Genomic DNA, 288,358 nt, shown 5'->3' on the forward strand with positions numbered 1-288,358 from the left:
TAGTTGTCCTTGCATTATTCCTGAGGGGTACGGGGTGAATATGTTATGTTACTGCATCTGCTTGTGTGTATGGTGTTGGGGGTGGGGTGTTGCGTGTTGCGTGTGTGTGTCACTCTCTTTTTCCTCCCCCCCTTCTCTGTGTGGTAGGCGGCAGTACTCACCTTGGTCGTCTTTGCCATCGTTGGTGTTCGTAGTGGAGCAGGACATACAACAACATTGGGAAGACATGCAACTCGGGCTCCATCGCAGCGTGGTTGTTCCCTGGGTCTCTACAGGTGAGTCATTTCCCTTCTGTGCAGTGTTTCCGCAAGGCTTTTGATGTAGTTGGTACCTCCCCGGAAAAGGTGGCGGATTGGTGTGTCATTATACAGTGGGCGGAACATTGTCTTCTGCCTGGCAGTAGGCGGTTACCACCGTGGTGCCTGTTGATTCCGTCCTTGTGGTCTGTGTGTTAAAGTGGCTGTCTGTCTGAGCTGTTTCCGCTGTGGTCATAATTCCGCAGGTATTACCGCCGGCCTATTGGTGGTATTAACGCCACTTTATCACCGACCGCCAGGGTTGTAATGAGGGCCTATATGTTAGCCTGATTGTCAGAAACACTTGGTTTCACACACCCCCAACCTTATTGACATAGCCCCTGGTTCCTTATTGTATAGAACGGAGATGTGTGGTATCTTCCACTATAGATTGTATTTCCCCTCTCCCTTTGTATTAAAGATGCTGCATCATTGGAAAGTTGGCACCTGTGTGTTCCATGTTGAGCTTTAGAGCTGAGGCAGTTCTGAAGTGAAGTGGTCTAATACAGCAATGGTTGTGGGTACTGAATAAAGCTTTGTTCTCCTGTTTATGGTCCCCTTGCTTCTTTTTGGAGAGTTCCCTCAAGTTTCCACAGCTGTATTTGTACTATTTGAAACAACAATAAAAATCTGTTAAAAAAAAGAAACAGAAAAAAGGCACTCTGCTGTTGCCCCTCCTTTGAGGGTTGTGACATGTGAAGGACACATGGTGACAGCACATTGTCCCGTAAAATCCATCACACAGGACTTGTCACACTTACATCAATGTTTGTCAGCTCCTGAGCTCAGAAGCGAGGCAACCTCGCCTGACCATTTAGATCGCACATCTTAGCCTATGTCATTGATGCATAATGACGGTGCATGTCAACTACCTCATACCACCAGATCTGGCAGACCAGTGTGAGCAGCCGGCAACTCATTGAGGAAATGTGATTTAACAAAAGGGGAGATGTGGTGTCTTTGATATTATGCTCACAGGACCCTTGTGGTCCTGGATTGACTTTAGGTAGGCATTATGGAATCTGATGGTAGGTGTTAAGGAGTGGTTATGAAAGTTATGACACAATGCTGTTAAATAATAACGACTTCTCTTACAGAGCTTAGTGTGTGGCGCATTCATTGCATGCTCCCGGGCTTGGGAAGACTCTATAAATCCTATTGCAAAATTTGGAACAATTTCTTTTCCGGGGATCTGCTCTAGGGGATTTTTCAACAGATTCCCACTGTCAGAAAAATGCAGTACTTTATTTCCAAATTATTTTAGAGCGCTTGTAGTGATTTCGGTTCAAGGGGAGAGGGCCACAGGGCAGACAAAGCTAAGATTTTTTCATCCTGTCGAACAGGCTGTTGACCTTGCTGCTGAAAACTGCTGAATTCTCTTTACTATTTTGTAACCTTGTTCCGTTGTTCGCCCTTCAATAAAGGATACAAAGCCGGCCCAAGTTAAAAGCCATTTGTGACCACCATCCTCTTTGAAAAGCAAGGGATTTCTTTTTATTTTAATTCTTCCCATGCGTCCAGACAATTTGTCTGTGGCAAAAAAAAAAGACCCTGTGGCTGTCGTTCGGTATTACAATTCTGTCTTCTGAGTTGGGTATTTTGTTCTATGGTGTAGTTAATATATTTAGAAAAAAGTTAGGGACACTCCAAATCTCAACACGTTAGGGGCTGTTGACGGGACCACTAGTCTCCGGCAGAGGGAAGCATGGTGGAATGTTAGATTTTAATTTATGATTTGGAAATCAATACCTTTTTGCAACATAACCTCAAATCAATCATATCCATGACACGAAATACAGAGCAAGATGCGGCTAAGCAGTCTGACATACCAGCGTAAGAGACATGTTTGCACACTGCAGGTCACATATTAAAATACTGGCAGTGCTCACCCTTCCTTTCATCTTTCTGAGGTCAATAAAATGACTGCTCCTCAAATTTGCTAATATCTTCATCTTTTGTTTGCAGCTGTAAAGACTGGTGCCAGTGGCTTCGGTAGGAAAACCCACAATTACTATTTGTTAGATGCACCCATTGCACGAGGTCAAAGGTACTTGAAGAGCGTGGCTCAAAAAAGGTGTTTTGAAGAATATACTTAATGACAAAAGACAGTTCAATCAATCAATCAATAATTTATAAAGCGCGCTATGTACCCGTTAGGGTTTCGAGGCGCTAGGGGGTGGGGGGGGTGCTGCTATCGTTCGAAGAGCCATGTCTTGAGGAGTCTCCTGAAGGTGAGGAGGTCCTGGGTCTGGCGCAGTGAGGTCGGGAGTGAGTTCCAGGTTTTGGCGGCGAGGTAGGAGAAGGATCTGCCGCCAGAGGTCTTGCGCTGGATTCGGGGGACGATGGCGAGGGCAAGGTTGGCAGAGCGTAGTTGTCGTGAGGGAACGTAGAAGTTGAGTTTGGTGTTCAGGTAGGCGGGTCCGGTGTCGTGTAGAGCCTTGTGTGCGTGGGTGAGGAGTTTAAAGGTGATCCTCTTGTCCACGGGGAGCCAGTGGAGGTCCTTCAGGTGAGGGGAGATGTGACATCGGCGGGGTATGTCGAGGATCAGGCGGGCGGATGCGTTCTGGATGCGTTGGAGTTGTTTGATGTCTTTTGTTGGGATGCCTGTGTAGAGTGCGTTGCCGTAGTCGAGTCTGCTACTGACGAGGGCTTGGGTCACTGTCTTTCTGGTTCCTGTTGGAATCCACTTGAAGATCCTGCGGAGCATTCGGAGGGTGTTAAAACAGGAGGATGAGACTGTGTTGACCTGTTTGGACATGGTGAGGGTGGAATCGAGGATGAAGCCGAGATTTCGTGCGTGGCTGGCTGGGGTGGGTGGGGGGCCCAGGGCGGTGGGCCACCACGAGTCGTTCCAGGCCGAGGGGGTGCGCCCGAGGATGAGGACTTCCGTCTTGTCGGAGTTGAGTTTCAGGCGGCTGTTGTTCATCCACTCGGCGATGGATTTAAGTCCCTCGTGGAGGTTGGCTTTGGCGGTGAGAGGATCTTTGGTCAGGGAGAGGACGAGTTGGGTGTCGTCGGCGTAGGTGAGGATGCTGAGGTTGTGCTGGCGGGCCAGTTGTGCGAGGGGGGCCATGTAGACGTTGAACAGCGTTGGGCTTAGTGAGGAGCCTTGGGGTACGCCGCAGATGAGGTTGGTGGCATTGGAGCGGAAAGGTGAGAGTCGGACCCTCTGGGTTCTGCCGGAGAGAAAGGAGGAGATCCATTTGAGGGCCTTTTCTTGGATGCCAGCTTCGTGTAAGCGGGTTAGTAGGGTGCGGTGGCAGACTGTATCGAAGGTGGCTGATAGGTCTAGGAGGATCAGGGCTGAGGTTTCGCCGTTGTCCATTTGTAGTCTGATGTCATCTGTGGCAGCGAGGAGTGCAGTCTCTGTGCTGTGGTTTCGCCTGAAGCCAGATTGGGAGGGGTCAAGGATGGAGTTGTCTTCTAGGTAGTGGGCGAGCTGTGCGTTGACGATCTTCTTGATGACTTTCGCTGGGAAAGGGAGGAGGGAGATCGGTCGGAAGTTTTTGATATCGTTGAGGTCAGCCTTAGGTTTCTTGAGGAGGGGTTGGATTTCTGCGTGCTTCCAGCTGTCCGGGAAGGTAGCGGTGTTGAAGGAAAGGTTGATGATCTTTCGGAGTGCGGGGGCGATGGTGGCGTCGGCTTTGTTGAACACGTGATGTGGGCAGGGGTCAGAGGGAGATCCTGAGTGGATGGAGTTCATGGTCTTTAGGGTTTCGGCGTTGTCTACTTGGGTCCAGGTGGTGATGTGGTCGGCGTGGGAGGAGTTGTTGGGGGTGGGGTCTGGCGGAGGTGAGGTGTTGAAGCTGTCGTGGATGGCTGCAATTTTCTGGTAGAAGAAGGTGGAGAGATCGTTGCAGAGTTTCTGGGATGGAGGGATGTCGTTGACAATGGCGTTGGGGTTGGCGAGTTCTTTCACGATGCCGAAGAGTTCCTTGCAGTCGTGAGCGTTGTTGTTGAGGCGTTCTGTGAAGTGGGAGCGCTTCGCGAGTCGGATCCGTTGGTGGTGTTCACGGTTGGCTTCCTTGAGGGTAGCAAGGTTCTCGGGTGTGCGCTCGAGGATCCATTTTTTCTTGAGTTTCTGGCAGGTGCGTTTGGAGGTGGTCAGTTCGTCTGTGAACCAGGCTGTTTTTTTCTTTTCTTGGTTGGCGGTGGGTCTCTTAAGTGGGGCTAGGATGTTGGCGCAGTCGAGGATCCATTGTTGGAGGTTGGTGGCGGCGGAGTCCGGGTCGGTGGGGTCGGTGGTGGGTTTTTGGCGAGGGTGTTGGTAAGTTGATCTTCGGTGACTTTTCCCCAGCGGCGGTGCGGCAGTAGAGGAGTGTGGTGGTGTTCGGTGTTTTTCTGGAAGGAGAAATGGACGCAGTGATGGTCGGTCCAGTGGAGTTCGGAGGTGTGGCTGAAAGAGATGTGATTGCTTGAAGTGAAGAGTGGGTCAAGCGTGTGGCCGGCGATGTGGGTGGGAGTGTTGACCAGCTGACGGAGTCCGAGGTTGGAGAGGTTGGTGGTCAGTGATGCGGTATTGACGTCATTCTTGTTTTCCAGGTGGAAGTTTAGATCTCCCAGGAGGATGTAGTCTGAAGAGGCGAGGGCGTGGGTGCTTGCGAGGTCGGAGACGGCGTCGCTGAAGAGGGCTCTAGGTCCTGGAGGGCGGTAAATGAGGGTTCCTCTGAGGGTAGTGTTGGGGTCTGTGTGAATCTGGAAGTGGAGGTGTTCGGCTGTCTTGAGGGTGTCGTCCGTGTGGGTGTGGATCTTAAGGGTAGATTTGTGGGCGATGGCTATTCCTCCGCCGATTCCGTTGGTGCGATCTCTTCTGGTGATCTTGTAGCCGTCAGGGATGGCGATGGCGATGTCAGGGGCCGAGGAGTCGTTCCACCAGGTTTCGGTCAGGAAGGCTACGTCTGGGGCGGTGGTGTCGAGCAGGTCCCAGAGTTCGATGGCGTGCTTTCGTGCGGAGCGTGTGTTGAGGAGGATGCAGTGCAGGTGGTTGGTGTTGGTTGTTGCTGGTTTCGTTGTTTTGTTGCAGGTGAAGTTGCAGGTGCGGCAGGAAAAAGGTCCTTTGGTGTGCTTCGGGGTGGCCAGGAAGCACTCTGAGGAGGGGCCAGGGTTGAGGGCGAGGAGTTCGCTGACCGAGTAGCGAAGGCATGGGGCGCGGGGGCGTGAGGACCAGGGGGGGTGGCGCTGGGCGCGGTCCAGGCGCGGACGGGCGCAGACGGGCTTGCCTCTGGCGCAGACGCGCAGCGCCAGCCATTAAGAAGGGAGGGGGGAGGGAGGAGCAGCTGGGAGGCGGGAGGGAGCGGCGAATGGGGGCGCGAGGGGGGCGGGCCGCAGAGAGGCAGCGGCAGGGAGAACTGCAAGGGGGAGCGCCCAAGGGGCGAAAACACGTAAAACAAGGCACAAAAAAGTCGGGCACAATTAGAAAAACAGTCACAAAATAGACTTATGGCACAAAATACAATCGGGGTACAGCAATCAGAGGGGCACAATGGGGGCAGAAGCGCAAGGAGGCAAGGCGCTGAAAAATCGGAAAAACACTTACAAGACGGCGAAAAGCGGCACACGGGTCAAGTGAGGCTTACCAGGGCCTCGAACACGCTAGCAGCAGCGTGGGAGGGGGTCAGAGGCAGGAGACAGCAGGTTGGTGCTGCGGACGTGGGGGGCGAGCTCTGGACCAAAACAGTTGAGAAGGGGTTTGTATTATTTGTCGACGCCCCATTGCAAACCAGTGAAGGCAGCCGTGTGAACATGCTGATAGTCTCTGAAGTGCTAACTATAGGTACTGGGCTGTAGTCCTGATGTAGCCACGCACACAGCATATACAACCTGTTGCAGAGCACCATGCAGATCTATAAAACCTAACACTGGTGCTCATTTTACTTCGTTTACTGCTAGTGTTTGATCATGAAGGTTGCACACACCTCTGTGTAGTAGCTGAGGTATCTGCTCTCACTGCGTTCAGGGAGCAGTGTGTTTAGAAGCACGGATGGGTATTGCTGAAGGTTTGACAAAACTGCACATCCTGCAACATTTCCTGACTTTAACCATAAAAAATTGAAACGTAATTCTAGTTCTTAGCTGAGCCTAAAACACCACTTTGAGTGAATGAGGTGATTGTATTGTACAGCAACACCAACAGTTAACTTCAAGGAGCTTCCAAACTAAAGGAATCCATGATCCATGTGGGTATGCGTTCAAGTTATACTCCTGAAGTTTAATGTTTAGTACAAATTAGATGCTTAGAATTTCCTTTTGCTAGGTCTCACCTAAAGACAACTTTTAGCTGGTTGTTGTTGAAAGACCTCTTGTTGACTAAACCACAAAAACTACAGTGGGCTTAGGCCCAGACCATTGCCTACTATCAGCTGGCTTTCCTGTCACTCTTGTGTTTCCTTCTTATTCAAGGGTTTTCCTTCCACTACCTGTGTTTGCTCTTTCCCTAGGAGCATAGCTTCTTTACTAAACTTTTAATTGAATGACTTGTCTCCTTACATTGCTCAAATTCATGGAGTTTTTTTTTTTCGTTCAGTACTCCAGGAGAGTGCAAGTGTTTTCTTGCTCCGTTTCCCTCGTGTGCTGCTTCTCCCATCAAATACTCCCCTTCCCGGGCATTGCTTCCCCGTCCTGGTTTTTCGCTTTCTATTTTTAGGTTTTGCATAATTACAAGACATTTTGTTAGCTTAGAGTTGGCTATCTGCCCACACATTTTTATTATTTGTTGGCTTGGCTTTGTTGGAACTCTTATTTGCTTGTTTCATATTTGATGGATTGTGTGGGCTTTACTTCCCTGTCATCAGTTTGTCCACATTGTGGAGCACGAATGGCTTACTGTATCCTTGCAATGCTAGTTTTTTTATGCCACTTTTTTCTTTTTAGTTCAGAACTCTAAGACAGTATGTTTGTTTTCCAGCTGCCTCCCTCATGTGCTTGTCTTCCCTGCCTCTGTGTCCCTCTGTATTGCCCTGTGCTTCTTTGCCCCGTCTACATGTTGCTCTGTTTCACTGTGTGCTTCTTGCCCCCAGTCTCCTTGTTGCTCTAACTTGTCATATGTTTCTCAGCTCCCTTCCGAGTCTCTGTGATGTGTGTCTTGCCATGTTCTTCTGTGCTTTCCCCACCCTGTTCTCTGTGTTAGTTTGTGTTCCTGTGTGCTCCTCTGCCCCTCCTCTGTTTTTTTCCATCCCTTGTGTTGCTTCCCCCCATCTACATGTTCCTTTATCTCGCTGTGTGCTTCTGTGCTCTCACATCTCTGTGTTGCTCTGGCTCACCGTGCGCTTCTGTACCTTTCTCATGTTGTTTCTATCCCCCATGTTGCTTCACCCTGCCCATATCTCGTTTTGCTTTCCCCCGCCCACATCACCTGTTTTGCTTCTGCATGCCTCCTCAGTATTTCAGCTTTTTTTCTTTTAGGTCCTAAAAATGACACAGCCATCGACACCAATTCTTTTGTTTCATTATTTAGCCATGTTGGACAGCATCACGGATGCTATTTAGCTTGGCTAAATTCCATCAGCAAAGCCAATAGGTTCCAAAGGCGAGACCTACTGGCTTTGGCAATACTTGTTTTGGAGGTTGGTGGGCAGTTTTTAGGTCTCTGCTGGACTGCGCATGCACTGTCTCTTCGAGACTATTGTAATGTTATTGGCAGTTTAGAGCCTGCCTGATGATTACCATTTTTGGGCTTGGGTGGCACTCATCTTTACAGCCTCATAATTGGTCACTGCAGGCCTAGCATCATTTCCGTACCTGTCTCTGAAGCAGGGACCAAGCACTGACTGATTCAACTGATTGATTGAGGTACTTTTTTTTATTAACTTCTATGGCCCTGCAAACTGGTGTCTGACTGGCAAAACCATGCCCAGCAGGAGAAATAAAATTACAAAGTTTCATTTTCTATAGTTAACTTGTTTCTTTTATTTTGCCAAATCTTCTTTTCTCACTTTGCACTCATGTTTTTTTGCTTATGGACATTTTCCTCAAAAGAAGAATATTATCTTTTTCTAAATGATGTAAAGTGACATTGTTTCTTTTTTATTTGTCATTTCTAAAATTATGCTTTGACACATAATTGTGCAGTACACCCCAATCAACCCCACTCCAATACGCACCAATCCATCCAATCCACTCACTCCAATCCACCACAGATCAATCCAATCCAACGCACTCCAATCCAAACCACTCACCCTGATGCACTCAAATCCATCACACTCCAATCCTCCCAGCCCACCCCACTCAAATCTGCCACATCTGCCCTACTCCAATCTGCCTCACACCAATCCAAAACAATCTATCCAACTCCAGTCTAAAACAATCTATCCAACTCCAGTCTAAAACAATCTACCCCACTCCAATCTACCCACTCCAATCTAAAACAATCTGTCCCACGCCAATCTGCCCCACTCCAATCTGAAACAATCTGCCCCACTACAACCTGAAATAACCTGCTCCACTACAATCCGAAACAACCTGCGCCACTCCAATCAAAAATCAATATGTCACCCTCCAATCCAAAACAATCTGCCCCACACCAGTCCAAAACAATCTGCATCACACCAGTCCAAAACAATCCACCCCATTCCAATCTGACCCACTCCAATCTGCCCCACTGCAATTCTAAACGATCTGTCCCTCTCTAATAAAAACAATGTGCACCACTCCAATCCAAAACAATTTGCCCCACTCCAATCTACCCCATTCCAATCTAAAAAATCTGCCCCACTCCTACCCAAAACTATCTACCCCACTCAATCCAAAACTATTTGCCCCACTCCAATCCAAACTATTTGCCCCACTCCAATCCAAACTATTTGCCCCACTCCAAAACTATCTGCCCCAGTCCAATCCAAAACTGTCTGCCCCAGTCCAATCCAAAACTGTCTGCTCCAGTCCAATCCAAAACTGTCTTCCCCAGTCCATTCAAAAACAATCTGCTCCAGTCCATTCAAAAACAATCTGCCCCAGTCCATTCAGTAACAATTTGCCCTGCTCCAATCAAAAACAATCTGCCCTGCTCCAATAAAAATGAATCTGCCTCGCTCCAATAAAAAACAATCTGCCCCACTCCAATAAAAACAATCTGCCCCACTCCAGTAAAAACAATCTGCCCCACTCCAGTAAAAACAATCTGCCCCACTCCAATCCAAAACAATTTGCTCCACTCCAATCCAAAACAATCTGCTCCACTCCAATCCAAAACAATCTGCTCCACTCCAATCCAAAACAATCTGCTCCACTCCCATCCAAAACAATCTGCCCCTTTCTAATCTAAAACAATCTACCCACTCCAATCTAAAACAATCTGTTCCACTCCAATCAACTCCCATTGAAAAAACAATCTGCCCCACTTCAAACCAAAACAATCTGCCCCACTCCAATCCGAAAGAATCTGCCCCACTCCAGTCCGAAAGAATCTGCCCCACTCCAGTCCAAAAGAATCTGCCCCACTCCAGTCCAAAAGAATCTGCCCCACTCCAACACAAAAGAATCTGGCCCACGCCAATCCTAGACAATCCGCCCCACGCCAATCCATAACAATCTGCCTCACGCCAATCTAAAACAATGTGCCCCACTCCAATCTAAAACAGTCTACCCCACTCCAATCTGCCCCACTTCAAATCAAAACAATCTGCACCACACCGTTCTGAAACAATCTGCCCCACTCCAATCCAAAATAATCTTCCCCACACCAATCCAAATCAATCTGCCCCACGCCAATACAAAACAATCTGCCCCACTCCAATCCAAAACAATCTGGCCTGCTCCAATCTGCCCCATTCTAATCCAAAACAATCTGCCTCACTCCAATCTCAAACAATCTGCACCACTCCAGTGGACCCCACTCAAATCCAAAACAATCTGTCCCACTCAATACAAAACACTCTGCCCCGATCCACTCTGCCCTACTCCAATCCAAAGCGGTTTTCCCCACTCCAATCCAAAACAATCTGCCCCTTTCTAATGTAAAATGATCTGCCCCGCTTCAATCTAAAACAGTCTACCCCACTCCAATCTGCCTGACTTCAAACCCAAACAATCTGCCCCACTCCAAGACAAAACAATCTGCCCCACTCCAATCTGGCCCAGACCAATCCAAAACAATGTGCCCCACTCCAATCTAGTGCACTCTAATCCGCCCCATTCCAATCTTCCCCACTCCAATCCAAAACAATCTGCCCAACTGTAATCTGCCCCACTCCAATCCAATTCACATTACCCGAATCCAATCCAGCCCACGCCACCCCAATCCACACCACTCCAATCCACCACAATCTACTCCAATCCGAAACAATCTGCCCCACTCAAATCTGCCACACTTCAAGCCAATCCAATCCAACACAATCTATCTCATTCCAATCCGAAATAATCTTCCCCACTCTAATCCAAAACAATCTGCCCCACTTCAATCCAAAACAATCTGCCCCATGCCAATCCAAAACAATCTTCCCCATGCCAATCCAAAACAATCTGCCTCACTCCAATCTTCCCCATGCCAATCCAAACCAAACTGCCCTACTCTAATCTGAAACAGTCCATCCCACTCCAAACTTCCCCACTCCAATCAAAACAATCTGCCTACCTGCAAAAAAAAGCTTCCCTAATGTAATCAAAAACAATCTGCCCCACTCCAGTACAAAACATTCTGCCTCACTCCAATCCAAAACATTCTGTCCCACTCCAATCTGCCCCACTCTAATCCAGAACAATCCGTCCCACTCTAATCTGCCCAATTCCAGTCCAACACAATCTGCCCCACTCAAATCCAAAACAATCTGCCCAACTCCAGTATGCCCCATTCCAATCCAAAACAATATACCCCACTCCAATCTGCCCCACAGAGTCTAAAACAATCTGTCCCACTCCAATCCAAAACAATCTGCCCCACTCCAAACCAAAACACTTTGCACCACTCCAGTCTGCCAACTCCAATCGATTCTGCCCCACACCAATTCAATCCACCCCAATCCAGCCCAATCCAATCTACCCCACTCCAATCCACCTCACAGCAATCCAATACACTCACCCCATTTCCAACCCAATCCACCAAACTCCACCCCACTCCAATCCAATCTGCCCTACTCCAGTCCAATCCACCCCATGCCAATCTAACCCACCCCACTTTAGTCCACTGCATCCAGATCCACTCCACTCCTCCTCACTCCAATCCAATCCACCACAACCCAATCCACCTGACTCCAATCCATTCCACTCTAATTTACCTTAATCAACCCCACTCCAATCCAATACACCCCACACCAAACTATCTTAATCCAACCCACTCCAGTCCAATCCACCCCACTCCAGAAAGTCAACGCCCCTCCAACACAATCTACCCCAATCCAATCTACCCCACACCAATCCAATTCATCTCACTCCAATCCACCACAATCCACCCCACTCAAATCGAGTCCACTCAAATCAAGCCCAATCCACCCACTCCATTCCACCCCACTCTAGTCCACCACAATCCAATCCACCCCATCTCACTCCAATCTAATCCACTTTATCTAATCTACCCCACTCAATCCAATTCACCCCACTCCAATCCAGTCTTCCCCACTTCAATCAACCCCACGCCAATCCATCCCAGTCCAGTCCAATCTTTCCCAAACCAATCCACCTCACTCCTACCAATCCATCCTACTCCATTTCAATCAATCACACTCCAATGCACCTTATCCCACTTAAATCCACCTCACTTAACTCCAATCTACCCCACTCCACTCTAATCTACTCTAATCCACACCATTCTAATCCTCCCCGATTCAGTCCACACCACTCTAGTCCAATCCACCCTACCCTGGTCCAGTCCACCCCACCCCACTCCAGTCTAATCCACCCCACTCCAACCCAATAAATCCAATCAATTCCACTCCAATCCATAAATCAATCCACCCCACTCCAGTTCAATCTAATTCATCCCACTCCACCCCACTCCAATTCACCCCACCCCAATCCACTCCACTTCTATCTATCCAATTCAATCCACTGACTTCAATCTAATCTAATCCACTTCAATCTACTCCAATCCAATCCCATCTCACCCCATTTCAATCCACGCCACCCCACTCCAATCCACCGGAGTCCACTCAATCCACCCCATTTGTAAAGACGGAGACCGGCAGTAACAGGTAATATTTTATTCTAAAATATGCGGGGACTTTACAGGAGCAATGTCGGAACCGCTCCGTTCATTCTGATCCTTTCCTTCCCAACCGCCACCTTCCGAACCCCCGTCTCGTAGATCGAATGTGAATGTCAACCTTTCACATTCGATCTACGCACCACACATCTTCCCCTCTTATCAACAACAACAAATCAAATAACATACTTGAAATTTGGAAAATACATATAAGAGAAAATACATAATACATGTACCTCTAAAGGAAATTATTTTTTTACATTGAATTGGAAGCATTCCCATTTAGTTAATTTCCCATCACAAATTCATTGAAATGCCTTGGTAATTTCCTTTCTCTCAAACTTTTACGAATAGGTATCACGTCATCCTCCCGATTCCTAGATTCAAGACCACGGAATTCACCGCCTCCTTCACCTCTGTCTGGCCGCGCATCCTCGTATCCCCACAAATATCCACTCTCTTCATCAAAATCTTCACACCCAAATTCCTGGGGAATGTTACTTGCTTTAAACAAACTCACATGCCGCAAATTACGTACTCTTCCATCCTCAAGCTGAACTGCACCATTCAATACCTTCAACACTTTCATAGGGCGTGACCATCTCGCATTCCCTTTATTTATTAGCCCAAAATTCTTCACACGTACGTACTGTCCAACTGCCAAGTTTGGCATATTTTTTCCACTATTGATTTTGCTTAAAACTTTGTTTTGATACTCTTGCACCCGATTTCTCACAGAGCTAAAGTCTACCCCACCAAAACTTCCTTGCCTTCTGTTCATCAACCACCAAGGGATTAGTTTAGAAGATGGTTTCCGACCCCTCAGTAACTCAAAAGGTGTTTTTCCAGTGACTGAATGTGGCGTAATTCTGTATGATAACAACATATTTTGGATGGCCTCCTTCCAAGACAAATTAGATTCTAAAGCTAATTGTTAAGTGTCCTTAATAACCTTGTTGAACCTTTCAACCTGACCATTGCCTTCAGGATGGTATAATGACACCCTCACATGATTTACCCCACAGCTCTTCAAAAAGGAACTCATCTTAACAGAAGTAAGTTGTACACCATTGTCCGAAACAATAGTTTCAGGAATTCCTTCCCTCGCAAATACATCTTTTAAGAATTGGATCACAGTATCAGTAGTTATATTGCCAACCATACGAACCTCTGGCCATTTGGAAAAATAATCAACTAGGACAATCGCGTACCCTTCCTTAGCAGGTAAGTTAACAAACGGACCCATAAAATCAATTGCAACTTTGCGCCACGGGCCATCAGGCAACTCAACCAACTGTAATGGTACCACTAATGGTTTCACAGACTTATCACTCAGTACACACTTACCACACTCTCTTACCCAACGATCTACCATACCATCTAACCCCGGCCACCAAAAAACTTCTTTGATCTTCCTCCTGGTACTTGCCATGCCACCATGACCTTCATGTCCCAACTTAACAATGGTATCACGCATACCATAGGGAGGCACAATTTTATCACCTCTTAATATAATATCATTCGACACAGACAATTCCTCTTTAATCTTCCAAAATGTACTGCTCTCACCTCGTAAACTGCGTTCTGATGGCCATCCTTTCAAAATAAACTCCTTCACTTTCAACAAAACCTCATCCTTCTGCATTTCTCTCATCCACACGCATTCAGATAAATTGTCATGCACATTCCCATTTTGCAGAAACATAGCATCCCTATAAGTGAACGCAACATCACACTCTCCATCATCAATTTCCTCGGCACTACTATGCGATAGTGGTAACCGAGACAACCCATCTGCTACACAATTACTTTTCCCTGGAAGATGCAAAATCTCAAAGTGATACATTTGTAATTTGGAAGCCAACCTTGCCAACCTAGGAGTGAGGTTCCTTCCCCCTCCCGCGCTCAAAATATTAATCAGAGGTTTGTGATCCGTACAAATTTTAAATTTGCGCCCCCATATGTACATCCTAAATCGTTGCACAGCCCACGTAGCGGCCAATAACTCCTTCTCAATTACAGAATAGTTCCTCTCTGCTTGAGACAGAGTACGAGAAGCATATGCAACCACCCATGTGTCTCCTTTCTTCTTCTGAGACAAAACCGCACCAATACCATATGCGGAAGCATCTACTGCTATAATACATTCAGCAGTTTCATCAAACGATTTGAGACAAGAGGCATTGACAATTTCTTTCTTTATAGTCGAAAACTCCTTGGAATGTATCTCTGTCCAGCAGAACGTCGCATTTTTCCTCAGCAAGGCACGGAGGTTCTCCACCTTGGATGCAAAGTTTTCCACAAAGCGAGAATAAAACTCTGCTAGGCCTAAAAATGATAACAATTGTTCCTTGCACCTTGGTTCTGGAGCCTCACTAATAGCTTTGATGTGATAACCTTAGGTCGAATACCATCCTTAGAAATAATATGACCTAAATATTCCACGTGGCTCTCTCCAAATTTGCACTTTTGATCCTTAGCAGTTAATCCATAGTCACTCAGTGCTTGCAATACTATTTTTAAGTTCCGGTCATGCTCACTTCTGTCGCGACCATATACTAAAATGTCATCCTGGAATACCTTTGCCCCCTTAACATTCGAAAGTATTTTGGACAATTCCCTCTGAAAAACTGCAGACGCACTAGCCAATCCAAACGGCATCCTTTTGTACTGGAACATCCCCTCTGGTGTAATAAAAGCTGTACAATGTTTAGACTCAGGACTTAAATGTATCTGGTGATACGCACTTGCCAAGTCGATGGTTGAAAATACAGTAGCATCTCCAATAGACGACATCAATTCCTGCAAATTTGGTAAAGGAAATGTATCTATCCAAATTGCATCATTGAGTGCCCGCAGGTCAACACACAACCTGAGGTCCCCACTGGATTTTACCGAAATTACAATCGGAGAAACCCAATCGGAGCACTCAATGGGTTCAATAATATCATTATCACACAAATCCTTTAACATCTCCTTCAATTTTCCTCTATAATTCAAGGGAACATTCCTCAACTTCTGCCTTATGGGAACAGCATTCTCCTTTAATACAATTGTATGTCTAAAATTTTTCATACTTCCCAAACAACCACTAAACACGGTGGGAAATAGTCCCTTTATATCATGATACAAATCATCCTGTGACGTATCCATACTCACAATGTACACTGGCGGAGTAGCATTAGGGTCCACCCTCAACCAAAATTGACATATATGTGGCCAACCCAGAATAGTTGCCCCTCCTTCTGCCACAAGAACTTCACCTGAACACTTCTTTCCAGCATATTCGATTTCTGCCTGTATTTTTCCTACAATAGCAATTTTATGACCAGAATAACTGCAAGGACTGTTTTTTGTTTTTTGTAAACTCCTTCCAGGCCACAACTGATTAAATAGAGACTTGCCTATTATAGTGTACCACGCACACGAGTCCACCATAACTTCCAGTCGTGCACCGTCAATATTTATATAACACTTCGGAAATTGAAGCTCTTTTCCCTTAATGTTACGCTCTTGAATACTTAGTACCAAATTCTGAATTCCTCCCTCAACCTCATCATCATCCACATTCTCCACAACACAACTCACTTTTTTCTCGAAACTTCTGCAGACGCGTGCAAAATGTCCCTTTTTTTTACATGCACTGCAATTTTTCCCAATCGCCGGACAACCATTAAAATTTGCAAAATGCGAACTGGCGCCGCATCTAAAGCACACTCTAGTATTGTTATTCATGCCAGACTTGTTATCCCCACTACCAGACCAGGAAACCATTTTTTTCTTTTTATCCTTGCAATCCCTGTCTTTGCTTACGGTACAAACGTTGTCACAATCTTTAACTTCCCTCCTCATAGTTTGTATGCAATCTTCGGTAATCTCAATGCTCCTCGCCACTTCAACAGCCGTTTTTAAAGATATTTCTCCAGAAGACCAAAGTTTCTCCTGTATTTTTTTAGATTTAGTCTTCATTAATAATTGGTCCCTTAAAACTTGGTCATATGTCATATTGTCAAAAGCACACGTAACCGCTAAGCCTCTTAACACTGCCATATACTGGTCAATAGACTCATCAACCTTCTGTTCCCTGGAATAAAATGTATATCTTTCCATAACTACATTTATTTTCCGGCCATACCTATCCTGTAACTGTTGTAAAGCACATTTATACACATCTACCCCATGCACATTATCTACAGGTGGTAAATTTTTAAATTCCCTTAACCCTACAGCGCCCAAACGATGTTTAAGCAATGACAGGTGCCTATCAGGTGAACATTCGCCCTCTTCCAACACATCAACATATGCCTCAAATAAATCCAACCACAATTCCCACTGAATGGGCGGATCTCCTGGTTCATTCAAAAAAAATGGTGGAGGTTGAATACTAGACATTCTGTAATTAATAATGTCCTATATCAATAATTACTGAATGCAGGTGTATTTTTTTTTTTTTTTTTTTTTAAAACAGAGTCCAGTCACAATAAATTCCGGCACATCCAACAAGTCAAATGTATAGATAAAGGTTCTTTTTGTAATTATAAGCACAAGGTGTGCCTATCACCGTATTCCAAATTAAACGTACCAAATTCCTTGTAATTGTATTTATAGCACACTAAACGTGCCTAGTTCCTTGTAATTGTAGACAATATTTGCAGGTACGAAGTCTACTCCTTAAAGATGGCTGCCAATTTTCTATTTGTAGGCACACAGGTGTGCCTATCACCGTGTTCCTTAATAAAGATTGAAAAGATCTCCAAACCACTTCAAAATGGCTGCTTCAACTGTGTTGTTCACTCTCTAGATTAATTTGGGCACACTCCAACCCATAATTCCTGGCGTAGTTGCAGATTTTTTTCCGAAACAGGAATCTTGCCAATACAGGACATCAAGAAGTACTTAATGCGCCGCCACTCAAGTTATGGAAACACCAGCAGCCAGAAATTCGCCGAAAATAAAAGCATGATCCTCACCTCCGACATCGCTCCTGCCCGCCTCGTCGCCACTGTAAAGACGGAGACCGGCAGTAACAGGTAATATTTTATTCTAAAATATGCGGGGACTTTACAGGAGCAATGTCGGAACCGCTCCGTTCATTCTGATCCTTTCCTTCCCAACCGCCACCTTCCGAACCCCCGTCTCGTAGATCGAATGTGAATGTCAACCTTTCACATTCGATCTACGCACCACACAATTCTACTTCAATCCAATCCAGCCCACTACCTCAATCTACTCCAACCCACTCCACCCTATTCCACTCCAACCTCCTTCACTCTATAACACTGCACTCTACGAAATTCTTTGTCACTGAACCTCTGAGGTCTCCTCACCTCTACAACACTCTGCTTCCCCTACTTCACTCTACAACACTGTACTCCAACAAATCCACTATTTGACACTACTCCCCCACTCCACTCTATGAAACTCCATGCAACTAACTTTTAGGTATGGTCAACAGCAGCCACAGTAGTGTACAACATGGCAAAAACACATTTCCAAGCCAATAACTCTTGTATAGGCGAGACGTATGGCTGTCCCAATGCGTATTTCTGTTGATGTCCCTGATATTAACACAAATTCAAAACTAACCTATGTGCAAATATGGGTGGGCGCTTTTTCTATTTATTTCACTAATGGGTCACTTATTTGGGTCCCTTTTCTTATTTTCTCTCCCTGGAACGGCGAGTTACCCTGACCTGGCACGGACATGAGATCTCTATGCTAGTGAGACATTCACACCTGACGTGTGCAGCGAGAGCGCCAAGCGTCTGACGGGTTTGGCTGTACATGCGAGGCGGGCATAAAGTTTTCGGGGCGGAGAAAAAAAAGGAAACCAGGAACAACTTTCAGCAGCAGCGGGAGTAGAAGGGAGAGGTAGAAGGCGAGTGGGGAGAAAAGTGAGTGAGAAAAGAAGAGGCAGAATTTATAAAAACGCATGAAGACTGTTGGTAGAAAACAAACAAAGCGGCAAAGATTCGGGGGAAGGGGGAGGAGCACCGTGGAAGTAACGTACCGAAGACAGGCTGAGCAGAGGAGTCAGGAGATCATAGAATCTAGGGGGGCAGAGGACAGGAGTGGAGGGGCGCCGGTTCTCCCTGAAGCTGGAATCTGGGTGACATGCTGCCCGCACTGGTGAGGAAGTGGTTGAACAGACCCAAGGTAAGAAGGGAGACCAACTACTTTTTTTTTGGGGGGGGGGGCGGGGGGGGGTGGGGGCTCTTAGGGCTCAAAGGGAATGAGACATCGGCAGTCCATGAGGGGGTCCTGTATGAAGACGCGGTGTTAACGGGGTATAATGAGGTGGGGGGGGGATAAGAGGGTGAGATTTAGGGAGATAGAGGGGTTACCTCTTGGCACGACAGATTCAGCCCCTCTGTCCCGGGGCAGAGTGGTTAAATCCAGAGTGATATCTCATGGAAGAGGGCCAAGAACAGAGGAGATCTACGTCGTGTGGTGTTAGGAAGACACCTGGCTTGGGAGAGGGGATGGGCCCAGGATGAGGGAGATCCAGAAAATGACTGACTGAGTTAAAGTAGGCAGAGACTGCGAGGAGACCTGTATGGGAAGGGAGTGGCGTGTCGAAGGGGGTCTCCTGCTAAAGGCACGTCAATCAGCGCCCTAAGCGGGGTTCCTATGGGTGGGAAGAGCCGTCTAGAGAGTTGGAAAGTGCTGCCAGGTGACACCTTCCGTCTTCCCAAATCTGGGTTTTTAGATGGCGAATATTTTGTATTTTAGCGTCCCCTTGGTTTGTCCGCTACTGGAAGCCCCCCGCATGCAATGGGCTGACTTGGGATCAGATGTTGGCTTAAGAAGTCCGACCTGACAAGATGTTGAGTAGCTACATGCGCATGGATGAGCGTCATGTACTAACGTTTTGTCCTATGGCACCGAAGAGTAGTGCTTTTGAGGAAGTCCCATTACATCGTTTCAATCAAAACTACAAAAATGTGGAGTCTGACTCACTTCCAAGGGGCTTTTCATCACTTTATTTTCATGACCAGACAACGTGCGTGATTGAAACTCCCTCTCGCTGCGCGGGGGCGGTGCGGCACAGAAGAACCTTTTATTGTCGCGGAAGCCATTCAGGTGCTGCCAAAGTACACACTCAGAGTCTATAAAGCAGTCAACCAAATGTGCGTTTACAAACGCAGCGCTCGCTGTTGTGTAACAAGACACCGACAGCCTGCTTCCGGGTCCGACCTGTCCTAACACCTGCACAGACACATTCCGCGGCACCTCCCTGAGGTTTCCGCTAGCCTGGCGTGAGTCACTGTGCATTTTTTCTACCAGGAAGTCAGTTTTTTCAGCGAACGTGACGGAATGGAATTCATTCCGAGTGTAGGTGACAGCGCAAAGAAAGGTGCCCTTGGTTCCCTGCTTCCCGCTTGCCTCATGTTTCTTAATCTTTAATATCGCAGGATCAGTTAGTGCCTTCTTGTAGATTTTGAAGGCCTTTAGAAAAACGTAATCTGGGGGGCCCTGTATGGAAAAATATTAATTTTATTTCTCATTTCAAGACCGTAGATGCCAAACAATACTGCATTTTATTTGAAATAATAACACAGTGATACAAAATGAATTGAAATATGTCAAGCCCGGTTTGCCAAAAATCCTTAAATTGACACTGGTTTTGAAAGGCCGAGTTACAGGTAGCGCTAGGAAGAGGGAGAGACGTTAAAATAGAGAAATAGAATAAAGAGGGGTCAAATAGAGATCAAGTTCAGTTTCTTACGAGGCTGCTTGGCAGGTGGAGGTCCTGGACGCCAACTTGGCCCATGCCTTAAAAATCTCTTCTCGGGTGCTCTAGTTTGATATTTTTCTGGACACAATAAGGAAGCTCTCGTTTGTTGCTTGCTGAGTAGCTCACCCAGATAGTGACCGACCGCGTGCACAGCTTTAAGTGGGATGCGCCACTGTAATAAAGCGCTTAGCTTGATCAACTAACAGGCAGGGGGAGAAACTCACGTTGCCTTCAACTACAGCACCAGAGCTTTTAGTCATGCCCAGTCATAAACCCTCACCCACAACCTGAACTCACACAAAATACTTGGAGGCCACTTGGTTCACAGTAAGCACCATGGAAGAGTGATATGTCGCATGAAAACAAATGCAGAAACAACTGGGAGAAGCAAATACTGTTAGGGAAGGCAAGATGAAGTAAAATACGTGAAATATAAACTGGGACGGCATCACTGACACGAATTACCAGAAACATTTTTACAGTTACTGTTGCGAAACAGATCAATGTTTTTGCTTAAAAGTTAAGAACATGAACACAAGTCTTCATAGGAACCAAATTCAAAGCAGTGTTTTTTGACATCCAACAGTAACCGCCCAATTTATATCCTTGACCACCAGACATGGAGGCAGATACTGGGCACTGATTGTAAACATTGAAGACAAAAATGTAGGACAACAATTGAGGACAGCAGTTGAGATTTGCAGCAACATCTGACTAGGGCAAGCTCTAATAGAAATACAAATAGACAGCTCACACATGCACAAGTCATGTTTATGTTTTTGGTATGCAAAATACATAGCAGCACTGAGAAAACATTCGTATGTAACTAGTCTTGTTTAAAACTTAGAAAAGCAGCAAACATTAGCAGTTGAGCAAAATTTGACAGCTGCCATAAGGGACAGCTGTCACATGATTCCGCCCTGTGCCATAAATGGTAGGTCCAGAAGCAGAGCTCTGTTGATTAATATGGACTTGCAGCTCGCTGTCATTAGTACTACTAATAGAGAAAGAGAGGAAGAGGAACGTAGATTAAGGGTTAGAGTGTGTGTGTGTGTATGTGTGCATGATCTGTGTGTATTTTGATGTGATTGTTTCTGACAAATCTAGTGACACGTATCAGCCAACCTCACGTCACAGCTGTTTGCGGTGCCCTTGCCCCCAGCAGCCTGGAAAGGATTTAGTAAAGTCTCAAATTCTCACTCGCCCGAAGTCAAACTCATGGCCGCAGAGAGAGACCCGTCCTGTGAACAGTAATCTTTCTGTCTTTCTATTTTGATTTCTGGTCAGAGAGTCACAGTTTGTTCTGGTCGGTGCGCTGGTGGTGCTGTGTGACAGTCCCTCAGGCAGAGGTTCCAGTCCTGTCCACACAAGACTGCTGCACAAAGCTGATGTTTATCATCACATAACTCGGACTAGTGCACTGTGAAAAATGGACAGATGCTGTCTGCTGTCAGATCAATAACAGACTTTATGCTCAGTTTATGGACAGTCTGTAATTAGCAGACAGGTGGTCATTCTACCTCTGGCAGCTATTTAAGAGCACTACACTGGCAGGCAGAATTGAATTCTAAAGCATAAAGTGATGTTTTAACACAGTGCAGTCGATGAAAGTCACTCCTTCTTTGTCTATTTGGGATTTTAAAATAATATTTTCTGACCCTAAAACACAAACAGGGTCATAACTAAAGTCGGCCTTCTTAAGTGTGGTAGCTGGGAAGATTGCTGGGCCGGGTAGAGGAGTGGCCTAGACGGCTTGTGTGGAACTACACTTTAACAATGCGGTAGCATCACAGTTTTACCTTCTCGTTGAGAGGTTGTAGGGCTTGTCACAAGCTCACTTGGATTGTAACACAAGAAGACTTAGAACACACTGTGTGTGTCTGAAGACCTTTAAAGCTTTGAAACTACCTCTGTTGTTGCTCATAGACCCTTCTGGTATCTCAATCGGCAGAAGTGGCTTCTTTATACCATAGTCCAAACCTGTACCCTTTAAGCTCCAGCTAATACTACATGCTGCAATTCATGTAACACAGAGGCTCACTATAGAGGCTAATAATATATTGCTCAAAATGTGGACTGCATGCATCAAGTGTGTTCATTTCCATCCATCCAAGCATCCATTTGTCCAACTAATCATTCATCCATTCATCTTTCTATTTATGTACCCACCCAGATTTGTGCATTCAATCACCCATCCTCCTATTCATTTGTTGGCTCTTTCTACAGGGTCATTCCCAAACCGCCTTTTCCCTCGAATTTTAGCTGAATTCATTTTTGTTGGCTTTAGGATTCTGTGCAATTTACCATTGCTAACCAGTACGAAAGTGCTGGTGCTCTGTGCTCTAAAACATGGCAGCCTTGACTTACACACAATTGGCCTATTTAATTTACTTGTGAGTCCCTAGTAAAGTGCACTATATGTGCCCAGGACCTAAAAATTAAATGCTACTAGTGTCGTAGTTTTGATTCTTGCTCTGGGCCAGACAGCTGGTTTAGGAGGAGAGTACTTATGTTTGTAGGCAACTATGTCACTCCTACAACAAAACGCAACTGTCGTCCCAACCCTCCCGGCTGTCAAGCAGCACCTCACCTAAACCCCAAGCGGGTAGAGGTGATTTGTGGCAGTCTCTACATACGGACTCGTAAGTATGACATCCCAGGGGATATCGTGGTTAAACGGAGAGTACCCCTTTCTCACATCCACAACAAGTCTCAAACATACACAGGCAATGAAGAGGATACAATGACGGTTTCAGTGATACTTATTTAATCAGAACTGCAATCTACGATAAGTTGTGTTGGCTGCAATGATTAGGATAATGAACAACGAGAGACATAGAGTGGAAAAGACGAAAGTTATTAGTATGAAAACCCCCACCATCTTGCGATATCACTCAATTTTGTGTAGTGTGTGATATGTCCAAATACTCCAGTCAATAGGTCTAACCCCTAACCCAGAAGAGAGGTAGGTGTGCCAAACCTCAATCTGCCAATGCCATGTCCATGGGAAGAGCCCCTAACCCTTGTTACCTTGGAATGAGGCCTCAGGCCCAGACTCCACAGGAACATGAAGACTGGGTCAGTGTCAAGGCGATGTGCCGCAGCGTTGACATCTGGTCAGAATCCCTCTATCTATCTGATAAAGTGAGGAGTATATATACAGATCTGCCTAGAATCCTGACGCCAGTTAATTCAAAACAGTAGATAACGAGGCGTTCTTGGGCCGGTAATTGGTATAAACATTCCCTTCCAAAGTGTGAATAGGAAAAAGTCCCTAACGCGGTAACCTTCAGTTTGTTTGTATTTGTCGCCTGGTCTTGATGCCTTAGCGCGGTGGCACTGATAAGGGAAATCAAAATATGGGCCTAACTCAAAACAAGGCAGCCATCTTAAAATAATTTATTTAATAAATGCGCTAAAACTGAGCAGGCTAATTTAGGCTAAAAGTCACTAGGTGACTGGGGCACGAGTTCTGCAAGCCAACTGCTAAGCTAACTCCTGTATCCCCTCAAAACAAACTAGGATTCACTACACTAGTGGACCTGCAGCCCTGATTGTGCCACCCACTACAGTACCACTTTAAACATGTCTCAGGCCTGTCACTGCAGAGCCTGGGTATGCAGTTTTAAACTGCTATTTTGACATGGCAAGTGTATCCACTTGCCGGGCCCATGCCTTCCTTTTTTAGGGTCGAGCCTGTGAGACCATGTGCTAGTGCATGCGTCTCACTTGTGAGTCACTCTTGTGAGCAAAAAGGGCTTGGAGCCTGCCCGTTGCTTACCATTTGTTGGCTTGCCTGGTACTCTTGTAATTTGTCACTGCAGGTCTTGCATCATTTCCATTCCTCTCTGTGGAACAGGGACCAAGCACTGATTAATTCAACTTAATCAGAGCTTGTCCGCTCCTCCCAATGTGACTGAGGTACTGTTATGTTCTTTTTCACTTCTAGTGCCCTGCAAACAGGTCTGTGACTGGCAAAAACGTACCAGCAGGACAAACGAAATTTCAAAGTTGTATTTTCTATAGTTAATTTTTTTTATTTTGCTAAGTCTTCTTTTCTCGCTTTGCACTCATGTTTTGTTTTTGCTCGTGGGTGCTGTTCTCAAAAGATGACGATTATCTTGTTCTAAGTTTTGAGTAGCAACATTGTTTCTTTCTTATGTGTAATTTCCTAAATTATGCTTTAATACATATTTGTGCATTCCACCCCAGTCCACCTCACTCCAATCCTAGCCGCCTCACTCCAATCCACGCCAGTCCACCCCATCTCACCCTACAGCAATCCACCCCACTATAATCCAAACCACTCACCCCAATCCAATCCACCACACTTCAGTCCCCCAACCCACCCCACTCCAGTCCCCCAACCCACCCCACTCCAATCTACCCCACTCCAGTCCAAAGCAATCTGCCCCACTCCAATCCAGAACACTCACCCTAATACAATAAAAAACATCTGCCTCACTTCAATCCAAAACAATCTTCCAAACTCCAATCTGTCCCACTCCAATCCAATTAAATCGTCCCAACTCCAATCTGCCCACTCCGGTCTGCACCATTCCAATCTGCCTCACTCCAATCCAAAACAGCCGGCCCACACCAATCCAAAACAATCTGCCCCACTCCAATCTGTCCCAATCCAATCTACCTCTCCCCAATCCAATCCATCCACTCCATTCCAATTCACCACAATTCACCCCACTCCAATAAAAAATAATCTGACCCACTCCAATCAAAATAATCTGACCCACTCCAATCTGCCACACTCTAATGCAAAACAATCTGACCCACTCCAACCTAAAACGATCTGCTCCACTCAAATCTGTCCAACTTCAATCCCAAACAATCTGCCCCACTCCAATCCAAAATAATCCACCCCACTCCAGTCCGGCCTAGTTCAATCTGCCCTAATCAAATCTGCCCCACTCCATCCCATTTCACCCCACTCCAAACCACCACAATCCACCCACACCAATCCAGTCCACCCAATCCAGCTCAATCCAATCTACCCACTCCAGTCCAATCCACGTCATCCCAATCTAATCCACCTCACCCCATCCAAACCACCCCAGTCCAATCCACTCCACTACAGTCCATCCATCCCACTTCAGCCTGACCCACCCGACCCCACACCAATCCAACCTACCCCAAACCACCCCACTCCAGTCCAATCCACTCCACTCTAATCCAACCCAACCGACTCCAATCCAACTCCACACACCCCATTCCAATCCACCCCACTCTAATCCAACCCACTGCAGCAACTCAAATCCATTCCACCCCATTCCAGTCCAATCCACCCCACTCAAATCCACTGCAACCCAATTCACCCCACTCAAATCCACTCACCCTACTCCAGTCTATCCCACTCCAGTCCACCTTAATCCAGCCCACTCCAGTCCAATCCAGTCCACCTTAATTCACTCACTTCAGTACAATCCACCCCACTCCAAATCACCTTAATCCTCCCACTTCAATGCAATCCAATCACACCCACCCAATATCAATCTACTTCACCCTACCCCACTCCAATCCAGTACACTCCAATCCAGTCCACCGTACTAAACTCACCCCAAACCAATCCACCTCACCCCATTTCAATTCACCCCACTCCACTCCAAACCATCCACCAATCCACCCACTCCAATCCACCACACCCCACTCAATCCACCCAAGACCAATCCACCTCATCCCGTTTCAATCCATTCTACTCCAGTCCAAACCATCCACCAGTCCATCCACTCCAGTCCACCACACTCTACTCAGTCCACCCTCCTCTCTACCCCAATCCAATCCACCGCACTCTACTCCAATCCAATCCACTCTTCTCCAATCCAATCCACCCCTCTGCCTCAATCTACTCCAACCCACTACACCCTACAACAGTAAACTCTTACACTCTCCGCCACTGAACTCTATCCCCTCTACTCAACTCTGACACTTTACTCCCCATACCCCATTCTATGACACTCTACTCAAACAAATCAAGTCTATGATTCTCTACTCCACTCTGTTCCCTCACTCCAATTTACGACACTCTACTAACTTTAAGCAATGCCGAACAGAAGCCCCACTGGTTTACAACATGGCAAAAACACATTGCGAAAGCCAATAGCTTTTATAAGCAAGACCTATTGGTTTTTCCAATGCATGTTAATACTATTAACTCACTACTAAGGTAGGTACTAGCTGGCCCCAAGGGGAGGGTGCAGTGACTGTGTATTTAAAAGTGGGGCATGTACTTTTAAGTTTAACATGTCCTGGTACTGAAAAACTATTACATTTGTTTTTAACTAAGGGTGGGTAAAAAATCCCGCTCTACTGGCGGAGATCGTGGAGTTTTCCCCACTCCGCCATCCACGTGGAGTGCTGAGTTCTGAAAAACTCAGTGAAGTGATGCAGAGTGGAGTTTTTTTCCTTCCTCGCCAACCTTAAGTTGGCTAGCAAGAGAAATCGCTAAGTTGGCGAGCAAGAACGAGATTTCTGAACATGAGCAGCCGTGGTAGCCTGCTACCGCTCATGATGAGAAAGCTGCCGCTCGCGTTGAGGAAGCTGCTGCGTACATAGAAAATCTATTCGAGCAGCAGAAAAAAGTTTGCTCCCTCTGGCACTCAGCGTTATGCCGTTCATGCTGATTCTACAGCACGGGAGAAACTGGCGCGCTGAAAATCAGTACTGTCAGCGCGAATTACCCAAACTCCGCCGCTCACGGAACTCCGCAAACTCCTACCAGGCATATTTTTAACTCTTGCAAGGCCTATTCCTCCCATAGGTTAACATTGGGATTACCTTGAAGCAGCCTTCAAGTGTAACTTCCAATTGGGAAAACCGAGACATTTGGAGTTTGGTGTCTCTGGACTAACAATTTAAAATCACAATTTATGGTGAGGTTGGATTTTAAATTGTAAGTCTGAAAATGCCACTTTTAGAAGTTGGCATTTTCTTACTTTATCCATTCTGTGCCTCTGCCTGTCTCTGAATACACGTCTGAGTGGGTGACAGCTGGGCTTTGTGCATTCCCTCTAGACAGTTACACACAAAGAGAGCCGGGGTGTGACATTTGCAACCTGATGGCCGATCACCAAGCTGATAGGCCTTCCGGGGCCTAGATGGGAGGGGGGAGCTGACACAACTGAATAGGGCTGTGCCTGTCCCACACAAAGAGCTGGATAACCTACTGTAGGGTGTCTGGAGCCAGGGAAGGAAGGACAGGTACCTTGTGCACTTCAAAGGACTCTCTTTGAATTCTCCCCCACTTGAGAGGCTCAACTGGGTATAGTTCCAGGACCCCAAGCCTCAGTACATCACAACTCTGCTGGAGGCAAGGCCATTTTTCCAGGAAGAAGAGCTGCTGTGCTTCCAGGAGGGACTGCCACTTTGCCAACTGCATTCTGTGTTTGCCTGCTGCTTACAGCTTCTTGCCTGGGAGTGAGCATGACTGCACCTGCTCTCTACATCCTTGAAACCAAGTTTTCCAAGGGCCTGCTGGCTTCCATCCTGTTCTTGAAGTCTCAGGGCCATCAAAGACTTCCTCCAACCCTGGTGTAGCTGCTGGACTCTGCCAACTGTGAGCTTTGTCCTGCGAGGAGGTGCCAATCTAGCCCAGAGACTTGAGAGTGGACACTGCAGCTGTTTGTCTTCAAACCTGACTGATCAAGGCCGTTGCACCATTCAGAACTGCTGTAGTGCCCTTCAATGCTGATGGAGTACCAATTCAATGATGATGCAGAAGCCGACTGCAAAGTCTGACGACGAGCAGTGCTGATCTGAGGACATGGCTGCGCAGCTCGACGAAGACACCACCTACATCAAAAGGAGTTTGACGTCAATGTGGGGACCCGACAGCAAGGCTCAATGACAACGCATCTACCTGACTGCGTGAATCGGAACTGACACATTGAGTCTTCGACGCTGAGACTTGCTCCATTCAAGTTACTTTTACAGCAGGTCCTGCGTGGGTCTGTCCTCCAATGTGGTTGGCCTGAACTTTGGATTTACCTCGGTCGAGCGCAACCTCAAGTAGCCTTTTAGCGCTATTGACTTTAAAGTACTACATTGCACTTTATTCTTTAATAATTCATATCTTGATATATACTTATTGAATCTTTGTTGTTTTGGTCTTGTTTTACTCAGATAAATATTTTCTATTTTTCTAAACTGTTGTGGGGTCTTTTTGTGGTGTTTTCTCTGTGCTATTGTAATTTAAGTGTTGCATAAATACTTTACATATTGCCTCTTAAGTTAAGCCTGCCTATTCTGTTCCCAGCTACCAGAGGGTGAGCACAGGTTAATTTAGGGTGTGTATCTTGCTTACCCTGACTAGGTTTGTGGTCCTTGCTTGGACAAGGTGCACAACTCTGTCAACTAGAGACCCAATATCTAGCACCATTCATGCACCCACCAAATCCATCCACCCACGCACCCATATGTCTATTCATACACACATGATCCATCCATACACCCTGGTCCATCCTTTCATCCTTGCACCGACCAATCCATCAATCATTCCGCCCATGGCAACCATCCATGCATCCCACACTCACCTCAGTACATCCACCTACCCACCCAGCTATCCACTCATCCGTCCATCCACCGACGCAGAATTAGCAGATTGGTTTAGTGTCCAAAATGATTTGAAGATTATTAGGGGCGTCTGTCAAACCTAGGGCCTGATTTAGAGTTTGGCGGATGGGTTACTCCATCACAAATGTGACGTATATCCCATCTACTGTATTATGATTTCCATAGTATATAATGGAATTGTAACATGGCGGACGGGATATCCGTCACATTTGTGACGGAGTAACCGCATCTGCGAAACTCAAAATCAGGCCCTAAATGTGTTATTTTTGTATTGTTCACTGTTGTAGTATGGCCAATACATGTTTTATTTTTTTCATATTTAGACTGGTTATATGACAGAGTAGTCACACATTCTCATGATTATGTGGGTTGGTAGAAAGTTCTTAATTGCATGCTTTGGTATTTTAAAAAAAATGCTAAACATTTGCAAGGTATTCAGTTATGTGAAGCTTATTTGTCATACACCATTAAGAAATTCGGTGTTTGCGTCTGTACGTCTTTTTTTCACATTAACTAAGCATTGCGCTTTGGTTCTATAATTTTTCAACGATAAGAATAATGTTTTTATAAAGCATTTATTACTATGCATCTTTCATTTCAAAGCGCTATAAACAATAGACTTTGATGTCACACAATTTATGGTACTTAGGGCCAGATGTAGCAAATTCCCAAATTGCGACTTGCAATTTGCGAGTCCCTGCGACTCGCAAATTGCAAGTCGCAATTTGGGATGCAGAAAGGTGTCTCAGACACCTTCTGCGAGTCACTATGGGGTCGCAAAGACCCACCTCATTAATATTAATGAGGTGGGTCGCAATTTGCGACCCCATAGCGATTCAGGGCACTCACGGGGATGGAGGCCTGCTGTTGTCAGCAGACCTCCATGTCCGTGACTGCTTTTAAATAAAGCAGTTTTTTTTTTTTCAAAGTGCAACCCGTTTTCCTTAAAGGAAAACGAGCTGCACTTTGAAAAATAAACCGAAACCTTTTGTTTCTGTATTTTTCAGGGCAGGTAGCGGTCCATTGGACCACTGCCTGCTCTGAAAAATAACTTTTTGGTCCAGACACAAAGGGGAAGGGGTCCCATAGGGACCCCTTCCCGTTTGCGACTGGGTTACCATCCACTTCAAGTGGATGGTAACTGTGCTTTCATTTGCGACCGCAACCCGGTCGCAAATGAAATTGCATACCAGTGCGACTCGCAAATAGGAAGGGAACACCCCTTCCTATATGCGACTCGGAAATGCATTTCGCGAGTCGGTTCCGACTCGCAAAATGCATTTCACATAGCAAAGTGTCTTTAGCGACTCGCAAACGGCGACTTTCGCCGTTTGCATGTCGCTAAAGCTTTGCTACATCTGGCCCTTAGCTCTTTTTAAGGTAACCGCCGAAGTTTATTGACTTGCTGACTGGGTATTCAACAGTATTGTTAATTTAGAAGTTGCAGCGTGTTAGTTAACAAACAGAGTTTGTTAATAGGTACACCCAAGTGGTTACAGCTGACAAGTGTTAAAGGCAGTTTACCTTTTACAACTACAGTGGGATTGGTTAGTCCCTTGTGGGTTAAAACAAGGACGCTGTGAACACAACTCAGCGACAGCTCGTACCAACTTCTAGTGGCCCTAAAATTACACCTAAAAAATCCAACTCTGAAACTAAGCCAACAAAGCATTAGATTAATGCCCATACACGTAGAAACGTTTACGCAAATTCAATGGGCTGTGCAGGAAATTAAGCCTTTGCCATTGTTATCCTACCATGAAACCGGGCCTTCTGTTAACTGGGGGCCCGAGCTATATATGTAAATTGTTCCATTTGGAAGACATTAACAAGAACGGGAAACAAGCTCTTGATTATGCCGTTAACTGCACAATATGAGGTAAGAAAGCTATAAAATGGAGCTCAGCTAAAATTACGGACAAATGCTCTTCCTTGCCAGATCAATAACGGACCTCAGTTGCAATTTACATACAGTCCATAGCAGACAGCTGGTCACCCTGCACCCAGTCCAGCTCACTTCTCTGCATAGTAGGGTTTGTAGCAATTGTAATTGTAATAGTATTTATATAGCGCTTACTACTCCTGACGAGGCATCAAAGTGCTTTTTGGCGAGTAGCACGCTACTCTGGAACCCAGAAGGAATTAGTGGTGGATTAGTATAGGGAAATATGAGTACAGTTCTAGTATTATAAAGAGTTAATTTGAGCCGCGGATATGTGAGTTTGTTAGTTTGATTGACTGGATTAATGGAGGGGTGGAGGAGGGAAGAATCCAGACGTGTTAATTGGGAGTTTATCGTGATAGGATTTAGGCTTGGGATGAGTAAAGGGGGATGGAGGAGGGACGAGTCTGTGTAAAGGGTTAGGGAGATCATAGTAGCAGGGTGAGATAAATGAAAGAGAATTTAGTAGGGTTGTTTGGGAGATCATGGTAGTAAAGTGAGGTTTTGGGTGAGTTAGATGTGGAAGAGGAGAGAAAAGCTTAGGCAGGGTTATTTAGGAGACAAAAGTAGTAGAATGGATTTGGGATGAGTCAGAGTGGGATTGGAGGATAGATTGATAGAGACATGATATATGGTGATGGGTAGACAAAGTGTGATATAAAATGAGAGCAGGGATTCATAAGTATCTAATATATAACAACTTATCTAGGACCTATCAACATGTTAAGCATAGAATAACATACACACATATATATATATATATATATATATATATATATATATATACACACACACACACACATACATACACACATGAATACACACACATATGCACACATATATGTACATACATATACATATTTAAACCATGAGTAAATATACATTAGTTAAACAGGTTTAAAGAGTATGTGTGTAGTTTATTGTTATGACATAGTAGCGATACATATTTTCTAAAGAACTATATATAACTAGAAGATACACATAAACAGATAAAAAATATTTATCAACATAGGCATATGCAGTCCATAGCTGTTTGGATATGGTGATTTTGAAGGAAAGAGCCAACTTTTCAATAGTTTTTTGAAGACAAGATAGTTATCTGTGGCTCTAATAGTTGGGGGTAATGAATTCCATAGTTTGGCTGTTTGAACGGAGAAGGATTTACCACCTATAGTATTTTCCTTGTATGGTGGTGTTCTAAGGTAGGGTGCCAATCTTGAGCGGAAGTTTCTTTGTTGAATGTATTTGGGTATTTTGTTTCTGATAAAGAGCGGTCCTGTTCCATGTATAGCTTTGTGGGTGATACAAAGCAGCTTGAAGGAGCATCTTCTGGCAACGGGTAACCAGTGTAGTGCTCTCAAGGCAGGGGAGATGTGGGCTTGTGGCTTTACATGTAATAGTAGCCTGGCTGCGAAGTTCTGAATACGTTGTAGTTTTTTCATAATAGATAGAGATGATCCATGGTAGAGGTCATTGGCATAATCCAGTTTGGATAGTACAAGCGAGATAGTAGCTTGCACCTTGTGTGGAAATCCGAGGTGGGGGAAGATGTGTTGTAGAGTCTTCAAGGTGATGAAGCTTGTTTGTGCTAATTTGTCCACTTGGGCATTCATTGTTAACTTGGAGTCCATGGTGATTCCAACATTTTTAACTTCCTTGGATAATTGAGCAGGTGGTCCGAGATCGTCAGGCCAGGCGCACAGTGGGTCATAATTATTCCAGTCACCACATATGAGTATTTCTGTTTTGGAGGCATTTAGTTTGAGATAGCTCCAAGTCATCCACTGATCAACGGCTCTGGGGCAACTGAAGATTAGTGAGTTTTCAATGTTTTTGGGGCATTCCAATTTAAGTAGTATTTGTGTGTCATCTGCATAGTTGTAGCATGTGAGATGAAAATCATTGATTAGTTCTGGTAATGATATCATGTAGATGTTGAAAAGCAAAGGTGAGATGGTTGATCCTTGGGGGACCCCTGCTTTTGTGTGGTAGGGTTTGGACGAGAAGGGGGCGAATAGATGATATTAGTTCATTTTTTAATGTAAGATGTAATCCAATCGAGAGCAGTCCCTTCTATGCCGGCTTCGTTGAGTCTTTGAATTAGGGTGTCATGGTCAACCGTATCAAAGGCAGCCGAGAGGTCCAAGAGAAGTAGTGCAGCAACTCCATTGCCGTCAACTGTGTTTTTAAGATCATCCAAGATTGCTATGAGTGCCGATTCAGTGCGTCTTCCTGAGCGGAATCCAGTTTGGAAGTCTGAAAGTATGGAATTGTCTTCAATGAATTGTGACATCTGGGTGAATGCTGGTCTGCTTCTTGGGAGTCACTATAGGATTTAATTGATGGAATTCTTTGAAGCTTCTTGGTGCCAAAGAATTATTCTTTATGAGAGATAATGATGAACGGTTGTTAACTGCTCTGAAATTAGTCATTTTAATGGAAACCTATAAAAAGAGCTTTGGAAAAGAAGGGGGTGGGAGGGTGGCAGTCTCATCTTTTTTCCAATTGCCTTTCCAATTCTTTTTTTTTTTTGCTGATGCTTCACCACACATGTAGCAGCATACAGAACAGTGAGGCCACCATTTTATTTTATTTTTAACTTACTGTTCCAAGATGGAACATGTCAATCTTAAAGTAATTAAAAATAAAACTGTGCAAAGGAGCATTTGAAAAGAAAAAAAGGAGCAATCCACCAGCAAATGGCAAGTTCTGGGCCCCTAAAAAAATGTATCTAAAGGACATTACTGTTAACCCATTTGAACACCAGGAGTAGAAGCACCAGAATTCAAGGAAAATTCCTGGACTGAATTGCTTACTTGTGCAGGGCACTTGGAACCCTGAGAACTGTATCAAGTGTTCTAAAGGCCTGAAGTATTACAAAGTTCGCAAGTTTCAAAGGCCTGTGCATTCTGCATCAGCCTGGGGTTTTGCTTTGCAATCGGGTATGTGCAGGCCTGTAAATCTTATTGTAAATCAGGAACTACAAGGAGAAGAAGCATGCAAACTGGAGTGGATGGAGCCCTGCGCATTGTACTCGATTGCATTAGTTTTATGAAGAGACTTTTTGTCACCCAATTCATTCTGATTTGGCTAACAACAGATATATAATACACTTGTTCTGTAGTGATCTCAGACTTCCCAGTTCCATGCACAAGTAGCTAATCATTATAACTTTTTTTCCTAAGTCCGATGACAAATTAAAATCCTGGATGGGAACTCGTGCGAACACCTCAGAAACTTGAAAGTTCTGTCTCTCTCTAAATAGGGCATCCATTGTTAGAGGTGTGGCCCAACTAAAAGGTGTTGTGCCCAGGTGTCTTCCAGTCTACCCTGCATTGTTTAGTTTTTCTTTCCGTAGACCATGCATTGCTCTTCTTTTCTACTTTAAATTAAATTTAGAACCTTAAGGGAGACGCACTGTGGGCGGTGCATGGTGTAATGAGATAACACTGCTAGTGCAATTTTTGGCTTGTTGGAAGATAACCTGCACGCAGCATTTCCCAAATTCTGTATAAAAGGAAGGTTTATGTTCCGATGGTAGGCCTAGAGTATTACAGCTGGCGGAATTGAAGTGCTCAGCATAACTTTAAAAAGTTGTACTACTCTGCCCCACCTAATTTGTTTTGCCTGGTTTTGAGAGTCGGACAGGGACAATAAACAGGCCTGGGTATCTAAGTAGAATGGTCACTCATTAGCGAAGCAGATAGGTTAAAAAAAAATGTGGTTATTTCAGGAAAATCAACAGTAAAAACAGCCCTCCTGGCCATAAAACCAGTCAATAGCTGCTACCATGCATTGGCATAGACAATAGGTCTCGCCTTTGGGATCGTATACGTGTTTAGCCATGCAGCACATTATTCTGGGTGCTGCATCATCTACTGTTAAGAGTCTGCATTATTGTGTAGGAGGTGGCAGTGCATACCTCACACATTGCGGGGCACTCCCACTTCATGCTGGCCAATGGGTGTAGACTTCCCTCCTTACCTGTGTGTTAGTGCCCCTCCTACAGAGTTGTACCTATTGCGGAAGTCTCAGGATTTAAAAACGGAGTGGGACCAGCCTAAATGCCAAAGTGCAAAATGCACGCAGAGTTAGTTCTCCGCAACGAACACATAACCTGCTGAACGAGCTTCCCACCAACGAACACAAGGAAAAATATTTTCACATTTAAAAAAAACAGTACAAAAGAAAAATCTTGTCCTAGAGACGCATCTGATAAAAAGAGTATATAAAATACATCTTAGGTCATCGGAGCCACATCTTTTGATAAAAGCTCTTCTGAAAAGACAAACCACGCAAAACAAATAGACAAATTGGAGGTCGGGGAAAAAAACGGATTATAAAAGTGACACAAAGTAAAACAAGAACACACTGGAAACAATAATGAAGTGTGCATTTAATTATAGAGAACTGCGCATTCAAAAAAGTGAAAGCATGTAATTAAATACACAGTAGTCTCGAAAAGATTAAACTGTGGTTAGACAAAATTACGGTTGTGTAAAAAGCTTGAAACTTACAACTGCAGAGCACAGAATTATAAAAATTGTAAAAAGGATAATATTTTGACGATCAAATCCTTGAGGCTTGAGGGTGGCGCAATGCAACAGTTGCCTTAATTTGAAATTATTTTATACAGCTGCTTATGGAGGCAACAAGGTGTCAAGCATGAACCAAATATGTTTCCAGCTAATTATTTAAAAAAATATCAAAAGCAAACCGGAGATCTCCAGGTTGCTGTATCTGTTCTCACCTCTAAGAGCTTTGTATTCTGGGGAGCAGTTCATTTGGTAAAATTACCAGAGCAAGGCCTTTGTTTACTATATAAACAAGTAAATCAAGGTGCCACTCTGTGCACAGTGTGATCCTAGATGTGCTGTAAAAAGAATGTTTGCATCCTTGACTCTGCCTCAGGACCCCTACAGCTTACCGCCCAATCATCAGCTACCCTCCTGGACCCGCCAACCCCCTTTAAATGACATTTACATGGATGACTTTAAAAGGCACCCAGACATTCTCGCTTATCAGAAGATTAAAATTGTTTCCACCATTACACAGGACTAATATCTAATAAATATAAATTGTATATAAATTCCAGTCAGCAGGACATACCCTGCTGCCACCACAACTCAGCAGTTGGTTTTTAGTTTTTCATGCAAAATGGTAGCTTTTTTTTTGTTTTGCATTTTTTCACACCAAAAGTAACACAGGTCGCTCGCTAGACAAAGGCATGGATTTCAGGCACACCCCTTCCAATTAAACCCTTGGGGACATAGTCTGAAGTGATGGGGTGCAGATAGGTGGGGGTAGGGTGATGCTGTCATTGTATTTGTGCAGTGAACTTTTGATTGTGCCATGCATACTGGATACCAAGCATGGCTTGTTTAATCACTGCAATGCAATGTTTACATAAAGCAGACAGTTAAGAAATTAAAATCTTGCCAGGGAGAAGGCCAAAACCTCACCATGTGGCACGACCCTCCTTAGCCCCCAGCCTTTCTTTAGAGTCTGGGCTGCTGCTTCCCAGCCATGGACCCAATGAGGAAAAATGGACTCTCCCTCCTGTTGCACTGCAATTACTCGCTGGTCTGCAGACCTGCACTGCACTGGGTCCACCATGCACACAGCTTAGACCCGCCTGCATCGCAGCACAGGTTAAACAGGCTGTGGCAACCCTTGGAAAGTCCCTGAAGTGATATATCTGAGCTGATAATTAAAAGAGGTTTGATTATAAAGGCTAGGAAGCCTGGGAAGAGCGGGCATGCAGGCCTGGGGCCATGGAGGGGCCAGGGAGATTAGTGAGTGCTGTCACTTAAGGGATGACGTGGCACGGGGGAGATGATCAGCATGCTTTAAAAAAGCACTATCTTTTTATGATATCGCTGGGGATTTGCTTTTCATGTTAGAGGGCAGAATAGATGTTAAAGCCCGGGAAATGAGATAGCACACCTGCACTAACAGAGCATCCCCGTCACAGCAGCTCAGATCGGAGAACAACAGCTGGTCTTTTTTTAGCTTAGGAGGCGGTGAGAGGGACGAATGCTGCAAAAAAATGCAGGCAGCTATGGGCCTGAAGCTGAACACATACCCATAGTGTAACACAAGCAGGAAAAAAATAAAAAAATAGTCCCCCAAAGGAACAGATAAACAACCAAAGAGTAAAGCTACTTCAGTTGGTCCCTGCTCCTTGGGAGGAAATGAAAAACAAAAAGGAGTGACCAATAGGAACTATTGACCACTAGCAACCAAGAATTTTTAAATGACACTGAAACAAACAAATGAAAAGCAGTGGGCGGGCTGTAAGCATACAACAGGTCTTCGAAGCTTGACCTAAAAAAACAGTCCACACAGTGACCTGTCAGACCAGCCCATTGGGCACTGCCTGATTGCCCTATAGGCCAGTCCGACCCTGCTGGTTTTTGTTCATCTGATCCCACTGCAGTGCTTCTCTTTTGGTGAGAGATGTCAAAGCAGAGCCTAGCTCTGCAGAAAGGAGCTATACCAAGGTCTACCCCCACACTAAAGTGATGTTGGCTACTAGTCCCTCACAGCCGCCATGAGTTCGAATTTTGGTAGTGTCAAATGATACATGTTAGTATTTTTGCATAACACATACCTAGCCGAAAGGCAGCCAATCTTTAAACAGAGTGAAAGGCAAACATATTCTTAATGAGTGAGAAAGCAGAAGTGAATTGTTACTGCTCTGTGATGTAGTGCTCTTTACGGAGGTGTGTCTGTAACATTTTCCTAAAGAGCAGCAGCTTTGGGGAAATCCTGATGGATACACGGATGTTGTTCCAGATTCTGGGTAAATAACTGAAGAATGCATGCTGTCTTGTATTTTTTCCAAGGCCCTGCAGAAATGGTGCGCTTAACTCGTCAGGCCCTAAAGCGGGATGCTGTTTGTGAAGGCTTTGTACATTATGCCCCTGATTTTGAAGCTGGTGGAGGATGTCAAGGGGATCCATTGAAGTTCGATCAGGGAAGGGGTGATGTGGTCTTTTTTTTTTTTTTACAGATTTTTGATGAAGTTGTACAGGTGTTTAGCCCCTTTCTAGGTCTCGCCTGAGACAGCACATAAGCTGTTGCATGACAGACATTTTGTTTACTTACAGGGGGATTCCCTGAAGCATTGCCCAACTACTGCTTTCCTGCCTAGTGCCCTTCCGCTGCTCCCACTTTTGGAGGCACTCCAAACGATGCATATGCTTGCAGGCTGTCTTCTCTCCACATCCCACTCCACGTTGTTGCTTTCACCCACCCCCTCGCACGTTGCTCCCTGCCCCATCCCTCCTGGCCCCTTGGAGTATTGTGCTTGCCTTGTCTCACCTGTCTACCTCCTACCTTGCCTGCACCCTCCCAGTCTTGTGGCTTCCCCCCTCACTCTCCCGTTCCTCTCCATGTTGTTGCTCCCCAGTGCCACACCGCTCCATCCATTTTTTGCACCCTCCTATCCCACTCTGTCTAGTTGTTTTAGGTCTACATTTCAACAAACATCAAGCTTTGTTGTGTGTTCACAGTTTGAAAACCAAGCATTAGCAAAGCCAATAGGTCTCACCTACCTGACCTATTGGCTTTGTCAATGTTTTTGCAGTGGAGCTAGTGTGCATCTTGGTTTAATTTCTGTAAAAAATCACTAGGAGGTGGTCAGTGCGGGCTGCATCATAGTGTTTTTAAAATTGCTAGCAGAAGTGCGGGGCAGGAGGCATCATAATCCTCTGTGTTGCACATACTCCCTCCTCCCGAGATGCCTCCCACCCTGGCCTCCTGCCAGCAGTTTAAAGGAAAAAAACACTATGACATGGCCAGCACTGATGAAATAGTGTAATTTTATTTTAATTTACAGCTATGCTGCACAGAAGCCTGCAGCTGTACTACATGCCAATTGCTCTCTTAGGCGAGACCTGTTGGCTTTGCCAATGCTTCCTTTTCTTCCCAGCAACTACCATTCACTGGATGATGTCCTCTGGGCACAAATAAAATGTGTCTTTAAGTTGAACTAAACAAATGGAAGCCACTGCTGCAACACTAAAGAAATCACTAGTGACTACCAGTTCATCACCGGAGTCAAGGTATCATAATCTGAGTAACGCAGCAGCGTAGCAATGGTGCCATGAATCATAAAGCAAGCAAGAAAACTAACCCCCCTCCATTAGGTGGCAAAAGACAGCTATATCTTGCAAGCAGCTGGCCCTTGCACCTCAAGCCCGACACCACTGCACGTGCTGTACTTTTGATCTCTGTGTCCCAGAAACATCTAAAGATTGTATGTAATGTTGCACCGTGGGTGAGTAAATGCTCTTTAGCTCACTGGCTATCAGTCGCTGGTCTTATTGATGCATTAATGTGTTCAGCACAGTTTCTTGTAGGGTACTGTCCATCTTGCTAGAATGTAAGCCTACCTGTACTTAAATGTTTCGGTAACCCCTGTTAATGTGTACACAATATGTAGTGTTGATCATGTGGCCTACTTTTGGCAAAGTTTTGTTTCTGTATTCATTCACTGTTGCGCAAAATGAGGTGTGTACCCTTCAATTGACCCTTTGTTAAAACATATTCAATTCTGGGGTTTCTTTCAAAACATGTATTCTTTCTTCGGGCTTTGAGCATGGCTGAACTAAAGGAGTGGGTTCTTTTGATCAAAAACAGTGTAGGAGCACCAGATATTAACATCCTGGTCTGTTTTGAAGGGACAGATACACAGTAGCCAAGTTGTAGTAGAGGGCACAAGCAGAACCACGTTCTATTCCCAGTTTCCCTACATGATGAGAGAGTGAGAGTACGGCCAAATTACCTCTATGCTCCAAAGAGTGGAAAGTTAGTAGTCCAGAAAATGGTAGTCCCTAGTTATTTCTTTAGTGTATCTGGCGGTTACTTGCATTTGTTCATTCGACTTAAAGGCAGATGTATTTCATTTCTGACCAGAGGACATCATCCAGTGCAAGGAAGGTGCTCGGAAGAAAAAATGCATTGGCAAAGCAAATAGGTCTCGCTTATGCGAGCTATTGACTTGGTTAATGCTTTTAGCCATGTTGAACAGCAGCACGGCTAAAAGTAAAAAAAAAAAAAAAAAGAAATTGGCACGGGGGCATGGCCAACCAACATGGCCATCCGGACGTGACTCCTGGAGGCTCCGCTCAAACCCCTCACAGACATGTGGATAGAGATGTCTAAATGTGAGCCTCACAATTGCTCTGCCCCGGGGATGGTATGCGGAGTGTTGGAGATCGTGGTGCACCGTAGTTCGGGTGCCGTGCTGGAGCGCTGACTGCCTGAGGCCCCGCAGCGGCGGTACGGGATGGGCCGATGTGGTGGCCGGAGCAGCCATTTGAGTGCGTCCCTGCTGTGCTTCGAGTGGACGACAGACGCAGGTATGGAGCGTGGGTGCGTCTGACCCCTTCTACGATTGGCATGGTCTGATTTGGACAAGGCCCAGCCACGATGGGTAATGACCTGGGGACCACTGGGGGAACGCCAGAGGGGACCTGTCTTCCCCCCGTTAGTTAGGGGTGAAAAGAGAGGGTGAGACCTCAGGTGAACTAAGACGGAACTCAGCGGTGAAACTGCCTGACTTCAAGGTGGCGCCCATCAGCGAGGTACAGGGGAAAACCAACAAACACTTTGAGAAAGCCCCAAAACGCGGTGCAGTATATCTCACCCCCTCTCCCGAAACGGGGCCATAACAAGCCGGACCTACTCAGCGTGACAAACACAAGCGAACGGAGCAGCAGACAAAGTATTGGGCGCCACGACTGAAGGTAGAGTGGGGAGGAAAAAGTCGGTGATGACCTGGTGGGGCGCCTATGCCTCGACGGCAGTCACAATCTAATAGGGTCTCCAATTACTTTGCACCCGCCAGAGCAGGTAGATCCACCTCGCCACAGACAGGAGAGATGGCGCTAATGAAGGAAGACCTCCTAACTTCCCTCCGCGCTTTCAAAACTGAGCTTTGTGAAGAACTGACGGCCGATATAAAGGCCACACTTGATGCTTTCAAAACTGAAATCAACACCCGGTTCTCCTCCCTTCAAGCTGATATGGATTCAGTGGGGACCCGCACACTGGATCTAGAAGCGAAGGTCCAAGAGATGAAACAGCAAATGGATCCTTTTGAGGGAGAGGTTGCCCACCTCAAGACGCAACTCCAATTATCACTTCACAAGTGCGAAGCCCTGGAAAACCACTCCCGTAGAGACAACATTAGAGTGGGTGGGTTTGGAGGAAGGTAGCGAAGGTGCGGATCTGGAGGCCTTCATGGTTGGTCTCTTTTCCACTATCCTGGGCACTGACCATCCAGAGGTCCACTTGGAGTGAGTACATAGGGTAGGGATCCACGCCGCAAGCGAGGGAAGGAGGCCTAAAGATATCCTTGCGAAACTGAGTTCATTCAAAGTAAAGGAACTAATCCTTTAACAGGCGAGAAAGCAGGACTCTGTGTCCTTCCAGGGTGCAAAGTGTTCATTATTTCAGGATATTGCTCCAGCAACGCTGATCTGAAGGCTGCAATTTCGACCAATCATGGACGCACTGCGAAATAAAAATGTTAGGTACAGATGGACATTCCCTTTCGGCTTAGCTTTTGAGCTCAACAATAAACCACATAATTTCATGGACTTTCGAGGAGGCGGCAGTCTCACTGGGTTTACAGGAGAGTTGTACAGCAGAGTTGGTCAAGACACCAGGCGGAACACAATGACAGGGGGAGCCATCAACCTCCACAGATCAGTGGAAGCAACCAAAGAGGGGGAAAAAGATTCCCAAGAAATAAAGCATCCCACCAGGGACGAGAACATAATCAGGATCTGATACTGGCCAGGTGAGGGGCCTGGTCATAGGTCACACGAGAACTAACACTGGGAATGAGAGGGGGAAGGGAACCCCAGTGAAGTGTACCAAGAAAACCCGCATAGAGACTTGTAAGAAAGCACGGTGACCAGTCAAGGTTTTCTCTTTTTTTCTCCCGAAGCAAAGAAGATAAACCATCCTTACAGTTGACGCTTTGAGGGTTTTAATAAGCAGTCTCTGTGGGGGACAAGAGTGGATGTGTATTCACTCCCCTCCATGAAGATCACAAAAAGGTTTGAGAACCAGCAACAATATGTCTGCATGTTTATAATTGTTCTGATGTTCTTCTATGTTTTTTATTAATATTTTGTGTCCTCACTTGGCGTGGATAGGCTTACTAGAGGTGCATGATAACCCCAGAGTCCTCTAGAGGGAGTCGAGGGTTGGAGGAGACCACGGGGCAACCAGGGATATGGGCCGTTCCAATTATGGCAATACCTACTAGACTAGCAGGATGCTAGAACTCCTATCATGGAATGTCAAGGGTCTGAACTCCCCTAACAAGAGATCGCAGTTGGGAAGGTTCTTTGATGACCATCACTTTGATATTATTGCCCTGCAAGAACCACATCTCAAGAAGGGGGAGGGACATCGACTATACCACAAACACTACCCGCAGGTATACACAGCTTCAGCGACAACAAAACATTGCGGGTTGCCCTGATGTTTCACAAATCCATCCATTTCCAGGTTGTGGGCACGAAACAGGACAAAGAGGGCAGATATTTAATGGTCAAGGGCAATCTTGGAGGGAGGATATGTACAGTGGCCACTCTATACGCTCCCAATAGTGGACAAACGCAGTTCCTCTTGGGTTTTCTAGATAAGTTGAAGGGCTACGCCGAGGGGGATATTCTTTTATTGGGCGATTTCAATTTGATATGGGACAATACCCAAGATACAACCCATCCCCAGAGAGCGCAAACAAGTTCCTTTGCAAAGACTGTCAAAATGGCCCTCAACAGGTTGGGTCTTTTCGACACATGGTGTATGCTCAATCCCATGGTGAGGGACTATACTTTCTTCTCTCACTCACACAGATCCTATTCAAGGATTGACTATATATTCATGAGTCAACCCCTTCAACAAGCACTTAAAACAGCAAATATCCTCCCAATTATCATATCTGATCATGCTCCGGTGGGGATTGGACCTGACTGGCCCACCAAGTGCTCTAAATTTCGTAGCTGGTACTTTCCTAAAGTTTTAACAGGTGACCCAACACTTCGGGACGAATTGCGGAGGGCTATTAGAGACTTTTTTCAGAATAATGACGCTGCGGACACCTCTTCTCTCACTAATTGGGATGCATTCAAGGCAGTCATAAAGGGTAAACGCATTTTTTAGCAACTTCTCTACACCATTTAAAGGCCAATGAAAGACAGACTCTAGAAAACGAACTGACGGCAGCAGAACAGGCCCACAAACATTCCCCCACTTGTCTTTCGCAGAAGAAGGTGATCTCCATCAAAGGAAAACTGCTATCCACATACACGAATAGAGCAGAAATAGCAATGCTAAGACTCAAGAAAACTCATTATGAAATGGGGAATCAAACAGGCACACTTTTGGCAAGACAATTACTCACCAAACAAGCTAGGGAGTATGTAGCTCAAATACGAGACTAGTCAGGGGAACATCACTCAGATGAGGGAAAAGCATGAGTCCTTAGAGATTTCTATACCCGACTGTATAAGTGAGACAGTCCAGAAACCCTAACGCAAGGCACATACCTCCAACAATCAAACCTTCCGCAGATGTCCCAAGAAACCAATGACACCTTGATGGTTCTCTTTACAACGGACGAAGTGCAGACGGCCATAGACTCTCTCCCTGTACACAAAGCACCGGGACCAGACAGCTTTAATGCCCATTTCTATAAAACCTTTAGTGCGGAGCTAACACAGCACCTCACTGATTTTTTCAATCACATTAGAACGGGACATGCACTGTCCCCCACCATGGGAGAAGCCCTAATCACACTTTTCCCCAAAGGTGGGAAAGACCCTCAGTCCTGTGCCTCTTACAGACCTATTGCCCTACTAAATCTAGACACAAACCTATACTCTAAAATCCTGGCCAGGAGGCTTGAGGAGGTGCTACCAGACTTGATACACCCTGACCAATCAGGATTCATTAAAGGCCGCCAAATGCACGATAACCTAAGACGAGTAATCCATCTGATGGAAAAAGTGACAAAAACTGCTGCTAGACACTGAGAAGGCTTTAGACTGGGTGGAGTGGTCCTTCTTGGTGGCTACTTTGCAGCGGTTCGGGGTCAGTGACCAGTTCATAGCAATGGTGATCAGCAATTATTCCTGCCCCCGCTCTCGAATATTGGTAAACGGGGTGGCGGCTGACTTTTTTGACCTGACAAGGGGGACGAGGCAGGGTTGTCCTCTCTCCCCTCTGCTGTTTGCTCTCAGAGAGGAACCCCTAGCAGCTAGGATGCAGGCACATCCGAGAATCCAGGGAATCCGGTTTGGTCCCGACCAGCATAAAATGTCATTGTTTGCGGATGACATTTTACTGTTTATTACTGAACCCCGAACGACCCTACCAACAATCCAGGAGGAACTCGCTCTTTATGTGCAAGTGGCGGGCTTCACAGTGAATAAGGGGAAATTATATCTGCTCAATCTGACAACTCCTACATCTGAGATGGGGGAGATAGCGTCTGAAACTTCATTTGTATAGGCCAAAAAGGAGATCTCTTTCCAAAGTTGCTGACTTGTTTAAAGCCAATTTCCCACCCCTCCTCAAAAACATGTGAACGGACTTTAAGAGATGGTCGTCTCTCTGGCTTACTTGGCTAGGACATATCAACACCATTAAAATTACGGTACTCCCCCATATTTTATATCTGTTCCAAAGCCTGCCTATCGATATCCCCAAAGACTTTTTTATAGAGACCCGTACAATGATCACCCGATTCATATGAAAAGGAAACAGGGCCAGACTTTCTAATAAACTGCTCACACGGTCCAGGGAGAAAGGAGGTTTAGAATTACCAGATCTTCTAGTTTATTATAGAGTGGCCCAACTCTGCATCATTGCCGAGTGGTCCCTCCGCGAATCGGACAAATTGTGGCTGCACATGGGCAGGGCAGTGACGGGACGAACAATATGGGACGTACAGTGGAAACTTAAAATGGAGCGACCAAAGAACGTTTACCTCAGTACCCCTACAGCCACCACACAAAGTATGGGACACAGTATGGGACACAGTAACAAGAGCTTACGAGGTAACTACTTTTCCCTCACCGCACACTCTCATCCATCATAACGTAGCCTTCCCCCCGGGATTGTCACCAGGGCCTTTAGATAGCTGGAAGGAGGGAGGGTGTCTGCGGATCACGGACTTGTATCATGATGAAAATATATGCTCGTTTGAAAACTGCTGCAGGGACTTTCAGCTGCCCCATCTGAACATTTCCATTACACTCAATTGAAACACTGGGTTACACAGCCTCACATGCGGCTCGCGGCTACCAGGGACCTCCTTGCAATTGAAAAATTTGTACAACAAGGAGGGGTAGTAAGGGGAAGCATTTTCACACTGTGTAAATTGCTGACTGTGGCCCAGTGCACTTTCACCCCTCGCCATATTACATTTTGGGAGCAGGTATTGGGTTCCACAATAGAGAACTGTCACTGGAACCTACTGTTCTTTGATATAACTAAATACAGTCACTCTATGGGGGCAAGAGAAGCACACTATAAACTGCTTTACAATTGGTACCTCTACCCAGAAAAACTTTTTATCCTCACACGTCCGACAGATGTTGGTGGGGCTGTGGTATGCTGGGTGACTTCCGACATATCTGGTGGGACTGCCCAGCTATTCGCCCCTACTGGGAGGAAATCATGTCACTCTTAAGAGATTCTGGGTTACCCCATCCCCGCATCTCCAGCACACATTTTGCTAGGTATAAGTGCCCCAGACCTGAAGTACCAAACTCTGGGAGACTGCTCCTTTATGTGGCTAGCATTGGGAGCTGCAAAGATGGCTTTAGTGTCATATTGGAAAAAATCAGAACTGCCCCCTGTAGCACTATGGTACACTAGATTATGGCACAGCCTCTCCATGGAACGCTTAACAGATAAATTGGCTGAATCGAGAAGAAGCTTTGACTATATATGGGACCCCCATTGCGATTCCTCTCCAGAGGCCTGCCCCTTACAGCCTGTAGCCCATGTCTCAGTGCTTTGCATCTCTTCCACGTGTAGGGGGGAGGGACCCTGGGGTGGATGGGCACGGTGGAACAATGGTACACCTGAGGAAAGCAGATCGACTCCTTGGTGGGAGCATACCTTGGTTCGTTGGCCACGCCGAGTGAGATAGGACACACGGTTTCGTTGTTATGTTTTGTTTTTCTTGTTTCTATTAGTTACTTGGCACCTGAGCTCTCATGCTATTATATGGTTTGATTATGAGAAACATACCGACCACTTTTAAATTAGATGTCATTAAGTAAACGGCGTTCTGCGGAAGATATGGTCGGATGTAGCACACAGTGAGATATGTCAACCCATATGTTATTTTGAAATGTATAGTATAATGTGCCATAAAAATGCCAATAAAGATAGTTTAACAAAAACAAAAATGGCACACTGATATAGCCAGCGCTAGAGGCATCATAGCACATTTTTTTAAATAGCTTGCGTGGTTGGAATGTGCATCTTGGAGGGAAGGCATCAAAGCAGGATGCAGATGCTTGGCACCCCACTAGCTATAAAAAAAAAAAAGCACTATGACGTGGTCACTGTTGCCCACGTCATATTGCTTTTTTAAAAACTTGAAAACATGCTTTATAACAGCCACCCTGCTGTGCAACATGGCTAAAAATATTAACAAAGCCAATAGGTCGCATATGTGAGACCTTTTGGCTATGCCAATGCTTGTTGTTCTAGCTTGCATGGTGGGGAAACTGACTGACCTCTGTAATGACTTTCCAGTCCACATGTCTAGGGTCCTTGCCTTTCTGTGTGTGTGTGTGTGTGTGTGGGTTATGATGATCACTAGTAAAATGATACTTACATACATGGAATATTGAATGCTATTGATGAAATGCAACATATCTGCTTTTTCTGTCACTCGTTTTGTGTTATCCTTCATTTTTTGCGAATCCTTTTTGCAGAGAACTGCAAGCTGAAAGCTTTTAGGTATATATATCACCTCATGGCCTAATTGTGTAGTGAAAGTTTCTTTCCCTGTGAAGTAGGCAGGCAGGTAGATATAACTGAGCTTTTGACACATACTAACCTGGCTACAATTATCAAGTGGGCTAGAAGCATGTGGTTTTTAAATCGAAGCTCAGCTGCCTGGTTTGCTAACTACTTATTGTGGGCATTTTGAAAGCTTCCTTGGGAATGTATTCTGCCCATTGCTGACCACTGACTTTGTGGTTTGTAACTCACATGTGCTTGCTTTCTGTTTGCTGCTTTTTTGTTTTATGCTGTCCAACTTGAGTTCTTCCATCCGGTGGAGCATCCTTTTTTTACGGTATCCTTCTGAATGTTTGTTTACTGTATACAGGCCTTTAAATCTTGTTCTTATCTTGTCACATTTGCTGTACATTCAAAGACAAAGGTCAAATGGCAGGCTCTGTCTTCTGAGGGAGCTTGGTGATTACCTTTCTTTCTCTGACTTCAAAGTGATAGAATTTATGTGACAATATTGCTGTGAAATGACAGGTTTGTTTTCTAGCACACAACAAAAATGAACTGTGCTGATATTTCAGAATATACCAGAATTAGGAAAGTACAAATTAAGTTTATTTTTTTGTAATTTTGAAGTGTAGTTGAAACAAACATTTGAATATGATCAAAACACATCAATACAGTATTTGATCACATTTCTACACATTATCATTTGTGTGCAGTAAAACTTAATGTCTGCGCAAATGTAATGGTAATTTCAAATGAAAATGTGTTGCCCTTCCACTCTACACCATGTCACTCCATTCTATGATACTCCACTCTATGGCATGCCACTCCATTCTACTAAACTCCACTCTAAAACAAGCCACTCCATTCTAAGACACTCTGACACACCACACCATGCCGCTCTACTCAGTGACACTCCACTTTACTCTACGCTCCTCCACTCTCCCCACTCCACTTCAATCTACCCCACTCAACTCCAATCTACCCCAGTCTACTCCAGTCTACCCCAGTCCACTCCACCTCAGTTTATCCCACTGCACTTCACTACCCAATACAGCACAGTCCAATCTACTGCATTCCACTCCAATCAACCTCACTCCACCAATCTACCCCACTCCACTCCAATCTGCCCCAATCTTACTCTCTGCACTCCAATCTACCCCACTCCAAGATACGTTAGTCCCCTCACTCCATGCCATCTAACCCACTCCATTACAATCTACCCCACTAAACTCCAATCTACCCCACTCCACTCCAGTCTATTCCAATGTACCCCACTCTATTCCAATTTACCCAACTCCAGCCCAATCTACAACACTCCACTGCAATATACCCCACCTCAATCTCCACTTCTCCACTCTAGTGTGCCCATTACAATTGACTCCACCCCAATCTACCACAATCTACATCACTCCAATCTATCACAAGATACCCTACTCCAGTCTACAACAGTCTACCCCACTGCAATCCACCCTGTCTACTCCACTCTACCATAGTCTACCACACTCCACTCCACTCTACCCAATCTACCACACTTCATTCTAGTCAACCCCACTTTAATCCACATCATTCCTTTCTACACCACAACACTGTACTCCACTCTACGCCTCTCCATTCTACTACACTTCATGACATGCCACTCCAATCTATGCCCCTCCACTCTAAGGCACCCTACTTCAATCTTTCAGCATGCTTGAATGGGCGTTTTTTTCCAGCACGTCTTCCCCACCCCAAAAACCTCAACATTGTGGGAAATCGTCCAAAGGGATATCTGCCTCTCAGTTTGAAGATCTCATTAGTAACACCCTAATGAGTAGGGGTTAGAAGAACAAACTCTAATTCCTTACATTAGTACCGCAAGAGGCCTGAAATAGGGTTGTGTACTGGTTCCTTCACACTTCTGTCTCTAGATAGGACAGCCTTTGCATCTGCAAAAGCATTAATCTGAAGTTGGCTAAGCAGAGAACACAGTTGTATTGAACAAGGCCCCAGGAGGTCTGCAACAGCTAGTGACAACCTTTGAAGCAAATACAGCTGAGAAAAAGTTGGCCATATTTTTACCAAATCTAAGATATTGGTTTTGTGGAAAATAATACCTCAGTAGTTAGCTTTGGATTCAAAGTTCCTGCAATTTGGTTGACTTCATCCTGGGCCCATAGTAACACAAATGGGTGCTGCCTGCAAAGTAGGACAAGTCAACAACTTGTGTACAGACAAAGCTGAGGGCATTGCTACACTGAGCTCCGGCTAGCTCAGTCCTTCAAGTATTAGCAAGTAAAGCCCCTGTTGTGTTTGTGTGTGGAGCTTCTGAGACTACAAGAAGCCCATATCTCTTTTATGACATGGCACACTGTAATGCTTTCTGGCCAATTTTTAACCCACCAAACAAGATTCGTCAGGCCTTTCTAAAACTGAGCTAAGAACAATGTGTTCCTCAGTGTAGGATGAAGTTGCAATTGGGAAGTGATTTTTTTTTTAACATGGAAGATGGCGCCTATGTATTTAGGTGGTTTAATCTTGTCTGAAAACCACAGACTCAAACTAGTTGGCCAGGCAGTCTCCCATCTGTTTTAAAGATCTTCTGGATGTTTATGAAATCACTAGTATGCATTTTCTTTGGTTTAAATGGATGGTGGCCAAAACATAATCTTCTAGCGGGTAAGGCTGAATTTTCCTACTTATTTATTGAGGTCTGCTTTGGTTTAGGTGCTAATAAAAACTGAGCTCTGATATCATGTCTACCTAATGTGATGTTAAACCCCATTGATAGTTGCTTTCTTCATATCTTCCAAAGTTCGACACCAGTCTTTAAGACTTCGCTTACTGCTACTGGCAACCAGTTGGTTTAAAGTCTCATGGCGTTTTGAATGTAAATGTTGACGCAAGATATATAATGAATGTATTTTATTACACCACTTCCTTCATGGCTTCCATGTTCAATAGAAATGAACAGTTTCAAAATTATATAAAGTACATTCAGGGAAAGAAGCAGACACACTGTTTTTAGGCATTGTTAAATAAAACGTGTTCTGTAGTTTTCAAGTTTGTTGAAAACATGGACAAAAGTTTATTTCAACACTGAAGGAATAAATGGCCGTATGTAGAGCTTGCAATACGATGATTCTTCTTTACGCTAAATATAATTTTTTATAATTTAAATACTTTCATCTTTAAGGACTGGAATACATACTTTATATAAGGGTGGCAGTAACATGATCAAAAGGCTCTTAGTTTCTGTAGTTTTAATCGAGTGCACCTCTTAGCAGTGCTTTGAGAGTGACGTCAAACAAAGGAGCGGGAGTCTATAGATAGAGCATGGCCATAGAAGCGTAACTAGGAACCCTTTGCAAGAGTGGTGGCCTATGTAATTAAGAGCGTGGCTTAAAGCTCCTTTATTTAATCCCGTGCTTTACCTTTCCCTGAGTTCCTTTCTGTCAGTTTTCTATTATTTCATCCAGACATATAACACAGTGAACATGCGCCTAAAACAAGCCAGACGTATCGGCTTTGCCAATGTTTGTTAGAAGTATCGGATAAATGAGTAACAACAGTTTTGTTGTGAATAAATAGAGCTGAAAATGTTTACATTCTAAAAATAGGAGACATTACTATGGTGTGTGGAAAGAGGAGTACGTTTGGGAGAGTCTCAGTTATTCCAGTTCTCTTCTTCACGCAGCCCTTATCCGCAGTCTTTCACTCCGTTACACAATTACACCCTTTTCTCCAAGCATCTTTTTGAAATCCTCCATCTCCACATCACACACGCCATCTCCTTCCTCTTCATCACTGTCTTATCTCTCTGCCCTTCTGCATGCAGTTCGATTGCATCCCACTCCCTTCTCCATTCCCTCTCTCTCAAATGTACACACACTCTCCACCTGTAAATCTTTTTGATTGGTGCTATTAATATTTCTCCAGCTGTGTTTGACCCCTGTACATACGTTCACATAAAGTGGTAATGGTACATATGGGGCCATCGCTCTGTGCGCGCTGTGCAGAGAAGATTTGATAAACATGTAGTCTGAACACCACTATGAACCACTGGCAAACAAGGTCATATATTCACACTGCCTTCTGTTTCAACTCCAGAGCTCTCACTAGTGGCTTCTCATGAGCATACAAAGTAGTCCCACAATGCATCAATAGATGAATCCAAGTCAACCAATCACATTGTAAAGAAGAAATGCTTCAGGGATGGGACAGACCCAAGAATAGGGGGGGAAGCCATTGAATAAGAAGCAGGTAACTGAGCAACACAAGAAAGCCATTCATTTATGAGCACTGATCTCATCCAAATCCCACACTGCGTGTATTGTATTGTAGACAATAGGTCTTCGACCACAGATCGCTACACTTGTCTGTAGGTTAAGACGTAAACATGGAATACTGATTTGATCATTATGTGAAACCTTTAAAACCTGCTGTGTTCCCCTCCATATTGAGGAGACTTTCTTCAGTGAAGGAAATAGGAACTGTGCATGCCAGAGTGCATGCTCCTGCTCAAACTGTCTTTCAGTGAGAGCGGCAAACACGGGTGGGATTGGAGGTTGGAAGCTACCTTAACTGAAACCGGGAACTCCAAGGCACTTATATCACCCTTGAAGCCGTAATATTTTCCCAGTATGTTCTTTAGCCCCTGCTGTCACTAAATACCAGCTTCAGTAGCTGCCAGTCAAGCCTAGTCCAATCTGCTGTTCTCCTTAAGATAAAAAAAGCTGAAGGGGGTGGGAAATGAAAGTAGGAGAATGAGCTATAAGTGGTGGCTTCCAGAGCCAAGATAAGTTGCAGGGTTTCCTGCAGATTCTTCTCAGCACCATAAATGCACAGCAGTTCTTGGGTAGACCCTGGAAAAATGGTCATGTGTTTTCAGCCTAGCGTGCCTCCTGGCTATAGTTTGAACCATTTAGTCTTCTGGGTCAAGACATGCAACATTCTACGAGCAATCCTAAGCCAGCCACCACTTCCAGGCTATGGTGGGGGTCCAAATCACTCAAAGTGCACAAAGGTAACTGAAACACTCCTAAGGTGCAGGTTAAGATGGTTTGTTTATATTTCAGACCACTTCGTCTAGGAAGCACCTCTGTCAGCTGTCATAGCTGGACTTCTCCTCTGGGAAGATGTCCTCCAGCCAGAATACTCTACAAACCCCTCTTTCAGCAGGCCAGACAGTCTTCTTCGAAGTCAGACCCACAGCTATCCTCCAGCAAGCAGTTGCGGTGTTCTTGAGATGATGCCTCTGACCTCTGGTAGACCAGCCACCCGTGACATCAGCTCTGGATTTCAGAGGTTTCTTTGATACTATATGGAGTGTCACTTAACACTGGTCATTAGGAAAGGATTCAGTCCTACTCTCAAATTACATTTCTAGATATTGATTGTTTTGGCCTCAAACCAGTTTTAGAAAGTTCCTTACTCTGTGTATGACACCTCTCCAGAGAGTATTCAGTTTTTTATCTTCAGGTTATAGTTCAGTAGCATGTGACTGACAAGTAAGAGAACACTTTAGTTTTCCTTTCTGTAGTATTCCGTTTGGAGTCTTTTTTTTAAGTGTTGTGTGTGCAACCGTTGCACCAATGGCTAGTCCTAAGTATTTCTTCAAATTCTTGTGGTCAAGAATTTTAATCTGCTGGCCTCATTTTGGTTGATGTTCTTTGTGTGTTTTAGCCTTTCGTCTCTGAAAGTTGATTTTACATGCCATCATGGCTTCATCTCACCCTAATATCACTGCACAGCTGTCTTCAGACCTTAGATGATCAACCTAAAAAGGAGCTTTTAGGAATATTACAGAGAGAGGCTTTAGCTCCGCCCACAGGTTGGTGGAAAGGAGTAAACGTTTTGATTGGGAATATGTTGTTTGCCTGTACAGAAAATGTGCTTACCCTTCAGAGATGGTAATATTTTGTTTTATCAAGTTCCCGGAGCCAGATCACTAAATCAAGTTTAGCAATTGTGTTACCAGCTGTGCTTGGCCTTTATGTCAAACGGATGCCCTGTTATTCTATATGTCACATAGATCAATAGCTCTTAACCCTTTGACTTCTGTGAACCTCCACTTAATCATTGCTGGAATCCGGGGAGCCCCACTGAATCACTGGAATCCAAGGACACCCACGGAGTCATTTCTGGAAGCCAGAGACCCGACCTAATCAATTTTGATGATTTGAACCACAAAACAATGCACAAAAATACAAAAAAGCTGTTCATCAAATATATACATATGATGAAATATTTAATTTAATTTACAAACTAATATAAAAAATTGAAAATATAATTTTAATCGGAATGTTGGAACTTTTCACTTTATTAATCAGTTAACATTATTTCATTTTCTGAGTAGCCGCGGACCCCTGAGTAGGTGTCATGGACCCCCAGAGGTGCGACATCCAGGAACTTCGCAGGGACATATCCCAGGAGGTGAAGGAGCTGCGAGGAGAGGTTACCTCCCTGGGAGATCGAGTAGCGCAGCTGGAAGATGGCGAAATTCCCCGGGGTGAAGAGGTGGCGGGCCTGCAGCAGGAGGTCGTTCGTCTCCGAGAGCAGCAGCATCTCCACCAGATAGCGGTCGAGGATTTGGAAAATCGTTGAAGGAGACAAAATATCCACATCAGAGGGGCCCCGGTGGGGGTGGAAAAGGAGGACATTGGAGAGTATGTGGTGGGCCTGTTTCGCTCTCTGCTGGGCCCGGAGGTCACTCAGGAGATAGTTCTGGACAGAGTTCACAGGGTGGGCCGCGCTGGTGGCCCTGGAGACCGCTCCCCGGATATCCTGGCCTGTCTCCACAATTTTGTGCTTAAAGAAACGATCTTACAGCGGGCTCGCAATCTTCAGCAGGTACTTTTTAGAGGACATGAGCTCCAATTATTCCACAATTTCTCTGTGCGGACCCTGCAGAGGCAGAGAGAATTTAGACCTATTACGGAGCACTTGCGGGTGCATGATGTCTTACTCCTGGGGCCACCCGTTCCGCTTGGTCTTCCGTTGGGAGGAACAGCTCCGGCAGGTGAGATCCGTTTCGGAAGCACTTCAGATCTTGGGCTTGGAGGAGAACTGCCGGGATGCGAGCGAGAGGGCGGCCTTGCCTGGGGGGGGGGTCCCCCACATTGGCGGCGGAAGGAGAAAAGAAGGAAATTGCAGCGCCCTACGGCCTCGGAGCTGAGGTCGGAGCAGGAATCCGTTCTGAACAGCGTGGCCGCCGGAACTTCAGCCTAGAGGAGGGGGGGTGGGACGGACCCGAACTGCGGATGGCCTTGATGTTGATGGCTTGTCAGCCGCTGAGGAGGGTCGGGGCGGCGGAGGCGTTGGACCTGGTCTACCAAACATGGATGGTTCTACGGCCCTGTGGACACATTTCCTCGTGAAGTTGGATGTGCAAGGACTTTTCGGTTCTGAGCACATGTTGTGCACATTGGTTGTATGTTGCTGTGTTTCCCTGCGATGCTGGCTTCTGCGTGGCGATAGCCTCAGGCCTTGGTGTTTCAGATGGTTCATCTTCTGGCCGGGGGGAGTCTTCTTCCTGTGGGACCCCTTCCCTTTTGAATGCTTCTCTTATTATAGGGTATGATTATTAAATGTACAAGCTTGAATGTCCGAGGGCTTAATAATCCTACGAAGAGGCTAGCCATCCTGTCTGCCTTAGAGAGGTCAGGGAGTCATATATGTCTGCTGCAGGAGACACATCTCGTCCCAAAAGATATTTACTGCATGCGCTCTAAGTGGTTCCCTAGGCAGTTCTGGTCTTCGGCATCAATGAAACTTGCAGGGGTTGCGATACTGTTGGCGCGCTCATTCCCTGGGGAAGTGGTGACAAAACTGCATGAGGTGCAAGGTAGGCTTTTAGCCATGAGATTGAGACTGGGTTTTTTTTCCTTCACTATTGCTTCTACATATGTGCCTAATTCTCAGCAGGAAGTCTTCCTAAAACAGGCTTTGACCCCGCTGTTACAATCTCCGAACGGCGCTATCCTGGTGGGGGGCGATTTTAACCTGGTGATGGATGGGTATTTGGAGCGTTCAGGTCACTGGTATGGGCAGACGGGGGTCACTGTCAGCGGCGGGGCGTCAATGGCTGAGTGAGTGTGGCCTGGAGGATGTGTGGAGGAGGGCACATCCAAAAGTTAAGGGACTATTCCTTTTACTCAGCAGCGACCAAGACATATGCTAGGCTTGATCTTTTTTTGGCCTCACAGGAGCTTCTTCCCCGGGTTAGGGAGTCAGTGATCGAGCCTCGAGCCCTGTCTGATCACGCTCCTGTTACTGTTGAGGTTGCCATGAGTATGGGGCGCGTGGGGCGTATCGGAGTGGCGATTCAGGGACTCGATGCTTTAGAACGGTGCAACAGTAGAGGCGATTCGTAGTGCAATAATAGATTACCTTAGCCATAACGATGATGGGGCCACTTGTTTGGCGACGCTGTGGGAGGCACTGAAGGCGGTACTGAGGGGTGAGGTGATGTCTCTGTCAGCTAGGGATAATAAAGCAAGGAGATTGCTTAGAGAGGATTTAGAACAGAGAGTGAGAGTATTGGAGCATTCACATACGCATACTGGTGCTCCGAGAGTCTGGCGAGAGCTTGAGAAAGTGAGGAAGCAGCTGAGGTGGTTGGATTGGGAAAGGGAAGAGTATGCGGTAGTGCGCCTTAAGCATAAGTATTACTTAGGGAGCAACAGATGTGGTAGGCTACTGGCGCATCGGTTGCGAGCGCAGCGCGCGGTGTCAATGATAAAAATGGTTCGCTCCCCTGCGGGAGTGGAAGCGGGCACGAGCGACCAAATTGCGGAGGCCTTTGCGGAATTCTGTCGGGGACTATATGGGGCTGAGGACCCCGGTAATGCATCTCCGGAGGCCTTCCTAGTGGGTATAGCAATTACTTCTTTGTCCGAGAGTGAGGCGACCTTGTTAGATCAACCCATAAGGGCGGAAGAGGTCATATCAGTGATTGCACGTTTGCAGGTTGGGAAGTCACCTGGCCCTGATGGTTTTTCCTCACTTTTTTACAAGACCGTTTGTGTGGAACTTGTACCGATATTAGTGCGACTCTTCAATTCCTTTCGGCAGAAGGGGGCTCTCACAGCCAGCAGGCTGGATGCCACGATAGTGGTTATCCCAAAACCGGGGAAAGATCCCAAGGAGTGCGCCTCCTACAGGCCTATTTCCCTCTTGAATATCGATGCCAAACTGTTCACTGGCATACTCGCACACCGTCTCAATTATTACATGCCGGGCCTTGTGGATCCGACCTAGCAGGATTTATACCATATAGACAGTGTAGTGATAACACTAAGAGACTGCTCCATCTATTGGATAAAACTGATCGCTCACGCAGGGAGGAGCTCTATCTCTCTATCAATGCCGAAAAGGCGTTCGATAGGGTTCATTGGCCATATCTGTTCAGGGTCCTTGAACAATTTGGACTGGGCCCGGGTTTCATGGCATGGATCCGTTGCATCTATCAGGCGCCCCGGGCGGCGGTCCGGGTCTACGGGACGCTTTTGTTGCCGTTCCCAATTCAAAGAGGGACCCGGCAGGGGTGTCCGCTTTCGCCTCTCTTGTTTGCGCTTTATATGGAACCCATGGCGTAGGTGCTTCGCGATAACCCTCAGATCAAGGGAGTGAAGTTCGGGGGAGATGAGCACATAATTTCATTGTACGCGGATGATGTGATTCTTACCCTCTCGGAGCCTGTGACCTCATTGCCTGCACTAATGGAGATATTGGATGGATTTGGACGGGTCTCGGGATTCCGGATAAATATGTTAAAGTCCCAGGCCATGAGCAGGTTTATTTGTGTCCAACATGAAAGAGATCTGAAGGCCCGATTTCACTTTATATGGTCTTCCTCAAAACTCCCGTACTTGGGGATTGACTTAGGGTCCACTGTTGCCCGCACGGCGATGTTTAATTACGCGAAACTGACCCGGGAGGTGCAGCCCGACCTAGAGACCTGGGGGAGACTTAAGTTGTCTTGGCTAGGCAGGGTGGCAGCGGTGAAGATGATTATCTTACCACGCGTTCTCTATGTTTTCCAGGCACTTCCGGTGGCGCCCCCACCACGAACGATAGTAGCCCTCCAAACATCGATTCTAAAATTTATTTGGGAAGGTAAGGCGCTGCGGTTACCGCGTCGGGTGCTGTATCGCCCTAAGCAGGAGGGAGGACTGGCGGTCCCCTGCCTTCTACGATACTTTCAGGCTGCACAATTGCGTTTTTTATTAGAATGGAGTCGCTCGTCTTCCGAGAAACATTGGTGTTTCATGGATCAAACGGTGGCAGGCTCCCATATATGGAAAGAGCCCTGGCTCCGCCGCCGCCACAGAGCGCGGGGGTTGTATGTGTCCCAGGTCACGGAGGTGTCGATGAAGGTATGGGATGTGGTAGCTAGCAGACTGGGTTTGACGACATTCCCGTCCCCAATGACTCCCTTAGGTGCGAACCCTGATTTTGGCACGGGCCTGCAACGGGAGGCACTACGCCGTTGGTATGAAGGGGGCTGCAAAAGGGTAGGTTACCTTTTCGACAAGCAGGGGGTGATCTTCTTCGACCAGATGAGAGAGGCATAAGGCTTAACGGAGGCAGACAGGATGATGTATTACCAAATACGGCACTGGGCCATGTTGCCAGCCAATAGAGCACTAATAGATAGGCTGCTAACACCGTTTGAAAAATGGATCTTAGTAAAAAAAGACGATAAACGGGTGATTTCGGAACTCTACGGCCTCCTAGGGGGGGAAGCCCGTTCGCCTAAGACTAAGGGTCAGCTGAGGTGGGAGAGGGAACTGGAGAGAGAGCTTTCTGATGAGGAATGGGAGGGTGTTTTCTACAGGACTCACCATACGGCCTACAGTGCGGCAGGCACAGAGACAGCCTATAAGGTGGCCTCCTATTGGTAATACACCCCAGCAAGGATTCATGCCTGGGATCCCACTAAGTCTAGCCTTTGTTGGAGGGGTTGCGGGGGTGGAGGATCGCTTGTGCACTTACTATGGCACTGCCCCAAACTTCACCGGTACTGGTAGAATATTATAGATGCTATTGATTCGGCATTTGATACTCAGATCCCCAGATTTCCTGTGTATACTTTCTGGGCCTGCCTAACCCGCTTACCTTCCCCCTGAGATCACTGAAGGGGCGGCAGATGGCCTTGGCCTTGAATGCGGCACTGCAGCTGTTTTTGGCCGTGTGGGGGACTGACAAGATCCCGACAGTAACCTCATGGCTCCACAAGTTGTGGTTCATTCTAGCTATGGAAAAGCTCACTTTAGCTTCACAGCAACGCAGTGGCGAATTTAAGGAACTCTGGCAACCATTCTTACAACTACTATCCACGGAGTTCACAGAATTGACATGTCCGGCCTATTTGAGGGTGCTGGATTTGATTTGAGTGAAAGGGAGTGAGTGAGCATTAGAGACCTATACGTAGGACCAAGATCACTTTGGATCAAGGCTTGGGACTGAGTGATGGCTGTATGATGTGCCAGTAGCAGGGAAACGATGTTAACGTTTTGTTCATGTTTATTGTCACTGTACATGGAGCATGCCTTATTTTACGGCAACTGTACCAGTTTGATATAATGCATATGTGATGTTTATAATTGAAAATAATAATAAACAGATTTGATCCATAAAAACAACTTTACCCCTACAGCTACCCTTCTCTGAACCTGAACAGAATCTTGACTAAACCTTAATGCTACCTTTCCCTAAAGTCTGCAAACCCTTTAATGTTACTCATTCCTGAAGTCTAGATTCCTAACTACCCTTTAATGCTGCCTTTCTTTGAATTGTAAATCCCTTAACGCTACCTATCCCTTAACCCTAAAAAGTCTTCCTACCAATTAATGCTACCTTTCACTGAATCCTAAAAAACTCTTACTAACTTTTAACGCTCCCCTTAACTAGAACCCTACAAACCCCTTACAAACCCTTATCACTTACTCAGAGACTCTGCCTGCTGAAAGCAGAGAGAGCCTAATTATGAAATACTGGGAAAAATTGTAAATTAAACTACTGATTTCTTTGATATTTCCTCATTTCTAAAGCGGCCCTCAAGGTCCTACTTGTGATCCCTGTTATTTCTATTGCCGCCTATCTCGCTGCCGTTTTGTTTTCCCTAAGATTTTACACCGGTGAAGTGAGCATCCTGCTCCAGTACAGTACGATACCAGTAGCATTGTGTATTTAACCAGTCAATCGTTAACAAACAATTCCACAAACAACACAAACCTTAGCCAAGTTCGACATCCCCTGACTCTCTCTCACCACAGTCTTCAGTGCCCCCAGTATTGGGAACTCTGGGGCGGTGTTACCAGATGATATCAGGGACCATGTTAAAAGGCCCGTAGTGGCTTCAAGGAACATGGCAAATGATACCTCTTCAAACAGAAGAACGTTTTAGGGCATCAGTGGAAGCCCTTTCAAGATTGCATTCTGGTTTTTATGAACAGTGGAGCTGTGCTGCATTGCCATTTGGGTGAAATGAGCACTGCTTCACTAACTGAGTCATTCTCAGAGTTTTGGGCATTTTGCTGTTATATCACAATTCAATAATATTGTTATCACAACCAGTTATCATGATATTACCACAAATGTAGACATAAATGTGCAATCATTGTTATCTGTAGCTTTTTCTGAAACTACTGATGTACAGTTATCACTAGCTTCTTGCGTGCGCTCTGGTACTAATATCCATAGAATGCACATTTCACTTAATTTTTTTTAAAGATTAATTAATTTCTAAAATATCGCCAAAGTAGTGTGTTTGTGAAAGACAAAATACACCAAAGATTAACGCATGACTATTCTAAATGTTCCATTTCATGGCCTATCTAGGTTTGGTAACCTTCCCTTTTAAGTCTGGCTTGACAGCGCAGCTACCTGGATGACATATTTTTAGTAGTTTGTTGAAATATGCCCAGAGTGGGCTTTGTCTTGGCTCCACCCAGAGGAGTATTATCAATGCACTTCAAGCAATCAGCTGGCAATGTATCAACTTGCTTTCAAAAAGTACTTCTATTAGAATGAACAATGGATAGTTCTAGATCTGAAAAGTAAGCTCAACTATGCTGTTTCTCACATTCAGTTCTTTTTCTCCTATATGCATTTTAGAGAGAAAGTAATATTTCTTGCTATTTTGTCCCAGCGTTTGTAAACCGGTAGGACAACTTTAATGTGATAAATATCATTTGTGCGTACGTGGAAACAACATTTGTGATTTATTGTACAATAAAGCCAGACCTATTGGCTTGCCAGTGCTTGTTCCTCTTGCGATTACTTATCACTTGCCCTGTACAGTTTGTCATCCTCAAACACCATGTGTGATATAATCTCAGGTCTGAGGTGGTCACTGGGGCTTAGCTTGTAACCACACCCAAAATCATTTAGAAGGCTCTTAGCACTTGGTTTAGCTCACCATTAACTCACTGAGCACTAACCGAATTTCCCCTTGATGTATCTTCATTATTGGGCCTCTCTCACAATTCAGTTGGAGGACGATTTTTCCAGTGTTTCTTTCCATATTTAATTAATGTATCAGGCGTGGATCCTGCATTACATGCTGCTAAAGACTTTCCTACATTCAGTGCTTTGGTAATGTATGTTCGATGGCATATGTTGCTGCAGATACACATGTGTGGCACAGTCCGCTGCCTGGTGTTGGGCTCGGAGTATTACAAGTTGTTTTTCTTCGAAGAAGTCTTTTTGGTCACGGGACCGAAGGACTCCTCCCTCCTCGGCTCCATTGCGCATGGGCGTCGACTCCATCTTAGATTGTTTTTTTCCGCTGTCGGGTTCGGACGTATTCCTTTTCGCTCCGTGTTTCGGTTCGGAAAGTTAGTCAGAATCTCGGAAGAAAGCGTCGGTATTGTTCCGTTCGGTATCGGGATAGTTAGGTACATCGACACCGATCATCGGAAGACTTTGGGGTAGTTTCGATCCCCCACCGGGGCCTGGTCGGCCCGACCGCGTGCGACATCGAAGCCGATGGAACGGACCCCGTTTCGTTTCTGCCCAAAATGTCACAGTAAGTATCCATATACAGATCAGCACTTGGTCTGTAACTTGTGCTTGTCCCCCGAGCACAAGGAGGATACCTGTGAAGCCTGTCGAGCCTTCCGGTCCAGAAAAACACTCCGGGACCGAAGAGCCAGGCGTCAACAAATGGCGTCCACGTCGACAAAACAACGTTTCGACGAGGAAGAGGAAACATTCTCGGTTCCGGAATCAGAATCCGGAGACTCCGACGTCGAACAACAGCAACAAACTGTGAGTAAGACGTCGAAAAGTAAATCCATCGACAAACCGAAAGCCCAGGGGACGCCACTGCCAACAGGCCATGGCTCGACCCATAAAACAGGCGACCCGTCGAAGGCCGAAAAAGGGCACGCCCATAGCGAAGACACCCGACTCCGGTCGAGGGACCGCCATGGAGCAACCTCGGAGCCGAGAAAGCGGCTCCGAGAGCCAAAAACAAGATACCGGCACCGAAAAACATCGGCACCGAGAATCCATGCCGAAAGGAACAAAAATTCTGTCGGTGCCGAAACCGAAAAAAGATCCTCTCTCGGCGCCGAAAAATACCACACCTTCATCCTACTCAGAGGAACAAGGAATAAGTGGCCAAATGCACAGATTTGGACAAGAGCTCCAAAGTGTAGAATCGGACTACACACAAAAGAGACTGTACATCCAGCACGACACAGGGAAAATATCAACCCTTCCCCCAATCATGAGGAAAAGAAGGATCGAACTTCCAAAGGATGACGCACAACCACAAGCCAAAGTGGTTAAAAAAGTCACGCCTCCGCCCTCTCCACCACAGGCATCGCCGGCACAAACACCGCCACAAATGCACTCACCAGCACAAACTACCATAAGTCATGACGATCAGGATCAAGACGCTTGGGACCTGTATGACACCCCAGTGCCGGACAATGATCCCGAGTCATACCCCACAAAGCCGTCACCGCCAGAGGACAGTACCTCATACTCGCAACTGGTGGCTAGGGCAGCAGAATTCCACAATGTCCAACTGCATTCCGATCCTATAGAGGATGATTTTTTATTTAACACCCTCTCGGCTACACACAGCCAATATCAATGTCTCCCAATGCTACCAGGGATGTTACGGCACGCAAAACAAATTTTTGAAGAGCCCGTAAAATCAAGAGCCATCACCCTAAGGGTGGATAAGAAATACAAACCACCACCCACAGACCCAGTGTTTATTACTTCGCAGTTACCACCTGACTCCGTGGTAGTAGGGGCAGCTCGCAAGAGAGCAAATTCACATACATCTGGCGACGCCCCACCTCCGGACAAAGAAAGCCGAAAATTTGATGCGGCAGGGAAAAGAGTAGCATCACAGGCAGCCAACCAGTGGCGCATCGCAAATTCACAAGCGCTGCTGGCCAGATATGACCGAGCACACTGGGACGAGATGCAACTTCTCGTAGACCATCTTCCCCAGGAATACCAAAAAAGGGCGCAGCAAATAGTGGAAGAGGGACAAACGATCTCAAACAATCAAATCCGCTCTTCACTAGACGCAGCCGATACTGCAGCAAGAACAGTCAACACTGCTGTCACCATAAGGAGACACGCTTGGCTACGCACTTCAGGCTTCAAACCTGAAATCCAGCAGGCTGTCCTTAATATGCCCTTCAACGAGAAACAACTTTTTGGCTCTGAAGTGGATACAGCCATTGAAAAACTTAAAAAGGACACAGACACGGCCAAGGCCATGGGCGCACTCTACTCCCCGCAGAGCAGAGGCTCTTTCAGAAAAACTCCATTTAGAGGGGGGTTTCGTGGCCAACCCACAGACACCACCAGCCAACAAACAAGAACCACACCATATCAGGGTTCCTTCCAAAGGGGAGGTTTCAGGGGATATCGGGGGGGTCAATTCCCAAGGAGTAGGGGAAGATTCCAGACTCCAAAAACACCTCCACCTAAACAGTGACCTTCAAGTCACGCAACCCCTTCACTCAACAACAGTGGGGGGAAGACTAAGCCAATTCTACCAATCTTGGCAACAGATTACAACAGACAATTGGGTATTAGCAATAATCCAACATGGCTATTGCATAGAATTCCACAACTTCCCCCCAAACATCCCCCCCAAAACACGCAAAATGTCACCACAACATTTAGAACTTTTAGGACTAGAAGTTCAAGCACTACTGCAAAAGGATGCAATAGAGTTAGTACCAGTACAACAAAAAAACACAGGAGTTTACTCCCTGTACTTTCTAATTCCAAAAAAAGACAAAACATTAAGACCAATATTAGATCTCAGGACACTAAATACCTACATCATATCGGACCATTTTCACATGGTCACACTACAAGACATCATTCCACTGCTCAAACAGCAAGATTACATGACCACATTAGACCTAAAGGATGCGTACTTTCATATACCAATACACCCTTCTCACAGAAAGTACCTACGGTTCGTATTCAAAGGAATACATTACCAATTCAAGGTGTTGCCATTCGGAATAACAACTGCACCAAGAGTGTTCACAAAATGTCTAGCAGTAGTAGCAGCACACATCAGGAGACAACAGATACATGTGTTCCCTTACCTAGACGATTGGCTAATCAAGACCAACACAGTAAAAAAATGCGCAAACGACACCACATTTGTCATACAAACCCTTCACAAACTGGGGTTTTCCATCAACTATACAAAATCACACCTAGAACCGTGTCAACCACAACAATATCTAGGAGCAACCATCAACACATCAAAAGGAATTGCCACTCCAAGTCCACAAAGAGTGCAGGCATTCCACAAGGTAATAAGTGCTATGTTTCCAAACCAAAAGATACAAGCAAAACATGTGCTAAAACTTCTAGGCATGATGTCATCATGCATAGCCATTGTCCCAAACGCAAGACTACACATGCGACCCTTACAACAGTGTCTAGCATCACAATGGTCACAGGCACAGGGTCAACTTCAAAATCTGGTGTTGGTAGACCGCCAAACATACCTCTCGCTTCTATGGTGGAACAGCAAAAATTTAAACAAAGGGCGGACATTTCAGGACCCAGTGCCTCAATACGTTATAACAACAGATGCTTCCATGACAGGGTGGGGAGCACACCTCAATCACCACAGCATTCAAGGACAATGGGATATACACGAAACAAAATTTCATATCAATTACCTAGAACTGTTAGCAGTATTTCTAGCGTTAAAAGCCTTCCAACCCATAATAACACACAAATACATTCTTGTCAAAACAGACAACATGACAACAATGTATTATTTAAACAAACAAGGAGGAACACACTCAACACAATTGTGCCTCCTAACACAAAGAATTTGGCAGTGGGCGATTCACAACAACATTCGCCTAATAGCACAATTTATTCCAGGAATACAAAACCAACTAGCAGACAACCTTTCGCGAGACCACCAACAAGTCCACGAATGGGAAATTCACCCCCAAGTTCTGAACAAGTACTTTCAAATTTGGGGAACACCCCAGATAGATTTGTTCGCAACAAAAGAAAACTCAAAATGCCAAAACTTCGCATCCAGGTACCCACACCGCGAATCACAAGGCAATGCTCTATGGATGAGTTGGTCAGGGATATTTGCGTACGCTTTTCCCCCTCTCCCTCTCCTTCCATATCTAGTAAACAAGTTGAGTCAAAACCAACTCAAACTCATACTGATAGCACCCACATGGGCAAGACAACCTTGGTATACAACTCTACTAGACCTTTCACTAGTACCGCATGTCAAACTACCCAACAGGCCAGATCTGTTAACACAACACAAACAACAGATCAGGCATCCAAACCCAGCATCATTGAATCTGGCAATTTGGCTCCTGAAATCCTAGAATTCGGACACTTAGACCTCACACAAGAATGCATGGAGGTCATAAAACAAGCTAGAAAACCTTCCACTAGACACTGCTATGCATCTAAGTGGAAAAGATTTGTTTACTACTGCCATTCCAATCAAATACAACCATTACATGCCTCTACTAAAGACATAGTAGGATACTTACTACATTTGCAAAAAGCAAATCTCGCTTTTTCATCTATAAAAATACACCTCGCAGCAATATCTGCTTACCTACAAACTACTCATTCATCGTCTCTATTTAGAATACCAGTTATTAAAGCATTCATGGAAGGGCTAAAAAGAATTATACCACCAAGAACACCACCAGTTCCTTCATGGAATCTTAACATCGTCTTAACAAGACTCATGGGTCCACCTTTCGAACCCATGCATTCCTGTGAAATGCAATATCTAACCTGGAAGGTCGCATTTCTCATTGCAATCACATCCCTCAGAAGAGTAAGTGAAATACAGGCATTTACCATACAAGAACCATTTATTCAAATACACAACAATAAAATAGTTCTAAGAACAAATCCAAAATTTCTGCCAAAAGTAATCTCACCATTCCATTTAAATCAAACAGTAGAATTGCCAGTGTTCTTCCCACAACCAAATTCTGTGGCTGAAAGGGCACTACATACATTAGACATCAAAAGAGCACTAATGTATTACATTGACAGAACAAAGCTAATCAGGAAAACAAAACAACTGTTCATAGCTTTTCAAAAACCACACATAGGAAATCCAATCTCTAAACAAGGCATTGCTAGATGGATAGTCAGATGCATTCAAACATGCTATCTTAAAGCCAAAAGAGAATTGCCTATTACACCAAAGGCACACTCAACCAGAAAGAAAGGTGCTACAATGGCCTTTCTAGGAAACATTCCTATGAGCGAAATATGTAAGGCTGCAACCTGGTCTACGCCTCATACGTTTACTAAACACTACTGTGTAGACGTACTAAATGCACAACAAGCTACAGTGGGCCAAGCTGTACTAAGAACATTATTCCAAACTACTTCAACTCCTACAGGCTAAACCACCGCTTTTAGGGGAGGTAACTGCTTTATAGTCTATGCCACACATGTGTATCTGCAGCAACATATGCCATCGAACTGAAAATGTCACTTACCCAGTGTACATCTGTTCGTGGCATTAGTCGCTGCAGATTCACATGTACCCTCCCACCTCCCCGGGAAGCCTGTAGCCGTTTAGAAGTAGATCATAAATCTTAAACATCTGAACATTTGTAAATAATTATTAGAAACTCTTAACGTACATACATATTCACTCCATTGCATGGGCACTATTTATACCAAACAACTCCATCCTCACCCTCTGCGGGGAAAACAATCTAAGATGGAGTCGACGCCCATGCGCAATGGAGCCGAGGAGGGAGGAGTCCTTCGGTCCCGTGACCAAAAAGACTTCTTCGAAGAAAACAACTTGTAATACTCCGAGCCCAACACCAGGCAGCGGACTGTGCCACACATGTGAATCTGCAGCGACTAATGCCACGAACAGATGTACACTGGGTAAGTGACATTTTCAATCTCTTGTTTGTGGTCCATCTTTCCAATTTACCCCGATTTTTCGTTAGGGAGTTTCTCACATTCAGTGGATTTATAAAGCTCATCTTTTATATGTACTATCTTGTAAGTTTCTAAACTTTTTTCTTCCCCCTCATGATGTTTTATATTATATATTTTGCACATCTGTTTGCTTCTTTGACAGCAAGGCAAGTCGTATTTTCTGAATACAGTTTGTTGAGTTGGAAGAAAGTCCCACACATGGCTCTCAGGCGTGTGCACCCATACCTAAAGTTCATCACAACAAGCTCTATAGATATTTGACTCCCGCCTCACCACACATGAGTCATGCCTGTGTGCTTAAGGCCCTTGTTTGTGGCAAGGATTGAGACACAGAAAGGAGCTCTTTGGTGTGCAAGCGCAGACCGTGTGAACCATGCTTACAGTGCATGACTACTGTCAGGACTTACATTGGTGGCAACAACTAGATTATAGTGGCAGGACAGGCCTTCCTACTTGTATCTGCTAGTGAGAATTGCTTCTCAGGCTCTCACAGTTTTAAATTGGCCTGCCAGTTCCTGCAGCAGAGTCCTTCGCACATCCATGTGGGACATGGATGTTGCATGTGTATACATTACTGAACTGCATACAGGACGTGTGCAGAACTTGTGTGACATGTGGTTATAACCACACTCTAGTACATTTTGTTTTTCCTATATCTAAGTGTTACCTAAGATGGAAGCTTGAAGGGAACCAGAGACATGAATTGTAGGGCTCCTCATGGACAATCCAAGGATCCTTTGTAGTTGGTCAGCTCTTCGGTGATAAGAGCAGACATGGGACCCCTTTAAAGCTTGGGTAGTTACCACAACCTTTTCCTGGCTCATTGTACATTGGAAGGGACCTATCCCAAAGGTTAAAAGATAGTTATGTGGGGCAGCTTCCTGGGGTGTGGCCAACCGGGCAAAATTGCAGTCACAATCTGGCTGCCACAGTAATCTAGCATCATCTGCTACAGTAGGGACCACCAGGGTCGCTGTCATGCTGTGGAGGCTGTTATAAGTGAGGGTCGGGAGTTGTGGCCCTGAGGCTCTGCACATTGATCCCTGTGTTGCAGCATGGCCAGACCTACTGAAGGCTGTGTGGAGGAAATGGTCGGCCCTGTATATAACGTGGGCAGGCTGCAAGCAGGAGTGGGTACCCCAGGCCCTCTTAGTGTGGGGCACCAAACATTTTGGCATACCTGCCTGCTGCCTTGTGCCTCCATCCCTAGGCGGACTACTGCAGTCGAGGCGTCCCTCCTAGGGCATCTCCTGTGCCCTGTCCCCGACCCATGGGCCATAAGGTGGTGCTTGCTGCCTGCAGGTCACCTGGTGTGGACAGCGTAAAAATAAACAGGCACTCAAGGACCCAAAAGGGGAAAAGGGCCCCTCTGTGGAGTGAAGATGGGACCAGTTTAAGCATCTGAGTTCCAGGTGCCGTCTTGCTTCAATAAAGTGGAACACCAGTGACTGTTAATGATATTAGTAATAGGTCTCCCAACACCACAAGTAATCACTTAAAAACCAACTTTAAATGTATTTTGGAAATTCAAACATTTTTCTCCAAACATCAGCTTATAACTTCTGAAAATACAACAATTTGTGTCCCAAATACACGCTTTTCAATTATGTATACACATTAATTCAATCATAAAAAGCTTCTTATGTAGTAGGGTGGGCTTCACTCAGGAGAGCTACTTATGGGAAGCTACCATTAGCACACAAGCTACTAGTTGGAGAAGCCTATACTAAATATTACTTTGATGCTAATGTAGGGTCTGTCGCCTACACCTTGATCGAATGGGAAGCCTTCAAAGTGCATAAACTGGACATCTGAATCAAAACATCTACTAGTGTGCTCGCAGTCCTCCAGGACCAATTAGGGGGACCTGCACTGCCTCTAATTAGGGGCAGTTGGGTCGGACTCTTCGAGGCAAGACCTTGTACACAAAGACAGTGATATTAGTAATAGACAGATGAAGCAGGATAACAGAAAATACATTGCCCATAGACACACGGAGGGGGATAAATCTGGCTGCTTATTAACTAGCCTTGGTAAAGCTGAGACACGCATAAAGACCATAACAGCCATTTGCTTTTTGCTACCAGGATGGACTTCACTTGCAGAGGAAAGCAGATATAATTGCAGTCTTTACCGCATGATACTGATGATTGTACACCCAACCAGATCCAATTGGCACTTCCTTGGCATCGGCCTGGCTGCAGAAGCTCACGTGAGACCAAGTGTGTGAAATGGAAGGGCTGATTACAGGTCCTTAAATTTCTGCTGCGATTGGGCAGCTCATGTCAGGTAAGACTCTCCTAGCAGTAACTCTCCTCTTGGATGTTTTAAGCTATCTCAGACTGAACTGACATAAGAGCCTCTTGGAGGTTTATTATGCATCAAGGTTTCAGGGCATGTTGTCATTGTCTTCTTGGGTAGCACTTATTGTTAATCTCCCCAAATCTGGTGGAAACCCACCTGAACAAAGTTCATACCACACTTTATCTATCTTGAACTTTGACTGCAGGGTCCTGGAGAAAGTTATTGCAAACAGGATCAATACACACTCATGCATCTGGCTGATCTGGGCCAAACGCATTTGTTCCATACAGAAGTAATCCCCCAATATCCGTAGGTTATTTCATGTTCTGGATGAGACCTCAGCATACCAGGCTCACAAGGTGGTGCTATCCATAAATATGGAAAAAGCATTCGATAGCCTGTCCTTGACATATCTGTTTGCTATTTTACAGCATATGGTGGTGGTTACACTGTCTTGCATTAGGGTGCTAGTCACCAACCTCATGGTCTGGGTCAAAACTGGTTTGGAGTTCTCTGATTCCTGGCAGATCCACCGGGATGTCAGACAAAGTTGCCCCCTTTACCCACAACTCTTTGGCCATGTACTGATGCAGCTAGCTATTTGTATTTGTCAAACAAAAGAGAGGCATGGTGTGGATATTGCGGGTCGGGGACATCAATTTTACTGTATGTCAGTGATGTACTGATTTTACTGGCAGACATACCCATGGGCCCGTGCAGAAGACTCTTGAGTCTTTCGGCGAAATGTCTGGCCTGGAGGTCAACCAGACCAAGTCCTGAATATTCTTATTGATTGGGGTTTGTGCTCAAGTGCTTTTTGAAACAGACGCCCCCGATTTACCGATTGAATTGCACCTGTTCAAATATCTCAGAAAAAATGTGCATAGGCACCCAACCAGTGTCAATGCCGGGAACATTGACTGAGTTCTGGCATCCCTTATGTCTAGATAAAGGTTCTGGGGGAAACTTTGTTTCTCACCGTTAGGGCACTTCACGTTGTCCAACATAATGGCTTTATTACACCTCCTATATGTATTCTGTCACCTATTAGTACACAAATGCCTTTTCTGGGATCTCAGTAGATGGGTAACAGAACTGGTGTGGAGTCCTGGCAGGTGCAGAGTGGCTCTTGACAAGTTTTTTCTACCAATAGCCAAAGAGGGCCTGGGGGCACCCAATTGTGCTACTATCTAGCAGCACAGTTGCAATGGCCCATGTCTTGGGTCAGCCCAAGCTCCTCTCCAGAGGTGGGTTAGCTGGATCATTAACTGGGCAGTGAGGCTGTTCTGGAGCACTCACTGGACGACTGTTCCGCGCCGGATAGGCTCATCTCCACTGGCTTAGAAATCTTCAGAAATAGTATCACTAGGCTGTGTACTCACTGTACCTACCTATGATGCCTGCCCAGATTTGGGAATGCCGGACTAGTTACCAACAAGTTGCTCTAATCGAGTACCACAATCCAGGGCCACTGGAGGTATGCAATTGTGTGGCAACAGCGATTTTTGCATAATTGTAGATTTGCTGCATTTGCCCCCGAATCCATCACCTGCTGCATATATTTTAACAAAAAATGTGTTTCTAGTTCAAAAGATTTCCAAATTTACTAAAAATGCAGTGACCCATGTTGCCACACAGTGGAAGGCCCTTTGCACAGGTTGAAAGGTCACTTTCTGTGGCTTATTTCTATATTTAGATGTTAAACTGAACCTAATGAAGTGCAACTAATGCCCAGACAGTGTTAACAAGTTTCAAAATGACAAAATAATGAGGTAGAACTATCACAAAAGGTGCTACATAATGCCGCATAATTTGCCTTTTCTTGTTGCTTAATTTACTAACCCTGCCACATAACTTGACCCCCCAACCCCGATGCATAATTTCCAATGGCCCTGCCTCACACACAGGGCAGTTGTTTGACTCGGGGACCCTTATGACCTTTGATGAAATGCGAGTAGCGTATGCTCTGGCCATTGGCCAGTTCCTGGCACGTGCAGCTCTTCGCAGCACAGTTGCACCTCCTCGGGTAGGTGTGATGAGGAACCGGAGACTGATGATACATAACACCAGGGCCAGCTTTAGGGCAGTGCAATCAGTGTGGCTGCGCCGGGTACTGATCTGGATTGGGGGGGGGGGGGGCGCTGATCTCAGGGGGGGCACTGTGTTTAGCTATAACTTACTAAACTTGCCATTTAAAGCACCTGCTGAAAAGTTCCTTGTGCATCCAGCTTTTGGAAAGCAATTCAAATGTCAGGATAACTCTTGTGATTAATGTTCTTGCTAGAGTGAGAGATCAGCATTTTGCCCAGTGGCAGTTTTGACTCGCCCTCAAGTAGCGCAGAGGGGTAATATGCCTGCTGTAAAGGATAGAATTATATTTATGTGGATAGCTGAGTGGATTAGCAAAGTCAATATTTACAAGTGCTTTAAAGCAAATGAAATGTATGTGATAGGAGCTACGGAGAGATGAGGGGCACGTTTGCCAGGGGTAATGTGAGAATCTGAGGAGGCGGTCATGGGATGGCGGGGCGCCAAAAAAGATTGCTGCCCGGGGCGCCAGCACCTCTAAAGCCGGTCCTGCATAACACCTACTTTTGACATGGAGTTCTCAATGTCATAGAAATACAAAAATATACAGAGATGATTAGAGGGGGCAGATGATAGCTTTAGCATCCCTTGGAGCCAAGTGGACACAAGAATGTGAGATATACATTTCTAATGAGTACTGGTCTGCGATTTTTCAGCATATATCTGGAGTGTCCAGGAACGCACACCTCAAAGTGTTGCAGTTCAGCATTGTAAAACTGCACGTTTCTTCTGCTCGTCAGGTTACACTGGTTATTCGACAATGTATATGACAACCTTCCGAGAGGAGGTGGTCGTGGAGCAGATTTTTACCACATGATGCTGAGATGCAGAATACTCCAGAGTTTCTGGAACGGTGTGTGCAACTTGGTCACAAAATTGACAGGCAGACAACACGTTTTCATACTCAAAACGTATCTTTTAGTGTTTCGATCTAAAACGCGTAGGGTCCATAATACATTCATTCACCATGCCGTGGCCCTTGCAAAGCGAGCCATAGTAGTTAGTTGGAAATACTGTTTTACCAGTCTCTCAAGCTCTGGAAGACAGAGTTCTGGAAGTGGGCCCAGCAGATGAAGCTGAAGGTACCAGACGGCACAGATATAAGGCAGGGACACACAATTGCAGGGTGATACACATATGAATAAACCCAATAAAGAGCAATTCCCTTTCTTTTGTACACTTGTTTTGGGTCTCTGCTGACATGAAAGTTCCAGCTTCACTCCACCTTCCTGCAACACCCGATAACAAAAACCATGCCTGGTTCAGTCTGAATGGAATAAGCATGAGAGGAAGAATTTCCCAGAACCAGCCTCAGAGCTGACTGTTGAATAGACAGCTGCTGTCTACAACTTTGATATAACGATGCGGCTAAAACTTATGGGCTGCCCAGATTTCTCTAACATAATTCAGGGTCTCCACACCACGGATTATCGAAAAACACTGTGCTCCAGGGTTGCAGAAACTACCTTTAACTACTCTTGCCAGAGTCCGGGACAGTAACCTAGGGACTTCTAAAATGCCTGGCAGAAGAGGCTGCCTTGATCTTGCTTCAAGGGAAATACCTGACCAAACCCCTAAGGAGGGGCATTGTAGGTGTCTTTGCATGAGGGAAACACTGATCGGAGGGGTGCCAAGGCCAGAAAGAACCGAAGCCATCAGCTGCATTTTGGGGAAGGACCTGCACCAGTGTGTTTAGGGTGAAGCACAAGGAGCCCTGAAGCACCCCTGCAGCATGGGCTGAAACATGTGCACCCAAAATCCAGAATCCCTCTGAAGTAGTTGAGCTTCAGAAGTTTAAAAGTGCACTCTGCTGTCTCTGATGCAAATACCTAAAGAGGCTCTACATCGATGAAGGAGACTTCAACTAGTCAATCCTCACTGCTGCAGTCTAGAGTGAGCATCTATGTTGTTTTGGGTGGTGAGTTTTATGACTGACCCAGCAGCAAGATCCATTGGACCGCAAGCACCGCAACTCAGTTGCAACTTCCTCTTCAGCTGGTACTGGAACTACTGTTGCTTACCTGACCCAGCGCACACTGGTATAATTGTCATGGACCACATTACTGAGACTGGGGAGGAGACTCTGCCACCACAGCTCAGTGAAACACACCCTTATCTAGAGTTGTACTGCTGAGCCACTCCAAGCATCGCATGGGCATGGCCCTTGCAAACAAGTCTAGTTCAGATAAAGAAAAATATATTGTGCTAAAAGCAAAATATATTGGAACAGGAAGATCTTGTCTGGAGGGAAGGGAAATTATTACCATATCAGCAAAGTCCATGTCTGCCTCCATACAGATTGAATTCTTCACTGAAACTCCAAGAGGAACTCGGAGTTTGATGTTGTCTGCATTGAGGCTACGATTGAGAATTAGTTCATAGCAACAGCCCAAGCTGAACCCTGAAGTTGTCAGAACATTGCAGGATAATTAATAATGGCGTCTAGTATTCGTGCATGGTATTGACCTTTGTGTGAACTGTAAAATTAATTTTCTTTTAAGATAGAGCACTAGTGGGATGAAGTTTTTTTAAAACTTGTGTTGAATAGTTTCTCGAGTTTAGAGTAGCTAAGCGCACACCACCTCGGTGGGTAACCCATGGACTGCTGGAATTCACCAACCTCAGGGTTTTGTACTAAATTGGCGTACTTGGTGCTCAGGTTTTGGCTCACGTAGTACAGGAGACCAGTGGTAAAGGTCCTGGTTGTCATCATTTTGAGCCCAGTGTTCCCCTATTGCCCTGTGACTCCTGTAGAGTTTTCACCATCTAGCTTTCATGGATTTATCATCTTTTTTTATCCATGTAGTGTATGTCTGATTTTAAAATAGAATGTTATGGATTACTGTACCTGGTGTTTAATTTGTGAAAATAAATTAATGAATTGAGAGACCCCTATGATTTTCTTAGGAACCACCCTCGGGTCCTGTCAAAAGCAAAGGTTTCAGAATACCATGTCTGGCTAGCCTTGAGTCCACCTCAGTCCTTTTTCTTTCAGCACTCTACACAAGCTGTCTCTTTATCTCACTTCTGCAGGGTCATGTATATCTCAGCTGTCTCCCTTTGTCACTATTTGTACTTTTTTCTCTTTATCCTTCTTTATCCCCTTTCTACTTTTCTTTCTCTTGCTTTGGGTCAAAGTCTGAAGATGAAAAATAAATCCAGTCTTAAATGTCAGAAACTGCAGTAAGGTTAGTTTTACTCATGTATTTTTTCATTGTGATGCTTAATTGATGACTTAACCCGTAGAGACAAGTGCAGACTGAAGGGCAATTGCCTTCATGTTTGCTTTAGTGAGCATGTGGCTGTGCTATTACCCTTGCACTGAATACTCTCCCATTGCCTTTCAGAGGTCTGACACCAGGCTCCTGGCTCAGTTTTTCTATGCTGATGAGGATGTGACGCGGGTGGTCTCTGAGCTGCACTGCTTGGAGATGCAGAAGGACCCTCAACATTACCTGTCGCTTCTGAATCAATTGCATGCCACTCAGGTGTGTACCTTGTGAAGGCAAGCATGAGAAGAGTCTTATCTATGCCTGGGCAAAAACAGGTTTGCTTTGAGGGGAAAGGAAGCAACCATCATCGGAACGCCTGTTGTGTTGAGTCCCATTGTGCTATGTGTGTGTTTCAGCTTACCTGTCAGGTGGATAGAGAGCTATATTGATGTTTGTGCTTAGGCCTTGATGTTTCATTTTGGACAAGAGGTAGGCAGAATGTGAATTCAGCCATTAGTGTGCTTGGGTGCTGTATACATTGTTCCTGAGGTTGGGAGTGAGCCATACGTTTAGTAGTTGTATCTGAAGCAGGGTAGCAGTGACCTTGCTTGAATACCTCCCTCCACCGCCTTTTTTCCAGGAACGAATGCTAACACTGATTGCGCAGATCTCAGAGCAGTGCATCCCACAGCAGCTCCATCGGCGGGAATACCAGATGAAGTTTCCCGATGACCTCCTCAATGACAACATGAGCAGTCAAATGCTTTTTGCAGCAGAGGTAAGCCGACTGTCATCTATTACTACTATTCACCCTTCACGCTGTTCAATGCCAAAGCATTGTCATTAAGGAACATGCATAACCAATATATGTCATCTAAACATTTCTTATTGGAGGCAGTGGCCTCACTAATTAGGATCTCATTAAACCTCATCATTAATAGACAATCCATACCTAAATTGGTCACAGGGAGGGTGGCTGAAGAACCATGTTTTTCCTGGCCTTGTCAGTGTACCTGTGGTGCTTCCTTATGTGGCACAACACAGCATGAATCTGCATGAAACCTTGGCTGATGAAGAATACCTATGGTATGCAAATAGCATCCCTAGGTAGAGATGATCACTGGACAACATATTGCAATAAACATGTCTTCTAGCCTTTAAAGTCATTGTTTTTCTCTTGAAGGCAATTTAGCCCCCATCTTTAAACTCCAACCCCCCCAATTCAGGTGGTTGCTTTGTTTACCTTGAATACTTTACAGAGGACAGTCATTTGAAAATGGGTGCCAGACTGATTGACTTCCTCACGTCTGTAAAAGAAAAACCACTAGAAGGTAAACAGCAGTCCTCACAAAAAGGCAGCAGGGCAAAAACCTGAATCTCCCCTAAAGAAGAGAAGTTAACTCTAGGGACTCCTTTACTAATGGTTTGTATGATTTTGTGTGTGAGGATTTGAGGACTGCAGCAATTGCTGTGGTAGCAGAGCACCAAGCATGTCATAATTTTAGAGCCCTGAGAAGCGCCAATGCATGTAGCTCCTTCAAAAAGAGAGAATAATGCTAGAGCTGAGGAGGTACTGATTTCCTATGAATATATATATATGTTCGATGGCATGTGTAGCTGCAGATACACATGCTGTGCATTATCCTGCCATCTAGTGTTTGGCTCAGAGTGTTACAAGTTGTTTTTCTTCGAAGAAGACTTTTCGAGTCACGAGACCGAGGGACTCCTCCCTTTCGGCTCCATTGCGCATGGGCGTTGACTCCATCTTAGATTGTTTTCTTTCCGCCATCGGGTTCGGACGTGTTCCTCTTCGCTCCGTATTTCGATTCGGGAAAGTTAGTTAGTTATCGGAAAATTTGACGGTATTGTTTGCGCTCGGTACCGGTTTAGTGTTAGCACATCGACACCGAAGAAAGAAGCGCTCCGGCGGCCCTTTGGGGCTTCCACTCTCCAGCGGGGCCTGGTCGGCCCGACCGCGTCCATCTTCAAACCTCATGGACCGGACCCCCTTCCGCTTCTGCCCCAATTGCCACGCAAAGTATCCTTATACAGACCAACACTTGGTCTGTAACCTGTGTTTATCCCCAGAACACAGGGAGGATACTTGCGAGGCCTGTCGGGCATTTCGATCCAAGAAAACACTACGAGATCGAAGAGCTCGAAGACTCCAGATGGCGTCGACGCCGGCCGAGCAGATCGACGTCGAGGAGGAGGAGAGGTTCTCCATTCGAGATTCGGACTCGGACGAGTCCGAAAGTGAGCAGCCGAAGACGCAGCAACCAACTGTGAGTAGACCAGCCCAGGCAAAAACTCACTCAGAGATAATAAAGGCCAAGGGGATGCCACCGCCAACAGGCCATGGCTTAACCTGAAAACACGGTGACCAAACATCGGCACCGAAAAAGGCCTCCCAGCAGCCGAAGACATCCGACTCCGGTGGGGATATCGGCTCCGAACAATCTCGGCACTGAGAGTCCGGCACCCCTAAAGTCAAGAAGGTTTCCTCAGAGCCGAAAAAGACTGTACAAAAAGCTTTGGTGCTGAAACATGCAGCCTCGGAGCCGAAACCAGGCTCCTATACAGAAGAGCAAGGCCTTTCAAGTCAGTTGCAAGGGCACAGATTTGAACAAGAACTGGGCATGGGAGAGCCAGACCATACCCAGAGAAGGCTGCACATACAGAAGGACACGGGGAAAATCCAAACTCTTCCTCCACTAAAAATCAAGCGAAAGCTAGCATTCCAGGAGACGGAAATGCAGCCAAAAGCGAAAGTGGCTAAAGACAAAACACCACCAGGGTTCTCGCCACAGCAATCTCCATTGCATTCGCCACACCTGTCCCCGGTAGCAACACCCCCAATGATGCAGTCGCCGACACACACGGGGATGTCACAAGATGACCCGGATGCATGGGACTTGTACGATGCACCGGTCTCAGACAATAGTCCCGATTGCTACCCAGCAAGGCCGTCACCACCTGAGAACAGCACTGCATATATGCAGGTGGTTTCAAGGGCAGCCACATTCCATAATGTAGCAATGCATGCAGAGCCCATAGAGGACGACTTTTTGTTTAATACTTTGTCATCCACCCACAGCGCATACCAAAGTTTGCCAATGCTGCCAGGCATGTTAAAACACGCCAAACAAGTGTTCCAGGACCCAGTAAAAGGCAGAGCCATCACGCGTAGGGTGGAGAAGAAATCTAAACCTCCCCCATCGGACCCTGTGTTTATCACAAAACAATTAACTCCTGATTCGGTGGTAGTGGGAGCAGCCCGAAAGAGGGCAAACTCCCAATCCTCAGGAGATGCACCACCGCCCAACAAGGAAAGTCGGAAATTCGATGCAGCAGGCAAGAGGGTAGCAGCACAGGCAGCCAATCAATGGCGGATTGCCAATTCTCAGGCGCTACTGGCTCGATACGACAGGGCACATTGGGATGAAATGCAACATCTCATTCAGCACCTTCCCAAAGAGTACCAAAAATGTGCCCAACAGGTTGTTGAGGAAGGTCAAACTATTTCGAACAACCAAATAAGGTTGGCTATGGACTCAGCAGACACGCCGGCAAGGACAGTGAACACTGCAGTAACCATTCGTAGGCACGCATGGTTACAGAGTTCTGGATTTAAGCCAGAAATCTAGCAGGCTGTGCTGAATATGCCGTCCAACCAAGAACTATTGTTTGGGCCGGAGGTGGATACGGCAATAGAAAAACTCAAAAAAGACACGGACACGGCCAAAGGCATGGGCGCACTCTACTCCCCACAGAGCAGAGGCACTTTTAGAAAGCCGCACTTTAGAGGGGGGTTTCGTTCCCAAACCACAGAGCCCTCCACCTCTCAAGTTAGACACACATATCAGGGCCAGTATCAGAGAGGAGGTTTTCGAGGAACATATAGGGATGGACAATTCCCAAAGACAAGAGGGAAATTCCAGAGCCCAAAAACCCCACAAACCAAACAGTGACTTCAATGTCGCATACCCCCACCACTCAACACCAGTGGGGGGGAGACTCACCGCATATTACCACAACTGGGAAAACATAACTACGGACGCATGGGTCCTAGCCATTATCCAACATGGTTATTGCATAGAATTCCTACAATTGCCACCAAATGTGCCTCCAAGAGCACATAATATGTCCAAACAACACTTAGACCTGTTACAACTAGAAGTCCAAGCACTGTTACAAAAACAAGCAATAGAACTAGTACCCAATCATCACAAAGGAACAGGTGTCTACTCCCTGTATTTCCTAATTCCAAAGAAAGACAAAATACTGAGACCCATATTAGACCTCAGAACACTGAATCTTTATATCAAATCAGATCACTTTCACATGGTAACACTTCAAGACGTGATTCCCTTGCTCAAAAAACAAGACTACATGTCAACATTAGATCTCAAGGATGCATATTTCCACATACCCATACATCCTTCCCACAGGAAATACTTAAGATTTGTAATCCAAGGAGTGCATTACCAATTCAAAGTGTTACCATTCGGGATAACAACAGCCCCAAGGGTATTCACAAAATGCCTTGCAGTAGTAGCCGCTCACATCAGGAGACAGCACATGCACGTATTCCCTTACTTGGACGATTGGTTAATAAAAACTAGCACTCAACAACAGTGTCTTCTACACACACAATATGTCATAGAAACCCTACACAAACTAGGGTTCTCTCTAAACTACCAAAAATCACATCTACAACCATGTCAAATACAACAATACTTGGGAGCAACACTTGACACACAAAAAGCGATTGCCACACCAAGTCCACAAAGAGTACAAGCATTCCAAAACGTAATATTAAACATGTACCCAAACCACCACTACCAAGTGAGGTTTGTAATAAAACTTCTAGGCATGATGTCTTCATGCATAGCCATTGTCCCAAATGCAAGACTACACATGCGGCCCCTACAACAGTGCCTAGCAACACAATGGACACAAGCACCGGTCAACTTCAAGATCTAGTGTTGATAGACCGCCAGACACACTTCTCGCTTCAATGGTGGAATCCTATAAATTTAAACCAAGGGCGGCCATTCCAAGACCCAGTGCCTCAACACGTGATCACAACAGATGCTTCCATGATGGGGTGGGGAGCACACCTCAAGCAGCACAGTATACAGGGGCAATGGGATGTTCAACAAAAACAAATGCATATACATTATTTGGACCTTTTAGCAGTGTTTCTAGCATTGAAAGCTTTTCAACCACTAATAGCCCACAAACACATTCTTGTCAAAACAGACAACATGACAACAATGTATTACCTCAACAAACAAGGAGGGACACACTCATCACAACTGTGTCTCTTAGCACAAAAAAATTGGCATTGGGCGATTCACAATCACATTCGCCTAATAGCACAGTACATCCCAGGGATTCAAAACCAGTTGGCCGACAATCTCAGTCGAGCTCACCAACAAACACACAAATGGGAAATTCATCCCCAGATACTACAAACTTACTTTCTACACTGGGGGACACCAGGAATAGACCTATTCGCAACAAAAGAAAACGCAAAATGCCAAGACTTCGCGTCCAGGTATCCACACCCTCAGTCCAAGGGCAATGCGTTATGGATGAGTTGGTCAGGGATATTTGCTTACGCTTTTCCCCCTCTCCCACTCCTTCCTTATCTGGTAAACAAATTGAGTCAAAACAAACTCAAACTAATACTAATAGCACCAACCTGGGCTCGCCAACCGTGGTACACAACACTACTAGACCTGTCAGTAGTACCTCATATCAAACTACCAAACAGACCAGATCTGTTAACTCAACACAAACAACAGTTCAGACACCCGAACCCAACATCGCTCAATCTAGCAATCTGGCTCCTGAAGTCTTAGAATTTGGACATTTAGACCTTACATAAGAATGTATGGAGGTCATTAAACAAGCTAGAAAACCTACTACAAGACATTGTTACGCAAACAAATGGAAAAGATTTGTTTATTACTGCCATAATAATCAATTTCAACCACTACATGCTTCCGCTAAAAACATTGTAAGCTACTTATTACACTTACAAAAATCGAAACTAGCATTTTCTTCAATTAAAATACATCTCACAGCAATATCTGCCTATCTGCAGATTACACATTCAACATCACTTTTTAGAATCCCAGTCATCAAAGCATTTATGGAGGGTTTAAAAATAATCATACCCCCGAGAACACCACCAGTCCCCTCATGGAACCTCAATATTGTATTAACACGACTCATGGGACCACCATTTGAACCCATGCACTCTTGTGAGATGCATTACTTAACTTGGAAGGTAGCCTTCCTAATAGCTATCACATCGCTTAGAAGAGTAAGCGAAATACAAGCATTTACTATACAAGAACCCTTTATACAAATACATAAACATAAAGTGGTACTCCGTACAAATCCCAAATTCTTACCAAAATTTATATCACCGTTCCACCTAAACCAAACAGTGGAACTCCCAGTCTTTTTTCCACAACCAGACTCAGTAGCCGAAAGAGCCTTACATACATTAGACATTAAAAGAGCACTAATGTATTACATTGATAGAACAAAACAGTTTCGCAAAACAAAACAATTGTTTGTAGCCTTCCAAAAACCTCATGCAGGAAATCCAATATCCAAACAAGGCATTGCCAGATGGATAGTGAAATGTATTCAGACCTGCTATATCAAAGCAAAAAGAGATCTACCTATTACGCCAAAGACGCACTCCACTAGAAAGAAAGGCGCCACAATGGCTTTTCTAGGAAATATACCTATGACAGAAATCTGTAAAGCAGCCACATGGTCTACGCCTCATACATTCACAAAACATTACTGTGTAGATGTGTTAACAACACAACAAGCCACAGTAGGACAGGCTGTATTACGAACATTATTTCAGACAACTTCAACTCCTACAGGCTAAGCCACTGCTTTTGGGGAGATTACTGCTTACTAGTCTATGCACAGCATGTGTATCTGCAGCTACACATGCCATCGAACGGAAAATGTCACTTACCCAGTGTACATCTGTTCGTGGCATGAGACGCTGCAGATTCACATGCGCCCTCCCGCCTCCCGGGAAGCCTGTAGCCGTTATAAGTTGCATAAAACCTGTAAATTTTGTAAATACTTACTAGTTTTATACACATTATGTACAAACATACTTACTCCATTGCACCTTTACTATATACACAACTCCTACCTCACCCTCTGCGGGGAAAACAATCTAAGATGGAGTTGATGCCCATGCGCAATGGAGCCGAAAGGGAGGAGTCCCTCGGTCTCGTGACTCGAAAAGACTTCTTTGAAGAAAAACAACTTGTAACGCTCCGAGCCCAACACTAGATGGCAGGATAATGCACAGCATGTGAAACTGCAGCGTCTCATGCCACGAACAGATGTACACTGGGTAAGTGACATTTTCCATATATATATATATATATATATATATATATATATATATATATATATAAATATATGTCTGAAGGATTGACTGTAACTACAAATGTGTAAGAGTAGAACGTCTGAGTTATAATCAGTCAAGTACTGGTCACTGGAGGAAGTTTAGAAACTGTTTTGGGTGTGTCCTGTATCGTAGCCCTACAGGCCGTCTGCCATACCATGCAGGGCAGGGGTGGCAGGGACCAGACCTCTCACCTGAAGTTTGATGACCAGTCTGACACAAAGGACTGGACTCAAATGTAGGCAAAAGCTGAAAAGCCAGGCACAAGATTTCATTGAGGCATTGGCAGGCTTAATCCCTGAAGCTTTCCCTGTCAGGCAGGCTGTCTTAAATGCTTGTGCAGTCACAGAAGAGTTAGAGGAGTTTCAAGAACAAATTAGCAGTTTCTTGGTAGGTAGTAATTGGGAGACACTGAGTGAATTACTACTAAGGGCCACCAACCCCATGGGCAAAATACTAGGCACCGGTATTAACACACACTCTTAAGAAGGTCCTCCCCACAGGTCTTTGCTTTTGCGGATCATTGGCAGAACACAATAGTTTTAGATTGGCCCCAAAGGGACACTCATGGAAAATTTTCTCACACCTCAATTGTGGGACTTGTTCCTCACTTTTTACTGCCTCACTGCCCTGTGTAGGTGTAGGACACTTCTGAAATAACCCACCACCAAGAGAAAATATAATAACTAAGATGGAGTGGAGAAAGAATTGTTATTTTACTAGCGCAACTGAGTGACTAGGACTGAGAGAGTGAGGATCTGAGCAACTGACTATATGTACCCTGAACATATTTTCGCACACAGCTTCCCGGAGAACCAAAACTGTGTTTTCTTTGGATTTTGTCCTGCTACATCAGGGGCTGTCAACAAACCCCTGAGAATGGCATGAGGGAAGCCTGTTAGACTGTTTCTTTTTGGGAGAGGGGGTACAGGATGGTGGGTTTTAAAGTCTTGAAAACCAGAATGGAGGCAATCAAATTGACATGAAATCGGTGGGGAGGGAGCTAACATTGTGCAGAATTCCACAAAACTTTAACTCCCACTACTAGTGGGAACTCTAGTTACAAGTTATACAACAGAAATCTAGTGATAAGGCGGAGGGAGAATTATTCAATGAGAGCTAGAACAGTTCTCAATTCCTTCCTAAGAGTGTGTATGAACTACCTGACAATGAGCTCGGATCACCACAAGACTTATTGGTAAGTGTGTCCTAGGATACCAACTACAAGTGTACATACAAGGATTTACACTCAAGGACATTGGCCAATGCTAAGTGTCTATCTTCCTACCCAAGGGAGTCTTAACAGAGATGGATGCTTTGTATCTGGTCCAGTGCCCGAAAGATATGAGCAACACACAACTGGGAAGGAGGCACACATAATTTCAGAGAGCTGTGCAGTCGCATACATAAGTTGTGGGGCATAGGGAGCCCAGTTTGGTTGATACGCGCACAGTTTGGCTGATTAGCATCTTTAATACCAGTCTCCATGCTTTAATATAGATCCTGATTGGAGGACCCCTTTCTGACTTTTTTTCGTGCCGATGTTGGGTGGGGTCCAACATGCTGTTATCCAGATGTATATTGCAGTTCCTGATTTTCACAGTACTTTTTTTCTGCTTACTCACAGTTACTGGTGTCAGGAACCTATATCGAGGTGGCTGAAGCAGATGGGATAATTCTGAGTCCACTTGCCAGAGATGTACTGTACAGCCTCGAGGAGCTGCGTACTCTTCTTCGAGAGCAGAGTTTGACAGACCCCAGTACCTACACAGAGTCAATCCATAAAGCACTGATCCAGTTTGATGCCCTCTCTGCAGAGTTTGAACTCAGGTATGTGCGACTGAGAACATTGTTATTTCCCTCAAACACAGAGGAGGAGACCCCTCATGAGACCAGCAGCGCCCACCCAAGGTCACTGTGCCATGATGCACAGTTAGAAAGTCATGCTTCATGCTTTCAATGTCTTTTGTGTTAGCAGATTTACTAACTACCAGTAGTAAATAATGAATGGAACAAAATTAATTGCTACACAGGGAATGCGTATCTTTGGGCTGCTTCCCCACCTATGTCTCAGCTTGCCAGAACAGAATAAGGAACAACATGCAGTTTCTGTTTTAATGACCTGTGAAACCATACGTGATTACTATTTACCACCTGTTTTCTCAGAAGTTTTTCCATGTGAGTCCTGGAAGGATTTAAACAGGTAAAATGCCCAGAACGTGTAAAATCTGCACCTTCCAAAATGAGACACAAGCATAGGTTGCACCTGACTCCAGATTTCGAAATGAGACCAATTCTATCTGTCCAGCAGGTTTGTATCTTTATTTTGACTTCATGCTATGCTGTTTCTTTCTCTGATAGATTGTCTGCTTTTAGTGAGTTCCCAGGAAAGGCTTAACCAATGTCATTGGGTGGTTTTCCTGTCCTGCTTTGCTTCTGTGTTCTTAGGTGGGATTCTTATCCTGGTTTCTATTGGTGTCAACAGCAGCTTTCCTCTCTGGTTTTGCAGTGGCGTTATTAAGTGGATTTCCTTCCCTGGTATCTCCGTGATTTATTCTCATTGGGTCATTATATATATTTTTTGCTCTTGGTCCTTCTTATCACTCAGTGGTTTATTATTAACTTTTTGTTGGGTGCTTTATTGTTTTGGTATCCTTTTGAGGGGTAATTGCATTTGTGCCTGCTGACGGTTTTTATGCCTTGGTGTGATTGGTTTGTTTTTTTGCCTTTGTATAATTGAGCAGAGTTAGCTCTGCCAGTGCCAAAATGGGCAGGGTACTGTCCTTGATATCATGGTCTATTATTTGTGACTTGGTATTATCGTGTGGGACTCTTGGTTGAATATTGCTTTGGTTTAGATGAGTGGGGATTTGCATGTATTTGTCATACTGACACCTTTGTGTGCTGTTGAGTAAGTTGTGATGCTGAGCAGGATTGACACTTTGCTGTGTTGTTGACAAGGTTCTTACTTTTTTATATTAAGATCTGTTTAATTTGTTTTTAACAACATCATGGTAGAGCCGTGTCATTAACTACAAGCGGGAACAAAAATAAAAAGATAACAAAATTGCACAATAACATTTTACAATAAGCCATAATTTAATACAGAATGTTCCGGTTTACATGCCATTAACACCCAGAATAACACAAGAGCAGTAGCCACTTTCACATTCAGTTAGCTAGTGACAGAGTAGAATACCACACATGTCTTTTATAGTAGTAAAATAGTAGTCACAGATCTTACTCACAGCAAAATTTCCAGATCACAGAAGGATCTGGACAATTTGCCATGGCATTGGGTCTACCCCCTTCACCCCGCATATAGAAAGGCATGTTACATATCAGTACCGGATATATCTGTGCTTCAAGCTTCTGATTATCTGCTGTGTCCTCACATAGCAGGCATTCACTGAACGGTCATCATACGTGTTTCGGTTCAGCTGTGATATGCCAGATTTACACAAATGTCTCTGAAAGATCACTACGCAGTAGAGCATCCTTGCGCCAGTCTTTTATTTTGGATACTGGGCCTCTTAGGTCCAAGTCCCAGCAATTCTTTATTTTCAATAGAACTAGCAAGAGACAAGTTAATCTTCGGACTCATCAGATCACGACAGCACCATGACCATTGTCTTTCAATGCAGTGAAGAAGAAGTTTTGTCTCTAAGGGCACATGTGACCTCCTCATAGAAACTGTAAACTGAAGGACACAGCCAAACTGAGTGGAAACAATCAGCAGAGCACCCAGGCAATTGGGATTTTGTTCATAACATATATAGACACAAGGATCAACTATTACAGAAAAGGTGATATTACACTGATAACAATCTCCATTCATATATCCTTGTCAATAATTTAAACAGTGCGTAACTATCCGTTTTTTCCACGTAAAAACACAATGGCATTAATAAAAAAAAATTTAAAGGTACATATAAAAAACAGTGGTACACTGAGTCTTAGTATCAACGATGTCGATCTTCAACACATGTTCATTAGTGTTTACACTATTGTTAAAATCCACTAAAGCCAACACGTGTTTCGCTGTTGTGAGCCGCTTTTTCAGTGCTGTAACAAACATAATAATATATGAAGAAAACTGTTTAATTTTCACAACAAATTCTTAACCCCCAAGGAAAAAAGTGTACAATTTCTCCTCAATACATGTCTCATTCTATTTTATCATTCTTCATCCAAGTTAAAAACATATTTATTTTAATAATAAGCATTACTGAATGTATACACAAAGAGGAGCAGAACATACAGGTTAAGTCAATTCACATCCCACCTATATAGTCCTGTATTAAATAGGTTAATTTATTAAAAATCTACCATTCCAAATAAAAAATTAATATTTGAAATTGATAAGACTGCATGATCGAAAACATGGAACGTAACCCTTACCTGAAGCTCTAACTGATTTTAACAATAGTGTAAACATTGATGAACATGTGTTGAAACGTGTTGAACATGTTGTTTTTTATTAATGATATTGTGTTCTGTTACTTGGAAAAGAATGATAGTTACATTGTTTGAATAAATTATTGAAAAATGTGCATGGATGAAGATTATTATCAGTGTACATAATTAAAATATCACCTTTTAAGTAATAATAGTTCACCATCTTTGTATATATTATTTATTTCAAAATATAAGTCAGTTGGGTTACTTACTTAGTGGGTAGTAGCAAAACTCATGGCTACTAGCATCATATAACCTAGCGCAAAGGCAACAGGGCAATATTGAGATGTTCTGCTGTGGTCAGTCCTGTGTAGGGGGGTGGGGTTGCAATAAAGTCAATTTAAGAAATTAAAATGGATGAATTGGTTTCTATAGTTAATGGACACAAATTAGTTTGCTTACAACAAACATTTCAGACAATGTTGGAGAACACCCCATTGAGATCAGCCTTCCAGTGTTCTTTGGAAGTGCAGTCAGGGTGGGGAAGCATCTGCCCTGTGCAAAGTTTATAGAGTCTAGCAATCTGTCCTCTAGTAGACGCAGCTCGGGACATTTAACCATGATTCTTACTTTCATGTCTTTGGTTGCTTTTCTTGCTTTCATCGTGTTGGGCCTGTTTTTCACTGTGGTATCATGAGTGTCATTAGTGTGGGAGAGGTTTGGACTTTGGATGCCTTGCTTAGTTTTGTGCCTTTGTGTTGGCAAATCGAGTTCTTGCCCTGGTGTGATTGGATAGGTTATTTGTCTGTGTCGATATTTGCACTGATGACAAAAAATAGGTTTTGCACCTTTATTGAAAAGTTATTGCCCATGAGTCATTAGGCAAGTTTATTTTTCTTCCAGTGGTAGTGCAGGGCTGTTTTCTATCCTGTGCTGTGTTGAATTGGGGAGTGGGAGAGTGGATCCGGTTCTTGACCTGGTGCTTCACTGTAACTTATTGTAACTAGTTACTGTATTTGTCTTCGGTTTGTATACCAGTGTTATTGCTGATTATTTTCCTAGTCTTGTTTTCCTTGTTGGGACTGGGCAGATTTTCTTTTCGAGCTGGCCTGGTCATTTGTTTGTTCTTTTCCGTGGATTGGCTTAGTTTGTGTTTTGCTCTGCAGTGCCCTGGATTTAACAGTAGGTGTTCAACTCTGGTGCCAAAGCAGAACCTGGGTGCCTCTGTGGGAGAGGGATGTGCTGTTACAAGACAGAGATTTGGCTGTAATTTTCTAATGAATCAATTCTTTATTTAAATGTCAAAAGACAGTCATAAAGGATAACATACAGAATATGCACACTATTAAAACAATACTGTAAAATACATAAAAGTAGCAATGAATGGTAAAAAATCTTCCAACCTAAAAATCAAGTCTTTTACAATAAGACACTGCTGGATTAAGAAAACTGCCAAATTTAAAACATACATCTGCACTTGGTAAGAGTTGTAGAAAACGTAGGTCAACTCTGCATTGCTTAAAAGTATGCATCCTAAAAAGGGGTATTACATATTTAATTCCAAAATATTTATAAAACTTTCAGCATAGCATAAAGTGCAGTAAAGATTAGGGAGACATATATTATTACAGGTACATTTCCAAGATACCTCCGTGGAAAACAGAACATGTGACAAATACTACTTGCTCTGAATCGCAGCTACAGGGCTCTCTCCCAGTTATTATAAACTCAAGACTAATATGGCTCTGGGCCTGGGTTAGTTTTTAAGGCAATATAATTCCTAACTAATGGTTTACTCAATTCCAGGCTTTCCCTTAATGTACAACATCTATCCATAACTACATGTTGCACAGAATGCTTTTCATTTTTATATATAGACATAGGGTTGTCAAATAAGGAAGATTTTCCTAGTACAGCAAAGTTCCTCCTAACATATTCAAGCCAAGGAATATTCGAGCCCTGATCACACCAAACACAATCATTGTCCTAGAGCATGTGTCACCTGCAGAAATAAATTCCTCTGGGCTAACTTTCTGAGCACCTCAAACATATGAAAGCTTAGCTCCAAGATGATCTGGAAGTTAGTGACATCCAGTCACACATTCCAAAGCTGCATATCTGTTGGTAAGAGGCAACCTAGCATAATCAGACACAGGATGTGTTAAATTCCGCCTGGAGGTGGAGACAAATACCCTATTGACAACAGAAGGCGATACAGTAGAGGAGAGTTGTTAAAAATATCCAAGTGGAAGGGGGAATATTTGAGTGTGTCCAAAGAAGGAAAAGCAGGGTCAGGCTAGGAGACTGCGTATTTTATTTGGATCCTTAAAATTCACAACTGTTCAATCGCCAGACAATACTTTAAAGGAAGATGCAATCTACTCAACACTTCTGGCTATAAGTATGTGATTATTTATCATGGCACTAAAACCTATATGATTTCCTAAATAGTGTAACACCTTGTGAATCAACTAATTGGTTGATTCTTCCTGAATTAGTTTAAGTTAGGAGACATTAGCTAGGATTAAAACATAGGGGCAAGCTGAAGGAGGGTACTGCATTATGATTTGACATTGTGAACATTGCTTATTCTGGAAATCCTGCTGAGGAAGAGCTACCCGACCATTATTAGTGGTACACTTAAGGATAACAGAAACAGGTGGATTAGGCAGAATAGAAAAAGGGTGAGTAGGAATTAAGGGAATTGAAGATGCGGGCAACAGCTGGGAGGATGAGTCTGAGAAAATGGGATTACCAATAACCTCCTTTTGAGAACCTGGGTTCACACCAGACATGCTATCCCTGGCAAAAAGAGGAGCAACTATATGTTCAGCTTGTGAATCATTGGAAAGTTTATACAAAGTAAGCTTAGTCAAACTGGATTCAATTAAATCTAAACGATTTGAAAGAGGATTAATATTTGCTGTTTCAAATCTGGTATGCAGATCATCTAAAACGATAGTCTTTCACATTGTCTACAGCATCCCACTTGGTACAAGCAGATTTACAACCTCCCCTCACCTCCCTCCTCTTCACGGTACACCCTTTTTTCTTTTTGACTGGAGGTTCAATGGGCGAAGAAATATTATTGCGCTCTGCTCAACTACAGCACAGTTCTCCAACTAAGATATTACTAGGATCTACAGAGGCAGTTTCCTGTCATTTCATTTTGTTGGGCGCAAGTAGACAAACCGGCCATCTCTATAGATAGCCTTTCAGTCAGAGTAACCTTTTTTGTAATCACCCCCACTGCACATTCCAAAAAGGAGTCAGTAGTTGTGGCAGTAGATACAGGAGCAGTGCTACTCACAGTTTTCCTCTTTTCCATACTAACAGGGGGATTAAACCACTAAAATAATGAAAACTAAAGAGGAGGTGGCCCAGCCCAGCCTCTTCCGGGCCATGACTGGCAAAGACGGGCCCGCTCTTGGCCCAGTCTTGGCCTGGCCCCGCAGTATTGGCCCAGGCCCTGCATGCGTCCCGCACAGCAAGAAACAGTCAGGTGCTATATAGCACATTGAGAATGCGGTCCTTCCTCCTCCAGCAGGCAAGCAGCTGTCCTGGAACTTGTAGTCCCTTAGGTAGCGGCAGCAGAAGTTCAGTGTCTCGCGCAGGGGGGAGACGTCAGGTGCTATATTGCGCATTGAGGATGCGGCCCCTCCTCCGGCAGTCAAGCAGGTTTCCTGGGATTTGTAGTTCCTTAGGCAGCGGCAGCAGTGGTTAGCGTAATTTTCTATTTGCTTCTATATGGAATACATGGTAACATTTGCCCTGATTTTTTAGGTACGTGTCATTAGTCGTCTCGGTGAAAACACCAGAAGAGATTTTCAAGCAGCAGGAGATTGTTGTGCTTTTTTGTGAAACTATAACTAGGTGAGTGCTTTTTCTTTTCATTGTTAATGTCATACTCCTGTGCGTCTTCTCTGTTTTAAAGTTCAAATGCTAACTTAATCTGTATATGGTTGTTTGTCACTCATGAGGTTCAAAGGCCACAGGTGCTATCAATGTGCTTCTTCCTTTTTGCTAGGGCCCTAAAACTGGGTTATCTCACTCAAGATATGATTGACGTCTGCGAACCTCAACTCATGTTCACCATCCCCAGACTCTCCATTATCAGGTAAAGGAGTATGTTATTGGTGTGAGGGCACCCAGGAGGGATTGTGTGAGAAGAATAAAGGATGCTGGAGCACATGTGAGGAGGAATGTAGGGAATGTAGATAGTTCTCAAAGATTAAAGATGATGCAGAATGAGGCTTAATGGAGCAACTATCAAATGTGCGCATCTTTGTAGGTAAATCAATACAAATAATTAGATAACGGGGAAGGAGGAACAATGGAGAAGACCATCACTCCTGGGTCCAGTGATGCCTGCAATGTGCTGGTTTGCGTTCTGTCTACATAGGGACTCTGATCTTTAATGTTGTCATCTATCTCTTTATATGTACAGCTGCCAATTTTGTTTATTGTTGTTGATAAAATAATGTTATATTATAACCTTATCTCTTTTTCTCTCTACCTTCCACTTCATTTATTCCTTGGTCTTTTCCAGTGGGCTACTTATCTATCCCGATGGACCTCTCAACCTGCAGCGAAGACGAGAAGACATGTCCAAGCTTTTCAGCCCTTTCTATGGATTATTGAAAAAAATCAGGTAGACCAAGGTCCACTTTATGTTGGGTTCCTAAGCCAGAGGTCAAGGTATAATGTGTGAGAAATGGTGGATGAAGTTCTTGGTTTGTGTCCTCTAAGCCAGAAGTAATAGCCTAGTGTTTCAAGTAAGTGTACTTTTCAAGACCAGGGTAATTGCTGCTGGTGTTATCCATGCCATACTGGTGGGTAGTCTACTCACTGCAGTCAGTTTTTTCAATGGTGTGTAGTCTACTCAATGCAGTTCTTTCAACTGCAAACCTTTGTTTGCAGCTTCTTTACATTAAGCCCAGGAGAAGGTGTTCAGTGTGCAGGGGCTGCTAGAGAGCAACGGGCTCCCAGAAACGGGATTCACCTTACTATAAGTTCTGCCATTGCTGGTAATCCACAAGATGAATCAAGATGTGCCAAACAAACTCAGAAGATAAACATACTAGTTATAATGTGACAGAGTAGCTCTCCGTGCTCTTAGCACTGATCTCAACTGTTGCTCCATCCTTGTCATCACATTTGCATGGGGATGTGTGTTCTAGACTATGTCTAACTATGGTTCAGATGACAGTGACAGAAGACCATGTAAGTGAGCTCCGTTTATGCTGCTAGTTTACTATATACATACTTGTTATTCTAGCGACATATACACTACATTACTTCAGGACCCAAGCTTGTAAGGTAATTCAATGCCAATAGGACTGTTTGTGCCTTGACTAGGCAGACGTCGGGATGCCATTCAGGATACCTTGGCTATATGTGACACTATTTTATATTCAATGGGCCACGGAATTTAGCAAGCTGGATCTATGCTACTTTTGCCATGCAAAGTTCTGCATTGTTTTTAGGGTTTGTTGTCCTAGCGTGATGATATTTGTTTTTACGTTGGTCTCAAAGAGAGACCATCAAATCTATTTTAGAATCAGTGGAAAGGAGTGAGAACTTGTCTTCCTGCCCTTACAGTGTGGGAGGGAGTTGAGTGGTGGTCTGTCTCTAGGCAGGGTGATTTAATGGGGGATCCTTAAGTTGGGAGGGCCTGTGAAAACAGAAGAGGTCTCTGTGTGGTACAGGGCATTTAATGGAAGAGGTCCTTAGCAGGAAGGGAATGTCTCAGAGCTCCAGGCTGTGGAAGTTTGTGATGTACGTTTATCAGTAGGCTACAGGGTGAAAGAGTATGACGAGATACACGAGGAGAAAAACAAGTCCAGTGGGAATCCTCAGGAGGGACGGGATGCAGATGAAAAGCAAAACCAAAGACCCCCAACCAGGCCCCAGAGGCCTATAGATGGAGTTATAAATCTAAGTGATGAAGCACTGTCAGAGGACGAAGTAACAGTCCTTAACAAAGGTCTAGGTTTCAACCCATTCCCAGCATTAGACAAATTAAACTAAAATTGCACTGTCAACTTGCAGGATTCTTCCGCAAACTTAAGGTGAAGATATTTTTCCAAGATAAAGACCAATTGGTTGCCAGTAAGGGGTACACTGAACTATGCCAAAAATCATCTTTTTTCCCACTCCCATTGTCTAGACCATCAGAAGTAGGAGAACTCAAGGAGTCCCTTGAAATCAGAGGATGAGGCTATCACAATCTCACAAACAGAAAACAAAATGCCCTTGAAACTATCAAGAAGAAGGCCTACTTTGTTATCAAAGCAGCAGACAAAGGAGGGGATATTGTCATTCAACATCAAGATGACTTTTGAGAGGCAAGCAGGACATTGCTCAGAAATTAGAGAAATTACCGGATCCTCAGTAATGACCCAACAATAAGACTACAAAGAAATTTGTCAATTGGTTGAGGAAGCAAAAGTCAACGTGTGGACCAATGTAAAGGAAGCAGAATTTCAGATTGCAAAGAATCCAAGAATTCCTTACTTTTATACCCTAAGATACACAAAGGGAGATACCCACCTCCTGGACGACCCATTGTTTCAGGTATCGGTTTGGTACCAGGACCACTGTCCAAGTTCACAGACTGGTTCTTTTGACCATTAGTCGAAAAGACACGCTCATACATTAAGGACACAACACATTTCCTGAACATTTTGGAAGCCATATCATTTGATCCAGAAACTAAGATTATGGTATGCTTTTATGTGGAAGCCCTTTATACGAGCATCCCTCAGGAAGAGAGCCTGAGGGCCATCAATACACCCTTAAGGTCTAGTGAAAGAAACTGAGCGGCCCCCGTGGAGTGGGTTATGAAGTTGGCAAATGTGGCACTCACAGATATTTTTTTTGTCTTTGAAGATCACCTGTACCTTCAATGCCATGGGACTTTCATGGGGAGCACTTTGCACGAAGTATAGCATGTCTGTACATGCATATATTTGAGGAGAATAAGTGTGGCACCAATACATTGATGATGTATTTATGATCTGGCATGGAGACAAACCAGAATTGAGCCTCTTTGCACGATGGTTGAATGGTAGGAACCCTTTCCATCTTTTACCATGACATCAGACCGTAGTGAAATTTATTTTCTGGATGTCAAAGGTAGAGCAAGTGATGGGCACTTGTTGACCATATTTCCTGTAGGTCAGTTTTTACGTATTCTACGAACTAGTTTGTCCCTTGAAAATTTCAAACAAGAATCTAAATCTCTTACACAGAGATTGCAAGAGAGGAATGACTCTGACCACATTATCAACAGAGCCAAGAAATATACCTAGAGAATCTCTATTGTAATCGAGTATACCTAAAGGCAATAACACAATCATTTGTGTAACCACTTATAATAAATAATCCAATGTGGTAAGGAAGATCATTAATAAACATTGGAGAATACTACAGTCTAACAAATTGCCCCTAACAAAACCAATCTTTTCTTTTAAAAGAAACAAGAGTATTAGAGATCATCTGGTATATACTAGACCTAGAACGGTGCTTATGCCCTAGCAAACCAACCTTTGGGGTTTACTACTGGTCACCAGACATCACCCATGTGGACAGTGCACAGCATGCCCTTTCACTAAACCTTCAAAGTACCTGGACTTGGGCCATGAAAAACCATGGGAATAAAGAATGCCTACTAATTGCAATTCAGAGAACTTTGTATATCTTATTACATGTCCATGTGAACTCAAATACATGGGGATGACTTCCCGCAAGATGAAATTGAGAATTGGGAACACAGAAGCACTATGCAGTGTAGGAAGACATCAACTAAAATGATGGTCAACTTTCTAAAAATAGGACCTTGCGATTGGGATATCATTTGGACCATCATAAAGTGAGTGGTCCATAATCCTGCATAATCAAGGGTATAACTAGAGAAAGAACAACATTGGATTTACAAATTGAGAACTCAAATCCAAGGTTTAAACGATGATGTTGCCTGGAACAGTTTGAATCAATGGTCATAGACAGCCATCTTGTCTACAACACCATGTAAAACCCAGTATATGGCAGTCTCACAAGCATTATTATATTTGGGAAAGTTCATTTCAGTAACAGCAGGGGGATCCTCAGCTGTATGGATAAAATCCACACCACACTGAGTTGATATAGTTAATACACATGTACACACGGATATCTGAGATATTTGATTATAGCTGCAGCAGGGCGACTCTTTGCCACTGGAATACATACTTACATCACATAGGTGTTACCACACAACAGTTGTAACAAATTAATGTGAGACAATATGCATCGAGCACCATGCAACAAGTTCAATATAAAAGGGACGTTTCAAGATTAATACTGTCACTACTGTTCGTTTTGTTACCAGTTGCATCCCATTACTATCATTCATATAGATGACACACTTGTTTCTGCTAGATTTCGCCATAAATGTGGAAAGGTGGCATGCATGACATGAAGAGAGGTATCACGCCAAGCTTGATGGGCAAAAACCCTGTGAATTAAGATTTGCGGGGGATCCATGACCACAGGTAGTGTGCATGATGCAATTAGTATTGACCCTGGACAGGAGGATACTGACCCAAGTAATGGTCATTATTTTATACATACAACATGTTCATGGATGGTAATTCACCTGAACATACATGTAGTACTATATACGCACTCATAATACCCTTGCGATATGACGCAATGTAATATTGGCTCTGGACAGGAGGGTACTGGCCCACACATTGGTCATGATCATATACATACAGCATGTTGATATATGGTGGTTCAGTCGAACGTACACACAGTTCTATCTACTCGCTCACAATCCCCTCGCTATCTGGTTGCTCTGTTTTAGTTGTTTTAACATTGGCCTGCACATAACCTCGGACTAGTGGTCGTCAGGCGGCCATGTTGGGAGTGCACGAGACGTGCTTCTCATTGGCTGCCTGACTTGACGTTTGAACGTTCTAATGCACAGTGAGAGCAGTACCTCAATGACACGCCCCACCACTAAGCTATTGAAATAGATGCCCATAAATGATACAAACAACTGCGAACGGCGGCACAAGCCTGGGGTCAGAGGATCAGTTAGGTGCAATATGATGCGTTCTCCCCTTTATGAAGTAACACTACAGCAACCAATCAGGCTGACAAAGGGCATCTTTATTTTGGGTATGGAGACGGTTGACACCTAAACCACCATAGTTCTGTGCCACATTTTAGCGGTGCTTGCTTAATCTAATTCTTTGTTTAGCAACCTTTTATTATTAGTGTGTGACAACAGAGGAACGCACGCTAATCCCCCAAAGAAGCAAAGTAGTTACCCAAAATGGGTGAACTTACATATGATTACGGCCCTATTCACAATTCAGTGTGTATGGATACTTTTATGTGTGAAGTTTTCTGACCAGTACAGGTCCTTTGTGTGATTCACATAGGCATGTTATATCATGCACAGGCCTGACATTTGATGCTTGCAACTGTGTGGGATGCATGGAATTTACCACAATTCCATATTTGTCTCTGCTTATTTGTGAGTGTTTTATGTCTTTCAGATTTACATTGAGTATAACGTGATGTACTATTCCTTATAATCAAGAGAATTGCTCACTGTTCGGCACAGTGTAAATTTCATTGTCTTTCTTATTTTCAATACAGGACCACAATTGTGCTTCAGTTTTTATCTTATAGGCGAGTCAAGGTTCAGTGCCTTGCATGCAATTTTCAATGTATTATGCATGATTTATTGCTCACAACATAAGTGTTTGATCACCAACTGGGACAACAAAAACACATGCCCTGATGAAAGCCCAGGACCTTTATGGCCTATGCAAGGGCTGAAATATGTCAACACATGAGTTGAAGGGTCATAGGACCCTAAAAACTTAGAGTACCCCTTATTCTTTCTTTTTTTAACCATACCTACTGTCACTTTGACTAAAGGGACACCTTGTTGAACAGTAAGGTATTTTTATCTTTAGACCTTCATAAGAGCTTCCGAAAGTCAGTTGGGCCTAACCTGGCCTTTAGGTGCCAGGGTAGACCCGATGATGAAGCATGCCACTAATAGAATGGGTGAGGGTCACAAAAAAAAAAAAGGAATCTTTTCTGAGTAAGGACAGTTGATGGTATACCTGTGACACAGTCGACAACAGGGCCTATCATTAGATGTAGGGATACTCTAAATCAATAGTGTTCAAAATTGTGAGCATGTATCCCCAGTTTTCACTTGGGGGGGCTTTTGTTCTCCTCCTCCCCCACAAAATCTTTTCAGCCCTCTGGAGCGATAGATCCAAACTTGTTTCGGTAATCTTTCAGCTCTATTTACTCAATGAAATAGTATGACACCATGGATTTCGCCTTGGTTCCATCTCACTCAGATATTCAAATGAGAACAGTAAGAGTCCACCCCAAGATGATCACAAAAGTACACTGACTCTGTGTTGCTCCAGCACCCCATCAGCTCAGCCAACAGCTACTGAAGATGTCCCCAGAGCTCCCTCATGTACCAGAGACCTCATGAGGAAAAGAATTTGGAGGCTTTGGAACATGACCTGTGGGTTCTCAATGGGGTGCCCTGCAGCGACGAAGAATAGCTGCCGCAACTGCAAATCTAGGATTGCACCCAGCCTGAGCAAGGGTGCAGCGTAATATGCGGCAAGCCTTGGGAGTGGGGTTGAGAGGAGGTGGTCCCATGGTCCCTTATGGGTGGAGATGTTAGAAAGGGAACTGCAAAAAGGACACTCATACAGAGGAAGGCGGCACCAGGCACAAATTAAGCATAAACAGCCCAATATGGAGGGAGAGCCCCAGAGCTAGCCTGGACCTGCAGCAATAGGTCAGCACCCATGAAAGTAATATGAATGAGCAGCAGCACAACATTTAGAGTCCTCAAGATGCCTGTGCCTCTGAGGTGTAACTTTCACAAATATCTGTGAGTAGCCGGTAGTAAATCACCCAGTTTCACAGTGCTTCGAAAGGCACACAGAAAAACCCACAAAGCAAAGTGGCAATTAGGAGTGTGAACTCAAAGGGGTGTTGATTCCGATGCCACAATTGCAACGAACGTTGCAGATAGGTGCACCCAAGATGTAATTGAATACTTGGTGCCACTTTGTGGGCGAGGCCAGGAGATAGCAGCCTTTCATAACAGCAGTGGACTGACATGTTGACGCACATTCACAGGTGACTATCTAACCCCTTAAGACATGCCACTTATGGAGCACTGTCTATTCTATATGTCAGTAACATTAAAAATACTCAGTGTTACATCACAGAAGTCCTGCATACCAGCACCGTACAAACACCCAGTGCCCCTTTGATCATGGCTGCAAAGCCAATGGCACATTGACTAAAGAAGACCTTAAGGCATGTTCAGCAGAACTGAAAGCAGATATAGATAAATCAATAGTAGATAACATACAATTTCTACAAGCAGAACTCAGTAAAGAGATAACAGAGATCAAAGCAGACATCATAACATTTGATCAGTACCTCAAATTTACAGAAGCACAACTCAAAACATTGACCGATGCAGAAAAACTGATGACCACTGTAGAAAATCTGCAATTTCTGCATAGTCACCCTGAGTTTTTCACCTTTTACTAGTCCCTATATGTTTGCTGGCATTAGAACTCTGTACACTTTACCCCTGATAACCAGTAGTAAAGTGACTGTGCTCACCTTTAAAAATATGTAAAAAATATACCCAGAGCCTGGATGTTAAATGCCACTGGTGGACCACAGCACTTGCTGTGCTATTCACTATAGTGGCAATGCAAACATGGCTTCATTCTACCAATGTAGCTTGACTGTAGCTGTAGCGGTGTAAAAAACACAATTCAACTTGTCAAAATAAGCCCTTTTGTCAGGTAAAACCACAATTTTAAAGATTAATATGTCATCCCTATGTAGATCTTATACTCCACACGACAGGGTGCATGGTGTTTAAAAGTGGGACATGTGAGAAATGTAATGTTAACAGATCCGTACAGCTACTAGCACACAGAAGCTATTTTCATTTAGGAAGGCTTGCTGGCCATAGAGAAACACTGGGAAACAATATTAAAGAATAATATTGTATCTCAGGAAAGGGGCCAGTCTATAACAATAAAGAAACAACTATTTTTAATAGTTATTAAAAATCCAATTCAATGACCAAGGCATATGTTTTAATAAATCTTAAGTAAAAAAAAATTCCTGCTAGAAGTTCCTGGAACCTAATTTGCATTGTCTCCCCAGCAGCTCTCAGTCAGTAATTAGCCTTGAATAGGTGTGAACAGGTGTGAAATATCTCAGAGAAGCAAACAATAGGCTGATCTCAGTGTGCAGAGATGAATGCTCTGAACCCCTCAGGAAATGCAGGGCGTGGCGTCCTTTTTAACAATACAGTGCCAAATCCTGCTTGACAGGTCTGCTGAGCCACTTTACCGTTGCTTGGCACGTCAGCAGGGTTCACATATAACACACTGGGGCACATGTGAAAGTGGAGAGAACAGGATACAGAGACAGTTTGTGTGGATCCACTGTTGGTTTGCTGAAGGACTCTGCTTTTGTCCTACCAGACTGCTGTCTATGGGTTTATTGAAGGTACAGTGGCTGTCTCAAACTGGATTGTAGTGCTATCTGTGGGACTACACTAGGATTACCATAGTACACTACCCACACACACCCAGGTATCAGAGCCCAAGTTTAGTGCAGCCAAAGACTTTCACCATCTTGAAAATGCCCAAAGTGGGTAGGGTTCGCCCTGGGATCATTTTACGGTATGTCCAAAAGTCATTCCCACCCACCAGCTAGTGCCAGGCATAAACGTGGCAGTTCCAGTCACTCAGTTCAGAATACTTTCTGGACCATCAGAAGAGGACTGTGACCTGGGAGAATCCCTGAAGGACTGGACTTGCTCTCTGTTGTACCAATGACAAAGAAGTGGACTTCTGGTGTCATAAGGCTGACTTCCTGTTCAAGCTACAGGCATAGAACAAGCTAAAGGGGGCATTTTCTGGATGCATCCTGCTTGCTAGTAACAACCTGACCTGCACCAGACCCTGCTGTTGGCCTTTGCCTGACACCCCGTGAGACTCTAAGGCCCATATTTATACTTTTTTAGCGCTGCATTTGCGCAGCTTTTTGACGCAAATACGGCGCAAACTTGCAAAATACAATTGTATTTTGCAAGTTTGCGCAGTTTTTGCATAAAAAAATGGCGCAAATGCGGTGCTAAAAAAGTATAAATATGGGCCTAAGCGCCTCCCTTGAGGTCCTGAGGGGCTTTGGAAGTGATGGATTGGGACTTAACAAGCTAAGTCAGAAGGTAAAATATTTCCTTTTATTCAGTTTTCGAACCACTGTAATAAAACAGACAGACCTTCCCCCGCACAATATTGACATTCATTACATTAGAGTTGAGTAGACCTTTCCGCATCCCAACACTTAAGGTCAAAAATATACATATGCACATGCAGACCACTTCAAACCACCACTTCAATGTTAGCCATTACCAAAAAATCCACGTCTTTTTATTCACCAATCAAGGTGGTCCTCTTTCGGAGGTTCCATCAATTTATTCAACATCTCCACCTAATCGGCCAAGTCCTCAGTGAGCTTATTGTTTCTTCTTGTTGCTTTAATATGTTATTAACCTGCCAGAGCCCAACTCTTTAAGTCCTGTTTCCATCATTTACGCTCAGACGGTTACGAAGCTGCCCAGTGATTTACTATTCTCCGAAAATAAAATCTTTGACCAGTATGGACCTGGTTGGTATTTCTTAGCCATGTACCACCACATACAGCCTCAAAATGTACCTTACTCCCGGTCTAGCACAACCATTGACTATCATTGGTGCTTTGTGCTTTTTGGCTCTATTTCTATTTATAACTTTTTAAATTCATATCTCCAGTTCCATTTATTGGATTTTTGTTATTTTGTTTATTACGTTTTACTCTATTTTTCTTATTACTTTTTTCCTGCTTTTGCATTTTCATTTTTTACTGTTCTAGCATTCTAGAAATACTTAACAGATTGCCCTAAATTAAGGTTGCGTAGAAGCAATTTATGGATAACAAATCTGAAAGGAAAGATGGAAGGGCGTGACATAACAAATGTGTCTGTGACCTGTTCTGTAACATACTTCAGGTGGCTAACAATAAGACCATCACCAATGAAGGAGCACATAGGGTAGAACAAAAAGGAATAGGCCATGTGACCTGGTGGCAAAACTTGTGCGCTGTCAATACAAAAAAGGCTAATGGCTGCAGCCAGAAAACACAAATCTCACCATCTCACAGTGAAGTCTCCCTTTACAATGATTTGGCAGCAGCTACCATACTGAGATTAAAAACTTTCTAAGACATCGTCAGAGAATTGACCGCAGAGAAACTCAAATACAGATGGTTATTCCCAGAGGGTTTACTGTTCTACTGGAAGAGTCAGGAAACCATATTATCATCACAATAGGAAAGAAGGATGGAAGTTGCTCACATGGTTGGAAGAGCGAATACCTGAATGGACGTCCCTCGGTGGGAGACTGGCAATTGCCAAAATGGTGGTCCTTCCCAAATTTCTTTGTTTGCTAATATCCCTATGCCTCTTACTAGAGCCTTCTTTGATCGTATATGCTCCCTTATGATCCAACTGAAGTGGGCCAGCCAGCAGCCAATGCATTCCTGGGAGACCCTTACCCTGCCAACAGAGAAGGGTGGATGAGTGCTCCTGATATTTACTTGTACTACTATTGTGCACAGGCTTAATATGACCACTGCTTTTGTCCCTCCCAATTCTTGGCCCACACTGCAATAGAGGCTGACAGTGCCAACCCTTGCCCTTTATCCACAGCTATCTGCACCATACCGACAAGACCCACTACTGAAATGACATGGTCAAGTGTACGACATGGGCGTGGAACTGGCTGAGTCACAGGTTGTGGCTAGATTGCCTGTAATCCACAGGCCTGCGCCTTGCCAACAACCCCATCCCTGTATATGCATAAGGAAAGATGGCACAACAACAACTAAAACATCTAGAGCTGAACAAACTGGAAGATCTGTACCTGGCGGGCACATTCTTGCCTATACAGGCTGCACACTGTTTAATATTTTCACATACTATAGACTATGAAGCACCTGTAGGGCAGTGCCCCCCACATTCCCTCGAGCAATCTTCATGCCCTGGACAACGTCCTTAATACACCCTCCTAATCACAGGGCTGTACGTACTTATGCAGGAGAAGTCACACATGTTCACACCCTGGGCATACGAGAGATGGCATGTTGAAATTGGAGATGGCCTCACAGAGAAGAAATATAAATATTGCTGCTATACAATGCACATGCTATCCCCTAACTACCACCTCCGATTCCTACATGTGAAATAGCTTCATCGTAGTTATCACACTGCTGTTGGGATGCATGAGATGGGCCTTCTGCTAGACATGTAATGCTCATGCTGTGGGGATGGTAACTTCCTGCACTTGGCTTGGTATTGCCTAGGGGTAGTGGGCTTGTGGTCTACTGGATCCAGTCCAAAATGGTTTTCTTTCTGTCTTCCTTTCAGCGACAATAGTGTTTTCTCTCACAGCCTGTCCTAGGTTCAAATTTTAATTCCTGAACCAACTCCCTGCCCTTCGGGGCATCCGCGCCCCTCTTCTGGCCTACATCCTCCATGTGGCGTCTGGCTATGCAGACCAGTTGGAACGGACTCCATTTTGTTTTTGCCCTTGATGCCATTCAAAATTCCCCCACACCGATCAACATCGGGTGTGTAATTTGTATCTCCCTCCCAAACATAACGAGCAAATCTGCAACGCATGTCAATCCTTTCGGTCAAAGAAGATGCTTAGAGACAGAAGAGCTCGTCGACTGGAAATGGCATCTCGGTCTCCAGACGACACACCAGACATCTTCGGGGAGGACCACGCCCAAGAGCAGCCGGACCAAGAAGAGAGTTCTCTATCAAAGACTCTGACTCAGATTTCCAGTCAGACGAGAGCCAGCTGTTGCAGTGGGCACAGACTGTGAGCACAAGGGTCCCTGCAGCCACAACGAAGACTGTAAAAAATACATCCAAAGAGGTCGCCAGTCCATCACTGCCTCCTGGCCATGATCGGAACTGAGAAATCGATTCGGATTCCCCACCCTCATTTCGGCACTGAAAAAAAACAAGATAAAATCTTCTCATTCAGACATACCCCCTCGCACTCACAAACTTGCACAGGAACATCTCACTCTTCTCAAGGAAGAAGTGCAATCTTTTCTCCTCAAAGGGGCTAAAGAGCCAGTTCCATTAATACATCAAGGTTCGGAGTATACTCCCTGTACTTTCTTATACCTAAACGGGATGGTTCACTCAGGCCAATTCTACATTTCAGACTGTTAAACTACTACATTCTATCAGAGCTTTTCCTTATGGTCACTCTTCAGGCTGTCATTCCCCTTCTCCAACAAGGCAACTGTATGACAGCACTAGATCTAATAGACACCTATTTTCACATTCCCACCCATCCAGAACACCACAAATAACTCTGATTTGTGATTGCACAAAAACATTACCAGCTCAAGGTCTTACCTTTTGGGGTCACAACCGCTCCCAGAGTATTCACCAAGTGTTTTGCAGTAGTTGCCCCACACCTCAGGTGACAACACACTCATGTCTTCCCTTACTTGGACAACTGGCTCATCAAAGCCAGCATGTTACAACAATGTCATCATCACACTCAACTCACAGTCAATCTCCTACACACTCAGGGATTCACAATCTATTATCTCAAATCCCATCTCCAGCTGCTTACGATACAATCTTATCTAAGAGTGGTACTCAATACACAATTAGGGCTGGCTTAACCAAGTCCAGCCCTTGTTCAAACTTTTAACTCATTGATTTCTCAGATAACGGAGAAGCACTCATACACAGTGAGGACTTTCATGCGTCTGCTAGGGATGATGGCATCCTGTATTGCCATCGTACCTCATGCCAGACTTCACATGCTTCCCCTTCAATAGTGTCTCTGTCATCAGTGGTGTCAGGCGCAGGGTCAAGTGGAAGATTTAGCACTGTTGGACCGCCAGGCTCACCGCTCTCTGCAATGGTGGAACATCAAAAACCTTATGAAATGGCAGCCCTTTTTGGACCCTGTGCCTCAGGTCATTCTCACAACAGATGTATCACAGAGGAATTAGGAGTGCATCTACACTACCTCACAGTGTAAAATGTCTATGGGATATTACTCACCAGTCCTTACACCTCAATTACCTGGAAATGCAGGCAGTTTTCCTAGCAATGAAGGCGTTCCTTCTACACTTTCAACGCAAAGTAGTGCTAGTACATACAGACAACATGACTGCCATGCATTATTTTCAAAAACCGGGGGGGGGGGAGATTATCTCGGCTGTCCCATCTTGCACAGACAAAATGGAAATGGGTAATTTATCACCACATTCTGATAGCGGGACAGTATCTCCCAGGAACGGACAATAAGGATTTAGCAACACGCCCACAAATGGGAACTCCACCTCCAAGTTCTTCAGCAGTACTTCCTAAATTTGGGAACACCTCAAATAGACCTATTTTCCACAGCTCAAAACACAAAGGCTCATATTAGGAGTCTGGTGGTCTTAAGAATGCAAGACTCGCAGTGGTGGTCCGACTGCCGCCGCAATCTGACTACCACATTACAACTGTGGTGGAGCCGCCACAGTCCGACCACCGACACCTCCAGTTTGCCGCCATTCGACAGCCTGGCAGTCTCAGCAGTTGTATTTTGCCAGGGTGACACTGCATACAGCGCCATCCTGGCGATTAAGAGTCCCCAATCCGCCAGCATTTTCATGGCGGTTGGGCCGCCATGGAAAGTCTGGCGGAATGCGGGCATCAGGGGCCCCCTGCACTGCCCATGCAATTGGCATGGGCAGTGCAGGGGCCCCCATGGACAGCCCTGTTGTGCTTTCCACTGCCCGAATTGTGGGCAGTGGAAAGTGCGGCGGGTGCTGCTGCACCTGCCGCACTGCTGCCGGCTCAGTTACAAGCCGCGTTTAAGGCCCTGTTTCCCTCTGGGCTGGTGGGTGGAAACACTGTTTCTGCCCGCCTGCCCAGCGGGAAACTTGTAATAGGGCCGGAGGTGTTCTGGCTGCCCTGGCGGTCAGATTTTGCCCTGGCGGTTTCAGAGTTTGGCCGGCAGCCTCCGCCGCCAGCCAAACTCATAATGAGGGCCAAAATGCCAAAACTACGCATCTAGGTACCCTCACCCTCAGTCCAGATGCAATACTTTATGAATGAGCTGGTCAGGGACATTTGCTTACGCTTTTCTGCCTGTCCCACTGATTCCTTTTCTAGGTCGGAAACTCAGACAATCTTCCCTCACCACGATACTTGTAGCTCCTACATGGGCTCGCCAACTAAGGTTCACAACACTTCTGGATCTCTCACTAGTTCCACACCAGAAGCTCCCAAACAGGCCGGACCTTTTAACACAGAATCAAGGGCATATAAGACATCCAGACCCCAAGTCACTCAACCTACCAATATGGCTCATGAGGTCATGGAGGTAGGATATTTACAACTACTTCAGGAATGTATGGACGTTCTTAACGAAGCGCGTAGACCCACAACTAGACTACAGCCACATGCACAAATGGGAGAATTTGTAACTTCCTAATTGCAAATCAATGTGAATCGCAAATAGGAAGTCACACATCACCATGTACCTATGATGTGAGGTCAAAATGTGCTATTCGGTATCAAGTCGTATCACATTTTTAAGAAACGCATATAGCAGTTATCTAAAATTGCGAATGGCATCGCAAACTGGGGAAAAACACTTCCTGTACATGGGTAATCACCTCTGAAACATGAAGTGCCTCACAGAAGCTGCCTGGAGACCAGCCTGATCGAAGAAGGAGTGCAGGCACCATACACAGCACAGGCCCAACAACTCAAAAGCAGTACCAGCAGGAAACACGGCCAGCCAAACTGCTGAGAAAACACCTGAAGGGAAAAAAAGAAACTTAAATTTAGTGAGAGGAGTTGGAGATACTCACAGAGCAGTTCTGTGAGAACCATGATGTCCTTTTTGGGGGTAGGGGCATCAATTACAGTTCCTGAGTCGCAGAAGATGATCTCACAGATCTGACAGGACATTCAAGCCAAAATAAATGCCATTGGAGTCACACACCATAATGTAACGCAGCAAAGTAGAAAAACTTGGTCTGCTACTGCCAACCAGAAAATATTGTCCCTCTTAAGCCAATGGTTCAAGAGATTATTTGTTACTTACTGTATTTACAAAAAGCTAATTTAGCTTACACATCCATTCGACATTATTTAGCAGCTATAGCTGCATATCTTCAAAACAGACAGCATATGTATTTATTTAGAGTTCCAGTCATTAAACCATTTATGGAAGGACTTAAAAGAGTAATTCCACAAAGGGTACCTCCGACACCATCCTGGAACCTTAGCATTGCTCTCACAAGGTTAATGGATATCCCTTTTTGAGCCACTACATGCATGCCCCTTGCAGTTCCTATCATGGCAGGTAGCTTTTCTGGTGGCTAACACTTCCCATACACGTGTGAGTGAGCTCCAGGCTTTAACCTTGGAAGAACCATTCTTCCAGATTCATAAAGATAAAGTAGTTCTTTGAACTAACCCTAAATTCATTCCAAAGGTAGTTTCACAATTCCATATCAATCAATCAATAGAAATGCCAGTTTTCTTTGCACAACCCGATTCTGTAGCAAAAAGGGCTCTACACCCTACTGATGTGAAAAGGGCTCTTTTGGATTATGTAGATAGAACCAAACAGTTCAGAAAAAGTAAACAACTTTTTGTGGCCTTTTCAATGCTCCATAAAGAAAACCCTGTATCAAAAACTGGTATAGCTAGATGGATTGTCAAGTGTATTCAAACTTGCTATGCCTAAGCAAAACAACACTTACATGTGACCTAGAGCACACTCCACTAGGAAAAATGGTTCTTCGATGGCATTTCTAGGTAACATACCTTTAGCAGATATTTGTAAAGCAGATACATGATCTACACCACATACCTTTACAAAACACTATTGTGTAGATATTAAGCAAAACAGATCACAGCACACTATATGCGATAGTAGAACAGAAAAAAGTCATAGCATTTTGTAATTTTTAGTAAAGGTGGATGAAGAAATCAAGCACATCGGTATTCAGATCTTGTCTCGAGAGGTGCGTGTTGGCTGTGTTTGGAATGATGCTCTTTGTTTATTGAATACTACTTCGCTCAGAATAAAGGAACTCACCTCTCGAGACAAGATCTGAATACCGATGTGCTTGATTTCTTCATCCACCTTTACTAAAAATTACAAAATGCTATGACTTTTTTCTATTCTACTGGACCCCATGTCCAGGGGTAGTAGGGCACTTGATCACGTGCACCACATTCTGTTCCTCGGATTATTGCACATCAATGTACATTCCCCTTCGAGTGCGGCCAATTTTCACCCTTACTACCCGCTACATTTATTGACTATTATGTAGATGTACTAGCATGTCATTAAGCTAATGTTGAGCAAGCAGTGCTCAGAACACTTTTCCAAACAATTGCAACCACTGCACTCTAGCTACCGCTTTATGAAGGGCCCACTATGCAAAGCATGTGTATCCACAGCCACACATGCCATCGAACAGAAAATATTACTTACCAGTAGACATCTGTCCGTGGAATGTGGTGCTGTAGATTCACAGGACCCTCCCTTATCCCCGGACGCCTGCTGCTATTGCAATTATGGTAATATGTAAATATTGTACCTGCTTAGATACTTTGCGTGGACATCTCTTTCTTTCTGACTCTCTTCGCACTACTTTACTCTCCCTCCTGCGGACAAAGCAGTCTAACAAAGGACTCAATGCCCATGCGCAGTATCACAGAGAGGAGGAGTCATTTGATCCCGTGACATGAAAAGCTTCTTCAAAGAAAAACAAGTTGTACCACTCTGGAGCCAACACAAGATGGCGAGCTTATGCAAAGCATGTGAATTTACAGCACTACATGCCACAAACAGATGTGTACTGGTTAGTAACATTTTCCTTTCTGGTCTAAGGGCATTGGTGTTGTGTTGTCATCTTTCAAGTTCACTGGGTAGAGGGAACTAGGTCTGCCTCCTGCAACACAGACACAATGTACACAGATTGACAGATATATTACTAACAAAATACATTCAGATACATTCACCTTCTTATCAGTGAATGTTAGGAGCTCAACTCTCTCTGTAAGTTTAACAAGGTCTGGCGGTATCTCTGGCAATCAGGCACTGATGTCATTTTTTCAAAAGAGACCCATTTAAAGGAAGACATGTTCCATATGCGCCATATACGTTACTCTCAACAAAATTTGGCTTCAGCAAAAAACAAATTGGCAGGGGTGGCTATTCTGTTAAAGGAGCACCCACTCAAATGGTCATTGGAGACCCTAAGAGAAGATTTTTAAACATCCTTATAGAAGTCAGTGGAGTCGTTTTTACATTCATCAGTTTATGTAGCCCATACTCGCAGCAAGAAGGCTTCCTCACAAACATTGTAGAAAACTATGTAGGATCCATGAATGAATTACTGATTGCCAGAAGCAAGCTAAACTTGGCTTAGGATCCAGATCTAGACAGATTCTCACAGGCCTCGTGTCTCACTAAGGCATTTTCAAACAAAGCTGAAAGACAGATTCACTGATCAAGGCCTAAACAATGCATCCAGGCTTACAAATCCACCCATTAAAGATTAGTCCTTCTGTCCTGCTGTACTTGGAACATGCACCAGAATAGTTTCACTATTCATCTAAAAAAACATTTTAGGTAGGCTGGTTGGAGCATGTATGGTTGGGGCATCGTATCAGATCATTGTCATGTTGACCTAGAGTGGAAAGAAGGGAAAACAGCGGAGAGTGTGCTGTCAGAGGAGAACCAAGAATCAGGGACCTAAAGCTTGGGGATGTAGAGTGGCATAAGATGAGCCTGTTTGTTGATAATGTGCTTCTACTAATCATGGAACAACAGTCTAACCTCCCAACTTTGATGAATACACTTGCTGAATTCGATCTGGCTTATGGATTTAAGTTCAATAGAGATAGATCTGTAATTTTAGTGCACTGTCACTCCAGGCACAAGTGGTTAGCACAGTGCTTCTCAAACTATTTAGACCCGCGACCCACTTTTTAGTACGACAAACTTTCAGGGTCCACCTAGCAGTAATGGACATGAGGTGGGCAACTTTTTAATGTAAATAAAGCATCATGTGATAGCACACAGTCATTTAAAGACAGCACACTTTTCAGTGAAATTATCATTACATTTGCCCAGGCAAAGTTTTACTGCTAGAACTATATTGCAAACAAATGGTAAGGTCCAGAAATCAGGTTTCAGAGAATATTTATTATTTGTGCATCACCCAGGGAAAGTGTCTTGATTTCTTCTGATCCTATTAAAATCTTTGTTTCCATCACACTTCAGAATCACAAAGAATTGAGTCAATTTTGCTTTCCTAACTGCTCAGTGTGTACAGTTCAGTTACAGGTAGTTACAGTTTGTTGCATGTTATGAAAAATGACATCATACAGCCTTTCATCTCACACTTCGTGTACCACAGCAAGACTGTTACATAATTCAGTTTACTTTTCTTTCTCTGACTATAAAGTGTGAGGACACCAGTCCCAGTGTTAAAAAATGAGCAGCTTATGACTTAGACTGACATTTCACCTCTGTCTTTGATGCACAGCAAATGTGACAACATAAATACAGAATTCAAAAACATCTTTATTTATTGCTTTGCTTTTGCAACCCACCAAATATCGGCTTGCGAACTACCAGTGGGTTGCGACCAACAGTTTGGGAAACACTGACTTAGGAACCTGATTTCACTGGCCTGGTTTAAGACTTTTGTTAAATACCTGGCCCTCAGTATTTCCAGCTCCGTAAAAGACTAGACAAAACTTAACTGGTCTACCTTAAAAACACAATTCCTTACATACATAGTTCATTGGAAGAGTTTATATGTGGCATGGTTAAAGAGGATCAATATAATTAAGATTAAGTCCTTTTGTATTTGTTCCAATCACCGTCTACAGCCATTCCAATAGTGGAATTGCGGACACTACAAGAAGCCATAATATCATTTGTGTTGGCCAAAGGCATGGCAAGACTGAGTGGATCCTTGCTCATGGCACCTAAAGAAAAGAGGGCTGGCATGCCTATATATATTTAACTAGTACTATGCTGCACACTTGTGTATAACAGTTTAATGGTCCATGCGCAAATCAAAACAAAACTGGTTCCACATGGAAAAGGCCTTAGAGAATAGATCCTATAGAGCACCCAGGGTTTTTTTTTAGAGAACATACAGCCACATCTACGAATGGGAGAATTTGTGACTTCCTATTTGCAAATCAATGCAAATCGAAAATAGGAAGTCACAAATCCCCATGTACCTATGATGTAAGGACAAAATGTGTGATTCAGTATCAAGTCATATTGCAATTTTAAGAATCGCAAATAGCAGTTATCAAAATTTGCAAAAGGTGTTCTTAATGGCATCACAAATAGTGAATTGTGTCGTAATGGTGTTGCAAATTAGGAAAAAACACTTCCTGGACATGGGTAATCACCTCTGAAACAGGAAGTGCCTCACATAAGCTACCTGTAGACCGGCCTGAGTGGAGAAGAAGCAGCTACCATACACAGCACAGGCACAACAAACCCAAAGCAGTTCAAGCAGCAAGCATGGCCAGCCAAACTGCTGAGAAAACACCTGGAGGGGAAAAAAGAAAACTTAAATTTAGAAGGAGGCATTGGAGATAGTCACAGAGCAGTGCAGTGAGAACATTGATGTCCTATTTGGGGGAGAGGGGGCATCAATGACAGTTCCTGAGTCACAGAAGAAGAAGAAATGGCAGGACAAAATAAATGCTATTGGAGGCACACACTGATCCATTGATGAAATACTCAAGAGGTGGTATGACCTCAGGTCACAGACAAAATAAAAAGTGGCTCAGCAACTATCTGAATCCAAGGGAAAAGGAGGAGGCCCTCCCAACAGTACCACCACCCACTGCACTTGAGACCATGGTGCAGACCACACTAGTGCCTGAGGCGGTCATGAATATTGGAAACATTGACAGTTCTGCACCAGGAACATCACAAAGTAAGTGTACAGTATTTACTTTTGCCTCATCTCAGACCCCATGGCTATGTCAAAACCAAAATGGTCCGGCAGCATGCATCAGACGTTTGTTTTCCAAATGTAGAATATTTTACCATGACAGTGCATTATGGGTGATGTAGTCAAAAAGTGAGCTTAGGAGTTATTTGCATCTTTATTGGGGCAGATGTCATATAGGGTAAATAAAATATATCTAATTTGTCCCACAGATCCCCCTGAGTTACATAGTGAGGACACCAATGCGGATGGAGTGGATGATGCCAACATGGCAGCAAAAGAACCCATCCCTATAGACAGTCATCCGAGCACCACACCACCCCACTGTAGCACAATGTAGGATGATTGTGTCCCTCCCAAGTCCCATCCCACAGCTAAGTGTGAGTCTATACCAGTGTCTTCCAGTGCATGGGCACAGGAGCCGTTGTGAGGCATGTGATGCTGTTAAAGATGAAGGCAAAACACAGGTGTTTGTTGGTTTAGAGGCATCCCGGCTCCAAAATCAACACCTGCAAAACAAGCATTTAAAATAATCAGCAGGAATATACAGAACATGCAGCAGAACATGTCTGTTACCTTGAACAATGAACATCAATGTAGTGAGACTGACTGCTGCAATACAGGAATTGTGCCAGCAAATGAGGGCTGATCATGCCTATCAGAGGCATCTGGATCACAATGCTGCAGATAGAATGGACCAGCTAAGTCGTTCCATAGGTAGATTGGCCAGTTCTACTACCAGCTTCTCCAGAAGAACCGTCACATTGAAGGTTGAAATGGGACACTTTAGCAGTGACGTTTCCAGAGGCCTAGGACAGCTCAATTCTATTTTAGAACTGTTACAGATGGTACAGATTGCAAGAGGCATGGGAGACGCCCCTCAGGATAGTGAAGAGATTTCTACTGTGAGCAGCGTATCAGCCACAAATGCCTGTGCCTAGCACCGCAGTAGCAGTCGTACCCCTATTGGAGACCAAGCAGGGTCATGTCGGACGTAGCCTCAAAAAGGAGTAATGCACACTTATCTATAGTTCTGCAGTTTCACATGACTATTATTTGTTAAGTGACGCAACCAACACTATTTCGTACTTACCATTTGGCAATCGTACAGTTTCAGAATTGCACTTCAAAAAGAGTAGCCTGACAATAAAGGTTGCTTTAGTTTCCAAAATTGTGTCTGCTTGCATTATTTCAGTGAACAGTAATGTGTTGCTATGTGATCCTGTTGGCATCCCCCTCCACTGCTATGGTTAGGTTCCCAAGCTGTAGTAGTGTGTCTTCTGGCTCATCATCTTTAGAGTCTGTGTCCTCCAAATTGAGGTGTAGCGGCACCGGGTCGCTATGTTGTGCAGGATGGCACAGGTTGTCACAGTTTTGCCAGACGCATTTGGAGCATTACTTCAGTAAGTGCACCTCCACTTTTCTGAAGGGACCAAAATCTTTATTTGAGCATGCCAAAGGTATGTTTGATTACAGCTGTAGTGCAGCGATCGGCACTGTTGTATTGCCTCTCATTGTGGTCTGCAGGGGCTAGGTATGGGCTCAAGATCCAAGGTCGTAACGCATAAGCACTGTCTCCTCGGAAAACAAAGGTAAGTGTGTGAGCATTGCAGGACCTGCTGTTAGAAATGTATATATCCTTTATGTTAAGGCATCACATCACCTAGTAAATAGCCATCATCAAACTCCACACGCTTCAGGCGTTGGTGTACTCTGCTGTGCCTGAAGATGTATGCATCATGGGTGCTCCCTGGGTATTTGACACTTTATCTGTGATGACATTATGGGCATCACGTACTACCTGAATGTTGACGGAATGGGTATTTTTTCTGTTTCAGAATGAGTATTCGATGTGTGACGGAGGACAAATAGGAACATGTGTCCCATCTGCACACCTAAATACATGGGGGAAGTTGGCAAACCTGTAAAAGTTTATTTTGTTATTGTGCATTTCCTCTGTATTCCTGGGAAGGTAATTGTAATTGTTCATGTGGATGAGCATGGCATCTATCCAGTTAAAGAAACGTGACAGTGCACTTTGGAACACCCAACAAGCAACTATAATCACCCCCTGGTAGCTACCCAAGACCGATAGGTGCAGTGAGCACAAAACCTGCTCATGTGTGGGGATGGAGTTGCTGCGCAGGGTACTGCTTTCCATATGGGGCTTTAGCATATCTATCAAGTCTAGGATTACAGCACTACTCAGCATGTTATTCTTCCAGATTTCCTCCACTGTATGTTGGAGTATGGTGAGTCTGGCTCTGAAAATCCTCTCCTGTCTCCTCCTCCTCTGCTGGGCAGGCAGGAATCACCTCCTCATCACAATCACATAAAGTGCTGCCATTTTGGAAACCCCTGATGCATTCTAAGCCACCTTTTAACTTTGCACACAGTTACCCCCTAATTGGAATCAGTGCAAAATGGCATGTGCAAACAGGTGTTTTTGTCACTACTCGCCAACAGCAACAGCCTCAAACAGTTTGCAACTCGTAAATACCGAATCTGTATTTGCGAGTCGCAAAAAACAGTCAGTAATGGTACCGAATCGCAGATTGCTTGCATCGCTATTTGTGGCTACCGAATGGCATTCAGACATATCGAAACACCACTTTTTCAGTCGCAAATAGGTTTGTGGCCAATTTGCGAGTCAAAACCTTTGTACATCTGGCCTATAACATCTTCATATCTGAAATCGCTAGAACGGCACTAGAAATACGGGACATGCCAGCATTAAAACAGGACTGACCACTTTCCCATCGCTGTATACACCCTCACACCTTAATCCACTAATTGGCCCCACCCTACATAAAAAACAATATAAAAAGATAGAGATCTGGAGAATGTTTTGTAACCAAAGATTTGTGTCACTGAGGCTCAATCAAATCCTTCCAAGATTGTAACCAGGACTTTAAATTTACAAAACAGGATAGACTTACAAATGTGCAATTGCGGCATTGGCTACTACACCTGGAAACAAATAAGCATTCAGTACACAGCTTACCCACTTTGAAAGGTATTGTTCCTTATATTGTAATCTTCTTGATTTAGTTCTTTAGCAAAACAACAATAAAACCATTTCTGTACTCCCTTGCTCAACCAAAGGATATCTTTCCAACTTTGAATCCACAAAAGGCAATTTCCTTGGTATATAATATACTTAGCCGTGGCATGAGATGACCATGGATCAGAGATCCCCGAGGAGGTGAATCTAAAGCACCTCCATTAATGGTATCTGATGCCTGCTTCACAGAGAAACCGAAATCGAAGTAAGAATGCAATGGTATTTAGTCTCGGACAGGTTTCACCTTATTTATCCTATTATTTCAGACAAATGCTGCCAATGTGAAACAGAAGTGGGTATGATGTTTCATGCCTGGTGGAGTTACTCGAAAATTCCGATCTTCTGTAAGTAAGTGGTAAGCCATATCAGTAAAATTGTAGGGATCCCAATGCCACATTGTCCAGAGTTTACATGCTGCTTCTCGGTCGAGTAAACACTTCTGGTAATCTGGTGATATGACACAGTAATCTTTCAGATGAGGAGGACAGTAAAGATTTCAATTGCCAGGTTCTGAAAAGAGAAGGAACCGCCTTTGAGGACAATGTGGATTGCTGAGTTATGGTAGACTATGACTTTGGAAATGTTATCTCATGATGTACAAACAATTTGCAAGGCCTATGAGGCAACCTAGGAGCCCCTCATATAATACCTTACATAATTACCACTAGTCTGTGATTAAGCACCAAAGTTGAAGGCTTAATCAGTTGAATTACAGTCAATGACCACAATGCCCAGTTGATGGGAGGAAGTTTCCACAACTAATGTGGTAATAGCAGAGTAAACGGTTGTAGCTAGGGGGAGCAAGGAAAGGGTTAAATAAGATGGTATAGGAGGGTTTTTGTTTTTTCTACCAGTATATGTTTAAAGTATAAATGTGTAGGAATCAGTACCAGATTGTACAGGGAGTGCAGAATTATTAGGCAAGTTGTATTTTTGAGGATTAATTTTATTATTGAACAACAACCATGTTCTCAATGAACCCAAAAAACTCATTAATATCAAAGCTGAATATTTTTGGAAGTAGTTTTTAGTTTGTTTTTAGTTTTAGCTATGTTAGGGGGATATCTGTGTGTGCAGGTGACTATTACTGTGCATAATTATTAGGCAACTTAACAAAAAAAAATATATACCCATTTCAATTATTTATTATTACCAGTGAAACCAATATAACATCTCAACATTCACAAATATACATTTCTGATATTCAAAAACAAAACAAAAACAAATCAGTGACCAATATAGCCACCTTTCTTTGCAAGGACACTCAAAAGCCTGCCATCCATGGATTCTGTCAGTGTTTTGATCTGTTCACCATCAACATTGCGTGCAGGAGCTACCACAGCCTCCCAGACACTGTTCAGAGAGGTGTACTGTTTTCCCTCCTTGTAAATCTCACATTTGATGATGGACCACAGGTTCTCAATGGGGTTCAGATCAGGTGAACAAGGAGGCCATGTCATTAGATTTCCTTCTTTTATACCCTTTCTTGCCAGCCACGCTGTGGAGTACTTGGACGCGTGTGATGGAGCATTGTCCTGCATGAAAACCATGTTTTTCTTGAAGGATGCAGACTTCTTCCTGTACCACTGCTTGAAGAAGGTGTCTTCCAGGAACTGGCAGTAGGACTGGGAGTTGAGCTTGACTCCATCCTCAACCCGAAAAGGCCCCACAAGCTCATCTTTGATGATACCAGCCCAAACCAGTACTCCACCTCCACCTTGCTGGCGTCTGAGTCGGACTGGAGCTCTCTGCCCTTTACCAATCCAGCCACGGGCCCATCCATCTGGCCCATCAAGACTCACTCTCATTTCATCAGTCCTAAAACCTTAGAAAAATCAGTCTTGAGATATTTCTTGGCCCAGTCTTGACGTTTCAGCTTGTGTGTCTTGTTCAGTGGTGGTCGTCTTTCAGCCTTTCTTACCTTGGCCATGTCTCTGAGTATTGCACACCTTGTGCTTTTGGGCACTCCAGTGATGTTGCAGCTCTGAAATATGGCCAAACTGGTGGCAAGTGGCATTGTGGCAGCTGCACGCTTGACTTTTCTCAGTTCATGGGCAGTTATTTTGCGCCTTGGTTTTTCCACACGCTTCTTGCAACCCTGTTGACTATTTTGAATGAAACGCTTGATTGTTCGATGATCACGCTTCAGAAGCTTTGCAATTTTAAGAGTGCTGCATCCCTCTGCAAGATATCTCACTATTTTTGACTTTTCTGAGCCTGTCAAGTCCTTCTTTTGACCCATTTTGCCAAAGGAAAGGAAGTTGCCTAATAATTATGCACACCTGATATAGGGTGTTGATGTCATTAGACCACACCCCTTCTCATTACAGAGATGCACATCACCTAATATGCTTAATTGCTAGTAGGCTTTCGAGCCTATACAGCTTGGAGTAAGACAACATGCATAAAGAGGATGATGTGGTCAAAATACTCATTTGCCTAATAATTCTGCACTCCCTGTATAACTTATTAGCTGAGATGATAAAATGCTGCCATGTTTATTGATCATTGTTTAACAGTTGTTAAAAACATGGTATTGTCAAGATACGTGTATTTTTCAAAACATAAGCAAAACGTTATACACTAAAAAGGATAGTGCAAGCTGAACGTAGTCAACTGTTTTCGTATATTTACCATTAGATGAGACCCGACATGTGTTTCCTAATTGTTAGCTTTAAAAAGATCCACCAAAGCCATTTGGTCTTCCGCTTCAAAAGTGCATAGACTGCCCCTTTTTCCTAGAGGCAGACGATTCCCACTGTTAGAGGGACCAATCTACTTCCATTTTCCAGTGCTTCCTACAACTGATAATTCCTTAGGATAAAGGACAGGTTTTTTAAGTATAACTGAGGGGCAACAATATTTGTTGGCTTATTCAGTCAAGCCATGTGTCCTTAGGTAGAAACATCGTATCCTGCTCAACAGTCTAAACCCTCCTCCATTTTCTTTTACAGACAAAATAAGTATGCCATCCTGATGGACTTCTGACCATAATAGCTAGAGATCACCGAAGGCCCATATACCTCCCTATTAACCTTATCCCAGTTGGGTTCAATTGTGATAGGAATATTGCAGTATACACAAATTGGTCCTTCATCTCCTATCATACAAGCCTGGAATATTGACTTTCATAGCAAACTTATGAACTCTTGAAAAGATACCTGGTCTCCTTTTTCATGTTGGTTGCAGCTGTATGGTCCTCATACAATTCTATGCTGATATCACATTCATTTAATACCTGAATAGCCAACAGATAGGAAAGCCTAAGACTACACAACATATTTATTTATGTATTTATTATTTATTTATAGAGTGCAACACTCATCCCACAGGGACCTCAAGGCCCTAGATTACCTGCTAAATTGCAAACTACCTCAAAATAATGTATAGGGGGAATAGCCAGGTCTTCATTCTCTTCCAGAACCTAGCATGATCCAAGGTCAAATGGAGATCATCCGGCATCGTTTTCCAATGAATAGCAGCCAAGTGAGAGAATGAGTGGCTACCCGTTCTGGCTTTTTTATATGTTTAGTGTTTGCTAACGCTAAGTTTGCAGTGCAGAGTGTTTGTGTAGGCTTATAAAAGGCCACTCTTCTACGCAGAATAGCCGGCCTGGTGTCATATAATGCTTTGTGGGCATGTCATAATAGCTGAAGTGTATCTCTCTTGTGAACAGGCATCCAATGAAGTGAATTTAAACAAAGAGGAGCTGGGCTGTTTCGGGCACTCATGTCTCTCTGGCTGATGCATTTTGAGTGGACTGCAGACGATTAAACAAAAAATCAGCCACAAAGCAAACTGAATTCAGTCAACTATTTTTGTATTTTTAATTTTTTTAACATAGCCTTTTTGCTATTAAAGACTGGATAGTAGCTTTAACTAAACACTAAAACTTATCTTTGGGGAAGACATTTGCTTATGGATTATTACTTTACCACACTTAGTAAGATAGTCTCTTCCCAGTACCGTGCAAGTAACAAATCTACATACAATTCTAGATCCAAATGTGGAATCAGCTCCGCAAGTCCAGGACAGGACTGCTTCGTGTTGAATAGCTATCTTCCGTGCGTTCCTTTTTATTTTAAAGAAAGGTAACATTTTTCTGGATGTGGCAACCTATGCACACATTTAGTATTCCAATTATTTTCATGGGTCTTCCATAGTACCCAATGCAGATACTGTTTTTGGCACAGAATGCCACTGTGCATGCAATTTGTGGTTTAAAAAATAGAGATCATGCCACCAGTTTGCCTCCTATGAGATAAAGGATTTTGTTTACACTTTGTCTTTCTTTCAAAGGGTTTGCACAAGCTGATCCCCAGTTATCTCTGGAGGCCACTGTCAAGTTCCTAGAAAGCAAAACACTAGTTTAGTGAAGTAGCAAAGTCGATTATCCCTCAACTGTAGATAATGTATCTACAGTGTTCCCAAGTAGATATTGCAATCAAAGGAAAATGCTGACATGTTCCTTACATGAAGGAAGGGACAGGTTCAGGCTTCCTAGGACAGAATTTGAGCACTTTAACAAGTTCAGTTTAAAGCTGTGAGCATAATGTTCTGAGTTGCATTAATAGTAGTGTGCATTTTGGGGATGGTAGTACCACTTGAATGGCACCAGTTGAAGGAGCAGAATGTCCCAATTGTGTCTAGTGTGACTGGCACCGTTGAGTTGGCACCCAAAGCAGTCTCAACTTAGATACTGACCGTCATGGTCAAGATTTTCTACTGCTGGTTCTTAGATCCACTTTGGGCCCTGGGATTAGGATCAGGGTGGCACCAAATGTTTAGTTGGCTCTGTCTTATGAGGGGAAAATGTTATGGACTTGATGCCACCAGTGCTGGGATTGGGGCAGGCAGGGCGGACCTTTTGATGGCCTACCAATGGTCCTTGCAAGAATGATGGCCTTGGTTTCCTTCAGGGCGAAAGACAGTTGGATATGGATATGGGATCCAAGGTACATTTTTATGGCTATTCCTGGCACTAGTGTCACAATTTGCAAATCAGACGAGTTACGGTTTGAAATGTTCTGCTGACCTTTCCACTCTAAGGGTCATGATGCTAAGTAAGGTCACTGCGTGAAGTTTCACTTTGGGTCTTTGTATCATCATTGTCATGCTCTGTTGGACTCCACTTTGCTGAATCACCTGCAGGTATAAGCTGGTCCTTGATCTACTGGTTTAATAGCCTTGTTATCTGGGGCAGATCCTGATGCCTTGGCACACCCTGCAACACAGTAGAACTTATAGGTACAGGTTCTTTGCAGGATAATCAGACCTTTTTCCAGCCTAAGTATCTCTAAATTTCTCTCTCTCTCCCTCTCCCTCCTGCCCATTTTGGCTCTCAAGCTGTACGTATTGAGAGGAGCTAGTGGGAAGCCAGTCCCCAATCATAAGAGATTCTGCTTTTGCACTCACAATGATCAACAGAGCAGAGGATATGTTTCAAAGAATAGAACATGACATATCTTGCCGGCTCAGTATTGTACATGCCACATGAAGGACAGCTATACATTCTATAGATTTAAGAGGAGGAGGAATCCTCCTTGGCTATGGACACAGTTTTATCTCCGGCAGTGTTTTTGTGGGGGTTGGGGTGGTCTATGGCCTCGAGGTCTTGGTGGTTAATTTGATTCTATTGACTTTATAAGGCAGTTTTACCAAAACACCAGGCAAACTTTACACGAACAGGGCATTAGAAAAGAAACATAAACAATTATGCAAGGCCAGTTGGTGGTAAGAAAACTTTTAGGTTGCCCAGTCTAACCATGTTCCTTAAAAACCAAGCAGAATGAATCTCAGGCACTGTGGACTGAAAGAGTGAGCAAATTCAAAAGCTCAAGAACAGAGAAGGGTACAAAAACAGTGAAGGAGCATAAGAAGGAATTTAACTGCTGAGCAAAAGTTGTGAATTGGGAGGAAAATCTGAACAAAGAATAGGGAAAGACAGGAAGAAACGCACTGAACGAATTTTTAGATCAAGCAGAGAATGAAGAAGCTTTATAAATTAGGCAGAGTGGCCAGCTAAAGAAACGCACAGAGAAATAAAAGCAGCACTGGAAAGTCTGAAAAGGAGCAGAGACCAAAACGAAGTATAAGGCCTTTACCCTTCACCAATCTTAATGAATGTTATTTCCCTAGATGATACCATCTTGTAGTGTGTCTCTGCTCCTGATTTTCTAGGGATCCACTTTCAGGTCAATAGGAGTTTGGATAGTTAACTAAATAAGAGTTCTGCGTTATTGAGTCATAGAGGTGGTGCAATTAAATGGTTTTATTACAGCTGATAAGGATAGTTACCGCACAGGTGGCAAGTGAAGTCACATATGGGGCTGAAATGCGGGGCATATGTGAATTGTGAAGTAATTGCAAGAGAGAAAGTGTGCTTTTGAAGAGTCTGTTTAATCTACCAAAAAGTGCTTCTACTCTTCCACTGTGTATGGATTTAAGTTTAAATTCGATCCTTTATCAGAACCCCCTAAGAAACCTCGGCTGTGTTGGGCGAAAATGTGAATTTTTCCCAAGCACCTGCCATACTGAATAGTATGAAGAGATTTTTGACATGCCATCCAGAGTCAGACATTACTGTGGTTTAATTTTGTGATCAATTCACATTGTATGTATCCATCAGTTACAGGATGCATTTGAGTCCGTTAACTCTATTGTTGAACCAACTTCAAAATAAATTCCTCTGGTGGTTTCGAGACCTGTTCCTGCAGTGGAGTGTGCAGAAGCATTCAGTCATCGAGTTCCTAATGATAAAAACGTTTTTAGACCTAGGAATACTTTATTCCATAGATTACCCTTGAGGTTACATGGGATTAAGTTTGTATTCATGAAATTCCCGATTGCATGTTTCCTAAAGTACAGGGGCATTGATGCCCGTTATAACTGCACTTATAAAGATCGGACAGAAATAACCCCACGTTTTAATCTGTTTAGCCCTGCTTGTATGTGTTATCAATCTGCTTGGATCACAATTTACAAAGCATCGTTTAAATATTTTAGGACAGATTCTTAACTGGTTCAGCTATACACCCTTTGTGAATTGCTGAAACATATGTGTAGAGCCAGTGCTAAACTGGAAGGGCCGGAGTAATCTCGTATTGATGGCATTCAGTGGATTTTATGATTATAATGTAATGTAAAGTGTTAATTGTGAGAAAATGTTCTTTCCCTCTTTAACGATGAGCCCCCTATTGAATATGCCTTTTAAAGATGTTTGCTGAGTTGTTATGTGAGTAATTTTTCTATTTAATATACGAAATGCTGTTGTTTTATGACTTTCAACCTAAATAAACTCATGATGATAAGTAAAAAAAATATTTATCAATAGAAGTGGATGAAGAACTGTTGCAGGCAGATCGACCTCAACCGAGAAACAATAGTCAAAACAGGAGATAATATGAGCGAAATCTTTAGTGGACTTAAGAGAAAGGCGCAGCCTTGCAGTTGATGTTGGCAGACGTGGGAGAGTGTTGTGATGACTGAAAAAAGAGCAGTGGGTCAAACATGACTCGATGGATGCAAGGAGAATGACAGGAGAGGGTAAATAAAAGAAAAGAAGGGAGAGTAGGAGTGAGAACAGAGGAACTGAAACGAAGTAGGGTTTAAATGACAAGTGCAAGGTCATCCAAGACTGGATGGATAAAAGGCAAGGGGTGAGAAGAAGAGTGTAAGGTCTGTGAATCACCAACACAGAAAAGACTTGAGCGTGTTGAGGAAACAATTGCAGCCAAGAAGGTTATGTAAATGGCAAAGAGGAAAGGCCCAAAGTCAGAGCCTTGAGGAATGCTACAGTGAAGAGAATTGTGACCAGCCGGAATGAGTGTGTACAACACGAGAGATACAAGGGTGTCCATGCATGGTAGACACCCAAAATACCCACTGTAGGCACAAAAAAGAAGAGGGAGGGATGGAGCAAGGATCTTCAGTTGCTCAGGCAAAATGGCACTTTGCTTTGAAGGGCGCTCCCTCTGCCCTAACAAGTTCCTTTTTCGAGTCTTTACAAGTAATTTGCACTGCCTTGTGGGGCTGCCCCAAGGCTGCCATCGTGCCATGCCTTATAAAGGCGCCAACATGGAGTAGGGAATGGCACAACAGAGTGTAACACAAGCAGATGACAGGTCGAGGAATGTAAGAAGACAGGGGTGCAGTGCTTTTGACTGATGGGCAGAAAAGAATCCATGAATGAGAGAAATATTTTTTTCATATAATGGGCAGTTCAAACAATTGACTGAAGAGGTGACAAGAGAACTAGAATGCAGGTAAGGATAGGTTACCAACAGATCTCACTTTCTGAAAAATAATTTTAAAGGGAAGATTGGGAGATAGGACAAAAATGGGCTGAAGAAGAAGGGTCAAGAGAAATCTTTTCAGCAATACAATAGGAAGAGGATAAGCATGTTCGAACTAATGTGAGAAGCTTCAAGTGACTGAAAGAAGTTTAAGAGGGTATTGAGTTAGGTATACGGAGAAAAGATGGAAGGAAGACTAGTCATGCTATTGTGATTAAGACAGGGAAGACATTGAAGGAGAGGTATGACCCCTAGGATGGGGAGATCTTTGTGGAGAGCTAATTATTGGGCAGTGGGGATGGTCCCGAACCAGAAGCAAGTCTAGTAAGAGGTACCATGCTCTCGGAGTGCAGGCTAGTTTTGGAACTTTGGGGGCCTGTGATCAGGTCAGTGAAGAATGATGCTTGAATTGCTGCAAAGTTGTTTTTTGATATTCAACATTTCCTCCACCTCTTCCTCTTCTCTTTACAGGGACCTGCTCTATGTGCTGTCCGAAGAGGAACTCTTCGCTTTGGAGAAGAGCCTGTGCTCTACAGACTCTGAAGATCCCCAGTCTAACCTGACTGGCTTTGACAGCCCTCAGCCAGAAACAACTGACCATAACCCTGAGCCTCATCTGGCAAGCCTTATCTTCCAGACTGATATGTCTATCCTGGTCGATCCACAGTCTAATCTTATCAGCTGTGCAGAGTCATCAGAGTCCAGAAGGAGTAGCATGCCTCCAACAACCACAGTGGAGTTACAGGAACGGTGGCAGTGTAATGGATCTTCCCAATCAGCTGACTTTGGGATGTCACAACATAGGTCTGCCTTGGGGTCTAGTCAGGTAGTTGCCACCTCCAGTGTGAAAGTACTTACAAACAGCGAGGTGTTTGTACCCAAAGCCTTTGATAAGAATATAGGTGAGGTGCAAAGGACAATGCTGAGCCCTACGGAATGGGAGATGACAAAACCACCGGTCATGTCCCAGTGTATCCCCTACTTCCGTAAGCATGGGGATGAAGGAATTACCTGTACTGCCCCTTGCTGCTCGGGACAGTGTTACAGTGAATTGTTTGTCCATACTGGTGCTTCTCAATCCCTCCCAGGAACTACTAAAGACTCTACTGTCCCAACAAATCAGAACACCCTCCCAGAAGTGCTTTCCAATGTACACCAGTGGGAACCCCAAAAGACAGTCTCCAAAACTCACAATGAGGTCCCCGTCCTACCACCATCACACCATGGAGGTACCAGAGAGTCTGTTTACACAAAGCATGACACAAGTACCGAAAACTCAGATTCCCGAATAGTGCACAAGAACCCACTATTTCATGCAACATGCCACAACACTTCTTCATTATTGCATCATAATTCTGTCAGCTCCAGGTCCTCCACTGTGCACAGCATGAACACACAAAAAACAGGCTCATCACAATGTCTGACAAATACGGAAGCATTAACTGCAATAGATAATCAGAAAAACTCAGGCGTTCAAGAGTCATCATTGTGCCATGGTGACACTCAAGATTCTGGTTCCGGGCTATCTCACAACTCTCTTTCCCCAGTATACCAAGAATTGCATCAGGTGTCTGATTACCCAGTGCACTGTAGGGTGTCTCAGGACTCCACATACCTGGAGCACATTGAGATACCTCAGGACTTAGTTTCCAGATCCTCTGTATCACAGGGTACTGAGCCCTACATGCATAATAGTGCTCCACAGGACTGTGCATTCCTTACGCACCAAGGTGTGCCTCACGTCTCAGCATCCGCAGTGGACCAGGAGGTTCCTCAGACCTCTGCATCCCCATTGCACCAGGGGGTTTCTCATGTCTTTGCATCCACAATGCACTGGAGGGTTCCTCTGAACTCTGCATCCCAAATTCACCATAAGGTTCCTCAGCACTCTGTATCCCCAGTACATCATGAGGTTCCTCAGCACTCTGCGTCCCCAGTTCACCATGAGGTTCCTCGGGACTCAGCATCCCCAATGCACTATGAGTTTCCTCAGGACCATGACATTCCTCAGCACTCTACATCCTCAAGGCATTATGAGTTTCCTCAGGGCTCTGTATCCCCAATGCACCATAAGGTTCCTCGGGACTCTGCAGCCCCTAGGTACCAGGGGCCTCTTCAAGGTCCTGCATCTCAAAAGCACCATAAGGTTCATCAAGACTCTTCATTCTCAAAGCACCATAAGATTATTCTGGACTCTTCATCCCCAATGCACCATACAATTCACCAGGATTCTACATCCACAATGCACCAAGTGGTTCCTCAGGTCTCTGCTTCCCAAGAGGATCTGGGGATTCCTTTGAATTCTGCACCCCTAATGCACCATAGGTTTCCTCAGGACTCTAGATCCCCAGCTCTTCGTATGATTCTTCAGGATTCTGCATCAACAATGCAGCAAGTGGTCCCTCACGTCTCTGCATCCTCAATGAACATGGGGGCTCCTCTGTATTGTGCATCCCCAATGCACCAAGAGGCTTCTCATGTCCCCGCATCCCCTATGCACCAGGGTGTTCCTCAGAAATCTGCATCCCAAATGCACCATAAGGTTTCTCAGGTGTCTGCACCCCGAATTCACCATAAGGTTCCTCAGACCTCTGCATCCCCAATGCACCATAAGGTTCCTCAGGACTCTGCATCCCCAATGCACCATAAGATTCCTCAAGATTCTGCATCCACAATGCACCATAAGGTTCCCCAAGACTTTGCATCCCCAATGCACCATAAGGATCCTGATGATTTTGCATCCACAATGCACCAAGGGTTTTTGCATGTCCCCTCATCCTCAGTGCAGTGGGTGGTTCCTCAGGACTCTGTATCCCACATGCAAAATAAGGTTCCTCAGGACTCTGCAGCTCTATTGCACCATGGGGTTCCTCCGGACTCTGCATCCCTAATGCTCCATGTAGTGCATCAGGACTGTGCTTCCCCAATACACCATACAGTGCCTCAGGACAGGGCATCCACATTGCACAATCATATTCCTCAGGGCCGTACATTCTCAGTGCATCATAACACTCTAAACCACCACTGGATGCCTCAGGACTCTGCATCTTCAATCCACCAATGCATGCATCAAGAGTCTGCATTTTCAACACACCATGGGGTGGCTCAGGATTCTGCATCCCCCATGAAGCATTGGGAGCCCCAGGACTCTGCAGCCTCAATACACCATGGAGTGCCTCAGGACTGTGCATCATCAATGCTCCCTCTGTTGTCTCAGGACTGTACATCCCCTATAGACCGTGGTGTGCCTCAGGACTCAACATCAGCCATTTACCTCGGGGACCCTCCATACTCCCCTTCAGCAAAGCATTATGGGACATCTCAGGACTCTGGATCCTCTGTGCACCTTGGGGAGTCTCTGAATACTTCTATTCTGAATCACAGTATGGTGACTCGGGACTGTGTTTCCCAAATGCATAACAGAACGTCTCAGCACTCTGCATCCCCAATGTACAGGAGAGTGCTTCAGGTATTTGCCTACCCAATGCACTATAGGTTCCCTCAAGGCTTCATCTCGGCAATAAATCACCCGGACATTGTAGACTATCCATTGCCATTGCATCATTGTGGCTCCAATCTTGATGTCCCAGAACACTTTGCTCAGGATGCTGCTTTCACGAATTCTGTTGGACCACCCATAGCAGCAGCAACATCCGGGCTCCCTCACACTCACCTGTGGATAGAGCATTCCTGCGTAGTCGATAATTTTGCAAATTTAGAAAGAGAAATGCTCAGTGGGAGCTCTTGGGTGCCAGGGCTAACTCTTGCAGACTCTGGAAACGTCAATCTGTTCGCACCAGCCACTTTTCCAGCCCGGGATGTGAGTAGAAACAGCGTCTGCAGTGACACAGCCCTCGAGAACTGCCAAACGATGAGGCCTCAATCTAGGACCATCATTACTTTTAGCAGGTAAGAACGAAATGAGATGCATCACCCCAAAATGGGTAGTAGTGCCCCAGATAACGCGTGCTCGGATGTTTGTATCATTAATGCGGTGGAATTTGAGTAGTAGGAGACCGAGTTGTAGATAAATATGCACACAGTCATCTGGGGTAGGCATTAATTTCTTCAAAAAGAGCAAAGGCTCTCTCTACCACTCACAGTACACTAACCACTTCCAATGAATATGTTCATTTCCGTGGTGCACTATGAGCTGCCATGGAGAGAGAAGCACTACAAAATACGAGGGGTAACAGCACTGACATTATGCACTCCTTTACTACTGATTACAGAGCGTATCCCGTCCCAACTTAGGGCCTGACTTAGATTTCAGCAGACAGGTTACTTCGTCACAACGGTAATGGATATCCTGTACGCCGAAATATAAATTTAATAGGAAATAATGGGAGTAACCCGTTAATCAACATCTAAATCGGGCCTATATTTGCCTCCTATTTGCTGCTCAGGGGCTAGAAGGGCACAAATTAAAATGTACAGAAATTAAACATGGTGATAGGGAGCCTGCTAGCTTATTGCTGCTGCTTTTAAGACCCCTGTGGATCAAGGCTATATGAGCTACCCACCTCCCCCTGCAATGTGCTGGAACAGAAGTAGAGACTTACAGGCCACCGCAGTAAAGGCAGAGAGCGTACAGGGAAATAATCCGTCAGTGACAACCTGGGACAGATAAAGGTTAATACCGACTCAGCCACAGAGAGTACGACCCTGACAGGCACGAAGACGGTGCAACGGATACAAAGATTAGAATGGCAAAAAGAAAGGGGGAACTTACAAAGAAGAAAGCGAGAAAGAGTGTCATATACGAAGACTTTCAAATACACAGAAACCCAGCGAGCAACAGACTCGACATGCACGCAACACTGACATAAATGCAGTGATAGTCACAGAGTATAGTGCCTGACAAAAACACACCCCAACAGCATAGAAATGGAAAAGCCATGAATCAAATATAGCATTAACACATTGAGAGGGCATCAGAACAGTCATAGAGAGAGAAAGAGGATGCTGATTAAGTAAGGAAATTCCAAAAGAGAGGCACAGAGCGAAACTGAAAGACAAGCACGGAGACTAAGAAACGAGTTTTGACAGAATGAAAGGAGTGGCCTTGATATCATAGTGCAGAATCTTTTCTGGAGCACTGAAGCAAGGAGTGGCTAGCTTTAGAACTACTACATGGGGCCAGAGACCCTAACCCCTGGATTTTATTCAGTCGATGAGACAAGATTGACTCATTGGGGGAGGATGAAATGAAATGAATTTTCTTGATAGGGCAAGTTGTCTTCACAGTTCTCCCTTGTGGACATCCTTCTCTGATTAGGCAGCTTAAAAGTTTGCCCACTGTTACCCTCTCCAGTGCTGAGGAATATTATAAGCTTATGATTTTGAAACGAATGCCTTTTCTGGTGCAGGTAACCAACTGTCTCAAAGTGTACTGACTTCAGTGCTAGCATGACCGTGTTCTTGATAATGTGCTTCCCATTTCCTCTGACCGGAGTGTGTTTTCAGGCATCAGCAGCGGAGTTCCAAACACAACGATGAGCTGAGTAGGAGGGGTCTACAGGAGGACCGCAAACTGATGCGCAGGGAGATACGCTCGCGGTACCGCAGCACCAGAGACATGCTTCATCGACTCTTCGTGTGCATTGCAGGTGAGTTCTGTGGAAGCTGCTGATCTGAGGTCTAGCACTCCCTTAATCAGGTGAACCACCATGGACTGCCTGTCGCATGAAACATGCCATGATGTTCAAGGTTAAGTGTCCTGTGGTGCTCTAAATGGTGATAGATCCAAATGTTTGACCCCAGCAGATCATGGCCTAAGGGTAATCAGGAAATGCTCCTGGACATAGAAGTAGGAGTGGTCTCTAAACCATGGAGATGGATCAATAACATTTCCAGAGTTTGAATTGCACAGTTTTAACTGCTCTTTTAGGTGCAACGAAGATTGGTTTGAGGATGCGGGACACAAAGTATGCCTCTCTTACATCACTATAAAAAGAAGAAAATCTCCTGATAAAGGGAGTGAACAGTATCCATCTCAGTGCCCACCACGTCTGAAAGCTTCAAAATGTCCAGTAATTGTCTGTGTGGTTACATGTGTAGGTATTTTTCCAGCGTCGTCTTGTTTTCGAGTCTTGAGACGAGCTGCTGGTGATGGGTGCTTGCAACAAACAGCAAAGTGATGGAAGGATTGCTTGATTAATCCCGACAACCGCCAATTGTTTGGGGCTGTTCCAGTCCGCGATTTTCCACCCACTGTACCACTCTTGACAGAGACCAGCCATAAATGCATTTTTGGGCAAAGAGAAGCCGGAGATAGCTTTGCACGTGGCTGGCCTTGCGTCACTTGTGTTCCTCTCCGGAACTGGAGCTGCATCTGCATACAGGAAAACACCAGAAAACACAGTTGTCTTGTATTATTGTGGAGGGTAAGGATATAAACTGTGATTTCCAAAAGTTTGCAAAACACTGTGATTTTCCACCACAAATAAACAGTGAGAACATTTTTACTTAGATATTGATTATACCATTGACAAATTTGGTGCATTGCTGGGCTATACTTGCTCACTGAAAGTATTGGCAATTTGGTGGACATTCCTATAAAGCCTTTCGTGTCCGTATTCCACTTTTGTGTGGCTCTGCAGTCTATTATTGGGGTGTTAATCTACATTTCCTATCACTTTGGTTGGCTACAGACCTTGCCTGCAGCAAGGAAATTAAGGGTCTGATTTAGAGTGTGGCAGATGGGTTACGCAATCACTACTTTACTATATCCTGTCCACCCAATTGCAAGTGACATGGGATATAGTTCAGGCTCCCTGTTTTCCATTTTCACTGATTTTTATAGACACAAACCATTTATTTTCTTGTCTGTATTTTTTCAAGTGTGATAAAAACGGAAATTAGGTTGATTTTTGAGCGATTCTAAATACTCTCTGCCATGAGTGCTAGGCCAATAGCTGTGTGGATTGATATTAAGTGGGCTAAAAAAGAAAGGGATTTTAGTAAAGAGGCTTCAACAGCAGTAGATACTGCAGAAGGTTGACAATGAAATTTGCTTATTTCCATATAAGTGCATTGATTTATCTTCTGTAGGTGTTCATATCTCTAACACCGGGCAGGCATTCAAGCAAAAGTGCACATTTACCTGTTAAAAAAATGTGGAAATATACCAGTTTCAGCTTTATTTTTTCACAAACCCCCAAATAAATATGGATAAATACAGATAAAATTAGCAAAATATAAATATGGGTAAATACAGAGAAAAATGTCAAAACATAAATACCATAAAACTGGGAGTTCTAGATGTAATACAGTTAGAAGGCAGGCAAAGTAATCATACTTTTTGTGACAGAGCAACCTGTCTGCCAAGCTCAAAATCAGACCCAGAGTCTTATGCTATAACTATGTACATTTTCTTTACAGGTGTCGCTGATCAACTTCAAACCAATTTTGCAAGCGACCTCCGGCCTATCCTGAAGACTGTGTTTGAAATTGCAGCATCCAAATCTGACGCCAGTGAAATATCAGACGCAGCCCGTGAGCACTTAATCATTTTCTTCAGTTATCTTTCATTTTGGATTCATTGGTGGGGTGCATGGCAAACGGTGTCCGGCCGTGGACTTTGAGTACCAGCTGGGAGAACTTTAAGCATGAGTAGTGGCAGCTTGACAGATCTGGGCATCCTTTGTGGGAGATTAACATCATCATCAGTGGGCACGAAGTGGGGTGGCCACTTTAATGTGGCTACCCCTCAGACATGTACAAGGGCCTTTGACTGCAGAGGCACCCTGACAAGTGAGGGCCCCCTGCGCCACACTGTCTGCGCAGTCCTAAGTTATGCCCTGCCGTGGGTATGACTGGCACATGTATACCATTGCTGGTGGGATATTCTAGTCTTAAGCCTGCCAAAGAAATGCATCTGTCTCTCCATACAGAGGTCAGATGAAGCCTCCTTTGGTCTTTGTCAAATAGGCCCACCTCTGTACACACTGTTTTTCTATATACAGAGGTCTATGTTCAATCTACATTGCGCTAACGTCCTTTAAGAAAACTCTTGGTGCATCTCAGTATCTGGCTACTCGGGAAATGCTATATTTTGACGTACCAGACAACACAAAAGACTATCTGCTGACACTGATGACGTTTGGATGTGTATAATTTCCTGTGACTGCAATACGGGAGTGCTGTGGCTGGGCATCAAAGAGTATCAGCAGGGCAGTGTTGGTCATTACTGTAACAGCAGTGGGTATTGCATATAAGAACTGATCATCAGGGAGTGCTGCAGTCTAGGCTAAGGGTAATTGATGAAGCTGTTTGGTCTCAGTGTTTGGAGAGAGTGGGGTATGCAGCAGCTCATGATTTAGCTGCATTGAGAGAGCGGCATGGGCTCAGGGCTAAAAATGCAAGATATGCTGCAGGTCAGATGTCAGATGCTTTGGCATTGCAATGTGTGGCTCGGGTGGATTGACAGTTGTGTGTTGATCCTAGAAGTCGGTTAGCAATGTCACAGCATTTTAGGATAGTTGTGCATTGGTGGGGGTGTCTTCGCATGGGTGATGCAAGGCAGCATGCATGGGTTTTTGTGTCTGGCTCAGGATAGAAGTCTGGTCAACAATGGTGTCCTAATGAAAGCAGGACTCCTATAATCCATAATTCATTTACGTCCTCACATTTACCTGCGATTTATGTGACAACAGGCCCTTATCTCTTTTTTTTGCCTTGCATACACTGTCGACTGTGCTGCAGAGAATGAGATCAGGACTTCCGACTTGGAGAGGAGACCAGGAAAGCAACTGGAAGACTGTGCACTGTGCTCCGATATCAACCGGCTGAGAGCAGAGGATGGAGAGAGTGTGCCCTCTGCAAATGGTAACCACCTTGCACACCTGTCTGTAGGCGATGAGCTCCGCATAAATAATACCACTTCTGGTCACATATGGTTAGGAGACGGGTCCTCTCCCAGTAACCTCTGATTGACCTGTAAATAGGAGACTGACTCTCTACAAATGGTAACCCTAACAGCACGCGTTCTGCATAGGAGACGGCTCCCCGACTCCGCAGCAATGCATTGGCATTGCCGTTAAGTAAAGATGCATGTGCTTTAACTATCTATAATGCAGCAGGGACAGTGGCAGTGTTGCCCAGAGGTGTGAGGGGACATATTGCAGCCCTATTATGGCTTTTGCTACCCATCGAGGAAGTATAATGTGTTTTTTTCATGATGGCATTAGAGCCCTTGGCACCCTTGCTCTACCAGTACACAACTGTGCAGCCAAGTTCAACACCCACCCCACTCTCCACCAACACCTATTTGTTCTGGTGTGATCTCTTCTTCGCTCCATTACTATTCCTCCTCTATGCTCGCTAGTCCGCCACAGCTCCACTGTTCTCCAAGCCCTTCTTGAACACACTTGCGAGTTTTGGTGGTCTTTTTACCACTTCTCTGAGCTCTTGTTTTGTGTCTGCCTTGAATACCAGTTCTTTTCTTCTGACTGTATTTTCCATTGACACTTTGTCACAGATCCTCCGGAGTGGATTCCCGACAGTGCCTGCAGCAACTGCATGGATTGCCGAGCTCAGTTCACACTTGTTCGGCGTAGGCACCACTGCCGAAGCTGTGGAAAGGTGAGAGCACAATTCAGACATAACAATGTTCTAAAATATACTTCTTGAATATGGCATGTTTATAAATAACTGTTGGGACTCCTGAACACAGGTGGCATCCACTGGAATTTACTCAAGTGAAGTATACACTCATTGTTTAAAACAATCCTGCCTTCAGGCCAAGGATCTGGCATATAACGAGGGAGCGGGCCTTTAACAACCAGTATAGGCAGAGACAGAAAGGCAGTACGGCTATTAGAACATTCCACCCACTGAGGGTAGAATGTTAAATAAAATGTAAACATATCTTTTTATTAACATTTTTAATACATCAGTTTCAAAACATAGCACTTTCATACATCTCATAACGTTATCAGTTGCCATTTCCAACCCAACCCACCCCCACTCCAACTGTTCTCCTTCCCCATCATTTAATACTCTTGTAGTGGCCTCCGGATGTGGCTACTCAGGATGAACAAAGTCAAAACATAGCTGACCTTCAGTCCTTCCAGATTTTTACCTATTTCTGGGGATACCCCCTACATTCATAGGTAATCATTTCTGCCATCATACACCAGCCCATATCATGTTTCCAAGTTCCAGCTCAGGGGATTGTTCAGCACCTCATGCCTTCGCTATATTCCGTTTCACCACTGCCAAGCCCACCACCAAGTTTGTCGCCATAGACCGGCTTCTGTCTCTCCCCATATATTCAGCACACACCACTTAGCAGAAACACTTATTCCCTTTCTCTCACCTCACCCATGCAATACACCACACCAGACCAAAATTCTTGTATCACCAGGTACTCCTATAGGGTGTGGGAAAAGGTACCATTTTATCCACACCCACGTAGACAGTGCGCATCTCTGGCCCAAACCATCTTTACCATAGTCATACTGGTATAATATAATACTGGTATAATAAGAATGATGTAGGATTTTCATTTGGGCCTCTGGAAACCCTGTACGTATAGCCAACCTCCTTAGGGGAAGCCAGGGCCTCCTCCCATTCACTGTCTTCCAACCTTTCTAGCTCTCTCTCCTATTGTTCTCTGACCTGCTTCAAGACCTTTGGTGTGTGTTTATAGATCAGTGACGTTGTCTGTCTGGGCATGAATTCGTTTAGAAGTTTATCCTCTAGAGAGGAAGATTCCAGAAGATCGGTCCTTTTGGGTTGCACTGTTCTGAGTGCGTGCTGAAGTTGCAATTTTCTGTATATTTCGGTGGACGCCAGTTGTATTCTCTCTGCAGGTCAGGCCAAAGAATAACATCACCCCGATAACAACCGTCCCCCAAACTCGAGATTCCTATACGGTCCCACTTGTCAAATCCTGCCAGTGGTCGCAGGGTACTCAGAATTTTAGCGTCCCATAATGAAGTGCCTGCGTGGTCTTGTTATCCCACCCCAAGGCTGACAGGTGCGTCTGCCACAAGTGTATCAGTGTCCAAAAGTGGTGGCCAGTCACCACGTTTGTTCCCTCTAGATAGCTTCTGTAGGTATCCCAGTGGGCATGGCACAAATCTATCCTTGAGGAACACCGGTTCCGTCTGAGGGAGGAAAGCCCCCTTATTAATAGTAGTCAGTTGCACCACCCAGTAGTACATCTGGCAATGCCTCCATTATACCGTCCCTTTGTGAGCTTATGTAGTGCAATGTGTGCCGGAACTCCGTCCCACAATAGTGTTCAGACCTCTCCCTCAATTGCCTTAAAGTATGAGCTAGGGATCTCATGCAGGGTGTTTTTTTAAGGGCATAAAGAAAGCGGGACATTGACATCATTTTGAATAGCGCTGCCCTCCCTAACAGCGAGAGCGGAAGAGACCTCCAGTGTCGCACATCACGTTGCAGTCTCTCCAGCACCGCGGCCAGGTTATTCTTGAAAAAGAGGTGAGAGTCAGGAGTGATGTAAATCCCAAATATCGGAAGCCCGTGGTTGCCACCATCACTGCACAATCAGGTAACAGCCGTGGTATCTGACCCTTAAGGGGGTATTGTATGGAATTGTGCCAGTTGATGGTGTACCCCAAATATTTACTAAAGATCGTAACGTTGTGCATTAGTCTAGTCAGAGTTAGCTCCAGGACTATTACATAGAGCAGCACATCATCTGGGTATGGAGGCACTTTGTCTTCCCACTGTACCCCCTACTGCGGGCTTCTGACCATCAGATCTTGACAGCTTCATGCTGCCAAAGGCTCTAATGCCAGGGCAAAAATCAGCAAGGACAGAGGGCAGCCCTGCCTGGTACCTCTATATAGTTTAAATTCTCAGGACTACCCACCGTTAACTCTGACATGTGCTAGTGATCCCGAATACAGGAGATGTATCCATTGCATAAATAGTGAGCCAAAGCCTTGTTTGGCTAGTACCTCGAAGATATAAACCCATTTCACTCTATTAAATGCCATTTTAGCATTGATGACAGAAGCAGGGCCTGTTTTTGCAGGTTGGTCTTTTGTCCCAACACACCGTGTAGGTGTCAAAGGTTAAGGGACGTGCTTTGATGGGGCATAGATCTTGATTGATCTGGGTGGCGTGGCAATTGGTATTTTAACCTCCGTGTATAAGAGCAAGATCAGCCTATAGGACGCACAGTCTTCAGGGGTTTCCCTTCTTTATGTATAATCACTATAGTAGCTAGCCTCTGGTCATGAGGTAAAGCCCCCTGCTGTTTACTTATACACGTTAGGTAGGTGCCGGTTCAGCTTGGAGGCCATCCTTTTACAGAGTTCGATTGGAATTCCATTTGGACCCATGGCCTTACTGTAGCACAGTTCTCTATTAGCCCTTGGTAGTTCCTCTTCTGTAATGCCTGACTTCAAGTATTCCTGGTGTGTGTCAGAGAGACATGGCATTTTTATGTTGTGTAGAATTGCTTTGGTATCTTTGGCAGTCGTACACAGTTGTGTGTAGTAGTCACTAAGGTTTCAGCCATGGAAGTTCTTTCCCTGGCTAGTTCTTCTTCGCCCGTCCTGACTTCTAGTACCCCTTGCCTGGATTGCTCTTGTTAGTCGAGCGATGCCAAAAGCTTGCTTGCTTTATTTCCCTCCTCATATAGGCGGTTTTCAGTAGCACACTGCATCGCCTTGGTGGCATCTGTCACTAGGTCCTTATATTCCCTCTACTTCGAGGCCAGGGTGTCTCACTTCCGGCCCGTCTACTATCGCGAGGAGGTGTTCCTGGGACAGAATCTCCTGTTCCTACTCCTCCATCTTGGCATTCTTGTTTTTCTTCAATCCAGATATGACGGAAGCAGCTTGATCTATGACTACGGTTTTGTAGGCTTCCCAGACAGTCTGCATCAAGTCAACCTAGGACATTTCTGTAAATTAATGATCGGTCATGCTGGTTCCCCACCCAGGCTTATGGTTCAAGCAAACCCCGCCTATAATGGGGAGTGGTCTGTTAACCCCTTGCCAGGTGGCAAACTTCTGAGCAGTGTGGAATCTTTTGGTGATGTGTAATGGGGTATTCTATACAAGAGAGGCTCCCACGGGCACCTGAGTGGAAAGTGTATTGTTGTTCTCTGGGGTTGTGCGCAAACCAGACATCCACCAGCCCCATGGCTGTTAGGAAGTCTGACAGCATGTTCTGGGTTGCCCCCGTGTATCTGTAGAGCTAGCGGTCCCGCTCCTTGCTGAGTGTCAAGTTGAAGTCACCCCTCAGGAGGAGCACTCCATCAGGCAGCTAGACAGTAGGGCACTCAGGTTTGGGAATGTGGAGGCATTCTGTAGTGGTGGCATATATACTGATCAGATATTGAGCATTAGACCCTCTCAAATCCCCAAAATGGCCACATATCTTCCTTGCTGGTCTGCCCAGGTCCACTGGATTGTTAATGGGAGTGATTGCTTCAGTAAAATACCTACTCCCTTTGAGCCCGACTGATAGCCTGCATGAGCCACCATCTTGTAGCCAAGGGTGAGAGTCTTACCATCTTGGGGGCCCTTCAGACTTCTCAACTCTCCCACTGGCGCTCCCCCTGCTGTTTGTTTGGGAAGCATGTATTTATCTAGCTTTGTTTGGTAGGAGGTCCGGGCTCTCTTACCATCCATCATTGTGGGTGCTGTTTCCTTGTACAGCCACTTGGTGAGATGTGGTGGTAGTCAAGGCCAGGCCTATATAGGAATTGTCCCTTGTGTCCTCTTTGGTTTCCCACCGCCTGCCAAGCAGGGTAGGTATCTCCTCACCATCTCTGTCTGGGCATCCCACGTATCTCTAGTAAGCCAGTTGTAAAGGTTACAGTTATAAAAGTTGACAAGATTGTCAAGCCTGCCTGTCTCTGCTACATAATATATTTTGCTCTGGGATCACAAGTGGTCTGAGCATTTGTTTGGTCCAACACCCGAACATTGACTGCCTCTGTCCCAGAGCATGAGGGTGAGCCAGCCCTCTTCTGGGCGGGTCACTGATCATGGAGTGAGGCCCTCAGATTAATCTTTGGCCCCTAACCCCCCTCTAGCACGTCACTCAGTTAAGGCAGGGAGGGAGGGAGGGAAGTGGAGGGCAGGTGCTGAGTCTGCCTCCTACCATAGGGACCCATGAGGTCCAGCCAAGTGCCTACCCAACCCTCCACAGCAGTGCCGCTCCATCACAGCTCCTCACCTCATTTGATCGGGGTGGGGGCTTTTGTCATCTTTGCCTCCCATGGGCACCAGCTGGAGTGCCTCGACCCCTCTTTTCACAGGGTCCAGGTGCTGGGTCCCTCTCGTCAGTCCCACCCGCTGCCTGCCGTCGCAGCTCCCTAGGCCACGGCCTACAATGTTGCCCAGGCTGCACTTGGCATGACGTCCTCAGCCACTGCGCCAGGGACTCTGGATTAAAACAACTGTCTTCCCCTGTTTCAGCTGCACAGTGTGGCACTGGGAGGGCAGAGTGGCAAGGATGGTAGGAAAGGTTTTGAGGGATCAGCGACACAGGCAGTGGAGCCGGTTCAACAGGTGGTCATCTTACTCAGTGGCTAGCCACACCCCACCAGTAGAATGTTCGAAATTAAACATGGAGAAACTGAAACATAAACATTGGAATATTGGAGCTGACAGCTGCCAGCTTATTCCAGCCATTGTTGGTCCTGGCCACTCTTGTCTTCTGTGGAGCTTCCAACATTCCAACGTTCTAATGAATATTACTTTTGAGTGATAGGGCACTTACCACTACTTAATTTTACCTCGTCAGAGGCCTTACTGCCTGAGGATATAACCAATCCTTAAGCAGAACACCCCACACTAATATACATGGTGCAGTACCAACTATTTATACTACAACCTGTACGTCCAATGAGCTCAAAATTCTGTTTCTGCTGTCTGAGCGATGCAACCCTCTTGTGGCTTCCAGAAGGCCTGTTAACTGATCAATTTAAAAGATATCTTATACCATTTCAATCACCAGGACGGGTGGAAGCCCCTGAGATGTTGCCTCATTGAAATGAATGAAGCAGAGTAAATCTGTCAGTGCTTGACTTATACATTATTAATAGTAACAACCTGGGGTATTGCCAAGATGTTGGTGGTATTGGATGTGCTCTAGCAAGCTCCGACTGGGACCCGCACAGAATCCTGCAATATTTCGAGGCATCCGACCCTGGGATGCCCATAACTGAATGAGAGACTCCTTCTACGAAGACGCAATCAGGCGGAGGGGCCCGACTTCTGATCTCCCACAACATCAGAACAATCGCGGGTCGGGCTGCGACTTGGGCTACGGCCCGATACTCCAAGCTGGGCTAAGAAGCTGTGCTGATTGGCGGCTAAGCAAGAAGTGCCCTGAATGTGATACCGTCGAGCAGTGATGAGGACATCGTCATACCATATAGCAACTGCCCTTTATCTGGACTGACGCTGCGGATCGCTACGTCCTGTCCTCAGTTAGGCCTTCATCTGCGAACAACCAGAGTGACTCCATTTTGCAGGAGTTAAGCGGGGAGAGGTCTTGCTCAAGGTGCCAGCGGTCCTGAAGCCGAGAAGAATACAGACCCCCACTGAGCACCACTCTGTATGAGGACCCGCCTGAAGGCCAATTAACACTGCTTGATCTTGGTGCCAGGGGCTGACTGGGCCTCTGCTGACTTGGCACTGCCCTGCTGCCAAAGCCCCCGACTTTGATATCCTGATGCCTGATAGCTGGCCACGAGACGACACAGATGGGGTGACGCCATGCTATAGTTAAACCTGTAGTGTCCTGGAAACATCACCTACCTTCTGACTAGTCCCTTACTGTGTTCTGTTGCAGCCTGCCCACGGGAAGCCGGCTAATTGCATGGAGCATGAGCGGCTCATTCTTGGTGGTGGCCAATGGTGGGGACAGTTTACTGTCAGACCCCAACAGCCCTAGGGCCTCAGAGGAAGTGCAGCCCAGCTGGACACCCCATGCTTAGAACAAAAGCCTGCAGCTCAAATTGTTTGGTCTTCATCTGAGACTGGTGATTTGTTGGGGGGGGGGGGGTCGCTGCTGACCCAGCTCTGTCTTGTGATACGTCAGGGGGCCCCTCAGTGGGAGAGGGATGCATCGAGGTGGCTCAGTGGGATGGAGACACCCTACCATAGGTTGAGCCACCGTTAAGCCATCTGGGCCCTGTCGTCATGAAGGCTAAGTCAGTGGACTTTGAAGTGTAAGCCTCTAATTGTACTATATCTGGCCCATGCACACAACAAGACTGCAACATTGAGTATACTTGGAGCCTAATGAGAACATGCTGCAGTTGCTCCTCTTGACATTCTGTGGCTGTGACCCTTTCGCCCCTGGCACGCCTGGCATCTAACCCCATGTCTCAGGACTGAGGCGGACCTGCTCACACGCCACAGCACCCCACAAAGGATTTGAGTGGCACCCATCTAAAGTGCCAGGAAGCAATTGTGTGGGATGACTTGGGGTGGGGCTTCAGGAGGGCAGGAGTTACTAGTGGAGGATTTTGGAGCTTCTGATGACTTTCCACACAAACGGGGACATGATGGTGAAGCCCAAGTCCACCAAAAGCCTGGTCTCAGGCCTGAGTGGGGATACCACTCTGCTAGCACCCATGACCATAACCTAAGTGCACTGGCCCACCTGTAGACCACCTTACATAATCATCCAGTTTGAAAAGGTATTACATGCCATACTGAACATTTACACATAGCTGGAAAATAAGAATGATGCCATACCCTTGGATGTGAGCCTGCTCTAAGCGGATCATCGGAAGCTGACAGAGCAGGTGAATGACGCGGAGTCCTCACTGACTTCTATGCAGCTCTCGCGTCTTAAACTCCAAAATCAAAAGAAAGACATGAGAGCAGAGGTAACTTCCCTCCACAGATGAGCCGAGGACGGAGAGGGCCACTCGAGGCGCAATAATGTCTGCTTCCTGGGCTTCCCTTAACAATGTGAAGGTCTGAGCATGGAACTTTTCCTTGATAATTGCCTGCTGTCTACTGTACTGGAGAGCAGAGTTCCATAATTCTTCTCTTTGGAATGAGCACATTGTATACCAGAATGACTTCCACCTCCGGGAGCCGCCTGAGACCTGTCATTGCTCGGCTCCTTAACTATAGAGACAGAGATCTGATATTACTGCTGTTCAGGACGGAGGGCCCTTGGTGCTTTAAAGATAGCATTATCACTGCCTATTCGGATTTCACAGCTCAAGTCCCACAGCTCCATAACTTCTACACTGAAGTCAAGCAATAGCTTGAGAACTGAAATATGCTCTGTTATATCCAGTGAAACTTAGTGTTCTGGATAGTGAAACCTCCCACTTTTCCTCCTCCCAGAGGACGTATGGAAGTGTTTCCATGTCAAGGGATTAGTGACTACTCCCGTCAATGATCAGACAGTGGGTGAATGTAGAAGGCGGAGGAGTTGGTGGTCACCCTACCAGAGAGCGAGTGGGCACAGGCGGTGGCAGAGACTGCACTGTGGCAAGAACCCTTATGATATACTGCGGTTAGACTGTGCCTCAGATGCTAACTCAGACACTGGAGAATCGACTGAGGAGACAACTTGGGGCCCAGAAATGACATTGGCACTGGTGGATGTTCTTGCCGGGCTTTCTGATGCTAAGATACAAGCAGGTTTTATGGCTGGGCCAGTTCCTGAAGTACATCCAGCAAACTCAGTGCAGCTGATACAAGGTGTTAGATGGAAAACAGACTGGGAAGATATAATTTCCTTACATGCCGCCGACCTTCTTTTTTATGTAACAGAACCAGAACGCTCCATTACCAGGCTGTTGGAAATGCTTAACATATTTGGCGATTATGCAGGAGTCTGCATGAGCTGGCACAAGTCCATTGCATTCCCACTGGCACTCATGTATCCTGGAGAGAGGTCACCTTCAGTGGCAGAAGGAGGGACTCAAGTATCTGGGGTTGTACATCACTGGGGATCGCACAGTCTTCATGCGAAACAACCTAAAGGAGGTCCTTGAAAATTACAATGCATGTTGCCCACTGGAGAAATCCACCTCTGTCACTGGGATTTACAAAATTATCCTTCTGCCAAAGTTGTTGTATATGTTACAAAATGTGCTCTATGAAGTCCCTTTGTTATTTTTCTGTAAAGTTAACATTGTGACACATTGCTGTGGGATGGGGACACCCTTAGAATCACACTGCATCCCCGGCGAGGTCCACATATGATGGGGGCTTAGCCTTACCCAACCCAAAATTCTACTACTGGGCTTCACAGAGCCTAATGATTGGGAATTTGCTGACTTACAGGAGCCATCGCAACTGACTGATATGAGAGCTATGACCCTAAAGGGATAACCCGAAGAGCTGTATGGATACCTTACCGCCATCTCCCGCTGTCTCCTGCCGCCTCGCTCCTGTTCTTTTCATGTGGTGTCCCAACATTCACTGAAACACCAGCACAGGCTCCCCAGCAATCTTGGTGCTTCTTTCATGCTAAACCTAGCATGAAAGCAGCACCAGGATTGATCTGAGCGGCTCGGACTGCCACTCAGACACAGCCCTGGGGTCTGTGCAGTTTCCCCAGCTCGGCTGTTAAACATAGCCGGGCTGGAGAAATCTAATTGCTCATGTGTGTTTGGCTGGCCTGAGACGGCCGACGAAACACACGTGTGCCCTTAGTGCACTCTTTCCTTCTTTCCCCTCTCACCTCCTGTGTCCCTGCCCCACCCCTCCCTGCTGGCTGAGCCAGCAACAGAAAAATAAAACAAATGCACATCCATACAACATTCACACACTTGCATGTTTGAATTGCTCTCGGGTCTAGAATACAAACAAATCACACTGTCACAGTCACACATCTTTATAGGTTCCAGATATGTATGTCCAGCTACCACGCCACATAAGTCCACGTCTGCGAAGTATTCAGACACTTCCATATGTATATAATTTTCAGCACACAGGACATCACCGATCTAAGCAGCATGAATGTATAGCACTCAGCCGTGTGTATGCCCTACAAATAATGTTTTCCTGTACATTCATCTGTAAAAGAATCCACACAGCACCTAATTCAAGAAACACATGAACTCCCCTGCCAGAGTGCTGAAAACTGCTCTTCCCCATGGTTCAAAAAAGGTTCCTTAGGAAACTAGTACGTGTACCCCCTCAAATCCAACACCCATTGAGTGAGAACAGAACTATATTTTATATATATATATATATATATATATATATATATATATATATATATATATATATATATATATATATATATATATATATATATATATAGATATATATATCTATATATATATATGTAAATATATATATAGATATATATATCTATATATATATATATCCTGTGCAAAGAATTGGACATGCCCATGCAAACAGAATTCAACAGATGCTGGACTTTCAGAACCTTACCCGCGTGCACCCTCACAATAGTACACTCCACTTAATCTGACTGCACATTTGGACACACATGCATACACAGCACTAGACGATTATGAACAGAGTAAACTTTCAGACTGGTTAGCTCTCTGGTGTGTACTGCATGACAATTCACCACTAATCAAAACGTCTGTAAGAATATATTTGAAAAGTTAATGGACAACTGGAACCTTAATTTCTCATCAATCAGTGAATTAAGCAAATTCACTAAATAGGGCAGAATCGTTTCTTGATGTCAGATATTCAGAATCATGCTTTCTATATAAATAACGGACCTACAGTTACAAGTTAATAACTTTAGCACCATCATGTTGTTCTCTGTGCATTTCCTCATAGATATTAAAGAGTGAACATTACTTCTGTTCATGACCTAGGGCCTGATTACGATCTTGGTGGATAGAATACTCTATCACAAATGTGAAGGATATTCCGTCTGCCATATTACGATTTCCATAGGATATAATGGAATCGGAATACTGCGGACGGGATTATCTGTCAGGTTTGTGACGGAGTAACCCCATACTCCAAGATAGTAATTAGGCCCCTAGTTTTCTTTGGCCTTCTAACTTTTTGCATATTTGGCTTTTTCTGTTCTAGATATTTTGCTCAAGATGCTCAGCACACATGGTGCCTTTGCCACATTTTGGACACTCTAAGGCTGTGCGTGTCTGCAACCACTGCTTCACCTCTCATCTGTACTCCTGGCCGGAGGCCATACCGTGATCTTGCTGGGGGATCAGGATGGATCATCTAAACAAACAAAGTGCATCCCTTTAAAGATTAATAAAAAAGGCCAAGATTTCAAGACGACACCGCTGCAGTGTTAAAAGACTATTTTTACACCTATGTGTTTACATAAACCCATACATTGTGGGCGTAACCATTTAGATAGTGCCCATTATGCATCAAATCTTTTAACTGGAAATCTGTAAAATATTGTTTTTATGTATTGTCTGACTCACATGCATTGAGGCAGAGCAACTAAGGACACGTGATATCTCGATAATGAAAAGGCACCTCAGGACAAATGATACCCCAAGCAACTCTAAAGATGCTGCAAAAATCAGTATTCAAATTGGGAAATATCAAGGGAGCCACTCAAACCCTGGCTCACAGCAACAACCCCATATTGACTACCAATTTGGGAAATGGTTAACTTTAGCAACTGGTAGAGACACATGGATATTTCTCTTATTCAACTAGTTCATTTCTTTATAAGCAGTAGACCTAAAGGTCAGCATGGTTGAGGTGGAATCAGCCAGGCTTTGTAACTAAATGAGCTCACCATACACTGACAAAGAGCATGGGAGTGATTTACCTTGTCTGATTACCAAGTCAAGATTCTCTTGAACATTCACATTACTTTGACTTGTTTTTAGCTGATAAATCTGCATTTTTAAAGGTGCCTTTTAATGCGATGCAGAAGTATGATAGCAGCACAAGCTGCCACCTCTTGAACCGGGACTTTGTGCAATGTTGAACAGAAGGGACATGGAAAAGGTTTGTGGGGAGCATTTTGTCCTCCTCTTACTGTAATTCAATAAACAAGGTTATTCAATTTAATACTACTGGGTTGTGTGGATGAATGCATAAGGTGGAGTAAAGTGTTGCACATCGCTGCTCTTATATCAGCACAGTCAGTTTTTTTCATTTTTTTTCTCGTGAACAGGTTTGTCTTTCTTTCATCTTTCTGTCTCCCTATTTCTGCCTCTCTTCCTCTCCACAGCTGTGTTTCTCTACCTCGCTTCCTTGTGTTTTCCCAAAGTGTCTGTATATGTACCTGGGAATTTCAAAACCTATCAACACTGGTATGATTTGCACTTCATTTCAGAAAGGTTCTTGGGAACTGTCTGCAATACCAGAAAGATTTTAGCCAGCTAACTGCAAGTAAAACCTAAATTCCAAGTGTACCATCCATTGATCTGTTAAAATTAAACCTTATACGGGAATCTCACCGGATAGGCTGACTGATTCAAACTCAACTATATTTATTTCCCATCCCAATGCATCGAGCGCACTTCACAGTAGCTGAGATTGGTGGAAAGTGTCAAACATTATTAGTTTACTGTACTTCCCTTTCCGGTTCAGTCACCTATAAAGGTCTTTACAAAATGTCTACGGTGGTGGCATCAGACTTGTGCCATCGAGCCATCTATGCCTATTCATATCTGGATGACTTGCTTAGCATGGGCGGACAGAGTGAAGGTTAATGGGATAATGCAAGTTCCATTTATAATGTTCCATTTATAATGGGGAGAGGTATGCAACAAGAGTGTCCATTATCCCTAGTGATATTCTGTGTTGGGGGAATCGCCCTACCTTACATTTATAATACTATTGGGCCTCTCAGATAGTGGCGATAATTAGTGGGCCTTTACACTGTAGGATAAGCAATCCCTAAGAAACAGCATTTCCACCCACCGGCCCTTCTGTGAACAGGGCCTTTACACTGACGCAAGCTCCTGGCAGTGGAATGCGCGACGTGGCTGTGCATGGGCAGTGCATAGGCGCCCAGGGGGCACCCGAGTCACCCATTCCACCAACCTTTCCTGTCGGTGTAAACCGCCATGAAAAGGCTGGCGGAAGGCAGGATTACAAACGCTGAGACCGCCAGGCTGCTGGCTGGCGGCAGCCTGGTAGTGGCAGTGGCAGTGGCGGCGTTTCGACTGTGGTGGCTCCGCCATGGTCATAATATGGTGGGCCGACCACCACAACTGCTGCGGTCCACCCACCACCGTGTCTCAGGACCACCAGACTCATGATGAGGGCCTAGGTATCTGAAAAGGGAGGGACTCTAATGAAAGAATCGCACTATGGGACATCAGCCTACCACTGAGTGACATGGACAGCCTAAAGGAGTTCCAAAAATGGACATAATAGGAATAAGTAGGTTGGGAATGTCTGGGGTGAGGAAAGACCTGTCACACCAGAGTAGCTTAAGAGGGAATACGATCTAGTTGATGCAGAAGCATATAAATACAGACAACTCAGACACACACTTGCAGCTCCCATCCCAATGTAGACATAAATATAAGACTTCACCCATTTAGAACATAGAATACTAACTGAGCCACTCCCATAAAAAACAATCTAATCATAATAATAATAATAAATAATATTCCTGACCCATTAGTGAAATTGAAAGAAAAGTAGTAAAGGGATGTAGGCGAACTACAAGATGGAGAATGGGAGAGGTTCACCGCAAGAGGTGTCAATCAGGATGAGATTTAGGGTGGAGTGGCTGGGATTACTGTATAGGTCGTACTTCACCAGGAAACGCCTCCCTAAGATAACAGAGGCAGCAACAGACAGCTAATTTAGATTTGGACAGCAATGCAGCGTAATACATTTGCTATGGAAATGCTCACGTTTGGTGCTCTTATGATAGGGGGATGGGGACTGCCAGACTAGCCTCACGGAGCTTTCAGAGGAGCCTAGCGCACAACTGTTCCTATTGGATAAAAGTAAGGATATGACCATGCAGAGACTCCAGATAATATTTTATACATTAGGCCTTAGGGTCTGAACAAACAAAACCAGGCAGTGAGTGCAGCAATCACTCCCACACTAGAAAAGTGGAAAGGGGACATGTACTGGTGTCGGTAAAGTACATATGTGTTAGGGGGGGGATACCCTACAAAAGGGGAGAAAATATGGATGCAACAGAAGATGTATGAGGGCACGCCGTAAGCTGCTGATACAGATGTGAGAAGAGGTCTGTACCCCAATTAAAAGCTTTTGTGTGTGCGAAGGTAGTTGATAAAAATGTTATACTCCTCATGGTTCTCCAGATGGATATGGAGAAATATTTGCAGTAAAAACCGTAAAAGTGGCTGTGCATTTTCAACTAATAAATGTTTAAAAAGAAAACATGTTAGGCTATGGTTGTTCCAGTAGTGGTAGCAAAAGGGGATCGCAGAGTGGTCAGCCCACATAAGAGGACAGGAAATTTGTGGAAAAAAGTTAAAAGGATTAGAAAAAACAAAGTCAAGCGTATGTCCTGCTGAGTGAATGGAGGAAAAAATTAGGGGACTGAGGCTGAGTAAATCCAAAGCCTCAATGAGTGTGGCAGCAGCAGTATCATGGGGATTATCAACTTGAAAATGTAAGTCACCAATAACAATGAAATTAGAGAATTCAAGAGCATATGGGGCTTGGAATTCCAGTTAGATGTGGCAAACTGTGGCTTTAAGCCTGGTGGACAGTGAAATAGAGTGCTTGATAACAAAGTGTGTGTGTAAAATGAGAAGGTAAACAGGAGACTTTGATAAAAAGGAGCCATCAAGCACTCAACTTAAGCGCATTTTAGCAAGGAGCGCTAAATGAAGGCTAAGCCATAATTGATCCTTCCTTGGTGGACATGCTTTCATATAGAGTGAACTGGGGGTACTGCATTAGAGATGTCTGGGGCATTAATATTACACAATTATATTTCTGTAAGGAAAGCAACATGATGCTTCTATTAAATCAGAGTTCCTCATGGTGTTTGGGGAGGGAGCAGATGTTAAGTAATATACAATTGAGCTTGCAGTGGGTAGATAAAGACAGGTTGAAAAGGACGGCTGATTAGAGGAGGTGGAGCCTGGAAAGGTGGCCAGGATTTGCAGGATAAGATACCTTCCAGTTTGTTGGGTAGAAAAGTCCTAAAGGAAAGGGTGTACCATAGGATGTTAACGGGAGAAGAGCCTCAGTAGAATAGTTGATTTGAGGCTGTATTGGGATAAAGACTGCACTAGGGTTTTGGGTCCTGAGCTCTGCCCTGCTGCAGACAGAGGTGCCTGAAGCGTGCCACTGGAACGGACATGTAGCAGCCACGTAGAAGTAAGGCACCATTACCAGGGGGTCAGGCTGCAGAAAATTAACTGGAGTGCTCAAATGAAAGTGCTCTTCAGTTACAATGGTCAAATTTAAAAAAAAAGACTGGAGCTCAGATGCTCCAGCCTTCCCCAGGAAGCTCCCTTTCTGGCAATATTGACTGCAATATAAAAACAAATCAAAATAAAGGTGCATAAAGTAGTAAAATCATTAACCAAAGAAAAAAACGACTGCTAAAGGAAACCACGCTTTCAGGAATAGCTCTGTATGTCGAGCCAGGAACCTCCACCGAGTAAATTCAAGGAAATAAAATCCAACTGCTGTTCAGAAGAGGCTGCTTTCAGTATGGAAGCCTCTGTAAGGGTGCGCTTATCCAGGTGTCCTCTTTAAAAGTGATGTACCAACATATGGGCATGAACCAAAGGAGCATCTTCCCAAAAAACGTGCAACCCGGAGAGTTTCCATTCCAGTGGATCAACAAATGTAATCTTCCGAGAGTCACACATTACTTGAACCTGATACTCAGATTGTTCTTATACCATTACTGCTGGATGTTCAGAGAGAAGTTGATCATTCTTTTTCCAGTGTAACCCAGTCTTTATTAATCTGAAATGTATTGATCTCAAACAGTCACCATATCCAAATATATAATATACCCCGTCTTCCTACATTTTGTAACTATTAGTTTACATCCAATGATACCATTATGCAGTTGTTAACACCTGATCATTATGAGTCTGTACACTTTGTAACAAAATCAGGCCAAAGTGTCTTTAGGACATGAAGTAACAAAAAGTAGTTCAATATGGAGTTCTGTCTGCTGGCTGCAGTGAACCAAGTGTTGAGTAGTGGGAGCATGGCCACAGCCCCAGTGTCACACCACCAGTCTTGGAAAACGTGCACTACTGTGAATTTACAGTTGGTATAGAGGACCCTCTGCATCCATCTAAGGAGCGCAATAAGCAGTGATACTGGAATGGGGGTGTCAATTACTTTTTGGAGAATATTCCACGCCTCCACCCAAAATTCCTGAATTCTTCTGTATCCCCATGTGAAATGCAAAACATTTACTACTTCCTTCCCTCATTTCTCCATCTCGAGTCAGCCTTCAGATTGTGAATAGTAGATTCTTTGTATGTATCTGTAGTGAATTAAATAAACCTAATACGTGTCAAGAGTTCACCCATCTGAGCACATATATCCATAACTTATTGGTAAGTGGAGCTTCTAAATCAGCATCCCAGCCAGCTCTAGCTATACACGTTTGTGTTAGTATCACCCCTTGTGTATCTTTATATTTGGAAGAGATGAGTATCAGAGGGCTCTGTGCCTTAACCAGCGTTTCAAGTGGTTTAAAACGCTTTTGGATCAAGGCGGAATTCAGACTCTTTTACATGCAAACCTGCCTCTATTGTACACCAAGGTGTCTACAGGTGCTACTGTAGTCCATGCACTAAATGAGTCTAGGATGGTGTTAGAAATGGGGTCTTTGGTTGACAGTCAGGTTACCCCCTGTTCAAGCAAGGACCCTCACTCTAGTCAGGGTAAAAGAGAATCACCCTCAGCTAACCCCTGCTTACCCCCTTGGTAGCTTGGCAGAGCAGTAGGCTTAACTTCAGAGTGCTCGGTATAAAGTATTTGTACCAACACACACAGTAACTTAATGAAAAAACTACAAAATGACACAACACCAGTTTAGAAAAATAGGAAATATTTCTCTAAACAAAACAAGACCAAAATGACAAAAATCCACTATACACAAGTCAAGTTATCAATAAAAATGCAAAAAGAGTCTTTAACTAGTTTTAAACACACACTAGCGCTGCTAGAGTGAAAAAGTACCTGGTGCAGGTCAAAAATAACCCTGCACGGGCGGGTGTGCGTAAATAATTACTCCGCATGGCGGTAAGTGAGTCGAAAATCCAGCCGCACGATGATCCGAAAATCCCGCCGCACAGGTTGTGATCTCCCAGCCTCCGTCAGCGATGCTGCGCATTGTTTCTCCTGCTCCGTGCGTTGATTCTTCGGTTGAGTTTCCTGCGAGCGTCGTTTCTCAGCTGCGGTGCTGGTGGCGCGTCGTTTTTTCAGCCGCAGATCGGATTCGCGTCAACCTTTTCCCCGCACGGTGCTCTGTGCGTGGATTTTCTTGTCTTTAGGCTGCCAGCTTCTCCTTTCAGGGTCCCAGGAACTGGATGGGCACCACAGGGCAGAGTAGGAGTCTCTCCAGAGACTCCAGGTGCTGGCAGAGAGAAGTCTTTGCTGTCCCTGAGACTTCAAACAACAGGAGGCAAGCTCTATATCAAGCCCTTGGAGATTTCTTCTCAAGATGGAAGGCACACAAAGTCCAGTCTTTGCCCTCTTACTCTGGCAGAAGCAGCAACTGCAGGATAGCTCCACAAAGCACAGTCACAGGCAGGGCAGCTCTTCTTCCTCAGCTATTCAGTTCTTTTCCAGGCAGAGGTTCCTCTTGGTTCCAGAAGTGTTTCTAAAGTCTGTGGTTTTGGGTGCCCTTCTTATACCCAATTTCTCCTTTGAAGTAGGCCTACTTCAAAGTAAAGTCTCCTTTGCATGTGAAATCCTGCCTTGCCCAGGCCAGGCCCCAGAGACTCACCAGTGGGTTGGAGACTGCATTGTGCTCCCTCCTAGCACAGATGGCCCATCAGGATATGCAGCTCCCTTTGTGTCACTGTCTAGTGTGAGGTGCAATCAGCCCAACTGTCAAACTGACCCAGACAGAGAATCCACAAACAGGCAGAGTCACAGAAATGGTATAAGCAAGAAAATGCTCACTTTCTAAAAGTGGCATTTTCAAACGCACAATCTTAAAATCAACTTTACTAAAAGATGTATTTTTAAATTGTGAGCTCAGAGACCCCAAACTCCACATGTCCATCCGCTCCCAAAGGGAATCTACACTTTAATCAGATTTAAAGGTAGCCCCCATGTTAACCTATGAGAGGGACAGGCCTTGCAACAGTGAAAAACGAATTTAGCAATATTTCACTGTCAGGACATATAAAACACATTACTATATGTCCTACCTTAACCATACACTGCACCCTGCCCTTGGGGCTACCTAGGGCCTACCTTAGGGGTGCCTTACATGTAAAAAAAAGGGAAGGTTTAGGCCTGGCAAGTGGGTACACTTGCCAAGTCGAATTTACAGTTAAAGCTGCAGACACTGCAATGGCAGGTCTGAGACATGGTTACAGAGCAACTCGTGTGGGTGGCACAACCAGTGCTGCAGGCCCACTAGTAGCATTTGAGTTACAGGCCCTGGCACCTCTAGTGCACTTTACTAGGGACTTACTAGTAAATCAAATATGACAATCATGGATAAACCAATTACATACAATTTTACACAGAGAGCATATGCACTTTAGCACTGGTTAGCAGTGGTAAAGTGCTCATAGTTCAAAAGCCAACAGCAACAGGTCAGAAAAAATAGGAGGCAGGGAGCAAAAAGATTGGGCATGACCCTGCATAAGCAAAAAAGTCCAACAGATGGTGAATGCATTATCTTCATATAGATCGCCCAATGATTTGATGTTCATTTTGCATGCTGAGAATGAGCTTTGTCCTCTGAAATCAAGTCAAATAATGGGTGTGACTGTAGTGGGTTATAGGTGTGTATATTAATGTTAGTGAGATTTTTATTTGAGCCATTCCCCAGCCTGGACTGTGCAGTAAACTGGATTTATTTTATACTTTCACGTTGAGCTACTTGACCACTTGCAGGGGAGCTGGGTATGCCGCATCCTTTTCCACAAGGAGGTGGGCTGAGTATTTAGGAGTGTGCAGCCAGAAGTGCACAAAGTGCTGCTGGGCACTTAGATGGTAGAGTTCTATATCCGATATGGTAAAACCACCCCCTGTGATGATTAGTTGATGATTAATGGTTTGGACCATATGACTTTAGCGGAGAGGAATAAAAAAGCATTATGAATTTTCCAAGAACCGGGGAACCCTAACCAACCGGCCACTGCGTTGATTTGATGAGATATTACAAATAGGCCAAATAATCATGGTCGAAATTTACCTGGTAGGGAATAACCTGAGAGAAAACATGCAGAGAGCCACACCTTCTTTCCAGGATAAAGAGCAGATGTGTATTTTGGTTCAGTGTACTTCCTCATCAGAAGTTTGAATGATGTAAATGCTTTGAAACAAATGGTCTATAGCTCGTCAACTGACAAGTTTTAAGTTGAGGCAGGAATCAAAGGATCAACTTGAAGAGTAGATGAAAAGATCAATGCAAACCTTGCATACAAAAGCACAGTGAAACTTTAGTAAACCTATGAGTTGTGCTGTTGTAGGATTGTTCTGCAATTGTTAGGAAGCCCTGTTGTCTCGAGTTGCTTTACAGAAACATTGCAAATATTGCTTGAGTCTCTGGTTGATTCTCTGTTGTTGCTAGCATATTGGGGACTATAACCAGATAAATAAAATCAACTTAATGCTTAACCTACACCTTCAAATATAGGATATACATTGGGGGCCTCTGCTTGAAATTACTGCATGTGGTAATCCACAAAAGCAAAATATTTTAGTCAAAAAGCACTGGACCATCTCTTCAGCTGTAGGTATCTTTAGTACCAGAAACTGAAAATATACCTATATTCGTTAGTACCACTGAAAAACCTTCAGAAAGTGTAGGGCTTGTAATGAAAACTGTTGATATTGTATTCAAATATTAAGAGCTACCAGAGGGCTTGGAAGGCAGGGATTTATGTTGCACAGAGACATGGCAATTAAAAACATATTCTTCGACGTCAGAATGAACAGTTAGCCACCAAATAAGTCATTAGAATTCTTCATTACTTCCACTTGTAATTATTTTGTCGTAATAAAACCTGTTGACTGAAATATAGCTTACTCTGTTGATCGCAGCAGGACTTTGGTTCAAGACCATCCAAGTCCTTCAGAACCATCTGTTCCGGTGCAGTCCTACCCCTTTTCAGAAAGACGGAACGGTTCCAACAACACATTGCAGAGGAATTACAGATTAAAAATAAGTGGGTGATGAATCGGAATACTAGTGGCATAAGACATCTGTTGGAAATGGCTGTTTTTTGTAGGGTTATCCGCAAACATTTGTTTTGCTTCTGACCTCCTCTTTGGATCCTATGCCGCATTTCGTTTTTTTCTGCCTTTAGGACTTTGGGTACTTTACCACTGCTGAGCATAAGTGACCCCTGGTATCAGGGGAACTGTGAGGGGCAGCCACCAAAGGTGTTTCACACTTCAGTTTTCTGGAGGTACCACTCCAAAGCGGAAGGTACTGGACCCCAGCAAGAGTGACAGAAGAGGGAGAGCCCACTTCTGTCCTCTGCTCATTCTGAGGGTACAGACCCTAAGTTGACGGACCAGTCTCAGGATACCACTGCTGAACTGGTGAAAGGTGAAGTGGAAATAGGGTGCAAGGCACCTGGTGATACTACCCCCTACTTTTTGAAAACACTGAGGGTAGGGACCCCTGGATGGCCTGGGGCCTGGCTCTTGGCACTGACAACTGTCAGTGGCCTCTGTTGGTTGTTGTCCTTGAGGTCAGAATTTTACTTGGGTTGGGGACCAAAATCAGAACCAAGGGGTGGAATGGGCCACATCACAATGTTGACCATGGTGGTAATGTCTGCATCTGTGAGCAAAGTAAGGTTAAGTACTGCACAGATGGAGTCCACCGGTGAGGAGAAGGGTTCCCCCTGGGCTAGTTCAGTTGGCCCTGGGAGTGTAGACATAGGGATCCACCTGGGTTCAGAGTAGCATAGAACTAGCAAGAGCCCCTGCAGTAGTGGGTCATTGTCCAGGTCCTATCACCCTAAGCAGGGAAGTCCACCAAGGTATTGACTGGCCTACCCTGACTTTAGGCTGGTGGGGAGGGGGAGTGTTGGAAATGGCCCTTTTTCCAGGGTTATCCCCAGACTTTTATCGTCTGACCTCCTGTTTTTGATCATTGGTTTCTGCTTGAAGGTAGGCTTCATGTAAAGGTCTATGTGTACAGGATCCAGAACCCAGAGTATATGCATAAGCAACCACATGCTACACTCAGAAGAAAGACTGTGGAGAAGGTGGAAGAAGTTTAATGTCAACTCTCCCTAATAATATCCCATTTAGGAGCCTGAGAGCGTACATGGTCCTACGGAGGCATTTTGGTGGGAGCACACTGTCTTGCTTAGCTACAAACTGAGCGGGAACAAGGCTAAAAAATGCAGCACTCTGAGTAATGAAATAATTGAGGCACTCCCCAGGGCTCAGACAAAAGTATACAAAAATATTAACATGAGCATTTAACTTGAATGCAGCAAAACACATGCAGCTACTAAAATAATCACAGCAGTTGAATACTAATAATGAGAAAAAATGCAATATATCAACAATGAATATATATGCAGTGAATATATATATATTTATGCATGCATACAGTAAAGCTAGATAATTAAGAATAAAAAATGCATCACCATGGGGATCCAATCCAACATCATCCTTGTCCTGGCCAACGTCAAGCTGTGGAACCCTGGACAACTAAGACAGGAGAAATTTTCCCCAATGGGATATATTTTTCTGAACATGCGTCCACCCTCAGAAATGAGTTCCTTTTGCCTCATCGCCAAGTTTTCCTACCTTATATACCTTAAACAAACTTAAGAGAAAGATTCCTATAACCTCCCTCCTCCCTTTGATTAAGTTGTGAAATTCAAGCGCTGGCTGTACTTGGTCAGTGTTAAAACACGCAAAAAAGGGCTGGCCAGATCCCAAGATGTATTTCCAAGACAGAGCTGTACCCTTTTCTGCTATAAACATTCTCATCCTTTTACACTCTTATGAGCATTGCATCCCCCATGTTACATTTCCTTCCCTGATGAGAAAAGCGAAAACACGTTCAAGCTGGGCATGGAAAAATACCTGCACCACCGATGTGACGGCATTTGAAGCTAAGCTAAGAACAAAATGGAGTCAGTGGTCCAGATGGAATCGGTGGTTAAATATGGATAACATTACACACACTCATGTTCAGTAGGGAACCAAACCTTCAATGGCCTTTAAAAAATAATGTCTATATGGATAGTCACTGAAAAGTGTAATTTCAATACAGTACAATCACAACTGTTATTTTCAACATTGTTTCATAAATAAATGGAATATAAACACAAGCAGAAACAGGCCTATACACTAATGGAAATCCAGAGTGAAATAGGTTGTTTTTTCTCACTTTACATTCTGGTACTAGTAATTCTGCATTTCTAATCATAATATCAAAATGCATGTCAGAGCTGTTTCTTCTACACAGGCAGTTTGAGATCTCTGTACTATATATGTTCTAAAAAAAATATATCAGCATGCGCTTTCGCTTGAAACAATTTATTTTTGTTGTTTCATTGTTCAAAATAATTAAGACCCTATGTTACAACATGCAAAGTACAATGGGGATTGACATTGGGCAATTTCAGAGATCTCAACCTGACTTGCCTGTTGTCTCATCTGAGGTTTGAATAGTTCATCCAGTTATATAATTTTCAGTTGTATTTGGGTACATGCTCATAGATGAGAACAAAGAGGATGACTGGTGAGATCAGCACTGAACAACATTATCACACATGACTAGGGTGACAAGATTTCCAAGCCTGAAAACTATGAGATGGGGGAGGAGCACACAGGTGACGTGCTGCAACAAAAACCACTTCAATCTTGTCCCCGATAGAAGAAAAAGAGCTAACATTTTGCAGCCAACTTTGGAGAAGGACTACAACATTAGAACCAAACAGAGCTATGGCTGTCTGCATAGACAATAATTTATGGACATGTGATGGGTAGACTAGCACTGTAACCATAACAGTGTGTTTGTAAACAGTTTAATGTCATGGTTGAGTATCACAAACATGAACTCCTTAATAATTGCATGAATACCCATGGTACTCACAACCAGTTCTATGGCACTACAATGTCATGGTACTGGCATGGTGATCACAGGTCCCTGCATTCCTCAAATACATGGTACCTAGGTACACACCCATAGTTCTACCATGCATTTTTGTGCCATTCAAGTGTTGCTCACACATGCTCACACGCAGTTCCATGGTATTCGTATCCATATCCAGGGCACTCAAATGCTGCTCACAAGTAATCACCTGCAACTTCAAGGAACCACTTCCATTTCCATGGTACTCAGGTGATCGCCCTCACTGAAATGCTGTGTTGTGCGAGAGTAGACCTTGTAAGGGACACACTAACACCACTGACCTATTTGTAATTCAGTGCTGGAACTTTGCAGACCCCAGTGAGGCGCATGCTTCTCTCAGAGACACTACAGACCCTAGTGGTGAAAAACATTGCTCTGGACACATTGGAGATAAAAGCAGCATAGAGAAACACTGCTGTCCTCATTGAGGGGGTTGACTGCATGTAGTGCAGGATGCTGACAAATCAGGCATATTGCTGACCCAATTCAGAACATGCAGCTCTCAGTGGGTGACAGTGAATAACAGGTTGTTGGCAGAACTATCCCTCCCATAAACCAAGCTGCCTATATTTACTTTTACTTCTCAAGGAAAGCGGGCTCCATAGTGTTGTGATCGTCTGCCCTTTGTTCATTCCAGTCAACTTGGACATGTGCAATGCAAATCTTCCCACGGTGCACAGTTCGGACATGCTGCAGTGCACGTCACGAGAGAGGTACACTGACCGAGCCCTGTTCGCAAGATTAGGGGTAAGGCGGCTGTCTTTGAATATTTGATGAGCACTAGTCTGGCAGCGCTAGTTGTTGACATCCCTGCCCTTCGGCCCAAGCTGAGCTTCTGGGCAAGCTGACTTAGAAACAGACAACTGGTTCTGACTGGCTGGCTGGCTGGCTTCCTGGCTTCCAGACTGTCACTAGGGCTGGACAAAGCAAAAACAACAAGGGATGGACGGAATGCTGAACATTGTCAAACATTCACCCCCAGTACAGTGATCTTGGCCTAAATCCATCGTTTTTTTGCTGCCCATGCCATTCCAGTTTGGACCCAGCCACATGCAAATCAGTCTTGACCCTGTTCCCCATGGGAACAGTCCAGCCCGAACTGCTAGGCCAGGTCTTCCCTGGACTGGAAACAAGCATCCTGGGACCGGTTTCGGGGTTTCACCCCTCATCAGCCAGGCTAGCTTGAATCCAGTGGCATGGGAAGCACGGGACCCACGTCTGGGCATACCCTTCCCACTTAGGGCGACAAAGCAAAAACAATAAGTGATGGACGGAATGCTGAACATTGTCAAACATTCACCCCCAGTACAGTGATCTTGGCCTAAATCCATCGTTTTTTTTGCTGCCCATGCCATTACAGTTTGGACCCAGCCATATGCAAATCAGTCTTGACCCTGTTCCCCATGGGAACAGTCCAGCCCGAACTGCTAGGCCAGGTCTTCCCTGGACTGGCACCCCTCATCAGCCAGGCTAGCTTGAATCCAGTGGCATGGGAAGCACGGGACCCACGTCTGGGCATACCCTTCCCACTTAGGGCGACAAAGCAAAATCAACAAGTGATGGACGGAATGCTGAACATTGTCAAACATTCACCCCCAGTACAGTGATCTGGGCCTAAATCCATCGTTTTTTTGCTGCCCATGCCATTGCAGTTTGGACCCAGCCATATGCAAATCAGTCTTGACCCTGTTCCCCATGGGAACAGTCAAGCCCGAACTGATAGGCCAGGTCTTCCCTGGACTGGAAACAAGCATCCTGGGACCGGTTTCGGGGTTTCACCCCTCATCAGCCAGGCTAGCTTGAATCCAGTGGCATGGGAAGCACGGGACCCACGTCTGGGCATACCCTTCCCACTTAGGGCGCCAAAGCAAAAACAACAAGGGATGGACGGAATGCTGAACATTGTCAAACATTCACCCCCAGTACAGTGATCTGGGCCTAAATCCATCGTTTTTTTGCTGCCCATGCCATTCCAGTTTGGACCCAGCCATATGCAAATCAGTCTTGACCCTGTTCCCCATGGGAACAGTCCAGCCCGAACTGCTAGGCCAGGTCTTCCTTGGACTGGAAACAAGCATCGGGGTTTCACCCCTCATCAGCCAGGCTAGCTTGAATCCAGTGACATGGGAAGCACGGGACCCACGTCTGGGCATACCCTTCCCACTTAGGGCGACAAAGCAAAAACAACAAGTGATGGACGGAATGCTGAACATTGTCAAACATTCACCCCCAGTACAGTGATCTGGGCCTAAATCCATTGTTTTTTTGCTGCCCATGCCATTCCAGTTTGGACCCAGCCATATGCAAATCAGTCTTGACCCTGTTCCCCATGGGAACAGTCCAGCCCGAACTGCTTGGCCAGGTCTTCCCTGGACTGGAAACAAGCATCCTGGGACCGGTTTCGGGGTTTCACCCCTCATCAGCCAGGCTAGCTTGAATCCAGTGGCATGGGAAGCACGGGACCCACGTCTGGGCATACCCTTCCCACTTAGGGCGACAAAGCAAAAACAACAAGTGATGGACGGAATGCTGAACATTGTCAAACATTCACCCCCAGTACAGTGATCTGGGCCTAAATCCATCGTTTTTTTTGCTGCCCATGCCATTCCAGTTTGGACCCAGCCATATGCAAATCAGTCTTGACCTTGTTCCCCATGGGAACAGTCCAGCCCGAACGGCTAGGCCAGGTCTTCCCTGGCCTGGAAACAACCATCCTGGGACCGGTTTCGGGGTTTCACCCCTCATCAGCCAGGCTGATCCATCCAGTTACGCTATCCCACAGCGTTGTGTTTTGCTTTGCTTTTTCTGCCTTAAGTGCGCCGGGTATGCCCAGACGTGGGTCCCGGGCTCACTGTGCCACTGGATTCAAGCTAGCCTGGCTGATGAGGGGTGAAACCCCGAAACCGGTCCCAGGATGCTTGTTTCCGGTCCAGAGAGAACCTGGCCTTGCAGTTCAGGCTGGACAGTTCCCATGCGGAACAGGGTCAAGACTGATTTGCATATGGCTGGGTTCAACCTGGGGTGGCATAGTGAGCAAAATAATGGATGGATTAAACCCAGATCTGTGACTGGGGGTGAATGTTTGATTGGTTCTGCATTTTGTCCATCCAGTTACGCTATCCCACAGCGTTGTGTTTTGCTTTGCTTTTTCTGCCCTAAGTGCGCCGGGTATGCCCAGACGTGGGTCCCGGGCTCACTGTGCCACTGGATTCAAGTTAGCCTGGCTGATGAGGGGTGAAACCCCGAAACCGGTCCCAGGATGCTTGTTTCCGGTCCAGGGAGAACCTGGCCTTGCAGTTCGGGCTGGACTGTTCCCATGCGGAACAGGGTCAAGACTGATTTGCATATGGCTGGGTTCAAACTGGGGTGGCATAGTGAGCAAAATAATGGATGGATTAAACCCAGATCTGTGACTGGGGGTGAATGTTTGATTGGTTCTGCATTCTGTCCATCCAGTTACGCTATCCCACAGCGTTGTGTTTTGCTTTGCTTTTTCTGCCCTAAGTGCGCCGGGTATGCCCAGACGTGGGTCCTGTGCTCACTGTGCCACTGGATTCAAGCTAGCCTGGCTGATGAGGGGTGAAACCCCGAAACCGGTCCCAGGGTGCTTGTTTCCGATCCAGGGAGAACCTGGCCTTGCAGTTCGGGCTGGACTGTTCCCATGCGGAACAGGGTCAAGACTGATTTGCATATGGCTGGGTTCAAACTGGGGTGGCATAGTGAGCAAAATAATGGATGGATTAAACCCAGATCTGTGACTGGGGGTGAATGTTTGATTGGTTCTGCATTCTGTCCATCCAGTTACGCTATCCCACAGCGTTGTGTTTTGCTTTGCTTTTTCTGCCCTAAGTGCGCCGGGTATGCCCAGACGTGGGTCCCGGGCTCACTGTGCCACTGGATTCAAGCTAGCCTGGCTGATGAGGGGTGAAACCCCGAAACCGGTCCCAGGATGCTTGTTTCCGGTCCAGGGAGAACCTGGCCTTGCAGTTCGGGCTGGACTGTTTCCATGCGGAACAGGGTCAAGACTGATTTGCATATGGCTGGGTTCAAACTGGGGTGGCATAGTGAGCAAAATAATGGATGGATTAAACCCAGATCTGTGACTGGGGGTGAATGTTTGATTGGTTCTGCATTCTGTCCATCCAGTTACGCTATCCCAAGCGTTGTGTTTTGCTTTGCTTTTTCTGCCCTAAGTGCGCCGGGTATGCCCAGACGTGGGTCCCGGGCTCACTGTGCCACTGGATTCAAGCTAGCCTGGCTGATGAGGGGTGAAACCCCGAAACCGGTCCCAGGATGCTTGTTTCCGGTCCAGGGAGAACCTGGCCTTGCAGTTCGGGCTGGACTGTTCCCATGCGGAACAGGGTCAAGACTGATTTGCATATGGCTGGGTTCAAACTGGGGTGGCATAGTGAGCAAAATAATGGATGGATTAAACCCAGATCTGTGACTGGGGGTGAATGTTTGATTGGTTCTGCATTCTGTCCATCCAGTTACGCTATCCCACAGCGTTGTGTTTTGCTTTGCTTTTTCTGCCCTAAGTGCGCCGGGTATGCCCAGACGTGTGTCCCGGGCTCACTGTGCCACTGGATTCAAGCTAGCCTGGCTGATGAGGGGTGAAACCCCGAAACCGGTCCCAGGATGCTTGTTTCCGGTCCAGGGAGAACCTGGCCTTGCAGTTCGGGCTGGACTGTTCCCATGCGGAACAGGGTCAAGACTGATTTGCATATGGCTGGGTTCAAACTGGGGTGGCATAGTGAGCAAAATAATGGATGGATTAAACCCAGATGTGTGACTGGGGGTGAATGTTTGATTGGTTCTGCATTCTGTCCATCCAGTTACGCTATCCCACAGCGTTGTGTTTTGCTTTGCTTTTTCTGCCCTAAGTGCGCCGGGTATGCCCAGACGTGGGTCCCGGGCTCACTGTGCCACGGGATTCAAGCTAGCCTGGCCGATGAGGGGTGAAACCCCGAAACCGGTCCCAGGATGCTTGTTTCCGGTCCAGGGAGAACCTGGCCTTGCAGTTCGGGCTGGACTGTTCCCATGCGGAACAGGGTCAAGACTGATTTGCATATGGCTGGGTTCAAACTGGGGTGGCATAGTGAGCAAAATAATGGATGGATTAAACCCAGATCTGTGACTGGGGGTGAATGTTTGATTGGTTCTGCATTCTGACCATCTAGTTACGCTATCCCACAGCGTTGTGTTTTGCTTTGCTTTGTCACAAGGGCTGGAGGCATGTAAAATGACAGAGCCCACTCAGCAAAGAAGGCAAGAGGTAAAGAGCTTAGGGTCGTGGAATGACAAGGGTGCAAGGGATGGAAAATATCAGGCCAGCTCCCCAACTTTCGGATATAGGCTGCAATGCCCAGTGCTCACTAATAACTAAAATGAGTTAACTCTCATAAGCTCAAACTGCTCAATAAGCGCCCCGCTATGCAAATTATCATAATTCACACCTGTTGACCTGATACAGATTAATCAGTGTCGGACTGGCCTATATAAGGCAATCAGGCAGAACTCGTTGGGCTGATCTGACAGACAAGTGTGTAGGCCAGGTTGGCCGGTTTGAGGTTTATTTCCCTCATACTATCAGAGGCGTTGCTTGCAGCAAACACAAATCCATGCAATTTCCCAAACCTGTCAAACTACCCATACAGGGTGTCCTGGGCTGAAATGTAAATGTGGGCCACTTTTCTAGCTATCTGGTTCGCTTGTGGGGGGCCAGTTTTATTTTGGTGCACAGGCTTATTTTTGTGTCCCAGTCCGACTCACGACCCTGCAGTTTATACAAAAACTGTGTGGTGCATACAGTAAATATTAATTAAAATCGCACTATTACTGGTGCCATTCAGTGGACTCCCACTGCAGGCAGCCGGGCCCAATAATGGCAAGCAGGACCAGACCTAAGCAGCAGGGGATAGCCAGGTCAGGTCGCCACATGCCAGAGTTTTGACAAGTGATTTGAGTTTTAGTCCTCAGAACCTAGACACAGAGGAACTGGCAGCAGTTGCCCGCCCAGCCAGAAAGCCCACCAACTGCTAACCGCTTGGATTGGACAGGCTTAAAAATATCCCACTTCATGACTCCCCACCCCACTTTAAGATGTAAACTAGTACAGTTTCATGCCCAGCTTTTGGACAGGCTCCGGTTCATACTGATTGCATATACCCAGAAAACAATGGTCAGGCTTTCCCCATGCCTGCTGCTAGCACAGGGTCCTCTTAGAAACAGGACAAACGTCCATTCCAACAGTTTCTCAGGGCTGCGGGGCGCACTTATAAAAACCAGTACAAGCCCAATAAAGTGGGAAGTCAGGTCACCCTCCACGTGACACATGCAAGAGTCATGCATAAGGGCACTGCAAACAAACAAACGTCACAATGTGCATATAAAAAAACTTGGCAACTGTGATATCTACCCAAATTGATCCAGGTACTTTGCATTGTACATCAATAACAATAAAAATCACTTTCTCGATCACCCTAGCTTTACGGGCAGCCCCTATGTATTGCCGTACTATCCCTGCATGTATCTATTCTATCTTCGGTATAGTGATGCTGTGCAGTCAGTCACTCAGTCTAGAGACAGACGATCTAAAAATGTGTTCCAGGGGCTCTCAGACGTCACCAATTGCCCAAATAGAATATCTAAAGGGAATAGGGAAAAGAAATAAAAAAGTGAAGTCAAGGTTGCGCAAACCATTAGTCATGATGTTGGTGCCTAATACAGGCTAATTTACAACATAGTTAAAATATCCATGTCTGTATTTACTGGTTGTCCCCACAGTGAACGCCTACCAGTGGACAGTTAACTCAGGTGGAATTACAGTCAATAGCTTCAAACCACCTGCCTTAAAGTATAATTCCTTTAGCAACCATCTCTACTGGGTGACAAGACCAACCGAGGAAACTCAAAGCCAGACTCCTGCACTTGAGTGGAAACCCATGTTACAAAGGTTGAGGAAAAACTACAGGGTCAGTCCTTAGAATACAATTTGTGATGAGAATAGTACTGTGTACCATGATGTAAGAAAATGGATTGTTAGTTGATGGGGGTAAGTAGCCACCTCAAGTAATAATCACAGTCCTTGTCAGGGTAAACCCTTAAAATCACTAAATTAACTTGAGCTGTACCCCTGGGTAGCTATTGCAAAAGCAGAGAGGCTTAACTTATAGGCAACGTGTAAAGTATTTATACAGTACTTAAAGAGTAATGAAGTGGAAATACAAAGCAATAAAAGTAAAAATAAAATTTGAAAAATATAACAAACAATATGACGAAGATTCGAAATGGTGAACCAGAGATATGAATTTTAAAATTTTAAGTAGAAAAAGAGCCCAGAAGCCCAAAGTATCAATGACAGTCAATGGTTGTGGTAGAATAGAACCTAGGTTGTGGTAGAATAGGACCTAGGTGCAATTTGATGCGGACTGTGATGGTGCGTCAGTCAGATACACTAACAAAGTTCTTCCTGGTCAAACATTTTACCTTTTGACTTTAGGACTTTAAGTCCAAATTCTCTTAAAGGAGCTGCATACTTCTAAAGCCCCACAGGACTTGAGGGGAGCCACTTAGAGACTCACATAGTGGCAGGCAGAGTCCAGTCCAGGTCCAGTTCCCACTAGCCAGCTGGCAGGTGCAGGAAAAGACCTCTTGTAGTATGTTGTATCCCTGTAGCTTGAAGAGAAGGCCAGCCTTATGACCTTTGGAGTCTAATTCTGTGTCCTGGTTACAAGAGGAAGGTCCAGTCTTCTAGGTTCGTCTCAGGTCTCGGACGGCAGGTTCAGTTCTCTTCTGATCTTCCACTGGTCCAGGAATTTTCTGAAATGGGTGCCCGCAGATACCACATTTATGCCTAGCACAAGCTAGGGATAGTAATGTCCTTTGGGGGTGCTCTAACAAATGGAGTAAAGGTTCCTGGAGTTAACCCTACCCACTGGCCATTTTCTAGTTGGCTGAAGTATTTGGCCATCTAAACTTGGGCCCTGAGGACTGCAGTGTGTGGGAAGTGTACTGTGGTAATCATGGTGTACTCCCACATCTAACACTAAAATCCAGTTTTAGGCAGTCCCTGTACCCTCAACAATCTCAGAGTTGGGTAGAATCAAACACGAGCTTTCAGACAGAGTACACACAAGTGTTTTGGCACTCTGTTTCCTTTCCCAAATGTTATGTTTAAAACACCAGCAGATCTGTCAAGCAGGAAGTGACATCCAAGCAGGATTTGACACTCTAATGTAAAAGAGGATGCTCACAGCCCCACCCCTTTAGTCACCATAAACATGTTCCGGGGCAGCTCTCCCTGCCACTGGGGTTGGTACTTAGCAGACTAAAAGGGCAAAAGGGGTGGCAGGCCAGGGTGTGAGCTATATCTGCCTTTGACAGCAGATGCTCCTGTGTGCCAGACCCCTGTCAAGGAAAGGACAACACTTCCCCACACCCAAGACCCTTTGCCTCTCTCCTGGTAGCAGTCAATACCACACCACAGGGGGACCATTGAGATGCCAGGAGGCAGCTGAACACTTACAGAAAGGCTTCCAGAGACTTTCGGCAGGCAAAGGGGAACTTTTCTAAAGTACTTTTTTCTGTAATAGTTATCTAAAATTCACACTTTACCATTACATTTGATTTTGTTAGACTATTAAATAGAGTCATTGAAATATTTCTTTAGCAGTTACCATTCTGAAATTAGCATTACAAGATATTATAATGTAATCCAGAGTTTCCTTATGGAAGCAGCAAGCCTTGCTGCCTGTGAAAATAGTTTTTACCCTTTTCACTGTAAGGACATGTAAAATATTAGTCTTCTACATGTCCTACTTTTAAATACCATTCGCCCTACCTGATTGGCAGTAGGACTTACCTTATGGGTACTTATTAATATTTAAAAGGAAGGTTTAGGTTTGTCAAAAGGATATGTTTTGACACTTTTCAGAAAGGGCACATTTCCAACATGTGACATACAAGATCAACAAATCATGCAAGTGGGGACCTTTAGAGTATACCTCTAGTCATATATGGATGCCTACGAAAGACACACAAAACTGCTATGCCAGACATGGCAGTGTAGCCCATTGAAGAATAGTTTTGGCCATGTAGAGACAAAATAACTACAGTTTGTATGAAGTTCAGGTCATACTGTAAACTCTGATGTGACTTAAAAACACAAAGAACATGCACATTATAACCCCACAGTAGGCAATGGCCAAAATCCTTGCATATCAGTGCATGAAAAGCAATGCTTATGGTGTTGGCAGTGTGCTGCTTTCGCATCCTCACTAGCACTCACAATGTGGACATGATGGCCCCAAGTATGCACACCCAACCTGCATATAAGTGCATGATAAGCAATGCCAGTGGTGGCGGAATCCACACCGTCATTGCATGTGATCTATGAATAAAGTGGTAACAATCCTCATTATGTGTAGTAGTTCTTACTAGGACTTAGAGAAACAGGCCTTGTAGTTGTGGCAAAAGGAAGAGAGCGAAATGCTGGTGAGATGGTTCCAATCCAGTGAGATGGCATATGCTGGAGCTCAGAAACTCCAAACGTAACTGCCACTGACTCGAGAAACAATGGCGCGTGACCAAGGCCCCTTCGACAGAGTCGCCTATAAGGCAGCCCTCAAAAACTACCATCACCACATCAAGGCAGCGAAAAGACCAGCAATCACTGCCTGCATAGGCAATGCAGCCAACCACACAAAAGAAATCTTCAGACTCATCAAGGAATTCTCTAACCCGATAGCCACAGAGACCACAATCCAATATCCCAGGAACTCTGTGACACCCTCTCAGACTACTTCAACAGGATGAACACCACCATATACAACAATTTTTCGACCTCCAACCCTCCACCCCTAGCCTAGGCAACATCTCTCAAGCAGCAAACACCAGCCACACGATAATCTCTTGGTCCCTGATTACCACACAGACTACCACAACCATCATGTCAACCATCCCTTCCGGGGCACCCACCAACCCCTGCTCCCACTGGCTTTTCAACCTCAGAGCCAACACTATTAGCACAGAACTAACCTGCATCCTCAACTCCTCCATCTCCACTGCAACCTTCCCAGATGAATAGAAGCATGCAGAGGTCAGACCCCTCCTAAAGAAACTCTCCTCTGTCCCCAGAGACCTCAAAAATCTGCAGACCAATCTTTCTGCTCCCCTTTCCGGTCAAAGTGCTTGAGAAAGCCATCAACCAACAGCTCACCGACTACCTTGAACGAAACCACCTTCTCAACATCTCACAATCAGGATTCCGGACCAACCACAGTACGGAGACTGCACTGATCGGCGCCACAGAGGACATAAGGACCGTTCTTGACCAAGAAGAGTCAGCAGCTCTGATCCTCCTGGACCTCTCCACAGCGTTCGATACAGTCTCCCACCACACTCTCCTCAACAGACTCCACAACATAGGCATTCAACAAAACGTCCTTAAGTGGGTCACCTCTTTCCTCTGAGGCTGCACGCAAAGCACCCGCCTTCCTCCCTACGCTTCTACACCCAAGAACATTACCTGCGGCAATACCCCAAAGATCCTACCTCAGCCCAACCCTGTTTAACATCTACTTGACCCCTCTGGCAGACATCGTCATATCCAACGGACTCAATATAGTCTTTTACGCTGACGACATTTAACTAATCTCTCACCAAAGCCGCCCACAACACTAAAGCCAACTTCCGCTTGCCATGACCAATGTAGCAACATGGATGAAAAACAGCTGCCTCAAACTAAACACCGACAAAAGGGAAGTCCAAATCTTCGGGTAGAACACCTCCATATGGGACCACAACTAGTGGCCAGCAGAACTCGAGCCAACGCTCTCTCCATTAGACCACACACAAAACCTCAGCATCAACCTCAACTATCAATTATCCATGAATCCACATGTATACACAGTCACCTCCTCCTGCTTCCACATCCTCCGTATGCTCCACTGAATCTTCAAATAGATCCCTACCAACACCAGAAAGACAGCCACCCATGTCCTTGTCACCTACCGCCTCGACTATGACACCCCTCTCTATGCCGGAGAGTCCTCCCAACTACTTAAAAGACTCCAAACACTACAGAACACCGTAGCCAGACTCATCCTCAACCTCCCCAAGCCCTCAAGTATCACGCTGCACCTGGGGCGGAGCCAAGATGGCGACCGAAGCGGACGCTTGATTTGGAGCTCCGCAATGGCCCGGAGGAAATATCCTGTCGCAGCGTTATCCGCGATCCGGAGCTCGAGGGGCTCTTGCTGTAAGTTAAGCGGCAGCTCCGGAGGCAGCCGACACGCTGTTGAAAGCTGAAATAAAAATTAGATTGCTACGCAGGTGAAGCCGCGGCGGCTGTGGAGATCATTGGCAACTAGCGGAACCAGTCCCTGTAATCTTGAAAAATATCCCCAGGAACTAACAGTTTGAGACTTTCTAGACTGACGAGGGGACGAATCTGGAATAAAAATCGAGTAACATCAGACTTTGCTGTGCTGCATAAATAAGCAACTACTAGAGACTGAGGCCAGGTTCAGGCAATATTATATTTGGCATACTGAAATGCTGTTTTAGGGACTTTGGAACGGCCCTTGTATAATCTCCTATTAATTGTCAGGGCCCTCCAGAACACCGATATGATGGGCAAAGCTAAAAACTCCAAAAATGCAGGACTTGAGCTTGATCATCCATTGAAGGAGGGAGGAGTGCTAGAAACTCTGACGCAATTAGATGCTACACTTAAATCGCACTCCACTCAATTCGATAAAGTGCTTCAAGCTATCCTAGACACCAAAACATCACTGGAAACTCGGATTGATACAATAGCAACAGAGGTCAATCTTCTCCGAGTAGATCATCGTAATCTGACAGACCGGGTGGAGTCATCACTAGCAGCTTTTCGCCCCACGGTGCAAGACCTACAATCCCAAATGACACAAATACAATTGGAGATGACTGCTCTACATAAGCGAGCGGAAGACGCCGAGGGTACGTCTCGCCGCAATAATATTAGACTAGTAGGGTTTCCTGAACATATTGAATCACTGAACACGGAGCTCTTTGTGGAACAGTGGCTGATCAATAACGTATTAGACGGTAAGCCTTCCAAATTTTTCTCTGTGGAGAGAGCACACAGAATTCCTGGTAGACCTCCTCGCCCAGGCGCGCCCCCGCACCCCATAATTGCTTGACTTTTGAACTTTCGAGACAGAGATCTGATCTTGCAGCACTCTCGCTCACATGGTCCAAGGCACTATGAGAATGCCAAAATTTCTGCCTATCCTGACTTCACTGCTGAGGTGCAAATACAACGTAACTCCTTCACAAAAGTGAAACAACGCCTACGTGAATTGAATTATAAATATGCGTTATTATTTCCGGCTAAGCTGCGAGTGATCGATGGTGAGGCCACACGGTTATTCCACTCGTCAGAAGATGCGTGGACCTGGCTACACGCAAAAGGATTAATGCACCCAGCTTCAGAACATCAAGAGGACACCACCTGGTTGACTCCGAATAATAAAAGACGCAAGCGGAAATCAAGCAAAGCAAGACCATCCAGAGCCCAAGCAGTTAAACAGCAGGAAAAAGTAATACGGGAGACAGTGCAGTTATCCCATAACTCCTTTTTTGCCCTAACAGAAAATTCTCAGATTCCCTCGGACTCAGACACCGGAACTCCGCCACCGTCAAAGAGCTCACTAGAGGACGATGGCCCCCAGATGACCCAGCGGTTGGCAGATGACCTTTAACTGTTGACACCTTGCGAGCCAATGAGATAGCAGACTATTGTAGACTCCCACGTCACGGAACTGTGTGTCACTGGTACTGCGCGGCCACTCTATGCCCTAGACGCAGATGTACTATATTGCGCCGGGCCTATAGTGTGCTCTTATACATATCTTATGGCTCCTGAAACCCCCCCACCCCCCCGAAAGCAGGAAACATTGATCATGGAGCTTTCACTGAATGGATATGTATATTTCATAGTACTATACTTGTTAGAAGTATATTTAAGGGGATGTGGCATGATATATGGTTAGGTTCAGGCCTGGGTTCTGGGAGTTGTTATGATTGTTGCTGTTGTTTGTACATACTTGGTGTTCCAAACGGAGATGGTTGAGTCCCAATTACTAGAGACCGGAGTGTGGGAGGGGGAGGAGCAGGAGCCAGAGAACTTTTAGATTAAATTAAAATGGCTACAGAATATGCTATGTTAACCTGGAACATTCGAGGTATGGGTAGCCCCGTTAAGAGGTACAGAATTGACTCCTATCTTAAGAGACGCCAAATACATATTGCATGTCTACAAGAGACACATTTAACTCAAGGGGAATTACTTAAGCTTCATCGTCGATGGAAAGATCAGATATATGGTACTAGTTACTCAGCGTATGCCAGGGGCACACTAATGTGGATAGCACCAGAGGTCCCGTTCACTAAAGTTAGGACACATATTGATCGTAATGGGAGATATGTTCTGTTGGAGGGTCATCTATATGGACATCCCGTTCTCCTGACCTCTGTCTATGGTCCCAACACCATGCAGGGACAGTTTTTAAATGAATTGTCCCCGACCTAACTACGAGACCCCAATGCTCCCAGTTTATCAGGAGGTGACTAACTGTATCCAAAATACCTTTCTAGACCGATCGATCCCTCCCTTACCGAATACTCCTGGTCTGCAGGCTACCAAGCATTTTCAACAATGGTCACAAACTATGTGTCTACATGATATCTGGCGCTTACACCACCCAGATGACAGGGAATATTCTTATTACATGCCAATTTATCACATACACACTAGGCTAGATTATATTTTCTGTGACTCGCTTATGTGGCCCTTTATCCACAGTTCCGAATATTTAGGTAGCACCTGGTCTGATCATAATCCTCTTAAGGTAGTATTCACATGGGGGCGGCCCAGACCGAGAATTCCAATGTGGAGACTGCGTGTGGAAGCGCTGCAAGACACGCCTTACAAACCCAGTTGGGCACCACTATTATGGAATATTTTCAACACAATGAAGGTTCGGTGGGAGACACTAGAGTAGAATGGGATGCGATGAAGGTGGTGATACGAGGCCATTGCATGACCGCCTCATGGGGAGCGAAGCCTGCCCTTACACATAGTATAGGGATCCTTGAACAAGAGATACGTCGACTAGAGAAAGCAGCTATGACTGATCCTCTAGCGCGACAACTGTTATCCACTCAACGCAGCCAATACCGAGAGGAGTCAAACAGGCTGGGTAAACTAGATTATAAAATATACTTAGCTCAACAACACAGGGAGGGTGATAAACCAGGACGTATATTGGCTTGGTTAACGCGCTCCGAAGTACCACGAACGGTGATAGGTGCGATTCGAAATGAGAGAGGCGTAGTGGTCAATACCCAGGAGGCGATTAACGAGGCCTTTGTTCATTATTATAAAACGTTATATACAGCTTGTGTGGCCCCTGCCACGTTTGATTGTCATCCGATGTTACATGATCTTTCCCTACCTACCCTCACTCGCTTATGTGGCCCTTTATCCGCAGTTCCGAATATTTACACAGCAGCAGAGGCGAGACCTAGAACAACCCATACAATTAGATGAAGTGAAATTAGTAATACAACAAATAGCTAGGGGGAAGACACCAGGACTCGATGGGCTCCCAATAGAATTTTATGCCATGTATGGAGCCACTCTCGCACTTACACTACTGACTTTATATGAGGCATCATTCCAGCAAGCGGAACTCCCCCCATCACTGAATAAAGCCCTTATCGTAGTCCTCCCCAAACCCGGTAGGGATCCACTGGAAGTGGGCTCCTACCGGCCCCTGTCTATGCTCAATATTGATTATAAAATACTAAGTAAATTACTAGCAAACAGGCTGCTCCCTTTACTTCCCTCCTTGATCCATCCCGATCAAAACGGATTTGTGCCAAGCAGAACCACTTATTGTAATGTCAGACGGTTATGCCACCTCATTGATGCAGTCTCTAGGGCAAACAGATGTCCAGTGGCGGTGTCTTTAGATTTTGAAAAGGCGTTTGATACAATAGGATGGCCTTATCTGATCTGGACGTTAAAGCGCTTTGGATTGGGTCCCCAGATCTTACGATGGATACAACTTCTTTATACAGCGCCTCGAGCTACAGTCCATACTGGACATTGCGTGTCAGACTCCTTTCCCATTCAAAGAGGGACGCGGCAGGGTTGCTCACTATCCCCGGTGCTCTTTGCTCTGGCCATGGAGCCCCTTGCAGTGCATCGTCGGCAGGAGGATAGTAAGTGGGGTCTATGGGTGGACGGAAAATGGCATATCACTTCCTTATATGCTGATGACGTGTTAATTTATCTACGAGAAGCAGACAGTGCCCTGACTGGACTATTTACAATCTTAGACCAATTTAGTGACTTGTCAGGTCTTCAGGTGAATTGGGGCAAATCCTGTGTGTTCCCCCTACGTAAGATATGTGAAATAGAGAACCAATCGTCTAGGCCAGAGAGACTTGTGTGGGTGACAAGCAGTTTCTGTTATTTAGGGATTGATATATAACAAACAAACACAGACTTAGTAGAGGGCAATTATAACAAAGCATTGTCTTCTATTCGGGGGTCTTTGCCCTTATGGATGCGCTTGCCCCTATCCCCTATGGGTAGAGCGGCCATCGCAAAAATGTTAATACTTCCTTGATTGCTTTATTTGTTACTGGCGATACTGATCCCGCCCGGAAGAATATTCTTTAATACTACACACAGTTTGTTGACGACACTTATATGGGGCTCAGGACGTAAGAGGGTCTCCTTGGATGTGCTACAATACCCGATGCGGGAGGGGGGTATGGCGATCCCAGATATGAAACGATACTACGCAGCGGCACAGCTGCAGTGGATTATGACTTGGCTAACTAAGGGTCCAACAATAGAAGGGGCCATGGTTCGACATATGGTGGGGGGAACGGGGGTACTGCAATGGCTCCTCCGACGAGATAAACACGGAGCGAAGGCGGGGTTGCTGTTGCGTACAGCAGAAGTAACATGGGTTAGGCATATTCAGCGACGGCGGCAACCGTTTCCCTACTCTCCGGAACTCCCGATATGGGAAATACCCCAGGTCCATGACCTTACACGGATGTATGATTTTCATACGTGGCGGAGGGTGGGCTATCACACATGGGTGAGCTTTTTGAAAATGGGCGTTTGAGTCCCTTTCAGACTCTCACCACAGCATTTCATTTAGAGCCTGGACAGTACCTTGCCCACGCAGCTCAACATGCCGTCGTCAGGCCCTCTAGAACCACCAACACACACAGGACTCCATTATTTATTGACGCGGGTGGTGAAAAGAAGGCAGTAACTAATTTATATACGTTGTTAAAGGAGACACTGGCTACGCCACATCTCCGCAGTAAGGCAAGATGGGATAAGACATATGGGATTGGGCATTGACTTAACGGACCAACAATGGAAAATGGCATTTGCACAGGTACGGTATGTCTCACGTAATGCCAGACTGAAATTTACGCATTTTAATTATACCCATCAAACGTATTTGTCCCCCCATAGGCTTTGCCGCATATTCCTGGGAGCTTTGTCAACATGTCCACGATGTGATCAAGATGACCCCACTTTCCTGCACATGACCTGGGAATGTATGGAAATATGTAGTATCTGGGCGCGTGTCACACAACACATATCCAACATCGTAGATATAACCCTCACTTTGGATCCACTCCTCTGCTTGCTGGGGATAACCAAAAGGTCTAAACGGAACTGGTGTTCTCTGAAATTCGTGGACCTTGCCTTTGTTCTGTTTAAACGAATGGTCGCTATGCCATGGAAAGCACCACGACCCCCTGATGTATTGAATTGGCTTCGAGTGGTATTACATTGGGTCACGGCAGATGCCAGTGCGATAGAACAGGATAGGCGTATTCATGGCAGGGCAGGAGGGGTTACATTATGGGACACCTATTTGGTGAAATTGAAAGATAAACTGTCCACACAAGAGATAGGAGAAAAACGTTGTGAGAATACCCAAACCAGTACTAGATAAGATCACTGCATAAACTAATGTTGTACAGTCCACCCCCATAAGCTGATTTACACCGTATGGCTATATTCTTTCTTGTATTATTATTCCCCGCTCCTAATAAGACACGACACAGGAATCACCTGTTTCTTATCTCCCCTTTCTGGTCATAATATCCATATTCACAGACTAAGAATAGACACTCAATGGTAAGCATGACAGTTGATACCTCGCGACTCACCTCTTAGACACCAAGTAGGTTGTTAATATTGTTTATTGTTGTTCCGTTGTTTTCATCGAATCTATAGACTATTATCCTTTCTCCTTACGTAAAGGCCCAGACACTTTGAGCATCAACTGACCAATAAGTAATGTTCCATTGCTGTCAGACACATCGCCGCACAAAAGTTTTGAATCAAATGACGATATCTTACATTCGGACCATGGCGTGGTTACTCTTATTCCTACTTCTTGAATATATAACAACAAGCGGTGTTGATGCCACTGTAATATGTTTATGTGATATTTCTCTTTATCCTGATGCGCTTAAAGAAATGCAATTGTATTCACCTGAGATATGATGTATCAATGTTGTTGTCTTATTGTTTCGCAATATTATAAATAAATAAAATAAAAAGATTTTTTTTTAAAGTATCACCCTGCACCCCAGGAACCTCCACTGTCTCCACAACCAGAAGAGATTGCAATTCAAAATCATCACACTTGTATACAAGTCTCTCCACAACCTAGGGTCGTCTTACATCAACCATTGACTGAGCTTCTATGTTCCAGCAAGACAACTACGCTTCGCCTAGCTAAACCTCACACACCCCCCACCACATTCATTGCAGCTGCAGCAGAGGCCGCTCCTTCTCCTAAACAGCAGCCAAGTCCTGGAACAGCCTGCCCCTCCACCTCCGACCGTCTCCCTCCCTGGCGGACTTCAGAAGGAGATGCAAAACTTGGCTTTTCAACGGAGACACAGCACCTCAGTGCCCACATTCCCTTTGGGATGATAGTGCTGCGCTTCACAAATGCTATGATTGCTTGATTGATTGAAGAGATAACCAAGGGTGGAGACCAGAGTACTACAGCAAACCCTCAATGATTAGATAGCCCCACTGAAAGAACCCCCTTGAGACACTTAGTTGTGGAACTTATGCCACTCTACCAGGTCTTTCAGTCCAGAACTGTCCGTTTGTAAAAAAAAGAAAAAAAAATAATAATAATTCTTGCCTCCTTCTTAATAAGCATATTCTCTGCCTCATCTACTTTTGGGTCCACTCATTCCAAACTGTCAACTCAAATCAGTAGGGCTGTGTTTCTTATCCTTAAAATGTGCTACAAGTTCAGTAGTCTGTCTGCTCTGATGGTACTAATATGTTCCTGAAGCCGCTAAATAGCTGGTGGTCCTAGCCAGCTTCAGTCTGCCTCTTGTGTGAAAGAGGTGGTCCTTCATCATTTCCCTAATCTTAAACCTTGAGTTGTCATTGATGTCAAAGTTTGAGTTACATCACTTCCCGTGGGGTCATCCCAAAAGCTAATTACTTCTACTAATTGTCAAAACATGGAAACACTGCTCACAGTGCATCTCTTTTTGAAGACCACTGCACTCTTTAGGGGTTGAAAACCTGCCAGCAGAACATAAAACGCAACAGGTGCTCTGAAAGGGTCTATAAGCGGGCAACATGACAGTGTCCACAGTTGTGACTAGCACCTGGGCGAGTGAATATCTTTTACCAGTTTAAGTCTGAGGGTGTGTCAATTGAAATCAACTGTTTTTTTTTATATCAGGGCTGGTGATACCAATTGCACTCTTTAGGGGTTGAAAACCTGCCAGCAGGACATAAAACGCAACAGGTGCTCTGAAGGGGTCTATAAGCGGGCAACATGACAGTGTCCACAGTTGTGACTAGTACCTGGGTGAGGAGGGGACATCACTGGGAAGGCTAAGGCGGGGCAGAGTTAGTAGGTTCAAAGGATTGGGTGGTTAGAACTGACAACTCCTATGATGTGAAGCAAACAATACACTAGTTAGCAGGGACAGTTTTCTGAATTTCTATAATTCCTTTGGTGTTAATTTTCAGTATAGGTGTAAAACAGTGGGATAGTATGGCTGGTAAAATTAATAAACAAGCATTGGCAAAGCCAATAGGTCTTGCCTATACAAGATGTATTGGCTTTGCCAATGTTCTGAAAGTAAAGAATAAAAAGCTTTATGACACAGCCAGCGTTGACTGCGCTATGGTGTTTTATTATTTTTTACCTGCAGCTATGCTGCACTGAAGCCACCACTGCTGTATTATCTATACTATAACATCCCTGTAGATCTATAGTCTGGGGGCCGCAAGCGTACTCCTGACCTCTGCATGCATCCCCCTGTTCAAAACAGGCAAACATTTATTTACAAGTTAATTGATGTGAAAGAAAGCAAGTAACTAGGGTGTCCTACAAGGTTAACTTTTGGGCCACGTTCATTTCAACAAACGTGTAAAATATGAAAAAGTGTCTTCAAAAATTCTCAAAAAAGTATTTTATTCACATGTAGAACTGTTTCATCCTAGTACTAGTAATACATCAAACTAATTCAATGCAAGTATTATTTTTTAAGAAATAGTTATCAAACATGAATTTTGAAATGTTCATGCTTCCATCCACCCTCGACAATGCCAATAGTGATCTAAGAGACAAGTCAATTATGTGCACTCTTTGGATGTCCTAGGTTGCTATTCTACATGGACAATATTTTTGTAAAATCAAATGTTAGAGAAGTTTTCGTACAGCACACATCCTGAAGGTATGTATTTAAAGATTGTTACATAGAATACAATCAAGAACAAGCATTGCAAAATCTATAGTTTTTGTCAATGTTTTTGTTGCAGATAACTATTATAAAATGCAAAGTAACAGAAAGAGCTGCTGACTTGGGGAACCAGGTTTGAGTCTTTGCATCAGCTCAACATCCTATGATCCTGGCCAAATCATGTAATCTCACCAGTGCTATAAAAGAATGTCTTTGTGCAATATAACTGGTGCTCATACAAAGTGCTGAAATAATTTATAGAACTTTATAGAACTTTTAAAAGCTGCCCGTAATGTGAAAAAAGGTGATCCATACACTTGAAAGGCCCTAGGTGAGGAGAAGAAGCAGCCTGTGAGGCAGGAAGCCCGTGAGGGAAAAGGGGAAAAGTCTGGCAGTGCTTGCACTGGGACCGCAGATGATCGCTGAGGAGCAGGAAGATACCGGCCATAGCTGGTTCCAAGTTGAGGGTAGTAGCAAAATATAGCAATACCCAGTGTTCAGTGGGCTTCCTAAGGCTTTTGGTCCCTGTGCCACTGCACCTACTGCACCATTCAAATCATGGCCCAGTACCTGCAAGGTTGATGACACTGTGACTGCTTGTTTTGTAGTAAAATATAGCAATAATCAGTGTTCAGTGGGTTTCCTAGACCTTTTGGCTTCTGTGCCACTGCACCTGCTATGCCAGGCAAAGTATGGCCCTAATGCCTGCAAGGTAACTGTACTTGTGACTGTTTGTTTAGTAGTAAAATATGGGAATAATCTGCGTTCACTGGGTTTTCTCGACCTTTTGTCCCCTGTGCAACTACACCAGTTGCACCATTAAAATTATGGCCCTAGTGCCTGCAAGGTAACTACAACTGTGACTTCTTGTTTAGTAGTAAAATATAGTGAAATAAAGCAATAATTTGTGTTCAGTGTTTTTTCTAGAGCATTTGTCCCCTTTTCTGCTGCACCATTCAAATCATGACCTTAGTGCCTACAAGGACAAATGAGGAAATCTTTTACATCCATCAATATATGTATTTGGGGCAGTTTGCGCTGAGCCCTCATAACTTTTTGTCCACATAAGCTACCCACACCAAATTTGCGTCCTTTTTTCCCAACATTCTAGGGATTCTAAAGGTACCCAGAGTTTGTGGGTTCCCCTGGAGGACACCAAGAAATTAGCCAAAATACAGCATTTTTTTTTTAATGGGGAGAAGGGCTGCAGAAGAAAGCTTGTGGTTTTTTTCTCCTGAAAATGGCATCAACAAAGGATTTGCAGTGCTAAAATCACAACCTTCCCAGCTTTCAGGAACAGGCAAGCTTGAATCAGAAAACCACATTTTACTGGAACATACCCCATTTTTACTATTTTTTGTGCTTTTAGCCTATTTCCAGTTAGTGGCAGAAATGGGCATAAAACCAATGCTGGATCCCGGGCAGCTAAACATTTCTGAAAAGTAGACAACATTCTGAATTCACCAAAGGGTCATTTGTGTAGATCCTACAAGGTTTTCCTACAGACAATAACAGCTGAAATAAAAAATATATTGAAATTGAGGTGAAAAAAACAGCCATTTCGCTCCACGTTTTACTCTGTAACCTTTTCCTGCTATGTCAGATTTTCAAAAGCAATATACCGTTACGTCTGCTGGACTCTTCTGGTTTCAGGTATATACAGGACTTGTAGTTTCATCAAGACCCCTGGGTGCCTAGAGCCAATAAAGGAGCTGCACCTTACAATGGGTTTTCATTGTATATCGGGTATACAGCAATTCATTTGGTGAAATATAAAGAGTGAAAAATAGGTATCAAGGAAACATTTGTATTTCCAAAATAAGGTGTGGAGAAGCAGTGGTTATTTGCACATTTCTGAATTCCAGGGTCCATATACTAGCCTGTGAATTACAGGGCATTTCTCAAATAGTCATCTTTTTTACACACTGTCTTACATTTGGAAGGACAAAATGTAGAGAAAAACAAGGGGCAATAACATGTGTTCTTCTATTCTGTGTTCCCCCAATACAAATGGTACCTCACTTGATTGGGTAGGCCTAATGGCCACGACAGGAAACGCAACATGGACACATCACATTTTTACATTGAGATCTGACCTGTTTTTTGCAAAGTGCCTAGCTGTGGATTTTGGCCTCTAGCTCAGCCGGCACATAGGAAAACCTACCAAAACTTGTGCATTTTTTAAAACTAGACACCTAGGGGAATCCAAAATGGGGTAACTTGTGGAGCTTTCACCAGGCTCTGTTACCCAGAATCCTTTGCAAACCTCCAAATTTGGCAAAACAAACTTTTTCCTCACATTTCGGTGACAGAAAGTTCTGGAATCTGAGAGGAGCCACAAATTTCCTTCCACCCAGCATTCCCTCAAGTCTAAAGATAAGAATGTTACCTCACTTGTGTGGGTAGGCCTAGTGCCTGCGACAGGAAATGCTCCAAAACACAACATCCGCACATCACATTTTCCCAAAGAAAACAGGCCTGTCTTTTTGCAAAGTGCCTACCTGTGGATTTTGGCCTCTAGCTCAGCCGGCACCAAGTGAAACTTACCAAACCTGGACATTTCTGAAAACTAGACACGTAGGGGAATTCAGAATGGGGTGACTTGTGGGGCTCTCGCCAGGTTCTGTTACCCAGAATCCTTTGCAACCCTCAAAATTTGGCAAGAAAAACACTTTTTTTTCACGCTTCAGTGACAGAAAGTTCTAGAATCTGAGAAGAGCCACAAATTTCCTTCCACCCAGCATTCCTCCAAGTCTCCCGATAGAAATAATACCTCGCTTGTGTGTGTAGGCTTAGCGCCCGTGACTGGAAATGCCCCAAAACACAACATGGACACATCACATTTTCCCAAACAAAACAGACCTGTTTTTTGCAACGTGCCTAGCTGTGGTTTTGGCCTCTCGCTCAGCTGGCACCTAGAGCAAACCTACCAAACCTGTTCCTTTCTTAAAACTAGACACCTAGGGGAATCCAAGATAGGGTGACTTGTGGGGCTCTCACCAGGTTCCGTTACCCAGAATCCTTTACAAACCTCAAAATTAGGCAAAAAAAAAAACACCTTTTCCTCACATTTCGGTGACAGAAAGTTCTGGAATCTGACAGAAGCCCAAATTTCCTTCCACCCAGCATTCCCCCTAAGTCTACGGATAAAAATGGTACCTCACTTGTGTGGGTAGGCCTAGTGCCTGTGACAGGAAACGCCCCAAAACACTACGTGGACACATCAAAATCAGCAAATACAAAACTACCTGTTTTTGGGGGGAGGAGGAAGGGGGAAATCACCCAAATTTTTGGTCCTGAGCTCAGCAGCCGTCTAGGGAAACCTACCAAACCCAGACATTTCTGAAAACTAGACACCCGAGGGTCATGGATCCCCCACTGTTTTCTTACCCAGAATCCTTAGCAAACCTCAAATTTAGCTAAAAAACAAAATCAAATTTTTCCCACATTTCTGTGTGGGATCACTGCACCAGCACAAATTTCCTACCACCCAACGTTCCCCTCAGTCTCCCGATAAAAATGATACCTCACTTGTGTAGATGAGCCAAGTGCCTGTGACAGGGAAGAGCCAAAAACATGTCGAAACTGAGGGGAAACCAAACAGGGTCCTAAAAGGGCAGTTTGAAAAAAAAATGTTTTTAGGGTGACAAGTGGGGCAGAATTTTTAGCAGTATAGATGCGACAATGCTGGTTGGTAGACATTATGTGGATTCCTTCAGATTCCAAAAGGTTCAATCACAAAAATGGGGTAAAAATGTGTGATTTCAAGCCAAGTTGGAGGTTTGCAGGGCACTGTGGGTAAGAATGGTGTGGGGTGCATGTGAAGCACACCACCCTGGACTCACCCAGATGTTTAGTTTTCAGATGTGTCTAGGTCTCGTAGATGGCAGCGTCCCAAAGTCCAAAAATTACAGCCCTCACCATTCCAAGTGGGATGATTTTGAGAGTTAGACAAGCTCTCATGGCCCAAATGTAAAACCAAAAGCCAAAATAATCAAATGTCCTCTTGCTTGCAGTGGGATAAGATGTTTTAGTGTGTGGGGGAGAGCTGAAAGACTGTTACCCACTTCAGTTGGGGTGGGGGCATAACCATGCTCATACTGGTTGGTAGCTACCACCCCACAATTTTTTTTTTATTCCCTGGCATCTAGTAGGCTTCCTGTCCCCCTGGTGAGTGGATCACAGGTAATTGCCCTATCTGCCTACTTGTGGGAAGAACAACTTTGTCCCTATTTATTTGGGGTGGGGGTATGGTCATTTTGAAAAAAAATCTTCCCTGGTCTCTGGGCTTTCTGCCGCCTTAGAAATGGCCTATTACAAAATTGCGCCCCAGAGGAGCGACCCTTGCTCAAGGGGTCGCTCCCCTTGATTCTTAAAGTAAAATAAAACCTCCCTGGCATCTAGTGGCTTTTGCCGCCCTGGGGGCAGATCAGGCCTAATAACATATTGCCCCTCTGGGGAGCGGCCCTTGCCTAAGGGGCTGCTCCCCTTATGCATAAATCCCCCCAAACAAACATAAACAAAACATCCCTGGTGTCTACTGGGCATTTCTGCTGCCCGATCGCTTCACGATCGAGCAGCAGAAAAGCTCAAAGAGACATGAAAGGAAAGGCCTTTCCTTTCACGTCTCTGTGCCGCCCCCAGCCCCAGGATCAGAAGAGAAATGCAAAGCATTTCTCTTCTGATCACGATGAGGCGGCCCCTGGTGAGGCCAGCACGCAATCATGCGCCAACGTCATGGGGCGGTGGGGGTTGGAAGGGGAAACAATTCCCCTTCCATCCTTACCCATGGGAGGGGGGTGGGACGCTCATGGGGGAGGGCGCTAGCGCTCCCCCATGAGCTAGTCCCAGGGTGTAACGGTTACGTCTCTGGCACCTCTGCCAAGGACGTAACCGTTAGGTCCTTGGTGGGGAAGGGGTTAAAAGTGCCTTTTAACGTATCTAAGTCCCCAAAACAAGTTACCACAGATGTCATAAATAAAACATATACATTACACATCAAAGTGAGGACCAGGCATTTTTAAACTGTGCTGCAGTGCGGCTGGCTCTTTCCCTGTGAAAAGATCTTATCCTGTGCTTAACAATGAATGGGCCATGGACAATGCAAATTGTCCAGGATCTCCATATTTTAGGCTGAAGCTGGTTTGAAATGTGGTTTTGTACTTTGTTCCTAAAAAGGCAGTTTCACAAATTAAACTGACTCATTAAAGAAGAGGAATTTTGCAAAAATGGAATGTAAAAAAGTCTGCAAAAATTCCAAACATGTATTTCATTCACATGCAGAACTGTTTCATCTTAGTAGCATTAGTACATCAGTCTAAATCAGTGCACTCTACAAGCGTCCTTCTGAAATTTGCATTTATTGGCAAGTTAATCAATGTGAAAAAAGCAAGTGGCCACCTTCCTTTGTAAAGACATTTTGCAGAAAGTGTGTTAAATATGAAAAACTTCTGCAAAACTTCCAAAAATAGATTTCATTTACATGCAGAACTCTTTCAAATTATTAGTACTAGTAAATCAGACTAAATCAGTGCATGTTTTTTGTAAGTAATATTTTCCAAACAGGATTTTAAAATGTTCATGCTTCCACCCATCCTGACAATGCCAAAAGCAAATGTCATGACCCCAAATAAAAGGCAAATGTTTTATGCAGCTGAAGAACAAGATACCTTTTGAGATGGCTGTCTAAAATAAAATAAAAAAGGGCACATGCAGGTTCCATCGAGACAGTATGCTGCATTCCTCTTCCTGTAAATGCTCTCACTTTAAAATCAGCTGAAAACAAAATAAACACCAGGCTCCCTCGAAGACACAGCTTGACATTTGACCTCGGTCTCTGAATGCCCAGCAAATGTGACGGGATGGTTGCATCTATACTAGCCTATTTGTCCCCAAAACAATGGTAAAAAAAAAGGTTGTGGCTTTCGGTGTTGAGGAAGGAGTGAGGATGTAACACCACTGGATGGCTGGCTGGCCTTCCTGGGCTGAGGACCCAGTGGTAGTGGTAATAAGTGCACAGGCAAAGCCATGGGGCCAAGGTGGGAGAGTGCAGCAGAGGAAAATGCAGGTTGGGGGACTATTGCGGCCATGAGGCTAGCCAAGCATTTACCTGGCTCACAGGGCCTCAGCGGGAGAAGCAAGGTTTGCATGGTGTCTCTCATGGAGTGGGAGGTGGAGCCAGAGTCCATGGCAGTGGGTGATGCTTGACATGAGGGGGGCCTACCTTTGGGCTTCTCTGGTCCACAGGCAGTGCTAGCAGATATCGGGAGGTGGCACGCCAGGTGCACGATTAATGGAAATTGAAAGAAGACTGCGTTTACAGCAGTGCAATTCATCCTACAAGAGCAACACTGGGATCTAAGAAAGGAGGGGGCACAAAAGGAGATGGCTGAAGTTTAGGGAAGGTGGAGGCTACGAGGAGAGCACTTTTATGTTCAGCTGTCCTTATGGCAAAAGGGGGTAATGGATGGCACACATTCATTCAGAAGGAAGGGATAATATGGTGTGTCGGGGATTTACTCACCTGCATGGTTTTGAAGGGATGATGGACGGGAATTACATGGCGGAGGGCCAGCTAAGGGTAAATGAGCATGGGTGGCAGAAAAGGGTCCAGAAAAAGTTAAGAGGGGCACTCGGAGAGAGTTTAATGCTGACCAACCAGGACAGGTAGGAAGATATGGAGGTCGCAAAATTGTTTTTGCAGAAAATGACGCCAGTGAGACCGGCCCTGGCGATGTACACTGGCAATGGTTGGCTGGTGATTTACAAGTCCTTTCGGGGCGTCTCACTCAGGGTGACGTAGGTGGAGCCGCACAACAGTGACAAAGGTAGGGGGAGGGAAGGTTGGAATGCTTCGAGCATGGGCTCATACGCCAGTTAAGATTGACAGATTGCAGTACTGGGTGTTGAGGGTAGGGAGTGGGAGGAGACAGAATTTTTGTTGAATGGTTTTCAAGTTTGCTTTAAGTTGAGCTATGAAGGGCTGCGAGAGCGGCAATGGACAGAGAACTTGCACTCAGTGCATGGCATGATGATTTTGTTTTGGACAAAGCTAATGAGGGACGCTCATGAAGGTCCAATTGAAAGGTCCCTTTTCAAACGTTCCCTTGACAAATCTAATTGTGTCATCTGTTGGCATGGTCCCCAAGAAAGAGATCGCGAAATTTAGATGCATTCAAAATCTTTTGTGGCCAGAAGGACAGTCTGTTAATGACTTTGACACCGAGGAGTGTAGGAGACTGCACTACATTGTGTGGATTCAGCCATTGCTTTGACTAATAGGCTGGCGGCAGGGACACTTACGGCTAAGTGCGACATCAAGTCCGCCTTCTGGTTATTGCTGGTGCACCCTTCAGATTTTGAGATGCTGGGGGTTCTGTTTGCAGATTTATTTTTTGTAGACAAAGCTTTGCCTATGTCAGCCAAATGAAAAAGGGGTTGATGTCCCAGATATCTTGCATCTTTGAAAAATGGGTTAATTGGATATACTCAATTATCCTCAGGAATGGTGAACCCCTTACCCATTGGAATATGTCATATGAAATTAGAGGATAAATCAAGTAAATGTTCTGTTAATCTGTAATGAGTATATGTTAATAGAAACAATAATTCAAGTTGGGTGAAGCAATGTATTATTACTAGAAAGACAAGGTTACCAAAAGTGAACCAAAGTATATGAAGATGAACAGCCAACAAGTGTTTCGGGCCTTCCCGGCACGCAGGCCTGGGGCTTTCTCAAGGCAGCATATCTATAAAGTTCCAATTGTAATAAAGCACGAACAGATCTGATATTAGATTCTCCAAAAGTTCTGACCGGTCTGTAGCGATAAACGGTCACCTGCAGTCCAAGTAAGCAGGGTATTCGGAGACAGGACTTTAGGGATTGGACTATGGTGGTGCAGGTGTGTTTGCCCATGTCAAAGACTGATCAATCAGGTTGAGTAAAATGTGCAACTGTGTGGTCATATCAGGGTGAAGGGGTTTGTCCTCTATGAGGGTGGGGGAAACTTTCCAAAAAGGGGGCAAGAGAAGGGGAAGTTTTTCACCACGAAATTGGGAATAGGCTTTCAGTCTCTTATATTTTAGGAGTCATGAGAAGAGCATTAATGGAGACAGTTTACATAAGCTGGATTTTGGTACTCACTCATTCCGTATTTGGATGGGAAAGGAAGCGGAATTACATGGGTTGCAAAGCTCAGAGATTAGATTGTTGTGGAGGTCAAGGTCTGGTTGCTATAAGAGAAATCTGAGTCTGGGATGGGCACTACATTGAGGTTACATTAATGTTGTTTGTTTTGTTGCAGGTCCTGGGCATGAGCACATAGAGGCATGGACCTGTGGGCACTCTTTCGTTAAATGGGAAGTTTGCAGTACGTAACAAAGGCCCCCACAGCCACTGCGGTGCAGGCGGCCGAAGCTCCAGGGGGCCCCCTCAGCAAAGTAATCTGGCGGGGGAGCTCCTGCGTGAGAACAGAGGGGGTGGGTCACTCCCTGTATTGTACAGGGGAGCCCCCTCACGTTTAGTTACGTCACTGGCAGTTCATCAAGGGGAAGGAAGGAAATTTGGCAAACAGCTAGATTTTGATAATTTTGCAGTACAACTAAAGTGGATAAGGAAAGGCAGGATGCATTGGTAGGAGCTATTGATGAAGGTTGCTTCCCTAGTGAGAGGGTGCGCCCTTGGCCAGATTTATTAATCACCCATTCAGGAAAGAACGATCTTGTAAAAAATGTAGCTCTATTGAAATGCATTAAGGAGGATCTTTAAGAAATAAAGCAGAAGTAGGCTGGAACAAAAGTTGTTTAGAACGAGCGTTTGCCATGTAGAGAATAGAGAGGAGCACAAAAGTCTGGAGCGATTGACAGGGTAAGGCAAAAGCGTTATGAGGAGGTTTTGTAAACGCAAAAAACTTTTCTGTTAGAGCACCAAAACACATTTTGAGGTAGTCCACTTTTTTAGGGATGATGGCATCCATTTGTCATTTTTTAGTACGGAGCTGTATTTGCTTCAATTGAAGAATGTTTAGGAAGAGTTGCTGCATGGTTCCTGTTAATATTTTCTTGGTGGGGGAGGAGGCAAAAAAAAAACCTGAAGGTTTTTTTTCTGGTGGTGATTGGTTGAACAAGTTTTCAAGTTCTTGCAAGGAACACTGGTCATGTTGAGACTAAGTTGAGTGATCCGGGGCAGGTTTGAAATCAACAGGAAGGGAATAGTGGAGTATACTATGATGGTTGGGCAGTTGAATTTTCAGGTTAGGAGAGTTTGCCCACGGTTTGGACCTGTTGAGGGTTACTTAGTTAGCAGGGGAGGCAGCTGGTTGGGTGGTTTTATTTAAGCAGCCATTTTCACATCTAATATATTGTCTTGTGGCCCTTGCTGTGCCATCCCGACCGATGAGATTTTACAGCGGCAAACATTTAAAGCCCGAAAATCTCACCCCAACCCGATTCTCGGGCAGGTAATATAGTCCAGGGACAGCAAGTGACATAACTGGGTAAGTGAAGGCAGGGGTAGAATTTGTAGGTTCGCAGGGACAGTTTTCTTAATCCCCGCCCACCTACCCTCTAATTAACTAAAGGATGTTTTTTTTGTGTGCTTGGGGAGAAATGGTCCTGGGGTGCGTCAAGAAAGATTTTCGACTTCATAGCCTTTTTGGTGAGACAAGTGGCAGACTTTGCGAGAAGGGTTATTGTCGCTGATGAACAGGTGCACAATGAGCAGTTGGTTGAACAAGTTTTAGTTCTCAAGTTCTTGCAAGGAAAGTTGGTCACGTTAAGATCCTGTTGAGAGACGCGAGATGGAATTTGAAGTATACAGTGATGGGTGTGAGAGAGCGTAGTTTATATAACCCATATTAGAGCAAAATATCTATATTAATATGTGACGATACTGCATTGAAAACTGTAATAATAGCGATTTTGCTTAAACGCGCACCTGAATTATGACCACGGTAAATGGTCACCAATGTATACGCAAACTAATAATGATGAATAAAATGTTTTGTTGTGTTTAATTAAGCTTAACATTCATAATCTTTAAAGGCCTTAAGTTAGCGTGACCTGTAAGATTTAGCTGCCCAGCTCTCATATTAAATGCATTTTTCTGTTTTTCCAGTGTGCTGACTTGCAAAGGGCCATGACCCTGCAAATGTTCTTTTTCTTCAGCTTGGAAGACGAATGTATCTATGTTAAAAAACGTTCCTAAGCGCATACTCGGTGCCTTGGTTTAAAAAGTATGAGCAAATTGAAACAAGTGTAGATTAATGTTATGTACAAGGTCACTTAGACCGATGGACAATGAATCTGCTGACCCAAAGGACGTGCCAAAGAGTGAAGTAACGCCAGATGTGCCACCGCCGAAGACGTCAATTATGAAGACCAATCAAAGAACCATGAATTAATGTGGGGTGACAATTGAGATTACCAAATGCTAAATTTGATAGGTTCAAGATAGTGGGGTATAGTAAGTGTCCAATAGAATTTTGGGGGAATGTACTACGAAAAAGGGATAAAAACCCATGTCACAGAAGGGTCATTAGAATTAGGTAGGGAATGCTACTGATTTTATCCAGAAACTCTGTCACTCTGTTTGGTGACTTTGAGAATTATTAGAAACCATCCTCACCCATAGACTGCCCTTTTACACTTATCCTCCTTATGAGGGAAGTGCCCACTTTTGCCCTTTAGTTGAGTCCTGATTGATGGCGCTTTGACTGATGTCCTGAAGACGAAGACTGAACCTGTGTGCTGACCTAATCCTTGGAGGGTAATTATGACAAAGCAATTTGTAATTTGTCTGTTTGCTTTTCCTTTCTAGGTACCAACTGCTAAATTTTGACAGAGACCATAGCCAGATGTTTTTCAAATTGGTGTTCTAAATTGTTTTGCATGAAGCCCAACATGCCAATGCTAATCAGTGGTTATAACAGGTGATCACTAAATTGATGCAAATAGACAAACGACTGACGTTATGCTATGTTGAACTGACACGATATTGACACTCTGCTAACATTGATCTATGTTCACGCTGTGTTATGTTCTGATGTTTGTGATTCTTGCATTAATGAAATCTTACCAAAGTTGCCATATCGTGACTATGTTTTTATGTTTCTTGGTGTTAAAATTAATGCATTTGCTATTAGATTGTAATAAACAGGGAATAAATTTCATAAAATTCTACTAAACCGGTGTGGTCATTCATGACTGAAAGGTCATGGTAGCATCTTTGAATTGATTGATGTCTTTGACCAAAGTGAAATGTATTGTGGTGATAAATATTGATGACATTATTGATATATTGATTGACATATTGATCAGCTGTCTCGTCCTACGGTGTCTTTCAACTGGGTCAAAAGATTCATTGGCCTAAAACGAGTCCTAATGTGTAATAAATTAACATAAAAGGACGCGTTAACAGGTGGATAGGTGAAGTTTCGAGTAAGGAGAGCTTGTGCTTGTTTTGGACATGTTAACTGTTACGTTGGGGCGGTGGCTGGTCAGTTTGGTTTCAGTGTTTAGTGAGGCGGGATTAAAGCCTCGATTTTCTCTAAAACTCCTCTAGGGTTATGCCAGGCGCTGGCACGTACGGACATCGTTCCATACTCACATCTCACCAAGCTCAACGCCTGTGCTTGTAGGGCACGGCGCATCTCCCCATCCCATCCCTCTGATGCCTGTGACCAACCTCTCACATATTAACTAATGATCTATTCTGGGTATAAAGTGGACGAAAGTTTGTTTTTGAAAAGTCCGCTGCAATGAGAAACTGTTATGGGCGCTCAGGAGTAACTAAAAAACAAAGTTTAAAAAACAGAAATGTGCAAAATGCTTTGAAGTTCGGTAGAGATAGGTATCAGCTACACTCCAGCTTCCATGCCTCACCCTTCTTTCGCCCATTCAAAGTCTCCCCCTCCCTTCATAGCTCAACATTCTGGTGTAGTTTGGAAGCTTTCTTTTTCTCTGCGCCCCTCCCTGCTATTACAGTATTTTGAACCCTTTCTGGGTTTTTTTCCCGCCCGATCCTTTCAAACATAGATAGGCAACGCGCAGAATCGTAATATACCTAAATGAAGCCAATGGCAGTGCAGAACACAACAAACCGCTCCCACCGCCGACGTAGGTAAATAAGTAGGCGTACCTAAAGCTGCACACAAGCTTCCCTATAGGCGGATCCTAATGAGAGGCTGGTCCCTGATCGAACAGCTGAGCAGCTGCACAAAGTAGGCAGAGAGAAAGGACTATACACAGGTCAAGACGCCATCTTGAATTATTATACCATCAGAGTGAAAAGCGAAGACTCAATGGGTGATATTTTCTCTACAAAAATAAGTATTTTTATGCTCAGGAATGACCAGTTGAGCCTATTATTCCTATCACTCTGCCAGAAGACCGCGCCCATCTCTTTACAAGGTGCTCTGTGGCCCTGAAATTGGGCTGATACAGAAACGCAGTGTAGAAATACATGTAGGTTTAGTTATATTAATAAAGCATTTTTGTACAGAACCCTGCAGTTTACACGTGGATGCCGTAGTCAACACGCTGATGTTTTTCCTTCACCGTACGACTCTACACGAATATAACACGCTGTTTTTCCTTTACCATACGCCTAGCTTTTCCAAAAATCTACCGTTTGACAACCCCTTGCGCTTCACTCCGGTCTGTCATTTCGCACGCCTTCCGCGATGCACAAGTCACTCAACCCACCCACACCAATATGCTCTTTTCCACGTAATCCTCTCCCTTCCCCCATCCATCTCCTTGGCTTTCGTTACGTCACTTGGAACCCCTTCCTGAGTCCACGCTCGAGCCGAGCCTCTTCCCTTGACTTCCTAACACAGGAACCGCCTCTCTGCTCCTAGAGGCTGCAGAACTGCAAGGATTGACGTTCTAAGGGGGCGTGGCCTATGTCTCCGTGTTCGAGGGGCGGAGCTTACGCTGTTTGTTGCAGTCAGTGTCAGTTACATTGTTACCGAGCTTAGAAGCAGCAGGAGAAGGAGGCATAGAGGAGCCCCAAGTCCAGGCAGTGCCAGTACTCGGACTCCTCCAAAATCACAGCACCCGTCAGCTGGAACCGCCCCGCACTGCTCCTCCCAGAAGCTCCCTGGATTGCTTCTCCAAGGCGATCCCTGGTCTTGCCTTGGATCCACCCATCTCTGCCCTCCCCACCCACAACAGGCATCCACCTCGGACCCCAGCACCTACACCCCGGCGAGACCGCTACACTGCACCTAGGACCCGCACCCCAAAGGACTTCCCACTTTCTCCCCCAACCGGGCGACCCAGGAGAGCTTTGTATCCATTATGGATCAGATCTCCAGCAACATCCAGGTGCTGCTGCAGGCGGCCCAGTATCTGGAGCGCAGGGAGCGGGGTAAGGGAGCAGAGTATGTGGGAGGAGAGGTGACGTTCCAGGAAGGAGTCTTACTTGCGGGGTTGTTATGGGGGTTGGTACCAAGGGAGGCTATTGATGGGGAGGGAGATGTTATGGGCACGGTGTGTAATGTGAGGAAACCTCTGGAAAGAGTGCAATTTTTATGGTGGTGGTGTTGTTAAGATGTTTATTATTTAATCGGGGGTGTCATTTAATGGTTGGAGCATGAGGAATGTGTATTATTGTAGGAACGGGGGGATGCCTAACGGGTTGATTTATTTTTCGTGAGGTCTGGTTCGTTTGTGTGTATGGACCGTGTGCCTACGTGCTATTTCAAATTTGGTTATGTTTATCCTGGACAGAGGCGGTGGCTACGATAAATTTTTTTGATGGAGGATGGAGTATTTCTGCTCTTGAGGGGGACGAAGAGAATTGTTATTCGATTGGCATCTGGAATGGCGATGGCATAACTGCTATTGGGCGCTTGGATGCAAAAGGTTCGAATTTCCTGCGATTGGCAGGGGGCGCCACCGTTTGCTAAGATGTTGCGGAGCGGCCTTTACACACATAATAAGACTTCCGGTGATGGCGAGAGGGAAGCTGCGTATATTGGAAGGGGATCTTGGTGCCTGTGATGGGGAACGTGTAGTCTGTTGTGGTGTGAGTGGAGTTTGCTTATAATCTGTGGCCCGAGTTAGCTGCTTTTGTCGAGGAGTGGAGATGATGGTTATGTGATTCTTCATGTCTCCCTTTCTTGATCTGTGATTGGGGTTGACCCAGAGTCATGGCAGGTAAACAATGATGAGAACTTTTCTCTTTAGCTTCCCTATCCTGGTTTAGGGTCGTGTGTACTCCTTTTTTTTTTGTCGCCCCATTGCTCTGGCCTGTGCTGAGTGAAGCACAGGCCACCTTTTGCTCCACAGCTCTGATCTGTGATGAGACGGTGACACCTTTTTGTCCTGCAGCATTTCCCAGTTAAAATAGCTCCTTTCCGTTTTCCCATAGTCTTGTCCTTGAGTGGGTGGTGGTGGTGATCTCTCCTGTCTTGAGATGACCTGCCTACTTGGCATGTGATGGGGACTCCTCTGTTCCCACGATACTGATCTGTGCTGGTTGTATTTGGGGTTGCCCTTGCCCTGTGATAAGGTAAGGTGCTTGAGGCTCCTTTTGATCCGCAGTATTCTGTGCGTTCCAGTTCTTGAGTGTGGTTGTTGGGTAGGTGGTGGATGATATTCTTGGCTTGTGGTCTTGGCCTGTAACCTGATGGGTCTGCTGGTGTTTACCACTCTTGCTCTGGGGTTATCTCAACACTTGTCTTTCCTCCCCAGAAGCGGAGCACGGATATGCCTCCATGATGCCTTATTACCGGAAGAGTAGCTTGGACCAAAGCAGGCGTCCAAGATCGCCCAAGACCCCAGACACCCTAAGGTAGGTGAGGAGGCAGGGCGTGGACCACCGTGGAAAATCCATCACTAATAGAGTGCCCATAATATATGTATTATAGTTGTTCTCCTAGCCCAGATTTGCTGTTTACTACTAGTTAGTCAACCTCTCTGGCTAAACCTCTTGTCTGCCTCTTTTTCTAAATGGCTCAACCCTCCTCCCCTAATCACATTTCTTCCTCACCAGGCCATTGTTACAACTATTGCTGGCCATTCTTCTTATGCAAAGCCCAGCCCCCACCAGTCTGCTTTTCTTTGTCTCTCTCCCGGCACCATCTCCCTCTTTACGTGCCTTGTCGCACAAGCCTACCTGCATCGTCCCATGCCTGAGGTTTCTGCCGAGTATCTCTAATGAAGTCATTGACAGAATAAACTGAGAAGGCAGTATAGAGACATATTTTGCTTTAGCCAGCCTCACACACAACCCAAACTCAGCTACGTAAATACAGGTCAACTAAAAGATCAATGAGGCATTCCTGTGTTCTCTTGTTGGTAGCTTAGCCAAGCATGAAACGTATCCCAGCGGAACCCTTTAACAGCATCCTCATGTCAGAGCAGTTAATATGTAAATAACTTAGGAATCAGATAAAGTTACAAAAATAGTGACATTGTATTCAGCAAATGCCACTTAAAGGATCCCACAATTAAGTACAGCACTTAAGGGTGTGATTCCCCTGCTACAATTAAAGGAAAATGTTGTCTGTAACACGCTCCATTGCTCCTTTGAGCTGGTCATGCTACACCAGAAACCTTAAAAAAACAAATCAAATCAAATCATTAACATTTATAAAGCGCGCTACTCACCCGTGCGGGTCTCAAGGCGCTAGGGGGGAAAGGGGGGGTTATCGCTGCTCGAACAGCCAAGTCTTTAGGAGTCTCCGGAAAGCGGAGTGGTCCTGGGTGGTCCTGAGGCTGGTGGGGAGGGAGTTCCAGGTCTTGGCCGCCAGGAAGGAGAAAGATCTCCCACCCGCCGTGGAGCGGCGGGTGCGAGGGACGGCAGCAAGTGCGAGGCCAGCGGAGCGGAGGGGGCGGGTGGGGACGTAGAAGCTGAGGCGTCTGTTGAGGTATTCCGGTCCCTTGTTGTGGAGGGCTTTGTGTGCGTGGGTGAGAAGACGGAAGGTGATCCTTTTGCTGACTGGGAGCCAATGCAGGTGTCTCAGGTGTGCGGAGATGTGGCTGTTGCGGGGTACGTCGAGGATGAGGCGGGCCGAGGCGTTTTGGATGCGTTGCAGGCGGTTTTGGAGTTTGGCTGTGGTCCCGGCGTAGAGGGTGTTGCCGTAGTCCAGGCGGCTCGTGACGAGGGCGTGGGTCACGGTTTTTCTGGTGTCGGCGGGGATCCAGCGGAAGATCTTGCGGAGCATGCGGAGAGTGAGGAAGCAGGCGGAGGACACGGCGTTGACTTGCTTGGTCATGGTGAGAAGAGGGTCCAAGATGAAGCCGAGGTTGCGGGGGTCGGTGCGGTGCCGAGGGCCGTGGGCCACCAGGAGTCGTCCCAGGCGGACGGGGTGTTGCCGAGGATGAGGACTTCCGTTTTTTCAGAGTTCAGCTTTAGGCGGCTGAGCCTCATCCAATCTGCGACGTCCTTCATACCCTCTTGTAGGTTGGTCTTGGCGCTGGCGGGGTCCTTGGTGAGGGAGAGTACAAGTTGGGTGTCGTCGGCGTAGGAGGTGATGATGATGTTGTGCTTGCGTACGATGTCGGCGAGGGGGCTCATGTAGACATTGAAGAGTGTCGGGCTGAGCGATGAGCCTTGAGGTACGCCGCAGATGATCTTGGTGGGTTCTGAGCGAAACGGAGGGAGGTAAACTCTTTGGGAGCGGTTAGCGAGGAAGGAGGCGATCCAGTCCAGGGCCTGGCCTTGGATCCCGGTGGAGCGTAGGCGGGTGATTAGGGTGCGGTGACAGACGGTGTCAAAGGCAGCCGAGAGGTCGAGGAGAATGAGGGCGACTGTTTCACCGTTGTCCATCAGGGTTCTGATGTCGTCTGTGACTGAGATGAGGGCGGTTTCCGTGCTGTGGTTGGTTCGGAATCCGGTTTGTGAAGGGTCGAGCAGGTTGTTGTCTTCCAGTAGCAAGTAGCAGCAAAGCCAGTAAGTCTTGGTTTAATGTGCTAATGCATGCAACAATAACGCAATCCCATTAGGAGGAGCCATCAGGAGCGGACAATGAAAGTTATCATTGTAAAGTAGTTCCTCATTTAATTCAAAGCAAGCTTGAGGTGGAAGGTTACACTTAAACAGTCAGTGCGATAAGATGAGAGATGCATACTGTAGTGGGCTGAGCCACTCTGTGATTTGCAAAGTCTGAAGTCAGTGGTTGAAAGGAGTGGACATAAAGTCCGTTATGTGTATATGTGTATATTCTGCACAATAAGTCTGTTTGACAGCTGCGCTGTCAAAACCCAGACCTAAAAAGATGGAAAAGAAAAAAAATGGTGATTAATTTTACTGCGTTCCTCAGTATTAAAAAAACAAAAACAAAATAAAACCTCTGCAAGTGATTGGGACACTGTTTAATAAGGGTATATTTACCTATTCCTGGACATATATAAACACAAGCCTACCTAGCTCTGAGGAATAAAGGACTGTTTACTAAATTTACAGTTTTGGCCTCACGCCTAGTATTGTCAGTCTCTCTGGGCACGTAATGTCTTTCTCACATAACAAGGGATGACCAAGCACTTCTCAGCCTCTTAGAGCATGAAGTCTTGACAAAGTTCACTCTTAGCTACTCAGGAAGGGAATGAGTGAAATGTATCATACCTGTTTGTTACTGGTTGGTAATAGAGTGGATCCAAAGGGTTCCCGAGAGTGTTCTGTTCTCTTATGAAAGAAACTTTAGGCAGAGTTTGCTGTAGGTCTGATGAAAAAATGCCTCTATATATACATAAATATGTATATATAATAGCTTGGGGTCCCTTGAGGGGGACATGAGGTGGGGATGAATTATCTGATCGATTTCCTTTGTTGTCCTCACTGCTACCTGGTAAAGCTTATAGTTGCAGCTCAGGTGGCCTTAATTGTTAAGCATCTAATGTTTGACTGTAGCACTTGCTTTTCATCTCATTGAAATCGTCACTTAGCCTTTTCCTTCATTGTTGTATACATTTGTGTTTTAAAATGCCCAAGTGGCTTATGTTACTTTCAAAGGCTTTAGGTCACAATTGGAAATCGGGGATTGTAATCCGGCCTCATCTTCCTACTGGATGAATGTTTTGTGGAAAGCTTTAGCACAGCCCACAAAGAAGACCGGCAGTTTGCCACCTTACGAAAAGGTGGTGGTGGGGTGGTGAGCTGCAACTTTCCCTGGGTAGATCATCAGGGTTTGTGCAGCCAGCGTAATTTAAGAGGAACTGACACAGCAGTAAGATAAACCAGCCCCTAGCTTGTGGAGAACTTTGCAGACCAGTGCTACTGCTTCATTGATGCACACTTCTCAGCACATTTGTAATGTATTCTGGTCTCGTGAGATGTCTCACGCAGCACTGGTAAGAAGTCACTGAATAGCTTGCTATGGAAGTTCCATCTGAAATCCACTCTCTTAATTTCTTCTGATCCATTTTCACAAAGTGAGGTCAGTGTGGTTATCTGTGTGCCTGTCCCCATTCCGTCACCAGTTGGTAAAACTCGTAGCTCTTCATCGGCTTATTTCCAAATTATTCTGTGGTGGATACAAGCTGTTATTAGGTCAATGTGAATTCAGTGCTTAATTTGTAAATAAAAAGGTGCCGGTGTTCAAAGCTCTCCTCTTAAACACAAGGCAGCGTAATCCTGAAGCTGCTTCAGGCCTCTTCAATCCATTTACAGCCACTCCCTGCCCCTTCAGCTCACTCTTGCAGCTTCCTGCTTTTCCTCTTTCTGACCATTTTTCGTTTTTCTCTTCCTCCGTCTTTTGCTCGCAGTAAATGCTTGACACAGAAAACTAAGCGCCGGCCCTCAAAAATAAGTGCCGGTGCTCTGCACCGGAAACAACAAGCACAAATTAAGCACTGGACGTGATGTCTAAGAAATTATTCGTTTTGGTACTTTGTGTAGTTCATAAGTCCACCTTGACTCGTAACTCTTCTTTTGTTTTGCAGGTCTGTTCATAATGAGCTGGAAAAGCACAGGTGAGACTTGCGCCTCGTGGGTTTGTGGGAGACTAGGATATTCTTCAGTATTTAGATTTGCAGTGCTGGGATGAAAGTTCTCTGAATTACTGTGGTGAAAAGACCACATTCCTCTATCCTGCCACTACAGTAGGAGAGTGTTGCATGCCAGCTCCGAAGTCATTTGGGTGTTGAGCTGGCCCCTCACGCTTAGCAGGCAGTTGCAGCAAGTGTCTGGGAGTGGTGGTTCCTGTGTGCAGCCGTTTTCTGTGATGTGCATCCTGGTGTGGCTTTGTTCTTGCTGCCTTTCTCTAAGGTGATGTCTTTTTGTCCCTACGCTTCTTGTATCCTCAGTCTGAATCTTGGTTAGGGAAGCTGTTGTTTGTGACACACATGTTGGTCTCCTTGGCTCGTGGAGTTCCTGTGGTTTTGCCACATTCAGTCAGTCTCAGATGGTGGTCCTGGTGTCCATGGTTCTTGCAGTTTACCATCTGTCTTTGCAGTCGACTCAGGATTCGAAGTGCACCGTGCTGCCTGTAATCTGTCTCACAATTGATAGTTTGAGCTTTTAAATTTCGAGGCCTGCAGAGTCACTCTCCTGGATAAAGCTTTCTGTTCTCATTGCAGTTCTTATCATGTCATTAAGTGGGAATTCTTCCTGTCTGCATTGTGACTGTATGTGCCCTTGTCCTTCACCCTTTCTGTCCTGCAGGAGAGCTCAGCTTCGGCGCTGCCTGGAGCAGCTCAAGCAGCAAGTCCCAATGAACAGCGAGACTTCACGCCACACCACCCTTAGCCTCCTGCACAAGGCGCGCATGCACATCAAGGTGAGCTGTGGAGAGTTCTAGACCCTATGACTCATTAGTTACTGGTACATAATGCAGCATTGAGGAGGGTTTTCACTCAAAACAGCTAACGGCAAAGTAGCTGCTGAGCTACAGTTCGTTCAAAACTGCCGCTACACTCATGAGGTAAGGATTATGGACTTGTGTCGAAGCAGAACAAAATGATTCTAAGTACGCGTAAGCTAGACACTTCAGGTAGGCATGATCGAAATAAAATGCTTTTTTATGTTGGGAGATAGTATGGTGGAGAATAGGATCCTTGAATCATTTGAGTAGCTCCTGTGATCAGTTTTCACAGCGACATTTGTTCCAGAAACATGAAGAATCAAATTCTGCATTGGCCCAATTAGGTGCTAAACATAAATTCCACTCAGAAGTACCGATTTCTTAATTAAGTAGTAAGCAATTGGATGTTATTTAACTTCATCTGTTACTATTAAAAAAAATCTTCTAAGCATTTTTTGGTGGCCTGTGTTTGAATGATGGAGGAGTTTACAATGACAGGGCTTCACCTGATGGGGCTAGCTTGCAGCTTTTTTCAGACGGTGCGTAGTGTTTTCCGTGCTGTATTCTTGTGAATAGGGATCTTTCCCTCAGTTCCGTGTGGATTTTATTTTTATTTAATCATGGTCTAATTGCCCTTAGTGGCTGTAGGTGCTAATGTCCTTCCTCAGAAAATGAAGGCTCGAATTTGAGGTACCCTTCATTGTGTAAGCACGTAAACTCAGTGGTGATTCCCCTCTCTTCTTCAGGTACTTTCTGGTTGTCCTTACCCTTCCATCACATTCTCCTCCTACCTATATGGAAATTGCCGGACTAATTTGCTCCCTCATTAGGTTGGCTGGTGTTGGAAAGCAATGTTTTTATTCTAAGCAGACACTAACTATATACTACAGGAAGGTATAACAAAAATATTCTTTTGCAGTCACCATTGCAGTATCCTTTCAAAATGGCTTCTGCTTCGTAACATTTGAAATCACATAAGCATTGCTGACACACTGATTACATTTTTCAACATGTTGGTACCTCTACTGCTATTGGGCATAAGTATACTCATTCTTATATTGTTGTTGTTTTGAGTTGTCGAATATACCATTAAGTCATTGCTTTGAAATTTGTTTTAATGTCCATAGTGAGTTGGGCTCGTGCAGCCTTTCTCTTTGTCGTATGCTGCTTCGCATTATGAACCATGATGCAAATCTATGTGCAAGGATCAAGTACGTAGAATTACAAATTTCCTGATCCCTAAGCATAGCTACCAAGCCTCTGGTGTTGCTGCACTCTTCTATCTAAAACCGTGTGCTTGTAATGAGAGTGGAATACAGGCACATCATTGGAATAGATACAGCTTTAGAAAAGGTTGCCAATTTAGTCTTGTTGGTATGCACAGATTTCACAATGGCACATATTTTATTTTTGTAATGATGTCTACTGTGGGACTCATCAAGTCAGGTACAGTGGTTTGAAGCAAGCCATTAGCTGCGCTCACATGTTTCTTAATAGCTTATTTTGTGGTGTCTTCAGGGTTTTTTTGAAACCCTATTAACAAGTTGGAATCTTGTATAATTAAGTTAATTTGAATTTAATAATAATAAACATGGAGTATTTGTTTTCAGAACACTTTTTTTGACCAGCCGACAGATGTTGCGCATCAACAGCAGTTTTGTGAATCTAAAATTCATATCCCTAGTGAACGTTCTTCTCGTATTAGAGAGATTTCAAACAAACATGTCTCTACATGTTGTGTGCTCGATACGTGATGCCATTTTGGATGAACCACATTTGTCTCACCAATTCGACCATGTGGTCTGCGTACATTGTTCATTGAGGCCTGAAAAAAAAGATGATTAAGAAGTTACAGCAGTGTAGAATGAAGTATCAATGTAATACCACAGATCTGAAGCAAATAAAGCATACAATCCGAAACGTTTGCCAAGATCCTACTCTATGAAGGCCCAGTCTATTTAATGAAGGATTATTTTCACCTCAACAAGGAATATTTCTCTACATATTTTCTCAGCTCACACATGCACCCACTGACAAGGGAATCCTGCTCATTTTTGGGTCTGTGCTCTGTGTGCTGATAACCAACTCTTCCTGACTTAGTGAGACAAACATAGTGGCTGAGCTGCAGCTAGGACCACTATTGCCATTTCGCGTTTAAGCACACTGAACTTATGCTAAGCTGGGATAAATGCTATTCCTAAGGCTTTGCAATCTGAAGATTTCCTCCTAAAACAACTTAGAATGTGGCTTTAATAGTTAGTGCAGTGCAGAGTGACAAGGACACACAACACTCTAGGGTCACAATCACGGGGCACAAGTGCAGCTCAAGTCCTCTTTAGTCTTTCCCCGGGCTCCATGCATGGTGCCGGGATATGTGACTGCATGAACCGTGCCCTACGCGAGTCTTGTGACTCTGCATTCCTTCCCAATTTTTTTCAAAGCCACCAAACTTAGGCCAGCCAACATTGAAAATATACTCTCAATCAATCTTCAGTTCTACTGTCTTAACACATATAAACCTTTAACTGGGGTCTCTGCAGGTTGGTTCTCAGCTCATAGGGATGGAGTCTCAAGGTTGTGAAAGTTGTGACAGCTCATCTTGCCCCCTCACCTCTCTAGAGGAGGTTTGACCCAAATCCTCCTCTTGTCGCGGTGCTCACTGTTCAGCAGGCCATGGGCATTACCGCTTCATATAGTTCCCAGCTATCACTATTCCCAAGGATGTTGGGTGTGGGGTTCATTACTTTGTTTGATGGATCTCCACCCACCCCTTGTACCTTTTGAGCACAGATATTTTACTGATAACTGAGTTGGTGCGCTTTGTAGCAGTTGTCCAATAGTTTCTTACAAATGGCAGGCAGAGCTTGCCACCACTTTGTCTGTTTCACACCAATATGAGGGCTCCTTTTTACACATTAGATTCTCTGGCATTTCAAGCTTGTCTAGGTCTGGCATTTTTGTCTGCTGTCTTGATTGCTAACATGTGGTGTCCAGTGGATGTGTGGCCAAGGAGGTGTCAAGAAGTTTAACGTCGTGTATTGCTCTTTCAAACGTTATCCTTTCTGTAGACTGCTGTCTGGTGCTGTGCGGTGTGCACCTGTAGGATTTTAGGAATTTGTAGATGGTGAGCACATCTTTCTGTTGGTGGTGTTCTGGCTAATGAGAATTGTCTTACTTAATGTCCTTGTTACCCTTTCTACTTCCCCGTAGACTTGCTGTGTCCTTGCTTAAAGTTATTATTAGTACTTCAACCACTGACAATTTTGAACAGGTGTCAGACAGATGCATCATGTGCCTCCCATCTGGTAGTAAGCCTTATTCTGCACTCTTGCTACAGGTCCCTACTCTGTGCCTCTGTGATCACTGGGGCTGGTCTGTTTGGGGTGGGGCAGCTTGACACTACTGAAATCCATCTACTAGTTCTTTGAACATGGTGTCCATCAACAAGAACCGGACGTTCTTGTGCAGACAAGCTTTCGTTTTCATGGCTCCTTGATAGCCGTGGAATGCTATTTGGACAGTTTTGTTGCGGAGGGTCTGCAATATGATTAGTTTGTCCTCCGAGGATTCCTTCCTCCTTTGTGCTTATCTCTTTTATTATGCTCCACAGTTGTTTTAAATTGGTATCATCTTGCTTCCAATCTCTCTTTGGAAAGCCCTCTATTGATTTGTTTTGCTGCAGTGACTGCCTTCTGAAGGCATGGGCCTGTTTAGGTAGCTGTCTAGTTAGGGCAAGTGAGTTACACACCCAGGGTAACTCCTGCTCACCTTCTTGGTAGCTTGGCACAAGCAGTCAAGCTTATCCCAGAGGCAATGTGTAAAGTGTTTGCACAACACATGTGACACAATAAATACACTACAAAGGAAACACTAAAACAAGTTATATATAAAAATAAACTGTATTGCATAAAACATCATTAGACCAAACACAATATGTATCAGTAATATCCTGCTACACAAGCAGTTGTCAGAACATCACACAGGTTACTAGTGCTCTACAAAAGCTAGCAGTAGTCAGGTTGCCATTATCACCAAAATGCACATGTCAGAATAAACATCATATCTGAGACGCCAAGACCTCTGTATGAATGTACATAAAATGAAACATTCCCCGGAGAGCCCATAAAAAGGAAACATCTTCCGATGGCATATGTCATAGAGCAATACTCTCCCTGATACAGAGCGTCATTGTTACCAACAAGGCACGTGGTGTAATAAACACCTTATCAGAGATGCCAAGACACCATCATGAATGCACATCCCATGAAGCACCCCAATGCGGCATGTAATAAAGAAAAAGAGCAGGTCATCTGCCACCAGAAACATATAGGCTCAGTGCCCCTGGGCTCCTATTACAGTTTATATGGTAAGTGAAATGAAGCTGCGTCCCTCCTATCACCGTAATTACGGTAGAGACAAGGCTTGGCTGGGATGGGACCTCCATTGAGGATTCCCTTACCGTCCTGTGAGCCGTCCTGAAAAATGCCCCCAAAGGTATGTCCAAGGAGACATTGGTGGGGAGGAGGGGTATGCATCTACTACATCGGTGGGGAGACCACTCCTGATCTTCCTACGTGCAGGCGAAGGAAGCGTGGTTGCCTGCATGTATTAAGTGTAGCTATTAGGGAGCCATGCAGTAGGGGCAAAGAGGGAAGGGCCCCATACCTTCCTCGTCGGCGGGAAGACCTTCCCCGGTCTCCCCGCATAGAAAGCAGGTCTCGTGCAGCTGCCCGAAAATCTGTGATGCCGCTGTGTACAGGGGGTGCCACAGCTTCCTCCGTGCCACTGGTATCCAGAGGTAATCTTTGGGGTCTCACTGGAGGACCGCGATGCTCCCCTGCTCCTCGCAGGTAAAGCCAGCCTCTCTAGGCCTAAAAACACTCCCGGGGGCTGCGGCAGAGATCCCGCCCAACAAGAAGGAGCTAGTTCAGACTCGCTCAGGAACTCCAGCAGCCGAAGTGAGGACCTGCTTGTGCCCTGGGGGCACAGAGAAGTGTGCGCTTCATCCACGTTCCCCCGGGCACGACCACAGGGCCTCAAACGCCCTTCGTCTCCCCAGTCTCAGTCTGGGGGGGAGGGGGTGTTGCAGCCCTATTCCTGGGCTGTCAAGGCCAGAGCGCTCTCCACACGCTCTTCTGGGGACAAATGCAGCACTCACCACGGGCAGGAAGCCCTCGGGGAGAAGCCAGATACACTCTCCGAACTTACAAAGCACTTCACCCCACATGCGTAATTATAAAGCAAGGATGAAAGGGAGGGCACATGTAGTGAACAGCAGAAAGCCAGCTCATTCGGGCAGGCAGGGATGGCGGTTCCTCCTGGCAACCCACAGTGCTGCGGGAACCCCCCTATTCAGGGAACAAGCTGGCAGGAGAACTACTAGCATATAAGCAATCCTGGTGAGTCCTGTATGCCACCCTGCAGACACCAGGCAGCTGGATAACAAACAGAATAGCAGTCCAGATGAGTCCTTTTATGTAGTCCGACAGTCCCTCAGGCGAGGTTCGCTCCATGTCCAAAAAGTACTCTCCCATTGGGGGGGGACAGTCCCCTATACTTATACTCATTTTGTACAGCTTCCACAGCAGGGATATAGGGGGTTCCAACTAGCACTAACCTGTTCCAGGAATGTCCCCCTCTCCTCCATCACTGGCTCAAGACATCAGAAGGGGGTAAACGAGCCCTTTGTGTGAGCCCAGGGCACAGCCTTTACAGATGCAGGTGTGCCCTGCCTCTACCTCTCCCACTCCCAGCCCAGGAAGACCATTCAGTATGCAGATGCACTCTTGCGACACCTCCACCCTTCCTTTGTACAGGCTGTCTGAAAGTATGCCCAAAGCCCAGCTATCACTCTGCCCCAGACATGGATCGGAAACAAGCTGCAAAACACCAGAGTCATAAGCACAGAGAAAGGCTCACTTTCTAAAAGTGGCATTTCTATTACGGTAATAAAAAATCCACCTACCCGAGTGAACAGCGTTTTTCACTACCACACAACCATACCAAACATGCTTACGCCACCCCTCATATAGATCAGACAATACCATTCAGACTTATGTTAGGGCGTTTCCAATGCAGTCCTATGAGAGGAGCAGTGCTCACAGTAGTGAGAAACTAAATAGGCTGTTTGCCAATACTAGGATATGTAGTTCATAAAGACATATGTCCTACCTTTTACATACACAGCACCCTACTCAGCTAGGACCTAGCTTAGGGGTGGCTTGTATATAGTAAAAGGGGAGTTCCAGGCCTGGCAAGTAAATTTAGATGCCAGGTCCCTGTGCACGCAGACCCTGCAGTGGCAGGCCTGAGACAGGTTTGAAAGGCTACTTCTGTGGGTGGTGCAAGCTGTGCTGCAGGCCCACTACTATCATTTAATTTACAGGCCCTGGCTACAAGGATACCACTGTACAAGGGGACTACAGGTAAAATTAAGCCAATCATACCAAGTTTAGAAGGGAGAACACATGCACTTTAGAACTGATCATCAGTGGTAACGTGCTCAGAGTCCTAACATCAACAAAAATGGGTTTTAGAAAAAATAGGAGGAAGGAAGGCAAAATGTTTGGGGATGACTCTGTAAAAAGGGCCAGGTCCAACAGCCATTGACATTGAGGATAACGTCTAGGCTTGACAGGACCTACTTCATTGCTTTTTTAAATACTTTGGCTGTTGATTTAAATGCCAAAGTTAAGGCACAGTATCTGCAAAAGTCACAATGTACCAACATTCCTTGCTTATTTAAAGATGGCGATAGCCAAAGTTTGGATTTAATTTTGAGAGCCAATATGCTCCAATTAGATTTGTAATGAGATTGTTAGTCGGCCTAATGTACTGTTCTCTTGTTATGGCTCTGTTAGTTAGTCACGTCTCTGCAGCTCCTATTAATCTGCAGTTGTTTGGGTTTGCTTGCTAACACCATTTGAGAAGCTCAGGGAACAGGGCCTGTGACTTTTCATAGAAGATCTCAGTTGATTCTCTGTTAGACTGATCTGCTGGGCGCAGCACGAAATGTTTAAAATCTGGATTCATCTTAGGGTTGAAGTAGAGGTTGAGTGCAATTACTGCCTCATCGTAGACTAGTTCACCTCATGTGTTGGGGAGGTTTCTGAAAAGCTTAAATATCTCCTCTCCAGCATAGTGGAGGAGGTGCACCATTTTTACTTCACCCCCTGTCTCTGTGGTCTTTAAAATAGGTGTTGAGGCAGGCAGCCCAGATGTTCCAACATGGTGCTGCCGCCATTGATGAGTCTGTCAGCTTGCTGAAACGGGGTAACGGGTTAGATGATCCCACAGAGGATATATGGCCCTGTAGGTCGAGGAGCGTTGTGATGTTGCAGATTAATGTTAAATGCTGGGACAGCTGTCTGAGTAATGCCCAGTGCTATCTCCTTAATTTACATTGCTCATTATTCTGTGTTTCACCTACTGTGCCAGTGTTGCTTTGGACCTCGGAGCAATGATCCATGGTTGGGGAAAACTGAAGCAAAGGAGACGCCTTAGCTTGGACTCTGAGAGATGGTGAAGTGGGAGGGGCAAGATGGGGGCCCGCCAGGCACCAAAGTAGTTGCTTGTGTTGGTGAAAAAAGTGCAGTGGCTCAGGGGTTGAGGTGACCACTACACCACAGTTATGACTGTCTTACTTTACGAAAGGAGCTTGGAAGCTTATTTTCTGTGCTAGCATTGAGATGGCGAAGTGCACCTTTGCTGCACAGCAGGGGGTAACACATGGGAGCTCATTACTTTTCTGAAAAGGACAGAGTCTTTTTCAAGATTGGGGTGGTGACCAGGCATGGTGGGGAAAGGGAGAAAGAGGCACATACAACAGCCTGCTACTCAGAGCTGCTACTAGTAATTGTGCATCAGACGCAGTAGCATTGGAACCCAGTGAGTGCGAGGTGCTCATATCCCGTATATATTTTTTCCGTCAGTTTCTGTTTTTGTTTGATGCATTTACTCTTTTAAACCTCCCACGTTTATGGATTTCAGCTGTAGAAAATGCACCCCTGAGATTACCTCATAAGCCCCATTCCTGAGCTCAGGCCTGCCACTCCTGCTCCCTCATTCATCACTGTAGGAAAGTACCCTCTTTCTTGGCGCAGTTAACCCCCATTTCCTGCCTGTTGTCTGTGTGTTTGACTGTGTTCACTGGGATCCTGCTAACCAGGACCCCAGTGATTATGTGCTCTCCCTTCAAACTTGGTTACTTGCACCACATACCCCCCACATTTGGCATAGTGGTGCCCCCACGTAAGTCCCTGGTATTTGGTACCCAGGACATTGGGGTAGCAGGGGATCCCCATGGGCTGCAGCATGTATTATGCCACCCATGGGGAGCCCATGCAAAGTGTATCTGCAGGCCTGCCATTGCAGCCTGCGTGAAAGGGTGCACGCGTGTGGGGAATTTTGTGAACAGGCTAATCTGGCTTGTTCAACCAGTCATCAGATCACGAATGTGGTGATCTAATTATTGGCATGGGGTGTGGTGGTGGTGGTGGTGGTTGTGTGCTCTATAGAGGGTGGGGGTGTTCCCCCTTATGGAATAGGTGGTCTCACACACATTATAGTGTCATGCTTCATCATTTGACCACTTATCCTTCCCCAGTTAGGATGATACCACCTGTGCAAACTCGACCTCGTTGTTGAAAGAACTCTGAGGGAGTGGTGAAATTAATCTTTCCTGATAAAAAGGTTATTGAGTTGAGTGAGAATATAAGCTAAAATTACCTAACAAACCAAGAGGCTGGGACAGGGACCCTTCTAGGTTGCTAAACGGATTGCCACCTTTGGATGTCTACTGCATCCTCCAGGAACTCTTCACCTGCTCCAGGACTGCATTCCCGACCGTCTTTGTCCTACTGTCAACCAACTCCTGCAACCATAGCTGGGTGAGTAGTGGCTCCTGCCCCCGCTGGACTCTTCTGTGACATCTGGACTTGGTCCCTGTCTTCCACAGGTCTTCCTCTTCAGGAATCCACCGCTGGTTTCTTGCAGTCTTGTCTGGGTGTTGCATTTTCTTCTTTTCAGTCCTTTTGGGGAAATCCAGCAACTTACTCCCTTTTTACTGGTCGCTGGAGGGCACTGTGGTACTTACCTTTGAGGTTTCCTAGTTCCTCCAGGTCCCCTCTACACATCCCCCTTACCTAGGTGTGAGTCCTACATTCGCATTCCATTTTTTTTTTTTTTTTTTTAGTAAATGGTTTGGGCTCCCCCTAGGGTCACTATTGTCTGTTGCTATTTACACTGTTTCCCAACACTTTCTATGCCTATTTCTGATTACTGGAGCTAGTATAATCTAGTGTGTTACTTGCCTCCTATGGGAGGGTTGCCTCTCTAGTACTTTTAGGTAATTGTGTCAATAAAATAAAGTACCTTTATTTTTGTAACACTGAGTATTTTCTTACATGTGTGTAAGTGCTGTGTGACTAAAGTGGTAATGCATAAGCTTTTCATGTCTCCTACATAAGCCTTGGCTGCTCATCCACAGCTACCTCTAGAGAGCCTAGCTTCTAGACACTGCCTATACTACACTAATAAGGGATACCTGGACCTGGTATAAGGTGTAACTACCTTAGGTACCCACCACACACCAGGCCAGCTTCCTCCAACCGCTATGGTTTGGGAGCTGGGCCTCCCTTTGGGGGGAGAGGGGAAGGTTGCATCTAAGGTCATGACCACTGGGGCACATTCAGAGTCCTTTTTATTTTCTCCTTTGACACCACATCCATTGCCAGGATTCATGGATGCGTGAGGCATGCCCTAAATCTGTCATGTGACACACTACAGCTATCAAGCTTAAGGGATTGTGTTTGCTTATGCCTAAACCAGTGCTTAATATGAGCTGGTGGTTTTGAGTGCTCTGCACCGGCACTTTTGACAGTCTGTTACATACTAGCACTGTTAGTTTAATTTAGAGATGAGCACCATAACTATTAGTCCTTTTTAACGTATATTGATTTAATAAACAACACCTGCCTCCCAAACCATTTTTATTGCAGTTTGGGCCTGAAATGGTCAGAAGTGTCACATTTTAGGAGCATGATGGTTAGTAGTTGTGTTAGTACTGTCTTTGGCAGGGGCAATGGGTGGTGTAAGCTGCAGTGGTCTCACAAGGACCCTAACACTTATGTTTTTTTTATTTTTACAGATTTAGCTCAGGCCTTATCTGCAGTCGCTGCCTTTACCTACCTTTCTTTTGTATGCATGCTCTCTCCCATTAACAATACTCTTGCCAGCCATCTAAAAAAAAATACAGATTGGTTCCTTTAATTCTTTTTTTAAAGAACTGAACTGTGATGGTGCCTACCTGCATGCCTATTTAAGATGCCAATTCGGGCATGTGAAACAGAGTACAAGGTTTCTGATCCCACCAGTAGGTGCTTCATACCCACTGATTGATAAAGGGAGATTGAGTATAGACCAGGAGTAACTTGGTCATCATTGGGTTAACCTTATTCCTTTGCAGTATCTTTCTCCAGTTAATAAATGCATGCAATTTCATTGATTTCTTCTGATGTTTTGAAACTCTAAAGCTCGTTCTCCTTCACTTTACCTGTTGGCGGTGTTCATTTAGGGGATAAGTATGACAGCTGCCAGTATTAAATGTGGAGGGCAAGAGTACTTTATGTCTAGGGAGCATTTGTATGCGGGAAAATAGCAGTTTTATGAAACATTCGGTTAGTTGTCTATGTATTCCTGTGGTACAGTTTGTCTGGGAGCAGCTTGTTTTGTGATATGGGCCTGTGAGAAAGTAGCCTCTTTTTAGCCTTGTTACCCCCACTTTTGGCCTGTTTGTGAGTGTATGTCAGGGTGTTTTCACTGTCTCACTGGGATCCTGCTAACCAGGGCCCAGTGCTAATAGTGAAAACCCTATGTTTTCAGTATGTTTGTTATGTGTCACTGGGACCCTGCTAGTCAGGACCCCAGTGCTCATAAGTTTGTGACCTATATGTATGTGTTCCCTGTGTGATGCCTAACTGTCTCACTGAGGATCTGCTAACCAGAACCTCAGTGGTTATGCTCTCTCTTTACAAATTGTCACTAACAGGCTAGTGACCAATTTCACCAATTCAGATTGGCATACTGGAACACCCTTATAATTCCCTAGTATATGGTACTGAGGTACCCAGGGTATTGGGGTTCCAGGAGATCCCTATGGGCTGCAGCATTTCTTTTGCCACCCATAGGGAGCTCTGACAATTCTTACACAGGCCTGCCACTGCAGCCTGAGTGAAATAACGTCCACGTTATTTCATAGCCATTTACCACTGCACTTAAGTAACTTATAAGTCACCTATATGTCTAACCTTTACCTGGTAAAGGTTGGGTGCTAAGTTACTTAGTGTGTGGGCACCCTGGCACTAGCCAAGGTGCCCCCACATTGTTCAGGGCAAATTCCCCGGACTTTGTGAGTGCGGGGACACCATTACACTTGTGCACTGGACATAGGTCACTACCTATGTACAGCGTCACAGTGGTAACTCCGAACATGGCCATGTAACATGTCTAAGATCATGGAATTGTCACCCCAATGCCATTCTGGCATTGGGGAGACAATTCCATGATCCCCCGAGTCTCTAGCACAGACCCGGGTACTGCCAAACTACCTTTCCCGGGGTTTCACTGCAGCTGCTGCTGCTGCCAACCCCTCAGACAGGTTTCTGCCCTCCTGGGGTCCAGCCATGCTTGGCCCAGGAAGGCAGAACAAAGGACTTCCTCAGAGAGAGGGTGTTACACCCTCTCCCGTTGGAAAAAGGTGTCAGGGCTGGGGAGGAGTAGCCTCCCCCAGCCTCTGGAAATGCTTTGATGGGCACAGATGGTGCCCATCTCTGCATAAGCCAGTCTACACCGGTTCAGGGATCCCCCAGCCCTCCTCTGGCGCGAAAATGGACAAAGGAAAGGGGAGTGACCACTCCCCTGACCTGCACCTCCCCTGGTATGTGCCCAGAGCTCCTCCAGTGTGCTCCAGACCTCTGCCATCTTGGAAACAGAGGTGCTGCTGGCACACTGGACTGCTCTGAGTGGCCAGTGCCAGCAGGTGACGTCAGAGACTCCTTCTGATAGGCTCTTACCTGTGTTGCTAGCCTGTCCTCCTTCCTAAGTAGCCAAACCTCCTTTTCTGGCTATTTAGGGTCTCTGCTTTGGGGAATTCTTTAGATAACGAATGCAAGAGCTCATCAGAGTTCCTCTGCATCTCTCTCTTCACCTTCTGCCAAGGAATCAACCGCTGACTGCTCTGGACGCCTGCAAAACCGCAACAAAGTAGCAAAGACGACTACTGCAACCTTGTATCGCTGATCCTGCGGCCTTCTCGACTGTTTTCCTGGTGGTGCATGCTGTGGGGGTAGTTTGCCTCCTCTCTGCACTAGAAGCTCCGAAGAAATCTCCCGTGGGTCGACGGAATCTTCCCCCTGCAACCGCTGGCACCAAAAGACTGCATCACCGGTCCTCTGGGTCCCCTCTCAGCACAACGAGCGTGGTCCCTGGAACTCAGCAACTCTGTCCAAGTGACCCCCACAGTCCAGTGACTCTTCAGTCCAAGTTTGGTGGAGGTAAGTCCTTGCCTCACCACGCTAGACTGCATTGCTGGGTACCGTGAGATTTGCAGCTGCTCCGGCTCCTGTGCACTCTTCCAAGATTTTCTTTGTGCACAGCCAAGCCTGGGTCCCCGACACTTTAACCTGCAGTGCACGACCTCCTGAGTTGTCCTCCGGCGTCGTGGGACCTTCTTTTGTGACTTCGGGTGAGCTCCGGTTCACTCCTCTTCGTAGTGCCTGTTCCGGCACTTCTGCAGGTGCTGCCTGCTTCTGAGAGGGCTCCTTGTCTTGCTGGGCGCCCCCTCTGTCTCCTCAAGCAATTGGCGACATCCTGGTCCCTCCTGGGCCACTGCAGCATCCAAAAACCCTAACCGCGACCCTTGCAGCTAGCAAGGCTTGTTTGCAGTCTTTCTGCGTGGAAACCTCTGCAAGCTTCTTCACAACGTGGGACATCCATCCTCCAAAGGGGAAGTTCCTAGTCCTCTTCGTTCTTGCAGAATCCACAGCTTCTACCATCCGGTGGCAGCTTCTTTGTACCCTCAGCTGGCATTTCTTGGGCATCTGCCCACTCACGACTTGAGTGTGACTCTTGGACCTGGTCCCCTTGTTCCACAGGCACTCTCGTCTGGAAATCCATTATTGTTGCTTTGCTGGTGTTGGTCTTCCTTGCAGAATTCCCCTATCACGACTTCTGTGCTCTCTGGGGAACTTAGGTGCACTTTACACCTACCTTACAGGGTCTTGGGGTGGGCTATTTTTCTAACCCTCACTGTTTTCTTACAGTCCCAGCGACCCTCTACAAGCTCACGTAGGTTTGGGGTCCATTCGTGGTTCGCATTCCACTTTTGGAGTATATGGTTTGTGTTGCCCCTATACCTATGTGCTCCTATTGCAATCTATTGTAACTTTACACTGCTTGCATTACTTCCTTTTGCTATTACTGCATATTTTTGGTATTGTGTACATATATCTTGTGTATATTTGGCATCCTCATACTGAGGGTACCCACTGAGATACTTTTGGCATATTGTCATAAAAATAAAGTACCTTTATTTTTAGTATATCTGTGTATTGTGTTTTCTTATGATATTGTGCATATGACACCAGTGGTATAGTAGGAGCTTTGCATGTCTCCTAGTTCAGCCTAAGCTGCTCTGCTATAGCTACCTTTTCTATCAGCCTAAGCTGCTAGACACCTCTTCTACACTAATAAGGGATAACTGGACCTGGTGCAGAGTGTAAGTACCCCTTGGTACCACTACAAACCAGGCCAGCCTCCTACAGGGCCATAGTGGCTCTTGTGTGTAAGGAGAAGTGATATTATGTCTCTGCAAAATGCCTTTGTTAAAAGAGCTTCTGTGAGTAAGGCTAAAGCCACTTTCTTGTCTCATGTACTTTTCAGAAACTGGAAGAGCAAGAACTGCGAGCGTGCAAGGTGAAGGATAAGCTCCTGTCAGAACAGCAGCAATTGCGACAGAGACTTGAACAGCTGCTTCCAGCTACGGGAACAGAACGCACCCGGGCAGACAGCCTGGACTCCTCTCTACTATCATCTGAGCCCTCGGATTCAGACCAAGGTGAGAACTATGATTTGGAGAGACCTCTCAAACCCAAGATGATTGGAGGTGGGAGAATACAGCTTGCAACTTTCGGAGGTTAGAGGCAAAGGCCTTCGATTAGGGAGGACACAGAATATCCTCAAGTTGTCATAGGAGGGTTCTAGCTGGAGAGGTTATTTGAAGGCGTTGTCCAGAAGGATGTAAATTGAAGAGATCGTTTGAAGGGAGTTTAGGGTACACCTGCTGCAAATATTGCTTATAGTGTTTTATGAGGGTGGTGCATTGAGTGAGCAAGGGGAGTGGGAGGATGGAGAAATTTCTAAGTTGGGCTAGCAGGATGGCAGTTAGAGAGTCCTCCCAGAACCTTGTCAGGAAGCCTAGGACTTAATGTGGATTGTGTTAATGCATGTGACCTGCCCACTACTTGGTCTCATTCAGCTTAAATTTCTGGGTGTTTTTCTAAGGCTGCTAAGGTTAAAGGACACTTTGTGCAGAGGGTATAAACGTGTTATGGGTACAAAGGTACAGAGGAAGTTTAAGAATTTTACTGCTGTAGATTCACTTGCTCTGACATGGAATAATTCAACCCTTTCTCTTGCATTTTTCCAGAGGACATCGAGGTGGATGTGGAAGGTGTAGTGTTCAGTGGCAATGAAATAGACCCCTTCCCGATGTTCAGTGCTGGCACTGAGCATAGCTACTCGAACGCCAGCCCCATGTGGCTATGACAGCAGCTTTGCACTGGCTTTCCTCGCAACTCCTTGTCCCGCTATCCAGGATACTTTGAGACACCAAGGACTACTTCAAACCTCCCGGGGAGGATGGGAGACCCTGCAGGCTGTGGCAGGGGGTCTTGGCACTATTGCTGTTTGTTTAGTGCTATTCACAGCCAACACAGGGAGCCCTTCACAAGCTTAGAGGCTTGCAGCACTTCTGATTCTCTGCGCCAGCATGGACAAACTGTTAACAGAAAACGCTCTCTGCAAAGGACGAGCACAAATGAGAGATGGAGACGTCCAACTCTGGATTTTAGTCCTAGCAGCACACTCCCTCCCTTTGTGGCACATAAGATATCCCCACCACCCCCCAGGAATTACCACTCAGAGCACTTGTATATGTTTAGGCAGGTCTCCTGAAGATGATTTATAAGCCTGATTGAACAACATTAGAAGCTCATTGAAGGCATGTTCTGTGAGAATCTGCTGTTTAGCAGAGGAATGCATATCCGTCCAACTCTAGCAAGCAACAACTTTTAATTGAGGTAATATTTATGAAAAACTTATATAAATACTTTAAGGAGAAAACTACTCTCCTAGTCTTAGTAGTCAGACTTTTCAATGGCGTGTGGACTCTTAGTCAATAGATGATCATCTTCAGGACATATGGTGCTCAACCAGAAGACAGTATTCTAAGAAGAATAAAATTAATAACTCCTTTAAGTAGGAAGTTGAAGAAAATACCCAAGAACTGTAGAACAGTTACATATGAAGGGGAGTTACTGGTGAGTAGTAGAATAACCATAAAAGCCACTGTCTGTATCTGATCAGAGGAGTACCCCTATTTGACCCTAAAATTTGTAAGTCCTAGTAAAAGTAAAGGTTCCTTCCTGCGTCATAGTGCAGCTATGTACATAGTACATAATACTACTTATGCCCTGGGAGATACCTTTGTGTACTACAGTCTTTCCTATGATAGATCCAGGACATTTAGGTTTATAAAGGTGTTTCATTGTCGCTCTGTTTGTGATCCTTTCTCTTTTTTTCTAGCATGAACCCAGGGGTTCCCTATATCGTCTCTTCTGACCTTATAAACCAGAACATCTCTTTATTTCTAGGGTAGAACTAGGTTGGATCTGCTCATTCGCTGCAGTAGGCTAGACCTCTTCTGTTCTCTTTGTAGCATCCTTCTGATTCTCTATTAAATTGACCAAGAAAGGCCTTTCCCACTTACCCCTGGGATAGTTCTTGAAGAACCATGCCTGTTTTTTGCTTTTGGATATCCTTAGAAGGGCCTTTTGTGGGTTGTTCTGTGAGTGGGAGCCCCTTTAGGAAAATCCTCTGCCTCAGTGATAAGGTCCTTGGAGAAGGTATTTGCAGCACTGCCTTTGCCTTGGTTAGTCTGTATCATAGTATTACTTACGCCTTTTTCTTGGGCAGTTGTACATCATTAGTTTGAGTGTGCCTGTCACAAGTGAGTCTGAAACTCTGTTCACTTCGTGCTGAGCACCTCCTGTTATTCTCACATCCGACTGTAAGCTCAGTTTTGCACTAGAAATTTGCTTTTGCTGATCAATGTGGCTTTGAGGCACCTGCCATGAATACTAAACTGGAGCAACACTGTTGACTGTATCTTCCTTCACCACACTCCACCGGGGTAGGTGTTGAGAGACCGCTCATGGGGTGCAAACAGGTTTTTCAGTTCCCCTTAATTAGAAACTAACAGACAGAGGGAATGTGGGGGTAGGGGACTATGATTGTGTATTGAAAAGTTTAAACAATAAGTCAGTGAGATTGTTTATGTACTGTGTATGTATAATTTTACTACTTACTCTCATCACTAAGTAATTGCTCAATTTATTCTCCTCTCGCCTGTTTTTTCTGAGAAAGAATGGAGCGCTGGTGCTACATTTAGTTTAATACCCAGTTAAGCCTGGGTACTGTTGCCAATTATAAAGCGCATCAGGTTCAGCGTTGCACAGCAGCAATCTACAGTTTGAATCCTGGCAGAGCCCACACCACCTTTCATACTTCAAGGAACCATAAACATACTTCATTATGTTGCTACTACATACTATTAAACCGCCAAGAGAAAAACAGTCTTGTGGTGTGCGTTACAAAACAGGCCTTCGTAGTCTTTGTGTTGCATTTAAATTGCTGGATTTCATTACCACCAAGGTCTAGTTCAAAATCCGATTTGGTTGATCATGTCAGATAATTTGTCAGATGTTCCTGGGGGTCTCCAAATGAGACCTATCCACACAGGGTGGTGTGTATGTATGTATGTGTGTGTGTGAGTGTGCTGTGCACATCTCAGGCTGGAGTGCGGCTTCTGCCTCCTTAAACAGTTTTCCCTCTCTTTCAAGGGAGTCCCGTGCACAGACAGGACCCCTCTGTCCTGATATGTATGTATATTTATAATAGTCCTGGGCAGAAATGGGGCTTGGCAATAATTTATTTGTACAAGAGATTTTATGTGGGCCACGGCTGGAATAAAATTTGTTTGTGATGTAAGTATTTTGACTAATTTGCAGTGGAGAAATCCTGCAAAATACTTGTATATTCCTACCAATATTTTAATAAATACATTTTTAATGCCTACTTCTTATTTTCTTATATCTGTATGTCTGTCTTCTGAGCTTGCATACTCGGTCTTGACTGCTGCTTAGGCATGTGCCTGGTGTTAGTCTTTTTTCAGTGTTTATGGTCCCATGACAGGAGCCAGAAATTAAAATCCACAGAATGCAGAAGGGATAATGCTGCAAAATGTGTTCTGAACTACTGAAGGCTATGAAGCTTTTTAATGTCTTTGTCCTGTCATGAGGTTGACGTTCAAGCTTCGTTCTAGTGGCTTATATTCAAGGGTTACTTTTTCTAAATAAGACACTCAAAAAGTTCTGGTATCATAATTGTCTTTTATTAATTTGCCTTTCCTTACCAGAGAAAGCATCATCTTTCCCAGGTCGGGGTTGCTGTTGTGAAAGGGAACATTTCCCTATGTCCCCTCTCTCTTTGTTTTTCTATGCCTTAAGCAATACCACTGAATGTTCTAAATGGGCACTTGTTGTTAGGGTGACCAACTGACATGGGGACAAAATCAGGATGGTGGGTGTAAAAATTCAGGACAAAAAAAGCAGGACAGAAGGTCAAAATTCAGGTTAAAAAATTCAGGACAAAAGGTAAGTTTTACAGACACATCAGAAGGGGTTGCGCAATAGTGTATAGGTAAGTAAATAGACAACCTAAGTCAAAGTCAAAATGAGCTAATATTATATTGAGACAATCATGCACTTCACACTTTTTGGTATGCACGCAGCTTTGAGCAACTGTGCAGGTCTTTTTGTGGTATTTCATATGATCATAATCTATTTAAATGGTTACTGCACTGGGTTGTCCAGTCTCATATTTTGCTTACAGTTCATGGTCCTGAGCAGGCATGTTTGGTGAGAGAAGAGGTTGGGAAGATCTGCTTGGATGGACTTTGGTACTGGCATCTCATATCTGAATGCCATTGTGAGATGTAAAGCAGAACGCAAAGAACGCAGCTAATTGGGACCTGCAGTGCTGGACTAGAGTGCAGCCTTCCAAATGGGCAGCTTTATGTGTCGGATCATTTCAGGCATTACATGTCTGTTCAACTGGTGACAAATGGTTTAGGGGCTGCTACAGTACTGAGGGATGGATAAGATCCATAGCGAACAGGACTTGTGTGAGGGTAAGAGCATTAAGCGGGAAAAGGGAGATATTAACCAGCCTGCATTAGCTATAATTGGCTGTGCACGGCTCACTGTTAAATTATTTTGGGCTAGAACAGTTAGAAAGGAGTTGATATTACTATATAATGCCCTGGCTAGCCATATATCAGCCCTCCCTTATTTTACCTTTATGTGGGAAATATTATACTGATTGGGATGTTTCATTTCTATGAGCTGTAAACTGCAAATTCTAATTTATGCACAGAAGTGTGCTACAGAATAGAAACTGTATATGTTGTTGAGGCGCTATTGTAGGTCAGAAGGAGGCACTTTCTTTAACATACAAAACATTTTTCATTGAAATGGAAGCAAAATGCCAACATGCAGTTTTACTAATATGTCGCACACAAATAATGAGGAGTAGAAATGTTGCTTTTTTAGCAAATATGTATAAATTTGAACATCATCAAGTAAAGTGTCCTGATTGTTTTGATCCTATTAGAACTCTGTTTCCAGCACACACCTCAATTACAAATAAGTGGTCCATTTGTGGTTTCCTAACTGCTGATATGTTTTTAAACATTTGCACAGTTCATTTACGGGTATTTAAAAATTGTTGTGTGTTACAAAAAGCTCACAAGTTACATCCTTTGTTTTCACACGCCCTTTGCCACCACAACAATACTGTCAACTAGTCCACTTTACTATTCTTTCCTTGACTGCCAAGTTAGAGAATTTTGTAAACACCAATCCACATGCTAATGGAATAAGCAGAAATTTATTAGACAATACATCCTAGCATTTGCCCTCTATTCTTGAACATATTATACTTGTGACAAGCTGAAAAGAAAAGATAAAGACATCTTTATTTCCCATTCACCTTCTCAACTCAATCTCATAAGGCTGGCTAGTATGTGTGATAGTTTGCTATACTTCGTCCACTTGGTCCTAGGCTGGTTGTGCAAGGGTGTGAAGTTCATACATGTAGAGTGTTCTTGTGGGTGATGCAAGGGAGATTCCTTCTTCCTTCTCATGCAGACTGAAGACTTGCCGCCCTCAAAGGCTGCACAGCCGGGGAAATGTTTCAGAAGCTGGAAGGAGCCATTGAAACAATGTTGCAAGAAGAGTCTTCTTCGTGGATGCAGATTGTTGGTTCCGAGAGGGTTCAGTCGCGGTTCCAGTGGCTAGAAGTCAAAGTAAGATTGCAGAGAAGTCCTGCTGGATCTTGCAAGATGTATCTGTGGACCCACCCAAGAGAGAGACCCTAAATAGCCCTGGAAGGGGGTTTGGACACCTAGCCAGGTGAATACCTATCAGAAGAGGGCTCTGATGTCACCTGCCTGGTCACTTAGATGCTCCCAGAGGTCCCTGCCAACCTTGGATTCAAGGTGGCAGAACCCAGGGACCCTCTGGAGGATCTCTGGGCGCCACCCCTGGGGTGGTGCTGACAGGGGAGTAGTCACTCCCCTTTTCAAATTTCCAGTTTCGCGCCAGAGCAGGGACTGGGGTGTCCCTGAACTGGTGTGGACTAGTTTATGCATGGATGGCACCAAATGTGCCCTTCAAAGCATACCAGTTACTTGGGGAGGCTATCCCTCCCAAGCCAGTCACACCTATTTCCAAAGGGAGAGGGTGTTACCTCCATCTACAAAAGGAAATTCTTTGTTCTGCCTTCCTGAGCTTGATCAGATCAAGTAGCATGGGGGCAGAAACCTGTCTGAGGGGTGGCAGCAGCTTGGGCTGCCTGGAAAACCCTAGAAGACTGGTGGTAGCAATGCAGGGTGTTCTCTAAGGAGCCCCCAGAGGGCATGGGATCCTACTTCCAATACTTGAAACAGTATTGGGGTATAATTCCGACATGTTTGATACGAAACATGCCTAGGTTCAGAGTTACCATTATGTAGCTGGACATAGGTAGTGACCTATGTCCAGCACATGCATAAGATGGTGTCCCCGCACTTATGAAGTTCAGAAAAATGGGACTGGAGTTCCTGGAGACACCTCTGCTATTGCAAGGGTGCCCTCACACATAGGTACTTGCACCCTGCCCTCTGGGTTAGAGGGCCTGCCATAAAGGTGATTTAATGTGACCTGGTGCAGTGACCTGTAGTTATAAGGATGCATGCAGCCTTTCACGCAAACTGCAATGGCAGGCCTTCAGAACATTTTGCATGTGCTCCCCATGGGTAGCATAATGCATGCTGCAGCCCATGGGGAACCCCTGGTACCCCAATGCCATGGGAACCATATACTAGGGACTTGCAGGAGGAGACCAGTATCTCAAATATAGGGAGAAAAAGGTACAGTTAACAAGTTTTAAGGGAGAGAGCATAACCACTGGGGTCCTGGTTAGCAGGATCCCAGTGTACACAGTCAAACACACTGACAACAGGCAGATATTGGGAGTAACCATGACAAGAAAGAGGATACTTTCCTACAGTATTCTTTTTGTCATTATCTCATTAATTCTGTTAAAGAGGAACATTTTCCCATTATCAGTACCCAATTGTTTGATGTAGAAAAGGTGAAGGGTGAGTGTTAAAGGTGGCATTACCAAGATTGACACACGTGTCCTACATTGCGACTCAGTGAATTAAGTACATGGTGGCAGGGTTGACTTACCGAATGAAAGCATCTGACAAGTTTACATGCCTCTGTTAATAAATTAAATTATCTTGGCTTGTCTTGAGTGGGCCTATAGGTGAATCAGAACTTTGGCATCCTGCGTTAAGTCATTACCCACCACTGGCTAGAAAGTGCTGGGTGACTTTCTGATGTGCCTCATGTCCAATTTAAACATTCTGGCACCTTATTTTCAAATTGTATAAAGGTCTTCCTATTATTCAATCATGTTTGAATGGGAAGGTTGAGTGGTTTAAACCTAGGGTGATTAGCACAGACACTGCAAGTTATTTTGATAAGAAAGTTGGTTGAGACATATGTGTATTAGGCTATGTCTTCAAATCAGAATGAGTTTAAGAGGGCTATCATCAATGAGGCTTGATGCATACGCATACACCACTGAAGGATGGATGTCCTCAGATGCGAGAGACAGTTAACTCCATACACAACATTAACTACGTGAAAAGTAATGACACATCCATGAGTGTTCTCCCTTTCCATTATGTCCCACCTCAAGCAATCCACAATGTATTGCAGTACTCAGATCGTATTTTATTCTGGTCCCTCCAGCCAGAGTCTACTTACCTATAAACTGTTAATTCACATGCTTCTTCATAAGACTCTCCCAAACACTGATGTGCTTAAAGACCTCCCTTCAGTATACATTTTTGGTATTAACCCTATTGTACTCCAAAGCTACCCAGAGGCTCTCCTAATACAATTCGTTTTAGCCTTGACTACTCAGCTCCAGGGCAGTCTAGGCCAATTGAAATACTGCTCCTGCAAGTGCACTCATGTTAGTGCAAATATACACCAATTAGCCTCCTAAATAGCCCTCAGGCACTCACCAAGCAATATTAAAGTACAGTTTAAATGACACTATGTACTGGGTTAGCTCAAATCATATTGTGGCACACCTTGACCAAGGCTTGAAAGATATGGAACGTCAAGCAGAAGCCTCCCTATAAAAGTGGTCAGAGTGACAGCAGCATTGGCGTGCGATAGCAGCCACATCACACTGTCAACCTTCATACAATAGCATGGTCACATTTCACCAGCAGACAGTTCATCAAGAATAAGTAAGCCTTCAGACAGAAGCCCAGTTACACCAGAAAAAATCATAAAGTAGCCTGGACAGACAGAGAATCATATACCAGCCTGAACAAACCATGAATCATCATTCAGCAGCTTGAAAACACTATGTACTATTTCACAGCAGCCTCAACACAATCAACTATGAGATGACATGTTAGACACAGTAAACCTCTGGACATCACCCTGGTCACGCAGCCAACCATATGAAAGTAGACTGGCAATGCTATTGACCAAATGATCTTCGTGAATCACCAGGCTAAAAAAAAGCTGATGGCATGGGGAGCCATAAAAAAGCAACCTGAACACACAGTGGACATAATGAGGGAGAGCTCATTATCGTGCAGATCAGGAAAAGTAGATTCATACCCTGCTTCATGTTTAACCTTGTGAAAAATGTACGTCTTCGTCCATTGCAGAATACACCAATATCACATAAACTACTCTACATAAACTGTTGAGACAGTGGTTTGCATAGTTATCTGCAGCCTCACAACCAAAAGTATTCCGATCCTGATGCCTCACCAAGCTAGCAGTCATATTAAAAAAAAACTGAGACAGGAACAGAAAGAAAAAAATCAAGTCACATATCTTTTAAGGCTGACAGAGCTAACTTAGCTCAACTAAAGTACTGGTCTTCAGTGTAATACTCAGACGTTTGTTTGCTATGGAGGCATGAACATACTATTGCAGCGCATGCAAAGATTAACCAAACTTGTGAGTAGATCGAGGCATAGTTTGAAGGGTAGAAATGCCCTAGGAGTGGGAATCAGGATAGAAGGAGAGAGATGATGGTCCACATACTATACAGACACAATGGCTTGTATAAATGTGTAAGCCAATGTAAAAGAAATGTTACTTGAGAACAGGGCCACTGGAATTATTAGATGGTCTGGCTTCTGAGATTTTCACATAGTTATAGGTTTGCTGCATTTGCCACATAATCCATCATTTGCTGCACATTCTGCTGATTTTAACTCAAATGATTTTTGTTACTTAAAACGCAGCAACACATGTTGCTGTGCAGTGGAAGGCCCTTTGCAAAGCTGGACTGGTCACTTTTCTGTTGCTTATTGCCATATTTGGGTGATAAACTGGTACTAATGAGGTAAAACCTATGCGCAGACTGTGTTAAGTTTAAAAATGTCAAAGTATTTAGGTAATGCTATTACAAAAAGTGCTGCATTACACCACATAATTTACCCTTTCTTGCTGCATGATTTACTCTACTGTGTCTCATAATTGGGCCCTCCCTAGACACCCAATTCTAGTGGCCCTGCTTAGGACAATGATGACTACAGCGTGTAGGAGTCACATGTCATCCTTACTGGTAGGCATTATTTTATGACTGCTTAGTCTGGAGAAGTACAAACTGGGGGATTTAAAACATAACATAGTGGTTGAGGTTGTGTGTTCTAATAAGTCATTTTTATTTTCCAAAGGAACCCTATTTATCAACTTTAGAATAATGAAAGCTTAGAGGAAAGCAATAAGGCTTGAAACCTGTGCCTTGCAGTTTCCATGCTGCTATCTCATTTTGGTTCAGTGCTCACTGTGCTGTATTAGGATTGTATTTTATAAATGCAATGCACAAAAGGGTCCCTGTGACAAAATCATTAACCCACTGAGCCTTCCACATAAAAAAATCTTTTCTCTGCATGTTACACATTGTGGTTCACTGGAGGCACACTATCCCTCTGTGCTACTTTTATGATGAGTCAAAACTCAGCCAGAACAAAACTGGGATCAAACAGATACGTTAACCACCGGAGTTACGCTGAAGTGTGTAGCCTATCAATTGCTGGCACACAAGGGATCTGAAATCTGTTAGTTTAACCATGTAAGAAGTGCCAAAATGCAACCCCCCACGTCCCCAGAGCTTGGCCCCTGGTGAGGTGACATCAGCCCCTGAACAAAAGCAGAATGACATTCCATAGGCTGGGACAGGAGGAGGCCCAGAAAATGCTGTGACTGTGAGGGCGGCCCATTATCATTCTGTATCTGATAATCGCCGGCAATCAGAACGATAATGAGCCAATAGCAGTCTGTGCCAGGTTGGGGAGGGGCTGCTGCAGGCCCTATAGTGAGAGTTACAGAACTCGGGCTTCTTGCAGGGGGGAGCGCAGCTCGCTCCAATGTCCTGAATTAAGGATAAAAGACGCTCGTGAAAGAGATCATCATGGTCCAATGACAAGTGGCCCAATTAACGGTTAGTCCGTGAAATTTACGGACGTTTGGTCACCCTACTTGTAGTAGGTACTCCTTAGCAGCATTTTTGGTGTCTAGGTTTTTCAACGAACACTGGTATGCAACCACAAGCCCCAATGGCAGAAAACGAATGTCTGAGGTGGAATCTGTGTATCTCTGTGCGACGCGGGGGATGTGAGTCATTAACAAGAAAAACAAGTTGCAGTTCTTCAAATCCAACAACAGATGGCAAAAGTACACAGCTTGTGAAGCAACACGCACAAATTCCAAACCGATTCTCACAGGTAACGTTTGTTTTCCTTTCCCTTGCATTTTTTCTTCTTTAAGCATTAAGACCATAGTAGGAGGTGCACTTTAAATCCAGTGGAGCTGGTAAGTGCAATTACTGACGGCATCAGTAAGTGTATTTATATTGCACTTACTACCCCTGATGAGGCGTCAAAGTGGTTATTGGTGAGTAGCACACTCTTCTGGAACCCCAAAAGGATTAGTGGTGGGTTACTATAGGGAAATATGAGTTAATTTCAGCTGGGCCTGTTATTTGGATTGAATAGGGTAATGGAGGGATAGAAGAGGGTAGAGTCTAGAAAGCGTTATTTGGGTGATCATAGTAAAATGAAGTTTGGGATGAGTAAAAGGAGACATGGAGGAGGGAAGAGACTCTAGAAATGGATTAGGAAATTTATACTAGTAAAATGAAGTTGTCGATGAGTCAAAGGAGGGACACGTGGGAAAAATTTAGAAAGGGTTGTTTGGTAGGCTATAGTAGCAAAATGAGGTTTGAGGTGATCCAATGAGGTAGGATTCTAGAAAGGGTGATTTTGGAGATTATAGTAGTAGAATGAGGTTTGGTATGAGTCAGAGTGGAGGCAGAGGATATATTGAGGAATGTATAGGGTGAGGCATAGAGTAGTTCATTGGATACAGTCAGTTTTTTGTTCTCCTTCTACAGTAGTCACATAAGTACATAGAGTGGGTATACATGTATAAGGAAGGGTTGTATGATGGAAGCACGCATGCCAGAGCAACGCAGTCTTAAGAACGACTGCGTCTTTACCATGCATGCCTTTAACACACGTGCTTTTACAACTATTTCTAATAAAACATGTATGGCAAAGGAAGATGCAAGGTAAATTCTCCCTTGGCCTTAACAACCCACCCTGCCCCAGCCCTAAAGCCCCTCATCCCTGAGCCCTAAAACTGATCCTGCTCTGCCCTTAAACTACCCCACCCCCCTCCTAATGGCTAAAAACTTGCCCCTTACTTAAAGCTACCCTGTCCCTAGCCACCCGCCCTGAGCCCTAAAACTGTTCCCAGCCCTGCCAACTGCCCCTTCCCCCAGCCCAGAGCCCGAAAACCCCACCCCAATCCTTACAACTATCCCATTCCCCCCACCAGCCCTGAACCCTAAAACCCTGCCCCAGCCCTTACAACTAGCCTGACCCCCCACTCACTCCCCCTAAAAAACCCTACCCCTACCAAAAAAACTAACCAGAACCCCCACCACCACCCCAGTCAAAAAAAAATAACCCGACCGTCCTCTCGCCTGGAGCCCTTAAACTGCCCTCCACCCCTCAAATGTACCCCCCAAACCCAGTCCCAGCCTCTAAAAATCTGCTACCTGCCTAAAAAAGTAACACGACTTCCCCCTCACCCATAAAAATACCGAATCCAACCTCTCCCTAAGCCCTCAGTGCTCCCCACCCCTAAAAAACACCCTCTCCCCCCCAAAACCCAGCACGAGCCCCACTTACCTCTCCGTTGCTTCCTCTTCCAGCTCCTGGAACAGCTAGACCGCGCTGTCTGCCTTAACCACGCACACGCGTGGTTTAGCTTGCGGGGAAACAGCAAGCGTGGCTCAGCCCACCTTGCTAAGGGCATTTCCCATAAGGAAGAGACTATATCGAGATTTAAAGTAGTATTGTATAAACGCAGACTTTCAAGTGTTGCTGTATGTTAAGCTAATTTTATTTGTGATTTGTTTTTATAATGAAATTATTGTTTTTTATTTTCCTCAATATTTAAATAATGACACACTTGTAGAAACAAAGTTACAATACTATTTATATATTGTGATAGATAAATAAAACCGAGACCCATAAGCATCTATTCAAATAATTTATATGAAAACTATGCAGTGACCTATACAAATGTTAAGCATTGAACAATATATATCTATAAATATATTTAACCATAAGTAATAGAAAAAATGTGGTAAGCAGTCCTAAAGAGCATCTCTGTATTTTAAAACCATAATTATTATACATATTTTTACAAAGAAATACACATCTAGATACATACATATAATCAAAATATAAATGTTTATATACACAGGGATATGCTGTACATTAGTGTTTAAGTATGATGGTTATGTAGGAAAGAGCCAACTCTTGAGTAACCTTCTGAAGATAAGATAGTTATCCGTGGATCCTTTGTTTTGGGGGTAATGAGTTCCATAGTTTGGCTGCTTGGACGGAGAAGGATGTGGCACCTGTGGTTTTCCATAGTGGGATTTTGAGGCAAGATGCCTATCTGGCGCAGAGGTTCCTTTGTTTAATGTGTTTGGTGATTTTACTCCTTATGAAAAGCGGTCCTGTTCCATGTATTGCTTTGTGGGTGATACAAAGTAGGTTGTAGGTGGATTGTCTGGCAACCGGTATCCATTATAGGACTTTCAAGGCAGGGGAGATGTGGGCTTGTGACTTTTCATGTAGGACTAGTCTGCCAGTTCAGAATCTGTTGCAGTCTTTTCATAGTTGATAAAGATGGCCAGTGGTAGAGCCCACTGGCTTATTACAGTTAAACAATACAAGAGAGATGGTAGCCAGGACCTTGTGTGGAAGTCCCAGTTGGGGGAAGATGTGACTCAGAGTTTTCATAGTAATGAAGCTCAATCTTGTTCATTTGTTCACTTGGGCATTGATTTATAACTTGGAATCTATGGTTATTCCAAGGTTTATAACTTCCCTAGATACTTAAGGAGGTGGTCCCCGGCCATGGGGCCAGGCGCAGAGTGGGTCATAATTTTTCCACTCGCCACATGTTAGTATTTCAGATTTGGAAGCATTTAATTTGAGATGGCTCCATGTCATCCAATGATCAATGGCTCTGAGGCAACTGAAGATTTGTGAGTTTCCTATTCTTTGAGGCTTTCCAGTTTAAGTAGCATTTGTATATCATCTGTATAGTTATAACATGAGCTGAAATTCTTTGCACATTGTTGGTAATGACTTCATGTAGATGTTGACAAGTATGGGTGGGATGATAGAGCTCTGAGGGACCCCTGCTTTTGTGAGGTATAGTTTAGAGGAGCAGGGGGTAGTATAGATGACATTTGTTCTGTTTTGAAGGTAGGATTTGATCCAGTTGAGAGCAGTCCCCTCTATGCCGGCTTCGTAGAGTCTTTGTATTCGAGTGTCATGGTCAACTGTGTGAATTATGAGATATACAGCACTACAGATCTGTGTTGCTTTGCCCGAAGATTTCAACAGTAGAATACTGCAAACATTTTTGGATGAACTTTGAGGCAAAAAATTTGGAGGGTGGTGGGGGGGTGGGGCTAAAACCAGAACCACTTATTCCTCTGGTAATTCCTCATTTGTAAGAGGACACTCAGTGTTCCACCACTTGTAATTCAGTGCTCTCCATGTCTTCCCTCAACCCACATCCGAAAGATTTGCATGCCCCTCCCAGCTGGATGCCTGTAACATGTGGGTGTGTTTCGACTGGCAGTATCGATCTCTGGCACTGCAGCCTGCATACACACAGGACGTTCGACTTGCATTAGAAAGTCAACTTTGTAGTGGGCACCAATCCCCATTTACAAAAGCAAATATTTAATTGAAGAATCCCTAAATAAAATTCCAGACCCAAGGATCTTAACTATTGAGGCTTAGCCCTGCCCTTCAAATCTTCCCTTCCAATAACCTGCTTTTATTTACAATAAGTTGATCCTAATTTAGTCGAGTACTTTTTAAAAGTTGTCAATATCAATCTAGCTTTAAAAAAATTGTGAGATAGATTGTAACTGCAGGATTTTGAAGGAGTTCTCAAACTCCATACCACCTCTAAACGTAGAAAAACAGTGGCTTTAGAGTTTGACAACATGATGACCCAGAATAATCGTCACTTAACTGGCAACAAGATCTACAAAATTGATTTACAACTGGCATCCCAGTTATCCTCCTAAAATCATTCTGAGGGATTTATAGTGAACAGAGTTTTTCCATATCCCAAAGCTTAGCACCTTACAGTGTGCTTGATTCCACTTTAACAAGTAACTATAGGTACTGGCAAATGATGCCCACCCCCATCTTGAAGTTATATGTTTCCAAATGTGTGATCTGTTCTTCAGGATTGTTGGCTTTATTTTGAGAAGACCAATTATTCCAGGTTAAATCTTAATCATAATCAAACATATGTATTTAGATTTATACTCTACTGCAGACTGCTTAGTTCTTGAATCTCTGTCAGGAGCCAGACTGAATCCGGGAAAATTTACATAGTGTTTTTGTGCCAGCAAGTCGCTCCCTGTATCCAACAAGATTCCAGTGCCTCCCTAGATGTGAAGTCGGAGAGATATATTTGGCACCAAACTGGTGCTCTGACATCAGTTCTGTTTTTTCTGTACCGTCGGTGAATATCTGGAGCTGCTTTCCGTTCCAAAACACGATTTTCCGTCCTTTCTAAGTGCAGCAGTTGGGGAGAGTGCCACAGAAGAAATTAGGATGTCATAGGTTTTGTTCCAGGACTCCTCTTCTGGTTCATGCAACACTTATCATTTGAGCCTGGTTTCCAAGTGCTCCTTGGGCCTGCCCTGGTCCTTTGATGGTTATGTAGGTCATTCTTCTGCACATGTAGACTATGAGTACCCCTTCAGATCCTGCTTCCAAGATAAGTCCTTGCAGTGCTTAATTTGTAAATAAAAAGGTGCCGGTGCCCAAAGCCCTCCTCAAAGATGCGGCTGCTGCAATTAAATGTGTGAACACGGAATACTCGGGCAGAGTAATCCTGAAGCCATCTCGGGCCTCTTCAATCCATATAAAGCCACTCCCTGCCCTTCAGCTCACTCTTGCAACTTTCTACTTGTTCTCTTTGTGACGCTTTTTCGTTTTTCCCTTCATCCGTCTTTCCCATATGTGTCTTTTGCTCGCAGCAAATGCTAGAGGCAGAAGATTAAGCCCCGGCCCTCAAAAATAAGTGCCGGTGCTCAGCACCGGAAACAACAAGCACAAATTAAGTACTGAGTCCTTCGCTGGAACGTCCCTCCCTTAGAGGTCATCTTGCTCAAAGTTTGGAGTTTACTTTGCAGAAAACTGGCTTTCATTTCTGTGTCAATCCTAATGACGAGACAGCTCTTTGAGTCACCACATTCATCCCTAACTACAATGTTATCTTCAGAGCAATGTCCTACCTTGGTGGACATCAGCCTGACATCTGTGTCCGTCACTATGCTTTTGGTGCTGTCGATTCCACTCCTCGCCTTTCCACCTCTTGGCATAGGGAGCACTGGTGGTAGCTTTCATCTGGGCTTTGCTAACTATGCTCCATCCACTTCCGGCTTCCTCTGCTATGCAAGGAACCTATGGCTTCTTCGGCCGTACATCTGCTAGTGAGCCTTGCCCTTGTACCAGTTAACTTTGCTACTGATTCTGATACTGCTTGAGCAGCTGTTAGTCTACAACTAAACATTTCACCAACGACTTTGGTGTCAAGACCACTGCCATGTATCATTTAGTTTCTGACTAATATCTCAGGTCCTACATAGAATCCTTATTTCTTGACCAAGTCTCAAGTGAGAATTATGTTGTCCCAAAAACTGAGATTGATTCCCTTTGTTATTTTGAATCTGAAAAGGTTTCCAAATTTGGTTCACAGAATCTATGTGCTCGTGGCACTTCTGGATCAGTTACATGCGATTGCCTCCCAACAGTTCGTTTTGAAGGAGGTCTTGAATTACCCCACTGATTGCAGAGGTTAAAGTACGTGTTTTGACTGAAATTGTATAGACTAGATCTATGTCAGAACTCTCATTGCTTTTTAATTGGATGTTATTGGATTTGGTTATGTCATTTAGGTACAGGTCATCTGCACAAGCCAGTCACTGTGGGGTAGCTTATTGTCACTAACTGGCTCCAGGTGACCTACTATTTCTGTGTCCTCACTGAGCTATAGATGGTATCACAGGTGTCGGAGGTGGTGCTTTCCTATCCTCCCCAACTGACAGGGTGTTTTGTGGACAGAATTGATGTGGAACAAATAGTTTCCCTTGTCAAGTCTAGCTCTTTTCTCCTGTAACACCACATGTATCGTGGTGAGTTTCAGCCATGCTTTCGGGGATATGTATGGGTGGTTATTCCACTTGCCAGATCATATTTGCAGCCACTGTGCTGAAAGGTTTATGATGGTTTGGAGGTTGGATAGATAGACAACATCTTGGATCTGGTTTTGACACCTAAGAGTCTGTTGCCAGATATACAACATCTTCAGTGGTCCTTGGTATACCCGATTGTTTGAGCTTTTTGGGCCTTCATGGAGAGGCTCAGACAAATGTGTTAGATATGACCTTTGATGGTACCCCGAAACTAGTCCTAGGATGCTTGTTTCCGGTTCAGGGAGGACCTTGCTTGGCAGTTCAGGCTGGACTGTTCCCATGAGGAGTAGGGTGAAGACTGATATGCACACCGCTGGGTCCAAACTTTGTTGGCATGGTGGGCAAAAAAACAATGTATTAAACCCAGATCTTTGTGTCTGGGGATGAATGTTTGCATTGTTCAGCATTCCATCCATCATCTGTTCTTTTTGATTTTGTCACCCTAAGTAGGAAGGATATGCCTAGACGTGGGTCCCAGGCTCACTGTGGCCCTGGATTCAATCTAGGCCTGGCTGGTGAGGGGTGATACCCTGAAACTGGTCCTAGTGTGCTTGTTTCAAATTCAGAGAGGACCTGGCTTGGCAGTTTGGGCTGGACTGTTCCCATGGGGAGTAGAGTCAAGACTGATTTGCATGTGGCTGAGTCAAAACTGGGGTGGCGTGGTGGGCAAAAAAGTGATTAATTAAACCCAGATCTTTGTGACTGGGGGTGGATGTTTGCATTGTTCAACACTCCATTAATTATCTGTCCTTTTTGCTTTGATGGGTCTCACTTGTTTAACAAGCAGACATTTCTAGCTGTAGATGACACTGCCAGAGGATTTGCTGGGGGACCTGAACCTTTTACAGAATTGTGACCCTAAAGCACTCCCTTCTGATAGGTGACTACAAGATGCGTGGTACCTTTGCAGAATTCTGTGATCATTAGTGGTAATTGTCCCTGTCCTCCCAGAATTCCACAATCAGGCTGTGTTGAGTGCCTCTGTTTGGAGTTGGTTGGAATGATGATAGCATTTGTGAGAAAGTGCTGGTCAGGTTGCGTCTGTGCAGAGGCTTTTCCTACTGTGGGATCCACTTGTTGCACTTTTGCTCTTTTGGCCTCATGATTCAGGGTTCCTGGACAAACATATGTGTCTGAGTTTAGTCCCTTTGTAATGGAGCCTTTCCTTCCAGAAGGGTCTCCAGTTGTTCCTGGTGGGGGTGTTGGTTGGGGTTACAGGATGTGACCCAGTGGCTGGGTATATTTGGTCTTGTGGTAGCTTGTTTTGCGGCTGTTCATTTCGTCCTTAGTAGGGGAGGTATTTAGGTCATACGGTGGCTGTTAGTTGTCTTGCTGATCTTCCCCACCTTGGAATACAGAAGCGATTGCCTCTGCCTAATAGTATTGTTGGTAATTAGATGCCTGTATCCATGGTTTGGATCTCAAGAGGCTGCTGGTGGGATTGTACTGCTCATCAAACTCACTTGTTTGAACTGACTAATCTACCTTCTTCAATTTAAGTGTTCTGTCTTCAGTTCAGTCTTTGCTTCATGTTTGGGCTTTTAATGCTTGGTTAGTTGCCACCTTCAGGAGGCCCTTTCTTTCAGAGGTTTGGATTGGATTATGGCCATAGCTGTCTCTTCAGATAGAGTGTGGGTAGGATTGATTGGCATGTGGAGTACTTGCATGCTGAAGTTTAGTTGAGCTTTGCTGGCCCCTTCCTGTTCTTGTGTGGTCGATGAGGCTTTTTACTGCTGATATTATTAACTAGCTAGCTAGGCCAGTCTACATTTCAGAATATACTGTTCTGGTGCTGTTTGTGCCTGAATCGATGACTCATGCTCCCTTGTCTGGATATGTGACTGGTTTTTGTGAGGGGCCTAAATGGCCAGGCATGAGTTTCACCTGTTTGCCTCCCAGGTGGCGTTGTCTACTATGGGAAGATAGCTGGGTGATCCCCCTTTTGAACTACACTGCTGCCAATGTAGGTTAGTATTTCTATGTTTTTCTGTTTTCTCGTTCTATTATTGGCCTTAGTCAAGCCTGTTTTACCCTGTTAGTGAGTCGTTTAGTTTATTTCCTTATGCAGCATTCCATTTTTCTTTCTGGGCTTTTACTGGTTGGTGTTCCACCCCCGTTTTTCCCATCGGGTTGTTCTGGTTAAGTTGAGAGTTCGTTTTCTGGCACTTTTCTGTTGAAGGAAGTTGTAGCTCAACAGTAAGCATGGGTCATTTGCTAGACTCTGGTGTTACATGGACCAGGCTACAGGTGTCGCATTTTGATTGGCTTGTCGTTAGGTCCTGACAAAATGGTAGCTGTTCTTGGGCTCCTTGTCTCCCAAAAAAAACATTTTAAAGCAAACTTACCACTCTTTATAATTATAAGTTAGAATCTTTGGATGTTTTGTAGAACATATAGATGTATCTTGGCTTTCTGACAGTTAAGATAAACTATGTCCTGTAATCCATACGAATTTTCACCGGATGATGGTGCAAGATTTTCACGTTTTCTTGTGCTTTATTCCTTTTAGTCATGCAGTTGTGATCACCTTTATGGATCCACTTGGTACCCTACTTGTTTTTCCTTAGATCCTCATTCTTGTGTTATTGTTTTGGTGTTGATCAAAGAGGGGAGTAATCTGCAGCTAAAAGCATCCATCATAAAAATAAGTTGATTACCTTTGAGTAGGGGTGTGCCCCAGCATCTTTTCATGATTTCTTTATGAGCAGGGAGTTGGATGGCTTGCCGGTTACATAGATGATCTTTATTTTCCATGGCCTGCTGGTGATGGTCTTGGTCAAATGGAGGTGGATTGGCTTTGTGGCTTCCAGGGATCTCTGACTTTCACCACAAGGTGTTCTAGCTGTCTGTGAATGAGTTTGCTCTGTCCCTAAAGCCAAGATGTCTGTTGGTTCATGATTCTGCAGCTAGGATTGTTTTTTTACATTGTGAGGTAGCTAGACCCATGCATAACCATCCTCCTTTTGCAGCTGGGCTTGTGACCAGCCATTGTGGAGTTGTCTTGTTTGATGCCTGGCGGATATTATAATGTGAGAAATATGTGGATAGATAGAGTATCCACCAGAAAGAGCGCTACAAAAGCAAGTAGCTTGTTAGTTAGGAAGTACATCTTCATTCTCAGTTCTACAGTTTACGTTCCCTATCTGTGTTAGGCAAGGAGCCAGGAGCCTGAAACCAGTGGGTGACTTCAAATTCCTTAACCTATCCCTAATATAGATACTTCTTTCAGATACACTGTACTTCGAGAAGCATCCTTCAACAAAACTTCTTGCCCTTTTTTATAGAAATCTAGTCCACCCTTCCCTCCAAATGTCATGGGCTATGGCTTACTCAATTGGAATATACCCCACGCTGGTACACCTTGGGGGTAGTTGATAGTTTAGATCTAGGTGGACTGCTAGAATGCAGATTTGGAACCGCATTGGAAACCAAATTTTTGATCATATGTAAGACGCTATTCACGTTGACTTATAACATTTTAACTCTTCTATTATACCCTTGAATGATAGGCATTGTTACCTTAAATCCAATGTCATATTGGCTCTTGACATTGTTAGTAAATTTACTCAACTTCACAAATAGTCTATGTTATTAGACATTTGCCAGTTCTCAAATTGCATGGCAAAGGGATTGATTTGCTGCGTTACGTGACATCATATTTCTTGGGGTTGAAATTCGGCTTGTCTCCCTACAATGTTAACACCATTTCTACTTTTTTTCAGCTCAGTAAATAACAATTTTGATTGGTTAGTTTTATATTTTACATCCATGGATATTTCCTTTCAGTTGTGTTAAGTTTAATTTTGGAAATGGCGTTGTAGGATGCTTAGTGTTTAACAGGTTTATTATCCAAGTTCATAAAATAAAAACAAAAAAAATAAGTTTTAAGCGCAGGCTGAAAAGGTTTCAAAACGATTTTCTTGTACCATCCTATAGAGAACCAAGAGGGCAGGCCAGACCAGCTTTCAGTAGCATCTGAATAAACCCACACGAGCTTGCAGCATGTCTATGCTCCACACAGCCGCAGTTCAATTTAAAGACAGAGCTCTGTCCCTAGCTCCAACAAAGGGTGGCAGGAAGGGTCAAGGCGGGCCACGTTTTGTGGTTGATAGAATCTTGGAGCAAAACGTGGAAGCTGACAGTCCACTAATCTACATGTGCCACTTGAGAACACCACAATCAGGAAGAGGAGAGGGCAGCAGGGTGACAAAGTGTTTTTTTCAACATTACACACAGGCCAGAAGAAACGACCACAGCACAAGGTGTGCAAGGCCTTTAGTCATGTTTAAAGGCAAAAGTCACAGCCCCCTAGCAGAATCAGGAGCATTGGAGATGGCCAAGCTGAGCAGTGTTTTGTGGGTGATAGAGTCCAGGTGTGGACTACTAAGATATGGCACAGTTCTGCTTTCTCATAGCGCTGGGGCACTTCAGGCAGCCAAATGGCAATGGAGACACTCTTGCACCATGTCGCAAGACTGTCTGTGTTACAGGCAGGATTGTTTTTGTGAAGAAGAAATACCTTCTTGCACAAAAACAATTCTGAGAGCCATTTTCCTTTTTCTATGTCTGCTACAGAATGCAGCAGACATAGAAAGAGGAAGTGAAATAAAGATGTTTGTCCTCAAGTCTTTATCTAATAGGCTCACCATTTTAGCGCAAACTAAGGATTACTGCCTTTAGTAATTAAGGGGCTGTGTCAAAATACATGGTACTGTCCATGCTCCACCCATGTAATGCCTATCCGACACAAGGTAGAGTAGGGCACTGCATTATGTTACTCTGTGGCTGAAAAGTGATGCAAACCCACACAAATTTTAATTTGTGTTGCTTTGTAAATGTCACTTCATCCCTTGCGTTGCCTTGCGCCAACTAGCGTGACACTAGGACAACGCAAGTCCACAGGCAATAACTGCCTGCACCTACATATAATTAAAGCCCAACATTGTATGTTACTTGTTTATCTTGTCAACAATGTTTCAACTTTTTCCAGGGTGAAAGGAAGAAGGGTTATCAGGACATTAGTACTATAGGGACATCTGAAAGATCAATTGACCCAATTAGGGTGTGTGTAATGTTGTCAACAAAATGCCTAGAATTTCAGTATTGCAACAGTAATCACCCTGAAGAGCCAACCTAAGGCATATTTAAATGTGCAGCTAGTCTCAATATTCTAAATGACGATACATGGATTGGTGAACACCCGAGTCTTATGGCTGAAGAATCCTCTGGTAGGGGTCTATTTGATGACATATGGAATTTTGCCTGGAGAAAAGCGATTCCTGCTCTAATTAAACAGAGGCAATTACTTCAAATGTAACAATCAATTCTATCAGCAATGTAGTGGCACATCAGTTGGAGCTTTCCTTGCCGCAAATGTGACAAACATCTTTGTTGATTAGTTTGAACAACAATACCTCTTGACAATCCATATAAATCCTCTGTCAAGTGTTGGAAAAAGTACAAAGGTGACATTTTTGTCGTCTGGAGAGACTCACAGCCCAGACTAGACTATTTTGTTGAATATTTAAATCACACACAGCAGAACCTACGATTCTCCTGCAATCAAGAAAATCACCAGATTGTGTACTTAGATTTTACTATCAAACACAATGACAAAAATTGGTTAACACATTACACCGGAAACTGACAGAGAGGAACACTCTTTTTACTTTTCTTGGCAGCTTCCGTCCTCGTGTTGAGAGGCATGCTATGATATGGCCAGTTCCTCTGACTACAAAAGAACTGCACACACAAAGCAGATTACTTCAGAAAAGCACATTTACTACAGAGCAGATTACTATACAGGGGCTTCCTAAACAAGATTGTCAAGACTGCTTCAATTAGAACCTGGTACAACCCAAGGGATGAGCTTCTACAAACTAAGAATAAGGACCAAGTGACAAATTGCTATGTGTAATCACATGACCTCATACCATCAAGGTCACTGCATTCTTAAACAAGCCTAGGCAAAGCCAATAGTCACCCCTATGCACAAGATATTGGCTTTGCCAATGTGTTTTAGTCATGCTGTACATCACCATGGCTATTGTTCAGCAGGGTTATAAGTTAATGTTGTAGAGAAGAGTGACAGAGAGTGGCAAAGAGTAGAGTAGAATGATGAAGAGTGGATTAGCGTCTTGTGGGTTAGAGTGGAATAAAGTTTTGTAGAGTGACATCAAGTGGAGTATAGTATAGCAGAGTAGAGTGTCATAGAGTAGAGTTGACTACAGTGTCAGAGTAAACGGGTGGAGTGGTGTACATTGAAGGGCGCAGAATAGAGTGGAGTAAAGTGTCAGAATAGCATAGCATGGAGTGGCTTAAAGTTGAGTAAAGTGGCATGGAGTGGTATAGAGTGAAGTGGAGGGTCATAGATTGGAGGAACATAGAATGGTTTAGACTGGAGTGGAGTGGTGTAGTGTGGAGTATGCATAGTGTAGTATTGTACTTGCATCATAGATAACATATTTTGAATTTAAATGACCATGACATTTGTACATGCAGTTTTACTGATAAAACTATACCCTGCACAGGCAATAATGTGTGGTAATGGCATCACCTAGTGTACTGATTTTTTAAATCATCTTAACATATTTGTATTCAGTGCACAGACTATAATGTGCGAAAATGACATCATCTAGTGTACTGATTTTTTAAAATAATTTTAAAATATTTATTTCTATCAAGCTTCAGAAAAACAGGTGCTTTATTTTTCCTTTCTTAATTCTGATATATTCAGAAATATTTGCTCAGTGCCTCGACAGACAATTAAATTGTATTGCGTGCTAGAAAAAAACGTTTCTTTCCCAATACCTGGCAAGATTGTCACACAAATCATCTTACTTTGAGTCAGAGAAGTAAAAGTAAACACCAAGCTCCCTCAGAAAGCAGAACCTCACATTTGTCCTTTGTCTTTGAACGCACAGCTAATTAGACATAATTAGGCCCGGGCGGTAAACTCTGCTCCATTGGTGGAGTTTTCAGAATTTGGGTACTTGGTGCTACGTGAATTATCACGGAGTTCCCTAATTCTGCCATGCGGCACAAACCAGAGTTTTTTGTTTCCAATCACATGTGCTAGATTTGTATAGGAATCAGGCTCTGTATATACTATATCAAAATTAGATATAGGCCCTCATTACAACTTTGGCGGTCTTACAGAAAGACCGCTGATGCTGCGGGCGCCACTATACCGCCAGTGCTATTATGACTTTTCCGCTGGCCCAGCGGACGGAAATAGGGTTTCCGTCCGCTGGCCCAGCGGAAAAGTCACATCAGCATTGCAGCCGGCTCATAATAGAGCCGGCGGCAATGTTGATGTGCAGCGGGTGCAGCGGCACCCGTCACGCATTTGAAATGCGCGATGGGGCTGTGTCTGGGGGCCCCTCCACTGCCCATGCCAAGTGCATGGGCAGAGCAGGGCGCCCCCAGGGACATCCCAAGTCCCCCTTACCGCCAGCATTTCCATGGCGGTGGTTACAGCCATGGACAGGCTGGCGGTTGGGGACTCATAATCACCAGGGCAGCGGTGCTTGCACAGCTGCCCTGTGGATTATGACCGCCTGGCGGTATAGTGGAGGGGTCAGCTGCCAGGGTCGTAATGAGGTCCTTAGTGTGCAGAGTCCAAGGATTCCCCAGAGGCTTGACGGAGGCTGTAATAGATAATACTAATGCTCTGTTTGTGGTTGTGTGGTCGAGCAGTTAGGCTTATCAGAGGGTAGTGTTAAACATTTGTTGTACATACACCAGCAGTAGAAGAAACACACACTCAGTGACTTAATTCCAGACCCATAGGATTTTATATAGAAAAATATTTATTTATTTATTTATTTCTAGAACCACAAGATTCAGGGGGTTATTCTAACTTTGGAGGAGTGTTAATCCGTCCCAAAAGTGACGGTAAAGTGACGGATATACCACCAGCCGTATTACGAGTTCCATAGGATATAATGGACTCGTAATACGGCTGGTGGTAAATCCGTCACTTTTCCGTCACTTTTGGGACGGATTAACACCTCCTCCAAAGTTAGAATAACCCCCTCAGTTTGCAGTTAAGTACATAAAATAAAAGGTACTTTGCATATATGTGATCAGGACTTTGAATAGAATCGACAATGTATAAAGTTTTTCTTAGAATGGCAAAAAGCAATTTTAAAAGAGGACACTGCATTTTTCAAGAGTTCCTGGGGGAGGAAAAGATAGTACAGTTTGCAGGTAAGTATACAACTTACAGGGCCGTATATACGAACACATTTTCCCATAGACACAGAATGGGTAAAACCCTTTGTTACATCTGGCCCACAGTTCTGATCTCCGGGGTGTAGGTAGTCCGTCGTTGGGGGTTCAAGTTAACCCCAAACACCCAACACCAGCAACACGGGGCCAGTCAGGTGCAGAGGTCAAAGCGGCACCAAATTAACGTGGGCTCCTATGGAGACAGGGGGCACTCGTAACTTGGTCTGCTGGCTGGTAAGTACCTGTGGCTTTGGAGGGCAGACCTGGGGGGTTCAAGAGAGCACTGGAGGGGCCCCAAGTAGGTACCAAACACACACCTTCAGCAGCACTAGGGTGGCCGGGTGCAGGGAGCAAACAGAGCGTCGGGTTTTCAATGCAATTCTATGAGGGGACCCCGGGAGTCACTCTGAGGCTGCAGACGAGGTCCAGGGGGTTTCTCGGGCAAACCATCATCTGGGCAGGGAGGAGGGCTGTCTGCTGGTCGATGCTGCACCAAAGGTCAGTTTCTCCAAGGCCTGGGGGCTGCGGGTGCAGTGGTTATTCAGGCGTCGATAATCTTCGTCCGGAGCTCCAGGTCCTCGGGATTCCCTCTGCAGGCGTTGTCGTGGAGGGGTCAACCCAGGGTGGGCTCTTGCTCACAATCGCCTGGGAACCCGTTCTTGCTGATTGGACCACCTGGACACGGGCCGTGGGCATTGAGTGCACAGGGGTCAGGACTCACGCATCTAGAGTGAGGTGGGAGTCCTTACTTGTAGGTTTTTTCAGACAGAGCCGCTGTCCTTGGGAGTTCTTGGTCCTTTTGGGTCAAATCCTCTGGAGTTGGCAGAGGTCGCTGGGCCTGCTGGATGTGCCACAGGTCTTTTTGCAGGTTCTGAAGCAGGAGACAGGCTGGTAGGGCTGGGGCCAAAGCGGTTGTCGTCTTCCTTCTTCTCTGCTGGGGGTTTCAGTTTAGCAGTCCTTCTTCTTGTAGGTCGCCAGGAATCTGGTGAGCTGGGTTCAGGGAGGCCCTTAAATCCTAGATTTAGGGCGTGTTAGGGGTCAGAGGAATGTAGCCAATGTCTACTGTCCCTGAGGGTGGCTACACCCTCCTAGTGCCCTCTCCCTTTGGTGAGGGGGGGGGGCACATTCCTATCCATATAGGTCCCTGACCTCCAAACCAAGATGGAGGATTCTGAAGGGAGGGGGTCACCTCAGCTCTGGACACCTTAATGGTGGGCCAGCCTGGGGTGGTCACTCCTCCCTGTTTTCCCTAATTTTCCCACCAGACTTGCCGCCAAAAGTGGGGCTTTGTCCGGGGGCGGGCATCTCCACTAGCTGTTGTGCCCTGGGGCACTGAAACCTGAGGCTTGAGCCTTTCAGGCTCACCGCCAGGTGTTACAGTTCCTGCAGGGGAAGGTGTGAAGCACCTCCACCCAGGACAGGCTTTGTTTCTGACCACAGAGTGCACAAAGGCACTCACCCCATGTGGTCAGAAACTCGTCTGAAAGTGGCAGTCTGGCACAGACCGGGCAGTCCTTCACTAGCAGTTGGGCAAATAAACAGGGGGCATTTCTAAAATGCCCTCTGTGTGCATTTTTCAATAAATCCCACACTGGCATCCGTGTGGGTTTATTGTGCTGAGAAGTTTGATGCCAAACTTCCCAGAATTCAGTGAAGCCATTATAGTGCTGTGTAGTTCATAGTGACACACTCCCAGACCATATACTCAATATGGCTACACTGCACTTACAATGTCTAAGAATGGACTTAGACACTGTAGGGGCACATTACTCATGCAGCTGTGCCCTCACCTGTGGTATAGTGCACCCTGCTTTAGGGCTGTAATGCCTACTAGAGGGGTGACTTACCTATGCCACAGGCAGTGGTTGTGGGCATGCCACACTGAGAGGGGTGCCAAGTCGACTTTGTCCTTTTCTCCTTACCAGCACACACAAGTATAAAGGCAGTGTGCATGGGCTGAGTGAGGGGTCCCCTAAAGTGGCATAATACATGCTGCAGCCCTTAGAGACCTTCCCTGGCCGCAGGGCCCTTTGTACCATGGGTACCTTTTACAAGGGACTTAACTGTGTGCCAGGGCTGTGCCAATTGTGGAAACAAATGCACAGTTTTAGAGAAAGAACACTGGTGCTGGGGCCTGGTTAGCAGGGTCCCAGCACACTTTCAATCAAAGTTAGCATCAACACTAGGCAAAAAGTGTGTGTGTGTGTGGGGGGGGGTGTAACCATGCCACCAGTGGCACTTTCCTACACAACCCCACCTCCCCCCAACGAAAGAAGATGAGACTAACCTTTCCCAACAGAGTCTTCATGGTCTAAGTGAAAGAACCTGGAAAGGCCATCTGCATTGGCATGGGCAGTCCCAGGTCTGTGTTCCACTACAAAGTCTGATACCTGTAGAGATATGGACCACCTCAAAAGTTTAGGGTTCTCACCTTTCATTTGCATTAGCCATCTGAGAGGTCTGTGGTCAGTTTGAACAACAAAGTGAGTGCCAAACATGTATGGCCTCAGCTTTTTCAGTAACCAAACCACAGCAAAGGCCTCCCTCTCAATGGCACTCCAACGCTGCTCCCTGGGGAGTAACCTCCTGCTAATGAAAGCAACAGGCTGGTAAAGTCCATCATCATTGGTTTGGAACAGGACTGCTCCTATCCCATCTTCAGAGGAATCTGTCTGTTAATGAACTGCCTAGAATAATCTGGAGCTTTAAGAACTGGTGCTGAGCACATTGCTTCTTTCAGGGTGTCAAAGGCCTTTTGACAGTCAAGGGTCTAGTTTATCTTCTTTGGCATCTTCTTTGAGGTCAGTTCAGTGAGGGGGGTCACAATGGACCCATATCCCTTCACAAACCTCCTGTAGTACCCAGTCAAGCTAAGGAATGCCCTGACTTGAGTCTGGGGTTTTGGAGCTTCCCAGTCCAGAATTGTCTGGATCTTGGGTTGTAAAGATTGCACTTGGCCTCCATCTACAAGGTGGCCCAAGTATACAACTGTGCCTTGCCCTATCTGGCACTTAGATGCTTTGATAGAGAGGCCTGCTGTTTGCAAGGCCTGCAAAACCTTCCCCAGGTGGACCAGGTGATCCTGCCAGTTGGAGCTAAAGACAGCAATATCATCTAGATATGCTGCACTAAAGCACTCCAAACCAGCAAGGACTTGATTCACCAACCTTTGGAAGGTGGCATGGACATTCTTTAAGCCAAAGGGCATAACGGTGAACCGATAATGCCCATAAGGTGTAGAGAATGCTGTCTTTTCTTTGGCTCCAGGTACCATCCTAATTTGCCAGTACTCTGCAGTTAAGTAAAGGGTACTTAGAAATTTGGCTGCACCTAACTTATCAATGAATTAACATGCTCTGGGTAAGGGGTGTGCATCTGTCTTAGTGACAGAATTGAGTCCTTGAGTCCTCTGTAATCCACACAGACCCTCATTTCTCTCTTGCCACCTTTGGTATGAAGTTTGGGGACCAGGACCACTGGGCTAGCCTAGGGAATGTCAGAGTACTCTATTACCCCTAACCTCAGCATCTTGTGGACTTCCACTTTGATGCTCTCTTTGACTTGGTCCAACGGTCTATAGATTTTGTTCTTGACAGGTAAACTGTCTCCTGTGTCCACATCATGGGTACACAGGTGTGTCTGACCAGGGGTCAAAGAGAAGAGCTCAGCGTACTGCTGTAGGACTTGCCTGCAGTCAGCTTGCTGTTGGGCAGAGAGGGTGTCTGAATAGACAACTCTATCTACTGATCCATCTGTAGGGTCGGTTGAGAGGGGGTCAGGGAGAGGTTCACTCTCCGCTTCCTTATCCTCATCAGTAACCATCAGAATGGTTATTTCCGCCCTATCATTGTAGAGTTTCAGGTGGTTAACATGGATCACCCTCTTGGGTGTCCTGCTAATGCCCAGGTCCACTAAGTAAGTGATGTGACTCTTCTCTAGTTCTCTAGGACTGGGTAAGGGCCCCTCCATCTGTCCTGAAGTGCCCTGGGAGTCACAGGCTCCAGAACCCAGACTTTCTGCCCTGGATGGAATTCAACCATTGCAGACTTTTGGTCATACAACAACCTCTGGAGTTGTTGGCTGGCCTCAAGGTTTTTGGATGCCTTTTCCATGTACTCAGCCATCCTGGAGCTGAGGCCAAGCACATAGTGCACCACATCTTGATTAGGCTCATAGAGTGGTCTCTCCCGGCCTTCTTTAACAAGTGCCAGTAGTACCCTTACAGGATGGCCAAACAGAAGTTCAAAGGGGGAAAACCCTACTCCCTTCTGAGACACCTCTCTGTAGGCAAAAAGCAAGCATGACAGGAGGACATCCCATCTCCTTTTGAGTTTTTCAGGGAACCCCATGATCATGCCCTTCAATGTCTTGTTAAATCTCTCAACACGTCCATTGGTTTGTGGATGGTATGGTGTGGTGAATTTATAAGTTACCACACACTCATTCCACATGTGTTTTAAGAAAGCTGACATGCAGTTTGTAACTCTGTCAGAAACCACCTTCTTAGGGAATCCCTCTCTGGTAAAAATACCATTTAGGACTTTGGCTACTGCAGGGGCAGTAGTTGACCTAAGGGGAATTGCGTCAGGGTATGTGGTAGCATGATCCACTACTACCTTTATGTACTGATTCCCTGAGGCTGTGGGAGTTTCAAGTGGACCCACTATGTCCACACCAACCCTCTCAAAGGGCACCCCCACCACTGGAAGTGGGATGAGTGGGGGGCTTTGGGTGGCCACCTGTCTTGCCACTGGCTTGACAGGTGACACAGGAGCTACAAAACTCCCTAACCTTCTGGGACATGTGGGCCAATAAAAATGGTTCACAAGTCTGCTCCATGTTTTGGTTTGTCCCAAATGCCCAGCTAGGGGGATGTCATGGGCCAATGTGAGGATAAACTTTCTAAACTCCGGATGCACTACCACTCTCCTTGTGGCACCAGGTTTGGCATCTCTGGCCTCAGTGTAAAGGAGTCCATCCTCCCAATACACCCTGTGGGAGCCACTGACATCTCCCTTCTCCTGTTCAGCAGCTTGCTGTCTCAGGCCTTCAAGAGTGGGACAAGTCTTTGTCCCTGGCACAGCTGTTCCCTTGTGGGTCCTCCTGGGCCCACGAGCTCTACCTGATAAGGCTCTAGCTCCATGAACTCAGTTCCCTCAGGGGATAAGACATCTTCCTGAGAAGAGAGGTCTTGCTTCTTTTGCTGTTCAGAGGCTGGTCCCCCAGTCCTCTTACCTTTTCTCTTGGAAGGTTGGGCCATTATTCCAAGCTCCAGCGCTTCTTTTTCATCCTGTGCTCTGCTCTGTGCTGTGGTATTCACACACACCAGTTCAGGGATTCACAGCATGGCTGCATGGGTTTTGAGCTCTACCTCAGCCATTCTGAGGACTCCAGATTATTTCCTTGCAAACATTCCACTGGGATTGCAGAAGAGACTACTACATGTTTCAAGCCAGTAACCTCTCCCCATTCTAAAGTCACCATAGCCATGGGATTGACTTTAGTCACATCGTCAGCACTGGCAACTGGATACGTTTGTCCAGCCAAATACTGTCCTGGGGAAACCAGTTTCTCTGTCACCATGGTGACACTGGCACATGTATCCCTCAGGGCTTCTACCTTTGTCCCATTTATCAAGAGCTGCTGCCTGTATTTTTGCATGTTAGGAGGCCAGGCAGCCAGTGTGGCTATATCCACCCCGCCCTCAGAGACTCATGTAGCTTCAGTGTGAACCCTGATTTTCTCTGGGCACACTGTTGATCCCACCTGGAGACTGGCTATTCCAGCACTAACTGAAATAGTGCTAGTGGGATTTTTCTTGGGACAGCCATGTCTCCAGTTTGTTGTCCATGCTGACTATAGTTGTGACACCAGGCCTTATTGGGATCAAAGAACCCTTGTACCCATTTGTGGACTGTAAAGAGGCCCGGGACCACCCTCCTGAGCAGGTTTTTGGGGCCCTCGAGAAGACTTTGTTTTTGTCCTTAGGTGTCTCATCACCCTTCACCTGGGAAGGCTTTGTGACCCCTTTCTTTTGATCACCCTCTGTGGAAGTCTTGGTCACCCTAGTTTTGACCCAATGGTCTGCCTTCTTTCCCACTTCTTGGGGAGAAATTGGACCTAGGTCTATCAGATGTTGATGCAACTTATCATTGAAGCAGTTACTTAACAGGTGTTCCTTCATGAACAAATTATAAAGCCCACCATAGTCATACGCTCCACTGCCAGTTGTCCAAACATCTAGTGTTTTCACTGAGTAGTCAACAAAATTAACCCAAGTCTGGCTTGCGGTTTTGTGAGCCCCCCTGAGCCTAATTCTATATTTCTCAGTGGAGAATCCAAAGCCCTCAATCAGGGTAGCCTTCATGAGGTCATAGGATTCTGCATCTTTACCAGAGAGTGTGAGGAGCATATCCCTACACTTACCAGTGAACAGTTCCCAAAGAAGACCTCCCCAGTACGATCTGTTTAACTTTCTGTTTGCACAAGCCCTCCCAAAAGCTGTGAACCATTTGGTGATATCATCACATTCTTCACATTTTGAGACAATCCCTTTGGGTATTTTTAGGATATCAGTATTCTCTCTGACCCTATTCATGTTGCTGCCACCAGTAATGGGTACTAAGCCCATTTCTGCTCTCTCCCTTTCTATAACTAGGAGTTGTTGCTCCAAAGCTAACCTTTTGGCTGTCCTTGCTAAAAGGATGTCCTCTTCATTGAGGCTGCCCTCAATGTTCCCAAAGGAGCTGGACTCCCCTGGGGAAGATCCAGATCCAGTGAGTTCTATCCTTGGAGACAGGGGTCTAGGGACCCTGGTCTCCCTAGTTAGGTGAGGAGGAGAGAGTTCATTCTCCTCATCTCTAACATTTTCCCTGTCTGAGTGGAGTTCTTCCTCCTCAGCAGGGTGGTCCCTGGTGTACTCTGCCAAGAGCTCCTGGAGCTTGACCTTGGTAGGGTTGGAACCAGTTCTAATCTTTTTCAGCTTACAGAGGGACCTTAACTAGCCATCCCTAGATAGAAGCAAGGGGTGAGGTTGAGTTCCACCACCATGTCCTCTGAGCTGCTCATTATGTTACTAAAAGATGGGATTACTTTTTAGAAACTAAAAACTATCTCTAGTAACTAAATCCTAGCTTTACAATAACGTTTAAGCTTAAAAAGAGATGCTAAGGGGATGTAACCAGGGCACTAGCAGGACTTTTCAAAATGTGGAAAACAAATAGTCAAATTCAAAATTTAGTTTTCTAAAGGCAATTTTGGAATTTAGTTGTGTGATCAGGTATTGGCTGAGTAGTCCAGCAAATGCAGTCGTAGACCCCACCGCTGATCCATCAATGTAGGACGCTGTCTCTGTATATACTATATCAAAATGAGATATAATGTGCACAGAGTCCAGGGATTCCCCAGAGGCTTGACAGAGGCTGAAATAGATAATACTAATGCTCTATTTGTGGTAGTGTGGTCCAGCAGTTAGGCTTATCAGACGGTAGTGTTAAGCATTTGTTGTACATACACCAGCAATAGAAGAAACAAACACTCAGGCCCTCATTACAACCCTGGCGGTCAAAGACCGCCAGGGCTGTTTTGTCGATTGCACTGCCAACAGGCTGTCGGTGCGCCGCGGTCGCACCGCCGGGACCGGCGGTTTTCCGCCACGTTGGTCCCGGCGGTTTTCCGCCACGTTGGTCCCGGCGGTTTTCCGCCACGTTGGTCCCGGCGGATTTAATCCTCCAGGGCAGCGCTGCTTGCAGCGCTGCCAAGGGGATTACGAGTCCTCATCCGGCCAGCCTTTTCATGGCAGTAGGAAACGCCATAAAAAGGCTGGCGGAAAGGGGAGTCGCAGGGCCCCCTGGCACAGCCCCATGAAGCTTTTCACTGTCTGTATAGCAGACAGTGAAAAGCGCAACAGGTGCAACTGCACTCGCCGCACCGCCGCCGGCTCCATTTGGAGCCAGCTCCCATGTTGCAGCCGTCATCCCTCCTGGGCCGGTGGGCGGAAACCCGGTTTCTGCCCGCCGGCCCAGCGGGTATGTCGAAATTGCCAACGCGGTAGTGCGGCCGCATTGGCGGCTGCTCATCGGTTACAACTTGGCGGGCGGCGGTTGCCGCCCGCCAAAGTTGTAATGAGGGCCTCAATGACTTAACTCCAGACCAATAGGATTTTATATAGAAAAATATGTTTTGTTAATTTATATCTAGAACCACAGGATTCAGTTTGCAGGTAAGTACATAAAATAAAAGGTACTTCGCATATATCTGATCAGGACTTTGAATAGAATCAACAATGTATACAGTTTTTCTTAAAATGGCAAAAAGCTATTTTAAAAGTGTACATTGCATGTTTCTACAGTTCCTGGGGGAAGAAAAGATAGTACAGTTTTGCAGCTAAGTATACAACTTACAGTTCTTATCTCCGGGGGTATGTAGTCCATTATTGGGGGTTCAAGTTAACCTCAAACACTCACCACCAGCAACACAAGCCCGGTCGGGTGCAGACGTCAAAGAGGCACCAAGTTAACATGGGCTTCTATGGAGACAGGGGGCACTCAGAACTTGGTCTACTGGCAGGTAAGTACCCGTGGTTTCGGAGGGCGGAACGGGCGGGAGGTTCAAGAGAGCACTGGAGGGGACCCAAGTAGGCACCAAACATGCACCCTCAGCGGCACTAGGGCGGCCAGGTGCAGGGTGCAAACAGGGCATCGGGTTTTCAATGCAACTCCATAAGGGTTTCCCGGGGGTCACTCTGACGCTGCAGACGAGGTCGAGGGGGACTTTTTGGGCAAACCACCAGCTGGACAGGGAGGAGGGCTGCCTGCTGGTCGATGCTACCCCTGGGGTCAGTTTCTCCAAGGCCTGGGGGCTGCGGTGTAGTGGTTCTTCAGGCGTCAGTTATCTTCGTCTGGAGCTCGCGGTCAGGGGGGTCCTCAGGATTCCCTCTGCAGGTGTCGTTGTGGATGGGTCAACCTAGGGTGAGCTCTTGCTCACAATCACCTGCGGACCCTTTCTTGCTGGTTGGACCACCTGGACACGGGTCGTGGGCATCGAGTGCACTGGGGTCAGGATTCACACATCTGGAGTGAAGTGGGAGTCCTTAGTTGTAGGTTTCTTTAGACAGAGCCGCTGTCCTCAGAAGTTCTTGGTCCTTTTGGGTGCAGGATAGTCCTCTGGAGTTGGCAGAGGTCGCTGGGCCCACTGGATTAGTCGCTGGTCTTTTTGCAGGTTCTCTGAGGCAGGGCTGGGGCCAAACTAATTGTCATCTTTTTTCTTCTCTGCTGGGGGTTTCAGCTTAGCAGTCCTTTTTCTTCCTGTAGGTCACCAGGAATCTGGTGAGCTGGGTCAGGGAGGTCCTTAAGTCCTAGATTTAGGGGCGCGTCAGGGGTCGGAGGGCAGTAGCCAATGTCTACTGTCCCTGAGGGTGGCTACACCCTCCTAGTGCCCTCTCCCTTTGGGATGTGGGCACATTCTTATCCCTATTGGTCCCTGACCTCCAAACCAAGAAGGAGGATTCTGCAGGGTGGGGTCATCTCAGCTCTGGACACCTTAGGGGTGGTCCTGGCTGGGGTGGTCACTCCTCTCTGTTTTCCCTAATTTTCCCGCTGTACTTACTGCCAAAAGTGGGGCTTTGTCTGGGGGGGGGGGGCGGGCATCTCCAGTAGCTGGAGTGCCCTAGGGCACTGCAGCCCGAGGCCTGAGCCTTTGAGGCTCACCACCAGGTGTTACAGTTCCTGCAGGGGGAGGTGTCAAGCACCTCCACCCAGGACAGGCTTTGTTTCTGACCACAGAGTGCACAAAGGCACTCACCCCATGTGGTCAGAAACTCGTCTGAAAGTGGCAAGCTGGCACAGACCCGTCAGTCCTACACTAGAAGTTGGGCTAACATATCCCACACTGACATCCGTGTGGGTTTATTGTGCTGAGAAGTTTGATACCAAACTTCCCAGTATTCAGTGAAGCCATTATGGTGTTGTGGAGTTTGTAGTGACAAACTCCCAGACCATGTACTCAATATGGCTACACTGCACTTACAATGTCTAAGAATAGACTTAGACACTGTATGGGCACATTGCTCATGCAGCTGTGCCCTCACCTGTGGTATAGTACACCCTGCCTTGGGCTGTAAGGCCTACTAGAGGGGCGACTTACCTATACCACAGGCAGTGGTTTGTGGGCATGGCACCCTGAGAGGGGTGCCATGTCGACTTTGCCTTTTTCTCCCCACCAGCACACACAAGCTACAAGGCAGTGTGCATGTGCTGAGTGATGGGTCCCCTAGGGTGGCATAATACATGCTGCAGCCCTTAGAGACCTTCACTGGCCACAGGGCCCTTGGTACCATGGGTACCTTTTACAAGGGACTTAACTGTACCAGGGCTGTGCCAATTGTGGAAACAAAGGTACAGTTTTAGGGAAACAACACTGGTGCTGGGGCCTGGTTAGCAGGGTCCCAGCACACTTTCAATCACATTTGGCATGAACACTAGGCAAAAAGTGTGGGTATAACTATGCCAGCAGTGGCCCTTTCCTACAATTTGTTTGTGGCGCTTGCTCATGAGCACTACAATATTCATAGGCCACTAGCGAACATGCATGAGATTTTACGCCCGCTTGCGCAGCTTTTGGTCTCAACAGCACCAATATATTGCCACTCACAAACGCACCTTAAGTAGATTTTGTAGTCAAGGAACAGGCAAATATACTCAAAAAGACGTTTTCAAGTGGATTTTTTTCTCCAATGGACCGTTGAAGTTGTTTTTTAGTGAGAGAAGCATTTTTTCCCCAAACAGGAAGGAACTGCCCCAGAGACTCCAACTTCCTATTCCTGTTTAGCAGGCTCCCCCCACTGCCTTGTCCATCTCCTAGTCACTTTTTAGTTGGATTTTGAGTTGGAAGGATCACTCTCTTTGTCTGCTGGATATATACCTTGGGATTTGAGGACTTAGGCCCTCATTACAACCCTGGCGGTCGGTGGTAAAGCGGCGGTAAAACCGTGAACAGGCCGGCGGAAAAAAAAATGGAATCACGACCATGGCGGAAACCGCCAACATAGACAGCCACTTTAACACTCCGACCGCCACGGCGGTACAAACAAACACTGCGGCGGTAACCGCCAACAGACAGGCAGAAGACAATGTACCGCCCACAGTATTACAACAGGCCAATCCTCCACCTTTTCCGGGGCGGATTCAACGCAAACAAAAACATGGCAAAAACAGGACTTGGAAGGGAAAACGCTCACCTCTACACACCTCACGAGGAACGAGGACGCCATGGAGCCAGAACTCCATATTCTACCTGCCTTTGTCTTCCTGCTCCTCTACCAGGAGCAAGAACGCCGGCGGCGAAGACCACGGTAAGTACTGCACCTACGACACAGGGGATGGGGGAGGGAAAAGAGAGTGACACACACACGCAACACGCAACACCCCCACCCTCACCCACTACAACACACACACAAATACATGTTGATACATTACATTTACACCCGCCAACCTCCCCGGAAGAATGCAAAGACAAAAGGAAATTATTGTAACGATTGTAATCAATTAAAATCCAGTACTCAAAAATATATATACACTATTAACAAATATATACACCAAGAATACAAGTCCAGGTACTGCACCATTTATAGTCCGTGGACCACTGGGCCCAAAATGCATGGGCGAAGCCCACACAAGATACCCGATCAAAACGGACAGAACACTGCAGGGGAATCAGATAGAAATACAACAGGCACCTCAGGGGGAAGGAAAGGGGGGACACCTCAGCCAGATGAGTGCACGACGCCAGATCCACAAGGGGGCTCCATGCCCACTGCTGTGTCCTGGGGAGTGCAAAGCCACAGTCTCTCAAGTCTCTCCAGTGGGTGGTTTGCCCACTGCTTTATACTGGGGAGTGCAAAGCCACAGTCTCTCAAGTCTCTCCAGTGGGTGGTGTGCCCACTTCTTTATCCTGGGGAGTGCAAAGCCACAGTCTCTCAAGTCTCTCCAGTGGGTGGTTTGCCCACTGCTGTATCCTGGGGAGTGCAAAGCCACAGTCTCTCAAGTCTCTCCAGTGGATGGTTTGCCCACTGCTTTATCCTGGGGAGTGCAAAGCCACCGTCTCTCAATTCTCTCCAGTGGGTGGGTTGCCCACTGCTTTATCCTGGGGAGTACAAAGCCACAGTCTCTCAAGTCTCTCCAGTGGGTGGGTTGCCCACTGCTTTATCCGGGGGAGTGCAAAGCCACAGTCTCTCAAGTGGATAACAGTCTCCACTAGTTCTGGAGGGGGCTTGGTGCCCAGAGTGCTTCATCCTGCCAAGGACAGAGGTAGTGGATGCCTTTCTCCACTGATTCTGGAGGGGGCTTGGTGCCCAGAGTGCTTCATCCTGCCAATGACTGAGGTAGTGGATGAGATTCTCCACTGGTTCTGGAGGGGGCTTGGTGCCCAGAGTGCTTCATCCTGCTCGTGGCGGCCTCAGTAGCGGCTTGCGGCGCTCATTGGCCTGCGGTGCTGGTGGGTGGCTCAGTGAGCGTGCTGGTGGCAGCGGTGTCCTTGGCAGCGGTGCTGCTGGCGGCGGTGTCCTTGGCAGCGGTGCTGCTGGCGGCGGTGTCCTGGGAAGCGGTGCTGCTGGCGGCAGTGTCCTGGGAAGCGGTGCTACTGGCGGTCTTGTCCGCCGCGCAGGTTGGCAGCGACTTCCCTTTCTTTCTGTGCCCCTTCCCCACCTTGGATGGTGGCGCAGCTGTCTTCCCACTCCCAACTGTAGTCCTGGGAGATCCCTTGGTGGCAGGTGTTTTGCCCTTCTCCCTCCGGGCAGTGGCCAAATTCTTATGCTTCTGAGGTGGGGGACTGTCCGTGGTCTGGCTCCTTGGCACACTGGCTGCCCTGCTGCTTGGCGCACTCCAGAAGCCGGTTACTGCTGGCACCACTGTTCCCGCTGATGTGGTGGCTGAGGTGCTGGGTTGGGACCTGGAAAGGCGTGCCCTAGGGGACTGAAGGGGTGGGGGAGGTGAGGGGAAGAGGTCAAGGTTGGACAGGAAAAGTTTTTTAGACACACTGGGATGGGTAGATGGGAGGTGGTTTGGGAGTGGAGGAAGAGGTAGTGGTTGTAGGAGGTGTACGTTTGCTGACTTTGGGTGAAGGTGCATGGGCTGGAGGCTGTCGTGAGGTGGATGGCTGTTGGGTGGGTGTGTGGCTGCGTTTGTGTACCTTGGGCGGTGGGCTCACAGACACACTGGGAGAGGACACACGGGATGTGTGAATGGTAGTGGGCGTGGTGAGTGCACGTGAGCGGTGTGTGGTGATGGGTGTGCTGGTGATGAACGTAGTGGATGAAAATGTAGTGCATGCAGGTGTGAGTGGAGACGTGACAGGGAGGGAGGAGGGAGACAAGGAGGAGGAGGACACAGTGGAGGCAGTGGCTGTTGGTATGTCTGCATGGGTATGATGCTTGTGTGAGTGCCTGTGGGATGTGTGGTGCTTATGTTTGCCATAGCTTCCCTTGTGTGTTGAGGTGTGTGCATGCTGGTCTGATGGTGTGCTTGGGATAGGCTGAGGTACAGGAGTTTGGGTCTGGGTGGAGGAAGTTGGAGAGGGGAGGCTGGACACAGGGACAATGGCTGTCATCAGTGCTGAGGCCAGAATCTGAAAAGCTTACTGTTGGGCTGCCTGACCAGAATGAATGCCCTCCAGGTATGCATTCGTCTGTTGCAACTGCCTCTCTACACCCTGGATGGCATTCAGAATGGTAGACTGCCCAACAGTGAAGGATCTGAGGAGGTCAATGGCCTCCTTACAGAGGGCAGCAGGGCTGACAGGGGCAGGGGCTGAGGTGCCTGGGGCGAAGGAGATGCCCACCCTTCTGGGTGAGGGGACACGGGACACACGCTGAGGGGCTGCTGGGAGGGCGGTGCTGGTACGGGAGGTGGTGGCTGTACCTGTAGTTGGGGTGGGCACGGAGGTGTCTGCCATCACAAGGGAGCTTCCATCGGAGGAGGTGTCCGTGTTTCTGGTCACAGCTCCTGTCCCCGCCGTGGAGCTCCCCTTGCCCTCCGTCCCACTGGTGCCTTCAGACTCCGTTGTCTCACCCTCCAGGGCCACATGGGATGCAGCTCCCTCCTGCTCCGGTGCCACTGCTCCTCCGCCTGATGATGCTATTGCACACAAGAACAGGGAGACCAAAAAAAGGGGGGGGGGACAGAACAAAGACATGTTGAGTGCATGCAATACCGCTACCGTTGGCGGACACTACAGACACACAAGACCTCTGCACTACGCTGTGCACTTAGAGTTCCCTAATTAATCACAGGGACATGGGGTACAAGGCCTATGCCCGATTGCTGCACACATGGAAGTCACACGAGCCTGACTAGGTGTAGTTGGCTGTGAACACTGGTGGGGTGGGGTGCCACATGGCCTGCCTTACGAAGGGACCTTGCCTGCTATACTCCCCCTGTCCTAGGGGAACCCACAGCCCACCTCCCCCACCCAGATACCTCGTAATGCGCGCAGAGTCAGCTGAATGAGAGTGTACTCACCCCCTTGTGGCTGCTGGGATGCTCTCAAGCGCCCATCCAACTCCGGATATGCCACCACCAGGATCCGGAACATCAGGGGGGTCATGGTGCGACGGGCACCCCTCCCACGTTGGGAGGCCATCCCCAGCTGGGCCTCCGCCATTTTCTTGCTCCAGCAGCAAATGTCCTCCCATCTTTTCCGGCAGTGGGTGCTCCGTCTGTGGTGGACCCCCAGGGTCCAGACTTCCTTGGTGATGGCACGCCAAATATCCTTCTTCTGGTGGGCGCTGACCTACAGGAATAGTACAGGCGAAAAGGAGAAGATATAACCGTCCGGACCATCACAGTCATTGGCCCGCGTTCCTACCCTTGCCATGATGCACATGCACTCACCGTTGTTTCATGCACGCCTCATTCTCCCCCACATATCTTCCATCCACACCACTCCACACAGGCATTGCCCATACAGCATGCTCACAGTGTACTTACCTGTTTGTCGGGAGGACCGTAGAGTAGCGTGTACAGGGGGAGGACCCCATCCACTAGTTTCTCCAACTCCTCCATGGTGAAGGCAGGGGCCCTTTCCCCAGACACATGAGCCATTGTCTCTTTCAGACTGAGGTCACAGCAGCACTTGCAGTGTAGGTCCTTTCCTGTCGAAGATCAGGTATCAAGTGAGTGAACAAACAGAAAATGGCGGTAACGTCCGCAGTGGTGCGTACCATCACCCCCAGTGTAAATTGTCATTGGCTCCTGGGACCCATAGGGTCCAATGTTAGCCAATGCAGGATTGTGCCGCGGTCTTCGACCGCCTACCGCAACGGTGTACAACGCCAGCGCAGTTACCTTATATCCCCTTGTCCCACATTACAGGTCAGGCAGCCGCCATTTCAGGGGGCCACATGGCATTATTTTTAAATGCGTCACACATACCTAGGCCTTGCATACACATTAAGACAGGGACATAGCGGATTGAAAAATGTGTGCAATTAAGTTGTGTTTTCGTACCTCAGTGTTGGCTTACCCTCTGCTCGCTGTTCTCCTCCATAGAGCACGTCCGCTGGGGCAGGTGAGGAGATGGCGGCATCCTCCGGTGTACAGACCGCTGGTGGACCTGTCGACAATGGAAGAGCGACATGTAATTGTCACCTACAGACTGGACGTGCCACAATCCAGGAACTGTGTGCCCAGTTGGAGCCGGTCCTGATGTCAGCTATCCGCCATCCCACAGGTATCCCTCTAGTGCAGGTGCTGTCAGTACTCCATTTCCTGGCAAGTGGGTCTTTTCAGACGACAATGGCCATAGCATCAGGGATGTCCTAGCCTATGTTATCCAACGTGTTGTCCAGAGTGTTGTCTGCCCTGCTGAAACACATGCGCAGCTACATCATTTTCCCTCAGGGGGAGGATTTGCCTACAGTGAAAGGTGACCTCTATGCCCTGGGACATATCCCCAACATCATTGGTGCCATTGATGGGACACATGTGGCCTTGGTCTCCCCCCCCACAGGAGTGAACAGGTGTACAGGAACCGGAAGAGTTACTATTCAATGAATGTGCAGATGGTGTGTTTGGCTGACCAGTACATCTCCCATGTGAACGCCAAGTTTCCTGGCTCAGTGCATGATGCTTACATTCTGAGGAATTGCAACATCCCTTATGTGACGGGGCAACTCCAGAGGCACCGTGTGTGGCTATTAGGTGAGGACATGGACCCTATACAGTGTAACTAGGTGTCTGGGTCTGGGGTTGTCCCTAAGGGTTTGTGTGTGTCTAACAGTTGTCCCTCGACATTTGCAGGTGACTCTGGGTACCCAAACCTGTCATGGCTACTGACCCAAGTGAGAAATCCCAGGACAAGGGGAGAGGAACGCTACAATGAGGCCCATGGGCGAACTAGGAGGGTTATAGAGAGGACCTTCTGCCTCCTGAAGGCCAGGTTCAGGTGCCTCCATATGATAGGTGGTTAGAGGAAGCAGAAGAAGAGGATATCAACAACAGAAACACAGTGATTCATCAATACTTCCAGTGAGACACAGGTAAGAAGACATCACTGCCTGCTACATCTGATACATTTGTTCTACCTCTCATCTGTCTGTCACTTTCACCCAGTGTATGGACCCTGAGTTGTCACTTTCCCTTTCTAATTCACAGATGTGAAGATTCCTGAAGTCTCAGACTGTATCAAGTGGGAGGAGACATTCTCACCTAGGCTATTTGTAATCACAAAGTAGTAGAGTCTGAATATATGTCCTTTTCCTTGTTTGTTTAGCAGAGGAAACAACCCTACAATATTGCTTTTCCTGAATGCCCATGGCTTTTTGATTGTGTGGTTACTTTGGTACACATTTAGTTGCCTGAAATGTGTAAATTTATTTTAAATGTGATGCAGTGCTAATATTGTAAGAATACACATTTTATTCTGTGAATAGCCATTAATTGATCAAAATATATAGGCCCTTGTTACAACCCTGGCGGTCGGTGATAAAGTGACAGTAATATCGCCAACCGGCTGGTGGTAATTACCGCCAAATTATGACCATGGAGGAAAGAGCTCAGATAGACAACCACTTTACCACACCGACCGCCAGGGCGGAAACAACAGCAACCACGGCGGTAGCCGACTACAGCCAGGCAGAAGACAATGTTCTGCCCACCGTATTATGACAGCCCAATCCGACACCTTTTCCGGGGAGGTACCAACGACATCAAAAGCCTGGCAGAAACACTGCACAGAAGGGAAAGGACTCACCATTGGAGACACAGGGAACAACCACACCACCATGGAGCCCGAGCTGCAAATATTTCTGATGCTCTTTTATGTCCTATTTTAGACCTGGTGTTTAGTAATCTTTCATCGTTGCTCGCACTACCCACTACCCCTCTAGCATGGTCCGATCATTCTTTAATAACCTTAAAGGCTAATATAACTAATAGGTCTGGATACCACCATCACGCCAACAGTAAGATTAGGAAGTGGAATAAATTAAAGACAACAGAATGGGTCAATTCACTGAATAGAAATAAAAAACATTTTATAAGGGACCGGCAGATAGACCCTACCTCTTTTAATGAGTGGATCTCTGATAGTCTGAACAAAGTGCTGCCCTATACACCCCTCTCTGGGCAAAAGAAGGGAGCAAAGGCTCCCTGGTTCAATAACCACTTAATGACATTAAAGAGGAACTGTAGGAAGATTGAAAGGAAATGGAGGAAATCACTAAAGGAGGAGGATAGAGAAGAGTACAGAGGTTCAATTAGGTTGTACCAGAAGGAGATCAGATTAGCCCAAGCGACCTTTTATGGAGATAAAATTGAAAAGGCGGCAGGATCTCCAAAATAAATTTTTGGTGTGCTTAAGGAGCTATTGTATATTCCTGCATGCCCGGAAGCAATGGAAGCTTCAGAAGAACATAGTAACAATTTTGCCTCCTTCTTCCTAAAGAAGATTGAGGACATCTATGAAAACTTCTCAGGGGAAGTAGGAGGAGTTGTAGGGCATGCAATGGAGATGGAGGAAGGTGACAATGTTTTACAGAGTTTTCTTCCCATCTCTGAGGAAGGAGCTTTGAGGCTCCTCAGTAAATTAAAATCAGGCTCTCCAATTGATCCTGCACCTCCCTATATTATTATGCAGGGAAGAGTAGCGCTAAATCCAGTAATAACTGAAATGTTGAACAGCTCGCTACAAAGTGGGATGGTGCCGGACTCCTGGAAACATGCAGTGGTCAAGCCCCTTCTAAAGAAGCCTAATCTAAATGGAGCGGTCTTTAAAAACTACAGGCCTATCTCGCTCCTTCCCATGATGGCAAAACTTATTGATAAGCATGTAAATATACAACTATCGGGCTTTTTGGAGGAACACAAGATTTTGCATATAACTCAAATGGGCTTTAGACCGGGCCACAGCACTGAATCTACCATGATTGCGGTTACGGAAGAAGCGAGAAAACGAATGGACCAAGGTCAGGCAACTGTAATAATAATGCTAGATTTGAGCGCGGCATTTGATACGGTCAATCATGATCTACTCATTCAAAGAATGGGAAATAGTGGGATCAAAGGAAGGGCGCTTAAATGGTTAAGCTCGTTCTTACAAAATAGAACCTTTCAAGTCCTGGATCGTTCTTTTTTCTCAGCCCAGTTGAAACTTTTATGCGGAGTTCCACAGGGCTAATCTTTGAGTCCCACTTTGTTCAACATTTACATGTCCCCCCTAGCAGAAGTCATAGAACCCTTTGGGGTATCCCTGGTGTCATATGCGGACGACACACAGCTGGTGGTTTCCTTCTCCCCCAATAAGGAGGCGGACAATTTGGCCTTGCCTGCCTGTCTCCAAGCGATTGCTGCCTGGATGACAGAAAGCAGGCTGCAACTCAATGAAGAAAAGACAGAAATTATGTTTTTAGGAAAACTGGCCAACCCTGCTAAAAATATAGGACCAGTAATACATTTAGATTATTTACCCACCCCCCCCCCCCAAAACACAGATTAAAGCCTTGGGAGTTTGGCTGGATCCCAAACTCACCATGGAATATCAGGCCAAGAGAACGTCAGCCACCTGTTTTGGGATTCTTAAGCTACTAAGGAAGATTATTGGTCTGCTTCCGCCATTGGCCAAAAGATTGGCCGTACAAGCCCTGATTTTATCCAGATTACATTATGGAAACAGCCTTTTTTGGGGATCTCCAGGTTATGTGGTTAATAAACTACAGGTGGTACAAAATGCCGCAGCACGTCTGCTCTTTAATCTGCCTAGGATCACTTCAGCTAAAAAGCTCTGATTGAACTGCACTGGCTTCCAGTGGCAAAAAGGATAAAGTTTAAGGCTCTTTGCGTCTTCCACAGAGCTCTATATAAAAAGGATCATCATTATCTAAAATCATTAATTTCACTATACACAACCACAAGAGTTTTGAGATCGGCCTCTAAAGCCCTGGTAGTGGTACCCAAAGTAAAGAGAACATCAAGGGGAGGAAGATCCCTGAAGTAACAGGGAGCCAGACTTTGGAACTCTTTATCCACAAATATTTGCATGATGAATCAGGAGACTCAATTTAGGAAGGCCATTAAAACCTGGCTATTCTAAATTCCTCTAACTTCCTCCTCTCCAGTGAAGTTTGAGATTCCTCCAGTATGTTCTAAATTTTCCAAACTGATCAGCGCTACGAGGCCTCCGGGCAGCTGGCGCTATATAAGTCTCAATAACATAACATAACATAACATAACATGTCCTGCTCCACCACGGACACCAACGACGGCGAAGACAACTACGGTGAGTACAGCCGCCTAGCACACAGAAGAGGGGAGGAGGAAAAAGAGAGTGACACACACACGCACAACACACACCCCACCCCAACACCATACACACATACAGCAGCAGTAAGACAACATATTGACCCCGTACCCCTCAGGAATAATGCAAGGACTACAGGAATTGATGAAAGTGAGTGTTATAATATAAATACAGTAGAAATGCGTACATCCAATCTAAAAAAATATATATATGTACAATTCAAGGGACACTGCCTAGTCCTCAATGTGCGTGGACCACAGGGCCACATGACAAAGTCCAAGGCCCCACTTGTCTCATGCCACAACACAGAGAGAACACTGCAGGGGCATCATTTGGAAAATAGGGAGGCACCTCAGGGGGACGGGGAACGGGGGCACCTCAGCCGGCAGATGGAACAACACTACTGGTCCTGGAGGGGGCAACATGCCCATTGCTCTGTCCTGGAGAGTGCAAGGCCACAGTCTCTCAAGTGGGTGACTTGCCCACTGGCTCTGGAGGGGACAACATGCCCTGTGCTTTATCCTGGTGAGTGCAAGGCCACGGTCTCTCAAGTGGGTGACTTGCCCACATGCTCTGGAGGGGGCAACATGCCCATTGCTCTGTCCTGGGGAGTGCAAGGCCACAGTCTCTCAAGTGGGTGACTTGCCCACTGGTTCTGGAGGGGGCATCGTGCCTTGTGATCTTCATCTTGGAGAGGATAGGGTGAGTGGGTGGCTTCCCCACTGGTTCTGGAGGGGGCATTGTGCCCTGTGATCTTCCTTCTGGGTAGGATGAGGTGAGTGGGTGGCTTCCCCACTGGTTCTGGAGGGTTCAACGTGCCCTGTGATGCAGATCTTGGGGAGTGCAAGGTCACAGTCTCTCAAGTGGGTGTCATTCCCACAGGATTTGCAGGGGGGAGGCCGCACAACAGGCTATGGAGGCAGGTCTGCAGAATGTCCGCCGGATATGATGGCTGTTCAGTGGTGGCAGTGCTGCTGCTGCCTCTGGTGCTGGTGGTTGTGGGGGGAAGCTCCTGCCTACCCCCTGCAGCCCCGGACGGCTGCTGACTGCTGGTGGTGGTAGTGCTGCTGCTGCTGGCGGTGGTTTGGGGGGATGCTCCTGCCCCTCCCCTGTACCCTCAGATGGCTGCCCACTGCTGGTGGTGGTGGTGCTGCTGCTGATGGTTGTGGGGGGAAGCTCCTGCCCATCCCATCCAGCCTCGGACGGCTGCCCACTGGTTGTGGTGGTGCTGCTGCTGCTGGCAGTGGTTGTGGGGGGAAGCCCCTGTCCACCCCTGCAGACTTGGACAGGTGCACAACCATGGTTGGTGGTGGGGGCTCCGACTGAGTCCCAGCACCAAGCCCTTTGTCCTTCCTGCCTGCTGGTGCAGGCCCCTGGCCCTTCCTGGCAGGAGCTGGGGATGGCTCCTTGCCTTTCCTGCCAGCAGCTGGGGCTGGCTCCTTGCCCTTCCTGGGAGCAGCTGGGCCTGGCTCCTTGCCCTTCCTGGCAGCACTTGGGGCAGGCACCCTTTCTGTGAGGCAGCCTGGTGCCCTGGATCCTTTCTCACCACAAGTGGGTGTGGACACTACTGGGCCCGTGGACTGGGTGGCTGAGGTGCTTGCCTGGGTTTTAGCCACACTGGCCAGACATGAAGGATGGGGAGGGAAGGGTAGGGAGGAGGTCAATGGTGGAGAGGAAAAGCTGCCTAGGGACATTGGGGGGGGGAAAGGGAGACGGTAATAGAGTGAGGTGTCTTTCTGCTGTGTTTGGGTGCAGGTGCATGGGCTGGATGCTGTTGTGAGGTGGATGGCTGTTGGGTGTCTGAGTGCTTGCGTTTGTGTACCTTGGGGGGGGGCAGACACAGTGGAAGAGGACACAGGGGGACACACGATGCCCCCTCCAGAACCAGTGGGCAAGTCTCCCACTTGAGAGACTGTGGCCAGGCACATTATTCTCCCCTGTAGACTTGACAGGGCCACCATCACTGAGCTGTGTGCCCAATTGGAGCCTGACCTGATGTCTGCTATCCGCCACCCCATTGGGATCCCCCCTCTTGTACAAGTCCCATCTGTGCTCCATTTCTTGGCATCTGGTTCTTTCCAAGTGGCAGTGGGCTTGGCAGCAAGAATGTCTCAGCCAATGTTCTCAATAGTGCTGACCAGAGTGTTGTCTGCCCTGATTAAACACATGTGCAGCTACATTGTTTTTCCCCAGGTGGAGGATTTGGCCACAGTGAAGGCTGACTTCTATGCAATGGGACATATCCCCAACATCATTGGGGCAATTGATGACACGCATATTGCATTTTTCCCCCACAGCAAAATGAACAGGTGTTCAGAAATCGAAAGAGTTTTCACTCAATGAATGTCCAGATGATGTGCCTGGCTGACAAGTACATCTCCCACGTCAATGCTAAGTATCCTGGGTCTGTGCATGATGCCTTAATCCTGAGGAATAGCAGCATCCCAAATGTGAAGGCCCAACTGCAGAGGCACAGGGTGTGGCTAATAGGTGAGCCCTGGTTCCCACCCAGTGGATGTTGGTGAATGGTTATGGTGTGGGCCATATGGGATACTGTATGGCTAAATGTTGTCCCTCAGTATTTGCAGGTGACTCAGGTTACCCCAACCTATCATGGCTACTGACCCCTGTGAGGAATCCCAGGACAAGGGCAGAGGAATGTTACAATGAGGCACATGGGCAAACAAGAAGGATTATTGAACGTACCTTTGGCCTCCTGAAGGCCAGGTTTTGGTGCCTCCATCTAACAGGTGGATCCCTATGCTACTCACCCAAGAAGGTCTGCCAGATAATCGTGGCACGCTGCCTGTTGCATAATCTTCCCTTGAGACGCCATGCGCCTTTTCTGCTGGAGGAGGAGGCTGGGGGTGGCCGTGTGGGAGCAGTGGACCCTGTGGATAGTGAGGATGAGGACAACAGAACTGCAGTGGTTCGACAATACTTCCAATGACACACAGGTAAGACAGCGTAACTTCATATTTCATTGTCATTTGTTTGTTTCACAATGTCATTGGCAGGCTGTGATTTCCCATTTCTATGCCCACTCACTGTACCCTTTTGGACACTCTTTTTGCAGATGTTGGTGCCCCACTATCGCTCCTGGTGTGTTCACTGCAGCCAACTACAGGTCTATCCTATGTGCACATTACTGTACCGTTTATTTGCAATGTTTGAACCTTGTTAAACGAATACATACTTAAATCATTTGACATACTCCATACTTGTATTTTTTCAAAGTGTGTTTATTGAAGTGCTGTGAAGAAAAGGGGGTAGTGCAATGGGCTGGGGTGTCGATGGAGGAAAGTCCAGGGTATAGTTCCAGTCTATTTGTAGCACAGGTGCATTGTCCAAGAGGACCTAGGAAGTGGAGCAAGGGCAGTTTAAGGAGGACAGAGTGACAGAGTGGGACACAAGGGCGACAAACAGGAGAGCCTTATTTCCTCTCAGGGGTCTTGGCAATAGTCTCTGGCTTCTGCCTGGATCACAGGGAACGTTTGTGGGGTGGTTCTCTTTCTGCAGGGGGAGGGGTGCTGGTGGTCTGTTGGTCCTGTGGCGGGGCCTCCTGTCCCCTAGCGGCAGCAGAGGTGGAGGGCAGTTCAGTAGTCTGGCTAGTGGCAGAGGCCCGCTGTTGTAAGACAGCCTCCCTCATAATGTTGGCCATGTCTACCAGCACCCCTGCTATGGAGACCAGGGTGGTGTTGATGTCCTGCAAGTCCTCCCTGATCTCCTGGTACTGTCCCTCCTGCAGCTGCCTGTTCTCCTGCACGTTGTCCAGGATCTTGCCCAGCGTATCCTGGGAATGTTGGTGTGCTCCCAGGATCTTGGTGAGTGCCTCCTGGAGAGTCAGTTCCCTGGGCCTGTCCTCCCCCTGGTGTGCAGCACTCCTCCCAGTTTTCCTGTTGTCCTGTGCCTCTGTCCCCTGAACCGTGTGCCCACTGCCACTGACCCCAGGTCCCTGATTGTCTTGGGTATGAGGTGTGCCCTGGGGTCCCTGTAGAGGTGGACACACTGCTGATTGACGTGTCCTGGGGACAGAGTTTTGGGTATGCTGGGTGGGTGCTGTGGTGGTGTTTCCTGAGGGGGAGGCTCTGTGGTGGTGTGTGACTGTGGCTGGGTAACCGACTGTCCAGAGGTCCCTGATGGGCCAGGTTGGTCATCCAGATCCAGGTGACCAGAGTTGCTGTCATCACTGTTGGCCTCTTCTGTGGGGTGACTGGAAGTTGCTGGCACCTCTTCTCCGCTGACATTGGCTGGGATACCTGTGGAGATGTAAATGCAGTGTTATTGTTTCTGTGTGTGGCATATGGTGCATGGGTGGATTGCCCTCTTTGGTTGTATTTGCCCTGGCAGCTTTCACTTGTGTGAGTTGGTATGTGGTGGGTTAGCTGATTCTCCCTAGTGTGCATGCTTTAGTGATAGGTGTCCATGCAGGTCTGTGAGTGGTTTCCATGCATTGGTATAGCATGCAGGGCTTGGCATTGGGATGAGTGAGATGTGATGGTGGGGTTGTGGGACGTGGTGATGTGATGGGAGTGAGGGTGAGGGTATGTGATGGCATGTAGGTAGGGGGGGTGATAGAAATAGAGAGTTGACTTACCAGAGTCCAGTCCTCCTGCTACTCCTGCCAGGCCCTCAGGATGCATGATTGCCAAGAATTGCTCCTCTCATGATGTTAGTTGTGGGGGAGGAGATGGGGGTCCACCGCCAGTCCTCGGTACAGCTAGTTGGTGTCTTGCTGTTATGGAACGTACCTTCCCCTGTAGGTCATTCCACCTCTTCCTGATGTCATCCCTGGTTCTTGGGCTCTGTCCCACAGCGTTCACCCTGTCCACGATCCTCTGCCATATCTCCATCTTCCTAGCAATGGACATCTGCTGCACCTGTGCTCCAAATAGCCAAGTCTCTACCCGGATGATTTCCTCCACCATGACCCTCAGTTTCTCCTCAGAGAATCTGGGGTGGTGTTGTGGTGCCATGGGTGTAGTGTGAGTGGTGTGGGTGAGGGTGTGTAGGGTGATGTGTCAGTGTGTGATGTAAGGTGCATGGGTGGGGTATAGGTGATGGTAGTGTGTGGTCTGGTCTTGCCTGTAGTCGTGATGTCAGTATGTTGGCAATGGTTTGTATTCGTAAAGGGTTGTGGGTGTGGTGTGTGTATGGGTGTCAGGTGTATGTTGTTTGAATTGTCCAATGTGGTGGTGTTTTGTATGTGTGTGTTTATTTTGAGCGCAGTGGTATGTACCGCCAATGGTGTACTGCCATTGAATGTCTGCCGTGGTGATTCCTGGGTCATAATGTGGTGAACGGATATCCGCCACAGCGGCGGTATGTTGGCGGCAGTCAGCTTGGCAGTAAGTGGAATTTATCGCCAATGTCATAATGAGGGCCATATTCTTTTGGGCAATTGTACATTGATAGGCTGAAATATCCTTTGGTTGTTAAAATGCTCATGTTTATATTGAATCTGCATTCTCTTTTCTCAATGTATATTCATGTGAGCAAATAAACATTTGATTAAACTAAGTTTAACCTGTAACGTGTATTGTGTTTTAGTTACTTTTTTTATAGTATTAAACTTTTGATGGGATTCTGGATTTCTTTTTAGTGGATTGGTAGTGTTGTGTAGCCATTTTAGTCATAGCTCCATGCACGTTATTTTAGCACACTAGGCCTGCCGTTGTGATTTTAACCTAGATATATTTTATTCAGCTTTGTTTATTATTTTATCAATAGTCACATTTGCGGTCTTGTTTATTTCTCTCTATCTAGCTGTTCTTTGCCTAGGCCAGCAGAGCGTTCTTAAACAAGACATTCTTGTTCACTCTGTGCTTCTCTCAAGGCTGCAGTGAGATAGGATGCCGGCAAAACATGGTAACGCCTTGTCTCTGGTATTCATAGAAACATACACATCCTTACATAGGGACATTTTCTCAGAACATCAGCTGTTTTATTATAAAAACACTTCACTGTCCCATACACGTTAGAGGGAGATTCCAGCCAGATGACCACGACTGTATGCTGATTGCTGAACGCTTCGCTACAGCTGCTTATGCAGACTTCAGGCCTCTTGCTCAGGTATGAGGGATGATGTCTTCTCAGCGGAACCTGAAGGGCAGAAATAGAGCTTAACATGCTGTGCTCTAATATAGCCTAGGTAGGAATTAGTCTATTGACTCTAGTGACAACATGGTGGCGGTATTTCTATGCTTTACTCTTCTGGTCACAATTTTAATCCTGTCATGCTTTATTGTCCTGGTTATTGCAGTACATGATTTATTGTCTAAGATGCAGTTGCTTCATTAAAACCTTATTGAAACACATACTACTTCTGCTTGTCCTTGTATATGTGAGACTAATGTAACTGAGAGAAACGGATGAGATCTGAGTGACCACAATTTCCCTGAGGAGTCACTTCTGTCATGCGCTCGGCTGCCCAATCATTCCTGCTCTTATGTAAGAGATGAGGCACTGCTAGTTAGCCGGAGCAAAGCCCGGATTGGGGTGACAGGTGTCTTCTGTAGTGGGTTAGACTCAGTCTCCCACACCGCAGGTGATTCTGCTGCTCAAATCCAGTAGTCTCAGAATAATGAGAGCCTAAGCGACAGTAGCAAGCAACTCCAATGGTTGTGCTTTGCTGGAAGAGTGAGAGTTTATAGGCTACCCTGGATGGACAAAGAATTGCTGTCAGCCCTGTGGACTCCTGGGCTGATGGTGTCATGATGCAGCATATATGTAGATGTGCTTGAGTTTGGAGTGAACCGAAGATGAGTGAGAAATGCAGTCACTAACATTATACATACCATTGTTGTGCATATTGGTGGGTTTAAAGCGTGACTGAGGAGGAGATGTTTTGTTGTGAGGTATAAGCAGAGGGGTGCTCTTATCATCTCGCAGCAAAATTGCAGGTTTACTTAAGCTTGATATGAAGCCAAGGTGAGCGAGATATGTAATACCCACTATGTGTTTCTGGGTTGACTAACTTAGCTCTTTGGGACTGTTAGGATGTGATACTGCTTTGTTGTATTGATGTCACTTGTTACTTGATGGTTGTCACAAAGTGTTCTCTGCCAGAAGAGATGGTCTTGTGGTCTGAGCATGGACGTTGCTGTGGGACTTACTTTTGAGATAATACTGTAGGCATGACAAGATAGTCTGCAAGAGCCTTGCACAGGGTGATAATCTTTCTTACCTAACTCCATGACGGATGCGCTGTAAAGAGCTCCACACCAACCTCAATACGGGCGTGGAACCCGGTGGTGCCAGGAGAGTCAAGGGCAGTGTTAAAGGTAAGGAAGCAAAGAAGAAGTGGAATTGCAAGGGCCCTGTCTAACTTTGCTAGCATGAGGTAACAGAAAAGATCTGTAAGAAATGGCAATATTTTGCATGGTGTAACCACAGATTTTTGCCCTGTCTGTTTTTGCCAACTGTAGAATGATGTTCCCTTTACCCCTGTTAACCAGTGGTAAGGTGGCTGTACATGTCTTTTCAGCATTATGAAATTGGTATTCTCCTAACTGGCAAATTTAACTTGTGCATATGTCCCTAGTATATGGTGCAGAGTGTACCCAGGGCCTGTAAGTGTCATTACTGTACTGCGGCACCTATTATTCCCAGTGAGAGTATAAAACATGACTTCAGGCCTAGTAATTTTGCATGACTAAGGCAGCTTTTAAGCTGTAATTCGACTTGCCAAAAAATACCCTTTGGGCAGGTTTGCACTTTCCTTTTACATTTTATTACATCACTCCTTAGTTGGCTTATTACCCATATGGCAAGGTACATGGTAATTAAAAGTAGAAAAGTAGACACATAATGTTAAGCATATCCTTACAGTAAAAAGGGCCCAAAAGCTATTTTCACTGTAGTAAGGCTGGCTTATCCATAGGCAAATATGGGTATGCAATATTAAATGGAATAAAGTTATTTCCGGCTTGGAAACAGGTAGAAATTTCATTCATGGACTTTTTGTAAGATGTATTTTAAAAAACCTAATTCACTGGTTTGAAGTGACCACAATAGAGTGTTTCACTATCTTGGGTTAGTCAGAGAGGAGTACTGTTGGATTGTTTCTAGTGTGGCATAGAGAAAATGCTACAAAAGTGGGTAGGGTTACCCTCTGAACCTTTACCCCATTGTTTACTGAGGGGCAATAAATCACCTTACGCACAGACTAGTGCCAGACATAAATATGGCACCTACAAATACGGCACCTACTGTCCTCAAAACACTACTGGGTCTGTGGAGAATCAGAAGAGGACTGAGCCTGCTGTCTGAGAGCTGAGAAGAGCTCTGAAAGAGTGGACCTGCACTCCATTTTGCACCTAGGATAAATAAGTGGACTCCACATGTTATAAGGCTGATCTGTTCAAGCTATAGGGACACAACAAATTACAAGAAACAAGAGGTCTTTTGTGCAGCTTTCAACGCACCAGTTTCAACAAAACCTGCCCTGGACCATGCTTCTGGATCCTGCAGGAGTGAACCTTGACCCCATGAGCTGTTCCTGAGATCATAGAACCTTGGACTGTGTCAAAGTGCACTCCTCCTAACATCCTGAGAAACCTGTGACTTGGAAACTTTAAGACTCCAAAGATCTTGGGAAGAATGTGACCAACATGCTGAGCTGATCCGACACAGGTATGTTGCCGCTGGGCTGAGGATTCAGGTTTCCCTTGCTCAGACCTTTCGTACAGCGCCAAATACAATTCAGACGGACCTTGCGGAGAAGGATACAGCCTTGTGGAGCCCTCTTCAGCTACAGCCTGCCTCAGTGGAGGAATCTGAGCTTAAACAAAGAGGCAATATGCAAATAGAAATCTTTACTGGGCCAAGGTACCAGAACTATTGTTCAGGTGAGGAACCTTTTTGGGGTGCGAAATTCAAATTTCTCCCACTTGGGGATTCTCCACCAAAAGTCAACAGCTTCACTAGGACTTTGTCCAACAACTAGGTAATATTATGGTTTCCTCCTTTGCCACAGCCTGCTGCCTTGACCTGGTGAATATTTTGAACTTCCATTTCAGAGAACAAAGGTAAAACTTCTGACCGTGTCATACTTGGATTCTGTAGCCGACCCACACTCATTGTAGTTGGCCTCAAATCTCTTCTAGGTCCCAGTCTACCACGACCAATTGACCAAAGTTGGCAACTAACACTTTTTGCAGCTATTTCTGTTTAAGACTTTAAAAACTCATATCCCTTATTCCGCTTATTGAATTGTTGACTTTTAAGTTTCATTATACTTCTCAAAATGTACTGTAATATTTCTAAATTCATTTGGGATTTTTCTTTATTTTTGAATTTATTACGGTATTGGTACTGAATAAATACTTTACACATTGCCTTTAGTCCAAGCCTGTCTGCTCTGTGCCACAGCTACAGCACAAATTTATTTAGGGAAGGGAGCAGTAACAGTGGTGACTGATTGGATCGGCAACCCATACATCCAAAGGCAGAGTTTTCAGTCAGTTTCTGCAATCTGAACTTAAATATTGCTGCTGCCTAGATTGCATCGGAAGCGCAGGGTCCAACCTTGAAACTAATAAATGATCAAGTTTGTGGTCTAGTTATTACTCCTGACTTCCACTGCCCTGTTCATCACCACTTCCAGCCTATCTTAAAGCCTCTAATTCTGGTGCTTGTGGGTGCATCTCAGCACTATAGTCTGATTTGTCTCTTACCTGCATTGTTTGCTTTCTATGCTTATGGGTCCTATTATCTCTTCCTGTAATGTTAACTTGACCCTACTTTACATTCCTTTGACTTTCAAAGTTATTTCTAGGGACATTATGCTTTGGAGCTCTGATGGGAGAGATAGACCTTTTGCTTTTTTTGATGGCCTATCTGTAGATCCTTATGTAACACTGGAAGCACAGCTTGTCACTGCAGTCACTTCACGAGTTCCATTGGTGTCTTTACCGTTGGGAGTCAAATAGCCTTCTCTTCTCTTATGCAACTGAGATATTAAGGAAGCAGGAAGGTGATAGTAGAGTGTGATGAAGCTGAACATGTTTGAATGTCTGTGGAGGGTATTGTTGGTCTTTAAAATTGTAAAGTCGGTACTGGTGGGTAGGTTAACATTGAAGGAGCTGAAGTGGTGGTCTCTCCAGATAACAGGAAAATTGACCTTACATTCACCATATTGAGTCCTGGTGGGGAAATGATTGCATTCAGAGTGTGCCCAGCTGAGTGCGTTGTCGAAGAGACAATTTTGAAGAAGCTGAGATTATTCTGTTTGACTGGGTGGATCGTGTTTGGGTGACTATTGATTGGTCAAACCAGATGCTCAGGGTTCCCAGGATGCAGAGGTTCTTGTAGGATTTGGTCACGTTGAGGAGGGTTTAGAGGAGGAAGGAGCCTTGTAGATAGAGTGAGTCTACCCCAAGACTTTGCTATTGTCCTAGACACAGCTTGTAGCTGGCCATAGGCATGTTGCCAAAAGGTAGAGAGCAATAGAAACACTATAAAGAGGGCATGACAGAGTGGGAGAAGCAAAGATATAGATTTCATGATGAAGGGTGATAGTGAGGCAACTGGGGATTGCAGAGAGAGAGATTTAGAACTAAGGGCAGAAAATATGAGCAGTCCAAAGAGAGCCTCTGGGAAGCCTGAACTGACCACTCACTCCATAGAGTTACAGCAGACCTCTAAAAGTAGTTATGTTTAGCTGACGAGGTACTAGGAAAAGTAGAAGGTAGAGACTGGCTTCTTTGAGGACAGAGGCCAAAAGGGCTAGACATGTATTGTCTGTAACTATCGTTTAAGAGGGTGGGAGTTGGAAGGCTGGGCTTGCAAGAGAGGAAATGCTTTAAAAGGAGATTACTGAGTGTAGGTATTTTCTGTCCTGGAGTAATTACATGCTTCTCAGATAAGCCATTACTATACCTCTCAAAATAAAAGGAGGGTGGTGTTAGATTTGCATGCACTATTGCATCGCATTTTCATGAAAGGTATTACTACCTAATGATTTGATCCTATTACTATTTAAGGGTGTATTCCAAGTTTTGGTGCCTGTTCTATACTTCATTGGGCATTCATTTACCACAATGCCAGAAGTGGTATAGGTGTCTTCAACCAGTTTCATCAACTTAGGCAGCACAGGGTGACCGTTTGACTCACACGTAGCTCTTCAACGTCTAGATTTTTGCACCCAGTCTGTAGTTAGAGGGAAAATATGTAAACTATATAACATAAAGAAACAGGGCTTTTAGAGTGCTTTTTACTTTTTGATCTTGCCACTGTCTTCATGGCTCCTGAGAGAATTTGAAGTACAATGGACACCAAATGGTAAACTAGGGCAGTAATTGCTATACCTGTTAAACCCTAATGGAATTCCATCTATGACGTGGGGCGGAATGGCTAATTCTTCAGGCATGCTATAACAGCAAATCTTTTCAAACATCAATACATCTCAGTCTATATTCCTTCCAAACATTTAAACCAGAACAATTTGATGGGGGTAATATCAGTACCAATGCATACATGTTCAAAATTAAATGTGTTACAGAGCTTGGACATTAGGCATTCCCACCAGACAGCAAGAGAGAGGTTTATTATACTAACATCCTTTTCTGGCAAGAGCACAAAAGTATTGTGCATTGGTAAATGCAGCATTAACAGGACAGTAGCTCAAATGTACTTGAACTGTACTATTTTCTACCACTTTTCTAAAGCTTCTTTTGGGGAAAGATACTCCAATATCTTGTTAAATGCGTGTTTCTTTTTAAGTCCTGTTGAGTTGATGCAACTGGCCCTGTGTGTTTGGAATCTATAATTTGGCATAGATTGACGTATACACCAGAAACCAACATTCTACATCGTACTACGTCTAATGTACAAATATGTAACAAATTTGAATATTTGCCATTGATTGTGCTACAATTCATTGAAAACCCTAAAACCTCTAAAAATGGTATTAAACTTTGTCATGATGAAACTAATGTTTCTTACCCAGTGTGCTTTAAAATGCTTACTTGCTAGATGTAGTTTAGAAGAATGACCCCTGTATCATAAGTTGTCCCACAACAGCGAAGGGAGCCCACCTTAGGGAGTTTTGACATGGCTATAATGATGTCTCCGTCCCCACTGCTTGATGTGTTAGCCCCCCAAAGTTTGAGTCTAGTTGTGCCTCCGATAGGCTTGTTCTTTGCTCCCCATGTCTCCTTGCTCACTGTTGTTGTATGACCATGTGGCTGGCGGCCATTTTGTGCATCCAGCCAGTGTACTTTTGCCATAGGCTTGCATGGATGGATGTGATATCAGTTTAATAATATGCTTGAGGATCATTGTAGTATATGTATATTATGAATATAGGCCCTCATTACAACCCTGGCGGTCGGTGATAAAGCAGTGGTAATACCCCCAACAGGCCGGCGGTACAAAAAATGGAATTATGACCACGGCGGAAACTGCCAACACACATAGCCACTTTAACACTCCGACCGCCACGGCGGTAGCAACAAACACTGCGGCGGTAACCGCCAACAGCCAGGCGAAAGACAATGTACCGCCCACAGCATTACAACAAGCCAATCCACCAGCTTTTCCGGGGCGGTACCAACGCCATCAAAAGCACGTGGAAACAGTACACAGAAGGGAAACGACTCACCTCTGGACAATCAGGGAAAAACCACGACGCCATGGAGCCCGAACTGCAGATCTTCCCCATGCTGGTATACCTCCTCCTACACCAGGAACACGAACGCCGGCGAAGAGGACCACGGTGAGTACCACACCTAGCACACAAGGTAGGGGGGAGGAAAAAGAGAGTGACACACACACGCAACACCCCCACCCCCACCCCCACCCCCAACACCATACACACAAACAGATGCAGCAAGATTACATATACATCCCGTACCCCTCAGGAATAATGCAAGGACAAAAGGAATTGATTAAATTGAGTGTAATATTATAAATTTAGAAAAATATGTCCTTAAAGCAATAAACAGTATGTACAATATATACAAATGGAGGGACAGTGGCCACTCCAAAACGTCTGTGGCCCACGGGGCCACAACACATAGGCCAAGGCCACACTTGACTCCTGCCTCAATACGGAGAGAACACTGCAGGGGCATCAGGTTGAAAACACACTGGCACGATGGGAAATGGGGGGGCACCTCAGCTGGAAGATGGTACAACATCACTGCTCCTGGAGGGAGCTACATGCCCTCTGCAATGTCCTGGGGAGTGCAAGGACACAGTCTCTCAAGTGGGTGGTTTGCCCACTGCCTGGTCCTGGAGAGTGCAAAGCCACAGACTCTCTAGTGGGTAGTCTGCCCACTGCTTGGTCCTTGGTCCTGGGGAGTGCAAAGCTACAGTCTCTCAAGTCGGTGCTTTGCCCACTGCTTGGTCCTGGGGAGTGCAAGGCCAAAGTCTCTCAAGTGGGTGGTTTTCCCACTGCTTGGTCCTGGGGAGTGCAAAGCCACAGTCTCTCTAGAGGGTGGTCTGCCCACTGTTTGGTCCTGGGGAGTACAAAGCCACAGTCTCCCAAGTGGGTGGTTTGGTCACTGCTTGGTTCTGGGGAGTGGAAAGCCACAGTCTCTCAAGTGGGTGGTTTTCCCACTGCTTGGTCCTGGGGAGTTCAAAGCCACAGTCACTCTAGTGGGTGGTTTGCCCACTGGTTCTGGAGGGGGCCTTGTGCCCAGTGTGCTTCATCTAGGCAAGGAGGGGGGTGAGTGGATGCCTTCTTCCACTGGTTCTGGAGGGGGCCTTGTGCCCAGTGTGCTTCATCCAGGTAAGGAGGGGGGTGAGTGGATGCCTTCTTCCACTGGTTCTGGAGGGGGCCTTGTGCCCAGTGTGCTTCATCCAGGCAAGGAGGGGGGTGAGTGGATGCCTTCTTCCACTGGTTCTGGAAGGGACCTTGTGCCAAGTGTGCTTCATCCAGGCAAGGAGGGGGTGAGTAGATGCCTTTTTCCACTGGTTCTGGAGGGGGCCTTGTGCCCAGTGTGCTTCATCCAAGCAAGGCGGTGGTGACTGGATGCCTTCTTCCACTGGTTCTGGAGGGGGCCTTGTGCCCAGTTTGCATACTGGATGCTGCAAGGTCACAGTCTCTCACCTGGGTGTCACACCTACAGGTGTTGAGGGGCCAGGACGCACTACAGCCCATGTAATCACGACTACACACTGCTCGCCGGCAGTAATGGCTGCTCAGTGGATGGCAATTGCGGGGATGGCGGCAGTGTTGTCAGTGGGGGGGGGAGGCTCCAGGCCTTCCCCTGCAGCCTCAGACGGCTGCCCACTGGGGCTGCTGCTGCTGGCAGTGGTGCTGCAGGCGGTGCAGGTGGCAGTGCAGGTGGCGGTGCTGGCGGTGGTGCAGGTGGCGGTGCTGTCAGTGGTAGGGGGAGGCTCCAGCCAACCCCAGCAGCCTCGGACGGCTGCCCACTGGGGCTGCTGCTGTTGGCAGTGGTGCTGCTGGCGGTGCAGGTGGCGGTGCTGGCGGCGGTGCAGGTGGTGCTGTCAGTGGTTGGGGGGAGGCTCCAGCCCTTCCCCTGCAGCCTCGGGTGGCTGAAGTGCCATGGCTGGTGTTGTTTGCCCAGATGCCACTCCAGCCCCAGGCACCAGATCCATCCTGCCTGCGGCGTCAGTTCCTTTCACATTGGCCTTGGCAGCTGTTGTCCCCTTCCTGCCCTTGTCAGATGGTGGTGCCTCCTTGCTTCTGCCAGCTGGTGTTCTATTCCTCCCCTTGCTGGCTGGTGGTGCCTCCTTCCCCTTGCTGGCTGGTGTGCCTCCTTTCCCTTGCTGGCTGGTGGTGCCTCCTTCCCCTTGCAGGCTGGTGTCCCCTTCTTGCCCTTGCTAGCTGGTGGCCCCATCTTGCCCTTGGCAGGTGGTGCAGGCACACTGGCTGTGCTGACGGGTGCCTCCTTGGAGCCTCTCACACCTGCAGTAGCTGCAGAAACTACAGTGGCCGTGGACTGGGTGGCTGAGGTGCTGGGCTGGGTTCTGCAAAGTGAAGGATGGGGGAGGGGCAGGGAATAGGTCAAGGGTGGCGAGGGAAAGCTTCTTAGGGACACTAGGGCGGGAAGAGGGTGAAGGTTTTGGAGTGGAGGAAGAGGGAGTGGTTGTAGGAGGTGTCTGCTGTGTTTGGGTGCAGGTGCATGGGCTGGATGCTGGTGTGAGATGGATGGCTGTTGGGTGTCTGAGTGCCAGCATTTGTGTACTTTGTGAGGAGGGGGCACAGACACAGTGGGAGAGGACACAGGTGAGGTAGGGGTGGTAACTGCCAGTGAGGGGCGTGTTGTGATAGCTGTGCTGGTGATGGAGGTAGTGGATGAGGATGTAGTGCATGCAGGTGTGAATGGAGATGCTACTGGGAGGGAGGTAGATGACGACGAGGAGGGGGACATAGTTTAGGCAGTGGATGTTGGTGTGTCTGCATCTGGATAATGCTTGTATGAGTGCCTGTGGGGTGAAGTGTGGTGCTTGTGTTTGCCTTAGCCACTTCTGTGTGTTGATTTGGGTGCATGCAGGACTGAAAGTGTGCTTGGGATAGGCTGGGGTTGAGGGTATTGGGACTGGGTAGAGGAAGTTGGAGGGGGGAGGCTGGAGACAGGGACAATGGCTGCCATCAGTGAGTTGGCCAGAGCCTGGAATGTTCTCTGTTGGGCCGCCACGCCAGAGTGAATGCCCTCCAGGTATGCATTTGTTTGTTGCAAATACCCTGCTAGACCCTGGATGGCATTCAGTATGGTTGACTGCCCAACAGAGAGGGATCTCAGGAGGTCAATAGTCTCCTCACTGAAGGCAGCAGAGCTGACTGGGGCAGGGTCTGAGGTGCCTGGGGCGAAGGAGATGCTCACCCTCCTGGGTGAGAGGGCACAGGAAACTCGTTGAGGGGCTCCTGGGAGGGCGGTGCTGGTGCGGGAGGTGGCTGCTGTACCTGTAGTTGGGGTGGGCACGGAGGTGTCCGCCATCACCAGGGAGCTTCCATCGGAGGAGGTGTCGCTGTCGGTACTGTCCCCTTCTGTCTCTGTCATGGTGCTCCCCTCGCTCTCCGTCCCACTGGTGCCCTCACTGTCGGTGGATTCGGCCTCCAGGCCCATGTGGGGTGCAGCTCCCTCCATTGCCGGTGCCTCCTCCGCCAGATGATGCTGATGCACACATGGACAGGGTGACTAAACAAAAAGGGGGGGGAGAGACAGAGGATACACTTGGTCAATTCCAGCAACAACACTACAGTTGGCGTACACAACTCACAGGGAACAGCCCTATGCACTAGGCCATGCACTACCAGTAACAATGCTAGTCACCAGGTAATAGGGTACAATGCCTAACACCATTAGCTGCACACCTGAAACCCACAGGACCCTGCCCAGTAGTAGATGCCCACTAACATTATTGGGGTTGGAGTGCATCTGAGCTTGCCCATCATGGAACCTACCCTACCATGTTCGCCCTGGCCTAGGGGCACCCAGAGCCCACATCCCCCACCCAGGTAACACCTTAACGCTTGCAAAGTCATGATTCTGAAGCTGTACTCACCCCCTTGTGGCTGCTGTGATGTCTTCAAGTGCCCATCCAACTCCGGATAGGCCATCGCCAGGATGCAGAACATCAGAGGGGTCAGGGTACGACGGGCACCCCTTTCTCATTGGGAGGCCAGCCCCAGCAGCGCAGGTCCTCCCACTGTTTGCGGCAGTGGGTGCACCGCCTGTCAAAAACCCCCAGGGTCCGCACCTCTTTGGTGATGGCACGCCAAATACCCTTTTTCTGCTGGGCGCTGACCTGCAGAAAAAGATACAGCAGAAAAGGTATTATTAATATCGTCTGGACTGTTATACTCATGGCCCAACATATCCCTCCCATCCCGTTACGCACATACATTGACCACCATACATGCAGCACTCTGCCCAGGACCCCTCAGCCCCCCCCCACACGAGGCTTACACACACAGCACTCCATACATTCATGCCCCACGCATTGTCCTCACAGTATACTCACCTGTTGGTCTGGAGGACCATAAAGTAAACGGTACTGGGGTAGGTCCCCATCCACCAGTCTCTCCAACTCCTCCAAAGTGAAGGCAGGGGCCCTTTCACCAGACACTCGAGCCATGGTCGCTTTCAGACATAGGTCACAGCAGCACTTGCAGTGTAGGTCCTCTCCTGTTGAAGGTCAGGTAGCAAGTGAGCGAATAGATAGAAAATGGCGGTCACGTCCACAGCAGTGCGTACCGTTGGCTCCTGGAACCCATAGGCCCCAATGATAACCAATGCGGTGTTGCGCAGCGGTCATCGACTTCCTCCTGCAACGGCGCACAACGCCAGTGGAATTACCTCATTTCCACTTGTCCCTCCTCACAGGTCAGACGGCTGCCATTTCAGGGGGGCACAGGCCATGGCACCTAACTGCGTCACAGCAGACATAGGCACATCAACAGACCAACTCGTTCACATACTGTTTCTGTAAAAAAAGAAACGCATTTTAATCTGAGTATGTGTTTGAATATGACCATGTGCTCACCGTTTTTCACCCTAGAGTTCAACCACTGAGGATGAATAGGAGATGGAGAAATGCCCCTGTGTACAGACCCCTGGTGGACCTGCCGACAATGGAGGACAGGCACATTATCCTAACCTACAGACTTGATAGGGCCACAATCCAAGACCTGATTACAGCTATCCACCACCCTACAGGTATCCCCCCTCTAGTGCAGGTCCTGTCAGTACTCCATTTCTTGGCAAGTGGTACCTTGTAAGCGACAGTGGCCATGGCATCAGGGATGTCACAGCCTATGTTCTCAAATGTGCTGACTAGAGTGTTGTCTGCCCTGATGAAACAAATGTGCAGCCACATCGTATTCCCCCAGGTGGAGGATTTGGCCACAGTGAAGACTGACTCCTATGCATTGGGACATATCCCCAACATTATTGGTGCTATTGATGGTACACATATTGCCTTTGTCCCTCCCCCGGAGAAATGAACAGGTGTTCAGAAATCGAAAGAGCTTTCACTCTCTTAATGTGCAGATGGTGTGTTTGGCGGACCAGTACATCTCCCATGCCAATGCAAAGTATCCTGGCTCTGCATGATGCCTTTATCTTGAGAAATAGCAGCATCCCATATGTGATGTCTCAACTCCAGAGGCACAAGGTGTGGCTAATACGTGAGCCCATGGTCCCCACACAGTTGATGTACGTATATGGGTGTAGGGTTGGCCCTAAGTGTGAGTGTTTGGCTAACAGGTATCCCTCGACATTTGCAGGTGACTCTGGTTACCCCAACCTTTCATGGCTACTGACCTCAGTGAGGAATGCCAGGACAAGGGCAGAGGAATGTTACAATGAGGCACATGGGCGAACAAGGAGGATCATTGAGAGCACCTTTGGCCTCCTGAAGGCCAGATTCCGGTGCCTCCATCTGACAGGTGGATCCCTGCTCACCCAAGAAGGTATGCCAGATCATCGTTGCATGTTGCATGTTGCACAACCTGGCCTTGAGACGCCAGGTGCCTTTTCTTCAGGAAGATGAGGCTGGAGATGGTCGTGTGGCAGCGGTGGAGCCTGTGGACAGTGACGAAAAGGAGGCACAGGAAGGGGATGTGGACAACAGAACTACTATAATTCAACAGTACTTCCAGTGACACACAGGTAAGACACTGTAACTTCACCTTCCATTGCAGTTTTGTGTTAGACATTGTACATGGCAGCCTGATTTTCCTATTTCTATGGCCACTTACTGTACCCTTTGGCATCTCTATTTTCAGATATCTGTGCCCCACTCTGGCTCCTGGTGTGTTTACTGCTTGCCACTACAGGTCACACCTATGTATATGTAACTGTACATTTGAATTGTAATGTTTACAGCTTGTTAAAATAATACATATTTCAATCAATTGACAGACACCATACTTGTATTAGTTCCAAGGGTGATTATTTCTGTGATAATAAGTGTAGGAGGTATTGCAATGGGCTGGGTTGATGGTAGAGGAATGTCCAGGATAGAGTACAGTCTATTTGTATCACAGGTGCATTGTCCAAAGGGGCATTGGAAGTGGAGCAATGGCAGTTCAAGGTGGACAGGGTGACAGAGTGGGACACAAGGATGACATTCAGGGGAGTCTTATTTCAAGGCAGGAGTCTTGGCAGTGTTCTCTGGCTTCTGCCTGGATCACAGGGACCTTTTGTGTGGTGGTTCTCCTTCTGCAGGGGGTGGGGTGCTGGTGGCCTGTTGTTCCAGTGGTGGGGCTTTTTGTCCACTAGCGTCAGCGGAGGGCTGTTTATCTGTGTGGCTAGTGTCAGGGGCCCGTTGGTGTGCCACTGCCTCCCTCATGGTATTGGCCATGTCTGCCAGCACCCCTGCAATGGTGACCAGGGTGGTGTGTATGTCTCTCAAGTCCTCCCTGATCCCCAGGTGCTGTCCCTCCTGCAGCCGCTGGGTCTCCTGCAGCTTGGCCAGGATCTGGCCCATGGTCTCCTGGGAATGGTGGTATGCTCCCAGGAGTGCCTCGTGGAGAGTCGGTTCCCTGGGCCTGTCCTTCCCCTGTCGCACAGCAGTCCTCCTAGCTTCCCTGTTGTCCTGTGCCTCTGTCCCCTGAACCATTTGCCCACTGCCACTTACCCCAGGTCCCTGTGTTTGTGGGGTTGCCTGGGGTCCCTGTAGTGGTGGACAGACTGCTGATTGACGTGTCCTGGGGACAGAGAGATGGGCCTGCTGGGTGGGTGCTGTGGTGGTGTTTCCTGAGGGGGAGGCTCTGCCGTGGTTTGGGAATGTGGCTGGGTCACCAACTGTTCAGAGGTCTCTGATGGGCCAGGTTTGTCATCCATATTCAGGCGTGCAGAGCTGCTGTCATCACTGTGGGCCTCATCTAGGGGGGGACTGGATGTTGCTGGCACCTCCTCTCCGGTGACGTTGTGTGGGGGTCCTGTGAGGATGTAAATGCAGTGTTATTGTTTCTGCGTGTGACATCTTGTTCATGGGTATGTTTCCCTCTATGGTTGTTATTACCAAGGCAGCTTTGGCTTGTGTGAGTTGTGATTTGGTTGGCTAAGTGATTGTCACTAGTGTGCATGCTGTGGTGATGGGTGCCCATGCAGGTCTGTGATAGGGGTCCATGCAGTGGTGTAGCATGCAGGGCTTGGTATTGGGATGGGTGGGTTGTGATGGTGGGGTATATGTGAAGTGGTGGAGTGATGGAAGTAAGGGTAAGAGTGGGGTTTTTTGATGGCATGCAGGTAGGGGGGTGTAAAGTAGTAAAGATTTGACTTACCAGAGTCCAGTCCTCCTGCTACTTCTGCCAGGCCCTCAGGATGCATGATCGCCAAGACTTGCTCCTCCCATGTTATTAGTTGTGGGGGAGGAGGTGGAGGGTCTTGCAATGTAACTACCCAGGTGGCTATAACTACTATTATAATTTGATGTAAAAGAATGGAGTTTTCGTGTGCTCCACTATTTTTTGTTTCTCTCCTTTAGAATAGGCTCTTACCTCTCTTGGTAGCCAATCCTCCTTTCTTGGTAGCCAAACCTCCTTTTCTGGCTATTTAGGGTCTCTACTCTGGGGTATTCTTCAGATAACGAATGCAAGAGCTCACCAGAGTTCCTCTGCACTTCCCTCTTCGACTTCTGCCAAGGATCGACCGCTGACTGCTCCAGGACACCTGCAAAACCGCAACAAAGTAGCAAGACGACTACCAGCAACATTGTAGCACCTAATCCTGCCAGCTTTCTCGACTACTTCCTGGTGGTGCATGCTCTGAGGGCTGTCTGCCTTCACCCTGCACTGGAAATACCGAATAGATCTCCTGTGGGTTAACGGAGTCTTCCCCCTGCTAACGCAGGCACCAAAGTTCTGCATCACCAGTCCTTTGGGTCCCCTCTCATCTCGACGAGTGTGGTCCCTGGAATGCAGGAGCTATATCCAAGTGACCCCCACAGTCCAGTGATCCTTCAGACCAAGTTTGGTGGAGGTAAGTCCTTGCCTCCCCACGCTAGACTGCAAACCTGTGTACTGCGTGGTTTGCAGTTGCTCCGGCTTTTGTGCACTTCTTCGAGGATTCCTTTGTGCACAGTCTAGCCTGGGTCCCCAGCACTCTGTCCTGCAGTGCTCAACCCTTTGAGTTGGACGCTGACATCGTGGGACCCTCCTTTGTGACTCTGTGTGGACTCCAGTTCACAAATCTTCTAAGTGCCTGCTCCAGTACTTCTGTGGGTTCTGTCTGCTTCTGTGGGGGCTCTCTGAGTTGCTGAGCGCCCAGTCTGTCTCCTTCTCCAAGGGGCGGCATCCTGGTCCTTTCTGGTCCCCAGCAGCACCCGAAAACCTCTACCGCAATCCTTGCAGCTAGCAAGGCTTGTTTGCTTTATTTCTGCGTGGAAAAACTTCTGCAACATCCAGCACACCGTGGGACATCTTCCATCCAAAGGAGAAGTTCCTAGCCCTTTTCGTTGTTGCAGAATCCTTGGCTTCTTCCACCCATAGGCAGCCTTCTTGCACCTTCATCTGGGGTTTCCTGGACTCCTGCCCCCCCTGGACACTATCACGACTCTTGGACTTGGCCTCCTTGCCTTGCAGGTCCTCAGGTCTAGGAATCCGTCTTCAGTGCCTTGCTGGTGTTTGTGGTTCTTGCAGAATCCCCCTATCACGACTATTGTGTCCTATTGGGGTAGTAGGTGTACTTTACTCCTACTTTTCAGGGTCTTGGGGTGGGGTATCTTGGACACCCTGACTGTTTTCCTACAGTCCCAGCGACCCTCTACAAGCTCCCATAGGTCTGGGGTCCATTCGTGATTCGCATTCCACTTTTGGAGTATATGGTTTGTGTTGCCCCTAGACCTATGTTCACCTATTGCATCCTATTGTAATTCTACACTGTTTGCATTACTTTTCTTACTATTACTCACCTGTTTTGGGTTTGTGTACATCTGACTTGTGTATATTACTTACCTTCTAACTGAGGGTACTCACTGAGATACTTTTGGCATATTGTCATAAAAATAAAGTACCTTTATTTTTAGTAACTCTGAGTATTGTGTTTTCTTACGATATTGTGCTATATGATATAAGTGCTATAGTAGGAGCTTTGCATGTCTCCTAGTTCAGCCTAAGCTGCTTTGCCATAGCTACCTTCTATCAGCCTAAGCTGCTAGAAACACCTCTTTTCTACTAATAAGGGATAACTGGACCTGGCACAGGGTGTAAGTACCACAAGGTACCCACTTTAAGCCAGGCCAGCCTCCTACAGTTACAACGTCAGTTTCAACAGTACAGATAGACCAACAACTATGTAATTCAAAGTGTTGTGGTGATTTGGGAAATGCTACTGAGTGTGTGTTTTGCACTGGTGACAAACGATAAACTCCGAGTCCTCTTGTTTTCGCAATGCCTCTGAGGCTTCTTGGTACACTCCTCATGAAACGTATATTCTTTCTATCCTTCTCCTTGACTCCACAATACAATTTCTGTTTCACAATCCGCAGGCCTTCTCCTCTCCTGCACAAACAAAAGGTGAAACTTGAGCTCAGCACTCCTGCTTATCTACCGGACTGGTTCAGACAGGCACTCAAGAGTGACGGACATTCCAAAGGGGGATGCAGATGTACTGCCCAATTTGCAATACAGTGTCATTTTTTTTTATAACAATCATATTCTTTAGAATTGGGTAGGTTCAAATCACTCCTCCAGAATTTTTTTTTCAAACCTAGGGGACAGAACATTTAAATATCTAATAACTTGGATCTTAGGGGCAGAAGTACTGTTTGCAGTGCATTTAATGGAACTGTGCCGTACTCATTCCTTCGCTTTCTTCCACAGCAGATTGATGATATATTGCTCATCGCTCTAATGATCATTGTTCTTGTGTTGTGTTTGACTTTGTCACACCTTTCCCCAAATCCCCTTTCATGAAACTTTCAGCATGACTTCTTAAATAATCACCCAAAGTGAGCGCCTACGGCAACTAGCAGAACTAGGTAGCACTGAGCGCCTGGCTCACTCAAATTGAATCACATAATATTCGTAATGGAGCGTGAACTTAACTTATCTCTTAGTGTAAAAAACATGCTATTTGAAAAAAATAGCTTTGTAGGACACAACAAAATTAGTAATAATTAATAGTATTCACCAAGCCTCGCAACCTCGATGCCCAGCAGGCCGAGCAGGTCCCACTCCTGATCCAGGATTTCGGGCCATCGGTGCATCACCTGCTGCTGGGTGGGCCGAACCCGGAGACATCTACAAATTCAACAGTGCATTCTCCCCCACAGCAGCCACTGCTTATGTAGGCCGTACCCACTCCCGGGTCTGCCCGCTGCTGTCAGCATGGAGGGGGTGGTGCTGCACAAATAAGGCATGTGTTCTCCACCTCCTCCTCTCTAAAAATGGTGCGAGGTTTCACCCCCTGATGGTGCCCGCAGGATGTGCGGTTCGCTTCACCCCTTGCACTGGCGCAGCCTCTCCCACGCTGTGCCATGGCGCTGAGTGGGAATAAAAAAAAGACAGGCGAAAAGAGAAGGAAACGAAAGGGAGAAATTAGAAAGTTAGGGGAAAAGTAAAAAAGGGACAAAAAGTCACAGAAAATTACAAAGAGGCAAAAATGGAAAATACACCAATACAAATACGCACACTAAGGAAATAAATGTAAAACAGGGGAGGATAAGTAGGATAAGGTCAGGATTACAGAGCTGGAGCTTACATTGAAAAGTAGGTCAAGCATCATGCACATAAAATGAAAAACAAGATGGCCGCATGTGCGGACGACTGAGTGGTGCTGCTCAGGTTGCAATGCGATGCACACTACTTGTACCAATTAGCGTGAACATGAGGCCGAGCACAACTTCACCCTTTCGCGCAGAGTTTGCAGTGATTTTCTGGAACTGTGTGGAATTCTGCATAGCGGAAAGTCTGCCCACCCTTAGAGAAGATAAGACCATCATTCAAAGGCCTTTTTACAGAAAGGAGGACACATGAAAGAATACAAAGAGCAATGGTGATCAAGTATTGCTCCACAGGAGAGACAAAGACATGCTGGACAGCCTAAAACAAATAAAGCCAGCAAATAGAAGGTCAGAAAATGTGAGTTACAAACCGCAAAGCCAATGGTAAGCAATGGGTGGAATGCCCTTGGCCCAAACCAGAATACCCAACAGAAACAGAAATACACCAGAAAATCTTTGGGGATTGGAACCTGTAAAGGGAAATTATTGATGTGGCAATTGCATGCCATGCCATGCCAATTCACATAAAATATCAAATACTTTGTACATAATGACATAGATGTGGAACTTAAACATTTAACAAATTGTACTATGTCTATTATTGTATATGGTACCCATGCCCACGGATCGACATGATACAGACAACGCAACCAGTGAAGACCTGAATAGGACAACATTGTAGTTGGATGAGAGGCCTAGTGACCAACCCACCCTTGGTCTTGCACTATCTTGAATATAACCATACAGTAGATTTCAGGTGGCAGGTCATTGACATGTCCCTCCTTCCTGTAAGAAGAGGACATCTTTCTATACCTCAAAGGTTGGCATGTAAATGGATTCATGAATGTGACTCCACTGAGAAAAGGTGAATACTACAGAGGAATAGTGATAATTTGTGACACTAACCAATGACTGAGTCTTGATAAATTTCCAGTGACTGATTTTCGGTGTATGATTACCAGGATGGGTCAAAAAGAAAGACAAGGTTCATTTATAAATACGTACAGCTCTGTAATTATTCTATAAGTATGTATTGTTTGCACAGTTGTTCAAGTGATATTGAATAATTTTAAAATTTAGAATTGTGGCTCTTTCTAACAGTATATTACCCCCAGAATTTTGGCATTGTCTATGATACTTATGACTAGAAATAACAATTGATTGGATCCTAAAATATGATCCTTAAGGTTAGATTCCTTTTCCCATATATCCAATAATGGATCCCTTCTAATACAGATAGGGCTATCAACTGATTGGCACTCACATACATCTATACCACATCAGACTACATAGAATCTGTACTAGCTTGTGTCATGGCAGACATCTGATAATGGTAATATTAGTTTTGTCTCCACGCACATGCTACTCCAATAAGGAGTTTTCAGTTTTTCCATATACCAAGTTGAGTTCACGATATGCACCATGCCTCTGCAGTTGCTCCATGCAGATTGTCATTAACACTGATGGTTTGACTGTGGAACACACTCATTTTTGGGTTCCTTTTTTTTTTTAGTAGCTAAGGTGTTTTGTGTTCCTGATGAAATGCCAATTGATCCTTAGGGACACCCAAGGCGTGAAACATGATGACCTATAGTTAGGGCTAGAGTCAATGTCCTTTTGCCCCATATTTAGTTGGACAGACTAGAGGAACATTACTTCCTTCATACTCCCCTCGTTTTTAACCTTGACCGAGACCCATGACATACAATACATTTTTGCACTTTGGCTCTCAAGCCAATTTTAATTTATCTTTTCTTGCTCTCTTTTCTTTACAGTAGGTCTGAATTCTATCCTACGTATTTTCTTGGCACACACCTCAAAAAGATCTCTGGCCCAGAGCATCTTTGCGGGGCCCGTCGGGCATTGCAGTGCCAGTCCAACGAGGAGCACACCCGATGATGAAGCATGAAATCCAGTGGATGTGTGAGGGTTCTAGCTTCTAAATATGGAAGTGCCTCTGTTATTTGTGCTTTCTACTTAGGAGCAGTGTACTTCTTGATTTGTATCATAGATAATAATTACCATTTCCTAGGATTCTAAAATTCATAACGACTTTGGAGGAAGTGTATCCACAAAATGCATCAGAAATGCATGGATATTCAGTCCCTGTCAAGATAAGAGATTAGTATGGTTGGAGTAGCCATTTAACTAAAGGAGTGTTTTCCAAAACCAAGTTACCCGTACCAATTGTTAGTCTCCCTTTATCACGAGCATCCTGTAATGCCCTGCCTGCCCTGGCGAAAAATTTCCCAAAGCAGGCCAGCGCCACAGGGGCTTCTGCAGTGAATATATATTTTATAGCCTCTTTGCATGTTCTCACACCATTTTTCTTAAATATAGGTTTTAATAATAGACGTCTTTCAAGGGCCAAGCTCGAACAGCAACATATAAGATGTACGATTGATTCAGTGTGATATTTACATAAAGATCATTGTTGCTGATAGCCCTACGGAGACTGTAAGTGGCATTTGTACTCCCAAGCAGGAAGAATTGAAAGCTGCATCCGCAGAATAAGCTGGAAGGCACGCGCTCCCAGTGCCATTGTCATGTATGGCTGCCCATTTTTTGTTGCATAGGACTCCACAAGCCCCTCAGCGCCCCTGATGGTCCTGATGCTTGCTATGTCACATTCCCATGAGGCACACACCCCATGCTCCCTCAGAGTCTTTTTTAACAGAGCCGTCGTTATAAGTGGGCTAAGTACGTAACAAGCAGACAAATTCAGGAGTTCCTCCATACTTCTGAGATATATGGTCCAAATACGGGAAGAGTCTGTGAATATTGCTTTCAGGGATCCTCTCAGGCTATCGGCATTGGACCTACAAACATGGTGGTAAAGCTTAATAATGTCCACTTTGCATTCAATGTCCATCCTTACCAGATCAAATTCCAGACGTATCCCAGCCTGCCTAGTAGAGCTGGGGATCTGGAATATCTTCTTGTAGGCTTTCACCTGACAGTTCTCTAACAATGCAGTAAGCCTACCAGGATATGCCAGGTGCCCATACAATATCGTTGGTCATATTTTAACCTTGATGAGTCTCCTGATTGCCTCAGAGGTCGGAGAGTTAAGTTGATGATAGAGTTTGGAGATTACATATGTGGCTCTTTCTGCCTTTGCTGCCAGAGCCGCTGTATGATATGAATGCCTCCATGAATTTGACAGCCAGACCCCGAGGTAGTTGCATTTTGATTCACTTCTAACCTTGCGGGCCAAGTTTCCAGTCAATTTGAACTCTTTCTGGTCGGTGGCTAAAGAGCATGACTGTAGTTTAAGTCATATTTGCCCGCAGTGCATTCTTTTCATTGTAACTGTGTAATATCTCCGAGCCCCTTTTCAGCCCTATCAGTGTCTGAGCAAGCAGGACAAAGTCGTCTGCATATTGAACTATAGGAAGGAACGTCTGTCCAAGCTTTGGGGGAAATGTGTTTCTTTTGAGCAGTTCGGCCCCCGAGTCGGCCCAGTAAAGATTAAAAGAGTGGGTGCGATAATACAACCTCGTTTTAATCCTCTGTTAGTATGGATCTTCTTTGTTCCATGCGTTTGCGAAATCTTAATCCATACCCATGGATCAGAATATAGGGCTATAATCGATGCCAGCAACTTTCTGGGTATCTCCCCATCCTGCTAGTTTCTTCCAAAGTATACGGCGCTCAACAGCATCAAAAGCAGTGGTGTAATTGATAAAGCAAGCAAAGAGCTGCTGGGATAACGACTTCTGTGCTTTGTAAGCCAGGTACGAAATGGCGACTTCGTTGTCTATTGTGGATGCGCAGGTTCAAAAAAACAGATTGGTATATAGGAATAATATTGTTTTCATTGATACAGTTTTCAAGCTCTTGTAGGAGTACCTTTGCAAATGACTTGCCATCCACATCCAATACTGCTATCAGAATGTAGTTGTTGGATCGGGTAATAACCCCTTTTTTATGGACTGGGTGCAATAATGAGCCTTTCCAGGGCCTCTGGAATCACAGAGAAATGTAAACAGCTATTAAATAGACCGACAAAAGTCAGGGTAATTTCTGAAAACAATACCTGGAAGGCCATTTGGCCCAGGGGCTCCATCACTCTGTATGCTGCAAAGTATGGACTGCACTGTTTTGACTATAGTACTTATCGACCTATTGTCAAGGCCATCCAATATGTGTTGCAGACCTATTGGACCTACAAGATCTGAGTTCACGTACAGCTTCTTAACTTGACATTCACAGTCACCAGCAGAGATTGCACTGTTTTTACTGGCAGATGTGTATAGGAGAGTATTAACATAGGCCAGAAATTCTTTCTTTTTCCTTGGAAGCATCAATGCATGTAATCTTTTCCAGCATTCCTCTATATCCTGCGTCTTCAGTTTCCATGTTAATTTCTTGTGCTCTTTTCTTACCTGCCTTCTATGTGCTTCCGTAATTGTCGTTTTGTTTTTTCTTGTATCGTGATTCTGCCTGCCTGCAAACCTTTTTACTATCCCGATATTCCCTAGATGCAAAGAATGTATCACCTACTCTTCTATTTGCACCAATGCGCCCATGCTGTATAGAACTATTAAGTTCATATACAATTTGTTCATTGTAATTCCCCACTGAGTAATTGCCCGACATGCCCCAGTTTCTGGTCTTAGCGGGCCATTGGCCTGTTTCCAGGATTCATACTTGACAGAGCAGACCATACTCTATTTTGTCCGTTTTGTAAGGGGGCATATACTACATGATATTAGCTTTCCTCTAGCTTTGTAGGGTGAATGCCTCATTGCTCCAAGGTCAATTTTTATTGCTACGGGGTTATGATCACTTTCAAGTCTGTTAATAACCTTGTGGCTTAAGCATCTAGTCATTAGTATTCTACTTAAAAATAATTAATTTATTGTTGAGATATTTTGATATGAAAGTTTGTATGAGAGCACCAGCTATGTTTTTACTATGATTAGTCGTTCTGAGCTCAAATTCTTTGAAGAAGGATTCCAGAGTCATTCTTGCGAAATCACCTGGGAGCCCAGTCTCCTGGCCTAAATTGTGGATATTAAAGTCTCCAGCAATCACATGTTCATGATTTGGGTGTTCTTAGAAAAAGTATTTTATTAAAGAAAGTATTGATCTTACCCTAATTTGTTTTATTTCGCGACTTGAGTGTAGATATACATTTATAATGGATAGAGGAGTTGACTTATTTGAAAAAGCCTGGCCATAAAGAGTTATCACATGAACATCCCTTGTTGATTTCTCCCAGGATGTCACCCTGACTACAAGATCCAATTTAACGTATGTTGCTAATCCTCCCATGTGTCTTCCAAAGAGGTTTTTCTTTTGTGCAGGAATCTGAGTAGTTAAATAACCTGGAATTGGTAGAGGCTCAACCATCCAGGTTTCTTGAAAGCACAGAATATCAGCATTGCTCACACATTCCTCAACGCTAGGACTGGTAGTTAGCCAGGTCAGACCGGCCACATTCAAACTTAATAAACTGATCACATTTATAGGAGTATTTGAAAAAAGGCATTTGTGGCTAAAGATGATTTTTCCCTTTTTTAAGTTCAGGGCTGCAGGAAGCAAGTCCTAGTCCCATTGACCCTGCTCCCTACAGTTGGTTCTTACATATGCATGTTGCAAATAATACCAATCAGAACCACGGTTTGTATGGGAGATAGAGGAGCACTGGTACTTACTCGTCACTGACAAAAGTGTATTGCACCACGATCCCCTTAGATAAAGTCCTGTGCTTGCTAGATAACACCCAGCACAATTGGAAGGGGCTGGTGTGGTGAGCTCCAATGTATGTTAGTAAATAGTTTGGGAGGGAGAAAATGAAGATTTTCCTGTCCTCGCGATACTAAGGAGTTGTAGAGCAGTAAGCCAAGGGACCACAGAACATCCAGGTCATTGTGTTCACAGAGGAATATAGACAACTTGCAGCAAAGACTGTATTTTCACTCAAGAACATTCGTCTTACCATGGTCTCATGCTCTCGTGCACACACAAGCATTCATGTAGCATGCAGGACTCAGTGAAATTTCCTTTCTCTAAATGATGCTAAATGCTTAAAATATTATTTATGATATTATTGTGGAAATTACCTGATATGTACTATCTTTTTAAGACGAAATGCATCCTTTAAGCCATTTTGGGAAACTAAATGCACAGAATTGCATGTGACGCGAAAAAAAGGCTGCTTTGCGTTCTGTTCATTTTGCTTGCATAATAGGATATTTACCCAAATGAAATCTCAGTTACGCTATATGGCATAGTGTTGACAGCCCTCTGGCATTTCACATAATAAGAGTAATGTGAAATGCCAGAAAGTATGCACAATTACGTCAGCCTAATCAATATTTCACCTGGAAATAAGGAGGAAAGGGCATGAATTTTAATGTCTGCTCTGAGCACCATATGGTGGGAATAAAGACCAAGTTATGTGATCTGCGACTCCTTTGACAGCAGAGACACGTGCTGTCTCCTTTAGGGATCAAAAGGCCACGTGAAGAATTCTGTCTTTGCATATAGCTTTTTTTATTTGATTGGATTTTATCCCTGTTATGCTTGCTTTCTTGCTATTTTCTCCCTCAAATTACAGGTTATAAAGAGTTAGGAGCTGCACTATCCATTTCCTTTTTAAGTGTTCTATATTATTACAGAAAAATGAATAATCAACAAATTACAACAATTCGATGGGTCTGAGTAGGATGTAAGCACTGAACAAAACAGTACATTTATGGTATTTGTACAGGGAGCGTAGTTCTATTACAAATCATAAAAAGTCTTAAAAGGAAGTGGTGAAATAGGGGAAAGGGTCACACAAAGGGAAAAGATAGTATAAACTAATGAAAAGAAGATAATGGCCTCTACTGGTTTAGAGCATTTCACTAATAATAAGATAATACCCTCAAATGAATGGCTTGCATCAGATTTGTGACAAATCACAGATATGTTTACGTACATAACAGCAAATCAGCATCCTCATTGACTTTGCAGCTTATCTTATCAGCAGCCCCCCATAGCCAACTTTCTGCTGTGCATTGGCTGAACAAGCTTTTTAACTTGCCTGAAGGCCCTAATAAACTAAAGGTCATATTTATGGCATCCTGCTGTGATACACATTGTCACTGGGAAAGGGCAGCAATGCACTGTATTTAAGGCATACAGTGCATTCCTGTCCTTTCCTCGTGTACGGGTGTACAATGGGCCTTCTAGCTCAAATGCAGACACACTGCACCATGGTGCAAGGGTGCCTGTGTTGCATGCAGGAGTGTTTAGAGGCAGGAAGGGGCACCTTCCTGCACAAAAACAATCCTTAGAGAGTTATTCCTCTAAGTGTGCTGCAGAATATGGCACACATAGAAAGAGGAAGTAACAGGGATAAATAAAGATTTCTCTCCTTGTTACATGTCTCCTGAGGTGGTGTATCTTTTTGGTGCATTCACAGGTTTACCAGGTTTGGTAAATCCGGGAATGCGTAAAAAAAAAACTTAGGAGCTGCGTGGGAACACCCATGCAATGCCTTGTTTTTTGCACTACTCCAGATTTTTGAAGCCATTCAGAGCCTCGCAAAGTGGCTTTGTGTGGCTTCAAAAATCTGACTTAGAGGTTTGCATTACAAATGTATTACATTGCATGGTGCGAAGCTCTCATAAATATGCCACTAAGTCACCACTGAAATTCTTACACTATTTCTAAGATTAATTTAACATTTTTATTAACCAGGCCCATTTGTTCTCAATTTCTCCCCTCTAGTTAATGCCTTAATTACGTAAAGGTAAATCTGTATTATACCAAGCTCTAATCCTCCTGAAGATTCTAAGGGGCATATTTACAAGGCCCGAGTGCCACCTTGTTCCAGCCTAGCTTCATTTTTTTTTAATACTAGGGCAGCGTTAAAGAGGCCTATTTACAAAGTGGCGTGGTGCTTGTATTGAGACACTTTGTAAAGCCTTGCACAACATTATGCCTGTGCCAGGCATAATGTATGCAAAGGGGGCATTCTGACGCAGGGAGGCCCGACAAAATGGTGCAGTGAAATTTACAACATTTAACTGCAAGATTTTTTTCAGCATTTTTAACGTCTGCTCACAGCAGGCATTAAAATGACGCACTCATTTTAATCAATGGGCCTCCCTGTGCTTTGCTGCACTAGCATCAACATTTGTTACGGTAGTGCAGCAAAACGCCACAATAACGTCAAAAATGTTGACGCTATTGTCCTAACAACCGCCATGGTGCACCATATTGTAAATAGGGCGCAACCATGGTGTTGTTACATTGTGCAGGGGTGATGCAAGAGAAGTGGAGCATCAGACCAACGTGCCACTTTCTTGTAAATGTGCCCCTAACTATTGGTGAAGGACTATGGCAAGGACTATGGCAACGGGGGTAATGTGTTGGGTTTTCAATTAGAGATTAACTTTATGTAGACTTTAGTCTAATCATGTTACTTGGAACGATGGTATTGGAAGTGGGCAATTTGTTTGGATTCAATGCCATGCGTGAATGGCTCTTCAAGGGATACAGGTGTTTATGGTCTTGCACAGTTTAGCAGTTTGGGATTCATACAAATGTGTGAATGGAATCTGTAAATTTAAAGCTTTCATGTGGAATCTTTGAAATGGCATCAGGGTAAACAGTCATCAATTAAACGTATAATGAGCCTTTTCGCAGCAACAGATGAAGTTAGAGTTAAAAAAGATATGAACAGTAGTGATATTTAAAAAATTCTAATGTTTTCCTCTTCAGACCCTTTAACTTTTTAAAAATATTGTGAAGTTCAGTAGAGGCTGCTTTATTCTCCCAAACAATAATCACTATAAACAGGAGAATTAGCAAGAAAGAACCATTTGTGGTAAAATTGCTCTACAAAAGCCTTGTTTTACTAAAGACATTACTCCCGCAGGTGACACAACAAAACAATACACGAAAATAGAGAAACAATTATGTATGAATCAAATACACACATCATGACATATCTTACTTATTTCACAAACAAAAAATATGCAATAATCAAATTGTTAATGGGGAAGTTTGGAACTTTTCAAAATTTAGTTTTATTCCTAAAAAAACAAGCAATATGCTATAGTCTAGCATATCACTTTGTCTTTTTGCTCCTAATGCAAGCTGTTTTTGTCAGCACATACCAGTGTATAACTTGAGACTACCAATTGTCCATACTAAATTCTGTTTGCTGTACGTGCACTTTCCCAAATCAAGATAAGGATACCAAACAAGATAAATTCCTTGACATTTACAGGGCGTTTTAAAAATGTCAATGTTGTTTTTATGTATATAATGAATTTTTTAAAGTCATGGACCTCCAGGGATCTGCAGACTCCAGGTTAAAAACCACTGTTCTAGACCTCTCCACTGGGAATTTTTACTCACTTGCTGTTCAAATTTAGTTCTAAAGTGGATTAGCTTGGATAGATGTGATGGAATTGTTACGTTTTTAGGACGCTTCCCTGGTCCTGTTCTCAAAGTACTAGTTGGTGGCTTCAACTTATTTACATTATTGCTTTCCTAAGCAAGGCATGGAAATGCTGACATTATAGATTATTAGATAAATATTTATAACCTAAAATTCTCAGTCTTTACTTCTTGAGTTTCTTTAGGAGCATTTATATTAATTTTGACAAAGGTGCACCCATTTTCTTTGAGACAAAATCCTTCACACACACTGCTCTCTACACCACTTCACCTTATTTAGCAACCTTTGTGTGTCAATTACTTCCTTGTAAATTGTACGTAATTAAACTGAAACATTTAATCTTACAGCCCAGGTCTTATCATTTTGTGACATTTTTCGTAAGCATTTGGAGGACCTTTCAATGACACTAGATTTTTCTGCCTGCAATTTTCCTTAGTTCTACTTGCTACAGCATGTACTCTTTTACATCATTTGCTTTGGATTTTTCTTCAATATTTGACATTTATGGGAAAAAGCAAGAAATTGTTGCAAGATACTAACGCTCCCTCAAATTTTGTCTTAGGTTTGGATCACCCTTGTATGATTCCTTTGACGGAGTCTTCAATTTATCCTGCTGACATGGCTCAAGCGAATTCTCCTTGTCCAACGCCTTCTACGCTTCTACTGTCAAAGTCATCATTATCGTCTTTGGCAAATAAAAGGCATAGACATGATCCTCCTTCTCCTCCGAAGTCTACATCTCTGGTTTCTCTTGACAATATACTGGAGGAAATCAGGGACTTACGGCCATTTATTGAGGAAATTAATGCTTGAATACAAAATTTGGACAATAAATGGTACTCTAAAATGATAACATTGCTGCCATAATGAAAAAGCAACTTATATGGTCTGGAGCAAAATTATTTTTGACCCAAGATGTGTCTTCTGCCACTGCTAAACGTAGAAAGGATTTTCTTGATCTTCGTCCTGCATTGCGGTCTTTAGGTGCAAGATATGGTTTGTTTCATCCTTGCACTTTCAAAGTTACTTTCCAGAATAACACATCCTCTTTTGAAGATCCTGCGGACCTCAGAAAATGTATCCATTCTCATTCAACAGACTTTATGGACATTGCAGGCCCCTCAAATTCAAGATGAATTGATTGTTGATTCTAACTGTCTTTATTCTTGATCCATATGTTTTAGATTAATACCCATATATGTTTATTGTTGATTCAACCATCTTTCTTTATTCTCTTTACAGAACATCATGGTCTCTCATGTCTTTGTGTCCTGTATGCTCCCATGTGAAGTTCCAGTGTGGTCCGTCCTTCGTGTTGGTCATGCTCTCCTGTGTGTTACCACTCCCCATTTCCTTCTTGTTTCATATAAGGTACGTTGTTCAGTCGTCGTTTGACATGCACTGTCATCTCTCATTGCATTTGATTCCCTTTTCCTCCCTTCTTCTCCTTTTTCTTTTTCTTATTTCCTTTATTCTTCTCTTTTTCTTTTTCTTTTCCTCTTTTTCCTACTCCTGAAAGTTTCTTTGTCTTCATTCACAGTTTTTGCATTTTTTAAGGTCCAGTAGTTTTATCTTTATTCCTTGTCGGTTACATTCAGAGTAATATCCTGGAAGGTGAAAAGATTTGTTAATCTTGTGAAAAGACAGAGAATCTTATCTTACCTTGCCTTTTATAATCCAGATTTAGTACTTTTGCAAGAGACTCATTTTACAGAAAAGGAGGCATTAAAACTCAAGCAAAATTGGGTGGTATCAGTTTTTATTTCTCCCACCTCTACTAAGGAAAATGGCGTAGTGGTTCTATGTCACAAAAAAGATGAGTTTTTTATTTTAGGTGATGATTGTAATCAGATTATGGACCCTTTTATGGACCGAAGGTCTCAAATTAGTTTTCTTCCAAATAAGTCTCATAAGCAATTCCACTCCACCATTTCTCAGAATTTAGCTGATGCGTAGAGATTATGTAATCCCACTGTTCAAGAGTATTCATTTTATCCTCCTCCCCCCCACATGGTTCTCTTTCTTGCCTAGATTATATTTTTCTTAACAACTCACTAACACAGAACCTTATCTCTTCCTCTATTGAACCTATAGTCATATCTGACCATGCCCCTGTTGTTGCCCACTTAGATCTGGTTCAATCACATCCCAAGTCTCCTAGATGGAGATTCAATAATGCTCTTTTGTTGGATCCAAACTTTTCCTCTTCTTTTGTCTCTTTCACTAATGAGTTATTTTTATTTAATACCACTCCTTACATGTCTCCACCATTGATTTGTGACTCCTTTAAAGCCTCAACGTGTGGTTTTATCATAGATTTTGTCTCAAAGAAAAATAAGTTTTTTGCTCACCAGCAGAAACTCTTATTATCTAATATTAAATGTTTAGCACATACATTTTATTCCTCAGCTTCACATTCTTTGTTACATGAACTAGTTCAGGCCAAATTCAGTTTTAAAAAAAACTGATCAAGTTTCCTCTGTATTTTTATGTAGTAGTGCCTGTTATTATGGTGGTCGTAATAGATCAAAATACATAAGGAGTGCTCCTTTATTGAATCTATTCAATTATCAGATGGGAGACTTTTATTTAAAGAGGGTGACATTTTAACTAAATTCACGAAATTCTACAAAATGTATATACTTCGGAACATCCCATTCATTGTACTTCTATTGATTCCTATCTTAACTCTGTTTCTCCTCCTTCCCAGCCTCTATTGAATTTTGATCTTCTTGAAGCTGATTTATCAATTACACAATTACTCAAAGCCCTTAACTTGATGAAAAAAGGGAAGCCACTTGGCCCAGATGGGTTTACTGTAGAATTGTATCTACATTTTTCCAGTCTTTTGATGCCTAAACTTTTACAACTCTTTGAATTTTTTTTCCTTACTGGCAAGGCTGGTGGTACTTTTCGAGAAGCTACTATCTGCCTAATACATAAAGATGGACGAGATCCTACACAATGTAAGAACTATTGCCTTATATCTGTTGTTAATGTAGATTATAACATTGTTGCCAAATTACTAGCCTTTCGTATTGAATTCTTTTGCCCAAATTAATTGGTAAGGAACAATGTGGTTTTGTTAAAGGTAGATTAACTTCAGATAATTCTCATTTATTTTTTAATGTATTAAATAAAGCACCTTCTTTTTCATATTCTCTTGCAGCTATTTCTGTAGATGCTGAAAAAGCCTTCGACAGAGTAAGCTGGACTTTTTTATTCAAAGATTTGAAATGGTATGGCTTTGGACCCAAAATGATATCTCTTATTTCCTTGCTTTACACAGATCTTCAGGCTGCAGTATTAATCAACCGCCGTGTATCTCACTAGTTTTCCTTGCAACGAGGGGTTCGTCAAGGTTGTCCTTTATCACCTCTTTTATTTGTTTTAGCCCTTGAACCTTTCCTCTCTTGTATCTGTGAAAACGCTTCTATAATCAGGTTTTCAGTATGGTGATAAACATTTAAAACTATCTGCTTATACAGATGATAGTCTTCTTTTCCTTTCTAATCCTGATATTTCTATACCTGCTTTACTTAAAGAACTTTCAAGTTTTTCATCTGTCTCTGGTTATAAAATTAATTCAG

The 288,358-nt window shown here is 45.3% G+C and overlaps 2 protein-coding genes across 6 annotated transcripts; both read left to right on the forward strand.

Annotated features, from left to right (window-relative positions):
- Positions 1–18,231: 18,231 nt before the first annotated feature.
- Positions 18,232–142,114, forward strand: LOC138304447 (uncharacterized). 3 transcript variants are annotated; one of them, XM_069244507.1, is made up of 14 exons: positions 18,237–18,582; positions 68,249–68,450; positions 73,901–74,041; positions 74,406–74,543; positions 82,855–83,057; positions 89,409–89,498; positions 89,653–89,742; positions 90,175–90,276; positions 121,617–125,054; positions 126,612–126,754; positions 128,529–128,642; positions 129,852–129,974; positions 130,627–130,730; positions 141,149–142,114. In XM_069244507.1, exons 3-14 carry the CDS (start codon positions 73,985–73,987, stop codon positions 141,272–141,274), a joined length of 4,728 nt encoding a protein of 1,575 aa, XP_069100608.1. In that variant the 5' UTR covers positions 18,237–18,582; positions 68,249–68,450; positions 73,901–73,984; the 3' UTR covers positions 141,275–142,114. The 3 variants fall into 3 exon arrangements, 2 of the variants coding, with proteins under 2 accessions (XP_069100608.1, XP_069100607.1); XM_069244506.1 differs by lacking the exon at positions 68,249–68,450; XR_011205573.1 differs by lacking the exons at positions 68,249–68,450; positions 129,852–129,974; positions 130,627–130,730; positions 141,149–142,114 and having other exon boundaries at positions 18,232–18,582; positions 126,601–126,754.
- A 43,955-nt stretch (positions 142,115–186,069) lies between these two features.
- On the forward strand, positions 186,070–210,307 carry MXD3 (MAX dimerization protein 3). Of its 3 annotated transcripts, none has more exons than XM_069244508.1 (6): positions 186,070–186,516; positions 187,845–187,944; positions 192,036–192,065; positions 192,757–192,871; positions 206,834–207,008; positions 207,600–210,307. In XM_069244508.1, the coding sequence occupies exons 1-6, from the start codon at positions 186,447–186,449 to the stop codon at positions 207,716–207,718; spliced, it is 609 nt and encodes a 202-aa protein (XP_069100609.1). In that variant the 5' UTR covers positions 186,070–186,446; the 3' UTR covers positions 207,719–210,307. The 3 variants fall into 3 exon arrangements, with proteins under 3 accessions (XP_069100609.1, XP_069100611.1, XP_069100610.1); XM_069244510.1 differs by lacking the exon at positions 186,070–186,516 and adding an exon at positions 186,585–187,176; XM_069244509.1 differs by lacking the exon at positions 186,070–186,516 and adding an exon at positions 187,246–187,307.
- The last annotated feature ends 78,051 nt before the right edge of the window (positions 210,308–288,358 follow it).

This window comes from Pleurodeles waltl, chromosome 7 (assembly GCF_031143425.1).
Source record: "Pleurodeles waltl isolate 20211129_DDA chromosome 7, aPleWal1.hap1.20221129, whole genome shotgun sequence".
In the NCBI taxonomy this organism is placed as follows: Eukaryota; Metazoa; Chordata; class Amphibia; order Caudata; family Salamandridae; genus Pleurodeles; species Pleurodeles waltl.

Coding starts and splice junctions, on each gene's coding strand:
- LOC138304447 (XM_069244506.1), top strand. CDS start 18,541: ATGCTGCCCGCACTGGTGAGGAAGTGGTTGAACAGACCCAAG. Junction 18,583..73,900: donor AGTGGTTGAACAGACCCAAG/GTAAGAAGGGAG, acceptor ATTGCCTTTCAG/AGGTCTGACACCAGGCTCCT. Junction 90,277..121,616: donor GGATTATTGAAAAAAATCAG/GTAGACCAAGGT, acceptor TTCTCTTTACAG/GGACCTGCTCTATGTGCTGT.
- MXD3 (XM_069244508.1), top strand. CDS start 186,447: ATGGATCAGATCTCCAGCAACATCCAGGTGCTGCTGCAGGCGGCCCAG. Junction 192,066..192,756: donor AATGAGCTGGAAAAGCACAG/GTGAGACTTGCG, acceptor TCTGTCCTGCAG/GAGAGCTCAGCTTCGGCGCT. Junction 192,872..206,833: donor AGGCGCGCATGCACATCAAG/GTGAGCTGTGGA, acceptor TGTACTTTTCAG/AAACTGGAAGAGCAAGAACT.